Raw genomic sequence first — 288,358 nt, forward strand, 5'->3', positions numbered from 1 at the left:
ACAAAACAACCTAAGCTAAGCTAACCATGTCCCAGCTCCATACATAACACACAGACAAGAGAGTAATCAAACATTTTATTTCTCAAAATGTTGAGTAATTCTTTCAAAATAATCACTTGTCTTTTGTTAGCAAATGAAGGTTAATGTTTTTGCTGTATCATATCGATTTATTTGGGAAAGCACCAACACTGAAGCCTACAGTGATCCCTTCATCTTACACATTTAGTGAGTTTGAAACTTGACACCTTTATCCACTCTATGTGACTCTATCACTTCTGTACCTTCTACTACCTTAATCTTTGTTTTCTTTGTTGGGTGTGGCAGCCATCAGGACCAGACAAAACACTACAGTCATCACTGCCAATGCTAGGCAAATGAAAAGCCTAAACCTGGCCAACAATAAAAAGAGCCCGTATTACTTAGACTAACTTTGACTGTATTTGGGATTATGTACTTTTGGAAGTAGATTCAGCATGTCTGATGTTAATCTCTTTATCAAAAACACATCTTTTTGTCTGTCTCTCCAAATTTTTTTTTTTTCTCTTTCTCTGTATGTCTCCTCTCTTGACTTTATCGAGATAAACAAAGATATCACAACTGCTTTTGTAAACAGGTTACAGGAACTTACAAATAGGCTTGGATCCACTTGGCATCTGTTTCAGCACTACCATAATACATGCTTTGAGGCAACCTCTTATGAAGCCTCTTTATTGGTATGATTATAAGGAATCCCTTTTGTTTGCTTGTTCAGTGACAGTACAAGAGTGATTTTGATTTCATCAGTATCTCTTTATACTTTAATATCCGGCTGCATGTTCCTTCCTCAAATACAAACAAAAAAAGGACAAGAATGAACATGACTATTGACAAACAGAAAACCGTTAAGCAAGTTCATGCTTATACAGAAGAGCATGGGCGGGAGGGCAAAATATGACTTCCAAATCAGATGTAATGATTGTTTGTACACTGTAAAATGGAATAAGCTTTGATGAGAGACTGGTATGATAAAAAAAAACAAAAAAAAAAAAAACACAACAAGCCACTTCCCACGCTTTTTATTAACTTGAAATGGACCAACTATAGCAAATATGAAACATGGAAGCAAAAGAAAAGAACAGGTGGGTCATTATCTTTACTATAATATAAGCCAATAACATGTAGCTTTAGAGGTATCATGTGTGGAATGTGCTTGTGTTAAAAAATAAAACCTGCAGGGGGGCTTCTGGAATATGTTTACTAGTTCAGAAAAGTTATTGTTCCTACAGATCTAATAAGGAGGCTGTGGAATTGTTCCTTTGTTTGACCACATCCTTTATGGGAGGGGGACAGTCAGACACACATCCGCCTATGTTGGACAGATAACATGCTGTTCTATTCATCTGGAGCTACCGAACACCTTAGAAATTCTTTCAAAGTTCTTTTATCTAACTTTAACTTTTATTGAGATTTATTCACCACATTACATTGTGTGTTAGCTTCTTCTCCTTAACCATGTATCTTTTACCTTAGATGTTTTCTGATCATTTTTTAAATACATACCCACTGAACGCCTGGAATGATATAAAAATACTATTCAAGTTAAAACTCATTTTCAGGGTGGGTTTTCTCCTGGTTCTCCGGCTTCCTCCCACAATACCAAAAACATGCACATTAGGTTAATTGGCTACTCTACATTGCCCCTAGGTGTGAGTGTGTGAGTGTGTGGTTGTCTGTCTTTGTGTGTCAGCCCTGCGATTGGCTGGCGACCAGTCCAGGGTTTACTCTTCCTCTCGCCTGTAGTCAGCTGGGATATGCTCCAGCCCCCTGTGACCCTGATGGATAAGCGGTATAGAAACTTATTTTAAGGGTTCTGCCCATTAAAGCTGTTTTATGAGTGCAGATGTTGCTTTATCAGATGATGTATACATGAATTTAATCCACAATAAACTGATACACGTGTATGTTGGGATTCATATTATAGAATTATCAGACTACGATATCCTGGTGACAAAATGAACTCTTACCTTTAAATGAGATACCTCACCTATCTCACCTACCTTCTCCAGGTGTGACATAGCCTGATTTCACCCACCCAGTGACTAAAGACAATGAAGAAATCATTCTTATGAAGCACATCAACCAATCCTTAAACATGTCTTAAGTGAATTCTTGAGAATGTCTCAACTGTCTAACTGATGTATTGTTGGTTTCAGGGTGGGGACTGTGGAGCAACCGATAGCATGTTTTAATGAGTCTACTGTAGGTGGAAAAATGAGAAATATTTGTTTATGCAACTTTGTTGGCAGCTATTGGGATTGTGAGATACCCCCCCCCCCCCCCCCCCGCTGGAAACAGGTACCAGCACAACTCTGTTTTCATAATATAAATTTAGACAGATAGCAATCATGAAAGATTATAGCTGGGGTTGTTTTTGCTTTTATTATTAATAGCTACCCTGAAGAGACTAAAACTGACAGGGAATTCATCCTACAAACTATTATTGTCTTTACCACAGAATAATTTCAGTGCCATACAACTCAATTGTTGCCCAAGAAGCAACAATTGGGGGAACTGTTGAAATGAAAATACAAAATCATTTTCTTGGACTCAAGCATAATTCATGTCTAATAAAAAATATCTAGTTTTATATACAATATTCTGCAAATCTTAAAGTTATTAAATTCCATTGAGTCTTCAGAATTTACCAACTTAGGAAGGTTGTGAAGGACAAAGGCATGCTCTGGGCTGTCCTGTGGTTTGGGCCTGTGGAAAAGAGGGAGGTGACTCGGGGTGAGGGGGAGTGGTCTGAGGGGCGGACCTGAGGGCCCACAAGGTTTATATAGTTTAACAGCTTCCCCTCTCCTCCTGCCTTGTGTCTGTGAGCTCCCATTTTGGCCTGCCCAGCCTGTGCCTCTCTCTCTCTTACTCACAGTCTCTCTCACTGAGTTTCTACAGCAACAATGAAAGCTGCATACTCTATGCGCTCCTCGACCAGTAGCAGGTCTCCTGCTATGTCAGTAACCCGTACTTCTACGGGGCCTGTCTATGGGGCCCCTACCATCCACGGTGGGGCCGGTGGGGCCAGAATCAGCATCTCCTCCAGCGTCCGCAGTGGGCTGGGATCCGGGATGGGAATGAGCTCTGGAGCAGGGGGCTTCTCCAGCAGTGTCCAGATGAGTGCCAGTGGGAACAGCGCTGACATCATGGGCAATGAGAAGTTTGCCATGCAGAACCTGAACGACCGGCTGGCCAACTACCTGGAGACGGTGAGGAACCTGGAGCAGGCCAACCACAAGCTGGAGATTAAGATCAAGGAGGCCCTGGAGAAGAGTGGGCCTGACTTCAGAGACTACAGCAAGTACCAGGCCATCCTGGACGACCTGAGGAAGAAGGTGAGAAGGGGTGATAGAAGGAAGGGGAATGTGATAAGTTTATTAAACAAAGGCATATGACGGGGAAGTTGAGAAATGGAGGGAGGGAGGTATTGTATTATACATGAACTGAAAGATGAAACTCAGAGTGAGCAATGAGATGACAAATATAAGTCAACACATCTTGAAGGTATTTACCCTGCACATGTGTTAAAAGCGTTATATTCTGTACCCTCTGACCTCATTGTAACCTCAATAGTTTCCTAACAAACGAGCTTTAATGGGTTTTTGCTGGTCCTCGGCTCAGTGCCTGCCGCTACGCTCATGGGCTGGGGGATGAGGGCTGGACCGGAAACAGTATGGTGGAGGAATGTTGAAGTATCACAGGTCAGAGAAACAGGAAAGCAGACAGAGAGAAAAAAAAACAAGAAAGTATAGGGACTTGATAGACTGTAAAGGGTCAAATTGCAAGCCCATTCATTGTGACTTTAACTACCCTTTTCCTCTTTGTTTAGAACAACACAAACAAAGTGCATTGTCAGCTGGACAAAGGGGCTGAACACGCAGTGCAGTCGCAACTACTAAATAATAGAAATAATAATGACAATAATAAACTAAATAAATAGAAACCCACCTTTCACTCATATTTCAAGATGGAGCTTGTTAGTTCTTTGTGTGTGTGTTTTCGTAAGTAAGTAATTACTCTGAGAATGGCATTAATATCACTTTCAGTTTCATGTGCCCAGAACAAATAGGTTTAACCACCGTACATAGTTAACTACTGTAAAAATAATTTTAGAACTGAAGGTAAATTAAGACATTACACAACTAGGAACATTTGTTAATCATTCATCCAAGGTTTTGCTCCAGTGAGTGTTAGAATGAGAGGAAAAAACACAAAAGCATCTGACTGAAAGACAGCTAGTCTCATGACTGTCATCAAATGCAGTCTCCAAAGGTAACATTCCAGTTAGGTCCAATGCAGCCCAACTGGAAACACCTTGGAACCTGGAAACACCCAAATACTGTGTGTCTACTGTAGCAGTTCAACTTTGGAAAATGATTCTTTGTTGCGAGTGTGAATGCCCACAAAAGCATATTTTTTTTCTAATCTTTTTCCTTGTGGGAGCAGCCCAGATAGCAGCATCAAGGTCAGATAACCCTCACTGAAAGTATGACAAATTAAATGGACAAAATGGGAGGCAAAGACAGAAGAAGGAGTTTTCCATCCATCATTGAGCATTCCATCATTCTCAAAATACTACATAAAAACTAAAACTAGGTTTTGTTTATTATACTAACAGCCTAAGGCTTCACTTCATCCAAACATCCCAGGGTCAAAATTGCCTAATTCTTATTTGGAGTCATTCAAAAATCACTCAAATAGTACCCTTAGCCTCAACCACCATCTGAGAAAATACAGACTTTCACAGCAATATTAAAACATACTAGTCCAACAAAGCACGCACAGTCAGCCATCCATGCAAACACATACATGCATGCGCAATCACATGACCAAGCATGCACACACACACACACACACAACCACAACTACCATCACCACCTTCCTCATGCAAATCACATCTGGCCTGCTGACAGGTTAGATCCTGTTTCCCAGCAGCGACAGGACAGTTGCTGCCTGGCAGCCACTGATTGGCTAAATGGACTTTGTCACCTGGATGCCGCCCCTGCTTTCTATCCCAGCCCGTATCTACCGTACTGTGACTGCTAAAACAAACACTGCAACCATCTGTTTTTTGAAGCCGTCACTAAACCTATTAGTACAAGCTGTATCTCACTGAAATAAACACAAGTCATATGTGTGTATATTAGTACCCTCTGCTTGTAATTCAAAAATTAATATAATAAATTAAAAAACAAGTTTTTCATCCCCTGTGCTCAGCTTGCAATCTGAATAACCTTCTCTTTTTGTAAACCTGCTCCAGGTGTTTGATGCCACGACTGATAATGCCCGCCTGGTTCTCAACATCGACAACGCTCGCCTGGCAGCCGATGACTTCAGAGTGAAGTAAGTCCCACCCACAGTAACACTGAGATCGTAAAATACTAACCCAGACAGCTGCAGGCACACCCTGGTGTATTGCGTAGTGGGATGACGGATGAATACATGGTGTCATGATCTAAAGAGACAGTTAATTGTCTTGTAGTCATAAATCATCACCTTTGCATCACTTCTGATGGGAACGTTTCAGTTGTGTCATAAATTAAACGTCATAGCAAACACAGCAGTCAAATAAAGGTGTGGAGTATTCTATTATGACCAGATAATGCATATTTAAGGGAAAAAAACATACAAAGATGTATAGGTCCAGTCATTTGGTTATCCAATTGATACAAGTTCTGATGAGTACATTTACAAAATCATCCCAGTCTGTGTGAATCTGAGCAGCTGTACCAGGCTTTGAAGTTATCTTCACTGTCTTGCCCTGTGCTGTTTAGATATGAGTCTGAGCTGGCCATCCGCCAGTCTGTGGAGGCCGACATTGTCGGTTTGAGGAAGGTCATCGACGACACCAACATGACCCGCATGAACCTGGAAAGCGAAATCGAATCGCTGAAAGAGGAACTCATCCATCTTAAGAAGAACCATGAAAATGTGAGTATGATGATGCTAATAAAGTTACCTTTATAAACCACAATATCAATGAAAATTCCTTGTATCTTGAAAACCAACCAGCAATAAACCTGATTCTGAAAGCTCAACTTCAAAGGCCCTGAAAACTTTAAATCTTAAGTGTTTAAAGGTAAGAATTAAAAAGTTTTAACATTCAACAACTTAGCTATTCTTTGACAGTACTGTGTGGGTGTAGTTTAATAAGATTTGACTGATAGTACTGGCAGCAAAGGTGCAAGGTGGCAAACAACCGTCATCACATTTTCATTCAAATATTTCTCTCTAATTGGAACATAATTACGTCACCAACCCCAAACCCCATCACTTTTTGTAAGAAATCAATTCAAAAAAGAGGTTTCAGGCTCTTTAATGTAACGTTATTCTCCAGTTTTGTCTGTGAAACTCAAAGATTAGTCAAAGGCTGTATCCATCTTGCTTCAGTGTTGACACTTTTAGTTCCCCTTTCAACAAAGTCTAATAAATTCCTAACAACAGTCACTGTTAAAAGACCTCTGGACATCATTTCAGCAAACATCCACTCCTTTAGAAGACCTCAATAAATATTTGTTTACTAGCTGATCTCAATAATCCCTTTAAACATCATCACCATGTGTGCTTTGTACGTTGCGCACTATGCCGTCACAGTAGCTGACACATCCTGACATGCTGCAGGGCGTTATTGAAAACATAACAAGACAATTTCAGTGGGAAGATCGAGGTTTGTGAGAAAATCTGAAATATCTGTAAGTGAATTTTGTGGGAAGCCTCATCGTAAAAGTGATTCCCCATCCGTATTTGGCAACAAAGAGAACACCAAAGAATTAAAATGATTATAATTTAAGTGCATAAGTATTTGTTTACTGAAGGAATGAAGTTTTTGTTCCACAGACAAAAGTTTACTTACCTGACCATAATGTGGTTGGAAGGCCAGGAGTCAGAGCTGGGTCAAAGCTCAATTAAAAAAAAAAAAAAAAAAAAAAAAAAAAAAAGGATTCAGTTGTGGAATCCAGAAGATCTAAGCAGTGCTCTCTCTATTTTTAACAAATGGACATTTGCACCCTTTAAGTGAACTACAGCTGAGAAAAAAGTTATGACTTGTGTTTCGATCTGTTAATTTCTCTATCTATTCTTATTTCTACAGGAAGTTATGGAGCTTCGTAACCAGATTTCCAAGTCAGGAGTCCATGTAGATGTTGACGCTCCTAAAGGCCAGGACCTGGCTCAGATCATGGCAGAAATAAGGGCCAAGTATGAGAAGATGGCACAGAAGAACCAAGAAGAACTCAAGGCATGGCATGAAACGCAGGTAAACGATGATCAGTAAAACTATCATCTGCCAACATGGACGTCCCTCTCAAGCACAGATTAGTTAAGTCTAAGACTGAAGTTTACACATCTGTTAATCTCGATCATTATTTCAGATAACAGAAGTGCAGACACAGGTCACCCAGAACACAGAGGCCCTGAAGGGTGCCCAGACAGAGGTGAACGACCTACGCAGACAGATACAAACCCTGGAGATCGAACTAGAGTCACAGAAGAGCCTGGTGAGAAGCACTGTCAGCACACGCTTCATTTACCTCAACACACACTTATGTTAACCCCTTGCAATGCCTAACTCAGCATTCTCACTTCATGTCTCTCACATTTGTTGACTCAAGCTTTACACTGGTGATCCCTTGCTATGGAGCTGTCAACAGTCAGTTGGGTCTACTGTCAAATTTTAACCCTTTTTTTTTCTTTGCCCTTGCTTGTCTCACAGAAAGCCTCTCTTGAGGGTACGCTGAGGGACACAGAGATGCGTTACAACATGGAGATTGAGTCACTCAACAACATCCTCCTGGGCCTGGAAGCAGAGCTCACACAGCTGCGTAACAATATCCAGAAGCAGATGCAGGAGTACGAGGTGCTGCTCAACACAAAAATGAAGCTGGAGGCCGAGATCGCTACATACAGACGGCTGCTGGACGGTGAAGACTTCAAGTAAGCATGTCAATCATTCTATGATGCTGGAATGACATTGTATTTTAATGCATAACCAGCTTGCATAAGCAAAGTTCACCAATAAAAAAAATCAGTGAATAGAGACTGCCTGACAGTTAATTTGATCTTTCTATTCAGCCTCCAGGATGCTCTGCAAAGCCAGAAAACAGTGAAGACCAAGGTGATGACTGTCACACAGACCCTGGTGGATGGCAAGGTGGTTGCCTCCAGCACAGAAACCAAGAACGTTTGAACACCAAAAGCAACCACCTGATGCTGTCACTACATCATAACACTAACATACGTTTGGACAAATTTGATTATGTTTCCTGTGGGTTCTTCTAATCTATTTTTTTTTATAGTACAGCAATAACCAACCCTGCAATTAGTTTGACTCCCTGGATATAAAGCTCTGCCACAGGCTGAAGATTAAAAAAAAAAACTGGATCAGTGGAAAACTAAACCATCTTTTATTTATTTCATCATGATTTATTTATGTCTTTGTGTGCTGACCTGCAGATGTTTACAAAAGTTCAGAAATTGGGGAACTGTGAGTTTTCTCAGAGACAAACCTATAGAAGATATTGGATATTTCAAAGTATTAAAGGAGTGCAAAAATTACATGCAAAATATTTTTTTATATTTCATCATCTTTCATTTTCTTTCTGTCCAGTTAAGTTTGCCTGTCGTGCTGTCATGTTCAGACAAGAAAATAAAGTCCATTCGTGAATTTTATCTTGGTGTGAAATGGCTATTATTAAAACAAAATATCATTTATATCAAATATATCAACTCCCAGATTATATCATAATGACAAAGAAGAAATAAAAATGAATGAATGAAATGAATCAAGCACATAAGGTGCACTGCTGCCTTTACAATCACTGTGCAGTCTCAAAAGCGCCCTCATCCATTTCCATGAAACCACTGCTTTGGCAGAATGGGTGTGCCAGTGCAGGTTTGCAGTACACTCCAATTACATATAAGGGCACATTCCTGGTAGACTATTTTGTAACTTGAATGGCATAATTCTGCTGCTTAGTCTGATATTGTAGAAATGAAGAATGAAATGTTTGTTGCCATGGTAGCTTTCCAAAGTTGAAAAGTCCTTCCTCATAGCACTACCCATAAGCACTACATTGCAGAAATTTGCACTGAGCATTTTGGCAATCTGATGGCATCAGGTACTATTACTCCTGTTAGATCTGAACACCCACCTAAGTCTATTGTGACTCTATATTTTTCTTATTGTTATCAAATTCCAGGAGAGAGCTAAAACCTGTCTGTCACCTAATACTTTCTAACCTGCCTAGAGCACTCAGTGCCAAGCCTGCTGATTCCAAAAGGTAAAAAGTATGTAATTTCATTAAAAATAAAATAGGCTAAATAATTTTAAGAAACAGTGTGGCACTGTAGATTCTAGCACATTTTACTTAAACATAAGTAAATTGTGCATTTCGTGAGGGCTGTGGATTGCACATTTTGTCCTCTGGTGACAAAGGTACGAGCTTGAATCAACATTGCTAGAAGTCGAAAAACTAAATTTTCAGTGACCCTTGACAGCCCTGATAGCTTACAGTACACTGGCCAGCACTGCCTCGTTTCTGTCAGGCAGCTGATATTTCAAATATCAAATTTGTTGTGATGTGAGCCTTCAAGTCTTCTGTTGTTCATATAGCTAATCAAATGCTAGCAAATTGGAAATGCTTAAGATTGACAGATTCAATCAAGAGTCAATTTAAGCAAATGCTTAAATTGGTTGCCTTGACACTCAGGGAGGGCACATTGGAATAATCTAACATGACTAATGCAAACAAAGTTGCTGAAATACTGATAAGGACAAATCTGTCCTCCCAAAATATTTGTAGGGACATGTCCCTACAGTGCAGTCCAAACCTACCTCTTCATCGAGTATTTACCGAATTATCACGGTGTATGTACTGATTCAGAGAAGATGAACAAATGAATAAATAAAATGTTCAGTATAATAGTTCTTAATTGTTTTGGACAACAATACAGTACGTGGCCAGTCTGATCTTTGCTGCTGTTGATATCATCGTTTCCATAGATACAGTTCATTTACTATGCACTATCAATATAAAAATGTCAGCATACCTTGGGTGTTACTGGGGTAAAGTCTAAGCAAGAAGGCTAAAGGTAAAAATGTTATATAGATGGCAGGGGAGTGGCAGGGAGGAATATTGCCTTTCAGAGTGATATATAAGGCCCTGAGACTTTCCTCCATTCTCCACTTAGCTACCAAACCCCTCTGTGCCAGGACACACCTCTTCTTCTTCTGATTGATCAGCACACTTTATTCAGCAATGGAGATTAAACGCCAGAATTCTCAAGGCATTGGTATCTATATGACAAACACAACCAGACCTCTACAAGAGAGGGCCTATGCCTACAGCGTCAGTGGAGGGGCCGGCGGCCATGGGACCAGGATCTCAACTGCCACCTATGGCACACGGGTTGGCAGTGGCTTCGGGGGTGGGTATGAGTACGAGTCCTCCGGGTCTACCCATGGAGCTCTGGCCATTGCTAATGAGAAGACAACCATGCAGCACCTGAATGACCGCCTGGCCAGCTACTTGGAGACAGTGAGGAATCTGGAGATGGCCAACAGCAAGCTGGAGATCAAGATCAGAGAGTGCTTAGAGAAGAGAGGCCCAATGGAAGGGAAAGACCACAGCAAGTATGACGCCACCATAAAGGAGCTGAGAGCCAAGGTGAGTCAGTAATTTAATCTGTCAATCTTCATGATGCGTAAAACAAAAAGAACAAAAAGATTTGTGCATGGCTAAGGTCAAAACTGCAAAAAGAAGTCGATAAAGAAGGCTGAAGAGTGATCAATCTGCTTCTACTTCAGCGTTCTGTTTGTACAGACATTGCACTGTATCAAAGTGAAGGAAATGCTTATAGAGCATAAATGTCACTAAATACTGTATGTTATGCAGTTTTACACAGGCACACAAAATAAATGAATGATGTTTTTAAAAGTTTTGAAAAAAAAAACTCTTTACTGACCAAGATCTCAGTCTACTTTCATCACATAATATTGGAGCAAAAGTCACAATATTTATCTCCTGTACACTCTTATCCTCTCTTATCTGTATCTCGTTGTCACACTTTGAGAGACAAGATAACCTGCTTTGTCCTTTTATAACCCCAGTGTGTTATTGAAGGCGTGTTCTTCCACCAACATATCTTATCAAACTGAAAGTTACTTTACAATCCATCAAATTGAGAAAGTGAGAAAACACTAAGTGCATTCTGTTTGTATTTCACACACTGAAAAAAAAAAAAACTGTTTCATTTGTTTCAGATTTTTGGAACGATTAAGGACAATGCACATCTAGCTATCACACTTGACAATGCACGCCTCGCCTCAGACGACTTCAGAGTCAAGTGAGTGCTCAGCTTTGTATACAAAATGAAACAGGATCTCCATCCAGAGTGAACATATTTGACATTCAGTATTTTTTATTAGGATGGAATATGAGATGTCCATGCGTCAGACGGTGGAGGCCGATGTGGCCAGACTGAGGAAGCTTCTGGATGACACCAACATTATTCGCCTGCACCTGGAGAGCGACATCGAGTCTCTGAAGGAAGAGCTGATCAGCCTAACGAAGAACCATGAGGCGGTGAGGGATGACAGTCAGAAATTATTTGTATGCTGCCTTAAGCCAATCCAGCTAAGCAGCACTTATTCATGAGAAAAACCAATTAATTCCAATGCTACTGTAAATAGGACTGTAAATATTATCTAAAACCTTATTGTTCCTTAACCTCTTTGCAAAGGACAACCCCACTAACCTTGTTCAGTTTCTCCCTCAACAGGATGTTGCTGAATTACGTGCACAGATCACCCAGGCTGGTGTTCAGGTGGATGTTGATGCTCCTAAAGGACAGGACCTTGCCAGGATCATGGAGGAGATGAGGGCTAAGTATGAGAGGATAGCACTGAAGAACCAGGACGAGGTCAAAGCATGGCATGAATCTCAGGTAACTTGTCAGTGCATGTTCACATTTCAGCTATCGATGTTTGTTAAGTACTTTCTCTATGTAATACCTGTGTTTTATCTTGTCTCTAGATGACAGAGGTTCAGGTCCAAGTGGCTGAGAGTACAACAGCTTTGAAGGAAGTCACAAGTGTGCTGACTGAAACCAGGAGGAGGTCTCAGGCGCTGGACATTGAACTGCAGTCTGCACTTAGTATGGTAATATCCAGATTTACATAACTGGTACTACTACACCACTGGTTATATTTTCAGATTTAACCTTCCATTAATATTCCCTCTCTATCATGTCTAATAGCTAAGTTGGTTAAATCAGCTTATTCACATTTTTGCAGAGAGCTAGAAGAGTAGATAGACGCCGCTGTCATTTGTGTGCATTAAATATGAAGCCAAGAACAACAGGTTGTGGTTTTACAGTGCATAACGTGTGAGCCTCAGTCACATTTTCAGGAGGATTTTGTTGTCCATTTTCAGCCAAGCTAAGCTAACTACTGTAGCTAAATGTAGTTTCATTAAACTAATGTGACTAATATAGAACATTTCATCCAATTCTTGATAAGAGCCATTCTGTTTCTCTACCTCATCAGTTAATTGCATAGCCAAACTTTTTTTTTTCACCTCTCAACAGAAAGCAGCCCTGGAGGCCACTCTGCGTGACACTGAGATGCGGTATAATGCAGAGGTGGAGAAGTACAACTCGATCATCGTGAGGCTGCAGGAGGAGCTCACTAAGATCCGCAATGACATTCAGAACAACACAACAGAGTATGAGCAACTACTCAACATCAAGGTGAAACTGGAGGCTGAGATTGCAGAGTACAGGAGGTTGCTGGACGGTGAGGGAGCCTTAAAGTGAGTACAAGGAGGAGGTAGAAGGTTTGGGTGGAATGGTTACAAACTGCTTGTAAAAATGAATCTAGTATCATCGCTAATATGCAAATATGAAGAGACATTGATAAGGAAAGTACAAGTAAACTCATCCTTTAAATTTCAGCATGTGGATACCACATAACTTTAATACACAAGATGCATGTCTAGAGTGAGGGCACGGATCTTACTGTAGTGTATAAAGTAGTACTAAATCCAGTTTCACTCATAACAAAGATAACCCTAGGTAGTATTGATTTTACTTGTGTGTTCATTTTTGGCAGGCTAGAGGATGCAATTGATCAGAAGACAGTCCAGACCAAGGTGGTGACAGTCACTCAGACTCTGGTGGATGGCAAAGTGGTGTCAGAGAGCAAGGATGTCAAATCCAGTGAAAAGGTTGTTGTATAAAAACTGAATAAGAAATTATTTGCAACAAAAATAAAGTCAACAGAGAGTGTACCATCATGCCTGTGGCTGTTTGTTTAGCTTTAAATATCCCCTGAGGTCCCATGACCGTTCCCCTTACTGCTCAGAGCTGTTTTGGCAGTACAAAGGAGACCTACAAAATATTCAGCACGTGGTATTAATGTTACAGGTGATTGGTGAATAATTCAATTTTCTTTTAGCTTAGCTTAGCATAAAGACTGGGGGGGGGGGGGGCAACTAGCATGGCTCTACGCATAGGTAAGAATCTGCCTACCAGCACTCCTAAAGCCTCAGTAATGAATTCATTCTATTCCATAGTCTGTGGTTACGTGCAGCTCTATTTCTTCATTCTTCTTCTCCTGGTTTTCTGACTGCCTCACAGTGATGGCAAGACTCCAGGAAGACACTGCCTCAACTCTCATGGAAAGTAATTAAATACATTTATTCAAGTAACGTACTTATTTAAACTGTATCTGAGGATTTATATTTTATGCTTTATTTAATAAAACCAACTTTATACTTTTACTACACCACATTTCAGAGGGAAATATGTTTCTTTTTACTCCACTTGATAACCTCAGTTACTTTGCGGATAACAATTGCAGACTGCAAAGAAAACAAGGAAATAAAGCTGAAAATGACTTTTAAAACATTAAAAAATATATATCATACATTATACAACCTCAGCTTGCACACATATTCCATGTAAGTCAGGTCCCCTTTCATGCACATGGACACTGTTGGCAGTTTGACCTCCTGCCAGCAACCTCCCACACACCCAAGTCTACTGTGAGTGCGGGAAATTCTTTCAGCTTCTGAGAAATTCACATCCTGACCTGCAGTTCTTTAGCCTTGTCCCATAACAAGCAGAAGGCCTTATTCCCATGCCATGTTCAAGCAGTCCTGTGTCTCTGTTTTTCTTTATTTACATTCACATTAGTCAGTCTAATTCCTGTGTACTCTTTGATACAGAAAAAAAAAAAACTGAACTGTTTTGGTCTCGGCTTAATCACCGCATACCTTCAAGTTAATAGCACATTCATATGTTGTTAATAGAGATGTGGGGAACAACAAATTTTGGCAATTGGCTGGGGCTTTCCGAACATTAGAAGACAACTATAAAGCTTGAACTCAGCCTTTCGAAATCAATCCACTATCCATCATCACAATGTCACTTTTTTTAGGAAACACTCAGTTTCAACATTCCACAGACAGCACCGTTAATCATTCTGCCAGATTCTAATCAGCTGGTTTCCCAACTACATCTCACAGTTAGTTATAGTTTCCCAATTGGTGCCAGTTTCCAGCACGATGTTGTACACCCTATAGCTGTTATTGTGTAAAGTGTGTGAAAGTGTGCCTGCTGTGGGTGGCTCCTCATGCCAGTCTCTCTGTCTATTGTTATGGATGAAGAAGTTGTCTTCCCTGACAATTTTGTTGCAGCCACATGTTTCGTACTCCGGCCTTGCTGACAGAAGCTGAGAAGACAAACAAGAGAGACAGGGAATTCCAGAGAAAGGGTAAAAAAGATGGAGGGATGCATTAGGGGGAAGAGAAGGGCAAGTGCACATCTCTACTGCATGCTTGTAATTCCTCAGGCCCCACGGAGAGCAGGGTGAACAATACCTTTCTCTCTGCACAGACAGAGGAGGCCCGCTGAGGATTCACTTTACTTAGTCATAACTCACAGAGGAACCTAGTGTACAGCAGAGGGAAAATTAACTCTCAAATTCCATTATCAGAGCCATTTAGGCTTTCTTCATTTTTGCAAATACAATGACGTTGACATAAAAGAAGATTTGAAAAAAGATCTGCACACTGCAATACCCATTGGGTTGGGTGGTGAGTCACAGAATACCTGGTGGAACAATCTGAAATACCCATTGCTCAAAACCACTTATGAGGTGCAGCTTAATGTCAATAAAGTCAGTTTCAGTTAAAGGTAAAAAAAAAAAATTACATGCCCAAACATTCCTACAATACTATCACAGTGTATGTGTCACAGAAGAATAGTGAATTTATAATGATAGTCTGAGTTACACGAATCAAGTGGGTATCTTCATGATGATGGTCACATTTAAAGCAGCAAACATTCAGCCACAATCAGGATGTACCCCTCCACTGCATCTCAGCAAGGAAGAATTGTCAATGGAATCTAAAAAGTGTGAAATTCATAGTATAAAAAACTTGATAACTGAGCTAATATGAAGCCTCATAGTGCTGTGTAGTGTAGTGTAGTACAGATGGGAGGTTACCACTTCACTGCCACTATGGGAAAGTGGTACGATTACAACACTCCTTCAACAAACACACGGCATGGACAGTTGTATTACGACAGACAAACTCTGAGCCTGTTCTTTAGATGTAAATCAAGCTAAATATGTGACTTTGGTGAGACATTTCACGGCAGCTGAGACAATGAATCCCTTGTACATATCGCCACAAGTTATTTCTGAAACACCTCACGAAAAGACAAAAATAAACAAATAAATAAAACAGATCCCAATTCTCCATTCAAAAAGGGCTGTAATCCTGTGATTTGTAAAGGTGGTGACGTGTTTGTCCCTGAGTGTTTCCAGCTAATTCTCAGATAAATGTTGCAATCTCCAGAATTTGAATACATAATAAAGTTAGCCTCTGCACAGCAAGTGTTGCAAGCCCGTTGTACCACATGTGCAGAAGTTCACAAACGGCCTGCTTTTTTAATTTGATGGGACTGCAGAGGGCCTGTAAAGGATAATCTGCAGCTATCGTGAGTTAAGATAAACAGTTTTAGCTGGAATGTAGAAGTTCATTCAGAACTCTCTTCAAGCTGTGCATGAGTCAGTCACGACAGGTCATGACTATGACTGCTGTTTAATCTCTTTTTCCTTGTAAAACAGTTACCAGTCTTAACGTAGATAAACTATGAATAATTGCTCTCCCTCTCTGTCACACACACACAAATAACACACATTCTGGATGTTTCCCTTTACCCCACACATCTGCTGGGTGTGTCAGTCATGCAGTGCTCCCAGCCTGCTGGGCCTCCTCCCAGTGGAAGCAAAAGAGGGAGAGAAATGAGGGGGAAGGGTGTGGTGTGTGACTGTGTGTGTTTGGAGACATGAGGGACGAATTAAGTGTTGGAAAAGTAACGAAAAAGTAGCAAGAGAGAAATGCAAGCAATGGCAGGAGAGAGAGAAAACGTTCAAAATAGTGACTAAAGCTGCAGGATGAACTGACAGAACAACTGACAGAATGTCCACTTTAGATGTATACTATATATAACATGGGAGCAGGGAGCATTTCTGCTCAAAAGCTACAATCAAAGTCCAACAGTGGTGAGTAAATGATCTGCTCAGTGATAGGCTGACTCATGAAATGAGATCTTATGCCTCTTAAAACCTCACAGACACAATATCACCTTAAACAACTTCTTTTGGGAACAGAAAATCTATATTTTAAGCAGTTACTGTAAGTCTCGGCTGTGGAGTTTGATTGGAGAGGTGGCAGAAAAAAAGGGTACAAGGGATTGTGGCAAATAAAGTAAATGTGAAAGAAAAGAATGTGGCAGAAAATGGAAGAAACTGAAAGAGTGATGAAAAGGGAAAACAGGAGTGTGGGAGAGCGAAGACGTGGAGGAGGCACAGAAGGAGGAGGAGGGCAGATTAAGTAAGAACAGAACTGGGCAGTGAGCCACCAGCCAGCCACCGTTTTCTCTCCCCATTTTCATTTTCCAGTCCCGTTGCGTGGTGAGAGAGAGAGAGAGAGAGCTGGCAACCTGAGACTCATCCGCCCCTAGCTGAAAAGCTGAGTTGGCCAAACTTGTTGAGTGACTCATTTGTCTGGTTTCCGTGGAAACTCACCAAAAAAAAAAAAACTTGGTGACCAGAAAGACCCAACCATACGCCCAAAGGAGTAAGATGATTACCGCCTGTGCTCCACTAAAAATACAGCAGTGCAGCTCCCTGGTGTGGATGAATCAACTAAAACTGTAGCAGAAAAATGTTCCAAAGCAGAGTTCAGTGAGTTAAAATTTTCTCTTCGTGAAATAGCAGAGTCACAGTCTTTCCTTTCAAACAAGCGAACTTATCTGGATCACATATGTTTGAATCCGAAGCAGCTACACTAACCTTGACATTGTTCTTAATGAGTAACTAACTCACATTTCAGAGCAAAGGGAAAATGATTAAAGCGGCCAAAGGGACTGTGTTGCTCTATTTTGAGGTCAGTGGTGGGAAAGTTTAGTGATTTAGATTTAGTGAAAGATCTAATAAAAGATCATATAGCTTCACCAACAATCATCATATGGTACAGTTCATGGTTTAACAATCTTTGTAGTGTACACAAAAGGACAAAACAACTCTGTACACATTTCAAAGCTACAAATTTTGTTTGAAAGAATACCAATGTTGAGCAACTGGGTCACTAACCATGCGTGTAATATTACAGAAGAATTTCATTTTCAAGAAGAAGACGAATCAGCGAACTATAGACTGTTACTAGTGTGAGGTGTAAATTTAGCCATATGGACTTTTTAGCAGCATTTAGTGGGAAGAAGGAGCAACAAATTTGTCTCCTCAAAAGCCACAGAGCCAGCTCCACCTTAACCTTTCTCTCCACCCTCCCTGGTACACCCTCCCATTCACAAGATCCACGGTGGACCATGGTTTCATGGAGTGTGACTGACAGAACCTCTCATCCTGAATTTTTTTTCGCGAAATTGCTGTCCACAGCATTATTTTTAAACGTAAATGATTTTGTTGTAATTGCAAGATTTATTAAATGATGTCATCTCTCTCATTTCCTCTAAAGATGATTTTTAAAAAAATGGTCTTTCTTTTTTAAATGTAACTGGAAGTCCCTGTTGTGGTTTTTGATTGACTTTAACATGCTCACCAAGTTCAGACAGTTCTTCATGACAGCCATGACAATTTGTACAGAGACTTCTATGTTTCCTTATTAATTCTCTTTATCTAACCCCATATAATCCCCTCACTACAGGATGCTGTTTGTAATTTGGCAGTGCTTTTTTTGATGGGAGGAATTCCATCACAGGAAGGGAGAGGCTGCATTTAAAGCATTCCTAAGGTTGGAATAACCCCCTATCATAACAGCATGCCCAGGAACAGTCACAGATAAACAAAATACACACACAGAGAGACACACAATCCACAGAGACACACAGGCACACCTTAATGTCCCTGCACTTTGCTAGCATACAAAAGATCTTGATAAAGCTTTAGCTTGTTTCCTCAATGTGAAATCTAAATCTAAGTAGATAAGAAAGTGTGAGAACGTGAAACATAAGGGGTGTGACTCTTTAATGATCTTTCATAAAACCAGATGCATTTAAGAGGGGAATGAAGTCACCAAAAACACCAGTACTGGTTAAGTGCCAGAAAGAATCATCAGTTAGCATCTGGTGGTTTCCCACATAATAACTGAAAACGGATTGGAAATATCTTTGCTGTATGTTTGGTCCCATTCTGCTGTACACAGGATGTTATCATTATCTATAACCACTTATCCACTAACCCTGGTTAGACAGAAGCAAACAACCATTCATGCTCACAATCACACCTATGGGTAATTTAAAGACACCTAAAATGCATGTGTTTTAACTGTGGGAGGATGCCAGCGGGAACCCACACATATGCAGCATGAATTGCAAACTCCACACAGAAAGTGGGCTCAAACCCAGGACCTCAGTGCTGTGAGGTGACAGCTCTGAATAACTTAATATACTAACTGATCAGTCCATGAAGAGTTCATACCTAAATGAGGAAATTGATAATTTCTTCTAAATTATTTTTTTTTGACCATCTTGTTAAATTTTTGCAGCCAATTCATTCAATCTAAAGATGAATACTAATTGAATTAGACAGCAGACAGCTGATTGGCTGGTGACTAAGACTGAAATGTTATGTCTCAGAAGATGGTGAAAAACAACCTAGAGCTACAGAAAGAATATTAGCCTGAACAATTTGACCCGCTGTTAAATTCTGATTCATGTGTTTAAAGCCAACATTCCCACAGATCGTGTCTGCTTGTTTTTCTTCTGTGCTGCACATAACGTCAAATCTGCAAATCTGCTAGATACAAAAACAAGATAGACTCAACAATCATGCTAGCAGCTCTGTGAGTCTATATTTGGTCACAGTGATGTTTTGGGTCAAATGCTATCGTCAGCATGCTAAATAACTCACATTTGAGCTTGGTGTCATTCCCAGGGCCTTCAAATACAACTTTTTTGGCATGTCCATCTGTGTGTCATCTAGATGTAGAAAGCACCTTTGCATGTCTGAATGAGACACACAAGGCTGTAGTGTAGTTCCAATGCAAGCACATGCATGTCAGAGCACAGCACAACACAAGATGTGGGGATTGAGAGGAAGGTCACACACACGACCTGCACCCAGGAGACTGGAGTTCACGTCCTGTGCGAAATCAAAAATACATCACCGATCTTTACCTAAACCCAACCTCCTAGTTTTGTGCCTAAACTTATCCAAAGTGCAGTTTCATTCTAGAAAGGCTTTGTGATAGGAAGTCTTTGCATTTCAAGGTACCATGTGCTACTGGAGGAAATGCACAAGGGCATAACAATGCTCAGGTTTGTGACAAGCTGGGATGAGAGCATATTACACATCTACAATGCTTCCTTGTTCACATTCAGCTGGTCACCCATGTTTACGTTGTTTACCCTCTTCGTCTAGAGTATCAATAGTTGCGGTATTTCAGTCTGGGCTAAAGTGGTGGGCCAACAAACCAACCGCGGACCAAATCTGCCATCTTGAGAGCTACACTCCTAGCATGGATACAAATTATATACAAGTTATATATGTGAAAGGAAAGCTGGATAACACACAAAATATGCAGGTTACATTGTTACTGTCAGGTAAAGTTGTCTCTTTTTGTTTGTTGAACTCCACATGAAGCAAAATGTGCACACAGCTAAGTCAGTTCTAACACCAGTATGACAAAGTACACAGTAGTAGGCCTGAGCAACATGAGGCTTTGCTGTTGTTGGTAGTCGAGAGAGATTAGTGAGCAGGTTTGGCCCCCTTATGCGCTCCATTTAAACCCAGAGTAGCCCATTGTGTGTGTTGTTCTTTGTAAATGGCTTTGCTCTTAGAAAAACCTTGAGCATTCCTTTCATGAAGAGGTTTTGTCTTACAAACCTTTCACTTGCCTATATACTCTGAGAAAAGAAAAGGGCCCTCAGATGTTAACCTGACGTCACTGTTTACACAGGATGTTTTGGGGGGTTTTGGGTTTTGTCTACTGAGTGGGAACAAGCACAAAGACCCAGAAAGAAGACGAGCTGTAGGCTTATTAATCTTGCTGGTTGGTGCCTGTACAGTTGTGGGTCTAAGGTCAGGTCCATTCGGAGATCCTCTTTCACTGTTTTTACTATGTTGCCATGACAACAAAGTCAAAACAGTTAGAATGTACACTTAACACTGCAAAAAATAATGAGACTGATGTCAGATGTGGATAATGATGCTTTTAGAATAAGATAAGATAAGAAAACCTTTATTTGTCCCACAAAGGAGAAATTGCAGCGTTACAACAACAGGGGACAAAAACAGTGATACACACACATATATATATAAAAGAAATATAAAAATAAACATAAACATAAAATAGACAACATAAAATAACATCTACCTAACTAGCTATCTAACTCAACTACAAAGCTCTGCATAAATAATAATTAATAACTTCTTATGTATGGTATCTTTGTACATAAATCACATATAATCTTTGTGTGCGTAGATGACACATGCAAAAGTGTCACTCAGCCACTTACCCTTGAGCAAGGTACCTAACCCCCACTGCTCCCCGGGCGCTGCACGTGGTCGCCCACTGTCCCGGGTTTGCTGTGTGTGTGTGCACGTCACTTGGGTGGGTTAAATGCAGAGCACGAATTTCGTTGGAGTGAGTTCCCTCCAATGACAAAATATGTCACTTTCATCTTCTTTCATCTTTCAAATGGGAGTACATATGCAGAATTTGTTAAGAATAAATAAATGAAATGCTTTGCTCTCAATCAGCACTGGGGGCAGGTTGTTGCTCATGCTTAATTACTTGGTTGATTACTTGATTTCTTACTTGATTACTTTCCTAACAAATGTTTCTTACTGAGCAGCAAAATAAATTGTCATAAATAAATAAATACACAGTATGTAAAAGTATGTAGTATGTTGTATGATATATCAACACTAATTAAATGAATTAACAGCTGAAAGTCTTTTAATGGCTTAAAGTGGAAAAACAACCAAAAAAAAAGATAGCAAATGCAAAAGTACAACACATAGTTTTTGAAGATGCTTATGTGTATTTATCAGTTTCATTCTAGAACTTCCTGTTTTTCTGGAGTTCAGTGAAAACATCAAAGCCTGGAAAATAAAAGATGTGACGAGACAGCAGATAAGAGCATCCATGCATTTTCTATACCGCTTATCTGTCAGGGTCGCAGGACAGACGAGAGCAAAGGAAGGTAAATAAGAATAGAGAGAGAGGAGGCAGGAGAGAAAATGGGAGAAAAGAGGAAAGGACAAACTTGAACAAATGAGAGAAAGAAGAAAAGAAAGGAGAGAAAGGAAAGACAAAGGAAATGAGATGGACAGAGAAGAGGGAGTCAAACTATCTTCATCTAATGTAAAAGCTCTGACAAAAGCTGGCAAGTGAGGCCATCGGCTTGGAGAGAAATGGTCAGGTGTCAGTTTTTTTTCCACCATTGTCAAACTTGCACTAAAACTGAAATCATGTATAAGCCCATGGTCAAATGTCCCCATCTATGACTCTCAACACCCCATGATTTGGGCCACAGTGTTAACCACTTCCAGATGGACATATATATATATATATATACTCATTTCCAAGCTGCATGGTGAATTTTCCCAAGTCCATGTTTATGGTGTGCATTGATGCCTAATGAAATCGTGTGGCTTCATATATTTATCCAGGGTGAAATAAATGAGCAGATTCCTTATTTAGACAATGAGTGCCATATTTAAATGGGCATTTAAAAGGAAAAAAAAAAACTAGCAAAGTTTTTTCGACTGTGTCAGTGATCACACCAGCCAAAGGTCATGGTCAATATATCAAGTTAAAGAAGGAAGAGTAGAAATGCTCCAATGTGAGGTTGCTTTTTCACTCACAGATACTATTTTGTGCACTCATATTATATGCAGAGACCTGGGTTTTATAGGCATGACACTAATTAAAAACCACAAAACAAATTCCCTTATGTCCCCACCACTTTTCAACTAAACCCAAAGTGTCACACTTGGGTCATCTGAACATCAGATCAGTTGGATTCATCCTCAGTGGACTATAAATGTACAAATCTCAGGGCAATCCATACAATAATCACTGAAATCTTTCAGTCTGGATTTAAGTGGTGGATCAGCAGACCAGCTGACTATCCAATGGAGCTGAGCCATATTGCTAGTAGATGAAAAAGTTCAAAACTTAAAACAAGTGAAACCAAGATGAGAATGTATTTATTATATACAGACTGTGGTGAGATGTAACTAAGCACATTTACTCTAGTACTGCACTTAAGTGGAATTTTGGGGTGTTTGTACTTTCTTTACCCAGGATGTTCTGAGAAGTTGTGAGTTTTGTCTACTGAGTGGGAAGAAGCTCAAAAACACAGAGAGAATGCAAGCAGTGGGCTAATTAATCTTACTGGTTGGTGTTATATATTTGTGGATCAAATGTCAGGTTCATTTAGGGATCTGGTTTCACTGTTTTTACTCAGTTGCTATGACAACACAGTAAAAACTGCCACAATGTTTACTTAACATTGCAAAATATAATGGCTTTTGGAGTTTGGTTATATTTTACAGACAGAAGACACATGTGCCCAACAGCTGGACGGCATATGGAGAAATGAATAGTGAAGAATGATGCACAGTTAATGTTTTTGTTTCTATGTTTTATGTCATTTTGTGTGTCATATGTCAAATGCACCACTGATAATGTGCACATGTAACTGAACCTAACTGAACCAAGTGCTTGTGCGTATGTCCTAACTTGTTCTTTTGTGTCAGCATTTGCATCCAAGTATGCATGACGCTCCCTCAGCAGTGTTAACAGGGGCCGACTAGTGTCTGTCAACGCACCTCCACCTCAACATAACCTCACAATGTGCAGGGATGTGACAAAACCGTCACAGTACACTGTAGACCAGTCATGCAGAGGAGCTTTTGACTGCTGAAGTAGACACACACCCAAAGGACTTCTGCCTTTTAAAGCATATTATTACATATAAGCTTCTCCAGAATTCTCAGGTGTTAGAATGTGAAAATTTGTCTTTGGTCTTATGTGACTTGTGTGGGACTAACTCAGCTAGTTCAAATGTTCACAACCACCAAAATCTTGTTTTAAATGTCCACCCTTTCCCCTATTCTTTAACACATCCTCTCCAGTGGAAGTGCTGTCCCCAAGGGAGCCATTTATAGCTTTGACAAAGAGACAGGAATTGCCAGTTTGTTCCTTTCTTCTCTAAGTGCTATACAGGATGTGCTGCTGGATTTCCACAAGTGCTACAGGACAGCATCCCTTCTCTGACATGACTTTCATTTCTGAGATAGATGATGGGGCGTTTAGGGGCAGCTGTGGCCTAGAGGTTGGAGAAGTGGCTTGTGATTGGAAAGCCGCTGGTTCGATTCCCCCACTGGACAGGCAGGAAAAATTTGAATGTGGTGGAGTGATAATGTCCCCACCTCCCATTAGCTGGCTGATGTGCCCATGAGCAAGGCACTTAACCCTCAATATATGCCCCCAGGCGCTTGATGCAGCCCACTGCTCCTGTGTGTTTCACTGCATGTTGCATGTGTGTGTGCTTCAGTCAGTGATGGGTTAAATGCAGAGAAGTAATTTCCCAGCTTGGGATTAATAAAGTAACTTAAATTATACAGTATGTTAATAGTAGGATTCTAAATAAAAGCCAGTTTACACAGTTATTTATCATAGCACTTCACTCCCCCTTGTGTCTGTCTATCCAAAAGACTGGTCAGTATTTGCCATGGATATTACACAAGAAAGCAAAAAAAAGATGTCATACTCCTGTGGGGAAACATCTACAGCTATATAAATCCTAATTTAATCACCAGGATCAAAACTATTTCCTTGATCCAAATCTTCAAAACAACTCTTCTCAGATAGCCAGTGCATGCCAATGAATTTTGCCAGTGGTAGGTCAAGCAGCAATAATGCAGCTCAGTGCTGAGTCTACACAGTTCTTCCCAGCAGCTGGCTTATTTGGCTTCCAATGACTGTGATATGACCATAAAAGGCACTTCACTGTTCTCTGCAACTGGGAATCCGGCCTTTATCTTTCACTCACAGGGAGTAAGACTGTTGCAAACTGCTGTTGAAGGTCAATGCAGGAGCTTTGGAAAGAGGTGTGACAACTGGGGGAGATGGGATGGGTCTGACCCAAGGTAACAGATTGAATTTAAAGGTGTGAGCTCTGAGAGGTATCTAAACAATGAGACCTTTCAGGCCTTTTACGCAGGTCAGTAACTATTGACTAATCCACATGATACAGTTTAGACATGTGGGAACAAAAACACTATAAAAATGAGATTTTTATCTGGCTGGGCAAATATTTACAGCCCTGGAGATTACCTTAACATGACAGCTACAGCAGATAGAGCAGTCACACATAAAGAGTTATGGGTTTAGCTGAGGTTACAGCAAAACCAGGCACTGATCTTCTGCTCTGGTCAATGACCTCTGCAATCATACTGCGCAAACAAGCCCTTAATATAATGAGGAACAACTTCAAAAGAGTGTAAGAGATGGAGACAGAGTGAAAGAACATTAATTCAAATTACTTTAGACAGCTTGATCACAGCTTCTTCAAGGGCATCAAACTTTTTGGTTTTGGCCCAACAACTGTTTTCTTATATAAGCAGGCTAAAGAGCAGCCTGGTCTTCCTGTGGACTTTTGGGACAACATTCTGGATACAGTACAGTATGTAGACTCATTTAAATGGCATCTTTTCCTCTTCTTCTTTTGTCATGTGAGCTTGCTAAGTTGTCCTTCTGATGTGTTGTCCTGACTTCACCTAATGTGGTGAGCTCCTGGGAAGTTGGCTCATCTCTACATTCCCACAGATCATCATGTCCTACGCCTTGTTCAATTTAGGATGCCGAAGTTATCAACAAGTCTTCCTTATAAGAGCAGGAGAGTCCAGCTCAGTGGTGTTTCCCACTGGGAGAGTGTGAAAGGAATAGCCTTGGATTAGGTTTACTACTGACACAAAATGTGACTTCAACTGAAACAGATATGACAGTACTGACATTTCAGCTTTCCGGTTCAACGCCCAGCTTCAATCCATCCCTTTTCAAATCTCCAAGACCCAGAAAGTATTACCAGATCTGTGATGCAAAAACAGTCAATAAAGAAGGTGCAAAATCTTGTATCCACACATCATAGTAATGCTGACTTTGTCTTTAGCCTGCCTGATCCCCCACTGTGGTCCAGCCTGAAATGTCCCTCAAACATATTCATACATTTTCATTCAACATTTTCATATTTTCGTCGAATATCACCGTGAGGTTGACATTCTAAATTTTAAGCCCCTCAACAGCTGTGACATAAATTGTGCAGTAGTGGTGGCCAGCAAATGTTAGCATGCTAACATGCTAAACCAAGATAACCATGTGAAACATTACTTTGACAGGTGACATAATATTGTCATTGTTATGTTATCATGATGACTTTAGCATTTAGCTCAAATCGCTCACATCGCTAATTGATCTACGGCCACTTGGAGGTAAGGTTTAAGCAAAAACTGTACAGTTAATATGCAAACAAGTAAACTAATAATTGCCACCTGGATGTCAATCCAGTCAACTTTTACCTGTGGTTTGTACTCTAACTCCTGAGAGAAATATTTAACTTTGGTTGTTATGTTTGCCGGCTAGTCACTAACAGAGATGTACATTGTGAATCACTTTGCTGATTCGAAACCTTTCATGCACTTTAGTTTAACAATTCGTAGTTACTGATCTCATCATCTGTGAGCAACTCCACATTCTTTGCTGCCATTTAGTCCTCAAAAAGCTCACAATGAGTCACAGGCAGAGCTATCTAGTCATTCTCTGTTTTCTGTTTGAACTGACTGCTTGCCTCAGTATGCCTTGTCTGTTGTTTGTTACGGGTATTTTCACCATGTCTAGCTTTTTCTCATTCATCTTCGCTAGTGGACAAATTATCCTCTAAATATTTCTTTCAAACCAGTCACTCTTTCACAGAAACTCCTTTAAATCCCCAAATTGGCACCCGCAGCACTCCCTTATCCAATGAATTGTGGAGACAAAAGGACATTTGTCTAAGACACACACAGTCTTATGGGATCTCACCCAATCTCAGAATAATTGGGAGACAGGGAGTTGGATAATACCATACAAACCTTACATTAAGATCCCTTTCTACTGTCTCAAACGTAGAAAAGTCCTGACTAAAGTCTGGGCATGTCAGACAGCAAAGCAACATGAATGAAAGTTATCAAACAAAATCAGTTAGATCTGACAGTTTAGACGAAAAACACCCTGTTTTATCCTCTGAAATTCCTGAGTAGTTTGATTATCTGTATCCATGTCAAGACATTTGGATAGCCTGTTAGTTTTTCACTTAATGAAATCATAACAAGAATGTTTGGAAATTTCTTGATGATGATGTCAGTTTGTATAACCCAGCACCCTCCTCCCAATTACATCACTGTATGATCCTGTAATCCTACAGGGTTTTCTTAACCTGAGGGTTTTACCTGCTGTGTTTATGTCCACAGGTGATGTAATCCATAAATATGGTCTCACCAGCTGCAAAAATATTTCAACTAAGTTGAATTTACTCTGGATAAAATGACGTTTGACATGGTTTAGAAATTTGTAGTTTATTATGGCCCATCAGGGATGGTCGGTATTAGGCTTAAATCATGGATAAATGAATGCAAGGCTATAAATGGGACACCTAATTCCTATGTTCTCTGATTTTTGTCCTTTTTTTTATTTACTTCAAGTAGAATATGAACTAAACTGACATTTCCGTGAGCCAGACTTCTGGAAAACCTCATGAGACCTATTTGCTTGCCAAGTTTATAAAAGAAAAGCAGAGAAAGAACTTGGGAGTGAAAGATGAGAGAGGCAAGTAGGAAAGAGGAAAGGGAGTTTGAGAAAGTGTTGAGATAAGGGAAGACATAATTATGGTAGCTGTTAATTAAAATGGCTTTGTGCAATCGTAAGCCTTCCACATGAACCACTTCAGATGAGGCTTAATGAAAAGGTCTCTACAGGGAATCACTGTAAGGCTCCTCAGCAGTATGGTACTATTATACAACCATACAGTGGTATAAAAGGCAGCTGATTTTGCATATTTTGAGACGAATTTGGTTTTTTTTCTCTCATTTTTGCAAAGCATTAGGTGAAAATACCACTCTCACATCTGTATATCTGCATAGGGTGTGTATAAAGCTAGAAGGAGGTGTCGAGTAGCTTCGCTTTGCATAATAACAGTAAAGCTGAGAGAAGCATGCAACATCCCTGACTGTGTTATGTTCAGACAAAAATGATGCAAATACACTTTGCGGGTTGCTGTGTAATGAGGACTGGGAAATAAATTCACTCTCACTTATGCCTTACCACTGAAGCAGTGAGTGGCTGAGTGTCTGGTGTACTGTGATGCTGACTGCTGACTGGACAGGAAAGGTACGTCATGAGTGTACGTGAATGTACAGAGACGAGAAGGGAAAAAGAAGAGATGAGGACAGAGTCTCTGGTGAGTCTTGAGTTCAGGTGATGGCTGAATTGACTTTGAACACATGGACACACACACACACGCACCCTCGTCTGCCATTGCTAGCTAGCTTACAGCCAACATACATGAAGTATTCTGGCTGTTCGGGCCCAATAAACAGTGTGTGGGTAACAAAAGGTGAAAATTTGCTTCATTTTCTGTCTGAATGACAATAAAAATGAACATATAACAATACAATAAAATATAATAAATACACCTACTATTACAGCAGTTATAGAATGGGACTCTTTCCAGGTGCATTTTTTACAAAGCAACCAACAAACATAAAACCAACTTTGATTTGTTCATTTCAGTTTGTGAATAAATTAGAAAACATCATGTCAGTTAGTACACTTTTTTATTAAACCATTGAAGTGAGTCATGCATTCAGATAAGGAAAGCAAAAGATGTTCTTTAGCTTCCACTTCAAACTAAGCATAACTGTTGTAATACTGACAAGACAGCAATATCCATTTTCTTGGTAAGAAAGCATACAACCACATTTCCCCAAAGGGTGACCTTTTACAAGACGTGAGCACAAGAACATGATCTGAAGCAGTCTTCTTTAGCATTGTATCCTAAGCCAACGTCAAATAGAAATGTCAAACAGGTCAAATAGAAATTGTGTCTTAACCGTCATTACATTAATCATTTTGTTTGTGATCCAATCAGAGCTTGCTCATATTCCTGCATTTACAAGCTTAATGTTCATGAATACTGAGTGCCTTTGATTGTCACTTTTATGAGGTGATAAATCAGCAGGGTTTGTTTGCCCATGTTTTTCGAGAGAACAAATCTTCTCTCTAGTGTTTCATGCTTCAGCTCTGTTTGCCTTATGTAATGCTGACAGAGATGCCTCTCAGAAGGTTTCCCATGAGCCTACTGCAAACAACTCCATCTGAAGGGAATGTAGGACACCTGCAGCTTTAAAAGTCCTAATGTATGCACAAATACACAAGAATTTGACCTTTACACAGTGAGATGTCTCTGTGGATTACAACTAGGCCATTAAGAGCATTCTGGTGACAAAATTAATAGTGTTTATTTCAGCTTGACTCCATAAATCAAACAATACAAGGATCATACTGTATTCTTCCAGCCAAACTCTAATACTAAGATATTCAATTAAACCTTTAGAACAATTTGACTGATTCATTTGTTCTGAATGTGCTGTAAGAGGATGCAGACAATATGGTTCTTTCACTACTTGGCCAGAGTGCAGCCTGGCCTGCCTGAAGGGGGTAATGCGGTTGGGTGAATCTGGGATTCTGAAAGCCCTTCAGTTCAAGTTAAGCAAGGAGTCTTTTTCAGAGTCTGCAAGTTGAGGAATCTAAGAGATGATGCTGCCAGGAACCACCACACAGAGATTTTACACAAATCAAGCCATGTTTCACCCCAGAAGGATAATTACCCTGGCATCTACAGCACTGGGTGCCAGCTAGTGCCTTGTTCATTGCTCAGTGTGCTCTATTAAGAGAAAATTTGTAGAAGTAATCATGTGGGAAAATGAACAATGACATAAATCTGTATTGACTGATATTTTTGTGAGTGTCTCTACTTGGGGACAGTGGAACAAGTTGTAAAAACATATTATTACCATATAATGTCATTATGGTGAAGGTGTTGAACTTCCACTTAGACACATTAATGTGGAGTCGTGTTTCTGGTAACTGGGTTTTCCTAGAAATTATGTCCTGATTGGACAACTGCACCTCCCAGTTTACATCCAATGTAATATTACGTCCAATCATCTATGCAGTATGCCAGAGTCGTCCCATCACAGACCCACATTTATTGTTCCCCCTAACCTTGATCATAAGGGAGCTGAGCTGACAAGTGCTAAAATAATGAAACGGTTGGCGGTACAGAGTCTGATGATAACTGTCTGTGGGTTTATCATTTGAAGTGATAAACCCACAGACATTATATATAGACTTCTGATAAGAGATCAGAGCAGCTGTAAAAACTGCATCAGTATTAATGCATTTATCAAGAGCACAAAGACCAGAGCTGACACTGTGGGACAGTTGTTGTACCAGCTGCACCATACACTGACACCTAAGCACAGCGCTCAGGTATAATAAATAAACAGTGAATTATTGTGTTGCTTTTACGTGAAGGTCTAAATACAGACATGTCAACTTCAAGGTTTGATATGAGCCAAATTATGAGCGCTTGTTGAAAGTGTCAGACTCGAATTCAATTAGAAGGTGATGACTGAAGCTTGGCAAACCATGGGTGCATTTTCAAATCACTAATCACTAACACTTTTACTCCCTAAAAGAAATCTTTGGTCTTGAGTTCAGTCTGGATTCATCTCAGTAAGGTTTCTGAATGTGTGTTACTTCATGGCAGATGTCTGCTAAAAGTGTACAGGGGGAAAAAATGACAGAGTCAAAACCTCTCCATTTCCCCACTCTGGGAAATTTTCCACAAAAAAGTACACACACCCGCCCGTGTGCGCACACACACACACACACACAGAGTCTATTCATAGTATAATGATTTACGTCTATGCGTCTTCCATTCCAAGGTCCACGTGTTTTCTTGTTAGCAAGTTTACCGGCAGATGAAAGGTAAAGACAAAAACAGGATCCTCCTCCTCTAACTATGGAATTCACCAGTCCAGACTGGCCATATATAGATCAAAGTATGCCACACACACAGTTATGTAAGTGATGCGTATATGACAACGAATACTGGCAACGTCCCTTTCACAGTCAGTATAGGAAACAGTGTAGCTTACAGACAGTTCAAATACATCCCTCTGTTAGCATTGTCAGGCTAACTAATGAGTTTGTCTTGATCTTTTAAAGTACACTTTCATCTTTATCAGTGTCAAAACTCTCTCTTTTTCTGTCTGGATGTCTCATTCACAGAAGAATCAAAATAAGAATAAAGAGCTTATTTCCTGTCTGGCCCTGACGAATAACTCATGACATATGTTTGTGCTTTCAAGAGTTGTCATGGCAATGAAAAATGAATGGCAAGTACTGCACATGTGACTGCTCTGACTACAGTTGTACAAACATATCAGTTAAGTGGGTGGATAATGGGTTTATTTCTCAGTACAGTAGCATTTTTATGTCACTGTTATGACTCTGTTAAACTTCCCTGTTACAGTATGTCACAAAAGTGAGTACACCCTTCACATTTGTGAAATATTTAATTATATCCTTTCATGGGAGAGCACGAAAGAAATGAAACTTTGCTACAATGTTAAGTAGTCTATGTACAGCTTGTATAACAATGAAAATTTGCTGTCCCTTCAAAATAACTCAACACACAGCCATTAATGTCTCAACTGCTGGCAACAAAAGTGAGTATACCTCCGTACTAAGAGACTGCTCCACCTTCCATTTGAGGATGTCCCACAGATGCTCTGTAGGGTTTAGGTCAGGAGACATGCTCGGCCAGTCCATCACCTTTACCCTCAGCTTCTTTAGCAAGGCAGTGGTCGTCTTGGAGGTGCCCTTAAATAAATACCCTTATAAAAATGTGAAGGGTGTACTCACTTTTGTGACATACTGTATTCTTTTTTTGACTGCTGCTGACATGCTCACGGTATTATTAGCCAGACAGAAACTGTAGTGTCCAGGATGAAGCATTAAGCAGAGAAAAAACTTTCTTCCTGGGTGGTACATTAATGAAAACCATATTAACCTGAAAAGTCTACAGTAGTTGGGTCCAGTAGCTCTTATTGGAATGTGTGGGGGTGTTGCTGTTGTCAACACAATGATTGAACTGTTTGGGTGTCGCTAAGACTTTTTGATGACCAGCAGGAAAAATCTGTGAGAAGTGAGAAAACCATCCTCAGTTTCTTTCAGGTTTACCCTCATGTTCATGTTGGCCCCTATAAACACAGCTTTGTAGATTTCCCCTCTCAGACATGCATCATTTGCATGAGCACGAACCTCACCTTGTCTTTGAGGAACCGCTGTCAAAGAGATAATGGTCGGGTTTGATCAGGTTCAGAGCAGTCATCAAACCAGCTAGAGGCAGCAATGGCTGTATGGCAGTGTCACATGAAATAGTGGTGCCCAGGGTTGGATAGTTTCAGATTACAGACAATCAGGATTGCGAAATTTTATTATAAAAAAATAAGTAATTACAATCAGCCCAGACTGAGTTTGAAAAAAAGTGTGTAATTATGGTATAGTTACATTGTCAAGAATTACTTTATTACGTTTTTGATTACACATTAAAATATGAAATATAAAATGGTTTTAAATTGACTGATTAAATTGAATATGTTCTATCAAACTAAATTACTCCTCTCAGGTTGCCAGTTATGTTAATAGTGACTTCATCTGAATTTTTATTCCTTTTTATTTTACTCAGAAATGGAAAAGAATATATATATATAAAAAGTTTCAAAATAATCTGACCCAAATCTGGCCACGTGACAGACATCATAATGAGATGAACCCAATAACCGTGTGACATATTGATTAATCTCTTGGCATCTCCCCAGTCTAGCATAACTTCAGTCATTTTCAGGATCACATCATAATTTAATTGCAAGAATAAGATGCCTAATTACTATAGAATATGTGTTGCAAGGGCCTGTAAATGTAATGAGTCAAAGTAACTTCAAAAGATCACGTGAAGAAAGGGCAAACACTGGATACGTGTATTGTAAACAACAGGATCCATGGACAACAATAATTATCGTGTATAATGAATCCACGTAGTCACTCATCTGAGAGCAAAGATTTAGATTATAGTCATATACAGCAATGGAGCTGGAAGCATGAGAAGAGATTTCTTTGCCTGCAGTGCCCCCTAGTGTCGTTTCAGTGAAAATGTTTGACATCACAGCAAAATCAGAATGTGGAAAGACTCAACTACAAGATGCCACTGTTGCACACTCACAGAAACTGTACAATCTCAGAATGCACTATATAATATATGTAGGAAGGAACAAGGTTTCTTAGACTGTTTCCTGTGCAATTTAAAATCTGATTTACTAAAATTTATTCTTTGCTATAGAAATTATAGTATCAATTCCAATCACAAGATTTAAGGTTTAATGGTTGGATCAGGTTGACAGTTTGTCCTGTCATGAACCTGCCACATCAATTTCTATAATATGGTGGTGTCATCAAATGCTTTGATGAAAAGTTGTTTGATCAAAAATTGTTGTAATTTCACCCTTTGACCACAGGGTGGTGGTCTTTCCATACAGAATGGTGGAGCACTCAAGAACACAAACATGTGCTCACTGTTGCTGTTTAGTGGCTTTCAACTACTTAAAAATAGAAAAAAATGATCCAGATGCAAAAAATATAAATAAATAAACAAGCAAATAAATAAATAAAACATAAAAATAATGCCAAAAAATTAAATATTCTTACATCCATTTTGCTTACTAAATAAACCTTATGCCTTGTCTAGTTGTACAGATAGATAGATAGATAGATAGATAGATAGATAGATAGATAGATAGATAGATAGATAGATAGATAGATAGATAGATTTAGTTGGCAACTGGTGACAACCAGAGCTGTAATGTTTTTACCACAAAGCACAGCACTGAGCCATTTCATCTCGAAAACAAAATTACACAAGCATCACAAAGATAAAATTTAGGCTTTACTGTAAGGGTTTTCAAACAATATTTTTTAGTTTCACAAGATAAAATACTTCAAGGATGAGGATTAACTCCTTGGTTTGACAAGTGGATGTCTGGTTGACCACCACACCTTGATTAAAGAGCAACGCACAGCCGCCTCCCTGAGTTTTTTATAGGACGTTTGACTAAAGTGCATGTAGATGATAATTTTACCCAGCACCATATGGTCCGACATTCCCATAATTCTTCATTCTCATTCCACTAGACAGCCATGAGAATTTAAGAAAATTCTTCTTAATCAACTCATGATGCTGTTTTACAGTGGCCCAGGTTAACCAAAATGGATCTGCTGAGGGAAAGGGTCTACCACATTTCAGTCTTCAAGTCCTGGCCTATCGAATGTAAGCCTTCAAAATGAGTAAGACCACAGCTGACTGTGTGGCATTGTGGCTGTTTTAGTTCATACAGGCATGTTGTTCATTTCACATGATCCCAAAATATTCAGTATTTGTTGAACTGCCTGTAGCGGCAGTAGCAATTTAGGCACTGTAAGAGCAGAGACCAAATCATCTGGCATTATTTATTTAATTTTTTGTTTTGAAACAGGATGGGAAAAAGCTCATGTTCTTTCCCTGTCTGCACTCCACTGATCCGCTGTAAGCATGTGCCATAGACATTTTCCCAGCCTCTCCTCTCCTGTTTCCATGTTGTGGTCTTGTTCGTGTCTCTCAGGAACGGGTATCATTGTGGAGCCTAATTTATTCCACACAACCCTCTAGAGAGAACCTATTTGGATTCTGTTTTCACCTATATTAACGAGTTAACCTTTGGTATTTTCGCTACCAAGGAGCAAACTGTCCTCTTGAAGAACAGTACCAGTATTTCTGCATCTTTTATCTCATTTACTATTATGTATGCTTTATACCAGCCAATTTATTAAGAATGTTACCGAAACAGATATCCATCCATCCATCCATTTTCTAAACAGATATCAGTTCCCATATTTTTTCTATATTTTCTCTATGAAAATCAAGTCACAGTTACAGAGCCCTGCTTAATCACATCACAAGAAATATACAGCATCAGCTTTTATTGTACATTGAATCAATGTTACATTTCATAGTAATAAAGTTTCAAGTGCGGATTGATTAGCAGTGCAAAATCAACAGTTAAAAAAAACAAACAAAACAAACAACATCACATTTTTGATGAGAGTGGAAGTTCATTCTTGATCTTTAGAGAGTTAAAAAAAACAACAAAAAAAAACAAAATCAGTTAAGCTTTAATGTCCACTTACCTTTTACTCATCCATTACCTTTATCTTAATCCCACATCCTTTAAGTCGCTACAAGTTGATTTTTGCATCATACAGAAATGAATGGAAATCAGTTGAAAACACATTCAAAAATCTGAAATAGCACATGTTTTGGCAAATGAAATAAGAGACAAAATATGCAAAGTATGCCAGTGCAAAATGTTCCATATCCTGCAAAAGCATCCGTTAAAAAAGTGAACTATGCAGTGACTCTATACACTTGAGACTAGGGAAAGGTTCAAAGGTACAGAAGATTCAAATTCAAGCCAAGTTGCAACTTCTGGGGCTGATAAAACCTGCAGTTCCTCAAAGGGCAACTTGAAGGTGGTTTCAAAAGCTAATCATTGCCCACAGCAGGTGTCACTTCAGCGACTTTGAGTCACTGAACTTTACCGATGGGATGGGTTTACCTTACCTATTTCACTCAAATACAGGCTTGTTGTGATTAATCCTAGCAGACAGACTGGGAGGTATGTGCTCCATCTCTTTGGTGATTTTTGGATTAGCCAAATTAGGGTTTTCCCGGATTGTGACAGCCAGAGGCACCACAATGAGCTTCCCAATGGCTCTTCAGAAACCTACTGGTAACATTGCATAGACTACATTCATGTTTTATACAGTCTATGATTCAAAGTTCCCGCAAAATGATGGTGATGGTGACAGGTCAACTAAAATAAGAAATCTTGGATTGTCCTTTCTATGTCACGCTTGGTGGGATGTCTACTGACTGGGGAGACATTTGTCTCTAGCTAGGTAACCAGTTTACCATTGATGGGCACACATGGTTTAAGATGATGAAGCAGGTTCCATAATAAGTTGATGAAAGAAGAACATTGGGTAAATCTCTCAAAATGGTCAAACAACTTGTTTATGCTCAGAGTGAGACGTTTTTTTTTTTTTAAAAAAAAAAAAAAAAAAAGCTGGACTGCTGAACTGAAACCCATACAAAGCAGTTTAACAAGGCAGTAACCTCCTGACTGCTACAGGACTTTGACGTCATGAAGCAGAGTACTACCACAGTACTGTAACCAGCTGGAGAGCTACAGTGTACTTCTTGAACTTTTACTGAAGGCCAGTTTTTCTTGGCTTCCTGTATTCACTGAGCCATCTAATTTATGCAGTAGAGACAAGAGAATGTACTGGCACATTTTTTTCTAACTGTAGGATCATCCAAATGATTTGGCCATTAAATGTCTGTAGCCTAGCTTAACTTTTATTTCAGTTTCCTCCCATATTTTCCATGATGACTAAGCTAGAAGCACTTCAGAGCCAGACATTCTGTTTCCGGCTTTTGTATTCACTTTATGCTCTGTGTCAAATCTGACGTCAATGTGAAAGATTAAGATAAATAGTCCTGAATTTGCTACATATGACCAACAAGTTTGCTGCACTAAAAAACGAAACACTAAACCACTATCTTGCACCATTTTATCAGTTTGTGCCTTTTTGTGGCTTTCCATTTCATATCCAGCATGGTTTATTTTTTCCTTCAATTATTGCACGCACTGTTTTTGTTCTTTCCTGTTCATGAGCCTGTGGTACCATCTAGGCACTCTGCCACAGAGGGAAACACAGGTATGAAATTTCCATCCTGTCTAACTTGATCCCACAGTTTGTATTGTTTTATTTGCTGTCTCAGGGCCATTTAAATCTGATGTCTAAATCCTAATGAATCTGATCTGATTCATTAGGATTTAGTTTCTACTCAACAGCTTTGCAATGACTGAAAATGATTCAAAGAATGAGGGTGGTGATATTACAGAATTTTGCTATTGTCACCAAAATCCATGAAAAAAATAAAACCAAGATTGTGCCTCGGCCATCTCAATATCTTATGAATATCAACTGCCTTAGCCTTAAAATGTCTGCTTTAAGTTATTTTTGCCCACAAGGGGGCAGAAAAAATGCAGCTCTCATCAGTGTATAAGGTGATTGTATGTGACATTGCAGTAGTCATGTCCTTTCGATCATGTGGGTCTCATGCTTGATGCTTGAACCAGTGCACACACCCTTGGCATGGGTGTCCTTGGTTTGTGGCCTCACAGATATGTTATTGCAAACACTAAAGTTATGGTGTAGTCCAAGAGTGACTCACAAAAACAGATGCTTGAACACAGCAAAGGGGCCAGAGGGTGAGAAAGGTCTTCTTAGCATAACAGGATGTAATGTGTGCACATGTCTATGTTACAACTGAAGATGAAGGATTTTCAATTAAAGGACTGTTGTGGAAGGAGGCTTGGGTAGCGTCATCTCTGACATCATCACAATTGTGTCTATTTCTGTGCTCCTTTGTTTCTACAGTTTTTGTTTCTTCAGATTACAACCATTTCTCTTTCTCTCTGGTTCTCCATATTTGGACATGGTTTATCTTGTCTTTCTCCACTCTTCTCTTAGATGTTATCCTTTCTCTCCCTGCTTTCCTCCATCTACCAGAAATCTGTTGTTAATCTTCACTGATCCAGACTGAAGCTGATTTATGCCGTGACTCCTGACCAAGTGCCAACCTATGCTACAAAAGAAGGTGGCCACATATTTGCCACAAAAAGACTGCTTTTAGTTCATGTAGCACATTTAGTAATAGTACTGTAGATTAGGAGATAGTAAATTTAGTCATTTAATAAATTTCTGATGGCTTTGAAATTAACAGTAGACAAACTGCCTACTGCTTTTGTCCATATTTTCCAGATGCAAAAGTAGGACTTTGGCAGGACCTGAGTTGATTAGAAGGAGTTAATTTCACGGCATGTAAAACCAGGAGGGGGGCTTGTTGTAAATGCAGTCTGTAGTGTCTGAGCTCATGTCTGAGACCTCGGCTGAAAGACATACAGAGAGGGGAGGTGGTGTAGCAAAGCTGAAGGAGCGGCTGGGGTCGACTAGAAGGGGGGCCTAACAGAAATAGGAGTGGGGGAGAGGAAGAGTTGCAGGAGGGATGGGTGGATGGTATAGGAAGGGAGGAAAGGAAGGACACCTGGAAGGCTTGTCTGGGGCAAAATGCCTTCAATAACAAGTCTGCCTCACCACCGGTTTCCGTCTTAAGAGAAAAAGAAAGACGAGAGACACACAGAAAGAAGGGGGGGGGGGGGGGGGGGGGGGATGTAGAGAGTAAATACGAAGAAGGGGGGGTTTTGGAGGCATATCAAGAATTTGCCTTTTAAGGGGTACAGTCTCACTCTCCCAAGCCTCGTGAGCTCTTGCGTAGCAGCCAAAACACTCTTGGGAGAAGAAATAAACAACAGCAAAGAGACCGTGAGGAGCAGAAACATGAGCTTTATAATTGGCAAATATTTTTCACACTATTAAAATTGCACAGGGCCTCTTTGTGCTTCCAAATCACCAAAACAATGACAAGGATCTGGCTGACATTTCTTCATACAACTTCTCACATCCTTTGTTATACATGAGGTATGGATTCTGTGGTGAAAGAGAGCTTGTTTCACGAGTGCAACAGGCTATTGCGTTGTGAACAAGAGAGATCTCAGTCCACTCTGAATCACTGGTTTGCCCAGTATTCTAACAGCTTCCGTCACTGTTTAGTTTTCGTGGTTGTTTTCTAGACAATGCTAACCATGTGTTGAAGCTAAGGAGAGACTCCCTGTATATGGGAGCAGGAAACTGCTGAAGAGGAGAGAAGGGTGGGGGTGAGAACAGAGAGGTAATTGTATATGTAAGAGTGAGGCAACTCGAGTAGAGGGGTAGAACCAGGAGGAAAGGGAGAAAGAAGGAAAGGAGAGACACGTTGTTGGGATGGTAGGATTGGGAAAGAAACAGAAAAACAACAAAAGGAAAGAAAAGGGTAAAGACAAAGAAGAAATAAAGGCGAGCTTCACAGGATGGGAAGATGAATTCAGTTGAAGGGTCACATGTGAGAATCCAGGGAACCAGGATGTAGCAAGTGTGATCGACTGATTCAAAGGGAAACAAATTTGGAAACTTAAGTTTTTGGATGTTTGTTACTGTGAGTGTGTGAAACAAAGAGGAGCGGTGAGGGGGCGGTGGAGGCAGAAAAATGGGGAGTCCACATGCGACTGCAGCTGAGTTGGAGAGAGAGGTGTTTTTAAATGTGTCTAGAAAGAAGAGGCTGGGGGGGAGGGAGTGAGAGCATGCACAGTGTATCCTTCCCTCTGTCCCTGTAGCAGGGCTGAACAAGAGCCAGGAAAAGGGGAAGGGCCTCCCTCTCCTCCTTTCCAGCTGACAAAAACAGCTGCCCAGGAGCCCTGGCTGGAGCCTGTTTAGAGGACAGAGAGGGAGAGAGGAGGAGGGAGGACAGAAGGAGAGAAGAAGAGAGGAGGAGGAGGAACAAGTCCCTGAGTCCAGGACCCATCCACCTTTATGGGTTGCGTCCTGAGTTCAGACTGGTGTGGGGAGGAAGAGGTGCAACCACTGCCGGTGGTCAGAAACTCATCTCTGAAGAGAAGGAGCCTGGAGAGGAGTGAGAGTGGCAGGATGAGGCTGACAAAGGTCTGTGAGCATGAAATATTCACATGAGTTTGGGACGTAATTATAGATGTTAACGTTAACTGTAACTGGGCATGCAAATATTGATATGTACCCTCCTGAGCTTCCATGAGGGGTGTATAGTAACGGTGCTACACATCATATCTGCCACAGGATGACAGAGTATTTGAGAGTATCCACAGTCATGTTGTTCAATATTAACAGTGGTTTTCTTTCTTGTGTATCTTATGTTTTTCTTTTTCTCTGATGTTTCTTATCTTTCAAATTAATAATCTGTATAGCTTCATTGGAGAGGAGCTCTACAGATTACAGGTGCTGGGGAGTAGTGCTTATGTATTAAAAAAAAGTTTTAGTTTTGTGGCTGGAGACAAATGTGTGTGGAGTCGGATAAACTGCCTCATGTGATGTCACTAAAGTCAGCTGGAGCTGAAAACTACAAGTTTGAAAACAATCTGTGGATAAAGTGTTCCAAGGTGACATCTATCGGCTCATTAGCAGCTACTAGTATAACAATCTTTCCCCAGTGATGCATTTTCAGTTGTGTTGTATTCCTACAGAGGGTAATGATAGCGATGATGCTAGCAGCACTTCAGTTTGGACAATCTCTGTTTTCACATATATACATTATGGCTGAGTATTCGGAGTTGTCTTAGTTTAAACAAAACAATGCCTTGCATTTTTATGAAACCAACATTAATTAGGAATCAGTGATGAATCCAGCCATCAGTGGAATTATAAAAAATAATTATTTTTATGTTACATACTTTTGAAACTTGATGGGAAATTCTCTTTCCTACTGCTCTGTTTCAATGGAGGGTCAATTGCAGCATTTTGTTGATCAATATCAGATCCATTTAAGGCAGAAAAGTGCCAGTTTGTTTGTTTATACAGGACTTTCACAAGGAGTGTGTCTGCATGTGCTCTGTTTGGCATTGATTTTGATGTGGATGACGGTGGCATCTCCAATCTGAGGTCGCATCTGTGCAGAAACAATGGTTCTGTTGTGGTTCCACTGCTGGGGAAATAATGTGCAACCCAGTTGTAAGAGTAAATGTTTGTAAATGGTGCTGTAAACCACCAATAAGTGGCAAACTTCACGCTTCTTCACCTTGCATTTTTCAAAATTATGTTGCAGCAATGCAATAGTTAGGCTCTGGTTTAGCCATATGTAACACTTGGTTGGGGTTAGGGAAAAATCATGTTTTGCCTTAAAATACCTGATTTTGTTGGCACAAACACGAATGGAAAAACTCCCTTCATGCCATTTAACATATCTGCTTTTGGTGGCACAAACTCAAAATGTCCCAAAAGTCATTAAATAATGATGCAGTTTGGTGCTTAGTTGACGTAGTCTCAAACAGTGATGTCTTGCTTGGCAGCTGTCACACCGGAGTGTCACAAAATCTCCGACCCCTCCACCTCCCAATGAGAGGGTCAGCTCATATACATGTAAGCCGAAGGTGTATGTAAGTATGAAACATACAAAACTAACATATGTGATAAAACAGTGACAGGCTACATGGCTGGAGAGATCATAAAGCACTGTCAGCCATCAGGAGAGCAATGACCTCTGTCCACCAGTTTACAACACATTGGATTACATACATACTTAAGTATTTATGGCTTTTTTATGGCAGAATCAGAAGTTTTTCTACATGTGCATGCGTGCCACCTTTCATTGGCTCTTGTTTTCCTTGCGTGCATGTGTGTGCATGCTTGGTTGCTCCACAGTCCCAGTGGATCCATATCACATGCTGAGCAGTGTGGGAATGTGGAGCCCTCTGGACGACGTCATCTTGCAGTAACTGACCCCACTGCAGGGGTGTGGGAACCAGTTAGATTATCTTAGAGGAGATGTTGTTGCATCTATTTATGGTCTTTTTCATGAAATTGCCTTTTTTCACTCTTTGTTTTTATCAGTACTATTATATAATCCTGGTTGTTTTCCACGGACCTGATAACAACCATACATGTAAGAAGATGCAACCATTAATGAGAAACTGACCAGAACGTGACTTTAAGTCCATTATATCCTGGCACACGTCTTGCGCACACATACCCCACCAGGCTTATGCCAGATACTTACTGGAAACACTCAGCAACAGAAAATGATGTTCCACATGCTCCTCTCAATGCGATTACATAATTTGCTGATGTTATGTCAGGAACATGGGAGAGGTTTTCTTTCTTTTTTTTTTTAATCATTTTACTTTTTTCATTGACTGTGTTCTCATTTTTAAAACATTTTGCTCCATTTTTCATTGTCATGCAGTTCATAAACTATTGCTTTGCTCACTGTAAGAGCTGTGCGTATTTGCAGCTTGCAGGGTCGGGTTGAAACACATTCTTCAGTAAGTTCACAAATCTGTCTTGATTTTGTGTCATTAATTGTTTTTTGACTACTGGTGAAATTCTATGCATTTGCTGCTAATTACTGGATCATTCATAGCTTTTTATGATTTTGTATTTGTTCTGACTATATATTAGCCAAATCTACTTGCTCAAAATATGCCTTACCTGTCCAGTGATCCTCAGACAGTTGCTGATGAAAAGTCACTGAGTAACAAATGACCTCTAAAAATGATTTTTTTAAATAAACTGTTCCTGCTGGAGAGAGACAATAAATCATATGGCTTTCTTAAAAAAATAAATAAATAAATAAAAGAGGAAAATGTGGTGTAAATGTGAACAATTCAAAATAATTCATGTGGGGAAAATCAAAGCAGACGAGCCTCAAACAGGAGCAATGAAACCAAAACCTCGAGGTCAAATCCTCATGATAAAATAATCTGCCCTATTTTTTGTTATGATCACAAACAGACCACATTGGCATTTAAAGTTCATGGCCTGGTGTCTTGACAGGCATCATAATGATTCACCTACATGCACAGCCAAGTGTTCAAGTCTGTCAGTAATTAATGGAATCACTTTGCAGTTAAATCGTAATATGAAACCTACTCTCTCATGTCCTCATTGTCATGGAACAGCAGGATCTTGTTAGCCATTCCAACAGCATGGGTAAAATATGACTGCAGGGAAAACCAAACCATATAAAAACCAATAAAAGACTGAATTATGTTAATCAACCTCGAGGCGAATAACTACAATGAGTATATATTGCTATTTAAATTGATTCAAACAGAGAACACTGTCTACATTTAGACAGTTATAAAGAGAAGAAAATGAGAAAGAAAAAAAGAGTGATTTCAGACTTAATCACCATCAGAATATTTTACAAAGTAGTCGACCACACAAGAATTCAGAACTATGTGTTTTAAGTGTCAGTGCAGTTCAATTGCCCAATTTGTGGTCCTTTGCTTCCCTTATCTATGTCAGTATGGCTTTCAGGGGAAAAAAAGAAAAAAACATTGCCCATTCTTGTGGTTTTGCCTGAAAGGTCTCAACAACTATTGGATGGCTTGTCAGGAAATGAAACATTCATGTGTTCCTCAGGATGAATTGTAATAATTGTAATCAACTTTAGCAATCATCTGACTTTTCTTCTAGTGCCATCATCAAGTCAAAATTTGTGTTGCTAGCACTAAGATGGATTAAGTAGCACTATGTCACAGTCATTATATTAGCATTGCCGTTGTGACATTGGGTATACTGCTTGTCTTCTGTTTTAGTCTAAATGGGACCATAATTTACAAAATGAACATCTCCATTGAAGAAACCAGCGACTGAGGCCGTAAACTAATTAGAAAACTGTTTATTGAGGTAAAAATCAAGTGAGAAGTAGGGTTATTTTCTCATAAGCTTTCGTACAATTGGACTTCTTTTTGAAACCAGTGGTGTCACCCCATGCTGGCAGTTAGAAAGAATGCAGGTTTAAGGTGAAGGCACTTCTGCCTTGGTCTCACTTCTTCTCACTTCTTAAACCTGGAATCTCCACTTTTCATTCCATCCACTCTTTATCCTGTCCATGGTGAAGCTCCTTTTCAATAACGTAAGACAGCTTTGTTCCCAATTCTACAGCAGCAAGTGTTATGGCTTCTGTTATTGCCAAGCAGACTGGTGGTTGCTTATAATGCCAGTGATGTACAAATTTGTTCTACTCTTTCAACACACTGTTTGGATAAAAAGTTAAATTTGTGCTTGCACTAGTTGTGCTCTCTTGTGTGTGTTTTTGACTCTAGAAATACATAGAAACTTGGCCTAGTGGTTTTATATGTATTTGTCTAGCATCCCTGTAATTTCTCATGAGCAACAAAGTTTAGATTGGCCGTGATAAATACTGAGGCTTTGAGCCACAGGCATTCACTACAAACACACACCCAACACAGGAAGGAACACTGACTGTTAGGCTTAAATATAGATACCCCCAATATCCAGAATAGAATAGAACAGCATTGAATAAAACAGAATATGACAGGAACGGGGAAAAAAATAGAAGTAATGCTGACACTCTTGTATAATAGCAACAAAGGTGAATTCCTATGTAAACTCCATACTCAGGGGGTGGCTGTCATGGACTAGATTCCTGCGGCTTCATCTGTCCCAAACTCTGAGCAGGATTTGGGAATGTTTGTTGTTGTGTGTAGCGGGCACACAGATGAAAGCTGATCGAGGGGAAAGGGAAAGACATAAACCATTTCCTCTCTCAGTAAGACTCCAACCAACACCTCCCTGAAAAAGCCCAGCACCACCCTTAAAAGAAACACCTCACAGCAAAATATGCATGAAATATTTTCTTTTCTTACACTCAAAAATGTCGAAGTTGAGGTTAGTCCAAGTTTTGAAAAACGGCTTTGGGGACTGAGCAACGTTGGCTGACAGAAAGGATTTTATTGAACTCATCGGCACAATAAATGCGAACACGTGCTCATTTGTGTCATCAGCATCTCTCTGTCCCACACTCTCTTCCCACTGCTTTCTTGCTCTTTCAACAGCTGCACCTTATCAGTCTTTGGCATGGTGCTGTCTTACACAATCCTTCATCAAACTACGCAGCCCCCTTTTCTAGCCTCCTCCTCCTCCGATTTCCTCTTGGCCTGGGTTCCCACTTTGTTCACTCCTTTCTCATTTACCTCCAAGCATGATCCAAGTCCTTCCACTTCCCAAAGAGTCTCTGTGGTAGACGGACTAAACAAAAGCACACCAGCCATCGCTACAGTATTTCATGCAGTGCTTAAAGTAGCACCTTGCATTATGGTGTAATCTGCAGTTATTCAGTGCTGGTCTAAGTGCAAAGAAAGTTTGATTCCGAAATCTGCAAAAGCGTCCAGAATTATTCCTCTCTCTTCCCCCTCTTTTCTCATCTCCATCTTTCTTTCAGCATGACCATCCCCCACTTTACTCGTTGACTCAACCCCTCATTCCAGTCCCAAGCACCGGCTTCCTGTCTCTCACAGTCCCTCAGTATTTTGTTAGTCTCGCGTGTGACCCCTTCTTTTACCTTTTTCACCTTACCATTTTGTTCTCTATGTCTCAATCCATCAGTCCTCTTCAACGCCCTTCTCTTTTCCCTTCACCCTGTCATGATCTGAAAGAGACCCAAAACTTTCAAAAACAAACCCCTCAAGAACCCCCAGTATATCGGTCCTGCTTTTTTTGTATCATGAGCCGGAAATTCTTGCATTTTGAACAAAAGAAATGGACTACTATTACTGCACGTGCCATTTTTGGTTTTGATTACTGCACTGCCTTGACTCCCAGTCACATTCTACACTGATTGGTAGGGATAAACTGTATGGCCTTCATACCTGCATGTCAGTCTAACACATATGGAAGAGACTAAAAGATTGAAGCAGCAGACAGAAATAATGCTCTTGGCATTAGGAGTCCAGGGCTGAGAAATATTATGGGCTAAGAATTTAAGACAGACAGGAATGAATGAAAGGAATGAATCTATATGCCAGCATATAGAGCATAATCACAACCATAAGCATGTACAGATAGTTAGGCAGGGAATCATAGATTTGTTTTGCTATTTTTATTATAACAAATCAGCTCAGGTTGCTCTTTAGTATTGTATTTAAAAATAAAAAATAAAATATTATATAATATATAATATATAATAATATATATAATATAAAATAATATGAATATAATATAAAAAATACAAAGATGCTCTCTGATTTAAGTCTAATTTTAAACAATGCACCTGGAGAAGTTGTTCTACTTGTGCATGCCCTACACGCTGTCTGTCTTAGGCGAGGAAGGAGACTTATCAGCAGAGGGACTGTATTGAATCAAGGGCTAGTCAATACAGCATAACTGTCCCTCACCTGGTGCATTTCTCTAACTTCACCACCAGGTGCTGCCACTAACATACATGTCAGTGTTAATGCAGGCGTTCAGCACAGCACATCTCTGTGTGTTGAGGGTGTGTTGTGAGAAAAGGGATATTGACCACACAGAGCGCACGATGAAGCAAGCAGCTTTAAAAAGTGATTCCCAAACAATATTTCTGCAGCTTCCAGAGAAAGGCTGTGAAGTAGATTGGGTCGAGTTTATCTGAGTAAAGTAGACATTATCAAGCATTTCATGTAAACTATATCTACTTATTTGTGTTTAGGGGTAAATAAGCATGAATTCAAAATGCTGAGATGCTGATCTTTAGTGTGTTTTCTGAGACAATTTCTAGCAATTGTCTATTAGTTAGAAGTGACAAGAGAAACTAAAAGTAAAGGATAAATGCTTGAAACATCCAGCCTACAGCTGACTGAGCTCACTGAGAGAAAAAGAGAAAAGCTTTGAAAAAATATTGCAATACTGTTATGGACTTGTAGCTGTGGGTTGTAGTGATGCAGTATAGAGCGACCTAGAGTGTTTGGACTAAAATACTCTGTGCAGACTGTATTAGGTTTGTCTCCATTCATGTGTTGACAAATGTAATGGTAGTGGCGTATATGAGGAGAGGTGGAGAGGATACCCACAGCCACCTCCTGCACAGACCAGAATTAAAAATGCCTGTGTGAAAGCCACTACTGTTTGTTTACATGTCAAGATCTGAAATATCTCCAAACAAGGGGCACACCAAATGCTAAGCTCATCTCTTTTACACTCAGTTCCAAATGACATGGTTAATTCTGTAGTTGAGTATAATTTATTCACATAGTTATTTTAAACTATTTCAGTAACTGTACATATTGAAGAGCACAGACGTATCATAAATTAGTTTAGAAATACTCTATATGTGTCTTATGTGAACAATATTTATAAAAGATGACATGAATGACACACTGTGACTTCAACCCGTGGGTCACACCAAAAGCTTTTCTAGGAATATTATAGTGTTTAATTCAGCCAATCCAGATCAAGTATCTTTACGCTCCCCTTTGGAAACTGACCAATCAGGGGTTGAAATTCCAGTAATAGTACGCCACACATGCTTTTAGCGGCGTGTAGCTCCGCCCAACAGCCACAGTACAGAGGGTGGACCGGAGTAAAGAAAACAAGTTACCTCAGTTGCAGGCCATGTTATTGATGGCCTTCCTGAGAATGAGGGACAGTTTTTAAACCGGGGAATCACGATTAGCGGGAAAATGAACAAGGTAAGATCACAAAGTCATGTAGTTTGAGAAGTTATTCTGGCTGTTTTGATTCGGTTCAGTCAATTCATAGTGAGTATTTGCAGTCTGTATGAAGGATTTTAGATTCTGGATGAATGCTATGATGCTGTGTTTTCATGCGCATGTGTTGGCTACGCAGTTTTGAATTTGATTGTCTTCTGTATAGACGCCATAACTTAAGTTGTAAGTGTCAGCAAGTTGAAGTTACAGGCTACACAGGGTCTTTGAGTGTCTCACTAAAAAGTAAAATTGGCTGCTGTATGTCTGCGTAGTCCAGTGGGAGACAGAATATGAACTTGATGTGCCTGACTGTGTGTTTCCTTGCTTTATATACAACACACTACATATAGGCTATCATCAATCATGGTTTAGCTAGATACTGTTATTTAACTAGGCCATATGAGTTAGCAGAAACATTACAGGGTCTTGTTCTGTGAGAAGTCGCTCGGTGCGTCACACTTAATTAAACTGACATAAAATGTTCTGAAAAGGGTCATATGACGCATTAAGCAGCTCCCCTCCATCCCCACTGCTACTGCGTCAGTTATTGTTAATGTCGCAAAGTCATGTTAGAGGAAAGAAAACTCATGTTTCTCACGAGCGCGAGTGCGCGTGCTGTTTTTAACTTTGAACCAGGTGTTTGTTTTAATTAAAATGTAAGCAGGTGGAAACTTACGTAGACCAATAAGTTAAAGACAGCCAATATTAAGTACAGTATTTGGGATATTTGTTCCTATGATATTCCAAGCTGTAAATCTTGCATACCATTTTGTAGCGTGAGGCAGACCTGTTTAGGCTACTATCTGATGCAGCAAAAAATGCTAAAACTTTGTCAAAAACTAGTGACCATTTAAAGAAAATTAGGCTTAAATTACCCAATAATGATTGCAACTTGTTGCTTCTAGTCTTGTCAGATTTTGAGCTACGTCTGAGTGTGTGCATGTGTGTGTAATGTACAGTAAAAAGTTAACTAAAGTGAATACAAATCTGGCATGTTCGAATGATCACTCATACACTATATAGACAAAAGTATCCAGACATACATGTTTATGGGGCTGTTTTTCAGGGGTTGGCCTGGGCTCCTTACTTCCAGTGAAGGGTAATCTTAATGCTTCAGCACACCAAGACATTTTGGACAATGTTATACTTCCAACTTTGTGACACCAGTTTGGGGAAGGCCCTTTTCTATTCCAGCACGACTGTTCCCCAGTGCACTAAGCAAAGTCCATAAAGACTTGGTTGAATGAGTTTGGTGTGGAAGAACTTGACTGACCCACACAGAGCCCTGATGTCAACCCCATCCAACACCTTTGGGATGATTTGGAACGAAGATTTCAAGCCAGGCCTTTTACTCCAACATCAGTGCCTGTGCTCATTATTGCTCTACTGCATGAATGGGCAAAAATTCCCACAGAAACACTGAAATCTTGTGGAAAGCCTTCCCAGAAGAGTGGAAGCTGTTAGCTGCAAAGCTGATGTATTTGGAATGGGATGTCATTAAGTGCCTGTGGATGTAATGATCAGATGCCTCAACACTTTTGTCTATATAGTGTACATGCTCCATGTAGTGGTCCAACATTGATTAATGACAAGGTTGTCAGACTTCCCCTCCTGCTTTGCAACATGAGGAAAACTGCAATGGATTAACAACAAGATAACATTGTCCCACCTTCTAACTTTTCCTTTACTGATAACAGGGTGGTGATTGGCACCCGTTTTTGTGCTATGTGAACCATGTAATGCTGATAGGTCAGCTTGCATTTTGATCAGATTGGAAAGGAGGCTTGTTATTAAAACATGACTTTCTGGGAAAACTCAGGCAGGAAATTCGAATAATTAATGCTCTTCCTCTTCCTCCTCTAACAACAAACGCTGGTGGTTCCTTTGAGCAGTCAAACCTTAAAGTTCTATAATGGAGATACTCACTAACCAAAAGCACAGTACTGTTGTTGTACTCTGTATACAGAAGGTATTCTATATTTGTAATTACTGGGTGTAACTGAGAAGTATGATGGTCCAGAAATGGGTCTATGATGACTGTGTTTATTTGGGACACCCCCTGTTCACTGTGAGGCCAAGGCTGAAAAAGAGGCTGGCTCACATTCCCTTGTGCCAGATGCAGTTGCACTGAGATCACATTTACAGTAGGACCTATTCACTCTCACCTGGAAAATCCTGCAGCATTAAAACAGAATGGATACATATGATTTTCAACTACTCCAGCAGAGGAGGCAACAGGTTTTCTTGAAAATGAGCTTTTGCAAATCAGAGTTCGCAGCCTGATTATATCTGGTCTCAACTAATATGCCGAACCATCACTTAATCATCACCCTTGGATGATCTCATCCACCGACTGAGGCCATTTCACAGCACAAGGGTAACCTTTTGAGGCAAGACAGATGGTACATTTTGCTAGTAAATATCAACAACTGTGCTAGGGGGTGTTGGTCAAACAACTGGGGAAATAAGATCATTCTTTGTGTGTGTTTGTGCGTGTGTGTGTTAGCAGCAGGGGTCCTGTTAAACGGACGTGAATCATGTCAGCGCACTGACCTCACCTCAGGAACAGGCAGTCTCTGTTCCCTCCACTGCCTGTCCCACCCTTTGGCCACAAGTGTGCACACTCTCACATACAAATGAATTGACACACATTTATTAACACACACGCTGGCCTCAGTCATCAACAAATGATGCAGGAACCCAGGCACCGACAAATATGACACACTCTCAATGGAGGGTGGGATTTAAGTACATAGGAAGTCACACACTGGTGAATGACTGTGTATGTTGTATAAAACCCACTGGAATAAGCAGCCATTACAAAAAGGATTTTCCTTTTTAGTCCATTTCTGACTAAACTTTGCCTGTTGCCTTTTGTGGCTCCAGAAGAAGCTGTGTCAAGTCTGATAAATTACCTCATGTGCTGTCACTTGAATCAGCAAAACGACAAAAAGTTACAAACAAGGCAGCTTAGCAGATCACTTAACCTACTTAACCCCATCAGATGCAATGAGAAGTACTCATTGCATCTGATGCTAGCAGCTCAAACAACATTATCTGCTGCTATTATACTGCACAGAGAACAGTACAGTAAAGTGAATCAAGTTGAGCTGCATCAATCAAGTTGAGCTGCATTGTGGGTAATGCTGATACCACGTTCAGACAAGAAAAGAAGCTTGGAATAAGTAAGACAATATTTCTGATTCTGCTGCATCGATGAAAAAATTAAAAATAAAAATCCATTGGGAATCCAACAATGTGTTCAATGCTGCGTGAGTAGATTGCTCTTTTAATTGGTTAGAGTAATTGATTAGGAAAACAGTGGTTAGTTGCTGCCTTAATTCATTCTCAGTGAGCGTGCTAACCATGTCAGAGAGGAAATAAGAGAAAAGTGAAAATGTTTGCTGTCGTGTGGTTATGCGGCCAGAAACAATCAAATTCAAACAGTATAAAAATAATTACATACAAAATAGGTCAGCTGGATCAAATAATTGGACTTTTAATTGTGCAGAACTGACATAAAGCTTGACCTGAAAATAATAGACAAAGAAGATCTGCACACAGAAGTGCCGTTATGAGTGACAATCAAAGAGTTTTTCTAATGGCAAAATCAGTAAGAAGAGTTTCCCTTCGGGTACTTTCGATGTGTGCCCTCACTGACCATCTGCTGCTGAGGTCACTGTGAGCACTCCTGTGGTCGGTAATGTACCACTTCTACACAATGTCCATCATTGTCTAAATATCACCACTATTTTTAGCAAGAAACAAGGGAAGGAGCAGGAGAGTTTCCAGGGATGTGTGTGTGTGCACGAATGACTCTCTGTGTGTTTGTTTTTACATTTGTATGAATTAATCACAGCCTGTGTGTGCATCTCTTGTGTCCAACCCCTCCCTCATTCAATCCAGCTACTGTTATGGGACAGCTGGCAGACGTACAGCAAGGAAAGGGAGGGATTTCGGGTTAGAAAGCATCTCTTTGACTCAAGAAACCTCTGCTTCCTTTTTTCTGCCAGAAGGCTAAAAATATTAGAAAAAGAAGTTTCTGTGTAGCAGATGTTGTAGGAGAGGTGGGGTCTGTCCTGGCACAGGAGGGAGACACAGGGACTGAAAGAGGAAAGGGGAAGGCTGTCAGGTTCCACTGACTCTCTGCAGGGACTACACGTGAGTGTTTATATGTAGAGTTTTTCTCCCTGAGGTCTCAGGTAGCTCTTTTTTTGGTTCGTTTGTGTCACGCAAGTCTCAGCTGGAGGAGGATTTGTAACTCGCATGGTCACATGTAATGTGTGCTTGTGAGGGATTGTCCATCACTATTTACCATAGATGGCAGGATTGATTGGTAAACTTATGTCGTTGTGGAAATGTACATCTATAAGTGAGAGTGAATAAATTGATTGGTCAGTTTCTTTATAAATAGACTTTTATACTTTAACATTTTATTCTGTTTTTCAGCCCTTTTTGCTCAGGCAGTAGAAATGGACTAACCACTAACGCGTCTTTATTAGCTCAGACTACTGAATACAGAATAACACATGTTTTACCAGAGGAAGATGTTTTTTATCCATTACAGTGGTGACAGTAATTACCATCCTGGGGACTGAGCTCAGCATCACAGGTTTTACTGCTTATATACTCAGACTCTACCAGTTGTTTTCTGCTTCCTCCCTGAAGTTGTAAACCTCTTCCACCGTAGTTTTCTTTACTGGACCCAAGTTCAACAGAGAGCATCGATAGATTTTGTAGTTAACCCAGTCTTTGTTTGCTTGTCTTAAAGCTGGAGTGCGGTCTTTCACGTATAAATGAAAATCCATTACATTCAAGCTGTTGCCAAATGAGTTCACTCAATACTGATCAGAGAGATACGTAACATGTCACCACGTTAAAATGTATAAAAAGAATAGACTTTTATGATATATTTTGTTGGGTTTTGTACTTATGTTATCCCAAATCTTTCCAATAATCTTCAAACCAAGAGAAATCTGTAATTTTATCTAAATTTAATTTGGTCAACTGTGACTGTAACTTCAGGAGAGAATCAGAGAGTGAGGAAGGAATATGTGAACGTGACTAAACTTAAAATGAGTAAAACTTTAAAGCATTACTTTGTCTGTAAACATTTCACACCAAGTAGATTTTCTTCGGCGACAGTCACTTGTTTAATAATGAAGATGATCCCACACTTCTTCACGTCATGAAGTTGATTTCATGTTGATTGAGAATTTATATACTGTTCATTTAAGACCTATCACCACCAGGTAAATATCTTGCATTGTAAGAGAGTTTTTAAATTTAGGCGAAGACATTTTTTTTAGCTAATGTGAATGTCAAAATGTGCCTGCTTTTTGACAAAAAGTTTTATCTTCTGATAAAGCTAAAATTCATAGGTAGGTCGATGTATTATTGGTCGTTACAATAGCACATGCTAGCTGAAATGATGCTGAAATTATGAGATGATTAGATACAATCATTGAGTTTAATACTTGTGATGTCATGTCAGTTGGCAAACAAATGATGAACAGTTGGCAATGTTTGCCCAGTTGTTACTGAATTGTGTTCAAATGTTCATTTTTGAGCATTTTCAGGACTTCTCATCCATGTGAAGTGTGTGTCTGAGGTAAAGAACGAGCTTTGAGCCACAGCTAAGTCATTAAGTCTACTGTCTTTAAACCTAAATAAGTTTCTATTTGAAGAGTAAACATTTCTTTGTACATAAGTGTACTCGTGCTTACATTTTTATATTTTAAATATTGTGTTTGTTTATACAGTGTACTTTTTCTGGACATCCTTTCGAAGAAGCAGTGGTCATTCTAACCACTTGGCTAACATATTATAGTGCATTTGTCACAGGAAAATAGAACTCTGGTTGTTTATAAGGTAAAAAAACATGTTTTTTTTCAACATGTTATGCCTTTATTGGATAGTCAAGTAGAGAGGCGCCAGGAAGTGAGGGGATAGATGGGGCTGACATGCAACAAAGATGCCAGGCCAGACACAAACTGGGGACATCATAGTGAGCGCCTTAACCCTGACGCCACAGTGCCGCAGGATACCGATTGTTGTCAGTTGCGTGAAATATAAAGTGGTTTCATCATACTCCAGTCTCCTCATATGAACCAGACTGTAGCAGCATATATTTGTCTCAATCCACATGAGACCTTATACAGCATCCAGTAGCAGCTGTGTATCACTGTCTGACCATGATTGCCTGTGGTCACACTATATAGTGGTCTTGATTGTGTCCGAAACAGGAAGAATGCTGCCAACCTATCCTCCATGTGTTTACCTCTTAGCCCACATCACCACTGTGGTTTAGCTGACAGTCACTGGTTGCTTTTTTAAACTCACCGTGGGCCCTGTGTGTATACTCGTGCATGCTTTCACACGGACGTATACTTCACGAGATTATTGCACAAGTGAGAATATAGACTGAATCCACAAACACACATGAGAAGAAGTTTGAAAGATGGTGTTGTTTTAGAATGTGTGTGCTGAAGTCTATATCTAATATGCTTGGTTTCTAGGATAAATGTGAAGGTAGAGCTAATGAGTAAGGAATATGTGATGTAGTTAAATTGGCCATGAGGTTGGATGAACATTTGCTACGTATAGGTTTCAGGAAAGGGTGGATTTGGAGTAAGGGAGGACAGGTAAATCAGGGATTCATGAAAACAGGGAGAGATAATATAACATGAAACTTTAATGAAGTCGGTGTGTTACTGTGAGAAAAGTAGAAACGAGAATTGGCCGAGTGATTCTGAGTCAAATTGAAATTAATAAAAATCCCTACATAAGAAATTTCACAAAATAATGACTACGCACTTTTAGAGAGGGACATCAATCCTCTGACCACACCATGTTATATAACAAACATCAACCCACCATCAGACCATGAGCCGCCCACCCAGTCCACTTCCACCATCCAAGGTGCTGCGGTCATAGTACACTTGTACTGGAGCAGGCCGTCAGCCTCTGAACACTGCTGGCAGAGGGTGATGCCAGGCAGGCAGCTGTCCAAACACTGTCCAGTCTCTAGAATAGAGTCAGAGCAGCAGTATAATGGAAAAAGCGTGCAAACAGCCCCCTTTCTTTGTTACCAAGGAGGAAAAGCACACACAGAGGAAACAAAAAACCCTTTATGTGTATGTATCAGTTTAATTATTCAAGGCTGTGGAAATGTGGACCCTGGTAGCCTTAGCAGCGTGATCACTTTCCTACGTATAGCTGTGTGATGACGTTGATGGTGTATGTGTGTGTGTGTGTGCTTGCGCTTATATTTGCTCTCAGATCAGTGAACAGAGAAATGCTTTCTGCTCAAAATCCACTTTTGACTGGATACCTGCTAGCTTACACAATATGTGTGCTGCCTCTTAGTGTGACATTGCACAAACCATGTGTGCACTTGACACACACACGCACACAGTCATTATTTATCCATGCGTGAAAACATGCTTAGCAGTACCCATACTTAGCCCTCGGTTGCTACTGTCGAACTCATGTTTAAAGCCTCCACAGAACCATGTCAGGTCCAGTCATCTGCTGATCTGATCCCATGTTGGGAAACAAAGAGTTGCTGGGCAGGCATGGCTACCACACACATACTAACACACATTGTGATATGAGAAAAGACTCCCTTCCTTCACCCTTTAAGAGGTAGACTCACCCATTTTCTCTTTGGGTTTTGCTCTTTTCTCTTTCCCAAACTTACACACACTTTCTCTCACACACACGCACACTCTCTCAGGATTATAGAGGGGCCTGGGCAGGAACCACAAGGATTATTACTGGAAGACAGTTACACAACCAGTACGGAAGATCAAGAGGCAAAGAGGGAGTAGAGAATGGATGTAACCATACATTCACACACTCACCCACAGTGGTTAAAGATGACTGTTCTGACCACCTGTCATGTAATTACCTTTGTTTGCTTCTTTGTTTTTGTGAGTGGTGGGAAAGTCCAGTCTTTTCATCTTGTTTTCATTCTGTCAAATGTGTAGAGGGATGACAGACAACATTTAACATCTGCCAAGTCTTCCCAAACTCTTGGATGAAGGTCAAATAGGGATTTTTGCATTGTTTCTGAGAGGAGGCAGCTCCACAGATCACATTGCCACTTAAGGTTTCTAACTAAGTGTGAATCTCATTTTCTTTTGTGTGTGTTTGTGCATGTGTGCAGGGGGGGAAGGGAGAGCCCCACGTCTTCAAGGAAAAGAACTTCAAGAAGAAGCGGCAGTGCAGTGTGTGTCGTCAGAACGTTGACAACGTAGGGTCATTCTGCAGAGGTAAATGTTGCAAGCGTAATCATGTGTTACAGTTCAGTCGGTCATGACGAAATTACTCTGAAATCGAGCTTGACAAGCGATGTTATGTCAATGAGGACGAAGGATGAATCAAAGCCACCACACACTAGCTCTGTCATGTAGCATAGCGTCATTTGACTCCTGTAGCACACACTCGATCTTCCATTCTGACAGAAGTACTCAAGGTGCAGGTGCCAGATCTGATGAAAAAAAGTAAAAAATAACAGCTTTTTGTGAGTTTTATCAGGCATTGATGCAGAATAGTACTGTTTCACATCCTGATGTTGTCGACATGCAAGCTGTCGTGCATAAAACACCAGCGTTTTGACACCTGTCATAATTTCAGTGTTTCCCTTTAGGATCTAAGTCATAGATTAACTTTAATAGAGCAGATTATCAAAAGTATTTCTGCAGAACTTGACATGCAGTGAAATCATCAAGAGTTACATTGTACAGAGAAAGAGTAAGCAGGTTGACCTTAATACTTCATGTAGACTAAACCATTAATTATGCATGTTCATATGACTAGAAGACAGTGCAGCTACAACAACCCTCATTTTGTCCTGTTTTCTTTCCTCCCCGCTACCTCCTCGTTCTTCTCAGTATGCAAGACAGCCACCCACAGGAAGTGTGAGGCCAAGGTAAGGATGAAAATCTCTGCTGCCCTTTTTGATAGCTGTTTTAAAATGAAAAGTGGAATCAGCTGTGATACACTCACGGATATTATTGAAAGTGCAGTGATGAGCTAGGTGAGCTAGAAGACATGATGATTTTGTATTTACCCAAGTTTGTTAGCTCTAGAAAAAAAAAACACATCTTTGTTACCCACTGTACAGCTGTCTTCCATGTGAGTTTCCATCTAGTATAAAGGTGTATTTTGCATGTATTTGCATTTGATATTTTTGCATAAGTGGGTAGAAACACTGAGGTGAAAAAAAGTTGAAATGTTGCAGAATGATTTTTAGGCTTGGCTGAGGCAGAAAAGTTGATGTATTGATATCACCAAAATGCAACAAAGTGGGAACGTAGTGAATAAATCAGTCCGTACATGAAGTATTACACTCATTTGTTTTACCCTTTTCTTCTGCAAGGATTTAATGACACCAAATTTGAAATTTTCTGCCCCAAACACTTCATTTCTGTGTGCTCCACTCCTAATTTTTGCATACCAATAGAGGATGGAAACATTAATTAGCATTTTCTTTTGCTGACTTTCTGAAAATTTGTGCAAAGAAATCTGTAAATGCATTAAGTAGTAGCATAAGTGGCAGCTGTGGGAAGATTGGTTTTATAGTAAGAAGAGCTGGATTAATGTGAGCAGTGAAAGCTGATGGTACTTGAAAGACATAAACTGATTAAATCAGTAAATAAAGGCAATAAAAATAAGTAAGGGACATAGTTATCATCAAAACAAGTTTCACATTATGGTGATATGACGAGACAGGCCTCTATGAGTTAGCCATCCTCCTTTGTAAATACTGATGAGACTGCACTGGACTTGCTTGCCTGAGTTGTTTAGTAGATTGTTTTGCCAGTCAGGTGTAAAAGGACACATGACATTGGCTCTATGAGGGCACAAGTCTCGAGATCTCTGCTAATATGAAGGCAGCTCAGTTGCATTCCGCAGGAAGAGCTGCAAGCTCTGCTCAAACCCCACTCTGCTGCCTCTGTGAAAGGGTCATTGATGGAGGGATGGTATAATGAATAGACAGAGGGATGCAGAGGGGGAGAAATGCCAGCCATGGCCAAAGTGACGAGGAGGGGGTCGAGGCCGAGGCAGGGAGCCTTGGCAGGCAGCAGGAGCAAGTGAGAGGAAGCCAAGGGCGAAGGCATGTGGCAGAGATGAGCCTCATTCCTCAAGCAAGGCTCCATCCTTTTGTCTTTTATCTGAGGAGAGCCCTGAGGATGAGTTCAGATATGAAAGGATGGCTTTGAAACAGCACGTGTAACGGAAAAGTAAACTCAAGCTTTTCAGGACAACTTGTGATATGTCTCACATTTGGTCTGCTTCTAGACGTTTTATTCTTAGAATACGTTTGCTTAAAAGAAAGTTGGATATTTTTTTTTTCTAACATTAAGGGGACAGACATAGTTTTCAGTTTTGGAGGTATCAGCTGTAGAGATGCCTGCTCTTTCCGATATACTATAAATGGATGGCCCTTAACCTGCAGACCTCAAAGTGCCAAAAACTACATTTGGAAAAACTCCACAGCTATGTCTCTTTCCAGAAATTGTGATCCAGTTAGTCAAGGTAATCCACAGCAGTTTTATGTAGGAATTGTTTTCATTCCGTATCACTGCACTGAAGGAAGCATACCATCTGTTCATGGATGAGAGGTTGGCTAACTAAGCTAACAAAACTACCTAACATTGCAGCTCAGCTGAGGAGGGCACAGTTAATGTTTACAACCTGCCCTGTCACAAGCGCAAGCCTTTTGTCTATGAATAAATGCACGTTTCCCTCTGTACAATGTGTGGATGAGCGTAAGTAACTGAGTCATAATTTTTGGAAGGAGACACTGCTGTTGAGGTCTACTTCCAGTATATTCAAGAGATGGCAGACATCTCTGCAGCTGATATAGTCGTATTTTTGATTTTGCTGTGAACTGCCCCTTTAAAATGCTTCCAGTATAGGACATACTGTCTTCTGTGTGTTTCATTATGATAGATAGGATTTGTTTCCAGATTTGACTGAATACTTTAAACTAACAACTGCTGGCTGTAGTTTTGTATTTCATTTTCTAACTCTTTGCAAGAAAGTGACTAAGCGAATTTCCAAAAATGTTAAACTGCTTTTTCAAGAGAGAAAAGAGGCTGAGGAGAAAATGTACTCTATCCCTAAATGTAGACAGTGCGTAAATTACAGTAGACATTTTAAATTGCACCAAAAATGTTGAATCACAAAAACGTTACATTCATGTCATGTTAACAGAACATCTCGCTTTTCAAATCTTCTTATGGAAAGACTGAAGATAGATTGTGAAACAGAAAAAAAAAAAAAGGTTTGTCATTGTTTTACAGAGGCACAGGATAAAGTTAATTCATCATGAAGATTGATTTCAGAAAGGAGCAACAGGATGTTGTTTGAAAGGCGCACTGTAAGTGATAGTCTGATGTGTGGTTGGTGACTGGTTGTTAGACAGCGATATCCATCACTGTTGCCCAGGAAGGGAGAGGTCAGATAAAGCAGGGTGTGGGAGTCTGGCTGCTGTGTCCATCTCAGCTCTTATCTAATCTTGTACGTATTGGTAAGTCTGAGGCAGGATGAAAATGGGATGGCATCTATCTGTAATACTGCGTATTCTTACTTAGTAATGATGGAGACATAGCCCATTTATAGAGCGAAACAACAAATCTCAGCTGTCTACCTGCATAGCTGATTAGTTTTAACCCCTCACTTGCATTTCATTCACATTTGGCAGCTGTTAACTATAACCTTGTGCATAAAAATCTATCAGTCCGGCCATCCTCCAGAAGCATATTTGCTGTGCTTGTATGTGATTGAGTGCACTCGCACATCTGGAGGTCTGTTAATCATTTGTAAGCCATCCTGCTCTCACCAGAATTCTATTTACATCTTCACACGGCTGGTGTTTCTGTAAGCTTGATGACAAATCATGTCATTACAGTGCCATCAGAGTGCATCAGCTCCAGTTCTCTGGAAAAACCTCTACAGGATTCTTAAACTTCCCTCCTCAAGAGAATGATTGGTAGTTGTAGTTAGTCTACGTACCAGTTCATGTTTTTTATTCTTTTGGTTGCCACTCTGTTTCCTCCTCTTTACAACAGCCTCCAGCTGACCCATGTCTATTCTATTAAAACACACAGAGACCGTCGCACACACAAACAGAAGGCCATAAACAGCTTTATTTTGGTCTGTTCTTCTTCTCTCAGAGAACAGTTCCTCCTAATCTTTGATCCCAAGTGGAAAATTTAGTCCACAGGGAATTGAAGGGAGAGAGAGATTGACTGGGGCTGCGGGGCAAAGAGACCGAGGGAGGTTGGGGAAAGGCAAAGATATGGTTGTGGGGGCGGGGGTGGTTGTAGAGGACCAGTGGGAGGAGGAAGGATTAAAATTAGTGAAATGCAGCCCGTGACAAGTTGACTGGCCTGTCTGTCTAATTGGGCAAGAGAAGGAATTTCCGCTGGTTAGGGGGAAAACTCTGTCTTACTATCTGCTCAGCTCACAGACAGTGACACAACCCTCACTAATATGAAATCACACAGGCTGGTTCACTGAATGACTGTATGGCTGACTGGCATATGTACTGTACAGAGCTCAAACCAAAGTTTTAACTGGTCTTGTTCTCGATAGAAAAATTAAAGTTATAGCTGAAATGAATACATCCAGTCCTGAATGTGATTCATATCCTGACGTGCTGTAGCTCTGCACATGGCTTTCTTGTCACTGATAATAGATAGAGACAGATTATGACATCACAAAAGGTCTCCAGATTTTTGCAGGTTGCAGATCCTTAATAAGTGACTGACAGCCTATCATCGCAATTGTTCAATTTAACGACGGATTACCGAGTAGACACGCAAACTTCAATACTGTCCTGTTCATAGTGCTGACTGGAAAAATGGTTGACTGATAAGCCATCTTACAGATGGTGTATGTTGGCAGTGCACAACGGTGCATCACTGTACTTGCAATCCCTGTTTCCCATCTGTGTATCAGGGTTGCTCCTCCTTGTCTCTTGTCCTTGTCCATGTCAACATACAATTTAACATGGGGCTCAGCTGTGAACTGTGCCTGTCGTTTTTTTTACAAGAAGAGGATGTACAGGCAAGTACAGATAGATAGAGCGGAATTGGGGGAGGATGCAGAGATGAGAGGAAGAGCAACATAACCCTCCTGATGTTTCATGAAAGCCTTTCATCAGGACAGTTGTGGTTATAGAGTCCCGCTGCACAGCCTCCCTTTATTTTTAGTGAAGAAAAACCATTCTGGATGAAAGAGTGACAAAGATACAGTGGAGAAAACAGTCTGCGAGCTACTTCTTCTTTCTTTGATACTGTTTACTGTTACCCGTATTCTTTCTTCACTGAAGCCAAGTCCATGGTACTTATATTTGATTTTTTTTTCTGGCTAATAGAAACAGGACAAAGGAAGTGATGAGGAGATGGAATGATGGAGTAATGGCTGAAAAAGTGCACCATGATTTCCCAACATTCAGCTCAAAATCACAGCTGACCCAACATTCCCCTGGCCCTACAGACTTCCTGTCGCTTCCTGTAGAAATATGTCACTCACTGCTGTTAAAATATGTATATATCCTCTGTGCCAAGGCAGTAAGGCTGACAACATTGCAAAAAAAACAGAAAAGGTTAGTTAAATGAGTTATCACAATATTAATTTGAACAGTTTGCTGTGAGTAACCTGCTGAATTGTAACATGTAATATGTGGTAGAAACCATCATAGAAATGCAGTTTGGGGGATCTTAGTTACATCAGTAGTGAGTCATCTGTGGTTAGAGTTTTGTGGCCTTGAGCCCAGGCCTCTGGTTTCCTTCCTTCAGGCCCTACATTTCACCAAATACTCATGTACTCATGTGACTCATTAAGGATAACAGGATCCAAATGTATCATTTTAAACATTACAGAGACTATGGCTGACTTTCCTTACCAAGGGGGTTGCCACTTTATCACAGACAGCTCTGCTAATTGCCAAGATAGGCTGGCATGTTTTGAGTTCAAGCTGTGTCTTTGTGTGTCTGTGTGTGTGTAGGCACATGCGCACGTGTGTGCACTTAGCAAGTGCAGGCTGAGCAAGGGAATGAACGAGTGAGTTAGTAATGTTGATGAGAGTTTGAACCATAAGCATGACCGCAAACTTAGCCAAGTTGAGAGTCCACCAGTCCATAGTGTGTATGCGTGTGTGTGTGTCTGTGTGTACCAGCAGGGGCATAAGCCGCACTAATTAGCCAGGGGATTTGACCTGTCTTCAGTCTAACAGGAAGAGACAGTTTGGATATCAATGTTAGCGAGGAGCTTAGATATCGGCACCCACACATGAGTCACAGATTTTTGTGATATTACTGTTTGTACAGGCTTTCATTTTCAGGGCATTTCAGTTGTTGTTTGTTGATGTAAAGCTAGAGTCAGAAGAAATGCCTCAACCCATTTAGCTCCCTATCTATCAAGATCCACCTACTCAGGGCCTCACTGAGATGATACACACAAAAAAAACACAGACAATAAAGAACGTCACCATAGTGCCATAGCAGCTGTTGATAATGCACAATGCCTGGTTGAAGAATAGGAATGCATCTCTGTGCTTATGCTAAACACTGTTTAGGCTGAAGGGTGCTGCAAATATAGAAAGAGGAGGGGACATTGTGCAGTTGGGAATTGTATCTCTGCCTACTTAAAAGCTGGACGAATGACAGAGCTGCAGTTGAGGGGAACCACAGAGGGCAGAGAGGGATGGAAAGACTGTAGATCTGTAATAATGATTGTGTTGGTTCACAGGAGATTTTTTTCCATTGTTCTGCTCTTTCAGTCTCATCCCAACCCCTGTCTTCTTGCTTTGTTTATTTACCCACATTTATTTTTGTCCAGAGAGTCCTTATCCCCGCGGTTGGATTTCAAGCAGGGTCAAAATGGGTGCCGTTGCACGATCCTATGTGTATGTGCTTAAGACTTCTACATGTACCTAGAAACCCTCAATACAAGCAGCATGTGTGCATTCCTCTTTTTGTTCTCTATATGCATGAATATGTGTGTCTGAAGTTGGTGTAGTCAAAACTGTTGACCCCCAGCTCCATAACAGGGAATTGCATCCCACTCGGTCATTAAAACTCCAGCACAGGGACCCACGTGAACTGTGATATCGTCTGCCTCCCTCTCAGCTGCTTGTGAAAATGAAACGGCTAGATACAGAGACCCCTTTCTTTCCTTTTGGGGGTCTAAAGAAAGTGTGGGAACAAGAGACAAAAATGAGAGAGAAGAAACGTGTTGAACAGTGAGAAAAATAAAAAGGAAAGAAAACACTGACAGATGCTTTGTTAGTAGGCCTCGTGTAAAGAACTAAAACTATAATATGGGACACCTAAGTCCAGAGGATACAAGTGCTTCACCTGTAGATGTTGTCTTTGCTTAAACATGGCCTTGAAGTCCCCTCATGTTAGCTTGGGTGCTTTCTGGTTTTCTCATGAAGTCCATCTTGTCATGATTAAGAGGCATTAGACATGTGGGATACATTTAAAGTATAGTTATAAAGCTCAACCAGGTAACTCTCAAAACTGACATTCAGTGAGTCCCACAGGTCTGAGCAACAGAGAGACCATCTGCATTTTTGACTTCCAGACATACATTAAAAGTTATGTTAGTCTTAAGCTGTGTTTCTGCCAAAGTTGGGCTATTCCCATAGGTACATGGAGTTAACAAGAGATGACATATTTGTTGAAACCCTTAAACTTCATATGCATTGCTAGAGTTCTAAAGCTAGGACTAAACAGAGGTACTTAATTCCCAGAGTGTGATAAACTACAGAAATCCTCCCCGGGCCTGTATATAAGCCATTTGACAAACAACTGTCCAAACCATTTCTCTTTGGGTGACATTCCTGTACAACTGCAGTCACTGAGCATGCAAGTAATTAGGATTTCTGTCATCTTTAGAAAACCAAATCAGACGCCTCTAGGGAAACTTTGAAACACTGGATGTTGCGCAGAGTGGGAAAGAGCAAAGGTAGTATTTTCCACCCACATTAACCATAAGGGCTTTAGTCAACAGGTGGATTCATCTAAAATTGTCCAAAAATAGAGCATGTGGTTGCTGACCCCCAGTCCCAAAACACTTCAGTCTGAAATTATGGTGAAGAAATGCTTGTTCTCCTCTTTTTTGTTGGGATGATTTTAATTGGCTCAGACAGCTTTGAACATACATTTCTTTTAGCATTCATCGATTTGGAATTTGAACTATGAAAGAAAACAGGTGTAAGATATAAAGATATACCATACCACTCAAACCTGACAAGCATGAGCCTTGGGGGTGTTGTTGGACTCTGGTACATTAACCAGAACTCCTGCTTGAGAGATGTGGAAGTAAATGTTATCAAAACATGAAGAGTCCTATTAGAATGGCAGGGGTTGGTGATCTTTTTTCTTTTTTTTTGTCACTTTATGTCAGTAGTCTGTAGTTTGCTTCACTGATGCTGACATACCTGTTGTATCACCATTGTTCTCACAATCAAGAGAAAAAGTCAGCTCCCTTATTTCTGTAAGATGTTATGTGCTCTGTTCACTTCAAGGCCCGCTGTGTTCTTCTATTGCTTGTTCAGTGATGGCGATGATTAAAACGCACAAGGTCATGACCAGAATTGGCTTTCGCTGTTGATTCGTTGCAGCTTTCATCAGTGCTCTTTGGTTGGCTCTCTCAAGGGAGACTATTAATCCTAAGGCTAACCATCAAAGGAAAAGCTCCGTGAGTGCTGTGTTCATATGTAACCAAGGAGCAGATATGGTTTGATCAGGATACAACAGATGTAGTGACAATCACATCTTAGTACCTGTTCTCAGTGAACCATGAATTTTTGCGTCGGGACTATCATTGTGTAACAGCTGATGTTGTGTTTGTCCATCTCGCTCATTGCACAACATGTCACAAGTGACCCACAGCTTCATACTTCATTTCACACATACTGCTCTCTTTTCTCTTCACAGTTGAGTTCTTGGTAAGAAAGAAGCAAAACGACCCCTTCACATCACATGACATAGCTTATTTGATACCCATATAGCCCACAGCAGACATGCCATACAAACAGAAGAAGTAGTCAAGGTGCTGTCATGTGTAGTTGTTACTTAAAAAATAAATAAATAAACCAAGTTTCAATGAATTATATATATATATAATATACACACACACACACTATTAGACAAAAGTATTGATATGAGGCTGTTTTCCAAGGGTTGGGCTAGGCCCCTTACTTCCTCTGAAGGGAAATCTTAAATTATGCTGTGTAATTAATGTATGAGTCTTCAGCTACCTAACATAGTGTCAAACTAATGTTACAGTAAGGCAGTGGTGTTTTTATAGTAAATAGTAAACTTTACATTTATCCATGATTTTTCCATCCATAATAAATCAAATTCTAAATGCTTGACAGAGTGGTGTGATGTCAGTAGTTTCCTCCCATTTGTACTAGCAGAGAGAACAACAGTGCCCATATTAAAGTTAAGGTAAAACATTTTCTGTTATACAGCTGTGTGACGGGAAAGTCACATCTTAAATTTTTCCTTACGATTGGCATTAGGAACACTGTGTGACTGAATCACAGTGTAGCATATCAAGTTCACAGAAAGGGGAGTGATGGGTCATTTGGATGGTGTATTCTAGGTATTAGGTCACCATAAATAACATGCTGTATTTTCATATACTGTATTCACACACATAGACTGAGTCATCTCAAAAACACTGTCACAGGCTCTCTCTCATTTCCCGCACACACCCGTTTCTCACACTAATAACATACCAAGGCTTCTACCTCACCCCCTAGTTATGCTTCTCAGAGCCCACAGCTCGTAAGCCATGCGTTGAGAAGAGAGGTCTGTGCATTATCCATTAGCTATGCTTCTTCTGACTTTGATGGATCAAAGAGCATGTAAAGAGCTGGAGGAGCCAGGGCCACTGCTGCAAAACAAAACGGACGGAGGGGAAGTAGACAGAGGGCTGGCAGATGGAGATGGAGAGAAGAGGACAGGAAAAGGGAAGAAGGAGGGGTGGGGTGGAGAGGGTTATAGGGTCACGGCTTTCTGAGCACTGCCAGCTGGACCCACCTGAGAGGAGGCAGCGGAGGGCGGTGGTTTAGGAGGAGCAGGAGGACAAGTGTAGAATACACTGTGCAAAGAAAAATGATGACACCAAAGTATTATTCATGATTGTTTTGGTCACATTGTTCACATGCAACTCTTCTTGAGTTACTTTGGTGTTTACTTTGCTATTTATTAAGAACATCTTAGGCATGGAAGCAGCCCTTCAATAAGGAGCGAGTTAAAACAAGCAAGTCATGAGGCTTTGTGTTTTTCAAGGTGTTTTTGGTTACTGATAGTCACAGGGTATTAAACATGTAACCTTTCAGTTCTAAGACACTTCCAAGACATTGAAAACATAAGAACAATGTTGCAGGTTCAAAAGAAAGGTGTGGTGAATGAAACGTTTTCAAGACAGTTAGGTATGACGGTGGAAATTTGAGAGGAAGACAAACAGGAAGGTGTTTGTTAGAAATAGAAGTAAGAGAAGAAAGGAGAAAGAAGTATTGGGATCAAGAGAAGAGGAGGGAGAGACGATATACAAAATAATTGTGACAGACTAGAACTAGAAAAAATAGATGAGAAGAAGAGGAAGAAGTTAAAAAAAGGAAGTAGAGAGTGCAAATTTTGGAGGATGGATGACATAACTGAAGAGGAAAGTAGAAGGAAGACAAAACAGAAGGATAGCCAAGTTGGGGGGACAATGAGATAAAATTAGAGACAGAGTGGTAGACAAGATGACAGTGAAAGGTGGCAAGATGGATGAAAAGAGAAGGAGAGCTATGGGTGGAGGTCTATTAGCAGGAAGTTTGTGCACAAGTGTTGGCCTGGGGAGATGGAATCTGGTGTGGTGTTTGTTCTGGCTTAGCGGCCACCCTCAGCAGGCCCCTGCACTGGGCACTGGAAAAGAGGTATGTGGAGGAATAAATGATAGAGAAGACAGAAAGATAAGAAATGAAGGAAGAATGGATCAATGAGGAGTGCAAAAGCATCAACCCAAGTAAAGCCTGATTCATGCTGGATTCAGAACTAAAAGCAGTAGAGGGTACATGGTCAGAATTGGATAACTGTAATCATAACAAGTGGAACTGTGTGGACTAATTCCAGGATTCACTGAGCGTGGAGGAACTGGAACCACTGAATAATTTCCGGGAGGTTCTGATTTTTCTCGTTAGAGGCTATTTGATTTGCTGCATTTTCCAACAATACCACCAGTTTTAATTCTGAGTTTTGGCTTTTATTGAGTATGCACAAGGAACCCCATAAATCAAGAATGGGGCATTTGCTCACCCAGGGACTTACAGTACTTTCCAAACCTGTCAGCTTTCCCACTTCTACCCCTGGTATCTTCATGGGATAACAGATTCACTAAAAACATACTTCTCTGTGTCACCACTGCTTTATAAGGTGTCAGATCTTGTACCATGATCTGACATATTTATCAGATATGTATCTCAGGAGAGGGGAACAGATTTTGGCAAGTTCTGCAGATATACCAGTTCTCAGATCCCGGTGTTCAACCCTACGCCCTACTGATGTGCAACAGTATGCAGTCTTTGCAAAAATATTTTAGCTAAATGCCTGATGTATAAAACAAAAGCTTAAAGTTTGAAAAATTGGCAGTTATGCTTGGCTGTTCCCAGAGGAAAAGCGAAGACCATCGAAGAGAAAGAGTCAAGAGAGGTTTAAATAAAGTTAGGGAAAGACAAACTCACTGTCTTTTCAAAAAGGAACTTTTAGATGTGCTATCTAACCACAATGCATCAGTTCATTGTTTCACATGGTCTGGTTCAAGGGAAAAAAAATAAAATGAAACTGACCTGCTTTAGCCAGAGGGAATTAAGAGAAATTAGAGCCTGACCCAGCCCAGATCTATCTAGTCAGTATGGGTTCAGACTGAGAATAAAAAAGAACCACTAGACAGGATAAGATTTAAGATTCATTTCCCTACGGAGATGGAAAAAAGCATTTATTCTCAGAGTGAGTCATACAGGAACATTCTCCAGTTAGTCATTTGATAGACCATGTTCCACCTGAACCCGTTTCCTGCAACTTCTGTCAAACACACAAAGTCTAGATTTAGCTCATTATCTGTTCCTCTGCCTTCCTGTTGATGTCTGTTACGTACAACAACAGTGGAAGACTGAGCTTAATGCTAAAGAAAGAAAGGAAGAAAGAAAGATTAATTCAAACTACACAACTCACACACTGTGGTGACACACCCCCAGGTTCAGGGCCTGTGTAACTTCCCTTTTGTGCACAATGAGATATACACAAGCCCTTGCCCTTTTCCTGTATCCAAATAAACAGTCCAAAAAGGGCTAAGTAGGAGGAACATTGCTGTGTGTATGTGTGTGTGTGTGTGTGTGTGTGTTGCATGAGTTACGTAAGCATGACTGTTGCCCTGAGCCCCCTTCATTAGGACTGCCGTTCAGCTCCTACTTCCTTTGGTCACAGTTCATTGACCTGTCGGCCCACAACAGACATGGGAATTAGATGTGTTCCTCAGAATGTTTTTGTCACAGTGTTCCTTCAGCTATGTTGCCCTTACATTTGCACATACTTTACACTTTGTAAACATGCTCTCAGACATCAGCTGTACTTTTATTTACTTGGCACTTAAGAGCATCGAAATAGTTTTACAGACTGTGTTTGTGCTCAATTCATCATCATGTGGCTCCATGCATTCCTCCCCCAGTCTGGCCTCAACAAGTTGTACTGCTGAGCTGTGTGATAGTTAATTTTAGATAGGCAGCGTTCCCAGCAGTAGTTGGCAAATTGAAATACAAGGTTAAAATGTCAGAATTTTTTGGCAGTTATCAGTACACGTTCCTGCACATTACAGAGACACTGTACTGTTGATCGTTGGCCCCAAATTACTTTGTAATTAATTTTGACATTAATGTTTCTGGTCCCATACGTACAAATGAATGGCCTCATTATCAGTTGTCCACTCATGTGAATATGCTTTTAGTTATGGTTGTTCAGAATACTAATGAAACATTTTGAGGAACACCCTTCAGCTATTAGTACTGTTGGCAGGCGTGAAATAGCAGGATTGATACCACTCTCAAGGCTGTTGGTTAAATATGGAGCCAGGAGACAGCTGGGAAAAAAAGGCATTGGAAAAAAGTTACAAAAAAGAAAATAGACACCTACCAGCACCTCTAAAGCTCAGTAACATGTTGTATCTCTTTTGTTTAAGACTCACAAAAACCAAAATGTAAAAATGGCAAACTGTGGTTTTACAAGGAGGTAGGTGTTGGAACTTTTCCTTGGTCCTAAACTAACGTTAGTGACAGGTGCATTTTTAAAGTCAACAAACAGCCTTGCCTTTATCCACTGTATTTCCATTTGTGGGGCTGAATTCAAAATGTGTCGTTTCTCTGACAGTTTGGTATCATAGTAATCTGTTCATCACAGCATTCTAGTTTTCTTGGCTTGCTGTTAGCAGAGAGAACAGCATTGCCTAGTTAACTGAACCTGTCTCCTGGCTCCAAAATCATATTTTTCAGACCTCTAATTCATGGCAATAATAAAAATTCCTACAAATTTCCTACGATGTCAAACTATTTTGTGGTGGACGTCCTTTGGTCTGTGGAAACATTTGTTCTTAATCATATTTCAAAACTGATTCCTTCCTTTTGTCCTGGAGCAAATAAGATTTTTGTTTATTCTTGTGTGTGTGTGAACCTTGCTTGTGGCTATCTTTGTGTGTTGCAGGTGACCTCTGCATGTATCCCATCTCCCTCCAATGATCTGGTAAGTCTCTTTAACACACACCTATTTCTTCTCCTTAAGAGAGTTTTGTATGAAAGACTTGTTTTCCCTCTTTGTCTAGCCATGGTTACTACGCATGTCTTCCCAAAACCACTGTATGGTTTCCTCCTGCTGAATTCCTTTTGGGAAGCAGAGCCCTCACCCCAGTTTGAGCTCATTCCTGGAGCCCTGCAGGACTCCGGGACAGAAAAGAAAAAATAGTTGATGTTGCTACAGGAAGTAGTGATGTTTATCCATTTAGAGAGTCTGTTTGTTTAACTAACTCTCCTTTCCTTCCTCTCTATCCCCTCTTCTCTCTCCTTCTTTGAACTCTTCCCCTTGCCCTCTATGTTCTTACCATCCATCTCTTCACACCCTTCTATCCTCCCCCTCATCTTGTCACTGTTCCTTCCTTGTGTCCAGCAGCGTAGAGGGACCGCTCCTCGACATACCCAGCACCTGGTGAGCACACCTTACCTCCCATCCTCTCTCTTTGTCCTCTTTACCATCATTTGTTTTCTCTGCAACCCCTTCTCCTCTCCACTCCATTGTCCAATGGATGCTATAATGGGAGAGCGTCAGGCTCTTGGGATCTGAATGAATTTTATGGCACAGCCCATCAGATTTTATATTTCTTGTGTCAGCTTAGACAGAAGATCTGGCCTGATAGTGGCACTAGAGGAAAGATCAGGGTTTCGTCAGCTTCCGAAGGGTGTATGAAAGAAAGAGTTTGGGAATCCTTGGTGGTGCTAGAGGAAAGGTCAGGTTGGCTTTCTTCTGATAGTGACTTTAGATAAATACTGTATATAACCTTACTGATGGTTTATTTTGTGGAAACACCACCTTATCTGTGTAAATTAAGACATACCAACTGTTTTATGGTCTCATGAATCCACCATGTCCCAGTGAGCATTGATAAAGCTTTATACACTTGTAGTCTGAATGGATGCTTGGATGCTGTTGACATTCACAAGAAATTTATCACAGAAGTGGCCACTCCATAACTTGCAAATAGCGCAATTGTACCACAAGCCGAACACCTCAGTAACAAAGTCATAGTCATAAATGGGAGAAATTTTGTAATCATTTGTAATTGAAATAACTGTTAAGTGTTTATGACTATGAGTTTTAAATATATCTTGTAAATGCATCTTTTTCTTTTCACACAGGGGTCCACCAAGTCTCTGACCTATACCAAACAGAGGAACACCCTGCCAAGGTAAAGGTCATCACATTCATTTTTAATAGCATTTTTAAGTGCCTGTTGCTCTTTCCCAAAGAAGCAAATGCAAATAATGTCCATTTGCACCGCTTTTTGCTCTAATCAGCGTCTTCCTTGTTTCTGCTCTATTTCACTTGTTATTGTTGATATTGTTTCACTTGTTGCCAAGTCTTCTTCATTCTTTCCACAAAGTTTAACATCAAACATGTGATGGAGCAGGTTGGCTTTTGATCTGACCTACACGTCACGCTCAGTATGCAGTTTGTCTCCTCCTTTCCTCCCCTATTTTCTTTCTCTCCATCCGTCCTGACTGTGGATGTTCACCAGACTGTGTGTGAAGGAGCACACTGATGTTGAGCTGCCACATATGACCTGTATCCCAACATTTCCTTCTGTACTCTTCCAGGAGCTTCAGTGTGGACCGTGTGATGGATAGAGTGATGGAGCGCCACTATGACTTTGACCTGACCTACATCACAGAGAGGATCATCTCTGTTTTCTTTCCCCCGAAACTGGAGGAGCAGAGATACCGTCTCAACCTGAAGGAAGTGGCTGCCATGCTGAAGTCCAAACACCAGGACAAGTTTCTGGTGAGGGAATAGAACCGCAACTCACTCTGTCTGTAGTTTGTCTGTGGTATGTGTTAAAGCAGTGACCTCGGTCTTTAGAGGATTCGGTATAATTCAGCTGAATATGCTTGTTGCACAATAGGCTACAGAAACAATATGTTGTAACATATGGCCACAAGCAATCCTCAAATTACCAGTTTGTTTGTTTTTATGTCACACCCATGATAAAATAACTGAAACAATAACTGGTTGAACATCATCTCTGTTTCAGCTCCTGAACCTCTCTGAGAGACGTCACGATATCACCCGACTGAATCCAAAGGTAGAACTTTCCCTCTTGTAGTTCTCATAACTCTGTGTTGAGAAATTAGTTCAGAGGCTTTAGTTAAAACTCCTTAAATCTCTCCATCTCGCCCACCAGGTTCATGACTTTGGCTGGCCAGACCTCCATGCCCCACCACTGGATAAGATCTGTGCCATCTGTAAAGCCATGGAGACGTGGTTGATCTCTGACCCCCAGCACGTGGTGGTCCTGCACTGCAAGGTCAGAGTTCAGGGGGCCGCCGGGATTTTCGGGTGGACGTCCAACTGTTTCCCAGGCTGCGAAACAAGCAGATCTATCAAAATGTAGTCAGTAGTGAGCTAGGAGCATATATAGCATATATACTGAATTGAAAATAGTTTGATTTTAGTGATGATGAGTGCAAATCCAAGTAAAGGATCAAAGCAGAATTGTTGTACACAGTTTTGCACTATATTTTATGAGTCAAGTCATAACTGTTTTTGACAAACAAGCCAGTCTATTACAATACCTCTGGCCTTGTTTCCTGCTGACTACTACTTTTGCTGTTCAGATGGCAGTGGTGGAAATAGCATTCAGATCATTTAGTGAAGTAAAAGTAACACTGTAAAAATCCTAACTTACAAGTGAAGTTTTTGTGCTCCAAGATTGTATTGCAAATAACACTTAGATACTTTATAGTATTTAAGTGTTATCTGGAAAATCTACATAAATGTGCAAATGTAAGAGTTTATGCTCCAATTTGGTCTATAATATGACTTTTAACTAAATAAATGGGGGATGATTGTAATATGGTAATGTAGTAAAATGTACAATGTTTCCCTCTGAAATATAGTGAAGTGGAAGTATAAAGTAACACAAATTGAAAACATATGAGGACAAAATTATACTTAAGAGAAGTAAATGTACTTAGTTGCATTTGATCTCTGCCAGAAAAGCTAGTAACATAGTGTGGAGCAATTCTAACTAACAGAATTCTGATTTAGGTTAATGGTACATGCTGTAACTGCTGTCATGGATACGTTTGCTCATGTAGTGCAGTCACTATTTCTTTCTCTTGTACAAGTTTAATCACTTCATTCACCATTCCTGACATAAAATACAATGAATTAAGTTAGATATTGCAGTTAAAACATAACTTGACTAAAACCAAAATTGCAGCGTGCACCATATAATTCTGTAAACTGTTTCCACCCTTACCCAAAAATTAACCATACAACTTAGATCAAACACTATAGATTCGACGTTTAACCTCCACATCATTAGATACCGTTTAGTGGCTCATTTATAACACCCTGTCAAGAAAGTGGTGCCAATTTGAAGTTTACATCGTTACCAAACTTGTGACCAGCTAACACTGAGGGCAACCAAACTCCCACGGCTTGTCTGGGTATTTTATTTATTGGTTTTGGTCAGGACAGTTGAAATACTCAAACCAGACTACTTCTGTGGTCTGCTGGCTTTCCAGAACATTCCAGCTACAGGCAATTTTTTCCCAGCTGCAGATCACGCCAGAGGATGTGAATAAACAAGTTTTTGTCAATGAAGAATCTTCAACTAAGAGACACACTGAGCTAAACAAGCTTTAATTTGTGCTCAGTATGGAAGTGCAGCCTTCTTATTGAGTATATGGACGGGTCACATTAGGAATTTGAGGTTGGAATGTCTTTGGAATGTGTCAGGAAGTTCGGAGCTCCCAGTGTGGAAAAAAACACCACAGGGAGCTTTTTAATTTGAATTCAGAGTGCTCGTCCACATCTTTCTGTGTCTCTGCCTTGTCGCTGTCTTACTCCCTCAACACATCATGACTTTGCCCCTCTTGTTCTCTCTCCCACCTACAGGGCAATAAAGGTAAAACGGGCGTGATTATTGCGGCCTACATGCATTACAGCAAAATCTCCGCAGGGTGAGTGTGTGCTGGAGACATCCAAAGCTACAATTTAACATTTTCTTGTTCATCAGAATATCCGCACATGGAGCATGTTAAAGATTATTAAACCGGCGTGCAAAAACATATTGAATTTAAGTGCAATTATTTAAACATGCACACCAAACATGCTTAAAAACTTGCAACAGTACATCCTGTGCATATATGATTTCTATTCAGACTTTGTCATGGATTTTGCACAGGAACAGTGGAAACTGATTTATCATGTGGCCATTGCCAGCTGTATCCTCTCCATGTACTTTCGGGCATCTAGAGTCTAGTGCAAGTCCCATGATGGAAACTGTTGGCTTAAAGCGCGCGTGTGTCTGTGTGTGTGTGTGTGTGTGTGTGTGTGTGTGTGTGTGTGTGTGCGTGCGTGCACGCATTTGTGTGCAGGGCGGACCAGGCTCTCAGTACTCTCGCCATGAGGAAGTTCTGTGAAGATAAGGTGTCCTCTTCCCTTCAGCCTTCCCAAAACAGGTAGGGGCCATGGAATGAAATGAGGGGAAGTTGGAAACAGGTGAAGGGTGGGGGCAGTGGTTGAGGGTATCCCACATCATAGGAGCGGTTAATGAATTATCCCTGCTTAGCATTCTCTTTAAGGGAAAGAAAAACAGCTTTTAGCTTCAAGCTCTTCATATGTCCAACTGCTGGATTTGATTTATCTATAACCTCAGGTTTATCCCTTTCTGTGCATGGTGACTGTGCTTTTTCTCATTTGACAAGTATACTGTGGAAAAGGCATAGAAAACTGTCAAACTAAATGTAAAGTAGCTATGCAATTGTTTTTAAGCCACCTTACAAGAAGCCTGGACTACATAAAAGAGATAGCATGTTAATGAACAAAATTTAGAGGTGTTTTTGGGCAATTTGGAAAAAGTTGAGCTAGCTTCTTCCCCATGCTTACAGTCCGTATGCTAAAGTTACCTTAGCTTCAGTTAAGCTTATTGTCTCGTGGCTCTAACTTAATATTCTGTACATACATACAGACATGAAAGTGGTATCTTGTCATCTGTCATCTTAGGCTTGCCAAAAGTAGAACCACAATTTGTTTGTCAAAAAACAAGCCGTAACGTGTCACTTGGTAAGATTCAAAGGTGCTATTAGACAGACCTTGTTAAATTAGGCTAGCTGTTTCCTCCTGCTTACGTTCTTTAAGCTAAGCTAAGCTAAGCTAACGGCCTTCTTGCTAAAGTTAGTATTTAGCATACAGACATGAGAATGGTATCCATCTTCTCATGGCAAAGAAGCAAATAACATGCATTTTCCGAAATGTTAGACCTATTTCTCTGATAGCTATTTTTGACATAGAAATATACTTATTGACATTTCATACTTACTTTTGAATTAACCCTAATCTCATACTGGGCAGAAGACGACAACAAAAACAATAATGTTCCTGAGTCAATACTTACTGTGTCAACCAACAGGCAGTTTTAGGAAAAGTGAATTATTTAAACTCACAAAGATATATTTCCCTCCTTTTTACCTGCCTCAGTTTCTCCTTTGAAGAAACCACTGTTGCTGGTTACATGACAACAGCACTGTCTGCTTTGGAAGTGTTTGCGTTTTTCTACTTCTGTCTCCATCTGTTATTGTTATTTCCCCTTTTTTCTCACTTACTTTATATCATAGGAATCTCTCTCACCCCATTTCTCTCTCCCCCTCTCCATCAGGTATATCTATTACTTTGGGGGACTTCTCTCCGGGGCGATAAAGATGAACAGCAGCCCTCTCTTCCTCCACCAAGTTCTCATCCCATCACTCCCCAACTTCCAGGGCGAAGGAGGTGTGATTGTTTAGTTTTTTTAGTCAAAGCACCAAAGCACTGTATTTTAATGTGAGATATGGTTACGTAATGTCCACATCACCTAAAACATTTAGCCTGATACATTTATTTAACAGTTTATTAGACATTGTAATCATAACCTCCTCTATTGAATAATAACTTTACATCAAAATATAAATACATTTAGACACACATAATAAATAAGAGCTATAGAAGCTGTCTGACAGCTGATCCAGTAGCAAATGATGTAATTTCTGATAAGACCTATCATCAGTGTTGATTGGTGTGTTTATTTGATTGCTTTTTCTTCCTCTACTGCACATGTGTCAAACCGGTCCACAGGAGGGCCGGTGTGGCTGCAGGTTTTTGTGCCAACCAACCAAGAGCACACCGTTTGACCAATCAACTGTCTGAAGACGGAGATCAGTTGATTAAATGAGTCAAGTCTGGTGTGCTGCTACTTGGTTGGAAAGAAAACCTGCAGCCACACCGGCCCTCCTGTGGACCGGTTTGACATGCCTGCTCTACTGCATTTTCCTCTATGGCTCCTGCTCATGTCTTCAATTCAAAACTCGATTCTAAGACACAATAGGGAGAAACATGAACACAACTAAATGAACTGAGATGAACCCTGGGTTCTCCTGCCTGATCTGACCATGCCTCTACAGGCAGATAAAATGTATATGTGCTGTGATGTTTGTCTTGGTTTGGCGCTCTGACAGCCTGACTCACAGCAATGTTGCTGACTGCAGCTCTCATGGTTGGTCACATTCACCCTTCGCCCACACAAACTTAGTCTGTTTATCTTTAATCTGATGATCAAGTCCAGAAGGCGGGGGTGGCATTCACCGCATTCCTCAGTCTTCATGTTGATAATGCTCACTATGTTCCTCCTCCTAGGTTACTATCCCTTCTTGAAGATCTACCAGGCCATGCAGCTGGTATACACTTCAGGCATATAGTGAGTCTCTTTTGCTGTCATATGTCCAGCAGATAGCACAGATAAGCTGGGGCGTATTTGTTGGCTCTGAGGTGTTTTCTATGATGATCTGACGTTTCAGTGCTGTCGCAATGAGATCTTGGACAATGTGTCCAAGACAAGACAATGTTTGTACATGTTTGGTCACATACTGTGTCTGCTTGTATATTGTGATTTCTACAGTGACCTTCAAGGCACTGGAGGCAGGCGCCTTTGTGTGACCATTGAACCAGCACTGCTGCTAAAGGGTGACATCATGGTAAGTTCACACGGGAAGAAATGACAGAGAACCCCTGCTATGGATGAGGCCTTAATTTTTTATCTGAAGCTGACTTAAAAAATAGAATAAATACTTTATAAATGAATACTACATAATAAAACACATTATATACATTTTGGTCTTGAAAAAGTCTTTGTCACTTTGTTAACAAGGGAACATAATTTGTCCGTTTTGTGCAGTTAGTTATTTTCAAAGTGTTGGTGTCACTCTTTTTGGAACACAAAGTCTTAAATTTACTGCACAAACCGATCATTGTACTGTGTGCAACTAGATCTCTCTTCTGTGTTCTCTGCTGCCCTCTGCAGGTCAAATGCTACCACAGGCGAGCCCAGAGTGCTGACAGGGATACCGTGTTCAGGTTGCAGTTTCACACCTGCACTATCCACGGATCCCAACTCTGGTTTGGCAAAGGGGAGTTGGATGAAGCTTGTACTGGTAAGTTTATGTAGGTTGCGAGGAAGGATGCAGCTAATCAAATTTTATATCACTGTGCATAGACAATATGGCAGTGGCAGATTTGTAAAAATGCAATGTAATCTGTCTCTATTCCTCACTGGTACAGCAGTATTTGACAAACATTTCTGCTTATAAGAAGTCCAGGAGTTCAGCAGGTATCCTGTGTAGTATGTGATATACTATATCTACAACTGTATCTGCATCCCCTTAAAGGCTATAATCAATATTTTATATTCACAGGGGTTACATGACTACTTTTATATGACTTTCAACTCATCGTTATGGTTTTCCAGCCCACAGCTTGGGTTCCCTCTCATCACTCTCATCAGCGTTTTGTTTTGTTTTTTCCCCCTGCACCATCAGGAAGTAAAAGCTCTTGTAAAAAACTTGTTGTACACTACCTGCCCAGCACCTAACAGATTGTCTGTAGGCAATAATATTTTTATTAATTTGTGGAGACCAAAACCAGAGCTAAAAGAAAATATTGCACTTACATAGGATGTGGAAATAGGCAACAAGTTAGCCATATCAGTGTAGCAAATGCTAAAACCCAATGTAACATTTGCACTAGTAGAGAAGAGTCATTAACAAAGGCTGCAAAGCACCCAGTTTAATTGATATTAGCAACTGCAATTTTTATTGCTTATGAGTTCAACTTTTTTTTTTAAATAAGTTTTTTGTTCTTTCAAAAGTTACTTGGTCCCACATTAAATTTAAAAGAACAAATAATATTGCTCCCTAAAGGCCAGACTGGATTTTGAATGATTTTGCTTCCGTGGATAAATTATTATTCACATACAACTATTTGACATGATAGCAGGGCTTTGAAATTTTTGTGGGAATGTGTTCACAGTGGTTTGGTACCTAGAATGGCTTCATAATACTGTGGCTGGATAAATTCCTTAATAGTAGTAGCTTAATCCCTATCCTTGAACATAATAACAGCTCTCTGGAGGCAGCTATATCAAGAATGAGTTGTAGTGTATGCAGGGAGTGAGTGTCTCTGACTATCCCACAGAGAGAGTGAAGAAGGCCCAGTGAGTAATGGTCTGCTGCCTAAGTTTGTAATGAATATGCTCATTACCTCATTTCCTCCTCGGTTTGACATTAACGATAGAACACATGCAGCTGAGAAGCATTTCTGTACAATAAGGAATGTTCTGTATGTAGTTGTCAATCCGTTACATGAAATAAAGCATTGCAAATGTACATAAATGCACTGTGGGTGTATGCAACACATGTGTGAAAGGTATTAGAATACCGGTATTTTTATATTCATTAGGAGATTATATTTACACATGAATACTGAAATGTGGACTGAATTTAAAACTTCAGTGATCATATTTATTTCTTAGAAAAAAATCTGTTTACCATGTTATCTGAGAATTGTTTTACAAATTATACCCTCCATGTTTTGATGAGCATTTTTTAATGTACTTTTACTTTATTGTGCCCAGATGAACGTTTTCCATCTGATGCCACAGTGGAGTTTGTCTTCTCCTCTGGTCCTGAGAAAATCAAAGGTTGGTTCATACTATGCTATAGTTAATATATGTTGTGCTTCAAAAATTTAGTTCGTATTTGTCAAATAGGTAGAGAAGAAAACAACTGTAAGTCAGACATGTCTTTCCTCAGGCCGAGAGTACCAGAAGAATGACCCTGCTGTCACAGTTGACTACAACACTGCTGACCCAGTGGTTCGCTGGGATTCCTATGAGAACTTTAACCAGCGATACCAGGACAGCCTGGAGGGTAACACACTAACTGTTCTCTACATGTCCAATCTTAGCTTGATGTTAAGTGATTACTTATGAGTGATCATTGCAAGGAGTTGGTGCTTGTTGCTGAAATTTCCAGTTCTGTTAACTGTAAAACCTAACACTAATCTGAGACTGTGTCAGTATTAGCCATTTCCAAAAACAGATTGGATTTCATACTAAATTAGAATTACAAATGAAAGGACAACCACACACAAAAGCTGTTATAATTGACTCTATACATAGCTAATGAGTACTGCCAGTTTGAGAGCTGATCTGAACTCTGTCTTTTTTTCTTAGATATTGCCCACACCAGAGGCCCTCTAGACGGCAGTCTGTACGCTCAGATAAAAAAGCGCAGAGGTCCCAGCTCTGGTTCTCTCAGCTCAACCAATGGCAGCAACACAGCGGGAGGCCTCGCAGAAGATAGGCCAGATCATCTCATTGCTCAAAGTTCTGACTATTTGAACCAATCATCTATCCATCCTGACCGCCAGGAGGAGCCTATACGCCCACTGCCCCCAACCAGACAGGAGAGAGAGGAGCTTGAACGTCTTCTTGGAGGAATAGAGGGAACTCGAGACGGAGAGCGAGAAACTGCCATCTTAGACGATGGAGATTCTTTGCCCTCTGGGACGCTGAGGCTCAGTCGGTCCTGCTCCTGCCGGGATGGTTACAGGTCCCAGCGCTGTGCTGAGCCTGGCTGTGACCGCACCCTCCTCATGCCTAATGGTTACTGCCTCGATCGGGCTCCTGGCACCAATGGGCACCACGGGGCGACTCCTTCTGCCAGCCCTAACCCTGCTGCCCCTCCGTCACATATGGATCTGTGCCAGCACTACAGCCCCCACTCCCACCAGTCCCTTCCACCTCCAGACCTGGTGTGGGACCGCCAGAGCGGCCCTCCTCACTACCTACACCGCTCCTGCTCGGAAGCTCCCTCGTCTCGACATATGTGTCCCTACCAATCACCTGACCTTACCCCTCACTCTCACAACCACCCGCATCACCATCCTCTGCCTGCCCCAGGTCGCCTCTACTGTCGAGAAGAAGACTACGGTCCTTATCACCACCCTTCTGCACCTCACAGCCACCACCATGGCCACTCACACCATCCCAAACCCTCCACCAGCCCTACCTACCATGATATAATGCTAATTGATGGTCTACCACCACCTGGCTGCCCTTGCAGAGACTGCAGCATCAGGAGAGAAGACTCTGCAGCTTATCACAGCCTGAGACTGGACCGAAATGACAGCTTCCACTGGGACAGAGAAGCAGAGCTTCAGCAGAGGGAGGTGGGGCTTAGGAGAGCGAGAGAGGCAGAGTTACCCAGAGGGTCAGAGCACCACTGGGAGAGGGATCCTGGCCTGAGACGAGGCAGAGAAATGTCTCTCCACTGGGAGAGAGACAGGGAGGCTGAGCTGCAGTGGGAGAGGGACAGAGAGGCTGAGTATTGGCACAGGAGGGCCACTGTAGCCTCCTACGGCCCACAAGGTCACGAACTTCCAGCCTTCACATTTGACCCCTTGCCATCAGGTCACCCAGCTCATCCAGAGGCGTCGAGGTCCCATGCTCATTCCCACTTGGACCTGAAGTATAGCAGCAGCAGCAGCGGTTACCAAACGCCCCGCCAGGTGTGTCCCTGCTCACCTTACCAGCCCTCACCGTCTGAAAGCAGGGGCTACGCCTCAGGCTACCAGTCTGAGTCCACATCCCCGCTGCCTCCAGCTTCCTCCATGACGGGGCCTTGTAGCCATGGTAACGGGCCAGCAGAGCATAACCAACACCATTACCATCCAGACTCACAACAGTCATATGGCTCTGACTCACACACTGGTGAGTCACACTGAAACAGAAACACTCAGAAATGTGTTTTGCCTTCAGCAACGGGAATTGGGGGTGTATAATCTATCTATCTATAATCAACAACAGCATGCACAGATTAATTTGAGCTTAACTAGACAGATGCCTTACACATTACTCACAATCTTGCCACCTTTTCTTGATTTTTACACCACTACACACCCAAATTCACGAATTTTAAAAAACACCATGACCATGACTGATAATGTCTCAATTGAGCTTACTTTTTGTAAATGTAATTATTATAATTTGTAATGGATTTGTAATAATTTTGTTTTGTTGCAGATGGCTTACGGAGCTCTGGTGAAAGTGTGGGCTGGAGGGATCACATTGCCCATGGTTCCTTCAGAAGAGTCCACAGAGATGGCCATGCTGCATGCTCCACGCCGTCTGACATGTCTGGCCCACCCACTCCTGTCCACACCAGCAGTCCTTTACGCTCACAAGAAAGGTATCACATTTACTCTTGTACAATGAAGGGCAGTAGTGTCAGATGGAGTGGTCCTTTTCTAAGCTTACAACATGTGAGCCACAGGATATACTAATAATCAGGCCTTTGTGGTGACATGGATGAAATGAATGAAGGTAGATTATAACACTGCTATCTAGTGCTCAGAGGTTTAACCCTAGAACACTAACGTCGGGTGATTTTCACCCACACAATTTTGAAGTGATCGAATTTTACAACCAAATGAAGGGATGTGTTGATACTTTCGACCAAATGTGTGCTCAGTACAGCTGTGAAAGAAAAACCAAGAGGTGGCCACTGTGTGTCCTATATGGCATGATGAACACTGGTGTGATAAACTGTATTTTATCCGAGATATTATATCGGGTAAAATATACCCAACGTTAGTGATGGTGTTACTAATTTTAACGTTAGTGTTCTAGGGTTAAGCACAGCACAGAATGAGCCACAACAACAAATATTTACACATAAACTACCAGTTAAAAATCAGTAGCATTAAACTGATACTACATCACAAAAGAAAATACCACAATACTCAAGTGTATTGATATTTTCCTACACCCCTACCTCCAGATATGGTCAAACTGATCTGATCTCAAGCTGATCGCATAGCTTTCTGTGAACATTTATACGTTGCATCAAATGGTGTTTTTCCTCATCCAGATACAGATGGCATAAAAAAATAGGTATTGACGACAATGAATAATCAAGAAGTATGTCCGAGTAGAAACATTTCATTTGATCACAACAGGCCTGTGACAGTGATACTCATATCTATCTGTTTTAAGCCCTAGTCCAGGAGTGAGAGAGGATGAGATCCGGACCACAGACATCATCAGCAGTGACTGTGAGGCTTCCCAGCCCCAAGATGGACACTATCGTGATATTAATCTCCAGGAATCCCCAGAAAATCAAAGAAGCAGCACAGAGCCATCATCCAAAGACACACAGTCACATACAAACATATCTAAGCAAACAGAACCTCACAACCACTGCACTGCGCCAACAGACCCATCCCCCGCCACTCCCCAACAGCAGCACTGTAGCCAAGCTAGACCATCAGCTTCGACAGCACAAAACACCTCTTCTTTTGAGTCTGCAACAATGACCACATCAAACCAGGGACTCTGCCAGACTCCTTCATCTCCTGTTCATACTTCATCTACTTACTCCCAGCCTGGTCCTGTCACTCCCCAGACCCCCCATCCTTCAGAGGCTGCTGCTCTGCCTTCCACTGTGGCACAGGCAATATCCCAGCCTCAGAGCCAGACCCAAACACAAGCCTCTGAATTGACAAGACCAGCTCCATCACAGGTTGTCACATCCTCTCCAACCAGAGAACCTCAGCCAGAAACCCCCAAACCCACCAGCCCCACTCCCACTCCCACATCTGCCCCTGCATCTCCAACAACATCTTCATCATCACCTTCCCAGCCCATCTCCAGTAGTATGGAGGGCTCCCCGGGCTCTGATGCCCCAGTTCCTGGCTTTGCCACACTAGGTAGGAGGTTAATGTTGAGCGGATCTGACCCCCATCACCTGAACCACATCCAGCAGCATGGACAGCCACACCACCACTACCCAGGCGTGGAGCATGGTGCTACTGGACACTCTCCTGGTCTGGAAACTAACAAGAGGCCTTGCTACTCTAGTCTCAATCCTCAGCTCCACCCATCCTCCTCCTCCAACTATTCTACCATCTCCATCCCTCTTCCTCACCCCCAGCCGCCTTTGCCAGAGAAACGCCACCCACATACCCAGTCAGGTTCACCCAATGATGGGGTGGGAACTCTGCGTCCAGCTGTGGGCCATGTGCCTCCCTCTACCGCCAGCACCGGCCAGCATCAACACCATGTCACATTCTCTCCCACTGTAGGGGAAATTGCACCTCCTGGGGGTCAAAATGATGGAGAGATATCTGTGGATGCTGAGAATGCAAACAGAGTCAGTGTGAAGTTTGTTCAGGACAGCTCAAAGTTCTGGTACAAGCCTAGCATCTCAAGAGAGCAAGGTAGGTCTGATGTTTGATGCTATTTTTCCTAAGTTTAAAGACAAATTTTGCTGTGATCTAACACATTGTTTTTCAAAAATTACAGCAATTGCAGCTCTGAAGGAGAGAGAGCCAGGAACCTTCCTGATCAGGGACAGTAACTCTTTCCAGGGGGCCTACGGCCTCGCCCTGAAGGTGGCTACACCTCCTCCAAATGTCAACAACCACAACAGCAAAGGTACAAATGATTGTTTACATAATCTAAATATCTAATCGTGACATTTTTGTTCCTTCTGACCAGCAACAGAAGCACAACTGGCCAAACATGCTATTTATGTGACATTTATTTATGATTTGACAATGAGAGCTGTAATTTGTTTAACTCTCCCTGCTGTTACAGTAAGTGACCCTTTGGAACAGCTGGTCAGACACTTTCTAATAGAAACAGGCCCTCGAGGAGTCAAGATCAAAGGCTGTCAGAATGAGCCCTACTTTGGTAAGTTTTCCTTCTCCAGCTTTTTGATGCTTTCCATGCATCACAAAGCTGTGTCACAGTGAGGCACCTTAAGGGTAAACCATGTAGGAATTTCCTAAAAAACAATGAATGGACTCATACAAAATAATCCTCTCAGTCATCACTTATGATCCACCAGCAGTGTGTGCCAGCCTCTGTATAGGTAGAGACCTCAGACTTTCTTTCTTTCTTCTGCATTTTGTTGGGTTTGAGACATAACTGAGTGTCAGTGATTCTGGAGAAAGACAACTGATTGTTGAGTTGCATTTGTCTTGAGGTAATGAAGACCTGATAATGACACTTGAAAAACCAACTATCTTTCTAACATAATGCACTATTTATATACATCTTGGTAGCTTTAGGGAGTGTGGTGGATTTTCACTGTTGTCTGTTATCCACAGGGAGTCTCTCTGCGTTAGTCTACCAACATGCCATCACACCCATCTCTCTGCCCTGTGCTCTTAAGATCCTAGAAAAAGGTTGGTACTCCTTTTATTAATGTCTTGATCATTTTATCACAAAAAGAAAATAGTGAATGATCAATTTTCTGTTGATCTAATTTTAAATCATTGAATGAGGCATGGAATACACCTTTAAGCCTCATAAACTCTACATGTTAGGAGAACAAGTATTTTACAGGACAGACACGTTTACCTGATCCAAGTAATGCTTATTTCCCCCCATGCTGTCAGATCTGATAGGAGAGGTGCCGGAGGTTCAGCCAGTGACTAACATCAGCACGGCTGCTGACCTGCTGAAACAAGGAGCAGGTGAGTGCACCATCCTGCCTTCTCTCTCAGAAATACACTGTTGAGTCACAGTTATTATATACAGAACTTCAGCTTTTTCATAAAATCCTGGCATTTGAAGAATGTGTTCACACACAGCCAGGACAGCTCGGAGAAAAAGCTCACCTCTCTCTGTCTGTCCCTCTCTCCTCAGCCTGTAACGTCCTCTACCTGAACTCTGTGGAAACAGAGTCTCTGACCGGCCCCCAGGCCATCGCCAAGGCAACAGATGCTACCTTAGGTCGCAACCCGCGTCCCGCTGCCACTGTAGTGCAGTTCAAGGTGACATCACAGGGCATCACACTGACTGACAGTCAGCGCAGGTAAGAGATCAATACTCACAAAATAAGGAACTTACTGTATCTTCAGTTTGTTCACAGTGTTACTTCATTCTTACCATAATTTGTACTTGAGTGACGCAGTTGTCCACCTCTTTAGAGCCATAACAAACATGACAATTATCACCCTCTAGTCATTAATATCTAATTAACAGCGATGGTGGAAATGTACAGCTGTAACTAAAGGGCTAACATTCTATGGTCTCATGACACTTAAAAGCATTCTTCTGCTCTGTCCTGCTCTATCTCTTTGTTCTTCTAGGGTTTTCTTCAGGAGACATTACCCAGTGAACAGCGTTACTTTCAGCAGCATCGACCCTAAGGACAGGAGGTAGGCAACAACAAAGACCACAAAGAAAACAAGGAATTTAAGGGAGTTATGTCGCTGTAGGTGGGACCATTGTTACAGTCGTTCATTGCACCCGTCATCATTCACTGCATTTGTTGCTGTGAGCCCTCGCATGGATCTGTATGTCTGTTTTGTGAGTCCGTGTGAACGTGAGTGTGCACGAGAGGCGAGTCATTGTGTCTGCAAGCACGCCGGTCGCGACTGAGGCTGCAGCTGCATCAGCTTGTTTGGCAGCTTCTGCCCGTGTGTGTTTGTCTGAGTCTGGTTTCTGTCTCTCTTTCTCTCTTGGCTTTAGGTGGACTAACTCAGACAACACAACTGTTAAGTAAGTGCTTTGTTTGCCTTTGACAGTAAGGGCATGTGTGTTTTTTGAAACAGGGTGTGTAGATTCACCCATGGCTGGAAGGTTCAAGTCATAGAGCCTGTGCATGGCATCAGATTGTGTGAAAGCCTTGGCAGACATTTCAGTGATTTAACAATGAAAATCCAATCCCACATGAACCCTGCATTACATACCACTAATTCTTTCATTGTAGTTAAGTAGGCTGTTACGAAGATGCAGTATTGCCTTACTTCCACAAGAAAAAAAAAATATTTGCATAATTTGCTTTCTCTCATGCCCTGTAACTCATTGTCTCTTCCTTTGTTCTCCAACTTTCCCCTCTCAGGGTGTTTGGGTTCGTAGCCAAGAAGCCGGGCAGCTTGGCAGAGAACGTTTGCCACCTGTTTGCTGAGTTGGACCCTGAACAACCTGCCTCTGCCATCGTCAACTTTATCAACAAGGTCATGCTGTCGCCGCGTCGATAGAGGGAGACAAAGAGAGGAAACCAAACTTAGAGTGGACAGGCAGTCACATGCAGCAGAAAGTGCTGACAAGGCTTTTATTGTACAGTGATGGCTTAGTGCCAGTTCTAGTGTTTTCTGAATCTACTACCACCTTTATCCATCAACTGTTTTTTTAAAGAAAAAAAAAACAGTTTAAAGGCAGTGAAAAATCTTAGTCCATGATTCCAGTTGATGGTTTTTCGTCAATACCAATAGACAGTGTAAGTGGAAGAAGTTTCCAGGTCTTCCACACCAATGTGGAAGTGTCTTAAACCTGCATTCTTTCTAATGGCCAGCAGGGGGTGACTACATCGGTTTCAAAAAGAAGCCTCATGATGTGTAAACCTATGAGAAAATCACCCTACTTCTCACTTGATTACCCCAGTAAACAGTTTAATTACTCTATGGTCTCAGTCACTAGTTTCAAGTTTTCTTTGATATTGCATGTTGTTCATTTTGTAAATTTACAATTTACAGTAAAATGAGCCATCAACTATAGTAGAGTATGCTTTGGGGTGTGGCTACCTTGTGATTGACAAGTATCCATTTCTCAGTAAGATCCAGTCAGCATTCTGTGATTCAGATATGGTCTCTGGCTCCAAAAAACAAGATGGCAATGACCATAAAGTCAAACTCGAGGCTTCAAAATACTAGTGCACAAACGACTGGGTTTGCCATCGACCTGCTGCTCTCCATTATTTATTATGCAGTCTATGACAGTACCCTTCTTTCTAAAGGGTTGGTAGACAATATAACACTACATTTCAATTTTCTAACATAGTTAAAGGCATAATATGTAGAATATTTTGGTTACTGTCTGTAAACACAGAATTCAAAGTTGGCCGATCGTGTACAGCTCAGTAGTTGAGAAAGAGATCAGCTGTAGACCAGTGAGATACTGGACTACAGCTGTAGTGTGAGTGAGAGGAAGGGGTGATGCCCAGAAACAACCCCACACAGCAAAGAACCGAGAAAATGAGGAAATACAGACAAAGGGCAAAGTCTCTGCAGAAACAGACACCATCACACACTTCAAGAGGGATGATGGAGAGAAATTACTTTAATATGAGTCTGTGCATTGTTTTGTGTAGGAAGTTGCTGCATATTATGCCTTTAAGTATAGTCGCTTTAAAAAAAATAAAAAATAAAAAACAAAGCCATGATGTATGATGTTACAACACGGAGGATTCAGAGAAAACTTTGAAAGTGAAGTTCCAAGAAAAATGAAACTTCTCAATGTACCAGGGGCCTGTATCAAGAGGTAAGATTACTGGGTTATTCTGATGTCTTTGGCCACAACTCAGGTTCTCTGGTATCATGAAGCTGGCTCACCTGCTTCCACATCAATATCTGTCAACATGATCCTGACAGAGAAAAGTGTAAAATACAGCAGCATGAAATACATGCTGCTGCAGAAACTTTTTTGTATCCACTCAGGACTTAAGACCAACCGAGATGTTAACAGGACCAACAAATTACAGTTACAGATGTGAAGTAACACATGCACATTGTTGCACATGTACTTAACTTTTTACTACTGTAATTATCACTTATTCAGAATACTATGGGAAGATTGTGGATTACCTATTTATTTTCCAGACTCATTCTAGGTGACATAACATGTTGAAAATGAAGAATGTATTTAAAACGGTTCAACGGTTCCTACACTAGTTACAGCCATAGCCTTACTTCTAATGTTTGAGTACACGTGAATATATTTTATCTTTCAGTCATGATAGGGATGGGATCAAGCATAAATATACAATTTTGTATCAGCAGTTTTTGGTATTTTACATGAGATTTTAGTATTTCTGTTTGTATTTGTAAAAATAAAAAAAAGGTTATGTCACATAGTTCAATGCATTTTAATTCAGTGACAGTTGGAGAGTTTGTGAGCTACATCTGATCAAACCCCATCCACACAGGTAGACCTCAGTGTTATCTGAGTGAATACCTGAAGTTGTGTTTTCTAAACATTGATTTTAGTCTTGGTATTAGAGAAATACACTGTGGGCAAGTAATAACCAGCTTCATGGTACCAGTTATCCGGGGTCAGTGAAGCTCAAAGAGTGCCAGACTAAGTGAAACTGGCTTCATAAATACAGCTTGTATCATCTTGGTCAGACTGGTGATGAGTGTAACAATTGTTAGTAGTGCCAAGAGCAGCTTTAAGGATGCACACAGAGTAATTACAAAGAGGATCTTTCCTTGCACTGTTATGGGCCAGCAAAGCCCAATTAATGTTCAAAACTTAGACATAATAGCTGCCTTTAAAAACTGCAGGTGTTTATATTTTGTATTGTTACAAAATCCCTTATTTTTCTTTGTACAAAAAGTGACCAAAGCCCTGATGATGTAATTCAGTTTCCTTATCTTGTGATGTTCAGGTATTCAGATGTGTGTATAGCATATTTACAGCCACTCTTGCCTTCCACCCTACAACAGCACTTTTTTTTTCTGTGTAACGCATTTAATCATAATGGACAATCGTGTTTTGCTTTTTTATTTTTTTCCACTCACATGCACTTAATATGAGAGAGAGAGAGACATAACTGATGAAAGTAAACGTGAATGTGACCTTTTTAACTTTTAATGAGAGTATGTGCGGGGGAATGGCGGGCGTTCGTGCATGTCGAGGGTATTTAGGTGAATACGTTGGGTGTTGTTACGTCCATTTTAAAAGAAACGTATGTGGAAATTGGGGGGAAACGCTAGATGGGGAAGGACGTAGTGTTAAATCACACCGTTGCCGTGAAACGTTTGGTGTTCACCCGCTGCTCCACGTCTGACAACAAAATTCATTATAAAAATTTTACACACAGTGAAGGCAGTGGCCAAAGACAGACATGCTTAACCAAAGACAAAGCACTCTTGTATTAATAAGCTTTATATCCAGCTATATTTTTGTACTTATTGCTTCTTGTATTTTTACTATGCATTCATTTAGTGTGTTGCCTTGTTTGGATAAAAACCAAGAAAAACACTACTTGTATTACAGCGATAATATATTGTGGTCTGTTTTCTTGTTGTTCTCTATATTATGTAGTAATATATTTTCACATGCAGCTATAGGACAGTGTATGAGACATAAAAAGGAAACATTTGTCTGTTTAAAAAGGATATTATGCTGTTTTGTATGCAAAAAAAAAAAAGAATAGAAATAAACTGAAATGATGTGGTACCTGAAGTGCTTTAGTGTCAGCGGTTACTTTGGATTGGATCATTTATTTTCACGATCGATTTATCGGTTGAAGATTTTCTCTGCAAGTTATTCAATGTGAACAGCTGGATCTGCAGTTGTATTTATTACAGTATCTGTTAAAAAAAAAAGTAAAGAAAATTGAGAAATTACTAACAGTAAGTTGCTGATTCACTTCCTGTAAATCAATTAATTGATGACTTAATCGTAGCTCTAAACACTCAGCAAAAATTACTGTGAAACAAATATCAGTGTTCGTTAATTTTATTTATTCACAACTCCCTTTAATATCTTTTTAGAACCAAGCATGACAGTATATACTGTATTTAAAAAAAAAATTTGGTAAAATCGTTCCGTCATAAATGTACACAAAATGTAACTTGTAAAAAAGTCAAATTACAGATCAACACTGAGCAGATAGTGTAGCATGTGATAACAACATTAGGGATCCCAGATGCTCTGTTTGAAGGTTGATAAGCCACAGAGATGATGATAAAGAACTTGGTTATGAGATCAGTGATTAGGTCACATCAACGCATGAGCTGATACATTCAAGAAAATCAAGTCTGAGAACAACATTCCTCTCTACACTAAGGACCTATACCCTGAATCTAAAAATCAGTGTGCTTCGACTTGTTTGTGATGAGATGCATCAAAAAATAACTTATCAATTCATTAAAAATCATCTGTGAAATGTTAAATATGGAAATTCAACTCCAGAAACAGTTAAATAACACAGCGATAATGTTTGACAATATGTCCCAGTTTCGAGGTGCAAAAACATTTAACGCTCCCTTCCTGTGGTGGCATTAAATCCAAAAGAAAAACAGCAGGACAGCTTCTTGTCTGCCGAGAGGCCGTCAGTCAACACGACACCAAAAGTGACTGAGGCTGAAGAATGTCGTCCTGACGCAGCAGGCACAGACAGAGCTCTGCAGTGTTAGTTAAAACTATGGCAAAAATGCCCACGGTGGCACTGGGAATGTCAGTCGTTCCCCTTTAAGAAAAGAGCCTCCGCTGACATTCGTCCTGCTCTCGACACAGAGCCACGGAGCGCTCGCTTGAAATGGCTCGCTCAATTTTAAACTTGTAGACTTGGTGAGTTTAGCTCCACTAATGCAAAAAAAAAAAAAAAAAAAAAAAAAAAAAAAAAAAAAACGACAGGCACTTCACTAGGCATAACGACAGCAACCATCACCACCACCACCAAACACCAAACAACTCACCTGATTCCTCTGAGCTGTGCGATTTCTGTTAAAAACAGAAACTAGCTACTCATTGTTATCTATTCTGCGAGAGCTTAAAATGAAGTATCATTTGGGTATTTTGCTGCTGGTGGTTTTGTCTGCAAAGGAGAGCAAAGTTCATCCTGGAGTGTGTGCCAACTTCTCCCACCTCCTCCTCCTCCCCCCCCCCTCCTTCCCCCCCCCCCCCAATCTCTTCCCACTCACAGCAGAGGGGAGCTGAGTGATGTGGCTGCTGGTGAGTGGGCAGAGGAGACGTGCTGCTGCTGCTGCTGCTGCATGGCTGTCCGGTGGTATGTGCTGTTGGAACCACAGTCTATGTAGCGATAGGCCTCCAGGCTGTTCTGGGAGGTTCGCACCATGTATGAGGTTTTCACCGAGGTTCTGAAAACAGGCAGGATGATAAAGAAACTAAGCTGCTGCACACGATGCTGACGGCCATAATAAAACAGATATGATGAAAGAAATGTATGAGGTGAGCACAGACAATATCCAAAAAAAAAAAAGAAAGAAAGCAGGATCTACAGAGAAAGCAGTCATTTCTAGAAAGAGAGTGCAAGAATGAGTTGGTTTAAAAACAGGAAGTGAAGAAATCACCTTCAGGAAGTGGCATACTGTGTTTGGTAATACTGTCTCTTAGTGTGACCCCAGGCGACACAACTGAATTAAAATGTTATCATGATGTAGCGCTAAAAAGTAAAGATACTGTACTCAAATACATATTTCAAATATAAATACTAGTATTTTGAAGTACACTGAAGTATTTTTATTGGATACTTCTCCACTAATGAACTGTAGCACTTCCTACTCTATGACTAATATCTTATAAGTTTAAGCTACTTTTCAGAGTAGGCAAATACTTTTATACAAAACATGAAAGCTTCTAAAATGTGACGTTAAAAAGTGAACTGTTACTGATGCAAAATGAGTCCTTCAAATTGTATTTTTTATGTGAAGAAGGAATATTTCCAACTGTATTCGATGAAAATCAACTCACAAAAAGGCAATTTTTTTCCCCCTCCCACCATTCTTGTGCTGCTAACATGTTTTCCATAACATTTATTACATTATCTGATTTAAATGAAAACACGTTCAAGTATTCCTGCTGCACTGAGGTTTTAAGAACAGAAATGTCTTCATGGGGCCAAATTTTCTTTGGAACTTAAACTAACACAGTTAAGTAGAGGTGCTGCTCACTCATAAAAGGCTGTCAGTGTTACTAGTCCTGTAATATGAATATACTGGGACAGCAAGTTCTTTACATTTGATACTTTATGTACATTATTTTAAGGATTTAAATACTGTAATGATCAAGTCCAAAGATAACAGATGTAACAAGAGAAAAAGAACAAAATGAAGAAAGTTAAACACGTAGGTAAAGAGGTAAAGAGAAACTTACTGCATATATACAACAATGTTGTGGACCTTAATGCTGGGCATGGTACAGAAGGCACTGACAAAGACAAAACACACACACAATGTTCAGTATGATAAACTGGTTGTATAGTAACCCTTCAGCAGACAGTCAACATCCTGCATAAACATCATTCCATTTAGTTTGATCATCCGACTGGAAATGTTTAAACACTTACTAGACGTAGGGTGCACTGCTACCAATCTCCACGCTGACCGTGTAGTTGACCTGCAGAAGATTGATACGTCACACAACAACAACAAAGCTCGGTGTGCTGTTATCTACAGCTGATGAGGAAGAAACTTAAATGCAAATGTGTACATATTCCATCAGCAGTGGCTTCAGGCAGCGTATACAAGGGTTAGCCCGAGAAGATAACTCTCAGATCAAGACTTTTCACCGCGTTTCCATGGGAACGTGCAATACGTCTGCGCCTTACTGCGCTGCAAGGCACAGAGGTATTGCACGTTCCTGCCAGCGACGGTGCTCAGCGTTGTTCTTGCAAGAACATCTTCAACTGTGTAACTCTTCAAAGTTTGTACAGTACAGACCACATCCTGCAGCAGCAGGCTTTCCAGTGATAACACGTTTGTTTGCATACTGCACTCTATACCAGGAAGCTTTACAGTGACTGGCCCAGCTAGTGATGATGTTTATGTAATGTTGCAATCATAGTATTTAATAAGAAATAACACAAATGTCTTCCTGTAAAACATATGAAAAAAAACCCCTCTGAAATAAGGGAAAGTTTGAAATTTTTATTTTAAATGTGTGCTTTCTGTTTCACCTGACTCTGACTGAGCGGCAGGATGTTGGTGGAATAGTCCAGCTGCTGAGTCCCGATCACCGTCTTCATGTAGAGGACCTGGCAGCTCACGCTCTGCACCAGCACCGAGAAGAAGTTTGGGTTGGTGAGGTTCAGAGTGCTCTGAGAAGTGAAATACAAAGACAGTAACTATTACACAACCTGTTTTTGGAAAAGTACATCAACTCGAATAAAATTTGTGACTGAACACACGTCTACACACACAGGAAGTGACAACAACTTGAACAAACAAGAATCTTCACAAAGGAAAAGGTCTTCCTGTGCACTGGATTGGATTACAGCTTAAAATGAGGCTAACACACAATAACTGAGGCTGCTGAGGAGATTCGCGCACAAAGAGAGCCACTCGAGTGAGATTTTCTTCTTAGAGTCTGGTTCAGACCTTGAGATTTGTTGTGTATCTCACAAACAACTACTTCACAGTCTGAAGCCTTTGCTTTGCAGGTTTGGCATCTTAGCTTGAAAAGTCACAATCTATTCGGTTCACTTTGAATAATCAATTATTAAACTAATGACATCAGGTCTACATTAGACACATAAAACAAAAAAGGACTAAATTAAAGAGTCTGGTCTAAGCCTGCCCTAATTGGAAAGGGTCAGGAGTGTGTATATAGCTGTGATTTGGCGCTATATAAATAAACTGACTTGAAATTGAAAGAAGCGTGATTCGTCACTCCAGAGAAAGCATCTCCACTGCTCTAGAGCCCAGGGGTGGAATGCTTTACACCACTGCAGCCAACACTTTGCATTGCACTTGGTGATGTATGACTTGGATGCTGCTGCTCGGCCATGGAAACCCATTTCATGAAGCTCTCTACGCACTGTTCTTGAGCTAATCTGAAGGCCAAATGAAGTTTGGAGGTTCTGTAGTGATTGACTCTGCAGAAAGTTGGTGACCTCTGAGAACTATGTGCCTCAGCATCAGTTGACCCGGCTCAGTCATTTTACGTGGCTTACCATCCTATCCTATCACAGTACCACGCTGGAATTCACTGAGCTCCTGAGAGCTGCCCATTCTTTCACAAATGTTTGTAGAAATGTCTGCATGCCTAGGTGCTTGATTTTATACACCTGTAGCCATGGATTCAATTATTTGGATAGGTGAGTGAATACTTTTGGCAATATAGTGTATATAGAGTACATACTCAGTTTGCATATCAAGTCAGCTCATTAGGTACACCTTGCTAAAACTGAAGTACAACCGTCCTGCAATAAATCCTACCTTCATGCAGATTAGTATTAGAATGATTAGAATTCATGGTGCAATTATGAAGTGAAACCTACCGTCATGTTCATTAAGACCCTCATGTTGGAGTGGTCGAAACGCACCCTCACAGAGTGTATCCCATCATCCACCACAACCACAGAGCGAGGGAAGAGGAAGAAGGCCGCGAGCGAAGAAGCCAGGAGACACACGACAACTGACAGGACCACATAGAGCTTCCTGCAACACAGGAACATGCAGGTTCTCTCTACAGCCCTGACAGACCAGAGTTTGTACACACCTGGCTAGAACGACATGTAAACACAAGTACCAGCACCAAGAACGCCAAGTGCCCTTCACTCAGTCAGTCTGCTGTTACGGTTACTCACGTTCTTTGGGGCTGCAGCCTCTGGTCGCTGTATGGGATCAGTGCAACCAGTTCATTCACTTGATCTGTCAGGCAACAGAAAACACGCCATGTAACACACCGATTAGTGTTTCCCTTCAAATGTATTCAGGACACATGGCAAAACCTCTTGCTTGGATTAAAGTACATAAAGTACATGCAACGCAATGATTTATTGTTTGTTTGTTTTCTGGTGTCTGTTTCATCGTTACATTGCTTAAAAAAAATACCAGTTTGAGTGAAAGACCAGTCCGGGTACCATGAACAGAAACATGGAGACCTGTGTCGCATTTGTTACTGCGTGGCATCTCCACACAAACTCCACAAACATGTTAAACGCTTCCAAGAATAAATTTAAAGAATGTACATTTTCATATGCTTTAACTGCACTGACTTACCCTAGCTTCCTATCCAAGCTAAAGTCCCTCTTCGGAGAGTTAAAGTGTGTCTGTTGTCTGTTCACATGTCTGTTGATTGTGATATTAGTTTCAACGCAAAAGCTCGACGCGCTCATTGATTATCGACTGCTCCTACTCACCTGAGGGTATCCGTCCAGTGCCTTGGCATGTTGGACACGTAATGCTGTCCCTGCCGGTGAACTCCACGTATGGGAACTGGGCTATGTCCTCCCGTCTGCCGAGCCCATCCAGTGACTCATTATCAGAATCTCTGTCCTCTCCCTGCCGCCCAGAGCCATGTCTCTCCGGGATGAGTGACAGGCTGCTGCCGCCGCCACGGGACCACTGCGTCCCCATGGCGGATCAACTCGTCGTGTAGTCCGTCTACAGGTGGATGGAAAGGAGCGGGATTTCAGCTGTGGTGTATACGAGTGATAAACTGTGGTTATCTCTATTAAAAGCAGCTGACGGAGCAAAATCTATCGCGGTAACGTAGAGCAACACTGTTCAGGGTGACATCCCTAAGCTAGCGAGTTTGCTAACAAAGATGTTCCACAACTGTTAGCTACCGGCGAATGTAGCCCTCTGTACCGTTAGTTAGCTTGTGTAAACACACTTCACTTACCTTTAGACAGAATAAGTCATCCCTGCCATCCAAAAGTCGCATTTACACCAGCTCATACTCCCTGCCTTGTTGTGTCACATCAAAGTTTACGTCCATGTTGTGGGGGGTTCGCGTGTCATGCGTACATTCGATAATCCCAATATCCAACAATCCAGTCATTTGTGTATTCAAGTGGTTTGTGTTGCTTCAGGTACGGTATTATTATTATTAATTGATAAGAACAAAACACAGTAAGAAAGGTATGCACGTTCTATTTATTATCCAACTGTTGCTTAATCGCACAAAGATATTCTACCATTAGTCGCTGAAATTAACCACATTTCCAGTTCTTACGAGTCGGCTTTTGAAAGTTGGGCAACTCAAACACCAATTTGTCCGCCATAACAAATGTCTTCCTGTGTGGTTTTTTAAGACTGTTTAACTCTTCATGAAAGTACAACAATTGCCCTCAACATCCCCAACACTGAAGACAGCATTTTAACGCAACACCCAGTTCTTGGATGGCATGAGATTGACAGATGTGAAGATTACTGCTGCCCCCTACTGTTGTGGATGCAGAGCTTCAACATTAAATATGGGTAGTTCACTATACTTCGGAAAAAGGGTAATAATACAACGTCATGATCACATATATTATTCTGAGTTGTTGTGAAATTTAGTTTTTGTTAGCTTAACAGCATGCAAAAGTATCATTGGTCAGTTAATCTGTGCTGCAAGTCTCCTCTTCATCTCAGCATTCTCTCTCTGCAGCATTTTATTCTGAGAAAGAAAATAGATAGATAAAGCAGACTGTTTAAAAATGCATTTCTAAACTTCCAATAAATTCTGCAATATGATATGTGAAACAGAACAAGATGCCAGATGCCAACCCTGATAATAATGCAAAGTAGAACTAACCTTATGTCTAAGTGCCTCCACTATCAGGTCTCGTCCTCCCCTTACACTCTCTTCCTTTTTTGAAGCTCGGAAAGCATCCCCAATGAGTGAGACCAGCACGTGGGACTGGAAAGTGTTATTTTAAAAAAAAAAAACCCTTTAAAACCTGGATATCCTCATCTGCTTTGTAAAATACATTGTTTTATGATATTAACAATATTAGTGATTATCCTGCTCAGATTGTTCCTGAGGGGATCGCAACCGTTAAACCGCACTGGGAATACTCACAAACTTCTGGCTTTGGAACAGATAACAGTGGTTCATGTCTGCTGCAGGGTGCTTGGCCACAAAGCCAAAGACTTTGGGTGAAGATGGCAACACCGCGCAGAAGGAGATAGTGGAGAGAGGGCACGCGTACAACAAAAACTGAGGACAGGAAAGACAAGAGGTGTAGTTAAAGTGGATGCGTTATGGGAGCGGGATGATGACCTGGTGCACTTTTGTTACACACCTTGGTTTTATTTTCCAAAATGTCCACCCCACTCAGTGACAGGAAGAGATGGATCTTGCTCTTCTTCGCTGCCTTTTCCGGGGAGTATTTGTCTGGTGTCTACAGGTGAGAGGGGATAGATGGCATGTCATGTTTGTTAACTGACTACTGTGCACTTAATAAGTTCATTTAGCGCTCCAAGAGTGGACAGTGTTATGTCCTCCCAAGTGGGGCAGTGATTTATGCACGGGCGGCATGATGTATGTGTGCACACACACACACACACACACACATATCAGAACAGCATTCATTTACCATTACTCATATCTACTTTGATTATTAATATTACAGAATCTTGCTATTTCTTACATCCCTGTGCTTTCTTTCACATTACAATACATCCTATATACCTTCCTCTTATCTGTAGTGCTAGATATCAGTCCAGATTGTTTTGGTGTGAGCTGTTATTTCTGGAGATATCTGCTGTAGAAGTGGTCTGCCTTCTCTGGAATAAAATGGAACTAGATGGCACTTCACTTGTGGTAATCAAGTTATTGCTCACACCCCTCCTTGTCATAAGCATGGGCCTCTTGTCAATAAGAAGATAGGCGCTGCCCTCTGCAAGGTGATACGGTGCAATACGGTGGAAAGAAAATAGTTCTGATATTACATGAAACTGTTCACAAAAAGGTCTGTGGATTATTTTGAATAACTGGGTCATAATTCTGGAAAAGAGACAACGCTGTTGAGTTTTTCCAAATGCATTTTTTTGCGTTTTGAGGACCTTAAGTTATGTGCCATCTAGTTCCATTGTATTCCACGGCCAATATCTCCTAAACTCTGCAACTCACACTAAAACAATCAAGATCAAGATGGATAAATAGCAATACAGGTGAGTGGAAAAACCTCCAAACAAAACTAAATAATACACATCATACTTTACTTGGCTTTGGCTGCCAGGCTGGATGAGTTGCATGAACATTAACATAAAATGATCATATCCAAGCAAAAACTATTTTCCTGTAAGAGCAAAGCATCTAAAACGATATATGAGAACTGACCTTTAGACTTTGAGCTGCTTCCTCCAGGACCTGTAGTCCGTCAGGCCGGACCACCTCAACTCGGCCAAGAAACTATAGGTTTGACAAAGAATGACACGCTAAGCAAAGTGGAAAATCGTGGATTAAACAGGGCCGACTTATGTAAAGATTGTGACCCACAGTAAAATACAGCCATGTATCAAATCAGTTATTACCTTTACTGGAAAGGATATCTCATTATCGTCTCCTGAAGTGTCGCTCATTTTAACACGTCGGGTACCAGACTATACCTGCAGGCTGACATCAAGATGAAACACTTAACGATATGCAAACGTTTGAATCACCACATCTTCTTTAAAGAAATACAGCAAATTCACCTTACCTTTTTGTAAATAAGCTTTAACCAGAGTTAATCAGCTGGTGGCTCTATTACAAACGGGAGGGAGTAAAGTCTGCTGGAGTTAATGAGTAACTGTCTCCTCATCCTTATTGCCCTCCATCTGATAAAGAAACAGTGCAAGGAAATTTTCTCGAAACATTTGATGATCATCGAAGACAGCTTCAGCACAATGATGTGAAATTGACAAAAGATAGCAATTAATTCACTTCCTAAATGAAATAGGACATTCAAGAATTCTCAAGCTGAATTTCAATGTGTTATGCGACAGCTTTGTGGAGGTTATGTTTAGTCATAATTCAACTTCAAGTCCAAATAAAAACATTGAGATTATTATTAATTAATAGGATTATTTTAACAACACTACTAAGAGTAACTGGGCCACAAACTAACCTTATAAAACAAATTAACAAAGCTAAAACGCTAAAATGTCAAACGATAATTTGAAAATGTAGAAAAGTTACATTCAGAATGCAGAAATTCACTCTGAAAACTTTAATTGTAAAGAAAAACTGAACAAATTTCTACGTGGGCTCAGGTTGCATGAATTTAAGAGATCACATGATTTCTGGTGAGCTCCCACTGTGACTGGAAACAGTCATTTTAGCCTTTTTCCTCTTACTCGGTTGTTACAAACACCATATTAGGTGATGCTGCAATTACTTTGTAGACAGCATTCAGAACAATTTTCTAAATTAGAAAGTTTAGGACTGCATTCATTTAAATATATATCTTGATTTCTGATTCTGTGACTGGAGATCATATTTAGCCAAGATGATCGTCTATTTTGATCATCTCATCACGTTAATCTGTTATGTCTAGCCAGATGCTTTGAGAGGCAAATTCTTACAGGTTCAGAGTGATGCAAATTTAAATGAAAACATTGTTGATTTTAGCATTTTTTCATGGGTACAGATTTCAACTAATACACTGTGACTTTACACGTAGAGCACAGTTGTAAGGCACTGTGAAGGCATGTACTCAGTGAACAAACCCAAAAAATACACAAAATCAAAGAAGTTCCATATCAACTGTATTTAATATTTGTTGACAGTGAGTGTCACTTCATCAATGCTCAATCATATATATATATATCTTTGTATTAGCAAGCGCATACGGATAATGTCAGTGTCTCAATGAGCAGCATCATGGTCAACAATGACATCAGCCAACAAAGTCGAAGATGAGGCAGCATGAAGCCTAAAACAGACAATTAGATCAACTTTAAAACCATTTTAACATGAAGTAATCGACCACATTTTATAGGACAGGTGCAAGTTTTGGTCTCAACAACGAGCCACTGAATGAAGAATTAACCACAGTTACTGATCGGTTATATGAGAACATACACTTTTCAATCATAATGACACATCCCAAAAAGCTGGAAACATGTATTTGTATAGGAGCACTGGTTTATCTGCACCACACACCAGTCAAAGAAACTCACTGTCATTACAAGGAAGGCAGAAATGCTGCTGCTGATTCTGAATATCTGAGGCTTATCTGTTTTAGGCTCAGTGTTGCTATGGATGTGAAAAAGAGACAGGCAGACAGGTGGTCAGGTGATTCTGAAGTGGACTGTAGATGACAGCACAGAGAGAGACAGAGAGAGTGATCCCTTTTTCAGTGTGCTTGAAGTGAATGAGAGAAAGAACAGCTGAGATGAATAACACCATCCATTAAGACAGACACAGATGGGACAGAGCCAGCCTTCTCTACATGTTCAATATAACATTAAGTGCTAACCCTGAGAGATTTGTTCTCTCTTTTTGGAACAACTATGCATCAAAGGTGACTCCTGATCATTGGACAAGAGGCTCTATTCCATCAGTTTCTGTCCGTGTGGCTGGTGAAACGACACAAAGTCTATGAGTCGTTGACGGCCATGTTCTCCATGGCGTTGGGCAGGCTCTCGTTTCCTCCGTCCTGCTTCTTCTTCTTCCCTCCCGCCTGCTGTTTCTTTGCTTTCTTAGACATCTCCTGATCAATGGGAGCGGGCTTGACAAACTTAATCATCTCTGTCATACCTGAAGGATAGACAAGTGGAGCGAAAAAAAATACACAGTCAAGCCTTCAAATGCGTAAATAAACAAAACACAGACAACGCTTAAACAATATCATATCGCTCATGTCCGTACACTGAATATAAAGCAGCCTGTTAGCTTAGCTTAGCACAAAGACAGGAAATGGTGAGGAAAAAGCTAGTCTCGCTCTGCCTCCCAGCATATGATTTACATCACTTGTCACTATTAAGTCAAGACATTAATTAGTCTTAACTACAACGTACACGTCTGAAATCAATTCACCATAATAAAAATAGTTTTGAGTCAACAATGATACAATAATTGGCTAGCTGTAATCTGCTATAACATAATTTTGATGTGATTTCCTTTTGAAAAATTGTGATCAAGATAAACACTGAGCGGGACATTTTAGAACAGTGTAAACGTCAACTTAACAGTGCCCTCTGTTGGACACAGTTTCTCATTGAACTCCAACATTGGCTGTTCTGTACTGCAACTTGTTATTACAAATCAAGTGACATAGACACTGATACCAATGTATGTAAAACAAAATATCAGATAAATGGGTCTGCCTGATCACTGCACACACCAGACGTGGAAACATTAAGCACAGCTTACCGGGAGGCATGAACTCCCTGAGCTTCTCTGGAATAACGATGCCTTCTTCGGTCTGGTAATTCTCCAGGATGGCACACATCACACGTGTGGTGGCGCACATGGTTGCGTTCAACATGTGCACGAACTCCGCCTACAGAGCATACAGAGAGGTGGTGTGTTAAGAATGTGCAGCTACCAAAGAGATGAAACGGCTTTCAAAGTCAGGCTACCAGGGAGTGGCCTTATGAGACAGATCTTTGTCGAGATGCACAGCGGCATCGGATCAGAGCACGCACCTTGTCCATCATCTTTTTGGTCTGTCCGTAACGAATGCGCAGGCGTCTGGCCTGGTAGTCGGTGCAGTTTGAGCAGGAGACCAGTTCTCTGAAAGCACCAGAGCCAGGAAACCAAGCCTCCAGATCCAGCTTCTTGCTGGCTGCATGATTTAAGGCACCTGTAATGACACACAGAGGAAAGCCCTTAGCAGATACTGTCTGACCTTCATGCAAGTACCTTCCTTGCTGGTCTGAACTCTCTGTAAATCACTGCCTCCACAGAAAAGGATTTTTGTAAGGGTATATTATATTGAAAATAACCATGCAGAGTGCTACTAGATAAAAAAAAAAATTGAAACTTGATCCTTTTCCATGCCAAGTTCTAAAGGTCCTTAGAGGCAAACATCAGTAAATTACAAACAACAATATGATGATTTCAAATCACACAGCTGTTAATCACAAACACTTGTATTAAGACATTTATTTCTAGAGTAATTCTTCACTTTGTGGGTTCTGGGACTTAAACCTTATGGGACTATATGACTGGAAAAAAATAAAAATAAAAGTCAGATCTTTCTGTTTATTGGCCACTTTCCAACAGCCACAATAGCATGGGGTGGAAAAAGTTGTGCTGGACCTACCTGAAACAATGTTGACGATGCGATAGGGAATTCCCAGTGACTTGTAAAACTCTTCTGCTGTCCCAATCATTTCATCAAACATCTCCCACGACTTGCTGTCATGTGGGGAGGCATACACAAACTGCTCAATCTACAGGAGAAGGAGAGGACAAGGAGAGACAACCATTACAAAATGACACTATTACATCATTTAAATTACTTTTTTTGTTGTTGTTTTTTTTCTTTTACAAAAATAGCAAAACAAGAAGAGAAAGTCAAATGTGTATCCTAGTTCATGATAATCATTATTTTTAACTGTTTAAACGTGTGTCTGGCATATAGTTTTTTGGATAATTCAACAAATATCTGAAGCAAGACTTTTGTCCCACAGCCAACCTTCTCAAACTGGTGCACCCTGAAGATCCCACGGGTGTCTCGGCCATGAGAGCCCACTTCCTGTCTGAAACAGGTGGAGATGCCGGCGTAGCGGATGGGCAGGTCCTCTGGTTTGAGCCACTCATCCCTCAGGAAGGCTGCGATGGGCTGCTCTGAGGTGGCGATCAAGTACTTCTCATCGATGGAGCTGTCATCTGCCTTTTCACTGCTCTTACCGATGACCTGATGTTAACACGTACATCCATTTACAGAGTTTCCACAGCCATGATGAACTTTTTTGGAGGCCTTGAAAGAATGTACTGTGTGATTAAGTACTATTTTGAGGTCAAATGGAAACCTGTCCAGTTCAACAAGTCAAACCTGAAGCCAACAAGCAGTGAGACACTCTGTTCACACGTCTGAGGGACACTGACACATTCAACATACTGGGTGTGGTGCAGGTGGAGGTGGAACAGGCTGCTGCTGTCCTCAAACCATTTTTCAGTCCATATAACTCGCCATATGTAGCAGGGACACTCTCTTGGCTGTCCCCACCTCCTCTGATACCAAACAAATGGAACTTTCAGATGCTGTATAATGAAATGAACAACTAACAGCTCTGCACGTTTCATCCTACAACAGCTGTTTTCAAAACTATGACATTATAATCATAATATTCTTCAAACTAGAATTAGTATCAAGCACCAGTCAAGCTGCATTCCATGTCTGTCTAAACTCATATAGTATATATAGTGAGCTACATCACATGGTGCAACGACAATCACCTGAAGTTCAGTATCATCAAAATCAGTGAGCTTGAACTACAGTACAATGCTGCAAATATGGATGACGCTGCAAAGAAGCTCCAGATTCTTAAAGGTGGATACTTCACACACATCTTCAAGATCTGGCAACATAGAAGATCTGCACAATCAGCACAGCTAGTGTCACCTATTCAGTGTCTGACAAAATGTGAAATATGGTCACAATCTGCTCTTCTGTTCCTGAGTTATGCTGCTGAATGATGGACAGAAATGTGTTCCTGAGATAGTATATATACCAATATATATTTATTATATATTGTAAGATGGAAAATGTATGCAAAAATAATTTAAATAAATAGATTTTCAACACAGTGAAATATTGTCCACTACTCTTCTTTTCATCAGGAGAATGAAGATGAGTTTCAAAGTTGGTTTTAAGTGAGGGAAATCCAGAATATCCAAAATGTCCAGAATGTGCATGACTGTTCAGCATTAAACAAGCATCAACAAACAAACAACAAGCATCAGCATCTTTCTGAAGCTTAAAATTGTTATCCTTCACAACAATGGTCATGAGGAAAGCACTACCTGTTTTCTCTACAGTGTGCATTTCTTTTTTTGAGCCTCAAAGTGGCACTAAATGGTCAAAAGTATATGGACGCCTGATCACCTCATTCTAAAAAAAACGTTCTTCATAATTCTTCATAAATGTTGAACTTCCAGACTTCACAGAATCACTCTTTCAGAAGGACGAATACTCTTCTTCATCATTTAGTGTTAGATGCAAAACAGCAGCTGGTAAAGTTAAACGCAAGCCAACAGAAAAAGCTGAGGAATTCAACAAAAGCTACTGTACCTTATAAAGCTCTTCATCAAACTGGCTGAGCTGGGCGACTTCCTGCATGACCTCTTTCCTCATGAAGAAGGGTGTGTAGAGCATAGTGTAATTCTTGCTGTGGAGAATCCTTAAGGCATAATTGATCAAAGCCTGCTCCAGGAATACCAGCGGCCCCTGAACACAACAGAGGAGAGGAAAAGAACCAAAGAGTTGATTTCTTCATTTGCAGGTATGAAAGCAAAAGGGCGGTCACGGTTGTCCATTGGAGAGAAACAAAGCTTTAAAAAGGAAAAGAAGTGTTGGTGTGATCGTGCTTGTTTGCAGTGATTTACTTGTTTATGTCTTGCATGTATTAGAGGTCATATCTCAACTCACCTTGAGAAAGTAACCTCTGCTCCCAGCCACAACAGCTCCCTTCTCTCCATCAAAGCCATCGATCATGACCACCAGGTCAACATGTGAGTACTTCTTTTGGACGGTGCAGTCTCCCCATGTGCGCTCCACCTTGTTGTCTACATCCTGTCAGGAGGAAACCAGAGGAAACATCAGATTAGTTGACAGTCTGATTCCAGCTTCTATAATGTAGCCATTTGCTACTTTTCTGTGGTTAATATATTGAGATAATTAAATTGTATGTTTTTGGGGGTGGACCCATTTTATAACATTACACTACCTTTCAGTATCTTACATTCAGCACAGTTAAAGGAGTGCTGTGACATTTTGGAAACTTGGTGATTTGCTTTTTTTGCAGAGTTACATAAGACGATCTATGACACTCATATTTGTACACTAAATTATGAATCTAGAGTCAGCCGCAGGGTTGGCTACTATTCAATTTTTATGTAATTCCAGTTTCAGAAACTGGAATTTACAAATTATACAAGATTCTTTTTTCTCAAGGAAAAAAACATGGCCCCAAACGCCACCTGTTCGCCGCTCACCGGAGAGAATGCAGAGCCCGATCGTCAGCTTAAACTTAGATCTGTAGACTCACTGCTGACCTCAAATCAAAATCCCAACTCCTGTCATCATGCATTGATCTGGCTCACGAACAGTCCCTCCACATAGCCTCCCTCCAGGCCGCACTTCAGGACACCATGCCCTGGGACCCGGCCACTCCACGGCCTATGTCAAGCTCCACACCGAGCAATCAGAATTCTGCTGCCCGCCTTCTCACCAGGACCCGGTCCTGAGACCATATCATCCCAGTCCTCCAAAACCTCCACTGGCTCCCTGTCTCACAGCGCATCCACTTCAAAGTCCTCCTCACCTTTAAAGCCCTCCATAACCAGGCGGCCCTGTTGTCTATAGTGTAACTGTCACATAGATCACCAACAAAAAAAAACAGCAGAGCGAAGCAATATGCCTTCGCAGCATCTACTCCGCCTTGTTCAAAAAAATGAACACCATCGTTACCTGTCTGTTAGGTTGTTACTGCCACTACCACAGTGCCTGCATACTGTGATATTTATATACAGTAAAACAGTATGCAATTCGTGTACTTTTGGTTTTGCACTCAGGTTTCAGACATCATAAAAATCCCACGATGACGTCGATGAAGTTGCCTCACGTGGAGGGTTCAACTCAGTATGAACAAGCGCAGCGATGGCAGCAGATAACATGGACCAGTACTTGGTAGTACCGATGTAATTTACCTGGTACCCTTAAAAGTCAGAGTTTGGTATCCAGCCACAGCCAGGAGATAATAAGCTTACCATAGAATAAATACTGGAAACAAAGAGATCAGCCTATATCCCAAAATGTCCTGCCACTGTGTATTAATTAATGAGAATAATACTTAGTTGTAGCCCCTCAGTAACCAAACTATAGGTGCACACCATAAATATAAAACAGTACCAGCCGTTCATAGAAGCCACTTCCGCTTCCTTGCTCACACCTGACCCAATGCTGTCCATTTTATACATTTTAGTTTTATAATGCACAAAAGTATTTCTTTACAAATTAGATCGACATTCAAACGTGTACGCATTTGTCACTGCAAAATAAGCTTAACCTTTGCACAGTGTTAGGCGCATCAATACTTTAGATGACAAGGCATTATGTCTTATTTATGGCAGTCCAGTGCAACTGCAGGCAGAGTTTACCAAGATGCTTAAGTCTATTTAATACTCCCAGAATAGTCTGGGTACTCCCCATAAATGCAGTATAGTTTTTCTCTTGTACTAACAACTACCCATAACAAGCTCCCACTGCCCAGGTCTGCTTGTATTAAACCACTCACCTCGTCATTGCTGATGGGTACAGATGGGTGCAGAAGATTGCCGATCTCCCTCAGGTACTCGAAGCGCTCTGCCTCCAGCTTAATCCTCTCACAGTCAGTTTTCTCCACTGCCTCGTCCACCAACAATCGCAACTTCTTGATCTGGGTTACTGTCAAGGCCTAATACAGAAAAATGCAAAAAGGAAGGAAAACATATTAAGGAATTTGAAGATGTTAAGTTCTATCAGTCTCATCACATAGTCATTTAACAAGATGCAAAAAAAGGTTGCCATATAGATCATTATCTGACTCTTTGTCTGTACTTGAACAAAGAGACTTACTGATAGCATCTCTGCTGTTAGAGTCTCCAGGTTCTGTGCTTCTTCAGGTACCGACTCATCCTCCCCAACTGGTTCTTTATTCTGCATTCACAACACACACAGGTGTTAAGGAGGTCTGATTGGTGGACACATACTGAAAGTGTTATATCTCCTCTCACACTCTACATTACATTGTGCATTAACGTAGAATTACATCAGACATTTAGTGTCCCCATGTTTCTGTACCTTCATTTTCTCCCCAATGCTCTTGCTGCAGAGGTTCTTGACTTTGTTGAGGTTGTCTGCAGTGAAGCGGCCTGTTGAGGGATACACCACAGTGAGTGAGGTGGTGGGACTGTGCTTATGAGTATGTGTCTGTGCGTTGCAGTGTTATGACTAGTAACCTGGTGACAGGTGTTGCCATCAGTGACCATTCACCCATGTAAACGGAAATGCTAAAAATTTTGCACGAAGTACTTCAGTCCTTAAATATAAGCAACAATGTTCTGATAAAATCATTCATGTTATCAAGCTGGATCAGAACGGCCCTTTCTGCAGCGGCACACAAGGCGAGGTTGGCTTGTCATGTTCCTGGCTGGGATTGCATCAGATTGCACGTTATTACCCGGCATTGCTAAGCTAACCAGCGCTACCCAACATTTTGTCAATAAACTGTGAAAATGTGTGGTTATATGGTGCTTCGTACCCATCGACTGGAAACTTGATATTAAGTAACTATCGTTAACAACGTGAGGATAAAGATATTGGTTATTTTACATTCGCTGTATGTTGTTAGCTGTGCTAACATTAGCCCCAATGCATGAGTTCTGCGGGAATGTCAAACCAAACTCCATTCAAATCTTCCTATAAATTGATGCCTAACTTACTGACGAAGACTGGCAGTTCGCTACGAGTTTTTTCCCCCCCCACTCTATTAAAAGTAGTGTCCCCCGGTAAATACGGTGTGAATCTAACGTGAAAACACCAATGCTGCACTGTAACTATTAACTTTCTGAAATGACTCAGACCAAACATTCACATGAACATTACTGCTGCAGCAAAGCGCAGAGACAACAAGCGAATTGATTTAAAAAGTATATCTCTATATTCTTTTAATCATTTTCAGCTACCGAATAGAAAATTGAGGCCTAAAAATGGGGGATGTCTTTAAAATTCCCGAATAGGATGTGACAATTGGATGTATTCGCATACTAACATTACAATGCTCATTTTTTTAATGGAGCTGAGCTTGAGCTCCCCTCTAGTGGAAAATGTACTGACGCTACGCTAACATTAGCAATATTAGTAGCTAACGTTAGCTACTACCGGTATGAGTGAAACAACAGAAATGAAAGGGCGCTTACATTTTCTCCACTCTGCATCTGCAGCGACCAGTTTGTCAACGAGTGTTACATCTTTAAATCTCTTCCTTTGAGTCTCGCGGACGATTTCTGGATCGCCACCTTTGTCGGTCCGAAACAGATCCAAGTCGAGCACCATCGTACCACGCTGACTGTCAGAGAGAGGCTGAATGAGCTCACAACTGCCGCTCCAGAGAAATTCTAACAGGACAAACCTATGACCACGTTTCCGTAGAAGGGCTCCGGTTTCTCTTCCAATCCGGGTTGCCAGGTCCTGTTGTTCAAGTGAATTTTAATTGTTAAATATGCATAAATGAACAGTTCACTATTTTCAAACCAACCCCATGCTTAAAGCAATTCAACACACTATAAAATCGATTTCCTACAGATGAGCTTATCCCAAAGCACAATATAGATACTAAACATTAGACGTTTGCCTCCAACCTGGCAACCTAAAGCATCGGCCAATTACCTCTTGCATTCTCGTCAACAAAGAAGAGTTGACGAAATTCTGACATTTTGAAAAACAAATGAAGGTCTTGCATTTAAATTTTGACTTGAGTAAAAGTATAAATGTATGGACATCTAAATATATTTAAAGTACCAAAAGTTAAAATACTCATGCAGAATATTTCAGAATAATATTATAACAGTTATAACAGTTGATGCATTCACTATAATGTTGAAATGATGCTTGAAATACTTCATAAAGTTTATCTTCAGGTGTGGCTTGTGAATTTTGCCTCGGGTATCAATAAAGATTTCTGTCAATCTATGATATTACATTATCATTTATTTCTTGATTATATTCTGTCTTATGCAAAATATGTAAAGTAACTAGAAACTGCAGCTGTCAAGTAAATATAGTAGATATTTGCCCCTGAAACATGGTGGAGTAGAGTATAGAGCTTAGTATAGAACTTGAGTATAAGTACTGAGTTAATCTTCTCTACTGTTAACTGATTTGTACACAATGAAAGACAATTTCTACCAATGTGATGAAAAAATATCTTGCAAATCAGTATGCTGAACGATTTCTCGAAATAAAGACTTAGTGTGTAAAAATAAATTCCGAGGCCATGGTTCTCAGCTTGGAAAAGGGTGGATTGCCCATTCAGGGTCGGAGGGGAGTTGCTGCCCCAAGTGGAGGACTTCAAGTATGTTGTTCACGAATGAGGTAAAACGCAGAGGGAGGAAAAGGAGTGGGAGATTTACAGGGGGATCAGGGCAGTTTCTGCTGTAATGTGGACATCGAACCGGTCTGTCGTGGTGAAGAGAGAGCTCTGATTTACCGGTCGATCTGCGTTCCAACCCTCACCTATGGTCATGAGCAGGAAGAGACCCAGGACGTGATGGAGGGATTATATCTCTCAGGCCTGGGAACGCCTTGGTAAGTATGAGATTAATAGTTAATAAACTATTAATCTCATACTTGAGTTATTGAAGTATGAGATTAATAGTTTATTTATGCATGTGACATGCAAAAAAAAAAGAGTGTGACAGCTTTCTTTTTACAAATCCTTCTTGTACACACGTTAACACATTTCATTGGTCAAAGTGCACGCTTGCTGCCATTGCAGCACAACTGAGGCAGAGGCTGAGTGCTTAAGGGCACATGAGCAGGGATTGTAGATGGACAACTCACCTGCTAGCTGTGAGCTGATGGCTTCCCTTGTCTGGCCAGGTATGAAACCATCAGGTTTGTGACCATATTGATTGTCTTTTTTAGTGTTTAGTCCCCTCCTCCCACAGACTGGTGGCCTTTTGCCCTCATTGCCATCCCAGCCTCATAGATAGCCAACTGTAGAGTTGCCGTTACCAGCTGGTAAGAAGAAGAAGAAGAAGAAGAAGAATCAGCTTTATTGACAGTATATATATTTTTACATAATTCGCCAGCTAATGAAGGGGGGGGGGCATTTTTCGCATTAATCACTCCACCACACCCAAATTTTTCCTGCCCGTCCGGTGGGGGAATCGAACCAGTGACCCTCCGATCACAAGCCGCTTCTCCAACCTCTAGGCCTCGGCTAGAGGTCCCCCCCCCCCCTCCATTAGCCAGCTGATGTGCCCTTGAGCAAGGCACTTAACCCCCCAATATGCTCCCCGGGCGCCTGATGCTGCCCATTGCTCCTGTGTGTGTTTCACTGCATGTAATTTGCCGGGTGTTGCATGTGTGTGTTCAACAAAGGATGGGTCAAATGCAGAAGACGAATTCAGTGTGTGTATGTAAAAATATATATACTGCCAATAAAGTTGATTCTTCATCTTCTTCTTCTACTCAAAAATGGCTGCCATGTATTTGGACAGGTCCTGACCCCGGGCTTTGGCAGCATGGGCCTCTTCCTGGTCAGAGTACGGTTTGTGATTACGTAATGGTTCAATGGCAGACCTTAAAGAAATACTCAGTGTAGTTTGACGTGGAAATACTTTTTGTTGCATCTTGGGTGAGTTATCATATGTATTTCTCATTCTTGGCAAATGAGAAATGCTCACTGTGTTCAAAATCTGAGCTCTTTACGTGCTTTAAAAATTATTATCAATGGTGTAATTCAGCTTGTGAGAAATGGGATCAAAAACAAGTGTTGCCTTTATATTGAAAGCTAAGTGCAGTTCTAATGTGCTGCAGAGACTGCTCACGAGTAAATTAGTTCCATCCTACCATACACACTGAATCTCTAAATAAATCTTTGTATTTCTGAAGAGTTATCATCATCTTTCACTCTGGCATTTACCTTGTCGGATGCCTTCACGTGGTAGGGTTGATTTATTGTCCAACCCCACATGTCTCCTGTAGTCATGCTGCTAGTGTCACTCAACTCAGGGTGGTCTTTCAGGACTTTATTTAAATTTATAACTGTCTTCATGAACATGTTTCAGCCTTGACCTCAGCTGAAAGCTCAGATCAAGGCTCATTGTTAAGGCAAGTTTTCAACTCCTCCAGCTCTCTCACAAAAAAGTCTCTCTCCCTCAGGCGTTTTGATGGAAGATGCTGACCACCTCTCCCATCTGTTGATGGAGGGCTTCCTGCTCAGCCCTCAAGTACTTGATCACAGACCAGCTTTCTGACTGAGATTTGATTTGCTTCTCAAGCTCGTGCTGAAAGGTGTCAACCTGCTGTCTGGCAGTGAGGTCATCAGTTTCATTGATTGATCACTTGGTGTGAAACTCTGATCTTCTCCAGCTCTTCTTGGAAAAGCTTATTTTCTTCCCTCTCCATCTGGAGTTCAGCTGTTCAGCAGCTTTTGCCTCAGTTTGTGCATGAGGCACTTTAGGATCCTCATATTGTTTTAGTAGGACTGTCTCTTACTGACTCTTTTTCTCTAGGTCACGCTGAAGGGTCATCGCGTGCAGTCTGACATTAATAACATCAGTTTTATGCCTCAGCTTAAGCTTCTCCAGCTCTTGGCTAAATTGGCTGATCCTGTTCTTATGACAACAATAATTTATCAATTCCCTTCACTTTTTTTCTTTGACAAAGTGCCAAGCACCCCATCAAATGTTCTGCCAAGGCATTTACCTAAATCCCAATCTGTAATTCAGATGTATACAAAATAGCTGCCCCACTAACAACATTCAAAACAGGACAAAACATTTAAAACTTATTACTGATCCCAGACTGATTGGCATTTATCACATTCCTGTCCACCTTGGGAGATGGATCCCTCCTCTGTGGCTCTTCCTGGGTTTCTCCTTGTGGATTGGAAAGATTTCACTATGTTTGTAAGTGGGCCATATGAGTTCTCTGCCACACGATCCTGGGAGCACCATGTTTGTCCAACATTGTGTCTGAGTTGTGTTAATAATGTCACCATGGAGACAATCATCTACAATCCACATCAACTCAGTCCATTTCAGCATCTCAATCCACAGAAGCACCCATCTGTCCACAGCTGGCAATCTGAGAGGACAGCAGCTGGCTGTATTGGAGTAGAAGTACAAGAAAGAAAATGGAAATACTGGAGGAAAGGAAATCCTACGGGCGAGAGGCGGGGTTCACCCTGGACTGGTCGCCAGTCAATCGCAGGGCCAACACACAAAGACAAACAACCACACACTCTCACACTCACACCTAGGGGCAATGTAGAGTAGCCAATTAACCTAATGTGCATGTTTTTGGTATTGTGGGAGGAAGCCGGAGTACCCGGAGAAAACCCACGCAGGCACAGGGAGAACATGCAAACTCCACATAGAAGGGCCCAGACCGGGATTCGAACCTGGAACCCTCTTGCTATGAGGCAACAGTGCTAACCACTGCACCACCGTGCTGCCCGGGGGAAAGGAAATGTACCTGATAATTGCTCTTAAGTATAAAACTTGAGTAGAAGTACTTAGTAAATCTCCCCTACCGTCTTTAGATTTGTATATAATGAATGACCATTACAACCAATGTGATGAAAAAATATGTAGTTAATCATTACAATGAAAGATTTCTCAAAATAAAATGTTAGTGTGTCAAAATAAAATGGTCATCACTATGTTTGTTATTAATCTGAGATAACATGTTATTATTTTGGGATACTAAGGGGCTTCCATATAAACAACATGAAAAAATTATTGGATGAGACAAAGAAAACTTGTTTGAATATTATTTTATTTGATAATAAGATGCATAAAATAAAATCTGCAGTTAATCAAAATACAATACAAAATGTGAGATGATTCACATGTATCAATACATGTAACCTTCGTCAGGATAAAATTAAAAATGATAGGACCTATTAATCCATTCTCATATGACCACAAGGGATACAAAAATAACGTATAAGCTTGACTTTAAGCATACATGCATACATGTTAATATGTACTTCAAGGCAAACATTCTCAGAGAATAACTTCAATAACTCAAGTATGAGATTAATAGTTTATTTATGCATGTGACATGCAAAAAAACAAACATGTTTACTAAACACATTTGTATGAGTGTGACAGCTTTCTTTTTACAAATCCTTCTTGTACACACGTTAACACATTTCATTGGTCAAAGTGCACGCTTGCTGCCATTGCAGCACAACTGAGGCAGAGGCTGATTGCTTAAGGGCACATGAGCAGGGATTGTAGATGGACAACTCACCTGCTAGCTGTGAGCTGATGGCTTCCCTTGTCTGGCCAGGTATGAAACCATCAGGTTTGTGACCATATTGATTGTCTGTCTTTTTTAGTGTTTAGTCCCCTCCTCCCACAGACTGGCGGCCTTTTGCCCTCATTGTCAACCCAGCCTCATAGATAGCCAACTGCAGAGCTGCCCCAGCTGGTAAATTAGTAAAGCCTTCCTCTGAGATGTGGTTTATCTTCAGGTAAGCCCCTGGCCTATGCAGAGCAACTCCATGCAGGTGGGAGAAGAGCAGCGGCAAGTCACTTGTCAGCATGTAGTGAGATACCAGCCTCAGCTCAGTAGGTATGTCCGTGTCCTGAGAGTACTCAAAAATGGCTGCCATGTATTTGGACAGGTCCTGACCCTGGGCTTTGGCTCGACCCACCTCCTCTCCAATAAGTTGGACTGCTGTGTCAGAGCTGAATGTGTTGGACCTAAAGTCCAGCACCGCCTCTGTCTCCTCATCTTCATCGTCACCCTCTGGCTCTGGATGCTCAGGTCTGTGCTTGAGGCCCTGAGAACAGATCACCAAAATGAAGTCGCTCTCCCGGATCTGCCGGCAGTACCAGGCCATACTGCCCTCCTGAGCCACGCTCAGAGAGTCCCACAGGTCCAGGCACACCTGGGTAGAAAAAAAAGTGTCAAAACAAGCTCGTATCTCATATTAAAGAAAAGTAGAAACAAATTGACTGAATAATCAACATCTCTGTAAGATGCTGATAAAACACATTCATCGTCTTTTGTGTTTAAAAGTGATTTCTGCTTGTCAGCTTCCACCAAAACAGAACATCTCTAGCAAAATACATAAGAGCTGTGAAATGTTTCTACCTCAGTGGCCATGTACTGTTGTACAAAAGCCCCTAACTGCATGACGGCTTTGACGTGAGCAGGGCCATCACGGCTGCTGTAGCACATCAAAAGACGAGGTGGGGTCAGCCTGGTCCTGGGCAATGACATCTCTTCCTCCTGTGTCCTGCTTTCTTGATGATGTTGTATCTCACACGAAGCTGGTAATGGCAAAGACAGGCCAGAGGTGCAAGACAGGCTCTCTGTAGCATGAACAGTTACTGTGATTATTAAATTATCCTTCATGAAGCACAAACAGTGATTTACATGAAATATTCGGTTTGTCTTGGCACCTGGATTCATGAAAAGCTTCTTCATCTGCAACTTGGGCCTCCTCCTGGTCAGAGTAGCCAGTAAGACTAGAATAATGGCTACCACGGCCAGGCACAGTGGAAGCAGAAGAGCCAAGGCGGGAGTGACGGAGGGTGGCGAGACATCTTCTGAGGACAGGGAGGATGTGATTACATAACGGTTCAATGACAGACCTTAAAGAAATACTCAGTGTAGTTTGACATGGAAATACTTTTTGTTGCATCTTGGGTGAGAGTTATCGCATGTAGTCATATCTGTGTGCTAACTGAGCTATTCTTCCTCATCATCTTCCTCAATGACCTACCTCATGAACTATCAACATGGAGCTCCTCTGCTGTTGAATCCTGCATCTTGCAAGACTGGTAGGATTTTAACAGTGTGATTTTAGGAAGCATCAGCTCCGTTCCCAGTCACTCAGCAGCACACAACATCTTTCATGTTGATAATGATAAGAATGTTATTCTTTGGCAATTCAGTGACGCTGCCTACTGATCTGCCGAGTGACAGTTAACTCAAAAACCAAACATGCATATTTTTCCTCTTATCTGTAATACTATTCACCATTTTATTTTATTTATTTATTTATTTTTGGCTGTGTACTGCCTACCATCTCTCCAATATAATATAAATAGATGGCCTTTTGCTTGTGATGCCCAAATGTACAAACAATGCATTTGAAAAACTTACATTCTAACCCTTCATTCACATTGAGGTTTTATTATATCTTTTCCTTTAACAATTTTTGCTTCAGACATGTCTCTCTGTAACTATTTTTCTTTAATTATTTGCATTTGCATTTACAATAATCATTATTTTTGACCTGACCACATTGCACAACCCTACATCCTCTTCCAGGTCACCATGGTGGAGTAGACGTCTTACAGAAACCACTTGGCGACGCCTCAAGCACATATTAAAAATGCCTTCATTGTGATCTGTAGACCTATATTATATGATTTTGTTGTTCTTATCTTCACTTGAAACAAGGGTCAAAAGCCTTCACAAATACTGTTGCGCCTTTGTTTGTTTTTTTGTTTTAGAAAGGGAAACTTGGATTTAGTCTTTTGGGTATTTAGGCAGACACTCTGATTTTATATTGATTTTGTTTTTCATTATACCTCAAAAACATTGTGTTGGATGAACTGTCATAACTGGTGTTTTAGAAGAGGGGCAAAAAATATGAATAAAGAAAATCCTGTTATTCACAAAGTTGCTGAAGCAATGGGATAAAATATCCCTGTTAGATCAAACAAGGCACAAAACCTGCTGACAATATGGAAAAATGCTTGTTGTGGGGCTCCATTTCAAAATCATTTCACTACTGTACAGTAATGATTGAGTTTTGAGGTTTTGTGTTGTTCTTTCGTTTTCTTTTTCTTCTACCATTTGATAAAATACAGTTTGAGATCAGATTGCTGTAATATCATTAAAGATGTTTGGTGAGGTTTTATTATATCATTTTCTTTGACAATTTTCTTATCACATAATTCTCTTTCTAACCCTTATTTGTCTCACTATGGAAAAACACACAAATGCACTGGCCGACAATTAAACATTGCTTTTCTTACTTACTTGTCCTTGTTAATAACTCTCTCATGACTTGGTGCCTCCTCACCTAACTAATCTTCTTCAACCCTTCACACCTGTGTGATCAAAACATTCCTGTGATGCCTATCTACTCTCCACTCTCCTCCCTTCAGAATTTCCAATCTTACTCTCAACAGAAAACCAAATTAGTATTATTTTAAAGGGTGAAATAATGAAGCTAGTCACACATGTATCAAAGTGTCAGATTGCAGACTGTGGTTTAGCACACATTTTACAACTCTACATGTCCACAACATAAAGCAAGGAGAGCGTAACATGTAGGATGATGCATTGTGATAATCTCTCCTACCTTTGTGAATGCGCATGACCTGAACATTGAATGTTTTCCTCACTGCATCCACTTCGTTAGCTGCAATCTGTGACAAAAGAAATGTTGAGCACGAGAGTTTAGTCCTTAACCCTGGAAATCATAGTTTGACAAAACAATCTTAAAACTGCAAGCTTTGTTTTTGGCCACTAGGGGGCAGTGCACCAGGCTGTAAAAACAACACTGACAAACAATGTTACCTTAAAAGGTTGACATAGTGAACATGTCAACAAACAGCTGCCAATTTATCCGTTAGTCTCATTTATTTGAAGTGGTGTTTCAGGCAAGCTGATAAAGTCCAGTATTCTCTTTTTAGCTATGTGTTGCTCTCCACCAACTCCTGAATGTCAGTTTCTCGAACTGCCAGTGGTCCGCTGTGTTCACCAGCTAGCTGCTAACTTTGTGTGCTGCTCACTTGTTCTGTTTATCTGGACCTTTCACCTTTCAGATTTTTCTAAGTTCAATATTTAAATCAAATAATGAGAACTCTGCGTCCATAACAACCGATCAAAATCCATCTGCTGATGCAGTCCATGCGATGTGGTGGAAAGATCCAGAAACTAGACTGAAGTGGACCTTGAATGAAGATTGTTCTTTCAAAGTAGACATGTCTCAAGACAATAAATATAAAAACAATATAAATTCATATAGACCATATATCACAAATATTTGACATTTTCAGTATCATGTATGAATCACAAAATCATCTGAGGATTTTTTTTTTTCACAGAGCAATTTCACAGCTTTAATTTTAAATCAGCTATAATTTTATGTAAATCAGTGTGAAATATAGATCAACTATAAAGAGTTTGTTTACCTCACAAGTGTAATTGGTGCCTTCCTGAAGGTCATTCAGCTGAAAGCTATGGTGAGTTCTGTTTTTGGAGGAATTCTGTGAAAATTACATGCATGGCTATTACAATTACGTTCACTTAATGATTAAATATTTTTTTAAGATATAAATAAGAGAAGTAAGAAGATATCAATCCACTGAATGAAGTAAAAGTAGCAAAATATAACATTGGTAAAGCTGAAGCCACTCACAGGGGTTATGTCTGTGTATTTCTTTATGCCACTTGAGTAACATACTGAGAAGTAGCTTCTGATGCCCAGGTTTGGAGGAGCCAGGTTAAAGGTCACAGTGACAGAAGTTCCTTCATGCTGGACCTCAATATGTTTGGGGTACCAGTCTACAACCAGACCGTAATATGTTGGTAAATACAATAAAACCAATCATGAGAGCAAACATTTAATCACAAGATGGCAGTGGTGCACCTGACTGGAGTTTAGTTGGGAACTATGAGAAACATGAGTGTCAGACATTTTCTCTCACCTTTTTTGCACTGCTCAAGGCCGTTCTTGTCTGCACATGCTGTAAAACCATAATGCGTGAATATTACTATAAATTGACCATAATTTGGGAAACAGTTTTTGTCAAAGTCATAGAAAGAAAAGAGGCATGTTTAGAGAAAAGCTTCCTGATGACAGAGCTTGACATGTAATTATATGCACTGTAAATGAGACAACTAGTGGATGGAATTAGACTTAGGCTACCCTGAAGCAACCACAGACTCTGTGTACTCCACTGAAACTGTGTGTGTGTGTGTGTGTGTGTGTGTGTGTGTTATAGATAATATCTAGTCTTGAGTTTAAAGGGGTGTTACAGCGTGTGGAGAAGATCTTGCTGCGGTAGAACCTCTCCCACTCTTCAGGCACCGGCAAGGCCAGGACTGTAACAGCATACTGGGAGCCAAGGGAGAGGCCGGGAAAAGGGTCTGATTTGTACACCTGTCAAATACAGTGGCAGTCAAGACCTGGGTTTCTTTAAACACACTGCAAACGATCATCTGATGAGGTTAGATAAGAATTTTTGACACAACACCGTTCTCATACAAAATCTCATATGTGTATATTGTTGTTGTAAAATATATATGTATTGAAAGAGATTAGATGGGCCATGTTATCTTCTGTTTGCTTCATATTTTTGACATTTTCTGCTTGTTGATAATTTGATCAATTTTACTAGCAGTGCATGCATTAAAATATTGGCCAAATGTTCTGCAACAGCACTCTATTGTGCTTTTTACTCAGGGTTTTTATTATTATTACTATTATTATTATTATTTTGAAATGATTTGGACTAAGTTATGTACGAGAGTATTAATACAGACTGGTTGTTACAGGTGGCTCTAGTTTAAACTAAAATATATCAATCCACAAGTATAAAGAACATCTTTTACTATAGAAATTCATTTCATCTGACGTTTATCCTTTTCATACAGTGCCAAGTTAAACACAGTATCTTTTCACGGAGCCCACTCTTAAACATTGAATCCAACACTTTTTATTCGATGTTACGTTATGTTTCTATAACTTGACACGTTAGAGAAAGTCCATTGGGACATTCTCCCAGCACAAGGCTATGAACTGACATAGCTTCTCTCATGATATTCACAGCTTTTGGATGATGTCTATTGTAAAATGTGCATCTGTATCCACTAAGGACATGCTTTGTGTTTTTTGGAAGAGATGTTGCAGTGAGCTCATCCAAAATATAACATTATTTCACAAACACCAGGTCATAATTTGAAAGTACATCCAAAAACTACAATGGGACAGGCAAATGAGAGGGAAAGATCTCAGATCCTCCCACTGATAAAATTCCAAACTAGACCATAATGTTGCTGTTTGTCTAAATTACTTGCGGACATTCCTGTGAGTACAAACTGTGAAAACTCAGAGTTTGGATTGGCAAAAACAGCACCCTAGATAGGAAAATAAGTCAAATTCAAAACAAATGGAAAGTTTCCTACCATCTGAGCATGTGATGCTGGAAGGGAAAGGTTACGGTGAAAGAGGAAGAGCTGACAGCCAATAACAGACCCTCCCAAAGCCTGGAGGGACACTTGAAAGCCTCGCAAGAAAGCAATCCCTGCAACAAACACAAAAGGGACAGAGTGAAAGCAGCGTCACAAACAAATACTGCGTTCGGTTTGTACCCGTAAGTCATCACTCAGGGTGACATCACATCCAGCAACACAGCAACAAAAGGCAACAGGAAATTGTTGCGTACAGTTCAGAAAACACTTGTTTGGAACATTTCACATGTAAACAAGTGGTAACAGGGGACAGAGTGTGATTGGATGTGAAAGGGACAACCTCAATGAACATCTGATCAATGAACATCATCCAGTGAACAGCACCCTCTCCATCACACAGTAGACAGACAGCGGAGCACCTTCTCCCACAGGCTGCTACAGCTCTGCCGTCGAAGGGACAGATACAGGAAATCTTTCCTGCCACATGCCATCACACTGTACAACAACAGCTAAACTCTGGTCATAACATACACTCACTACACACTTTATATGTTTTACTCACTCGGTTCACTGCACCTTACATTCTACTGTATTTTGCACAACATTACACTGTTTATTTGTTGTATATACGCTTTTTTATATTGCCACTTTTTCATATTGCTATTTTAACACTTTGTATCAATGAAGTATATCTATCTATCTATCTATCTATCTATCCTTGAAAGGCTCACTTATTCACAAGAATATGACTACATGGGCTCACATTAAAGCTGTTGTTGGTAAACAGAACAAATGATCAAATGATTGCGTTCTGTTTATAGTTATTTTTATAGTCACAGCATTATAACTGTTTTAGAAATGAGGTTGTAACAGCAAACAGAAATTGGTATTAAAATGCAGGATGTGAGTGATTTGTGTATTAAGCTGTGAATCTGTATCAACATACCATAATAGCTGGGCTTCCAGGAGACAACAATGGTGTCAGATTTGGGGTTTGGCTCTTGTACAAACTCAACCATCACTTCATTTGGTGCTTGCACATAGTGCTGACATATTTTGGGATCTTCTTTTCCTAGCAAGTCAAAACACGGCCATGGAATACAACCTGAGGAGAAATAATGGATACTGACAATCGTTTAAATCGACAATTTAAATCGACAAGCGTTTTAAACATTTAAACATTTAAACTACATTATGATTTCTAGACAGTGCACAAGTCAGCATTCAATACATTTATGAATATCCGACGTAGAAGGAAACTCAGTCTACTCAACAGCCATGCTGTGCTGCTGGCTGTGTGTGGCTCCCCTTGCGAACGGTAGCATCTTAACAATCCCAATCCTAACATGCTGATGTTTAGCACTTAACGTTTACTTTGTCATAACTCTTCGTTTACATTTAGTTAGTGCGTCAGCATGTTAACATTGGCTAATTAACACAAACTGAAATCTAGACCCGAGGGTGGCGCTAGCTGAAAAGTCACAGGATCACGAGAGTTCCAATTTTTATTATCATTTAACCTATGACATAAGAGTGTCGGAGCCAAATTTCTCGGTGAGCTGTCAAAACCACAAAAGACAAAAACAGTGGTGTGAGTTTAATGACATTGTGACATTAATCCAGTTGGTCTAAATGATGTTGATCTTTGCATTAAAAACATTAACACTATTGCCAGCGGCAACACTAAATGTCTGACAAATATTTGACATGGGATCACCAGGAGCTTCTTTGTTTGCTGTTTGGCAGAGTAAGACACAGGCTTAATACATAGATCTACATCTGACATTTGTTTTTTTAAGACAAACTGGTTGTGTTTGCTCTTTAGGCTATCCTGTGTGTCAATCCGACTATAAAGTGCAAACAATGTATCATCTGTTCAGCATGATGCTTATGCAGCAAAGTGCAGCTTCGGGTTCGGGGCATGCAGAGTAGAGGAGACGGGGGGGACAGCATCTTGCTGCTGCCAAATTATGTTTGAGCAAATAAGGTTTAAGTGCGGTCAATTGTTTACTGCGATGTCTCAGAGTAATTAGTCCGCAGTCCAGTGCAGCCTGTCTGAATCAGACTTACTTCCAAATGGTTCGATGGAGTTAAAACCCAGAGCCTTTTTGATATCCACTCTGGTTATTCTGCAGTATTCGCAGCCAGGTCCTCCCTGCAAAGGAGAGAGCAATAATGAATTCATTCTTAGCACTTTCAGTGTGTTAATTAAGTGCTGCTGCAAATTGTCTGTTTCTCAACAGCCTGAAAAAAAAAATAAGTCCATAAAAATGCATGAACCTGGACAGTAAAAACAAGCACTGTAGCCATATGAAGACATGACACATAAACAGATAAATGCCCACATTTGTACAGACCAACAAAAACTGATCCCATTGACTTAAATTTACACATCACACTACATTATGGTCAGAGCAGTTCCAGGACCATGTAAATTCCCTGTTGAGCACCTAAGAGAAAGAGGTTTGAGTCAGAAGCAAGAATGTGAAAGAACTCTGCTTACCCAATTGGAAAATTACGAAGTAGTGGCAGCAGCAGCAAAGAAATGAACAAAACAAAAGAGTCTCGCTCTAGCTCCAAAATTTATAATGCTAGAGCTGGAGTTGAGTTGAGTTGAGTCTGACAAAAGGCTCCTGTCTGTCCCAAGATCCAGTAACAAGTACTCTGGAAATATGATCCTCTCAACAGCTGCCAAAACCAATTCCCTCAACCTGCTGCTGTACATTTTAATGGATGCCACATTCTATTAGAGAGAATGTCCTTATTTATGGAATATCATCACAAAGAAAGAAACTTGAACCTCTGAGGAAGGTTCTGCATGAGCCAACAGACCAAAATCCGCATATTTAATTTCCAAACATCTGCACAAAATTCACATCTGTAGCTCAAATCACATTTCAGCACTGACAGCGCTGTCAGAGTGAGTTTATCATAATCACATATGATGCCAAATAGTTTTTTTACATACAAGGAATCTGCCCTGGTGTTCTTGGTGTATAACAAGAAAATAGAAATTTGAGAATGAAATGTTAAAATACTCTCATAAAAACTTCCCAGTATGAAGCTTAAAGAATATTTGCAATGTACAATTAATTGACATTAATCCAAGATCTGCATTAATGTAATACATTGAGTCAGGCGTTTAGAACTTTAGATTGATGTAAAGTGCAGTGACTGTGGGGGGTCAGAGTCAGTGTCAGGCCTTGCCGACGAGGCCTACTGTTGATGGAAAAAAAAAGTGGTTGTGTGGCATGAGGTTCTGGTCCTAATTTTCCAAAGTCTCCTGCTGGAGGGAAGTGTTTCAAAAAGTTTGATTTCAGAGTCAGAGGGGTTGGTCACAATTTTTCCTACCCAGTTCAGGTTACTGGAGGTGTACAGGTCCTGGAAAGATGGCAGACTGTAGCCAGTCACCTTCTCAACAGAGCAACGGATGCACTTGTCCCTGCATTTGTCTGCCTCATGCCTCAGTGTAGAGGTGCACCATCATGGTCTTCCTCTGTTGGTGCTTTCTTGGTGAAGCTTTCTTTAAGTCCATGATGATGGTGTCCAGGAAGCAAGGTGGGGCTGGGATCTTCCTAAAACCCACAACCTTCCTCAATGAGCTCCACTGTCTTTAGAGCATTGAACTCCAAGTTGTTCTGCCTGCACCAAGTCACCAGATAGTCATTCTCCCACCTGTTGGCTGATGCACCCCCATCAGTGAGGAGTCCAGTGAGAGTGGTGCCATCCTTAAACTTCAGGAGCTTAATGGACTGATGCCTGGAGGTGCAGCTGTTGGTGTACATGGAAAAAAGGAGCTTGTCCTGCAGCAGAGCTGAAGTGAACAACTGGGCAAACAAAAAAGACAGCACAAAGCGCTAAAATGACTTCATTACCACAGAGGTTAGGCAAACAGGTCTGTAGTCATGTGTTGTGTTATCTTATCAAGTCCTGTGGTCCATGTTTTTGTTGGGTTGGGGATGCTGACAGGGGTCTTGAAGCAGATTGGCACATGGTATGTTTCCATGGAGGTGTGAGAAAGCTCCACCTTTTCTTTTGCTGGTATTGTGTTGTTCTTTCTCTTAGCTTTAGACAAAATTATACTCTGTTACACTTTTGTGTTACACTCACTTCTGTAAGTACTCGACGGTCAAATAAGGTCTGTGAGATGTACATTCAAATTAAAGAGTTTGATCTAGACCTGCTCTAGGTTTCTTCTAAAAGGAAGTGCTTGCTCATGTTGGGTCTCTCAGTACCATAAATTAATTTATAGAGTTTGGTCTAGACCTGATCTAATTGGAAAGTTTCATAAGACAACTTGCTCTATACGTGCTCTATAAATAATCTGAACTGAATTTAAATGAATTTCGTCATCAGAGGAACATCCGTGTAACTCCAAGTATTTTAAGTCTTCAGACACCAGAAATGAACATAAACAAAACTATTATGCATCTGTGGTGTCTGCACCTATCCTTGTGTTGGTTGGGGAGCATATTCAGGCGCGGATCAGAAACCATGGTAACGATGAAAATATATGAGTTTGTTTCTGAATGTTCTCCATGTAGGCTGATACTCAGCATGTAAAATGTGGTTCAATTCACAGTATCCACTGGTGCTGATTTTTGTGTCACCATTAATAAACTGAACCAGTTAGAAGAAATAAATTATAAAGGCATTAATCATCTGTTGAAAATCTGGTTAAGACTGAGCAATATAGGAATGTGCAAGTCAAACTGCCTGCATGTTAAACCCAAAGAAAAAGCTACCATTGATTAGGTACACATAGGCTAAACATTGCTGACTTGCTCTGCAGGTTTAGAGACTGTAACTAGATTAACAGGTGGAGAAAATGAGAGAGAAATACTGGGCCTGCCCCAGGCATGACAGAGAAAGAAAGTGTATGTATGGTGATTCACGCAATGGCAGTTTAACTGTCAGGTTAAGTTATAGCCTTCCGAAAGTCTTTGTAGGCTAAATAGTGACTTGCACGCAAGCTCATGATGAAACATTATCAACATGCTTGGCATGCACTACACAGCAGAGATCTCCCTCACTGATACAACGTGGGAGGCTTTTAAACAACCCACAGGACTTGATGGATGAAAGAAGAGGAAAATTCGTCTGGTTAAGCCAAAGTGAATCCTGTTACATGTATACGCTGCGATTCTGCTGTCTGTGTTAAAAATACTGAAAATGATAAAAGAGGATCACAAAAGTCGACGCCTGAAAAGGTTTTAATGCAAAACTGTGGTAACGCTACCACAAGACATGACAGAACCCTGATAAAGACAGAAAGTTAGCACTCGATCAAAGTGAAAGTGCGTCATTCGAATGGGATTGCTGTGTAACACACTCGTCACAATTCACAGTTCAGCTCAGGTCGCGAACCTTGCATTCTCCCTTTCTCCATTTACCATTGAAGAATGTAAACGTCTCTCTGACAGAGGCTGCCAAGGCTCAAACCTATGATATTAATATCCACCCATCCATTTTCTATAACGCTTATCCGTCAGGGTCGTGGAGGGGCTGGAGCCTATCCCAACTCCTATGATAGTTCCACAATCCTATTACACGGAGGTCCGTATCACATGCATCATATGGAGGAGAAACAGCTCCACATCAGGATATGTACAAGAACAGAGTCATTTTGATTAATTTCATAGTGTTTTGAGCGAACGTGGCTCGTTCTGTCCTCCTTGTAGAGGCAGAAAAGTGACAGCCTGGTCGGACTGCCGTGAGACAGATAGGCTGCACAAAATTGTTTTGAAATTGAAGTTATGGAAGATGGAAAAAGTATTTAGAATTTTACTCAGATACAAAAAAGCAAAGCAGCTTTCGCCAGTGAAAACTTCATAGCCGTTGAGCCAACATTGTGGAGAAATGTGCCCCCCCTCCACCCCCCCCTGAAAAAAGCAGAAAGAAAAGAAAAACAAAACTCACAATATTATTACAATGTCTAATAATATATCAAACTGCTCTTTTTTTCCCTTTCTCGTCTCATTGTACGTAACAGCAGAGATTAGAGATTTCTAAAGTTCAAACAGAAGCATAATCACTGAAGCAGAAATAGATGTTTGCAGATACTAACTCAACACCAGACGATGTGGCCAAAGCATTCTGAGCCTTCTTCTTCTTCTTTTTTCTGGTGTGGTCTGTTAAAGATTTTTCATTCTCAGATTACTAAATCTTAAATTTGTTACATTTCTCCTACCTTTAGACAAAATTATACTGTATTATAGTTTTGTCATTCGTGGTGTCTGCCGCTTTCTGTGTTTGACAATACATTCAGGAGTGGATCAAGCCCAACAAAATCATTAATGATAAAAAAAAAAAATATGAGCCCGTTTCCGAATGTTCTCCATGTAGACTGATACTCAATATGTAAAATGTGCTTCCAAGTCACAGTATCAACTGTTGCTGATTTGTGTGTCACGGTTGATAAACTGAACCAGTTGAAACAAATAAAAGCATTAATCATCCGTTCAAAATCCTATTAAGAATGAACAACATTGGAATGTGAGCCAAACAGCCCGTATGTGAAACTGAGAAAAAGCTACCAGCAGACATCCAAAAATAATTTCTCCTTTCCAAATCAGTGCAGTCATGGCCCTTATGATTTCTTTTCTCTCTTCCTGTTTTATTTGATTAAGTTTGTACATTTTTCTAGTAGTTAACAAAAGTAAGTAAAGATTTCTGAGAAGATCTTAAAAGACTGAATGTGTTGTCAGACTTAATATATTTTATGTCATACTGCATTATTTCACATGCAAGAAAGATGTCACATGTCCCAAAAAAGATTTTGGGACATAATTTGTATTGGTTAAAAAGAGGAAACAGAGGCTGATGTTGCTGGAAGAAATAGTTGATGAAAGACAATATAAAGTATAAATGGATCTGCACAATTTCGGAAACATTCACCGCGTCTAGATTAGTGTTTTTTGTTAAATGAACCGCGCGCATGATGTCCAGGTTTGTCGTCTGAGCTGGACTGAATGCCAGCTCCTTCGCGGTGCACAACAGCCTCAAGGAACAACGTAAACAGATGCGTGTAATAACAGGGAAGATCTCACCAGGTGTTTAAGTTTATGCATGGAAAAAAAAAAAACTAAATCAAAAGAGGAAATAAATGTAACTGCTACAGAAGACAAACAACACGCACACACACGTCCATGTATACAAGGCTGGAAATCCAGCTTACCTGTTGGATGCAGTCCAGACTGCAGTCCTGAGGAGTGATGGCCGCGACATCATCCTGAGCCAAGAGAGGCTCACCAAGCATTAAGAGATTGTACAAAACAAGAGTTGCCTTCCACATGTTGCTACATCCAGCATGACATTGTCCAACTGTGAGCACTAGACCTCAAACTCACAAACGCTCAGACAGGACCGAGTGGCTGGAAGAAACTGCCACTCAGTGCCAAAAAAGGTCTAAGACGGTGCGTGAGAGTGAGTGACAGGACCTGGGAGGAGGGGCAAAATGATGATGGGAGTGGTGCCTTCAGGCTACGGGTGGAGGCTCCCATACATGTTTTCACAGTTACACTGCCAGACTTCATTTCATACGGTAAGTGCAGGAGGCACATGGTATGTTTGGCTCTCAATAGGCAATTCATGGCCAGTGTCAAAGCCAAAAACATCAAAAAATTTCTTGTGTCCAGTGAGTCATAACCAGGTTGATTTTAATTAATCACAGATGATACTACATTTGTGAGCTATGTACATATGAATGTGGGGTCTTTTTCCACAGGGATCACTGCACTGACAATTCAAATACGTACACCATATAACTAGCAAAAGAATGAATGAATAGCTTATCAAATCTTTACAAAGCATTGATGAAATAGAATAAAATAAGGACAATCCAGACAGCGGAGAAGATAGCAGTTTCACCGGATCTGAAAAAACAACAAAACATGTTGTTACTCCACAAGGATCAAACACGTGACATGATGTCCAATGTGCTACCTCTTCTGGAAATGATTTGATCTAAACATCTCCAGTACAATGATGGCAGTTGTTTTTAATAAATTAGTTATAGAAAACAGTTTGTTTCTGAATCTGTGGTATGCCATAGCGTGCCTGTGCAAGAAGAGCTTGGCAGCTGTGCCACCCTGAGGAGGCAGACTGCTCAGGCTGCACACAGAGCAGTTCATCCAGTTTTTCTGAGAGACTCATTATACTCATACTCTCAATATTTCTATGATATATTGCTTTGGAACACGAACAGCAGTTATGATTGAGAATTTACTTCATTGTAACAATTGTAAAAGCCAAATTTTCTTTCTGGATTGCGTAAAAAAAAAGTGAAGTCGAGGAACTATGTTCTCATGGTTTCAATCCAAGAGTACAAAGCCTTTCAGTTCTTTCCAATATCCTTTAAAAAAAAATACGAGGCCAACTCCTACCACAAATCAGCCTGATTTTATGTGCTAACTACAACTCCAATTCTGAAATAGCTGATACGCATTGTAAAACACAATAACAATAGAACGCAATCATTTGCAAATAAACTGTTTACTGGCAATAGTTTTAAGAAGTGTTCCTGAACCCACGTTGTAAAACCATTTATGTTGTGTGCACGTTTGACAAAGTGCTCAGCCTCAGCCCATCCTTGCTTGTGAATGAGCAGGTCTTCCCGAGGATGTTACAAGATGTCTCTTGCATAATATCAGCTGTTACCAATGAACCTGTTTACCTGTGGGGTTGTTTGAGCACAGTTTCAAGGTGGATGCACCACAGAGCAAAAACACTCATTTCAGCTAAAAACATAGTGCCTTAATGGAACTGCATTTTCAATATGACAATAAAATTTACTAAAATAAAATACATAACTTGTAAAATTAATATACTTCACCATACATATCCTTCTGTATACATATATGGCCCTGTAAATACTTCTATATTTTTATCTCATTTATCTTGAATCTTATTTTAACAATTTTACTTTATTTTATTTTATTTTATTTTTTTATTTTTTGTTGCTGGTCTTTGACAGCTACACCAAAAAAGTTTTGTTGTATAACTACAATGACAAAAAAGTCTTATCTTACCATCATCACCAGCCTGCCAATTTACCATGAATTTCTTCTTTTAGATTTTAACGGCATATTTCGTCTATCCAGTATCACCATCTATAGCACCTTCTGTAGGCTGTAATATCATCCCATCTAACAACTCTCTGACTGTCACTACATGTTTCTCGTATTAGTCAGGGGCCACTTTGCTTTAGAAAGATGTTATTTGTCCTCTAACCTCACGTTAAATCATTTCCCGTTCATGTTTACCACCACAACCTGATGGAGGAGTATCGTTCTGACATGATTATATAAAGGTTAAGACTGGCCAGCTCCACCGTAAATTACAAACTGGCTGCTGTTTCTCCTCTCTGCCTTTGATTCTGCCGCTCGAGCTAGATTTGCCTGCTGTCTCACAAACACTATTAGGGCGGCGTTGAGCTTTCAGAACTTCTCTGACTGTTTCAGTTGAACAGAGAACCGCGACAGTGAGGTTACAATGAGGTCAGAATCACACAGAGCTGGTAAATTCCAGAAAACTCACAAGAAATGAAGCCTGTCGGAGGAGCAGTTACATACTAAACAGCAAGTTCAGCCTCATTTGACTTGCTATTGTCAATAACAAAAACTGGTTATCTATTTACTTAATCAATCAGTTTACTATGGAGGAAATATATGCCAAGTGTTTTATCTGTTTGAAGGATCAGATTTAAGATTAGATAAGAAACTTGAATGAACCATAAGCACAGGAGCCCCGAAAGGCAAGGAAGTAAGTCTGTTGTTTTCGTTTTTTGTTTCATTTGTAAAAAAAAAAAAAAAAAGCTGAAATGCACCGCTCGCCCATGTAAACAGGACTAAAAGGATTCATGTTTTGACGTTTATGAAACAATTCCCACCGTATATTTGTCCCACTTCTTCTCCGGATCGTACGGCTCCCAGCGGCTAGCAGGGAAGATGTGTTTGTTCTTCTCATACCAGCTCCTCAGCACCACTTTACCTGCATGAGACTTTAGGAAAAAAAGGCTCAACTTTAACATGGACTTTGAAACGCCGACATACTCCATGTTAAACTCATTTGTTATGGCTGGGCCCCTCCCATGTGAGTGTTGTGCCGACCCAAAGGAAAGGATAATTTACTCCAGGCGTGTATTGATAGATATCAGGTCCTGGAAAAACAACGTTGTGCACCTATTTAACCTCATAATAACAACTTCAGAATCATGTTGATGGCAAACTGGCTTGTAATAGTTGGGATGGTGTCCCTGTCTTTCCCACACTGCACCCTGAACACCAGCAGTTTTTCAACTATGAAACTTGGGTGGGTGAGTACGAGCTCCAGCGAGAAATGTGTAATACTTTAAGCAACAAATCACTGAAAGTGGATCATATTTCATGGAGAAAACAAATAACGCTCTGTCATTTACAGTTTCCCAATGGATGGATAACTTCGCTTGTTGTTGAAGAAACTGCTAACTGTAGCGGCTGTTTGCTAGTTGACTCTGACCAGGCCGGACAGGAAGCTCAGAGCATCAGTGGAGTATTGGTGTTTACAAGACTAGCTAAGAAGCTCTGGGAGGAGGAGGAGGAGATTTTAAAGTCTGCAGCTGACAATGCGGTTGGGGAGAGGCACTGGAATGGAAATGGGCTCAAGAACCCTCTCTCAACATCATTACAAAGATTGAAGAACCTGAATAAGATGATGAAGATGAAGCTCAGGAGAAGAAAAGCCAGAGACTGAACAAGATTAAATCTTACACTGTTTTATAGGCACTGGTGAGAGATTCATAAAATTAAAGACTGCAAGACAGGTGCCGAGCCAGTCTTCTTTATTGGACAAGTAAGTAATATTAGCTGCCTTGCTAAGTCTTAGTTACAACAGCACTGAATTGCAATCCAAAACTGTTGGGGAATTTTTTCTTTTTTCTTAAAAACAATTATTGGATAATGTTGCTTGAACCATAGTGAAATTTGATATATGGTGCAGTACAGTTATGATTGTGTTCTCATATAAGCAAGTCACACTGAAGAGTAATAAATAGGCCATTTCTACTGGCAATGCTCCAGTGATGTACTATACAGAACCCAGAATTTCATTAAACTGCAGGTGCTGGTTCGCTTCATTATCTAATAAGCAACTGGTCTTCTACAAATGTGGACAGTAGAACTTGTTTTAGCAAGAAAATTACATTAGAAAAAATGAAATATGAAAAATCAGGTGTAGCAGCCTATGGAGGAACTAAGCCAAATTCCACCTAACAATGTTACAAAAATATTGTTGGCATTAAAAAGACAAAGACTAGAAATGTCATTATTGGTCAATATTATATTGGTGGTATGTATACATTCTATTGAGCATCTGCAGATCATTTCAGTTTATTCTAGGATTAACATTGAAATTTACAACAAACATTTCATCTCACAATCTCCTTTTGCTGTAAAGAAATCCTCACCTCATCTTTCTCCACAGTGGCGTCGTTCACCAGTCGAATATCGTCATGGACGTCAAAGCTGAAAAGAGGGCCTGAAGAAAAAAAGATTAACCGAGTGAAACATCAGGGAATCCAACTTCACATTTTTTTCCCCGGGAAAGAGTTCATGGCTTTAATTGTAATATGTAAAAATAGATCAGGTTATTTACATATCTACAGACTGAAAGCTGTGGGTGTTGACTCACCAGATTTTCCTCTGGCTTTGGTCACAATGAAGTCATAAAAACTGTGGTGCTGAATAAGACAAACAGATAAAGCGTGGAGTGAAGAAGCTGTACAGCTCCAGACAAATTAAAAGCACACCATACCAAGTGATGACAACAACCTCAATGTCTTTCAGTGTCCTAAGATCCTTTTTGATCCCTTTCCTGTCCTCATGTATTTGGAATAATGAACAGTGACTTCTCTGCATGGGCTAAGAAAAAAACTAAAAAAAACTAATCAGTCTTGGGAATGTTACAGCTTGAATATAAGGGAGAGTGTGAATGTAAAAAATAAAATCTTCTTGGCTTCTGGAGTGTGAACGAACACTTGAACGTTAAGTGAGTGAAACAGACCAAACCAAAACAAAGTGAAGCAACAGTATAGCTGTCGTCCTCGTGGTTGGATCTCATAGTGCAGCACACAGGACTTACATGTGGGATTATCAGATCCTCTTTGATGTACATGAGCTGCTCTACTCCTGCAGACCTGCAAAAAAGAGAAATGAAGGTTAACATTTCTGTCTGTTCACTTGTTCATTGCCGAGTGAGAGTGAATGTGAGAAGGGAAAGCCGTCTACATGTGGGAAATATAAATATTTCTAACTTTGGCAGCTCTGAATAGTCTGAAACACTGTGGCAGAAAGCAGTGCTTAATATTTTCATTGCAGTGATTAAAGTAGGAGGGGCTGAGATGGGAGACAATAAGTGTGTGTGTGGGGATGAGTAGGTGTGTCTTATTTCTAGCTTTCCACTGCATCTCAGGGACCAGAGAGTAAGACTGGGAGATGTGAAGATCTGAACAAGCTATGAAGTGGATACTTCAGGTGAAATTATTTTATTAAACTCACTGTTTCCAATTTTGAGAACAAGCTTTAATATTTTAAATATTGTGACAGCGGGTGATGTCTCTTCTCATGCTACTAATTCACTCTATTCTAAACTTCACGTGAAAAAATACAGCCCCATTTAAATGGGGCTAGTGCAGAGGGAGGGGACGCAAAAAAAAAAAAAAAAAAAAGTGTAATCTGACAAAAAGTTGAACCTCCAACTTTTGCCAGGAAACAACCAGGAACATCACCAAGAGAATTCCTCCAATGCCTTGCATTGTTCTAATGTTATTCTAGGTCAGTCTAAATGTATGTTAACATCATCAACATCAATAGCAACGCCAGAACATGCATAATTGAAGTTAGTTCCGCCAGTCTTGTCTGGTTTTGTCTAGCGTGGCTGGTAGATACTGCCAAAAACTGACAAGTTGTTATGATGAGTTTGACAAACAGTGAGAACTCATCCATCCATTAATAATGATACCGTCTGCCTGTTTCCAACTCTTTTTCCCTTCACCGTCTCACCTGAGCTCACTGAAGTCCTTTCTGAGGACCTCCAGAGCCCTCTGCAGAAAGTTCTGGATGGTGTTGCCCTTCTTCATCTGAAGGTGAAGGACACACATAATGAAAACATGACCAAGGGAACATGGGAGGGAACGTGTACTGTTATTTCCTCACGAATATCTCCTGCTGCTCCTCACAGAGTTATGGCCTACATACATTGAATACATTGAAACAGCGCATTACCTTGACAGTCTTACGATGTCCAGAGCCATCCCAGTAGCTGAATGTAATCTCTATCTCCTCACCTGAATGAAATGACACAAACGAACCGTTATTTTTGAACTGAGTGTAAGTGTGCCATGTGTGTTTGTACATACAGCAGTGGGGGAAAAAAAAGTGAGGAATTTTCCAGAACTGAGACATTTGTCAATAATGGGACAGAGTGTTTGCTGTTAAAGAGATGTGGGTACACCACAGAATTTAAGTAGGGATGTGTGTGGTTGCGGTTACAAGCATGTTTGTGTTGTAAAAAGGTTAATTTTCACAATGTTTACACCTTGAGTCCACACCCTTTGGGCATTTTAATACCCATAAAAAAAAAGAAAAAATGGTCACGCTGCTGTCCCCATTTCTGTTTGAAGACTCCAGGGTTGCATTTTAGTCAAGATGAGCAGAAACTGATATGTCTGGACATGATGACACATATACATAAATTCCCTTCTTGATCAGATCTTATCAGTCGTGACGTGTCCTATCCCGTTTCGCCACTCTCTTAACATGATACACTTTTCCCAGAGGAAAAAAAGACATCAGCCTTTACTACCGGTGGGAATTCAGCATGGATTACAACTGTGATTACTACCTGTCCACGTAGCATGCATGTTTTGTTACCGGGGTGATGAGGGAAGACTGTGACACCAGCTGAATAGCTGAGTCTGCTGTAAACCAAATACAATTCCAAGGCAGTTTAAAACTACAAACAGGAGTATGTGAAATGCGAAATTAGAGGACGTGTTGGGATTTTGTGAGTGACTCAGTTTGATGATGTCTTAATGTCTGTATTTTGAAAGACACAGGAACATTGGAAATACAGTGATGAAAAGAAAGAAAAAAGCACAATGTTTGAATATAGGAGCATTATCCAGGAAGATTCTGTGACGAATTCCTGCATCAACAAATTTTGCTCTGTTTTCAGGAAAAATTATTTGCAGCAGAATTTAATAAAAGCAAGTAAGGATAGGTACGTAAAGAGAAGTAAAAATGGTGCAAAGTCTTTTCTGCACCTAAGCAATGCACTACAGAGTAGACAATCTGTATCTTGTCTCCACTAGCATGCACTTGTCCAGCGCAAGTCAGGGGTGATGTAACACACACTTTCGGCCATGTTAGCACTGACGAGATCAGAGCCGAAACGGTACTGAAACACTCATTTGGATAGTCATCGGTTTGTTTCATGTACTAGTGTGTCTGTATCCTGTGTGTATGTGGGTAATTTGGACACTCACTCTTTATCTTCTCTTGTTTGAGCTCCCATTCCTGCCTGAGCTCCTCTCTGAGTCGATTCTCTTCCTCCTAAACACAAGACAGAACCGACACAGAGAGATATTTTGCATTAGCATAACATTAGAGACTGGAGTCAATGGAAATTAGTGTCAAAATATAATAATGATAACTTCCCCTCTGTGTTTGAACAGTCTTATTTACTCCTGTGCCACCAGCCACAAGTGTTGAATAAGGATTTATTAATATAATTCCTGTATTATGTGAGCAACACTTATTCTGGATTCCTAATTATTGCTTGGTTTGTATGTTTCTCCTGCAGCTTGCCAAGTAAAAAGCTGCAAATCATTCCAGGTTTTTGTCAATGTGATGACACACACTTACTTACTCCTTGAGGCTACCTGCAAAATACAAACATTTAAAATACTCCCAAACTAATAATAACATTGTGTCATGGCACAGTAAAGACATCAGAACTTCACCTCTCTCTCTCGATCAGGAAGGAAGCTTGTGTCCACGTCTGGATTTTTACCCAGTTTCTTCTTCTTCACTGGAGCGCCTATATAGCAAAGTCAAACATGTATCAGAGAAACTTTCCACTTAAAATGCAATATCTTGTTTGTTTAATTCGTACAGTCCGGTGCCAATGATGACAAGACCCCAGGTGCTGCTAGTTTAATTTTTGTTACCTTCAGACAGATCCATGCTAGCTGATTCTGTTTGTTTCCAGGCTTTGTGTTATGCTAAGCTAACTGACTCCTGGTAGTAGCTTCATATTTAGTTTACAGACATGAGAAACATTAGCCAAAACATCAAAATTTTCCATTAAGTAGTGCCGTAAAATACGTGCTAAATATATATACTGTCAATATCATTTCTTTTGAATGTGTTTTAAAATAAGAAATTGTTAAACCTGACTTAAACTTTTCTGGATATAATAACTGTATTGTTGATGTAGTAACAACACCACAAACAAGGACATGAATTTTACATGTAATATTAATTCGCATTGGAAGCTGCAGCTTGGACAAATCAAGACCAGACTGATTTTAGAGATAATTATCTTACAAAGCCACAAAGACAAAAACAAAACAGATGAAATGAGAAAGGAGGGAGGAGGTGCAGTGTACAGCTGAAACTAACTCTCAGCTCTGTGTTTACTTTGTGCTTTAACATTCTGCACATCTGTACTCACAATCCTGCTCTTCCTCTTCAGTTTCATTTTCCTCCTCCTCATCTCCTTCTTCTTCAGGATTAAACGACAAACTGGCTATTTTCCTCTTCTGCTCCTCCTTTCTCTTCTTTTCTTTCTGCTTCTCTAACTTTCTGTAAACAGAAAAATGTATTCAAGAAGGGATTTTTTTTAATTATTAATGACCAGAAAAACAGGTCTTTGTGCCTATGTCTGGCCTGGTGTGTCAAGTCAGGTTAGACGCCACCCAGGGCTTTGAGTCACTCTCAGAAGTTTCTCTGAGGAAAACCGACAGTGCAGCCAAGGACAGCTTACACTGTGGAGAACTGCCAATTACAAACCAGGAATTGATCACACTGTGACATTACATTTGAAGTATGAGGGAACTTGGAAAGGTGGATGAAAAGAAACACTTGGAAGACAAGCAGTTTTCTTCTAATTTACGTAATGGGCTCTTGACACGACAATCACAACTATCTACAAATGAGTCTACAAAGAAAGTTGCTTCACTTTCACACTGTAGAAAAAGCTGCACAAAAAACTGTACTGTTTTTATTCCCTCTCATTGCTTCAATGTGAGGTGTACTGAACTGTTTTTAGGGAATAAACATATGAAACTGGAATTTTTAACAACCTTTGCACAGTTCTGTATAGGCTATATGATTTATACATATATACGGCAAAAGGCCCTGGAACATTTCAGCCACATGTGATTGTTAAACATCTCATTCCAAAGCCATGAACATTAAGGGCACAATGCAGGAGTTTCTGGGCAATAGGGCTGTAAAATAAAAACATGATACTTATGGGCATTTCTGCAATGATATTCTTAATATGTGGTTTGAAACTCACAGCAGGGTCTTCTCACTTCTTATTAACTCTCGCACTTGTTACATATTACTGAGCCTTGTTGCACATCTGATCTTTTGTAATCAATCCATTCAAAATTGCTCCCATTCTGACACGAGAACATTACTGAAGTCCAACACCGATGTTGACTGGGAACGTCTGGCTAAAGGTACTGGATGGGGTTGAGGTCAGGCCTAAGTGAAGACGAGTGCTTGCTCAAGGGGGAATGTTGGGCTCTCTCTATTTCACAATTTAATTAAAGAGTTTGGTCTAGACCTGCTCTAATTGGAAAGTGTCATGAGATAACTTTTGTTGTGAATTGGCGCTATATAAATAAACTGAATTGCATTGAATTGATTCAAATTCAAAGACACAAAACTGAAAAAAATGTGTATATACATGTATCTTTAAGGAGCTGACTTTGTGTATATTGAAACAAAAAAGGATCAAACACAAACTCACACAAACTGTTGCCACAAAGCTGGAACACATTATTTCTAAAGCTTTTCGGTTAATTAAGGCTTCAAATGAATTTTTGTGGTCTTAGTTGGGATGTGGTTTTCAGCTTAAACGCAGCGATTTTTCCTTTGTGGAACGTTTCATTTAAATAGATTTCTTTTTTAGGCTTAAAGGTTCACTTTTTTGCGAAGTAACACTTCACAAAAAAGTAAAAAAAATAGAGAAAAATCAAATAAATAAATAAAAATTATTTTCCCATAACTATCTGGTGACCCATCCAGCAATATTTTACGACCCTCGTGGAGTCCCGGCAGTAGCTACCATGCACTATTGTATGCTGTGGCATCATTTTAACCAAATAAGGCATTGCTAAGAAAATGTTGGTCCGTCCATTCATTTTGAGGGTGAGAGGGGGATTTGGGCGTGGTGGTGCAAGCTTAGCAGTTCCTGAAAAAAAAAGATGAGGTGAAAAGTGGAAACAGACTAAACTTTAGAAGAAACACAACCAGATGTCAGGCAAAAGTGACCAATTACATAACCAGGTGATCAGGCCAGCTGGTGAACAGCATTGTTGTTCAAGCTGTGAACAACTTCCTCTGATTTTCTATTATGTTGTTTGGTCCCTCAAACAACATCAAGCTGCCAATACACAAGCAGGGAGAAGAAATACTCTGCAAACTTGTTGCAGATGGAAAAAGCCTGTCTGGAAGAGCTGTTGCTCCCAAACGGAGAGCTGAAAACAGAGCACTAATCTGGTGAAGTTAATGGAACAAATGATGATACTCAGGTGTGTCCTCCAAAACCACAACCCTACACTAAATGTCACAATTCCTGATTTGGCTTGAATGAGGCCTAAAATGTCCCTTAAAAGGCCCTGAGTTCATCCAAGAAAAACAGCCCCTCCAGACCACAAGTAAGTGCACAGCTTCATCCATAAAGAGATAATCTGACTTGAGTTATTTTGGGGGGGGGGGTTTGGTGACATCTTTTTGTCTGATGTAGATGGAATTATTGGGAGCAACACTGAATACTGTCTCTCTGCTCGCAAAAATGGAAAATACACAAATTCATTTACAACAGAGGATTTTCTCCTTGAAGGGTGTTTCAAATAAACCAAAACCAAACCAAACAGCGGAGAAACTGGCCGCTGCACAATCACAAGCTCTGTATGATCAATCAAATCTACAGAGTGAGTGAGTCGGAGGGGCAGTGGTAACTCACAGCTGGAGTTCCTTGGACTGTTCCTTTTTGGCCAGCTGTTTCTCTCTCTCCTTCACCAGAGCCTCCTGCTTGGCCTTCATATCATTCAGTGTCACCAAACCTGATCAACACAGAAAAACACACAAGAGTCATGTGTATTTTTTTCTATCAACTCAACATCCTGGTGCAAAATTATGTTTCTATATTTATAATACTTTTACTTATGTATCATAACAACACTTTCCATAATAATAATAATAATGTTTTTCTTTTTTTTTTACATGAATACTTACCAACTGTGCTGGACTTCAGCTCTGCTTCTACAGCATCATAGTGAGCTGAGAATTTCTTATCGATGTTGGACTTGACCATGTTGTCCTGTTAGAAAACAGACACAGTTGAGACCACACATGCAGCTGTGGCACTTTAGCTTACCATTTATTAAGGCATTTTGAGTGTCAGAGTGCTTAAAACACTGTACCATAAAATTATGGCTAAAGGCTTTATCTCATAAACACGTTTACGTTATGTTAGCGGTCCCTGCTGGTCACTGTCTCTCAGGCTCTACATGTTATAACGAGTGACATTAATTATTTTTCTTCTGACAAAAGACAGAACGTAAAGCGAAATAAGCTTGTAATATTACCTGAGAGCACCAGATAAACACTTTTAAATCAAAGCAAAAAGTTACAGACCTCTGCAATTTTCTGCTTTAGTTGCTCAAGCTGTTCTCTTTCCCTTTCTCGTTTTTTCATCAGCTGCATGGCTCTCCCAGCCTCACTGGCAGCTCCTTTGTACTGCGCCATGTTGCTTTCTTTGTTTTCGACGCTTGCTTATCCGAAATAAAACACAAATAACAAAAAAAAAAGAAGTTCAGCTCGACAAGAAAAGATTTGACAGAGCTGTGAAGGTACACCTCTCAGCACACCACAACAAGAAAAATGGCGACAACGAACTGCATGCTGGGTAGTTAGCTGAACCCGGTGATGCCTTCACGTACTCCAAGAAACCTCGGAATTACGATGTGCACAGCTGCCGCGCAAAGATACATTGTATTGAGATAGTAGCACATTCTTGTAAAAGAGATGTTGGAAATATATAAAATCAAACGTATGAACTGTTCATGATAAATGACACTGACTGTGGGCCAAAACTGTACATTTTAAAATTTTCTCTTTTCCTACTAGTTACGGTTCAGTTGATTTTACTCTAGACTCAGCTGTTGGCATAAATGTCTGCAATAAACCATTCACATTGTGTGTTTGGTGAACAAAACAAAAATGCAGGAACTTATTAAACATTTATTTTATTAAAAGCTTGATACAGTTTTGTTAGAATTAAATATGAAGTCATTGAATAATGAATTGCAATAATAATAATGACACATATTAAAGAGCATATCAGGCTGCAGATCCATGCAAAAAATAAAAAAATGCTAATTTAAACAAAATTCTCATTCTTTCTCTATCTCACTCACTCTGTCTATCTGTCTTACATTCATACAGCCTCTTTGTCTTCTCTCTGTGGTTTCCAGTCCTTGTTGGACAGTGAAATGGCGATTTGACTGCAGCAGAGAGCGAGAGATGTACAAAAGGGAGTGATGAAAACATTCACAGCACACATCCACAGGGACCGCAGGCATGGAAGGAAGGTGTTGCTCAGCTGTATGCAAGGCACCACAAACCTGGAATGAAAGAGAAGGAGCACGAGAGTTATCTAAATGACCGTATCTGAAAAGTCTTTCTGTTTGTCAGCACAGACAGGAGAGAAGATCTTCCCACCCAAGGTCAGGTAAGGAGTATTTTCTGAAGTTTGTGTGTGTGTGTGTGTGTGTGTGTCTTTGTAACTCTGATGCAGACATGTTGAATAAAAGCCTCTTGAAAGATTATTTTCCACTTTCATGCATGCTTTGAACTGTCTAGCCTCTGCACCATGACTGGCTATGCTTAGTAGAAAAACCTAAAATAGGCAAAACCAGCTATAGTTTCACTCTTGTTTATTTGTTGGTTGGAGCATAGGTTGAAGTAAATAACCAAATTTCCCAAAATGTGTGTTCCATTTGCCAACAAATGACCAAATCTTGATGGAAACTGATGCTTCAAGAACTCCTGCCACAGCAGGTGGTTCAGTCACATACTAGCTAAGACATTACTTAGGATTGGGGTTAATTAGGGTTGGGCCAGATGTGTACAACATGCTTAAGACTTTACATCTGATAAGAGCAACATCAGACCTCAAAGTCTGAGCCCAAGTAGCAATGAGTAGAAGGAACTCTTTGTTCAAGTCACTGCAAGTATGATATCATTGTATTAAAATGTATCATCTTCTTAACTCCTTAAAATCAGTGTTATCCTCTGTGGACGTTTTGGGTTGTTGACCAATCTGGAGTTTCTGGGCCACCAATCCAAAGTATCAGTTTTTGACATTTGACAATTCTTGCTGTCCTTCTCACAAATTTACAATTGTCAGTAAATTATTTGGCAATTAATATGACCAATCAAGGACTGAAATCATTTTTCAAGGGACAAGGTCAACTTTTCTGGTTCCACTGTCTCAGATGAAAGATAAAGATTTCATTATTTATTTCAGCTTTTAAACTGTTTGGGTTTTGAGCTGTTGTTCAAACAAAACAAGGGCTGCAAAGATGTACACACTGTACTGGAAATACAGTGTGTATTCCTTTTTTTTTTTTTTTTTTTTTTTACCATTTTGTGACTTTTATCTAACCAAAGTATTGGGTATATTAATTAACAACTTAAACATCATCAATTCCAGCTGTAATCCTAACCTACAGACATATGTAACTGCAAGAAATGATTGCTTAACATTATGAATCTCAAGCCAATAATTAAGAATTTCCTTCCTTTCTCTCATAGTGGGGAAATTTGCATTGTCACAGCAACACAAGGGCAGAAATAAGGTGCAAGGAGTCAAATAAAAACTGTTGACGTATGAGTGAGTATGCTTTCAGACGTGGATGTGTATGCCTACATGTGGGAGCATTTTTATTGCACCAGCATACCAGACATGCAGACAGGCGAGAATGGCCAGGAAAATACCACAAAGGAGAGCGAAGGGCACAGCAAACAGCAAGGAGAGGCAGCGGTACGTCCAAATACGAGCCCTCTCGAAGCCAGCAATGCTGTAAAGCCACACTTGGTCTATGCTACGAGGTGTTGTGGGCTCTGCCAGCACATCACTAACCTCCACCTACAGATAAGAAACAACAGCGTGGGTGGCACAAATCAAGTCGAGCCAGTTTATTCATAGAACATATTAAATAAAAGAGTGTTAACTGAAGTGCTTTGTGGTGTTGAGTGAAACAGAGATTACTGACTGACACCTGCGCTAGGAACAATCACAATATAGACACAAAGAGATGAAAGAGTAATTATATAATAGTAATTACCTAAAGACCAGACTTAAAGATTACACCCAGATTGCTGGCACGCGAACAGACTTTAGCAGACAGAGGCCAAAAAAATTGGCCACACTAATACAGAAATATGTGAGACTAATGATAAAACCCATCCAGGACTTGACATCTTCTAGACAACTTAGAAACAACTGAAGATCATGTGCTTTGGTTTTGAGGGAAAGTACAGCTGCATGTCATGAACATTGCAGTGACAGATGTTGTATTTTATAAAAACAGACTCCCATGGAAGTATATATAAGCAAAACAAAACAGGTCTAATATGGTGCCCCACAAGAGACAGCAGCAGAAGAGAATGACAACTATTATAATGTATATCGTTATTCATTCAGTCATAACTGAAACAGATCTATATCACAAATAAGAATTAAGCCACTCTACGGTGCTAGACTGAAAGCCTATTACATGTCTGAGACACAGCAGAGAGGACCAACAAAATTAAAATGTCATTATTTCCAGAATCTATAAACACAGTGTTAACAGTGATAAAGGAAGTGCTCAAGGCCTTTACGTAGTAAAAGTACCAAAACAGGCATGTAATAAAAACCTCAGCTGCAGGTAAAAGTCTGGCATTTTACAAGGAAATTGACCACAGACATTCAAGTGCTAACACTACCACTACCTTGCAGACATGGTACATTCATAGAGAGAGGAGAACTGAAAGAGAACCTTTAGGTGCTGGTTGATACCATAAGGGTCCCTGCTCACAGGACAGGTGGGTGTGGGTGCAGCAGAGGCTTTGGGAGGGGTTGGAGCTTTGGGCGCTGGAGTTGAGGCATTGGATGCAAACTCTGGCGGAGGAGGAGGAGTGTTTATCTGTTCTTCTCCTCCATCGTCCTCATCAGTGTCGTCATTGATCTTACACTCCACCAGACAGTCATCGCTCACCATCATCATCCTCACAGAGGAAAGAAGAACATGCTTGCTTTTACTTGTGTGAGGACAGATGAACGTGCAGACAATTTGACATACGGGGATAATCGCATTCGCCCTCTTCTGATCTTGTCTGACATTAACATGACACGGTTATGCTTAACCCATTCACACAGACACACACATACACCCCTGCAGCAGATTGCAGGCATGTAGAGTGTAACAGCGAGCTGAGCACTAGCACCTGTTCTTTAGCCCCCCAAAAGGAAGCCATACCAAAATCTGTAAATAGCAGCTGGTAATTATAAAGTGGCATTTTTAAAATTAAACGCATGAAGGATAATCCTTCTCTATCAGTGTTCTTAGCAAAGCAGTGTCATATTTACCTTCAGATATGATTAAAAGTATTTGATTTTTAATCATTATGCATTTATCAGATCTGATATATCACACACATAAAACAGGTGTCACAAGGTGCCAAATTGAAGTTACTTGTTTCCTTGTTGAGAGCTCATTGTAGCAGATCCACAACAGGGACAGCAACAGCAGAAATGATGAATCATGTGTGACTTACCTTATTTTAATCCTATAACAGTGACCTCTTGCAGAGAAAAGGGGCAGGGGAGCCCTGCACAGAGTGTTAATCTGAAGTGTGACCAAGATCAGGTCAACTTCTTGATCACAATGTCCCTCAGAGCTGATTTGTCATTTCAGAACTCATGCAGACACCTACAGTGTTTGACTTAGAGCAGCAGAAGTGCTAATGTGGTACAGTGCCACTTATTCCTTGTGTGTTTGTGTGTATCTGTGTGTGGGAAGGGGTTATTTTAGGAGGAGGAGTGGATGGGTCTAAATGATCATGTTACAGCACTTGGGTGCCATCGAAACACAGAAACTCAAACAATGAAACACAGACCAATAATACAGTGAACAAGTGTTAATTCATTCCAAGATTCTGAGTGAATACTTGCATTGTACGCAATGATGAGTTAGAATACGGCAGCAGCAGAGCAAAACATTTTTATGTGGGACTGCAAGAGGTTTTGGCAGGGGGGGCATGTCAAGGCAGCAAGTAGGGGTAATCACTTAATAATGTACACTGTAGAAAATAGCCACTGATAAATATATGTTATTTTGATGTGAATGGTATGTTACAATACTGGACTTTGAACAGAGAACAAATGTACCACAAGGTCCTGCTGGGTCTGTGGCAGGCACTAGGTTATTTATCTCTCCAGAGCTTCCGTCCCTGTCTCATCTTTCTCACGTTAGTCTATGAGTTTTATATATATATATATGTGTGTATCTAAAATGTGCCAATAGTTTGTAATGAAGAAGCAAAGATAAGAAAAAAGAGGTCATGCAAAATATCTTTATTTTATTATTTTCGACCTAATAGTTAATCATCCCAAGACCAGTCAGATTTACTGAGTGTCTTGACTCTTTAGTAGGAAATCACTAGTCAAAGGCTAAGCAAACATTACCAAATGTGCAGGTTGTTCCAAATCATGTCTAGTGATGAACTGAAGTTGTGCAAAAACAACTTAAGGCAAGTAAACTTGAAATTACGAGAATAAACACGCACTGATTATTGAATCCACCTGCATTACATTCATTTTTGGCTTGGTTTCAGTTTAACTTTGAAGCTCTGTCTTCCAGATTCTTGGACTGTCTGACTTATTTTGACAGTAAAAGGTTTGGCACAGCTGTGCTTTTAGTGCACTGGATAACTTCAGAACACAGTAATGATTGAATATTGCATTATTTAGTGTTACAAGACGTCAAGCTTTCTAGGAAAGCCACATAGTAGATGCAGTTTAAATACACTGACAACCCCTTGATCATTCATCATTTTATCATCTTTATTGTATTCACATTTTTTTAAACCACATACACAATTGGACACAGTAAATTTAGTGACATCATCAAACAGATCCAGAATAACAGGGTGTTTATATTGCCTGGACCCAGACCTTTGAATCAATCCACTCTGTAACGAGTTGACAATTCAGTCTGATATCAGGCAAGGTGTTTTAATTATAGAAGCAGAATCAATTATAAAAGGATTCTACATCTATATTTCCAATACTGAAACACAACAGAGGGGAGATGCCATATGTAAAAACATTTGAAATGCTTTTGGACTTAAAGTAATTGTACATTGCACTTCAAAAATCCTGAAACAGACCTTCAAATGGGACCTGTGGATGGTTCTAGATATAGTCATGTGGCCAAAATGTGTGGATGAATGAGACAAGAGTTTCAACCATGGCTCCAAAATTTCACCATTGCATTCACAGTTTAAACCAGAAAAGATCACGCAGTCCTCTCTGATATGGGGGCCATTTTGGCTCTTCAGGCTAGGGCACAGTTTCCAGCTGAAGGGTAAGACAACCAAAGCCCTGAGTGAGAAACTCTTACTTTTTTCTGCAAAGCCAAACCTGAGTTGGCCCTGTCTCTACCTCTGCAAAAGCCCTGAGTATTGGCCTGTTTATCAGACCTTGTGTCACATATGAAGGGGAATTTTTCATCTTGGTCTATGTGTGTTTTATGTGTGCTAACACTGCATGCTACTATAAAGTACTGGCTTTGCTGTTTATGGTTTTCCCAGCTAACATCTGTCAGGCCCCAAAATGTTCAAACAAAAATTAATTATAAAATATTCCTCTGAATACTTTCTGTAAATGTAAATGAAACAATCTTTTTTTTTAATAATTTAAGAAATGTTTAAAAACTCAATCATTGTGTAATATTTTATTCACTTATTTTCATAAGTGATGACATCGGGGTAACAGACTTTTCTAAAACTTCATTTTTATTTCATATTAGAAATGTTTATATCGCCACTGTTCATAATTTTTCATAGCAGTAGTGTATCCCCTGCAAGCTCAACAACTGCTATCAGAGCCAGTTAGTTTCTATTAGCTAAGGTAACAACGACATTAAAGCATTTCTGAATCAACTAACTGGCTTCTACTGTAAATAAACACAGTACACACAAAACACAGAAACTAACATCTCCCTCAGCATTAAAGTGAGCATACAATATTAATGGCAGCAGTGGGTGTTAGCTAACATTCACTGTTGCATTTTAGCTAGGTAACACTGCTATCTCCGTTGGCTTTAAAATCACAAGTTTACCAAGTTGGCCTATTAAGTCAGTAGTGACAGCAGCCTGATTAGGCTCAAAGGCTACAGAAGTTTAGTTATTGTGTCTGTGTGCTGTTTATTTACAGCAGCAACCTGTAGTTAGCAGATTCAGAGTAACATTTTATTGTTGACAGGAGCTAACTGCTAATCTTGTAGCACAAATTTGCTATGTTAAGAGACAGGGGGATTGGCTCAAAGGTGAGAGGCGACATCAGCACTGTCATGAAAAGGGACAACATAAAATAAATCTTGGCATGAAGTAAAATGTCTTTATGAAGTAAGTTCTTTGAAAAGGGGCAAAATAGGTTATTACTAAAAATAATGATCACAAGACATTTCAAAATAATGAGTTGAGTTTTGAAAAGTTCTTCAGTTATTTCCCAAATGTTGGTTTCTGCATATTTGCTTTACATTTTATATCTATATGATTATTTAATCATTTCATTATTTAATATTGAACACTCTGGGGTTCCATAAACATCTTCAAAGATCCCATTTTCTTTTCAGTATAATATGCAGAGTTCAAACCTATCAGTTCTTTTTCAAGTGAAATAAATGTGAAGAATGTGAAGGCACTCAGGCCCAAGATTAATTTTCTTTTTTAAAGTAAAATAAACATTATAAGGGTGAGCCACTAGGAGGCAGCTTAAGCCTTTTGTTGTTATTTTATCATGGCAACCACTTTAAAAAGTCAGTCTGGTGATATCACTGGCAATGTCACATCCCTGATTCTCCAAAAATTGCAAAAGCCTGGAGAACAAAAACAGACCAGAACATGAAAAGACTAAAAATCAGCTGAAAAACAGATACACTGGACATACAATAACACGGCACCGAGACTAGTGGCACTATGAGATGGCAGAGACGCGATTATTATACACGTGTCAAAAAAATAAATCGAGATCTTCACCGAATGTGTCATCGGCATCAGCATAATCATTCTCGTCAAATAACCAATGTCAAAGAACCAATAATTCCAGTCCTCCTCTCCACTCTCTTAGTCCACGGGTCTGAATAGGGCACGCCCTCTGATGCCAAATCCTACTTTTTTGGCAGCAGGGGCAGCTTGAGGAAGAGAGGAAGAAGAGGAGGACGAGGAGGAGGACGAGGGAGCAGGAGCGACAGGGGTGGCAAGGGTGGACTGCTGCACGGGAGGCTGGCGAGACAGGAGCTCCTTGAACACGGAGTTCATCTGACGGTTGATCATCTCCTGAAGGACAGAAAAGGAGGAGAAGCAAAACAGAAAGCGAAAGAGATGTGGAAAGAAATGAAAATGTAGCCTCAGTCACCCTTGTTCAGCCAAGTCTGACCCTGATGAGACCTCCCACCTGGGGCCAGATCATAAAGCCTAGCCCTCATGGATTTACCACAAACAGGGGAGGTGACCTGCTGTTATATAGAGAATGAAGTGTTGTTCTGGAGTGAGTTGCTGTGTCCCACACTATTATAATGTATCATTAGCAAAGTTATTCCATGTAATGATGGACCTATTATGGCCAGAGCCATGTGACATTTACCCCCCATTTATCTAGCGCATTTCAGACATTTTCCTGAGCTGTCTTATGGCCTCATTCTTTAATTGTAACCATTTAAGATAAGATAAGACAGGACAATCCTTTATTAGTCCCATAACTGGGAAATTGCATTTAAAATTGCTGCATTTGAAAAGTCCAACAACTTTACAGTCTTGTCAATGCTTAAACCTACCTTCCTGTTACCATCACTTATTTTAACAGTTTAAACCCAATTTTAGATATATATATATATTTAGATATAGATTCAAATGCATATTAATTTCTTTTGCCTCTCTCTGTTTATGTGGCAATGCAAATACAAATGAGAGAAAAGGAAAATTTCTGCAGAGGCAGCCGATACTTTTGTGAAATACAAAGTTATTTAAGTTGCAATCTGCAGAATACTGACAGCATGCATAAATCATTGATGGCAAAAAGTAGACCAAAAGTCAGTTTAGATCCATTTCATTTCACCCTGAGGTTATTGTGTGACAAGTGTCTTATCTTAAGCCACTGACACCAAAACATTTGCATGATGGAGCTTCAGCAGCATCAGCATATTTAACCAGAACAAAATGGTAATTTTTTGGACTGTTAGTCTAGCTATTTAGAAAACAGGTTACCAGAGCAGCTTCAAAAGCAAAGTTAGCATGATTTGTCACAAACAATTGGTGATATGTGGATATTTGTGCAGAGTAAATGCTGACCTTAGCAGACCTTTGCGTACTCAGGAATGCATGAAGTATAATTTCAGCCTTGAGCTCTTGAGAGAATACTTTGAATTCTTCAGTAGTCTCAATCAAATTTGGTTTTTGGTTTTCACATTTAGGTTCCAAAAAGCAAATGGAACTCATTTTCTATGCAACTCAGTATGTTACAACAAACAACAATCGTCCAAGTGGCCTCTAGAAAGTGGTATACACAGAACCACTATGTGTCTGCAGCTGTCCTTGGGTAGGTCCATATAGGAGTATAATCCAGGCTGAAGTCTAAGCCTTCTGTCCTTTCTATTGTGAGAGAGCAGGATAAATTACTAACCTTATCAACGACTATTCTCTCTGTCTGACCAAATGATGGTCTGTCTGTGGGTCTGAAGCCACCCTGTCTCACAGTGTCCAAAGTGTGTCTTCGCTCCTGAGACCTAAAAAGACAAAATGTTACAGAGTTAAGCCAAAACATAACTGTGACAGAGATAACTAAAAGACATGGACAGATGTTGAGTTCTGAATGCCAAATCTAAAGCTGATTAAGTTGGTATGAGAACTTGCTAACAGCAGAGAAAGAGCAACATTAACCTTCATGTGGAATTATGTTTCTGCCCATCCATAGTACAACAGCTCTATTATAGTCTCTACCAATTTCTGAGCAAAGTTTCTGGCTTTCTTGTAGGTAAATGTTTCACTCAGCTAATCACTTACTTGGTCTCTCTGCTGTCTGATGGTGGACAGGTACTTTTTCCACAAAAAACAAATGCTGATAAGTGCAGTAAGAGTGAACCAAATATTGAAGTTGCTGGCCATAAATTTCAAGAGTCAGATAATGTCTGTGGGTTTGCATTATGGGTGCGTTTGTCTTTACAAGTGGCACCTTTTACGTACACGTAATCATATGATCTGTTCTTCATATAAGAACATATAAGATTGTTGTTGCTTTAAGGTGTGTTACTAGTAATATTGTGTGTTATTTATCTCTTTATGCTGAATGTTTGTATATGAATACTATTTAATACCTATATCTCAGAAGACAACAAACCTATTTGTAATTTTGTGATGAGTCAAGTGCAGAATGTTTTCATATGTACAAAACACAATAGCAACACAAGTTATGCATTGTGCCTGAGCATTGTGTTAGCCTTACACTGGCAGGTGTCGGGTGGCAGGGGAGGTTGGTGGCTTTCGACTGGGACTCCCCTCACTTCCTCTCTGTCTCCCAGGCAACGAAGCGCTGTCACTGTTTACCCGCATCCTGTCGAGACATGCAGAGGAACTTTGAAACTTTGTCTTGTTCATGTGCAATAGTGTGAAAATTAGTATTTCTGTCTGTGTGTGTTTTGCTGTCTACATCTATTGCGTGCAAACACTTTACAATTTACATTCAAGTATGTGTGTGTGTGTACCGAGTTGTATTCTCTGTCTGTGGATCTTCTGCTGACAGGTTTCCAGTGCTGCCTCCTCCTCCTCCTCCTCCTTCCTCTCTTTTCCCTCGCTCTGACCTGAGAGAGATAAAGAGAGAGATACATCAAGCATGTATGTCACTACAGAAAGCACAACCCGGACAAGTTTAAATAAAGGTTGAGTGACAAAATATGTTTTTTTTTCGATGCAATCTCTTCTAAACAATGTGAGGCAGAAATATATAATCTAATAGATAAAAATACTCTCTACAACAACACTGTTCTTGCGAAACTTGTTGTAATATTACAAGGTATTTGTGTCAATTTGTCCATCAACCTCAACTCATATATCTACTGTAATTACTATGGCAACAGATAACTGCAGAGCTATCTGCCTACACACTACAGAATATAAAACTGATGTTTAAATACTTTTCTGAGAGTGTTTGTGGTTCCAAAACTTGTTTTTAACTGCAGCACTTGTTTAGTGTGATTTTTCGACCACCACACACACACACACACACACATACATGCACGCACACAAGTATAGGTTCTGGCTCTTAGTTTAGAACCCAATCCCAGTGCTGAAGACTAGGATGGAGCAAGTCTTTTAAATCTATTTTTGCAGTCAGCTGGGCTCAGGCCACAGGTAACAAAATCCACCCACAAACACAGCTAAGACTCACCAATTAACACATTATATCACATTTGTTTAATCCGTGCAAAAACAACTTGTCATGTCTTGATGACAAGTTTGGGTTTTTTTATGGAGCGTTAAAAATAAGAAATAAAATAAGAACAGTCTGGAGTTGTATCACCGCCCTGTGGATGGCTGTGTTCCCTGTTAAGACATCATTTGGAAGTCAGATTTAAGCTTCAGCCTATTTATACAGAGCCAGGCTAGCAGCTCCCAGTTGTCATGATAAGCATAAATAACCTATCCATGTCCTGTCCAACATTGCTTTATAATAAACAGGCAAATGTGGGAATGATAACAATCTTTTAATTTAACTTTATGTAAGAAAGCAAATAAGTATGTATGTCAAATTATTCCCTTAATTTAAATTTAAAGTTGCTGTGCTGTGCTAAAAAAACAAAAAACAAAAAAAAACACAGACTCTGGTTGTGTTGTGAACGTATGTGACTTATTTGCATGAGATAAAATGTTATTGAATAGGCATCAAAAATGGAAATGAGTACTTCAGGCAGTTCTTGGTTCTTCATGCCAGTTCTTCAAGCACCCCAGGGTGCCATGGTGCTCACTTTGTGAAAAACAGAGTTAGTTCAATTGTCCTGCATTGTATTCAAGAAATCTGGCACTCGATGAAAAGTATTTGTTTCAGTTTCAAGATAACTACTGCAAAATATAGTACCCAAAGTTCAAATGACATGTACTGTCTCAGACTAGGAAAGAGGTCCAAAATACTTCAGGATCCATTTCTTTCATTAAGGAAGAGCACCATGGCAGTGGTTATGACTATGGAGGCAGTTGTTGCCTGAGTGATTCAGAAGTAGAAATGTCTCTCACCCTTCCAGTACACTGATGTATTTGTGAGGAATGAGGCCCTTGACCCCTCCTACTTCGCCTCTCCACCAATCACAGGAGGCCTTGCTGTGAAGGATAAGAAGGTCTCCCTGCTTGAAGGACAGCTCAGCTGGAGATCTTGCCACGTAGTCAAACATAGCCACCGCCTCCCACTCTACAATTAGAGCACACTTTTATCAACCTTATCCAAAATCCTTATATTCCATGTATGCTTATGAATAATTATTTTTTTCAATATGTAGAGGTAGTTTGGTATGTGGTACATTCACGTGAAGTTGTGAGTGATGCATATCCTGTGTACACAGGAAACCTGTCTCTGGTGTGTGTGTGTATGCGCGTGCATGTACTCTACTCACCGTCCTCGCTGGGCATATGCTCAGTCTCTCCCTCTCCCTCCTCTGTGATTGGTTCACTGTAGACAAGCAGAAAAATGAAAGTTGGTGGTCATGCACAGTTCCTGTTCTATATGACACACGGCCAACTGTCATACCGTTGGCTTTCTTTGTACAGTTACTGTCGCTTTGTTTTCTCAAATGAAACTTCTCAAATGACCATAAAACCTTAGTGTTTCACAGAAAATAATGGACCAAATCAATCACTCTTCTTTCTCAATTAGATCCTTTATAAGAATAAATGAAGGGTCTTTGAGTTTTGGACTGCTGATTTGACATAAGAAGCAGTTTGAAGATGTCACCTTCTGCTACATCCTGATGGGTATTTATTTTTATGGGTATTTTGACATTTTTATGAATAAAAGATGAATCTATTAACTGTGCAATTAAATGTGAATTAATCAACACTGAAAATAATCATTAGTCACGCCCTACAAATCACCGATAACGGTAAATGGGCTGTAAGTAAGTGTTTTAAAACACAAGCCAGCATTCACCCATTCACACACACATTCATACACTGGCAGCAGAGACTACCATTCAAAGTGCCACCTGCTCATCAGGAGCAACAATTTGGGATTCAGTATCTAACTCAAGAACACTTTGACATGTGTACTGCGGGGGCCAAACGCCTCCTGAACCACAGCCGCCCCAATACTCTGTCAAATGTCAGAAAGTATAGGAATATTCACGACGAGAACAGAAACAGTGAAGACAACAGTTTACTGAGACACTGAGAAAGAGAGGGTGTTAGAGGTTTCCATAGACACTGCTGATAGGCTGGAGGCTTGTGTTTAATTTTAGTGAGAAATCAGCTTAATAGTATTAAGCAGTTTTTACACAAAGTGTTGTGAGCTGCACAGAAATGCCTTTGGCACGACATGAAATTTTGTTTCAAGAGGATGAGCCATGAAAAAGGGCGCTGAGGGGGAAGTTGCACTATGCACTCACAATCATGTCAGACTTGGTCTTAAACTCTAACTTTGACCGACAAATCACTGAGGAAATGTGAAGTTGTTGCCCAGTCATTCGTGTACTATAAGAGTGAAGATTTTTCAAAGCAAAGATGATATGTTTAAACATATGAATAGTTGGATCACAGATTCGAGTTAGATTAATTCAACCAGATTTAACCAAATGCATGAAGGTCATTTTCTTATGGAGCCCTAAAAATAACAAAATGTAGTTATAAGACAAGTTATTCAAATTAAAGCAAACACATTTCTAAGTATTCTATATTTACCTTTAACCTCTAAGTACCTTACCTTGACACTATCAGTCAATGAAATAAGTTCAAATGTTAAAAAGCAGCATTCGCTAGCTAGCTAACGCTCCATTGATTTATTTATCTCAACAATAATTATTGATGTATTTAGTTACGTTATGACCTGATATTGGAACAATTATCATATACTGACATTTCAACACAACTAATACCACATTTGTATCAATGACTACCCATTCCTCACCAGTACTCCTGCTCCAGAGTCATGTGCTTCTCATAAACAGGGCCCGGCAGTTCTGATTGACTTGGAAAGATGATGTCATGTTGGAGGATCATAGTTTTGACAAGGTCATTGACCTGTGGCTGCCTAGCAACAGCGTCATCAGAATCTATCCCTCTCAGCAGGCTCGGACCAAAGCAAACGGCCAAGTTGTAGGGCTGCATCATGTTCTCATCACTGTACTGAGACACACTGGGAGAAGACAAACACGCATGCACACACACAAAATCAATTGTTATTTTTTGCAATGTTGAGTTCAATGACCATAGCAGATTCTATAAATGACTACAGTGAATGTCCCACGCTGGGTTAAGTTGTATGCTTACTGATTGAGGAAAGCAAAAAGGTATCGCAGCACAATGAGGAGTGGCCGTGGGAAGGTGGAAACAATCGCTTTAATCTGGGCAGCTTTCTCTGTCACATCCTCGATTTCTGTTCATGACAGAGAAAAGGGACAAGATGAGCTAAAGCAAAGAGTGAAGTATTGTTAGACGTTTTATTTGTTATAGTTATTATTTGTCCATGTCTGCAGCAGTAACAACACTCATTTTAAAAATGCTGTGTTAAACGTATATAAAACAAAATGTCACAATTTGCTAATCTTTTTGACAGATACACAATTGAAAACAGTACAGTGATGATATATTTAATGTTTTATCTCATCAATTTTATTGATTGATTATAAATTCAATCTGAATTTGATGCTGGCACCTCATTTTATGTGTGTAAATAGTCTAGCAGTCGAAGAGCAATGTTTCCCAAGGCACAACTGAAAGGAACGTGGGGATTTCACCCTTTACAATCCATAGTATCATCAAAAGATCCACAGAATTTGCAGCAATATCTGCAATTAACCAACACTGATTGCCTGTGACCGTTGATCCCTTAGGCAGCACTGTGCTAAAAGCCGATATGATGGCATAAAGTACATTACTACACGTGTACAGGAATACCTCAGAAAACTGTTGGTGGTAAACATAGTATATTGTAACATCATCAAATGTAAGTCAAAACTCCATATATTAGCAGCATCCACAATTACTATTGACAACTTTTCTGCGTCCAGTCCTCTGAGATGGACACAAAATGGAAAAGTGTGTTCTGGTCTGAAAAGTCCACATTTCAGATGTTCGGATGTTTCTGGAAATCATGGACACTGTAACCTCCAGACTGAAGATGAAAAGAACCATCCTGTGAAGAGTTCAAAACCCAGCATCTGTGATGGTATGGAGGTGTGCTAGCACCCTTGGTGTGGGTAACTTGCACACATCATTAATGGTGAAAGTTCATACAAGTTTTGAAGCAACAGATGCTGCCATCCAGGCATCTTTATCAGAGACATCTGTACTTATTCTAGCAAAACAAGCCACATTTTGCATATGTTACAACAGCGTGACTTCATAGTAAAAAAGTGCAGATGCTAGACTGCAGTGCAGACTTGTCTACCACTGAAAATGTGTGCTACATTACGAAACACAAAATATGACAGCAGAGATCCCAGACTTTCAAAACATTTAACTTAGTGGTGTTTAAAGAGAAGGTGATGCAAAACAGTGGTAGATACTGTATGCCCTTGTCCCAGCCTTTTTGGAACATGGCAGATGCACAGATCGCCTCAAATTCTGAATGGAAAAAAAAAATTGAGAAGAGAACTTAAACTACTGAGGTGAGAAGGCTGGGTGAATTTATTAGGGCACTGATGGGAAATCGAAGTATTTATAGAGAGTAAACAACCTGCAGGCAGGTTCACAACCTTTAATAGCAGAGCAAATTGTGACTCAGAGTTTCTGCTTTGGAAACAGAATATGCCTGAAGAAATAGCGAGGAGACAGTGAGAGAGATGACAGAACAGAGAGTAAACAAGACAGTGTCATGCAGCAGTAGAGACAGGAGAAGTTACACCACCTTGCATCAACACTACATGTATTTGTTACAAATTACTTTGTGGGTGGAACTTCAGTAAAGTTGCAACTGCTGTGTAATTCCACTAATGAAGCTGCAAAAAGCTCAATGAAAATTGCAAGTTTATTAATATGCAAAAAGGTTTACCCACATTCTACTGTGTGAGGGTGACAATCCAGAGGCAGAATGAGCATCAGAAACCATACATAAATAAGTAACTGAAAGCAGACATTAAAACCCGTATGATCTGAAACAGAAACACACACAGACATAGAGGTTGTATAAAGGGGTCTTACGGACACACTCCAGCAGCTGAGAGTAACTGTCATAAGGGAAGAGAGGAGGCTCAAGGCCTCTGAAGTAGAGCTTCAACACACCAGCCACGGAGTCCAGGTCACACTCACTGTCTGACAGAGGATCTTCTCCTGCAGGGAGGAAAACAAGCATGTGAGAACAAGGCTTAAGGAAAGGTAAAACTGTTTTCATCACAATGTCTAATTATTGTGACTGATATATTAGTTGATCACAGGAATTATATTATTATGATTAACATCTTAGCCATAGACATCGCAGCCACTATCGTCATTACTTAAACAGGGGCAGATTTGCACAAATCACACCTCTTGAAAGCAGCAAGCAATCAATGTCTCTGTATTAACAATGGATTTAATGAAAAAGGTATGATAAACCTTTAATGATAAAGGTATCACTCATAGATACACAGATAACCATCACCAACTGTGCAATTTCCCCTCAGCTATACATAGCTTTTTTAGCTTCTTACAGCTCGTTGCTTTGGTTCACTTTCACCACTGTCATAGCATTGTTACTGGCTGCAGGAAGCAGCTAAGGTAATCTTTCGATATACATTAATCCAGCAACGAGGTCAGAAAGGCTAAAAAATGGTTATTAAAATAATAATGACTTTGTTTGACTTCATCAGAGGAAACTGTGTTGCAATATCAGGAGCTCATTTACCTCTCTCAAATGCATCTCTGATGAGGTTAACCTCCCTTTGTGAACCAGGAACTCTGAATATCCCTTCATGGTGGAGGCCTGCCAGACACACATGTTTACATTTTATTATTATATATATAATTATATAGATACTTAATTCCATGCCCAGAATTGCACACACATACCCAAGTACTTCCACCTACTCATCCTCACTGCTCACAGCTTTTTCAGTATTGCTATATCATAAAACTGACTCACCATGGAGGTTTATGAAACGGATGCAGCTTTCAACCACCACAGGAATCTGCTGCCCAGAGCTCTGGAGAGGACAGATGAGTAAAGGAGGAGAGAGACAAGATGAAAGTGTCAGGTCAACACAGAAAACAACAGCCTTTTCAAGCAGAGAAAATGTGAAATAAAACCAAGGGAAACAATGACTAAACAGAGGAAAGGGCCACAAGAGTTAAGGCATGACACTGAGCAAGTAATATAGTGAAAGTGTTTTCTTCATGTGTTTTGGCCAATGCAAGGTGCAGGTGGAGGTCAATGCTGAATGTCACTGCCAGGGCCGTAACCAGAATCTTTGAAATGCTGAGGTCATGAATCAAAGCCCCCTCAAGATCATTTCAGAAAACGAGCTTTTGTTGGACAGCTGTTTGAAAAATAAACCTGACCTAAAATAACTCCCAAAACATAGTTCTTTCCAGGAAAAAATCATGCAGATTGTTAGGTAAGTATGGATGTGGAAAACAGAATCTTGTGATATTTTGGTGAACAAATATTGAATCTTTTTTATTTTTCTTCAGGCTAAATTTATTAATCTCAAAATTAAATACTCTAAAATGTTGGAATCAGCTTACAAAACATCCAAAAAACATGCTTAAAATAATAAGTTGACATTCTGGAAAAAGAGTTAGATTAGAAGATCTATAGATCATATTTGTCCATTAAATGAAAGCTAGAGCTAGCAGCCCAGTTAGCTTATACATCTAGCTTAGCTCTTTCCTCAATTTGTTTAATCCATACAAAAGTGGAAATATAAAAGTAGTCATACATGGATTTACAGACACTTACATGTTGGAACAACATTTAGTTACATTTGGAGAAAGCCACCAAAGCTAAGCTAAACTAAATAAGTGTTACGGTTTGTTTCATATTTATGGTACATGAGGGTTATATAAATCCTCTCATCTAACTTTTGGCTAGAAAATCAATCAAGTGTATTTCCCCAAATTATGACCTATTCCTTGTAAATTTTAACTGAGAATGTAAAGGTTGCTAACCCAAAATTCTTAGACAAAAATCCAAAGACATGACCTTAGATATGGCCCTGGTCATTGTGGGAAACACTGGCCTGTATGCTCTACAGAAGCAGTCACAGATGGGGTTTGGTACCTGTGTTCGAGACATTCTCCTTCTTCTTCTGCACCAAGCACAGCAGAGAAGAGATAGAGAAAAGCACAGATTAGAAAAGGAGGGGCAGCGAAAGAAATAAAGGAAATAAAGATTTAGAAGCAGTGGGAAGAGGCGCACATAAGCACACGCACACTCAATAGAGGAGTCGAGAGAGGAGGCAGCAAAGAGGCCAGTGCATTTTAATCCCTTTCACAAGAGAGGAAGAGATAAAAGGGGGGATGGACTGAAAGGAAAGAAAGCCAGCAATAAGCTATAAGCATGACCATACACATGAAGGCAGCAGTATGTACACTGGGGTAAGGACTGTCCGTGTGTGCACGTGCTGAAAGAGTCCCCCACTGATTCTTCAGCTTCAGTGTGACAAGCTTTTCTAAATAATTTCTTTTCTAGGGTTGAACAGCAGTGCAGCGCAGTGCAGCAAGCAAGTAACAACGGGGTAAATACAAGGGTGTATTTGAAAGGGACATTTTTTTTTTTTTTTGCATGTATGAGTGTTACCTGTATGTAGGAGATAATGTCTGTGGTGAAGAGTGTGTGGCAGAATTGGGAAACAGGTCTGGACTTCCGAACACGCACTGACCGAGCACATTGCATTCTAGGAAATATAATAAATAAAATTCTTAATGTCATTTTAAATGTGGGTATCAGTGCACATGATCTAATAATATTTGCTAATTGCTACTGTGATTTAAACTTTTAGTACCCTCCCCCCCAAAAAAATCTGCTTTTTATACACAATAGGAAATAGGCCCAAAATTGCATTTTAGCTGAAATTTGGCTCATCTCCTTCCTCTTCTCCTTGTCCTCTCTGCTCTCTCCATGTCTCTATGCCTCTCTCAGTCATACCCTTCTTAATCTTGGCTGTGTGAATACACTGTTTACCTGGAAGGGTCACTGTCGACAGCCTCAGCTGGAAGAAAGAGACAGAAAATAAGCGAACAAGGTTTGATTAAGGGTTCTGGTGCAAGCAATGTGCTGCATGCACCAGATTTTACACATTAAAGTCTGTACAGTTGTTGGTGAGTGCTACTGTATACGTGAAAAAAGTTGTATAAAGCCTATGGTGGCTCTACAGGGAATTGCATGAAGTCTTAAAAATGTCCTTAAGTGAGTCACTGGAGTCAGCGTGGGTTGGAGCTGAAGACATCAAGTTTGAAAATAAAAAAGTAACATGAGGTAGTGGAGAGAGAACTGAGCTCAGCAGGCTAAAGCCCCTCAGGATGGGCTGTGGAAGCTCTGAAGGAGCCTTTTAGTTTCTGCTGCATCAATTTTGATGCTTTTTAAAAAAAATTATCCATTGTGTGTCAATGTTAAAGCAGTGCGATGGCAACCTGTGGCATCATCTGTAGTAATCCTTGCACAGAGTCAAACATTTGCAACATTAAAATCATTAAACATGGCAATATAAGAGTACCTTTCTGTATGGCATCTTGTAGAAGGTCATGTTTGGCTTGAAGTTTGGAGGCCAGAGAACTGCTGGTGAGGAACTCCTTCACTTTCTAAGACAAAATAATGAAAACAAGTTATATATAAATATATATATGTGTGTTTGTGTGTGTGTACTTTAAGTATATAGTATTACTCTAAGTGCTTTTATACCTTTTTTTTTGTACGACAAAGTTTTTCCAGGACTTTTACTTGTAACTGATTTTTTTATTATTATTTATACCCTGTGATACTGCTATTTTCCCTTAAAGAAAAGATGTGAGTATGTCTTCAACCACTGCTCTGCAGATACTGTAACAACATTTTATTCATGTCCAGCCAACCAAGTAACTCACTGTGAAATAGTAGGTCTCTGTCTCCTGCTGATTGGCTCGACGCTTGGCAAGAGTAAGTTTTGGGGCAGTGTTTCCTCCAGGGGGCTCCTGTGATAGGCTGCTCAGCACATCGGGGGAGGGGTTAGAGTCACTTTCACACATACTGTCCAGCAGGGCTGTGAGTGTGGCTTTAAGGGTTTTATTGACCTGGAAAAGGAAATATTGTTAATTTTTTTGTTTAGCTATTTTGTCAAAGCAATTTAAAAATTGAAGTTTAGCCTTTGTCACTGCCACTGACTGAGTGACGCATGACGTACAGACAGACAGACAAACAGATCATTATGGGATCACAGTGAGAATAATTATCTGACCTCTTCTGTTTCCAAGGTAACGGCAGCAAGTCGAGACTGAAGCTGCTGGAACCTGGTCTCCAGCTCGTACCTCACCTGACTCTCCGCACTCACTTCACACACCTGAAATACACAAAATATTACACAACATTCATGTTCAAACCAAAGGGATGTTGTTTGGAGAGAGAAATCAAATAACGGTTTTATGTGAATGGAGGCCCAGAGGGTGGGATTTCAAAAAATCTGTTTTCAGTGAACGGAGGTCATTATGATAAAATGCTTTTCTTCACTCTTCATTTCAGGCTGACATTACAAGCCTAAACAAGTTAAGGCAACTTAAGAGCGCTTAAAAATAAATGTACAATAAGCAACACGATGCCACAGAAGTGTGTCACAATGTCAGAAACATATGGTTGCATTATAATACTTAGTAGGCAATTGGGTGGGATGCAGGGGGATGTCATTAACCTTGTTAGCAAAGAGAGTGCAATGGCAAAGGGGTTGTTTAGTTGAATATGTATATATGTGCTGGAGTATGTCTGGTCTGCCTGATTCATTGATCTTTTTTCTGTCCAAGTGTGCTGTCTTCTGATAATTGCATGGTGTTGTCTGTGGTGCTGAAGTAGCAGACAGATTTGTTATTGCATTTTCTTTCAGTTTTGTCTTGGACGTATAAAATATGCTACTTTGTAGCCTGTAAACGCTATGGAGAAGTGTAACCTTCTTGCTCAAAGTGACAAGTAACTATGTGTAGTCACAGAAATCTGAGAGCGAAAGGATCATAGACACACACTCCTGCCTTGAGTATTCCTATAATATTTCTATGATCATTCAGTGATTTCACCTGGTCTCCCTCATGTGGGTGATAGTTGAATCTGAATGGAAGGCAGAAAGCGGCGTCGTGTTGCTGTAGCAACGCATCTCTATCTCCACCCTGGTCCAGGGATGTCACAGTGGCCTCCAGCTGTTTAAGGCCTGTCTCTTCTGTCTTCTGGATGCGCCATCTACAGGCCAGGTAGCACTTCATCACCCTCTCCATGGACAGATGGAAACCCAGGTCACAGCACTGCCAGGGAGGAGGGAAAAGAACAGGTGCGCGGGAGGAGGTAGTGAGTGGGAAAGAAAAAAAAGAAGAGGTATAATAGAACAGAGGACAGAGAGCAACACAGGGAATGATGAGGTGGGAAGGCAATGGAATGGAGCAGGGGGAGGGAAAAGGGAAATCGTGTGGGAGAAAGGAGACAATTCTTCAGAAATCATCTCAGCATTTCTAATTATTTTCTCATAAAATATATATTTATATATAATATATATTATATAAACAAATAACTGCATGTTTCATACGTCGATGAGAGTGCTGACATCCTGCAGATAGTACTTGTTCATGGCTGCATTGGCTGCTGCTAGATTGAGCAGGTAGTCATTACGAGCCTTGGTACACTTCAGCTGGGTCTCCTGCACCCTGCCATGCCTCTGTGCACACACACACACACACACACACACACACACACACACACAAAACAAACAAGTAAGACATAATATACATGAGAACACAAAATTACATGTGTTGATGTGCCCATGGCCATAACTTGCCACATCTCACTCAAAAATGAAGGCATAATGTACATATGCATTTTCAGAATTGTGAGGTTCGTACACTTAAACACAGTCATCACATAAACAGACAAACAACAGGAAACCATGTCAAGACTTCCTGTGATCTTTTCTTGTACTTTTCTCTCTCACACACAAACTACTGACACACACTCACTTTCTCCATTAATCTCTCCATCTTCTTGACAGAACTCCGTCTCTGTCCTCCTGATTGGCCGAGGCCGAGCTCAGCTGACTTGCCGGTTTGCCTCTCCTCCAACCGCTCAGCTTCCTTCAGTTTCCCCTCAGCTATCAGACAATCTGTGTGGTACTGGTTATATGTCTTCAGAGCCTTCAATAGTACACGTCACATAATACAAATTCCACATCAGCACTGTTACTGTATTGAATTATCACAGTATTTTGCACTATTACATGCAAGAACAACAACATAAAATTCTCACCGTCTGCAGCTCAGTAGTGACCTTTAGCAACTCATCCTGCATCTGGACGCCAACTTCTTTACTCTACACAAAGTAAATTGTTTGTACAAAAACATTTTACATTTTCACAGTGTGAGAGTTACTTGAAAAAAATAGTTTGACTTTTTGGGATATACTGTTTTGCATTCTTGCTAGACAGCTAGATGAGAAGATTGATGTCACTCTCATGTCTGTACACTAAATATGAAGCTAGAGTCACTTGACCACTAGCTTAGTGGCTCTAGACAGGAAATGGAGGGAAATAGTTAGTTCAAACATACACATCCAGCACTTTCAAAATCCAGTTAACTTTATTTAATCTTGTTTAATCCACTGGAAAACCTAAATGTAAAATTGAAAAGCAGTTTAACATGGAAGTTCATGCTGGACTTTTGATGATTCAGTCATATAACTCATAAAATCACTACTTGTTTTTATAATTCAATCTTTATATATATATAGATTAAACAATTAAGTTAAAACATGTTAATTAGTGAGCTTTAGATGTTCTGTTAGGTGGACTTTCATATCTTTGGACAGAGTGAGGCTACTTTTGGATCCTGTTTTCAGTCTTCACGCTAAGTCAAGTTAATTCCCTGCTGGCTAAGCCGACAGAAATGAAAGTGGTTTTAATCTTCTCGTCTAACTCTGGGCATGAAAGTGAATAGTCCTACAATATCAAGTTTTTCCTTGAATTAAAAATTGACTTACTGAAACACCAGCAGCACAACATAACAATAGTAATGCATCACTTGTATTGTTAGCTACTTTCCATGAACACTTTTTTTGTGGGAAAGTAGTATGTCATGTCTACCCCAATTTAGCCACTGCCTCTGGTATTGTAATTTAGTACAACTGCTCAAATCAAAACTACTTTAGCAGTAGCAATAACGGACTCAGTATAATGTTGGCAGTGATTTTAGAGAAGCTAAAAGGGTCTTGCTCTGTTCCGTGTCGGACCTAACAGTGCCTATTAGCTGCTCTGAAATGACTGTTGTAGCTTAATTAAAATTCTGCTCACTTTTCAGCTATGAGAAGGTACAAAGAGCATGTTGACAACCACTAATTTGAACAAGATCAATCTGAATGCTTTTTAAAATGACTGAGATTGCAGATGCTACTGTGGTACCCAGACAGATAACGGGACAAAAGCATGAACGGGCCTGTTCAGTATGTGACAATTAATAGAACTTATTTGGTGAACCTGTTAATTTTTCGAAGCTTTCAAATAACAACTGGACTCATTTCAATGTTGTGCTACATTACAAAATTAATCTGGCAGTGGGCTTAAATATTTACAGGAGTGAGAGCTGGCAGAGCAGAGTGATTTCAGTTGTTTATTAGTCTAACTTAGTGTGGTGATTGGCTTATTCTGCTTTGCTCCAGATGCTGTTAAGAGAAAATGTCTAAAATTAATACATGATTCAAAAACACTATGACTGTAAAGGCCATCAGTTTTCTTACAACCTTATTTTAATGGTTTTGGACATTTCTATTGATGAGCCTGCGAAATGCCCTTGCCACTTACAACCTTTGTTTTCACTCAGTCACATATGATGTTGTTTCAACTGCATTTACCAGCTTTACCTCATCTGAATATCTCAGGACTAAATACGAAAAGTAACTTACATCAGTGGCTCAGAGAAATTATCAAAGGATGAACTTCAAAATAAGACTAAGAATGTAAAAACGACTATTTGGATTTGAATGAAGGATTTGTGTGATGACTTCCATCTGCACTGTGCCTTTCACCTTAAGGCTTGTGGGTCTCTAGTGTGTCTATTTCTGCATACATGCACCTTACACCAAACATTCACTCACCCGTTTGTGCAGACGGTGTGTATCCTCCGCACTGTGTGTCAGCCGCTGCGTGAGTGTGTTGCAGCAGGTGTCACCGAGTGCTGCGTGTTCCCGGCTCTCCAGACGAGTCTGAGTCAGTAAAACAGACCAGACCTGACACACAGATTGGCCCCATTGCTCCTTCCTGGAGAAAAACAGACATTCTTACTGAGGCCTAATGAAATGCTTTATAATCACCTGGGAAATAGGAAAGACAAACGTGGACTCTCATGCTGCACACACACTTACTTCTTAGTCTTGTGGGTGAATCTCTCAGTAAGTTTATCAAGGGCTCGAGCATATTCAGCCTCAATGTCACCTCGACGCCGAAGAAACTCAGAGAGGTCCGAGAGCTGCTGCTGTTTCACCTCCACCTGCAAGTCTAAAATCTTGATCTGGTCGGTCAGCTGGGCCCGCAGGTCTGACACACGCACAGACAGATAGACATGGACAGCAAGACAGTAATTTAAGCCAACCAATGGTTTTAACTCTGGACACAAACTGGGATATGCAAACACTGATCTGGGGAAACCTGGGGTTTACAATCAGTGATTTATTGATGATCCAATCCAATTAAAAAATATATAGCAATATTTTTTTTTCTAATCACACATACCTAAATAATCTGCCCATCTACAAAATTTCTTCAAGGAACAAGAATTAATAAAATGATATTCATGCTGTCATTTGGAGGTTTAATGACAACAACACAAAGATTACACACAGCTCACAACATAACCTTGTACTATACACACAAGCTTGTATGCAAACACAGCTAAGCTGGTAGCGACATGGCCTGGTGCCGTACTTTGGTTTGAAAAGGCTAATACAAACATCATTCTCTCAAATAACACCACCTTCGCTTTGCTCTCTCCTCTCTCTCTCTTCTTTTCTTACCTACTATTGGCTTTCTCTTTCTTTTTTTTGTTACTCAACCCCCACACCCCCCACACCCCCAGTGCGCCTGTTCCATCTTTCCCCTCTTTACTCTTTTTCTCTGTCTCTGTGTGAGTACACAGCCCGGGGCTGACTGGATGTGAGGAGACAGCATCACTAATACTGGCTATAAATACACCCTTGTAGTACAGTACAGAGAGCCACCCAACTACAGCATGCACCCTCAAAAACACAGCATACACATACACAACACACACACACACACACACACACACACACACACACACACTGCATGGATTTTCATCAAGTTCAAAGATGGTGATTTCATCAGTTTGTGACAACACGTTTTGAAGAGCATATATGTACACAGAGTCAGTGGCTGGATGACTGTGCGAAGCAATTGCACACATCCATGCATGAATGAGCATGTGCTGTCTTACGCATATGCATTCATGCATGCAGGTAATCGCACATGCACAAACAGAAGTGCAACAAAGGAGTCAGACATACACAGAGACAGGCATGCATATTGCAACTTACCTTTCATCTGTGATTCGTACTCAGCCAGACTCCCCTTCTCCTTCCTCAGTTTTCCATGTGACGTCATCATCTTTGACCCCTTGACTCTGTCTGTCACTGAGACCTTCCTTCTTGAACCCCGATTCTTCCCGTGGCCTCACAGTCTCCGCTCCCGAAACCTTTCGACCTCAGTGCCTGCTCCGACTCTGTAGTCTGTGATCTTTCACCTCTGACCCCTTGGCGTTTGATCCTCTACAACTGTGTGCAGAGCATCGGCATAGGTTGGCTGCATGTAGTGGGGATGTCAATGGTGTCAGTGTGTCTGTAGAATCCCCTGGGCTTCTGGTGTAAATGCTGATCCATAGGTAAACTGACCTGAGCACAAGACAGAGGGAAAATAGAGGAAGAGAATAAGTGGATATGGATGAAAGGAGGACAACAGGGCCAAGAAAAGGAGTTTTATTGAGACCAGAATGAAAAAAAATGAGGGATCCAGACGAAGAAGACAAATGAGGCCACGGCGACAAGACAGAAAGGGACAGTGACACCACAGAAGGGAGATTTAATAAGAGGGACAGCGGGGATGGGGGCCCAGAGTGCAGAATGGACAGTAAGAGGGCAAAGTGATGAGGATGTGAAGACAGAAGGATGAAGGATGGGGGATGGGAAGATGAGAGGTGATGAGTAAGAGCAGTAATGAAGGACATTCAAAGACATAAGGTCGGGGATTAGGGATGTTCATAAAGATAATGGTGAAACATGCAAGCAAATATCAAATATTTTTACACATACTGTACAAACTAAGAAGACACGAAAAGAAAAAATGCCCAAGACAAGAAATCTAAAGTCACAGGTGGATGTAGTAAAAACTCTTAGGAGACCCACCTGAGACTGGCCTGTGATCTTTAGGTCTCAGCTCACAAGTTGTAGACATATGAATAATATCTCACGATTGCTTTGTGGGTTACCACATTGTTTACACATACTAAAGGGAAACTCCACCAATTTAACACATCAAAGTCGGTTTACTCAAGATGAAAAGTCAGTCTTTTGTGGCTCTGGAGGAACTTGACATGTTCACATAATAACTAAGCCTAGTGACGTCACCAGAGTTACCTTAAAAATTGCAAGGTGGGAGGAGCCACCGATTCTACAAGAGTTTTTCCCTGTCTGATGGCAGTCTATCGGATATATATTAATATTGTTATGATCCAAAGGTTTTATGTTATAGTCATCATAACAGAGGTCTATCATCTCAACATTGTTTTCTAGTGGATGTGTCAAAATACAACCATACCCATGTACCTCAGTCCTGTGCTATGAACATGAAGCTGGTAAATGGCACAAATCAGCATTGCTGCAATTTCGAAATACTGTGTCTTTGCAGTTGTGAACAAAACACATCTGCTGAATTCATCCAAAATTGACCCAGAATTGGGTCAATTGACCACCAGCTTTTAGTGGTCATTACTGAATTTTGAGATCTGTGAGGTTGGGGATATTTCTGTCTGAAACCACCCTGAGGGTTATATAGTTTTTATCTAAACAATTGTGTGCCTTCCACCTTTTATCAAATACAAAACCACACAAAACAAAACAAAAAAACAGATCCACTGTGACACATTTTTTCATAGTTTGGTTTGCCTGTGTGTTCAAATAGAATGCATGGCAAATTTTGAGGCAACGCCACTGCATATAAAATCAATGGAAACATACAATTAGACAAGAAATCACAGGGGCGAAGTGAATTGACGTGAAGGCAGATCAGTGCAAGTTAAAAATGTTTTAACTTCAGCACAAAAATGTCTTTATGTACAAATGGACAGAGACAAGAAGCAAAACAGAGAGCTAATTATACAATGACAATCAGGGGGGTCAACTTTTTCTCCAGGGTGTAAACAGAACCCAGCAGAGCACAGGCACATGCTTTATTTGACTGAAGTCTTACAATCCTTACAGCATGTGGCTTTATAATATAATGTCTTCAGTCTGTTGATGATGATGTCATGTGGAATGCAATACCAACAGTGTAAAGAACCCTGAATTATCTTTATATTCAATGCAGAACTGAAAACCTTAGCAGTGGTAATGTGGTAAGCGACTATTAATAAGGTTTGCTAAAATAATAAGTTTTTGTTTTGTTTGTTCAAGAGGGCCTTCCAAATTGAATATTGAGTGCTTTTATGATGGTTTGTAGAGAGTAACGTGTTTAACCATGTTATCTGTGAAAGAAATCTCTGTGTGGTCTAATACGCTAACCAAACGGCTAGCTGAATGATTTCAGTCTAATTGTCAATATCCTTAAATGCAACGTACAGTTATAAGACGGCTGTATCCTGTCTCTGCGCAAGTTCTCATGCTACTCACGGAGGCACAAGACACACTCACACACACACACACACACACAACTAGCACCTGCATTGCTAGCTAGCTTGCTAACATCTGAAGAGTTGATACACTGGGTTTTTGGCATACCAAACAGTCCAGTGGCCAAATCTGTGCAAGAGTTTCATTTCAGTCCAAGTTGTGAAAATGGTCCAACTGTGGTTATGTAACATTGTATAGGGAGAAAGTGAACAAAACTTTTACTTCCTAAACTGCTCCCGCCACTCTGCAGCTCTACTGAGCTTCATAGAAAATGAAAAATGCATGATAAATGGGGGGAATCTATTAAAACACATTGTTGTTTATCAGGCAGAAAGGGCGTAGTGACAAGATGCCTTTGAGAGGTGTGTGGGATCCAGCACCTTTGGGACATAACTAAGAACTAAAAGTCAGGATATCTTTTTCAAATCTGAAAAACACATTACATTGCATTGCATTATACACACAGACATTTGCATGGATATTTATTAGTCAGCGTAAACTGCGCTGAGAGCACACACACAAACAGAGGCAACTTCGTTTCCCACATCCTGTGTCAGTTTCTCAACAGGTTTAAGCATTCTGCAATGAGTGCCATTGTGTGCCGATTTCACTGAAAACATTGTTCCTCAATCAACCTGAACATATCATTTTAGTTTTTGGTCAACAGTAACTGAAGGAAAATTTTACCAGTAAAATATAATCACTCCAACACTAGCCTAACCTAATGTGGTCTAACACTGACCTGATTAATAGTTTCTGCAATCCTCAGGTCTGTGGGAAAACTACCACTGATGCAGATTTACAGGGATGTGAGAATTTAAAAGATTTTATGTGTCGATCTTACACAGATCAGTGCTATGAAAACCTCTCACTTAAAAAGCCTTTAAGTGAGAACTCGTGCTTTTAGATCTGTACTTTCATTTCCTCTCCCAAAACTGTGTGGTGGATGTGATCCAGATATATTTCAGTGGAGTTTTCAGTCAGAACTGGAGAGCAAATGGAGAAGTGCAGCCAACAAATGCAGAGAGATTTCTGCAAATGAGACCATGAGGGCCACAAGACCTTGGAGGCTCCGGAGGCCTTCATCAGCGTACGACCTTAATCTGCACAGAACAAAGCGAATGTAAATGATCTGAGAGAGAGAGAGGAGGGGTAGTAAGAGATTCAGCAAAAGACCAGGGAACGGAAAGAACACATCTGACTTAGCAGGGGGGCAAAATGGGGGGGAAAGATGGAGGTTATCAGGGAACAGTGTTTCATACTTAAAGTCAAGGTCACTGAGGAGGTCATGTGGCACACATAGTGAATATAAAGTAGACTGAAGACAAGAGAGGATACATGTGGTACAGTGTGATAGATTTTATTGCTACCAAAGGGATTTTCTGCTAATTTTTAACTCAGGAAAAAAAACTACAAAGCAGAAGTTATACAAGTGGCGTACTGTGCCTGCTGTTATGGCCAGTACTGTACGGGGATTTCCTGACATTGCAGAGAGAGAGCCAATCACACTGAGCTACACTGACCCTGTTATTTAACATCATGCTATCTTGTGTGATCCTTACAGCTGCATTATTTCTGAACAGCTGCCTTCCATAAGTAATCATAGTAATGTCTGATCCTTGCAAACCTGGGACAAGGCCAAACCACTGCCAAAGCAGTGTAAAATGTCAAAAAGAAAATACATGGGTGTGAACAAGACTGCCTGCAAGATGATCTCACTTCCTAAAAAGACGGCTTTTCAGAAATCTAAAGTTTCAGCTGAACTGTAACAGTGAGGGCTGCTGCTGAAGTATCATCTTTATCAGCGCAGTGTGATCACAGATAAGCACTGAAATTTTGAAAGGGTGAATGAGTGTTGAATGTGATCTTATTCTACTCTGTGCTGTCAGATTTGCTACAGCTGCACGTCTACTGATCTGGACACGAGTCAGGTAGAGTCAGGTGTGACACTCATCCGTCTGACAGACTGAGTGGAGAGGCTCTTATGAACACAAATGTGATTGGGAGAAGATGCATGTTGTAAATTATGCTGCAGGAGCAGGGCAGCAATGGTATTATAAAAAAATAGAAAAATAGAGAACAGAATAGATGTCTTTGAAAAACTCTCTTTAAGTATGATTCATACTGTATGTGCGCTATTTTCTGGAGTATACTATGAGTGCAGCATAGAGTGTAATAGAAATAGATTAAATAACCAATGACGGCTGTGCTGTCAAAGTTCTAGCTAGCAGCAACCGACAGATCTTCTCATGACCTGAAGTCGTTTCAGCAGAATATTAAAATCTGTTTCAGTCTATGGTAGAGGAACAGCTGCTGGGCTCTGTCATGTATTTTATTTTCTTAAATGATATTATTTGGATGGGTGTGCAGCGTCTGGAAATAATGATGCAGGTCCCTCCGGGGGGTTGGAGGGTGGGGGTCGGGGTGTGAGGGGGGTGGACAGATCTGAGTAGTAGTTCTCAAGACTTCTCACTAGTCTTGAGAACTACTACTCAGATTGTGTAAACAGCCCTTTAATGTCCTCAGGGTTACTTTTGCTTTGGCTTGGAGGCTACACATTTGTGACAGAAAGCCTGTGCAGGCTAATATTTTTGTTTCGGATGCAAATGTAAAAGCCACTTCACTTAACTGGACTCAGCTGCAATGTTTTGGCCAGTGCTTGCTTTTACTTATTTGTCAGTACTGTTGGCATTCAGTACTTTTGTATTCATCCACAAACAATTTCTTGGGTTGTATTAGTAGCAATGTTAGATAAATAGATAAACACACAATACTCTTTCACTCCTAATTTAAAAAATCAAAATAATGGGTGTGTGTCAGCCCTGTGATTGACTGGCGACCAGTCCAGGGTGAACCCCGCCTCTCGCCCGTAGTCAGCTGTGATAGGCTCCAGCTCCCCCGCGACCCTGACGGATAAGCGGTATAGAAAATGGATGGATGGATGGAAATAATATGTGGTGAATTCAAAACAAAGTGGTGAAATTCAACTTTTTTTCTTCTAGCATTTAATAACAATTGGTCATTAAAATTATCAATAACTATTAATGTTAAGAAAGAGACTAATGAAGTTAGAAATGTAGGATCCAATGCTCTTGGGTCTTGGCCTATGCTGAGGACCAAAATTGGGATCTCTTGACCTCTGCATCAATTTCAATTCATTCTTTTTAAAATCTGTGTTTTGTTAGTTCCCCAACTTTATGAAATACCAACACTGAATCACTGCAGCAGCCCTTTAAGCCCGCTGGTCAAACTGGACCTGGAGTAAGACTGTAGCAGCAAAACTCCTGACTGTTGAGCTGAGTGCTGACAAATTTAACATTTCATTTGTAAGAGGAATAAAGTGTTCAAATTAAATATACACAGTCAATTAGAATCTAAGCCTGTACTTTCTGTAGCATTGTTCTGCAAAACGCTACATTGAACCGCTGAAAGCTAACTGATATTTCAGTTCTTTATTGGCTGCTAGATCGCAAAGTAAATCTGGAAGCAGCTCATAAAGCCAACCTGAGTGCATTACAACAGGTACAGCGCCCTGTGCTGGCTCCGGTCCCAGGTTTCATTTAGAACGTGCCACGAAATTTAGGACGATGCAAGATTATTTATGCAAAATTCATCAAATACAAATAAAGTTTACTTACAGAGTTTCACAACACTTTTCTATATCCTTCTCAGCTGCTACTTGTGCATAGCAAACAGGAAATCATATCATAGCATGCTACCACAGGTTTTTACTCTCATGCCATCTGGAGAGAATTACTCTGTACCTGCAAATCTCACAAGTTTTCAGTCGCAGCTTAATCCTGGTTCTCGTCTCTGCCAAAGCACCAAGCACAGGGAGGACTAGTTTCAAGGTGGCAGTGGAGAACTGTACATAATCCATCACATAAAAGAAAGAGTGGCCACCAATGACTCAAGCACTGCAGACATAGTTAAAGGGAATGCGTTTATAATAAAACAGTGGAAATTAATAGGCTTTGGCAATATAGTTTGGCATATTTTACTCACAGTAAAGGTGCCTTTCAGAACCTGGCATGGTAACTAAGTCTAATAACACTGAGCACAATTTGGCAACAGACAGGGCTACAGTATTTGAAGTCAAAGAGCAGGGAAAAATGTACACTGGTCCTGCCACAGAGTTTCATGTAGAGGATCGTTTACAGGTAATGTTTGTATAGTGCATACCTGTACGTCCTGGAAGAGGGCAAAAATGGAGAAAAAAGATGAATAAAAAGTGAAATGAAAACAGTTCAGGACAGTCGAGCACTGTGAGGGCGGAGAAGCTGACAGGTTGGCCACATCCGCTCTTCAGACCCTGCTGAAATCTTGACTTCATTGCCACCACTTTCCTTACAGCTTTTTATATTGCACTCATTAGTGGTCAGTTTTGATTTGGTTCCCCTGTACGACATGTGGTATGAGTCAATCTCATTGTGAATGTAAATAGTATATATGCCCACAATACTATACTATGTAAGTACAACTGTGAGGTACTTGTACCTAGTTGTTAAGTAATTCCCTTCTAGAATACTTGTGGTGTATGATTTAACTTTTTACTCCACAACATTTATCTGATAGCTGTAGCTGCAAGTTACTTTGTAGACTGCATTACATTACAGTGATGCTTAGACATTAATGCATTAATAACTACTGTACAAAAGACTCCTCCTCCTAAGTCATATTTATACTCTATGTATTTAAATTTTGAATGCATGGTTAAGTACAGGATCAAATATAGAAGATTACTTAATCAGTCATTGGTTTGCTAATGTTGAGTTACGTTACGTTTCAGTGATATTGCCCACAGCATTTCACAGGCGAACCACAACCATACCTTCATACACCTCATGCTTGTACAAGCAGAGAAAATGCGCTGACGCTATTTGTCACACATACACGTCTTTTTAGCTGTTTTGATGCTGACACTGTGAAATCAAGATGGTCAGCTATCATTTTCCACTGGACTGCACTTGCTTTTCTGAGGGTAGTTTTACAGTACAGTGTAGAGTTTCAACCTGTGAGCTGAAAAGCTATAAGTAAAATCAACATGAAGTGAGTAAAATGTGTCATTAGACAGTCACAATCTTAGCACAACCATAATGTATATTTAAAAAAATGAAAACTGATGCTGAACCTGGACCCCCTTATAGGCTTAGGTAAACTTCACCTCATCAAATAAATAAAAACTTACAAGAACCTTTAGCATTACACTAGCTGCTGTGTTGCATTACCATCAGTCTTTGCTGTTGCACTGTAAACCAGCAGCACAAAGGAAATGCTACTTTGCAGATGCCTTTGAGAGGGATGATCAAGCCATTTGCTTATCTTGATTATATAATAACAGAATGTGAATTAGCTGTCAATACAGTGTAGGTGATAAGCACAGGGAGGATAAAGGCTCTATAGCTCAAACAGCACAGGACTGTTGAGTTATATTTACACTGGCCATAAATCACTCCAAATGGTCAAGGCTCCACACAATGGCCACATAAACACCTCAGCATAATTACACGAGCATGTAAACACGCGCACGCACGCACGCACGCACACACACACACAGAGCATCAACACTAAAATGGTGCACACATATTACATAATTGATATCCCTGACAGTAGCCTACATCCATTTGTCCACTCAGGGAACCCCAAGTGAATACAGCATCCCTTTAAAACACTAAACTCCATAATATATAAATGCACATTCACTTTAGTTACACACGTACACAAGCCTGCACACACTTTCTCTCTCTCTCTCACACACACAGGTTGTTATTGGATTCGCGAGCAGCATGACAGCCATACATACCTCACACTGTGGTCTTCCTCTCTCTTTCTATGTGTTCCTCAGCTCTCCTCCTCTCTTCTCTATCACACACACAGAGAGCGATGTGTTTGAATTTGACAGATTTCTCTCAGCTCAGTACACTCCTCCCTCCCTCCCTCCCTCTCTCTCTCATTTCTCACACACACGAACACTCAAAAACAGCCCTCCCTCCTTTCTTTCTTCCCTCTCCTACCAAATATGCCAAATAGCGTCCCCTCTCTCACTCGCGCCAGAGCTGCCTCTCTCCTCCCATTCCGTCCCTCTCACCCTCTCTGCCTTGTGAAGCCGCGCAAAAGCCACGCCCCCAACTCTCTCCTCTCCTCTGGGCGGCTATAAATACCGCTGCTGCTATGAATACACCGTCTTCCTCCCTCAGCATCCCTTGCTCCTGCTCCCTCCCTCCCTCCATCCATCCATCCTTTGCTTGCACTGCTCTCCCTCGCTCCATCCCTCCATCCCTTTCTCTCTCGGAAGGTTTTTTTGATGACCTTGTATTATTCGCCCTCGCAGCATCATCACATGACAGCATCCTTTCTCCCTTCACACTGTAGTGCAGGATGCGACCGTTTACACACACACACACACACACACACACGCACGCACGCACGACTGCTTTGAGGTGGCATGTCCTCAAGCAGCTGCATGTAAGCACACACACAAAAAGACCCACAGACTTGCATAAACGCATCCACAGTCACTGGCATTTCATGAAACCGTCTCCTGTGCTTCCTGTCTGTTGCGCCGGATGTGGTGCGTTTTTTTTTTCTTTTTGACGGCTGAAAAAAAAATTCTGATTGAGAGACAGCAGATCTCATTGTACTTCACTAATTCACAAATGAAACGCACTTGCACCTCTAATTCTATTAATACCTATTCATTCTGTATGCAGGACTAGTTATGATTAATAGATGTGCCTGTGCTGCTAAAATGCAATACACAACAACTCTATTATGCCATGAAAGTGGGTAAAAATAACATGCTTCTCAATATCTTTCACTCCATCTTTTAGGTACATTCTGTATGTAATTTATTAAAGATTGAGGCTGATTTATCACACTGAATGCAGTGTGGCAAACCTTCTGCATGACCAATGGCTCAAAGATAAACTCTGAGTTTTGCTGTATTCTCTATGCAGTGTACACTTAAACACGTTATCAACATCCAAAACATCAGCTCGATTTACCAGCAAAGCAAAGCAAAGAAGCAGTAGATTGATTCACATTGTACATGTACAATCGGTATCATTAGGCAGCATCATGTGTCTGCTCTTGCTCTTGCACTGCCAATAATATTGTCTGGGAATGAGGTTACTAACATCTGGTGCAGGCATGTTATGCGCACCGAGGGTGCACTTCAGCAGAGTCAAATCTTCGCCTGTAGGCTTTATAGTATGTCACGGACGTAATTAATCCTTGGATTGCACCAGCGCCGCCATGCAATAACTTCTTAAATGAAACCACCAAAAACGTGAGCAGCACAGAGTGAAAGAAGTCTACCTCACTGAGAAGAGGATATTTTTCTCCATTTGTTCTTGGCAGATGTAGAAAACCATAAGGTGCCTATGCATTACCATATAAGGTAGCACAGCCACTGATGTCAATTCTTTCTGTTCACTCTTGATCATGTGGTTTCCCTTGTCATCTGTTATTTTGGAAGCTCTGTCACTACCTCGAAAGACTCTGAGCTGTGTTAAAACTGCCTGATGGACTTATTAAAATGTCACCTTCATCACAACGCAATGGTATTACAAGGTTTGATGAAGCAGTGTTAATTATCATAACAATTGCTTTCACACATCATCTAATTGGTTTTTCACTTTTCCTGCTTCAAATCAACATCAGAAGGCAAAAATGACATAAAAATTTGGAAAATGATGGACAGTGTAAATGATTTTATTTCCATTCATTGTGAAGCGGCTGATAATGTTTTCTGAAAACTGTTTGGTGCACAGTAGGCAATGAGTCACCAGCTCAGAATCAGTATGACAGTGTGTGTGCTTATGCTTAACTGTGTGAGTGAAGGACTGTGCTGCACATTGCTGATGGCCAAACTGTACCAAAGTGTATGTCTGAGCGGATGCGCTGATGTGTGCAGGTGTGTTTCAAAACTGCTTCCTTCCCGCTCCTGTCAACGCCAGGGCCGTTTTCAGGTCCTCTGCGGTCTGTGTGTGTATCTTCAGAGAGTGTGTGAGGGCTTTGTGCAACTCGTCAGCGGCAACCAGGTTGAAGCGCAGCAGAGAGTCAACCAGCTGGGAGCGAGCGTTGCCGATGAACGAGTGCGACAGGAAGGACGCGAGGCCTCCCTCTCCTTTCATGGTGTAGAGAGGGACCCTGACCATTCCTAGAACCTGGAGAAAGAAAAAGAGACAGAGAGAGGGAGAGAGAGAGAGCAGATAATGAGGAACAGAAAATGAGATCAGGCAAATGGCTACAGTCACTCATTCTGGAAGGAAAAGGACAAACACACACATACACACACATTACCTCCTGTCCATGATCTGCTGCAACGGATGCAGCCGCTCTCTCCACCTCAATAATCTGATCCTCCTCCATCTTCTTCACATAAAAATGAGTGATGAGACGGGAGGAGGAGGAGGAGGAGGAAGAAGGAGCATAGCAGGAGTCAACATGATGCTCTATGGATATAGGAAGACTGACACCGAGCTCCTCCAACAATTCCCTGCTAAGTCCCGCCTCCAGGGTTTCTCTCGATGGGTTAACAAGCCTGAATCGTGGGAGCAGGGGTCAAAGGTCGGGGTCAGATATGAAAGTAGATAAACAATGTCAGCTGTATCGCTGCCCTGAGACTCCTCAGTGCATTAGTAAATAAATCAAGATGAATGAAAAGGTCATTGGATTTTGAGCCCAAAATCAGTTTGTGGTGCGCCAGATCTAGAGGATGGCACAAGTCGCAATGGGTTTCCATAAATATTTTCATCTCTGATGCAGTAGTTTTAGTGTTACACAAACATGTTATCAAGTGTCATGTACCCAGTGCTGCTCTGCATCACAACTCCATACTACATACTAACTCTCAGTAGAGTTTGGGGCGTGTAGAGTTTTCAGCCGAAATAGGCTCACATGCTCACCACACTGTGAAACTTTTCTTAGGCACAGTGATTCTTGGAGCTAAATATCACCCAGTCATAAAGCTACCATGCTGATGTTTAATACGCATCTTAGTTAGCTTTAGAGTGTTAGCATGCTAACATTCGTCCTGATTTTCGCCAAACACAGACTGCATCTGAGGCTGATTAGTTCATTAGTTTTGCAGCTAAGTAATTTAAATTCAAAGTCAGTCTGTCAAAAGATGGCGGAGGAGATCAACAACCTACAGCAGAAGGAGAGACTTTTTGAGAGAAAGCTGCAGGAGCTGAAAACTCAGCTCAACGTCCAAATCTCACTCAACCATAAGCTTTCCACTGAGCTCGAGGCTGAGAGAGAAGACTACCAGCCAAGAAAAATTGAGAGGCATGAGGAGAAGCACGAGTAAACCAGAAAGACAACAAGCTCATGCTAGCAGCCCTGTGAAGCTGTACTAAGCTAATGTGGAGACCATCTGGTGTGTTAGCATGCTAACATGTGCTAATTATTGCAGCAGAGATGAAGAATTTAATGAAAACTGGTCACTGGTACAAACTGGTTTGAAACAATAGTTGAAAATTGTAACAGGACTGACCGATTAATGTGGTTTCTGCGGAGCCCCTTTAATGACATTTTTTGCACACAATCAGCCACTTTTGTGGATTATCCTGACAAAACGGGACATTGTTTTTCCAAATGTAAATTTTCACTGCATTTACCGTGAATAACACATTTTTGTTTTTATGTTTTTTTTTTTCCCTTACACTTCAGTTCAGTTAAGGTTGCAGTTGGTAACACGGGAGAAACCAACAAATCTCACTTCCTCCCTTCAGGCCTCCCCCGCAAATCCACTCTCTCAAAACACATAACCATGCACTGCCTGGCTACACTGACTGGCTCATAGCTACAGCTAAGTGATTCGTGTGAACAACGAGTAGATTTGCTAAAACATCCAATAAAATGCAAAAAAAAAAATTAAATGCAGTTTGCCATAAATTGAAGACTAATAAAGCACTCTGGGTCTACAGAATTTTGAAATTGCTGTTTGACACCAAGAAACAAAACTTTACAGAAAAACCAGTCATGCATGTTTTGATTTGCCAGTTCATTTTTTTTTGTCGATGATGGACTGTCGATTCCCAGACTCCTCAAGAGTAAGTTGGTAACGTGTTTACTGTTGTTGTTAGACTGACCCATGTTTAGAGGCATCATGTGATGGATAAGTATGCAGTGTCATTCTCCCACATGCAGAAGTCAACAGTTCTCTGAGGATGTGAGCAGGAGACCCGCGCCTCTGCGTGCATTTGTGCGTGTGTATGACAGTGTTAGATTGCCTACAAAAACTCCTAGCGACCTTCCCTGTATTCACGTAGGGAGCTGCAAAGGACTTCAACTTTGACTTTGTGTGAATACCGAGAAACCACGTGCCAGGCTTCTTATTCAGTTTCAGGCTGTTCATAGGATGCAAGCAAGTTAGGCAAAATATTTCCACTTCACGTTTCAAAATGATTTGATTATCCATAAGTAGACTTACTGAACATGTTTTAGCGTCGTCGCAGGAGATTTTTAGAAATTGAGGTACACCCATGCATTTGCAAGCCGAGTGTATTTTATATGGCATTAGAAAAAAGGACATTATTGCATTTACCACTCTTTCGGCACATCTGACAATACTCTTCATAATCTTGATCTGTCTAACATAAGAATGTGATCCTGCTGTTTACTTGATTGAAAAAGGGTTATTTGAATTTTTTGGGTATGTGTTGTTTGTTTGGTCTCCTGTGTAAAGCTAACAACCCTTGCTGAACTACATGAGGTCGCTTAGCTTGCTTAGTCTAATAAATATATAAACAACTTTTAAATGCCACAATCATATCAGCAAAAGGAAAATAACCATCATGAATGCACCTCATTAGGAAAAGGCTCCACGGAACAGCAGTAACTGTTCAATGCTGTGAGTCTTGAGCTCAGGGTCTGTTTACTGTGAACGCAGCATAATGTTGCCATCCGCCTTCCAATCACCACATCCAGCTACCTCATGTCTCATTGATGTATGGAGCCATTTTATGTTTTTCATTTTTTTAAAGTTTGAAAACAAGTCCTCAGCTTCTCCGGTTGTTTAGGAGAATGTTGCAACAATGTTGTGAGAAAACAGCTTTGAGAAAATAGAAATGTTTGGTGGGCAAAGAAATGTCAGCCAGCGTTCCATTAGCATTAGAGTGAGTACATAACGACTGAAGTTTTATTTTTAGGTGTTCAGTAATACTTTCAAAAAACAAAACATAACATTTTGTTGTCAAGTTTAATTTGAAGTGACATTCCAAAGTCAATGCAACCTCCTCAGTGCAATCACAGTGTACTTATACATTACAATCTGGAAGATACTGTAATGGTATGCTGTATGGACCTGGACTTTCCCTCTTGCTATTTGATATATTTCACTGTGTTAGTGAGCGATATCCCAGAAGCTCTGCGAGTGACAACTATAAATCACACATTCAAATGATTCCTATTCCAGGTAAGCTGAAGACTAATAAAGTCTCTCTGTCGTACATATTTTCTTTTGTTTCACTGTTCATCACCATTCCAGTGAGATTGTGTGAATATTTGTTATATGTTGTAGAGGTTTACATCAATTCATAGGGCTCATCTGTGAAGAAAAAGAAAGATTTACAAACCTGAGCTCAAGGTACCTGTGCACATATAAGGATAAAACAAAAGCAGCACCAGGAAAGACTCACCCGCCAGGGAAACCCAGCAGACCGTCAAAGCGCATCTGCATCTGTGGGAAGTGACAGAGGCTGTTAGACTCTCACACACTGCTGAGCATGTGTGCACTCGCGCACACACACACAAAACTCAAGGCTCATCATACAAAACTCATCCTCTCTCAAACAGGCAGAAACACTGAAAGCTCAGGTCTAAGGACTCAATCAGTTCATCCACTCTTAAACACATGCACGTACACACATTCACAAACAAACAGCTCTCTTCCTCACCAGTACAATATGTCTGATGGGAATTCTCCCAAACAGCTGGGTTTTCGTGTCAGAGTAGAGCATCACATGGCATGCATGCCTGCAGCCTGAGCACATCAATGCCTCTGCCCTCGACAGCTGTCCGCTCGCCATCTACAAGTATGCACACAAACACAGAGCAAAATTACACAGTCACAGTTCAGAGCTTAGTGATCTGTCTGCATGGCTCCCCCATGTCATGTGCTGCCAATGTGACATCACGTAAAAACACTGGATCATTTTGTTAATTTCTCATTCTCCCTCATATGACTGTATCAACTGACCTGACTGAAACCCACTGATTGGCATGAAGATCTGAGGGTTTGTGGAGTTTATGGAAGGCCACACAGAACCAGGAAGCTTAAAAGAAGATCTTTGTGACTTGTATCAAAAACGTTTTAGCTCCCTCTGCTGGTGTGGAGTAGGCTGACAACAACTGGGGGAGTCCTTACCATACACTGAACTTTTCAATGCTTATATCTTGAACAATCATTCATAAATTCATATTTTATTGAACTATTTGTTTAAGTAAAATTATAATATTGATGATTTAACAAGGAACCACTCTTCTTCACTAGTTTTTTGTCTTTGAAGGACATATTTGGCATCTCTTTTACATTTCTTTATGAGTGCTATCCAACAAAACAGGTCTTATTTACGACGAAATAAAACACTAATGTGAACATTTCTTTCTGCATTCAGATAGGAACCACGTACATTACCTGCCACAAAATGCGTTCTCATCCTACGGTCAGCGTTTTTGAGTCCTGCAGGCATTTAAACGACCGACACACCAGAACATTTTTTTTCCGGTGACGTCGTGACTCCTGATTGGCTGAACAAAGCAAGGGGCCGTTGTCTAACCAATAGGATGTCCAGACATACCAATCAGCGTTGGCTAATCGTGAACGTGTTTAGCCGGTCATAAGGAAGTTAGCAGGACAGTTGTAGCACGTAACCGGTGTATGGGTTGGTACACAAAAATCATTTTGATGTTGTTTGTTATTCACTCAAAGCAGCGCTGTTTAAAAAGGATATAAGACAGTGACTGGAGAAACCTGCGAGCCTGAAGGTACATAGCTAACGTTAAACAACTGCGATCACCTGCCCTCGCCGTAAGCCGACTGTGTTCAACGTAAGCAGCAGCCACCTGGGTAACAGACAGTTAACGTCAGGTATGTTCAGTTAAAGTGTTGTTTTCGTAGTATAGAAGAAACTTTAAGGACCGCTTAATGTTATTTTGCAAAGTTACTGATGTTCGGAGACGCGAGTATGACTATTCTCTCCAATCTCATCCATTGCTTGTTTTTCACTGCGCTGTGTTCATATTTGTACAGGACAACATCCATGCAACCCCTGGGGCTAATTTGTATACTAATTCTTTTTAAAGGTTGTTGGAAAATGTTTTACAATGAACAAACATTTTTTCCACCCAATGAAAATGATTATCTCCTTTTTGATTTTGTGTGGTGTTAATATAGTTCTTTTACATTTCGAAGTTACTTAGTCCTACAGTTATTAAGATATTTTGACTGTATACTTGCCAAAGGAGCATCTTAATTTCCTTGAAACTCTGTTGCTGGCTGAACAACAAATTGCCTCTGGGGAAAATAAACACCTTCTTAATTCCATCATTTTTTATTTGTTCATCCATTCTTGAATGTATGCATATTTTTTAGAGCTTTTTCTGCCTTTGTGTAACATTAAAGCGACTACTGTCTTAAATAAGCAAAATAGCAGGTTAAAAACAACACTAATTTATTGTTATGGAAATGATAATTATTATTTTCATTATAGCTGTAGTTCGTGGCATTCATTGCCTTATTGTTCCTTTAGGATTTACTGATAATATCAAATACAAAAAGCTGACTTCACAAGCAAATTTATATCCCCATGTCCGAATATGATGTAATATAAAGTTTGTTTACATCAGTAATGGAAATGCACGACTAGAAGATGTTGTTTCCTCTTTGATTATGTGCCAAGATGTGCTCCCCTCTGATGTGCTTGATAAGTTTGCACAGTTTTTGACTGTTTGTTGTGTCTCAGGTGAATCACAATGGCCCAAGGTGTACCGGATGAGGTGTTGATGAATACTACACTGATAAAAGAATTGGCAGACGTGGCAAAAGATGCAGCACTTCTGCAAGGCATCCTCATGAGAATCCATGAGAGCCCCAACTCATCAGAGGTGAGAGTGAAAACAGCATTTTAAAGTTGTTTTAATATTGTACATAACATAGTATTAAACTAGCATTGGCCAGCATGAGAAAGACCTTCTCTGCATAACTCAGTAAATCTCACAATGGCTGTCTCTCTTACAATGAAAACTGTTTAGTCAGTTAAAAGAGAGAGAGAGAAGATGCATCTTGTTCACTTGTGTTATATATTATTTACATGCTTTTTAATTAAATGCTTTTATAGCCCACTGACCTGTTGGTGGGTCTGTGCCTTTTGAAGGTCTTTTAAGAGAAAGAGAAAACAATTTGTTCAAGTGGTGTTGTGCATGCGCATTTGGATAATGCCAGGATCAAGCCATAAATTATAATTTTGTTACGGTAGTACTTATTAGTTATTTTTTTTATAAATTTTTGTCATCCTAATGTTTAGATGTTTTTTCTTCGTAGCGGTCAAATCTTGGAAATGTTTTTTGTGTACACATTTCTGCTTTGTTGACTGCACACTGTTCTATACAGCAATGTCAGTCTTATCTATCTGAACATTACTCTGTGTTGCACTGTGCTTTTTCAATTCATATCATGTAACAGTGAAGTGAAAGTTTACTGTCCTGTACATAAAAAACGATATGCACATATGTATACAGTAAATGTATTTGTGTAGCAACATGTTACATGTACTGTAAGTGGTTGCTGGGCAACTTGTAGACAATTGTACTTAGTCTTTTTTACATGTACAAATTCAGTGTAGAAATGCACTAATCCCAACGTGGAATAGACAGCAAAGTTCTACCTCTAATGTTATTAAAATATGGAACTGATTTGAGAAAATGTACTACTGTTCTTTTCCGCTTTCTCTTGCTTATCATCAGCTATAAGGAACAGAAAAAGACACCCACTTATCACAGATAGATGATGATATCATGTTAAGTTATTCATGTCTGAAAAGGACTCCTTAAGCACCATTCAAAAACCAACAAGAGTCATTGAGCCTATACTGTCAGGTTAACTGATAACGCAACAAAAGAACTGTTGGTACCACTCTGAGTATACAACTGGTAGTTAAGTTGTTGAGTGTGTTTTGAGGTCATTGCACATTCAAAGAAGGATGTTGTTTGCTTTGTCCGTCTTTGGATTTATGAAACTTTCTCAGTTTACAGAGCAAATGGATATGAACCTGTATGTATGTATGTGATGTGACAAAGTGAGCCACTCCCTGTAACAGAGGCTGTTAAGCCGTTGCTGCTAGAACAGGCGTGTTCACTGTGAAGTCATGTTAGGAATCTGTTTGCTTTCGGGCACAGGATTTGGGACAAATCTTTATTAAGCTCATGTTGGCAATTACAGAGATTTGTAGCCCGAACTCCTCACATTCCACATTCAGTGCTTGTGTTTTTTGATGAACAGTTTTGTGATGTCGGCATTCTTTTCTTACGATTTCCAATTTGTTTTTCAGGTGCTGACCTACGCCCCGTTCACACTCTTCCCCACAGTTGTGCCTAAGGCTGTATTTCTCCAGGCTTTGGCAGTGCAAACTCACTACAACACGCTGGTGGATAAGATCAGCCAGGATCCAGACTTCCTGCAAGAGGCTCTAACTAGGTAACAAATGAGCCACCAATAATGATAGCATTTTTTTTTAGTAGTTTGGGAATGTGTTGTTTAGTTTCAAGTATCAAGGTTCTTCTAGAGATAACAGTGCAGTTGCATGCTCTAAGTGAATCTTTGACAGCCAATGGACCATTAGGATATCATGGTTTTCAGGAGTTTAGCTGAGTGATGTTTACTTTGTCTTTGTTTACAGCACCACTGAAGTAGATGATTTCACTGCAAGGTTGTTTAGGATTCACCAACAAATCCTCAAAGAAGGAAGGTCTCAGGTAGGTCATTTTTTTGATGTTAAAAGCTGGCATCTGTAAAAGTATAAGATAAGATAAGAACTTTATTAACCCTGCAGGAAATTGTTATGCCAGAGTTGCGATACAAAGAAGTATACAAAAGTAGAAAGTAATGTCCCCACAAAATATAATAATATATAAGATAGATAGATAACGGCAGATAAGGTGCAGAATGGCAATGGATAAGCTGCGGATGCAATCTTAATGTGTTAACTGTAGTGCAGGATACATTGTTATTGTCCTATGTGGAGAAAGGGGATGGATTGGAGAGTTTGATAGCCACAGGGTGTTCTGTGGAGCACCTCGGTGGTCTCAGTCTATGGTGTTGGACGGGGAGGGTTGTTGCAGGGTTGAGGCTAAAGTCCACGGTGGTGAGGTGGGGTGGGGGAGTAGTCAAGGAGGTGTGATGACCCCCGGAGAGGTGTTGGAGGTGTGGGTAAGGGGTTGGGAAGTGTCCACAACATCAAACCTGTTGAAGAACAGGTTTAACTTGTTGGTCTCTTGTTGGTCTCCTCCCATCACTGCCGCAGTCTTTGTTTGTTGACCAGTGATGCTTCTCATCCCATTCCACACCTCCTAGTTTGCTCTCCAGCTTCCTCCTATACTGCTCCTTGCCGTCCTTGATCTTGTCCCTCACCTCAGTCTGCGCTCTCCTCATCTCCTCCCTGTCCTCCCTTTCTGAAGGCAGCCTTCTTCCTATTCAGGGCTGCCTTGATGTCCTTGGTCACCCATGGTTTATTGTTGGGGAGGCAGCATTTTTGTGGGGACTATATTATCCGTAATCCTTATCTGGCCCTTGGTGATACTGGCTGTAATTTTTTTAAGATTATCAGTTGTTTTGAGCTCAGAAGCCTTTGTCATCTCACCACAAACAAAAGAGAACATTATTTGCACCTCATCTTGTAATATTTGAAAGGAATTACAAAAGGAAAAAGGAGAAATCGGCAACGTCAAGCAGTATTCTTCAGCCGCTCGTATTGTTTGACCAACTCAAACTCTTTTTCAACCAGAGAAAAATGCCTTTCAGAAAATTGACAAATTATTGATATTGGCCCAAATGGTGGCTTGTTTTGTCAACAAACTGCAAAATCAGCAAATCCTTATAACCGAGGAGCTGAAATGAAGGAATGTTTAGGGCCTGTGCTGAAAGTTGAGCCATGTGCCTTCATGCTTACCTTTCAGTGATCTAAGTCCTCTAACTATATCCTTCTCACCAGTCTATTGTGTTGGGTCTCAATCGGTCCGACTACATGATGGACCAGAGAAACGATGGGTCTTCGTCTCTGAAGCAGATCGAAATCAACACTATTGCTGCCAGTTTTGGAGGTCTCTCATCACGCACACCAGATGTACACAGGTAGGTCGTTCAGCGTATCACCTACAGAATCTGGTAACATAGTCAAGGATAGTGATGTAGCTAAAATTAATTGGAATGTTTTATACTCTTTCTTTTTCACATGATGACATACGGTTCACCTTCCAGGGCTCCACAGCAGTTTAAAAAGGATGAGGAAGTAACTGAGAGAGAGTGAAATAAATTGCAGTCAGAAAGTAATAATATATCATTTGCCACAAGTATTCTTCATCTTGCCTACAGACACATCCTTAAGGTGGCTGGCCGACTGGAGGAGAGCCAGCGTATCCCTGACAACAACCCTGCAGCTGGTCTGGCCAGGGCTATTGCCAAAGCCTGGGAACTCTATGGATCAGAGAGGTAGGAATTAAGTACATCCACTGAATTAAAGGACATGTCATTACCTAATGGACATCTTTACTCAGCCGCTGTTCTATCTACTTTGCTTAAGGTTAAGTGCTGGATAGTGTTACAGTAATGACTTGCCTTACAAAGAGTCAAGTCTAGAGTGAAAACGTGTTCATACTCTGCTTATTATACCAGCTGCAGCACACCTGTAACAGGGGACTAACAATAAACTGACAGTGGATTGAAACCATGTCCGATTTCCATTAAAATAACTAATGGACGCCATTAAATCACATACACAGGACTTTTTTAAGTACCAATTAAAAACAATTGCCAGCGAGATGTGTGGAATATTAAGAGTAAAAATTTGGACAGAACAGTGTTTTAGAGGTATCTGTGAGTGTTTTACAGTTGTTGTCATTACAGAGCAATCGTCATGTTCTTGGTGGAAAACAGGCAAATGAACATCTTTGATCATCGTTACATTGAGAACGAGTTGTGGAAGAGGTATGTGCGAGTGCCAAAAAGCTACACAAGCAATTCTACAATAACTTTAGCCAACATTGTATTTGTCATAAAAGTAATGCCTTCACTACATTTGTTTCTCTGATGCTCCGTGGGAAACTGGAATATTTCTGAAATGGATATTCAGGTGTGAATGAGTTGGGGTTTTTCTGTTTTTAAAAAAGGTGCTCTTTGTAACCCGAACATCATTGTTTCAGAAACATTCCCACGAAGAGGAAACTGTTTGAAGATGTCTGGAAGACAGGCTCCCTTGATCAGGACAAGAGGCTGTTTGTGTAAGTCTCTTTTTGTCTGTCAAATCTAAATTAATAAACTGTATAAAATGTGTTCTTCATATATCAAAATTATGAGCTTAGCATAGCAGTAAGATAAAGTTGTGATCACTTGTGCTTCATGTGCTCTTTTCAGAGATGGCGAGGAGGTTGCTGTGGTGTACTTCAGGAATGGCTACATGCCTCAGAACTACGTTTCTGAACAGGTCTTCCGTTAAATCTTGATTCCTTGTTCCAGTAGTCTTAGCTATTGACTATGTGAGGCACAGTCAAGATGGAAAATGCTTTATGCAGACACCTCCACCTTCAGCAGTTTACTTGGGAATTGACATAGAGGACTAAAACTTGGCAGTGTAGTTTGCAAATGAAACAATTAGAGTTACATTATAAGAGTGAGTTTTTTTTTTCTTTTTTGCTGCCACACTGGATATAAATTGTTAGAATAATCAGTCCTCTCATTAGGCCGGATTTAAATAATAAACACACTGTTTGCCTGTTTACCCAGGCTGTTTGATTAATGCAGAGCAGTTCAGTTCACAAGCATGTCTTGCCAAACTTGGATTGGTTTTACCCTCTTGAATGCACTGATGTAGGCACCGTGTACTGAGACTGTTAAAAGTATCAATACTTTTTGATGCCACATGTTTAATATGATACCTTCTGAAAGTACAATAGCTATAAAACAATAGATCTGCAATCAGATTTTTAACTCAAGGCTACAGATGTTAACATTATTTGTCCTTTTTGGTGTGCCAGGTACTAGGTATCAATTATCATTTTGTTTTTACTACTAGTATTACATTGAAGTACAGTGCATCCTGAAAGTATTCACACCGCTTGGCTTTTTGCACAAGTTGTTATGTTACAGTCTCATTCCAAAATGGATTAAACTTGTTTCACTTTGTCATGGAATTTGTTCAGACTCAGATTGGCCTACTTCTTGGTGAACAGACTTTAACAGCAAGTTTTTTTCATTATTCGTCATGGCTTTAGCTTTCCAATCTGATGACACTGACAGCGTTCAGTGCTCCACTTCATTCTGCTGTGATGGTGGTCACTGCAGGGTCATACGTTCTTTGCCTCCCAGTCAAAGAAAAACAAATGTCTTTATGCTCTGTTGCCCAGTGTGTCCTCTGATATGTCAGGAATGTTGATCAACAGATAGCAGGCAGCAAACACACTTAAAAGGTAACTGAGCCCCTAAACCACTTTTTTTTTTCTGTTGAAAATCAACCAAACTAGTTATTTAGTTGGGTTACTGATTGATTCACGTCCAAATCCTGACATTTTAAAGGAAAGTATTTGAGTTTTCCGTGTTACAAATATGCATAGAGACTGCCCTCTACAGGTTGAAACCGTGCTATTACAACTGAATTCTGTGAGTGGCTGAGCTGGAGGCAGGTGATGTTTTGTAGGCAGCGTATATCACCAGTCCCCCCCAGCCCAAGTTGATACTTTCATGTTCCAGATGCATTTTTTGGATGGCGGAATTTAAGTCACGACTCTGGGGTTTAGTTACTCTTTAAGGAGGAATTCGCTTTTAAACGGTCCTGTGTTGAAATACTAGTGGTTGTGTTGGAGTCATATTGTGCAAGTGAAACCCTAGAAGTCCAATTTATAGTATCCATAAGCTTAAAGGCTTATCAGATGCTGAGACACCTGGTGGCACTTTGTAATACTGAGAGGAAGGCTTTTACTGCTGTACAAAGTTAGCACAGCTACAATAATTTCACATCCCACCAGTCAGATTTGCAACCCAAGGCTGCATAGTAATTAACATTATTACGAATGTGAGAGTATGTGTTCAGTGGCTTTCTCTGTATCAACATCTTGTAGGTTGTTAATGTTTTTTTTAAAAAAGAAAAAAAAAAAGAAACTTTTATTTTCAGTGCCCAGGACTTTTTCTTCTTTTACTCTCATATCAAAAATGTCTAAGAGCTTTTGGGTTTTGTTTTGTTTTTTTCTATAATAATAATAAATGTTAAAAATAAGTGCTGGTTTTGTTATTAGCACTTACACATATTTGAATGGCTCTCTGCACTGCATTGTATCATATGGCAAATATACTGGATTTCTTGCCAGAAAAAGAAAAACACATTGCATTTTGTAAATTCTAGAGTTGGGATGCTCGTCTTCTCATGGAACGCTCTCTGGCTGTGAAATGTCCAGATATCAGCACTCACCTGGCTGGAACCAAGAAGGTCCAGCAGGTGCTTGCCAGACCTGGAGTTCTGGAGAAGTTCTTCCCTGACCAGCCCCAAGTAGTGGAGCAGATCAGAGCAACATTCGCTGGCCTCTACACTCTCGACATGGTGAGAAAATAGCACAAGATACACAGTTGTTGGAATGTTTTTATAGCAAAGATGTATAGAAAAATAACTGCCCCACAATATGTGTTTGTGATGTAGTGACATTACAACTTGAAACTGTACGTTATTGCACAAATTCAAATGGTTGCATTCTAATTCTCTAATTGCAAGTTTTCTTTGTTACTGTCTTTAGGGACCAGAGGGAGACAAAACAGTAGAAATGGCTTTGGCTGCACCAGACCAGTTTGTTCTGAAGCCACAGCGAGAGGGAGGAGGTATGATGAGAGAAATGTCCTAAGAAATGAATTTCCCCATGCACCATATCCTAAAACCATTTCCACTGGTCACTGTTTCATAAACCAGGAGAGTTTGAAAGATAGTAACTCCATGGTAGTGTCCAGTTACAACTGCATTGAAGGTTTTGTTTGAAAGATACATGTGTTAAAGCTATCCTACCAAGGTAGCTGAAATTGGTATTTTAAGCCTTGTCAACTGTCACTCACAGAGATATTTCAAAGCAAAGTCCAAGCCAAGATTCAAGTCAAGTAATAAGTCCTTGATTGTAAGTAGGAAATCAAAACGGCATAGGAAACCTTTAATGTGTCTGAATGCTGACCAAAAGCATGACACAGCTGTTAGTATATGAATAGTTCCTTTTTCAAGCTGTTTTACATGTGTGAAACCAGGAAGTTGATTTACTGGGGAATTCCGAGGTAATGTTTTGTCATGATCAGTGTGGAAAATATTTTGGGTTTTTTTATGTTGTTCTTACATAAGGCTACAAAATATAGAAGTGGGGAATGGATTTATTATTTCTGATTAACCAAAGTGACAGAGGCAGTCGTATTTATCGTTTAAACTCTGAAAAAAGCACCCTGACTCTATCCTGTGCCTTGCAAATAAGACGTTGTGCACAAACCATGCACACAAGTAATTTTGACTAATGTTAACTACTCCTCTAAAGCATAGATGTCATACGTAAATGAAGTGTGAAAGACAAGTCCAAATCTGGATTCAGGTCCATGCACTTCATTGCGCTATTGTTTCTCAAGGTAACAACATCTATGGATCAGAGATCTGCCAGGTCCTGCAGGAAGTGAAGGGGAGTACAGAGAGGATGGCCTATATTCTGATGGATAAAATCCATCCTGCCCCCGTGCAGAACATCCTGCTGAGAAGAGACGCTCCTCTCAAAATCAGTGAATGTCTCAGTGAACTGGGAGTGTTTGGAGCCTATGTCAGGTATGGAATTGCAATTTGTATATGGATTTTTGTGTTAGGAGAAAGTGGGATCTTACAGTACAAGTTTTTGTACTTTTAGGACTTGTTCATTCATCTCGGTTTTCACTGCCTATCAGCATCTCAGAACTGCCCTGTAAGCAAATAGTTTATTAAAGGATACATGAAGAATTATGAAGTAAATCTTGATTTTATGCTTACTGCCAATAGGTTCAGATAGGAATCTTGGTCTTGGTAATCCTTCAAGAGGTCACTCGTAGAAATAAACACACTAAGTCAGCAGTTCTCGGCTATGCAGAGCATTTTAGTGTTTAATTTCACTGTTTTGGTTCACTCCCTCACTGACCTCATTGTTTTTGGCCACAGCAGATCGCACAGTACACTACCCACTCTGCAGCAAACTGGAGACAAAATTAGAAGTTAGCTGATAAATAAAACTGCACATTCAGCCACTAAAGATTAGATCTTTTCCTTAGGACTCGGTAGAGAGGAAACTAAAAGAAGGTGAATGTTGGACTTACATTTGGCACACGGATAGACGCACAGCTCTGAGTGAATGTATGGTGTGTCATGTCAAGACTTTCCTTGGCAACAACATGGATGTAGACTTACATTTTGGAACAGCGCCTCACAGACATTCCCACAAAACACAAATTTCTGAACAAATGGATATTTAGCATTATTTTTAGCATTTAAAAACATCATAAAAGGTATGTCTCCCCATTGGCCTGGCAGCCTGAAATGAGTGTACAATTATCAGGAAAACACCAAAGAGCTGTTTGCTAATAAGTCCACTATATTATCTTGAAAAGTGATAATATTTGTTTGTTTCTGCAGCCCCCAAGTGGCAAAAATGATCAGATTGTAGGTTTAAGTAGTAGTAAATTCAGTTTAGTATTACAAGTGTACACTCTTCCGACAGGTTTATTGTGTCTTAGATGTAAACTTGTCTAGTTTATATGAAATATTTCAACATTTGCTAATCTTATCTGCCATTTCTTTGTTTCCTTACAGACAAGGTAAAGAGATGGTGATGAACGAGTGTGTGGGTCACCTGCTGAGGACCAAGAGTTCAGAACACTCAGATGGAGGCGTAGCAGCGGGAGTGGCTGTGCTGGACAATCCCCTCCTCGTCTGAGTACTGATACTGGGCTCTCAACAAAACAACGGAATGCAAATGGACAAGTGAAAACAAGGTTGCACCATGAAAGTGATGCCGGGACAATCTCGATAGATTCAAGTTTAGATTCCTTCTGCTATTTGAGGTGATGCTGTTGACAAATGTCCTGATGTTTGTCCTTTGCCTTAATCACCAATATCAATATGCTTGTTTGTTTTCAGTGTAACGGTTTTGTTCAAATGGAGTGCTGGGCTCAAATACAGTCTAAAAAAGTGAAGATTCTTAAAGCAATCATTTAATCATTTTAACGCAATAATGGGCTCAGTTTGGTTACAAATGAGAAGTTTTTTATTAGATCAGAAGTCTTGCTGTTTCAAGGACATAATCATTTTTCTTTTTGATTGGTATATACTGTAGTTTGGTCTGAGTTGGCTTTGACAGCAGCCTAGTATTGCAGCAAACAGTTTGCTTTATACATCCACATACTTTTTGCTTTATTTGCTGTGGCCATTTAAAAAACTTTATATTAACAAATAACACATCATATTTTTAAATTCAATGTTAAATATTGGAAGATAACTGTTATTATTCTTTATGGCACCTTGAATTCAAGAAACAGAGCTCAGAGTGCTTTAAGTTATGGGAACAGCTCAATAGCTCAGAATCAGAATTGTCTTTATTGCCAAGTACTTGAAGAGTTTTCATATTACTTGAAATTTGTGTAAGTGCATACATAAAACATAAGAATGAGTAACGTATAATAAGAATAAAATTAAACAAGATAAAATAGAATTAAGTAAAATAAATATGGTTCTGGAGGTAGTGCAAGAGTGAGGTAAGTGAGGTAAACAGTGTAAATGGACAGCAGGTGGATCGTGGGGACAGTGACTGTACTGAAGCTAATTGCCATTATACTGTTGTGATATGTTGTGGTGGTCATTTTTAGATTTTCTTTTAAAATTTTGAGGGTTTTATTAAGGTGGACATTTTTTATGCAAATGAGCAAAGAAACAGCAGAACAGAGCACTGGAACTGATTAGCAAGTGAGAACAGCATTTCCACTGAAAAGTGAAACTCTTAAGTATCTACATCACATCAAGGATGCTACTGCTGCAGGACTTTACAAGCAGAACAAACTGATGGACATCTGCAAGAAATTTGCAATTGTCATTCTCCCTAGAATGCATTCTAGAGTTAATGCTGTGATTTTGTTATAACCATTTTAACGGATTAAAGCATAATGAAGTCAAACATAATGAATCCGAATGTCAGACTCTTGGGACCAAAAAACTAAAAAAATACTGCTGAACAATGTTCAATAAAAACACAAACATGTATGTACTATAAAATCTTATTGAATTGTCTGTCCTCAACCACAGTAGTGAGATCATGTGACAAAAGTTTCCAGACACACTTCTTTGTATGGCTGTTTTTCAGGGGTTGGGCTAGGCTTCTTATTTCTTACTACTTTATTCTTAAATTGTTCTGTTTTCTTACTTTAATTTTCAGCCTCCAGCAGCATTCAAAGCACTGGAAAACTTTCATTTTGCAGAGAATTTGTTCCTTTACTGTACATATGACGATAAATGCTTTGAAACTAATCTTAAAGCTCCAGTATACCAAGACATTTTGGGCAATGCTATGCTTCCAAATTTGTGGCAACAGTTTGGGGAGGGCCCTTTTCTAATCCAGCATGACTGTTCCCCAGTGCTCAAAGCAAGAGCCGTAAAGACCTGGTTCTCCTAAATCACTGTGTGCATTTACCTGAGCCTGATTATGAAGCATGGACACACTGCATAACAAGGCTAATGTTAGCTACATATGCTAGAGTGTGTAGCTTTATCATCCAGGTCAATACAGGAAAATCACAGCGTTGTTAAAATCTGTGTGAGGGAGCATCTCTTGTTTGCCCAGATTTAATTCAGTTTAATTCATCCACCTGTTAAATGTGGCATATCAAGATGCTGATGAAACAACATGATGAAAACGCGGGTGTACTTTGGGCTGATCAGAATTAAAGGTCACTCTAAAATATGCACTTTTATCACTCAATACCACAGAAGTTTTGAGTTGGCATACAGTTGGCATGCTGGCTGCAGGAAAGTCCAGCAGAGATGTTGCCCACAAACTGAATGTTCATTTCACTACCATAAGCTGATTCCAGTACCTGGATAAGACATGCCAACTTTAATGCATCCCCGGTGTCAACACATCTGCTTCAGTATCAGTCAATCAAAGCAAATGCACAACAAAACATGGTTTTTACAAATGAGAAAGTAATCATAGGATGGAGGTTTCTTGTTGAGTGGAGGGTCACAGATACAATTTTCAGGCAGGAAAGTTCACGTCCCATGTCTTCTCTAAAACCTAATCAGTTTTATGCCGTTTCATGACAAGAACGTGTTAGAAAGTCTTGTGGCAGGAAGGCTTTGTGTCTTGACCACAGACACTAAAGGATGCCTTGTGTGTCTAGATGAGATGCATAACAGCATGGCAAAGCATTGGTATCTGATGACCTGAAACACAAGAATATGTTGCACAACTGAGGACCGTGTGTAACAGCACCAGCCCATGACCTCCACATTCAGCCTCTTTAGCTCTCTACAGCTGACACAAACTGTCAGAAACCTTCTCAGGTATGTTGATCTGCATGCGAATGACAGGTTGTCATGGTAACCAAACTGAGTGGGTAAATGCTCGCCTTCAATGGTGTCAGTCACTTGACTTAATCCCCAATTTACTCCTTGATAGTTGCTGGGAAATGGGTTGTACTGCATTAGACAAATGGTGCCCACACCAGATATGGACTGGTTTTATGATCCTCTTGTTACTCAGAAGTGCAGCAGAATGATTTGTGTAATGCAGACAGCGATGAGAACAAAATCAACACGATGACTGACAAGGTGACCTGTAGTACATACTAGCTACAATAGTAAAACACACAGTGGTGGAATGTGACTTAGTACATTTAGTCAGGTGCTGTATGTAAGCACAAATGAGGTGCTTGTATTTGTACTTAACTTGAGTATTTCCATTTGACACAACTTCATATATGTACTTTGGTCTCCAGTACGACTGTGAGGAACCTCAGCATTACCTTCGATCAGGACGTGTCATTTATCCATCATAATAAACAGTTCTCTAAGACGCCTTCTTTCACCTCCGTAATATTGCTAAGATTAGGAGCGTCCTCTCTCAGAGTGATGCTGAAAAACTTGTTCATGCTTTTGTTACTTCTAGGCTGGACTACTGCAACTCATGATTATCAGGATGTTCAAATCACTCTATTAATAGCCTGCAGCTGATCCAGAATGCAGCAGCTAGCAAGTTTTGACAGGAATCAGCAAAAGGGATCATATCTCCCCAACTAAGCTTCTATTCACTCAAATTCAGAAGAGACTTTAAAATTCTCCTACTTACATATAAGGCCCTAAATGGACTAACCCCAGCATACCTGCAGGATCCAATAGTCCCATATATTCCCAATAGAACACTCAGATCACAGAGTGCAGGTTTACTTGCAGTTCCCAGAATACATAAAAGTAGAATGGGAGGGCGAGCCTTTAGCTATCAGGCACCCCTGCTGTGGAACCAGTTGCCAGTCTGGGTTCGACAGGCATGAAGATGGGAGCTTGAGATTGACAGGCGGATCGGTGCAGCGACAGCAGTAATGTGGTCGTTGTATCGGTCCGTCATGGTGACGAAGGGGCTGAGCATTAAGGTGAAGGTCTTGATTTACCAGTTAATCTATGTTCCTACCCTCACCTATGTTCGTAAACTTTGGGTCATGACTGAAAGAACAAGATCTCGGATACAAGCGGCTGAAATGAGCTTCCTCCGCAGGGTGGCGGGTCGCTCCCTTAGGGATAGGGTGAGTAGCTCAGTCACCCGGGAGGAGCTCGGAGTAGAGCCGCTGCTCCTCCACATCGAAAGGAGCCAGTTGAAGTGGCTCAGGCATCTGTTTCCGGATGGCCCCTGGACGCCTTCCTGGGGAGGTGTTCTGGGCATGCCCCACCAGAAGGAGGCCCCGAGGAAGACCCAGGACATGCAGGAGGGACTGTGTCACTCGGCTGGCCTGGGAACGCCTTGGGGTCCACCCAGAAGAGCTGGAGGAAGTGTCTGGGGAGAAGGAAATCTTGGCATCCCTGCTCAAGCTGCTGCCTCCGCGACCCGGTCCCGGATAAAGCAGAAGAAGATGGATGGATGGATGGATGGTTTAACAGGCACAGAACACCTCCACTTTTAAGACCAGACTTTCTGTTTAGTAAAGCGTATAGTTAGCCTCAAACAAAGTGTGTAGGGCTGGTAGACATAGTTACAGTCACTTCTTGACATACAGCCACAGGTAGAATAGGTCTGACTAACTCTTAGTCTTTAATCTCTATCATAGCTACGCTGCTATAGGCCTATGCTGCTGGGGGTCACAAACATGATCCACCGAGCAGTTCGCCCACCTCCACAACACCACCACCATCTCTACTCCCCCACCTCCTCTGCTCTTCTTCCTCTCCCCTCCTCTCCTCTCATCAGGTCAACATATGATTCATTATTTTATGTCACTAACTGTGTGTCCAGTTCTCCTCGTAGTTTTGTGTCTCTCCCTCCCTTTCTTTCTCTCTCTGTATCTTTCTGCAGGTATCTCTCCAGCCAGATCTACATGTTGAACTGCATCCAGCCCTCTGACAAACCCAATGTCTACTGTCAACATCTGCCCATGTTGTTCTTCTATGTAGTGCTATTAGAACTAACTTACACAACATATCAGCTAAAAAACAAATACAAACAATACATAGTCTTTCACAATTCCAATTATAACAACTTGTCATGTTTGTCCTTTGTAATGTATGATGTTTATTGCATGTATGTTTCTCTTTCTCTCTCTTTCATCCTCTCTGTCCTGTCTACCTCTTGTTCCCCCCCTTCACCCAGCCGATTATCAGCAGGATAGTTCTCCCTTGTGAGCCGGGTCCTGTTCAAGGTTTCTTCCTGTTAAAAAGGAGTTTTTCCTTGCCATTGTCTGCTTGCTCAAGGGTTCAGGCTCTGGGTTTCTGTAAAGCACCTAGAGACAATTTTGATTGTAAAAGATGCTATATAAATAAATTTGAATCTAATCTTCTTTACACTATAAAGCTTATTTTTCAGGTCAGGTTGTTTTCATAATCTTCCTGTCCAGTGAAAACCCTGTACCGCCAGATGCGCTGAGTTTCAGTGTTTGTGATAAACTGCTGGATGAAGTGCTTTTCTTATGTGTTGACAAAATATTCTCCTGCTTCTTCTGCTAAATAAACTGCTGAAAACCCCTCTTGGATTAGCTGTAAAATGCATTGTCCCATAGCTGAAAACAGAGCTCGTCTGAGTTCATGAAACCTTTTTAGAGATATGTGGTTCTAACAAACATTTGATGATCTTGGGGAATGTGATGCATTGCTGTAGAATTAACGTCCCAACAATAAATAAGTAGTTTAAACGGAGTCAATCTTAAACATCCACAGCAGTAAAATGCAACATACACATTAACGCAGCAGTAATATTACTCTTTTTCAATGGAAGACGTAACAGATGAAATTCAGGTCATATACATGTATATGAACTGAAGTATTAATATAAATATTAATGTGATATGATACATAATTTAAAAAAGATATGATATGCATAAATCATTTAATGTATTTAACATATCCATGGCTAATGCCAGCATTGTGGTGTCATGGTCCCTTTTGTGCCAACCAGTGATGTACTGTGAGGTTCGTGGCTGGTAAGGCAATGACTCTTTAAGAGTCACATTTACAAATACGTGAACCCAATAGACTAGGAGGTTGGAGTGACTTTGAGATCAGCTCAGAGTTTTGTTTACAGCTTTGTGTCGATCAAATATCAAACAATAGAAAATGGTAACATATGAGGTAACTAATTGTTTTTATAAAAATGCGGTTTTGGAAAAATGGATAGTCGATCTGCAGAACTGTGCGGTCCAAAACAATCTTCAGAAATTATAGTCATACATCAAACATGTCAATATAAGGTGGTCAGTATGCATCACCTGGGTCTTGAACTCATAACTTTTGTTATCACCAGCACACTATAAGCATGTTCAGCTACTTTCAAGAATTTCCCTCCAGGGATAAATAAAGGAATTCAGATTCTGATTCTGATACCCGGACAAATACTATGAATGGGTGTTTGAATTATGAGGTGGCTTCGTTCATGGCTTATCAGTTCTGGTCCTGAGACCATCTGCCCCGCATGTTTTGTCCCAGCCAGTGAGCAGGGTTACACGCAAAGGCAGATTTCAAATTAGTGTCAGAAATTCACCTAATATCAAAGAAATTGTCATTCATATAGACAACATAGAGATGACGTGTCCCATCAAGTTTAGTCATGTTTCCATGTTCCTTCATATCCCATGTGTCCTGTTTTTATTTCTAAACTGATGTTGTCACAGTGGCCGAGAGGTGAAGGCTTTGGACTTGAAATCTAATGGAGTTTTCCTGCACAGGCTCAAATCCTGTTCGTGATACTCTATATTTTTATTTATTTATTTATTTATTTTTATTTATTCGCAACAGCTCAATGTCACTCAGCCTGAAGTCAGTAACAGATTTTAAATGCTGATTTGAATATTTTTAGTGGGGCGGCCATTTTGATTACATTAAAACTACAGATTGTGATTTCAATTAAAAACATGTGGAGGAAAAATGGAATGGAACTGTATAGATCAAAGCCAAATAGCATAGAACCTTCGTGAATGAAAGGAATCAAAGGATCAAAGGAAATTCCATTCTATGGTCCCTATATAAGGAGCAGCTCTTCAGATCATTTCAAACTTTTCAACAGGTGACCACTGTGAAAACGTGCCACATCTTCCCGAGCAAACACTGTTACAGAATCTGTTACACATCTGTTAACTGGAAACAAAGTGTTTACAACAGACAGAGAAAATGCAACAAGTGAGGAAAACAAGAGAGTTCCGCAGGACACGTGGACCGAGCTTCACAGACAGTTCGTCCAACAGTCATCAAAACCCCTCGATGGAGCGCTCTGCACCTCGTCAAGTAATTGAAGAGCTGAAAGAACTTAGGAAGCAGCTGGACGAGACAAGGGAAGAGTTGAAAAGACAGAAGACCCTGAAAGAAATGTTTATCAACCAGGGAAAAGAGACAAACAAAGAACTGGAGAGGCTGAAAGCATACTGTGATTCTAACACTCTCAGCACTGCAAATATTGCCGCTCAGGTGAGAGATACCACCAGAGATAAGAAGAAGAAAGACCTCCACAAACATTATGAGGAACTGCAAGTGGCTCACATTATCAGCCACGAGAAGTTCACAGCTGAGCTCCAGGCAGAGAAGGAGAAGAACCAGTCTCTCCAAGCAAAACTGGACACAACCAACGCTATGCACAATGACCTCAACAGAATGTTTCAAAATGAAGCCAACAAGGCCAAGGAGCGGGCTGACACCCTTCAGTGTGAACTGGAGAAGGAATCCCAGCAAAGGATGATCCTTCAAAAGTCCTATGAGGAGCTCCAAGAGACACACAGACACAGCAAGGAGACACTCTCTGCTCAGCTCCAGGTGGAGAAGGAAAACAAAACACTTCTCCAGCAAGAACTGGACAGAATGAAAGTTTCATATCAGGAGGAACAGCTAAGGTATGAAGCTGAGGTGACGTCCTCAGCTGAGCTTCAGGAGCAGAAGGAGAAAAACAAGCATCTCCAAGAAGAACTGGAGAAGATCAGTGTTTTATACCATGAGATCAGCCAGAGGTATGAAACAGATGTTCTCACTGCCAGACAGCAAGCTGACACCCTTCAGTGTGAACTGGAGAAGGAATCCCAGCAAAGGATGATCCTTCAAAAGTACTATGAGGAGCTCCAAGAGACACACAGACACAGCAAGGAGACACTCACTGCTCAGCTCCAGGTGGAGAGGGAAAACAAAACACTTCTCCAGCAAGAACTGGACAGCATGAAAGTTTCATACCACGAGGAACACCTAAGGTATGAAGCTGAGGTCGCCAGTGTCAGACAGCAGGCTGGTAACCTTCAGCGTGAGCTAGAGGAGAACCAACAGAAGACAGTCCTGCAAAGAGAATATGAGGAACTGAAAGCAGCACACATCCACAGCCAGGAGACGTCCTCAGCTGAGCTTCAGGAGCAGAAGGAGAAAAACAAGCATCTCCAAGAAGAACTGGAGAAGATCAGTGTTTTATACCATGAGATCAGCCAGAGGTATGAAACAGATGTTCTCACTGCCAGACAGCAAGCTGACACCCTCCAGTGCCAGCTTGACAGAGAAATTGAGGCACACACAGAAAGCCTTTCACAAAGTAGGAAAACAATCAACCAGCTGAAGGCTGCCTTCTGTCAAAAGATGGTGGAGGAGACCGACGACATGTTGCAGACAGAGAGTCCTTATGCGAGAGAGCTGGAGAAGCTGAAAGCTAAGCTCAATGACCAGATCTCACACAACCCAAACCCTTCCACTCTCGAGGCCGAGAGAACAGACGACCCGCCTCCAAGAAATATGGCCAAGCAGGAGGAGGAGCATGAGGATGAACCCCACCCTGCACCTGCTGTGGACACACCAAAAGAAGATGAAGTTCCTGAGGAGCTGCAGAACAATCAACAGGCATCCACCTCCGATGCATCAGACCTTGAACATCAGTCTCCAACAGACTCGCCTCCAAGAACTATGACCACGCAGGAGGAGAATTGTGAGGATGAGCCCTGCCATTCACCTGCAGTGGACACACCGAAAGAAGCCGAAGTCCCTGAGGAGCCGCCGAACAATCAACAGGCGTCCACCTCTGATGCACCAGACCTTGAACACCAGGAGGAGGCTGAGATCTCCGAGGAGACTCCCCAACCCAAGACGCCTTCCTTCTGGAAAAGAACACGTCACCTTCTCGGCTTGAGGAAACCACAAAAGTGGAAAAATAAGAACTAGGACTGCCAGAAACACCATCATCCACCAACACCAAAATAAAACCAAACAGTGCCATTCTTTGGACCCTTTCCACAGAAGATATTTTGGCTTGTCATAGCGTGACAAGACAAAATGTCTACAGTGAAAGGGTTCTGTGTAACATAGGGACTGACAGTAGGGTTTTCCCCGGGTGCTCCGGGTTCCTCCCACAAATCCAAAATCTTCCAGAAAAATGGTTGATAAATGGATTTAAAAAAAAAAACACACACACACACACACACACACACACACACACAACACACACATGCACATATGTGCATATAAAATAAAATAAAATAAAATAAAATATATAATATATATATATTATATTATATATATAATATATATATATAAAATATATAAAATAAAAAATATAATATAAGATCAAGGTCATGCTGGAAGCTCAGTGAAACTGAACTAAGGTACAGCTGTACTTGTTGTCACGGTGGCCGAGAGGTTAAGGCGTTGGACTTGAAATCCAATGGGGTTTCCCCGCGCAGGTTCGAATCCTGTCCGTGACGGTCTGCCTGTATTCAGTTTCCCTGAGGGAGTCGTCTCAAAGGGATCAATAAAGTGAACTCTGAGTCTAAAACGCAAGCAGCTATGTGTGCATTGGTGCAATTTAGACCTACCAAATGGTTGTTACCCAGAGCAGGCATACTGGCTCACAGCATAGAAAGTAAACTGCTCTTCGTTCACAGAGTGCAGTTCACATACTGAGGGGATTTCAAAGTGCTTTATACACTATTAAAAAGTGAAGAATTGAGACGACAGAGAGACAGTTTCAGAACTAATATCTAATCAAAATTAACCAATTAAATTTAGTAAATTAAACTGATTACCTGAAAATGACCTTGAAAGCGTATACAGTATATAGACAAAAATATCCAGACACACCTCTTTATGGGGCTATTTTTCAGGGTTAGGGCTGGGCCCCTGACTTTTTCCTGCAATAATGTTAGCAAAGAAGGAGGTAAGACTATTAAACTTCACTGTATAATTCACTAGCAGGCATCTCAAACACCTCAAATTTGATCATGATATGAAACCATCGATAAAGGCAATCGATTCTATTCGCTCCAAAGGATTCAAGGATTCAAGGAGCTTTATTGTCATTTCACACATGTAGAAACATGAGGTGGGACGAAATTAGTTTCCCCGGTCCCGGTATAAGCCCAATTACCTAACAAAATGCCTAATGCAAATAAATATAAACAACACTATATAAATATAAAAAAGACAATCAGAATACAAGATAGAAACAATCAGAATAAAGCTATCTAAACAGTACTGCGGTATTGTGCAAATGGCGGAGTAGTGCAAATGACAGTAGTGCAAATGAAATGAGTAGTTCAGAGTTCTGTGCAAATGGCTGCATTGTGCAATGTTCCATGGGTGGTTGTTGGGAAGGGGTGTGTGGATGTGTGGGTGGGGTGTAAGGTATGGGGTAGCAGCAGGGGCTACAGAGGACCTCCAGAGTTCAACAGTCTCACAGCTTCTGGGAAGAAGCTGTTCCTCAGTCTGGTGGTCCGGCTCTTAATGCTCCACGTTTTTTTTCACGTTGGTGCAGAGGTTGTTCTCTCTGCACCAACCCTTCAGGTGTTCCACCTCCTGCCTGTAGTCGGACTCATCGCTGCTGACGATGCGTCCAACCACAGCTGTATCATCCGCAGGCTTCACAATTAGGCAGCTCAGATGTTGCGCTGAGCAGTCGTGTGTTAGCAGGGTGAACAGGAGTGGGCTCAGCGCACAGCCCTGGGGAGAGCCGGTGCTGAGGGTGATATCATGGATCTTCACTGTTTGCGGCCTGTCCGTCAGGAAAGCACTTCATGATAATCAGAGTGAGGGCTACTGGCCGATAGTCATTCAGGCTCGTCACTGTGGAGGTCTTGGGAATGGGGATGATTGTGGCGGTCTTCAGACAGGTGGGGACCGTCGCCTGTTGGAGAGAGGTGTTGAAGATGTCCGTCAGTGCCTCTGTGAGCTGATGTGCACAGCCCTTCAGCACCCGCCCCGGGATGTTATCGGGACCTGCAGCTTTGTGTGGGTTTATCCTCTGGAGGGTCCTCCTCACTTCTGCTGGGGTCACGCTGAGGGACTCTTCACCAGGTGAGGGGGTGAGGCAGGTGCTTTACCAAAGCTCTATACCACCAACAGTTTCAGCAGTTCTTGATTGACATCCAGGCTGAATACAGAGATGCAATATATCACAATGTGAGGTGGCTAAGTTGGGGGTGCAAATGCAGCGATTTTTTTTCTCTCAGAGAGGAAACTGGACATTTTTTGGGTGAAAAGAGGCAACCGATGGAAGAACTGTCCGATCCTGTATGGTTGGCAGATTTGGCTTTTTTTGTTTGACATAACGAAGCATGTGAATGTGCTGAATGTTAATCTTCCAGGACAAGATGCAGTGGTGAGCCAGCTGTACACTCACATCAAGGCCTTTGCCAAGCTGCAGCTTTTCCAAAGACACTTATCCCAAACAGAGTCCTGCACCGCGCACCCAGCTTTGAAAGAGGTCATTGACAGTTTCCCCACAGGACAACATTGGTGCGCAAATGAAGAGTTACGTTGTCAAGATGGGTCGGCGTCGCTGACGCAGAAATGAGCTGAACCCCGATGCAGAGTCTAAGGAGCAGGCAGGCAGGCAGAGGTCCGAGCAAAAAGTCTTTATTATCAGAGAACAAAACCCAACTAAAAAAACACACACTTACTGTGTCCTAGTATCTGTGAACTACTGTGGCAAAATTCCTGGCAAAAACAAGGCATGGCATGGCATGGCAAGGCAAAACCAACAAAAGGTTCCTGGCATGACATGGGAAAAAACGCAGACGCACTGACCAAGGTGACTGGGAAGACAAGGACTAAATAGACAAGACAACGAGACACAGGTGACACACATCAGGAGGGAGAAAGCAATCAGGAAAACCAAAGCAAAGCTACATGAAAACAGGGCACACAGTGGAAGAGACACTTTGAAAATAAAACAGGACATGACAAAACCCTTTAACATAATATATGGAAGCACAAGACAAACATGGAACATGGCACATGGACAGAAATCAAAAGACAAAGCATAACAAAAACCCAGGCATGACATACGCAACAGGGATCGCATCTCTTTCAGTGGAATTTAACCAACGCCTTCAGGATTTTGCAGTTATTGAAAAGTTGAAAAATGTTGCCTTCTCCGTGGAGCCTAATGATGCTCGTCCACAACTGTAGCTGGAGCTCGTTGAGCTGCAGTGTGACAATGAGTTGTGCAGCAAACACCAGCAGCTTTATCTTGTTGACTTTTACTGGCAACGGGATAAAGGCAGGTTTCCAGAAATGCAAACATTTTCCCAGAGAAATCCTGAGCTTATTCGGATGCACATATTTGTGTGAGCAGACATTCTCTGTCATGAACTTGAGCAAGAACTGATTGAGGTCAAGACTAAGTGACTCCCGCTTACATGATATTTTACGCATCTCAACCACTGCCATCAAACCAGACCTGGCCTCTTTACTGAAATCCAGATCCAGATTATTCAGCAAGTTATCTGTTTCTTGATCAATCTGAAATTGGGTGTTATGAAGGGTAACATCTGTCATTATTAACAGTGAAAAGCCAAAAACACACTTATGCACTTAGACTTATGGCACTTATTTTAATAAACTCTTGAATGTGATTTGGTTATAACTGTTGATGTTATGTACCTGTAGATGTGACACAAACTATTACTTTCTGAAAGATCTTGTAAAAGACAAGAGCAAAATCAGAATCAGAATTCCTTTATTTATCCCCGAAGGGAAATTCTTTGTCGTACAGACATTGCACTTGCAGTATTCCCAAGAAAGACCAAGAAAGATAAGTGAAGGGTATATCGAACCGGTGACCCTCCGATCACAAGTCACTTCTCCAACCTCTAGGCCACGGCTGTACAGGTATTTATAATGTGTTCAAAATTTAAAAAAAAAAAAAAAAAAAAAATTAAAAATACAGGTATGCACATGTGTAAAAACAATACATTGTATATATACAATGAGTCCAGTTCCTCTCCCACAACATGGCTGGCATGCCTTCTTGATGATTCTATTGAGTCTGTTAGTGTCCCTCACCCTCAGGCAGCTGCCCCAGCAGGCAACAGCATATGTGATGGCACTGGACACCACCGACTCATAGAACATCCTCAGCATCGTCCTGCAGATGTTGAAGGATCTCAGCCGCCTCAGAAAGTAGAGGCGGCTCTGGCCCTTTCTGTAGACCATGTCCACGTTCTTGCACCAGTCCAGTTTGTGGTCCAAGTACACCCCCAGGTATTTGTACTCCTCCACCACCTCCACAGTGGCCCCTTTGATGTTCATAGGGGTCACTGTAGCCTTAGTCCTCCTCAGGTCCACCACCAGTTCCTTGGTCTTTGTCACATTCAGCTGTAGGTGGTTTTTCCCGCCCCATTTGACAAAGTTGTCCACTGCCGTCCTGTACTCTCTCTCACCCCCCCCCCAGTAATACACCCAACAACTGCAGAGTCATCAGAAAATTTCTGAAGATGGCAGGTCTCTGTGCAGTGCTTGAAGTCTGTGGCGTAGATTGTGAAGAGGAAGGGAGAGAGGACAGTCCCCTGTGGAACCCCAGTGTTGCTGATCACTTCATCTGACAAGCAGCACTTCAGGCGTACATACTGCAGTCTGCCCGTCAGATAGTCTGCCCGTCAGATAGTCTGCGATCCAGGACACCAGTGGGGCATCCACCTGCATCGCTGTCAGCTTCTCCGCCAACAGAGCTGGCCTGATGGTGTCAAACGGACTCGAGAAATCAAAGAACATGATTCTCACAGTGCTTGCCGGCTTGTCCAGGTGGGTGTAGACTCTGTTCAGCAGGTAGATGATGGCATCGTCCACTCCAAGGCGGGGCTGGTAGGGGATCCTGAAATGGTTGGACCATGGGCCGGAGCTGTTCCAGGACGAATCTTTCCAGGGTCTTCATGATGCGTGACGCCAGAGCCACAGGCCTGTAGTCCTTGGGGTCGCTGGGACGCGGCGTCTTTAGATTACCGTATTTTCCGCATTATAAGGCGCACCTAAAAGCCTTAAATTTTCTCAAAAGCCGACAGTGCGCCTTATAATCCGATGCGCCTTATCTATGGATCAATATTGGTCAATCGTGGCTACCGTAGTCAGGGGGCGTGGCCGAAGTAACAGATTTAAGCGCACTGTGGATAAAACGAGAGCACGTACGGTGAATGTTCGCACCACAGGGAATGAGAAGTCGTCCTTCACTGTAGTTCTCGCTTGCCAGGCTAATGGCCAGAAACTACCACCCATGGTTATTTTCAAGAGGAAGACCTTGCCGAAAGACTTTCCAGTCGGCGTCATTATCAAGGCTAACTCGAAGGGATGGATGGACGAAGAAGAGATGAGTGAGTGGCTGAGAGAAATTTACGACGTTAACGATGTTAACGAGCCGGGCATGTTGGATGCCGTATTCGCCCAGCTGTTCAATTCGGACACTGAAGAAGAAGAATTCGAGGGATTCGTGGATGAGGAATGAACTGATAAAGTGAGCTTTACGTGTTTCTTTTGTGTGTTCACAACTGAACAAGGTTGGTCATATTGTGAATATGGACAGTAACGTTTGAGCAACATTGAGTTATTGTTAAATGGTTATTGCTTTGCACTATTTCGAGAGTTACTATATTGTTATTGCACTTACGTCTGAGTTACCGTAACGGTATCAGACTCTTTAAGTGTTTACTGAATCGAGGAAAAGTTCCCGTCCACTACGTGATAAAAATGTTGCACTACCTGTTATACCGTGCTGTTGTTAAAAGATAAACTGTGTTGCGAAAATACTACACCGCTGACATTACCTCGGGAAAAATAACACAGCTGTTTATTCATTTTGGGAGTGAACGGGGTTGTTATATTGTTATTACTTTGCACTATATAGAGAGTTACTATATTGTTATTGCACTTACGTTTGAGTTACCGTAACGGTATCGGACTGTTTCTTTTACGTGTTTATTGAATCGAGGAAAAGTTCCCGTCCACTACGTGATAAAAATGTTGCACTACCTGTTATACCGTGCTGTTGTTAAAAGATAAACTGTGTCGCGAAAATACTACGTCGCTGACATTACATCGGGAAAAATAATAACACAGCTGTTTATTCATTTTGGGAGTGAACGGAGTTGTCAGAACGCTGGTTTGTATTCTATTAATAAAGTTTGACTGACTTATCTGACTGTTTTGTTGACATTCCCTTTAGCGCAGCTCCATCTAGTGGACGCAAAACGCAACCCGAACCACTGCTGTAGCTTCTATCCTATGCGCCTTATAATGCGGTGCGCCTTATATATGAAAACAGTTTTAAAATAGGCCATTCATTGAAGGTGCGCCTTATAATCCTGTGCGCCTTATAGTGCGGAAAATACGGTAGATTAGATTAGATTCAACTTTATTGTCATTACACATGTACAAGTATAATGCAACTAAACGCAGCTTGGCATCTAACCAGAAGTGCAATAAGCAGTAAGTGCCAGGTATACAATAATTTACAGTATGTACAGGGTATGTACAGGTGTCTATGCTACAGGTATACTATAAACATGATATACAGATTGTTGTCATAATATACAGGGTTTCTAAGTACTATGAACATCCTATACAGATGGATATGTGCTTTAATGTGCATCCAGTGTAGGCAGAAACTATAACACAATTTAAATTTACATATGATATTTACAGATGTTAAATTAAGCTATAAATCACTAGTGCAATGGACAGTATAGTGTACACAGCGATAGGCAGTAGGCTAACTATATTAACAGTGAGGTAGAGGAACTAGTGCAACACTCAGTACATAGTACTCAGTTAGGATAGGGTGGTGTAGTGGAGTGTGGTGTAGGGTGAGGGTGTTAGTGGGGGGCTGAGTTCAGGAAGGAAGCGACAGGACAGGAACGAGGCATGATGTCTTCCACACCACGGGGACCCTCTGAAGACTCAGACTCAGGTTGAAGACATGATGAAGTACTCCGCTTAGCTGGGGGGCACAGGTTTTCAGGACCCTGGGGCTCACACCATCTGGGCCTGCAGCTTTGCCTGCACAGAGTCTCTGCAGCTGTCTTCTCACCTGATCAGCTGTGAAGGTCATCGTTCAGGTGGTGGGTGGGGGAGGAGTGCATGTGATACCCAGGTGAGAGTGGTCCACCCAGGTTTCTGGGGACAAGGTGTGAGCGAGGCCATCCAGATGGAATGTGGGGGGAGGGAGAGAGGCTGAGTGGCTGGTTGCTGCAACCGTACTGCTGAGGAGTTGTTTGAAGCGTGAATTAGGGTCCCTGTGTCGAATCTGTTAAAAAACTGATTCAGCTCATTCGCCCGTTCCACACTGCCATCAACTCCTCCGCTGTTTGGCCCGTAACCTGCGATGGTCCTCATGCCACTCCACATCTCTCTCGTGTTGTTCCACTCCAGCTTCCTATTGGTCTGTATCCTCTCTGTTAAAATGGAGAGGGAGGGGTTTATGACCTACAATGGAGCCAGCCACAGGGGCAATCAAAATAATTTGGCTTCACTTGCCAAATTAGTAAAAATATTCCTGCTACGTTAAGTTGAGCCTAGCCTAGTTTTGGTGTAACACAGCTCAGTGTCACTCAGTCTGAAGTCAGTAACAACCAACTTAAACCCTGATTTGAATATTTTTAGTGGGGCGGCCATTTTGATTACATTAAAACTACAGATTGTGATTTCAATTAAAAACATGTGGAGGAAAAATGGAATGGAACTGTATAGATCAAAGCCAAATAGCATAGAACCTTCGTGAATGAAAGGAATCAAAGGATCAAAGGAAATTCCATTCTATGGTCCCTATATAAGGAGCAGCTCTTCAGATCATTTCAAACTTTTCAACAGGTGACCACTGTGAAAACGTGCCACATCTTCCCGAGCAAACACTGTTACAGAATCTGTTACACATCTGTTAACTGGAAACACAGTGTTTACAACAGACAGAGAAAATGCAACAAGTGAGGAAAACAAGAGAGTTCCGCAGGACACGTGGACCGAGCTTCACAGACAGTTCGTCCAACAGTCATCAAAACCCCTCGATGGAGCGCTCTGCACCTCGTCAAGTAATTGAAGAGCTGAAAGAACTTAGGAAGCAGCTGGACGAGACAAGGGAAGAGTTGAAAAGACAGAAGACCCTGAAAGAAATGTTTATCAACCAGGGAAAAGAGACAAACAAAGAACTGGAGAGGCTGAAAGCATACTGTGATTCTAACACTCTCAGCACTGCAAATATTGCCGCTCAGGTGAGAGATACCACCAGAGATAAGAAGAAGAAAGACCTCCACAAACATTATGAGGAACTGCAAGTGGCTCACATTATCAGCCACGAGAAGTTCACAGCTGAGCTCCAGGCAGAGAAGGAGAAGAACCAGTCTCTCCAAGCAAAACTGGACACAACCAACGCTATGCACAATGACCTCAACAGAATGTTTCAAAATGAAGCCAACAAGGCCAAGGAGTGGGCTGACACCCTTCAGTGTGAACTGGAGAAGGAATCCCAGCAAAGGATGATCCTTCAAAAGTCCTATGAGGAGCTCCAAGAGACACACAGACACAGCAAGGAGACACTCACTGCTCAGCTCCAGGTGGAGAAGGAAAACAAAACACTTCTCCAGCAAGAACTGGACAGAATGAAAGTTTCATATCAGGAGGAACAGCTAAGGTATGAAGCTGAGGTGACGTCCTCAGCTGAGCTTCAGGAGCAGAAGGAGAAAAACAAGCATCTCCAAGAAGAACTGGAGAAGATCAGTGTTTTATACCATGAGATCAGCCAGAGGTATGAAACAGATGTTCTCACTGCCAGACAACAAGCTGACACCCTCCAGCGTGAGCTTGAGAAGGAGAGCCAACAGAAGACAGTTTTGCTAAAAGAATATGAGGAGCTGCAAGCAGCACACGTGCACGCCCAGGAGACATCCTCAGCTGAGCTCCAGGGGCAGGAGGAGAAAAACAAGCATCTCCAAGAAGAACTGGAGAAGATCAGTGTTTTATACCATGAGATCAGCCAGAGGTATGAAACAGATGTTCTCACTGCCAGACAGCAAGCTGACACCCTTCAGTGTGAACTGGAGAAGGAATCCCAGCAAAGGATGATCCTTCAAAAGTACTATGAGGAGCTCCAAGAGACACACAGACACAGCAAGGAGACACTCACTGCTCAGCTCCAGGTGGAGAGGGAAAACAAAACACTTCTCCAGCAAGAACTGGACAGCATGAAAGTTTCATACCACGAGGAACACCTAAGGTATGAAGCTGAGGTCGCCAGTGTCAGACAGCAGGCTGGTAACCTTCAGCGTGAGCTAGAGGAGAACCAACAGAAGACAGTCCTGCAAAGAGAATATGAGGAACTGAAAGCAGCACACATCCACAGCCAGGAGACGTCCTCAGCTGAGCTTCAGGAGCAGAAGGAGAAAAACAAGCATCTCCAAGAAGAACTGGAGAAGATCAGTGTTTTATACCATGAGATCAGCCAGAGGTATGAAACAGATGTTCTCACTGCCAGACAGCAAGCTGACACCCTTCAGTGCCAGCTTGACAGAGAAATTGAGGCACACACAGAAAGCCTTTCACAAAGTAGGAAAACAATCAACCAGCTGAAGGCTGCCTTCTGTCAAAAGATGGTGGAGGAGACCGACGACATGTTGCAGACAGAGAGTCCTTATGCGAGAGAGCTGGAGAAGCTGAAAGCTAAGCTCAATGACCAGATCTCACACAACCCAAACCCTTCCACTCTCGAGGCCGAGAGAACAGACGACCCGCCTCCAAGAAATATGGCCAAGCAGGAGGAGGAGCATGAGGATGAACCCCACCCTGCACCTGCTGTGGACACACCAAAAGAAGATGAAGTTCCTGAGGAGCTGCAGAACAATCAACAGGCATCCACCTCCGATGCATCAGACCTTGAACATCAGTCTCCAACAGACCCGCCTCCAAGAACTATGACCACGCAGGAGGAGAATTGTGAGGATGAGCCCTGCCATTCACCTGCAGTGGACACACCGAAAGAAGCCGAAGTCCCTGAGGAGCCGCCGAACAATCAACAGGCGTCCACCTCTGATGCACCAGACCTTGAACACCAGGAGGAGGCTGAGATCTCCGAGGAGGCTCCCCAACCAAAGACGCCTTCCTTCTGGAAAAGAACACGTCACCTTCTCGGCTTGAGGAAACCACAAAAGTGGAAAAATAAGAACTAGGACTGCCAGAAACACCATCATCCACCAACACCAAAATAAAACCAAACAGTGCCATTCTTTGGACCCTTTCCACAGAAGATATTTTGGCTTGTCATAGCGTGACAAGACAAAATGTCTACAGTGAAAGGGTTCTGTGTAACATAGGGACTGACAGTAGGGTTTTCCCCGGGTGCTCCGGGTTCCTCCCACAAATCCAAAATCTTCCAGAAAAATGGTTGATAAATGGATTTTAAAAAAAAAAACACACACACACACACAACACACACATGCACATATGTGCATATAAAATAAAATAAAATAAAATAAAATATATAATATATATATATATATATTATATTATATATATAATATATATATAAAATATATAAAATAAAAAATATAATATAAGATCAAGGTCATGCTGGAAGCTCAGTGAAACTGAACTAAGGTACAGCTGTACTTGTTGTCACGGTGGCCGAGAGGTTAAGGCGTTGGACTTGAAATCCAATGGGGTTTCCCCGCGCAGGTTCGAATCCTGTCCGTGACGGTCTGCCTGTATTCAGTTTCCCTGAGGGAGTCGTCTCAAAGGGATCAATAAAGTGAACTCTGAGTCTAAAACGCAAGCAGCTATGTGTGCATTGGTGCAATTTAGACCTACCAAATGGTTGTTACCCAGAGCAGGCATACTGGCTCACAGCATAGAAAGTAAACTGCTCTTCGTTCACAGAGTGCAGTTCACATACTGAGGGGATTTCAAAGTGCTTTATACACTATTAAAAAGTGAAGAATTTCAGATCTAATATCTAATCAAAAGTAAAATGAGCACAAATGTGGCAATGTCATACTTTTAATTTCTACAATATTTGTTCAAAATTAACATTTTAATAAAATAAAATTTATTTGTGGTTTGCCGAATAGCACATTTGTTTTTCACTCTGCCTGTAGTTTTGAAGCCGTTTGGGCCTTGGGCTTTGTTAGAAGATATTGCAGGGTAACTGGATCGCCTTGTGTTTCAGCTTAATGTAAGTAATTCTATTATGAAGAAATTCATTTCTATCATTGTAGCCTGGTCTCTGTCCGATATATATTCACTGTAGAATGTATAAAGTGTTCTTTTTTTATCAACTCACATGATAGAAGATACTTCTCTGATTTACATTTATAATTTCAAGTGGTCTTTTTTTATTTACTCCAAAGATAAAAGAGAAAAAAAAAAGGTGTCATTACTTACATGCTAATAAAAAGTTCACAGGTGGTGATAGGTGTATTTTCGAACTTTTGAGAACAGAGGTGGTTTCGCTGTTTGCCCCTGCTTTCAGTCTTTAGGCTAAGTCAATCATTTGTTGTCTCACATCTAAATCTCTGCAAGAAAACAGATGAATGTGTTCCCAGTGTCATACTATTACAGTGAAAAGCCAAAGGTTCAAATGAACAGATTAACTATCAGGTAAAAGTGTTAAAGGTTACCTGGTTGTTGTCACACTTGTTCCACAGTTCAGTTCAGTTCTTTTCAGTTTAATTAATCAGAACCCATACCAGAGTCAGTTATTATAGGGAATTTGTACACAGTATTTAACATTTAAACAGTTAACTGGCATACAGGAATAAGCTGTAATAAATATATTCATAAAATGTGTTACTTTTATTGTCTATATATTTATATAATTATTCAGGTAAGCCAATTCACCCATAACCACGGCAAGTTAGTGTGATATAGTTGTCTCCCTAAGAAAATCAAAACTATAAATCACTGCCCAGTGATCACTATGAGATAAAATAGGTTTACATTAGTTAGTAATTGTTGTCATAATAGGGTGCTGTTATGTTTGTAGTGACACAAGACTATTTGTGCAGGCAAGCCTACAGTGGTTGATTTTATAAGTGCACTTTGAGTTTGCTGGTGAATTGTGTGACTTCTTTCCAGCCCAGTATGGTGGGTTTGAATTGGTGGGTTTGTTCTGCCTGACTATCTCACTGTGGTGCATAGGCGAATAGAAAACACTGTTTTCAGTTATGGCTTCACTCGGTTTAACCAAAGGAATGCTGTATTGATCAGGTTAGGTGTGTGTGTCATACAGCTCATGGTGTTCAGGCCTCGCTTTCCAATCTGTGACTTTCATTTGCACAAAAGTACGGTTCTCTCCGATTTTCAGGCGCATATTGAGGTCAGCTGATCTTTTGAAAGAGATTAAATGTGTCCTGGATACCAACAGGACTTTCGAAATGTGTGCTGCTCACACCAAGGGCTGGGAGCTCTGCAGCCAAGTGTAGCAATGGTGAAATTCATTGTGACACCAGTGTATCAACATTTAGAAGGAAAAAACATCTGATGGACCGAATTTCTTATTGTGGAAAATTCAAAAAAATACAATCAGGATTCATAATTGTTTTTGTTTTACCCCGTGATTTTTTCAGTACATAATCTTATTTATTTACCTGGTGTACTATTTATCCAACATAATTAACAGTAATGACACTGTAGAGCATATTAAGTGTAAAGACATGATATGTATCTAAACAAACAAGAATGGAAGGGAAGGCTGTGACCATGTTTCACATGGTGATGCTAATTTTGGGTGTCCTCCTTGAAACTGTGCTGACTGTATGGATCTTCTTCTTCATACTTGACATTGCAGTGATGGCTTGCATTTTGCCGTGAGCTACTCTTATTACTGTTTTGGTAAATTTCTTCAACATCTTCACAGGCTGGGGCAGCGCGGTGGTGCAGTGGTTAGCACTGTCGTCTCACAGCAAGAGGGTTCCAGGTTCGAATCCCGGTCTGGGTTCTTCTATGTGGAGTTTGCATGTTCTCCTTGTGCCTGTGTGGGTTTTCTCTGGGTACTCCGGCTTCCTGCCACAATACCCTGACGGATAAGTGGTATAGAAGGTGGATGGATCTTCATAGACTGTTTGACTCTGGACAGACTAAAACTTGACAGGCTTGATTTATCTACAGCAGCATGACTCACTGAGTGAATAATAACAAATCAGTCCGGAGGGCAGTGGAACAGGTATGGACAAAAGATTTAAAATATAACATCACCAACAGTTTAACATTTGTAATCGGGGGTTAGGGTTTTAGTGTCTTTTTCTCTCTGTGTGCAGGAATATTCCTGGATAAAACTTGTCTGAGTATTGGCCACTAGATGGAGCCAAATGAATGACTTGTGTCATTACAGCTGACACTCTCATTTATTTAAATCTTTTTTAGCAAATGTTTCTGTGCTTTAATCATTTCATTATTCATTATCATTTCATCATTCCTTTTCATTTTACTGGTTAATTTGACTCTGTTTTCTAGTTTACCAGTCCTCTTTTTTAGTTTGTTCACTCTCCGTATGGTGATGTTTGAGGAGATGACCGAGGAGATGACCTGAGACAGGTCACTTAAAACAATCATTTGTAGCTTGCTGTTCTCCCCTGCGTCTGGAATTTCTGCTGAGCTAAGCTATTTGCTAGCTATATGAGAATGATATTGATCTTTTTTCCTGTAAAAGATTTATCAGAATATCAAACCTATTCTTTTAACTATAACTTGTTATGAACATTTTTGCAAGCAAGAATCTGGTTTCATTTTGACCCTCACAGCAGTTGTGTTTTCCTGTTATTCCAAGCAAGCTGTTATTTTCATTTTTGTTATTTTAACTCTGCACAGATGGGCTGGAGGTAGCTGTAGTCTGCAACCACTATAGTTACATGCCAGATAACTACACAGAACAGATAAGGTTTGAATAATAATATGTATGCTACTATAAAGGTAACCTGTCAATTCAGTATTAATGTATTTACACCATATTAAGTTGATTCGGTTGAACATTGCACAGCCAAGTATTAAAGATGCCCCAAAGATGTGAAGAACTCGACTCTATGCTTCCACGGGGTTTTGAACAATACACCTAATAAATGTGAAGCTTCAGCCCGATGCTGGGGCTGGGACAGTATCTGGTTGGACTGAAAGACATTATTCACGGTATTCTTTCACTCCACGGTCTAGAGAGACTGGACAGAGACCATGGCTTTTGCAGACTCAGAGGGATTTGTCCTGAAGCCTCAAAGAGAAGGAGAATGTAATTTAGCATCAGCATACAATTAAAAACTGGCATGTGGCATGTGTGGCTATTTCTTAATGAATAGTGAATGTCACATTGCGTCAGCTATCACTGCAAAAATGAAGGTGATACATGGCCTCATGAGTCTGCTTTGGCTCTTCAGGAAACAATTATTTTGGAGAGGACATTGTTGGAGCTGCAGTTCTTCTGTAGTTTGTTTAAATAGTTTATATCAAAATCTAGCAGCTTGCAGTTTCACAGGCTGAACACTTGGGGGCAGTAAAACCAAAGGCATTTTCTACATACAGTGAACACCAGAATTCTGCAGTAGGGTTCATGTGACTCAACACTATATATTCTGATTTCCAGTGGTGCAAGATGTAGCTGTAGCTCCCCATAGTGTCTCACTAATGCATCATTAAATTAGTAATGCTATTAGATTTTCAGCCTGACACAATATTTAATTTTGACTTAATAATCCTGAAGACTTTGGGGTTTTTTTTCATATTTTTTGCCCTTTGTGCCCCTTTTTTTGGACATTTTTAGACCTTTCATGTAAATGAAACCATCTAAGAAGTTTAAGAGGAAATCACTCCTTTTAGGAACTGCTAACATCTCATAGACATCTGAAACATGACAAGGGAAGGGGGATCAGGGGTCACTGTTTTAATTTTAAGAATGTACTGTAATGTGTAACTTAATTGCATTTTTTGTCATGTAAAATCTTAATTTCTGACTGGGCTTTTCTGTTCTGAGTTCATGCTCTTTCTGGGTGGATTTCCCCTGGGTGCTCCAGTTTCCCCACCATCATATATATTAGGTTAACTCTCCTGTGCTTGTCCAGGCACTGGTTTAGAACTGGAGTTGGTCCCTGGACGCTGTGCAGTGGCTACCAACTGTTTCTCAGTGATGGGTTACATTCAAGGAACAAACTTCACTGTGTTGTACTGAGTATGACTGTATGTGACAATAAACAATTTCCTTTTACACAATATACGATGATTGAAAATAAAGTATTGCCATTATTGTGTTCATCTCCTGTTTTTGTTTGTTCTTGATGATTAGAATTCTTTGGTGCTGACTGAGCAGCTCATTCCAGTAAGCGGTCCAGGTCATCAAACAGAGACAAGGGTCATTGTCAGTGAATGTCATCAGCACTGCAGAGAATCTCCCACAGGAAACACAGTTCTACTGCCAGAACAGCCACAGAAAAATACCTCTTGTTTTGTTTGCTGAATCCGCTGTCCCGAGGAGATGGTGAGTGCAAGAAGTGAAATTTGTTAGTCAGCCTAGTTTAGGGTTGTCAAATTTGAATCACCTCAATCCTTTCTCTATGAACAATGTGACATGATTAAAATGGGAAGTGCAAGTAAAGACTGACTTGAGTGTCTGTCACTGTGTTTCACTTTCAGCTAATGTGTCTGTTCCCATATTATTGTTTACAGTGTCATTGCAAGAGTTCGCACATGAAAATCATGAGCCATTGGTTAGTGGTCAGCAGTGTGCTGATGGATTGATTTCTGCTCCTCCTGATTTACATTTTATTAGATTCATATGGTCAGGACAAGAGTTCAGCAAAATTTCAGTGGAACCAGCAGTTCCCCAGTACGCAGCTCTAACTGCTCACAACCCCACTCCTGAGCAAACATTGTAAGTGCAGTATAATAAGCCAGTTACACAAGCACTGGCCCACTTAGCCAATGGCCTCTCTCTCTTAAGTATGAGTAGACAGTGTGTGGATTAGAGCGTGTATTGCACAGGCGGAGGACAAGGTAGAAGAGTCACAATGTGGGTCATGGCAGGGTGGAAGTGGGTCAGAGTGCTCCGGCTCTCTGACCCACTTAGTAGTAGTAGAAGTAGTGACAGTGTAGTTAATTTTTTGTCTTTATTGGATGGTGAAAGCTGAAGGGGGGGGGGGGGTAGAAAGCTGGAATCAAAATCAAACTAAGGCTGCTGCAGTAAGTAACTCAGCCTTAGTGCATGCTGCACTCAGTCTACAAGGTGAGCTACCACAGTTCCCAAATCAAAAACAGATTCTGTTGTTTTTCACTTTATAGCACTCGATGCTTCAATCCTACCGCTTCCACTACATCCTCTTGACAAGAATAGCTGGAAGTGAAAGCACTACTGGCTCTCATTGTACCTTTGGTACATCCTCTACTAAGACCACAACTCCCAACTTCCTACTGCGGTATCAATGCTGGTTTTCCTGTCTGAATGGTAGAAAACACCAATGAATGAATCTAGCAGCTGACGTTTACCTTCTGTCCACATTACTGGCATTACAGTCATGATTGTGCTAAAATAAGTTACCTAGAATCACTCATTGAAATGATTGTGTGCTAAAGTTAAAATGCAGCAAGGAAATCCCGGAAAATGACTCCATAGGAAAGGAGCTTGATAACTAAACACTCTGGTCGCCATTCTACTTTTGGAGACTCTAGGAACCACAAGTAACCCTGCATCCTGGGAGCATAGCATTCTAGTTGAGTGCCAGGGTAAGATGAGTTCTTTAAGGCTTTAAGGGCTTTGTATGTGAGGAGTAGAAACTTTAATTCTATTCTGAATTCTATAGGCAACCAGTGCAGTGAAGGCAGTACAGGCTTCATTCATGGTCTCCTGGGGATGAATCCTTCTACTCTCCTGGCCTCTGCTCTTGCACCTCTGTAGGGATGATATTTGCATTAAGTGAAATGTTGCAAGAACTACTGAACGGATTGCCACGAAATTTAGAACAGATATTCATGTACCCCTAAGGATGAATTCTGCTGACTTGTAATGTAGTTCATCATCTGTCGTCTATCTATCATCATCTGTCATCTATCCAGTACTTTAGTTTATAGCCAAATGTTCAAACCCCCAAGAACCAAAGGCATGTCCTTTAAACAGTCAGCAGTGAACTTTGACCTTCCACTTACAAGGCCACTTCTGCAACAGCTACAGAGTAATATATAATTTAAAACAAACAAACAAAAAAACCTTCTCATGAGGTAAGTAATTTGACAGCAGACACTACTGAGTACTGTTCAGCTCAGCCTTCTGTCATGACTAGAATATTATATCTGTCTCATTATCGCTTTCTGCACATACTGCATGTGTCTGCATTTGGTGTTGATACACTGCATTCACTGTGTCTGGTATACATATATTCACATTTGTAGTGTTACTACTCTATTTGCATGGTTTGCAGTTAATTAGCACTGTCTGCTCTGTCACCACAGTGTGATGATAACATCCTGTCTACGGCTGTGAATGAAGGCAGTAACAGTCAAGACGGTGACAGACATTTTCAACACATAACGACTCCCATCTCGTGTATAACCATTCCAACCACACCACACACATAAAGTTATGTCCACCTGATTTGGCTCAGAGGAAGCAGAACTGTAAAGCCTCACAGACACGAACAGCAGCAGGAAGAGTCAAGGTCACTTCCTGTTTTTGTACCTTTCCCAGTTCTTCATTACTATAAACTGCAGGCCGCATAATCCCCAGTTTCCTCTGCTATTAATGACTGATTAACAAACTGCCCAATGGAAAGTTCAAGCAGTACAGTCAGCGGAGCTTTATATAATTGATGCTCAGCGGCGACTGACAGGCTCCCCTACTCAGCACTTACTGTCAGCCTGGCTGGAGCCGGAAAGCCTGTGCTCACAAACAGCGTCAGAGCAGGGAATTCATAGCATTATTTTATTCACTGTCGGAAAATGAGACCTTTACAAAGCGGGAAAAAAAGGTGTTTCAGATGTGCTTGATCATTTTGAACGGTCCTTATTGACTGTGCACAATCAGCATGTATATAAAATATGAAGCAGGGATTTTCAAATTATTTTGCGAGTTCATTTAATTGATTTACCTGTCAATATTCAATAGAGATGTAGTCTAGTTGTGCACTTTGACTAATTGCTACTGTCCCACCCTGAACTACCGAGTATGTAAAATAAATGTCACTCAGAGGTATAAATCATCATTTTAGAGAGTCTCCTACATCAGTGTATTTAATGAGATAGTAGACAGACTTTCATGAGTTGTGTCTAAGTATTTGACGTAATTAATGCTGTATGTTTACCAGGTGACAGAGTCCTGCAGACATGCAAGGACTTCAGCTGGTTTGAAGCTGAAAAGGTCACACTGATGGCTGCTGGACTGCTTAAGGAATACAAAATAAGATCTGGTAAAAACGATATGAGCTGAACTAGCCAGTGAACATTTTAACGCAGTTCAGATGGAAAAACTTGTGACTTGTTTTTGCCTCGCTTAAACAGGATTTCGATGTATCTGCTTCTTACTGAAGTATGGTGTCATTATTTAGCCTGATTAGCATGGTCAGCTAGAGCACTTTTAAAAGTATTTGATTACAGTACGATTATACTATATTGTAAAAAGCAGACTTTTCTTCCTACATACTTCAGGCCATTGTCAAAGTTACATGATCGTGTGTGGTCAGTGAAACATCAGCGATTGGACCATGATGAATATTAGGGTAGCGCAAGACACGTAAACTGACAATTGATGTCTTACACATAAACAATAAACAAACTAGTTAGCAATAACGTTTGAAAAAACAACAACTTTGCATCTCTTACAATTAGGTCCTTCCAACACCAAGACTCAGATTTTCAAATCAACAAAACAATATTACTGTTGTTTATTTATCAGAATCAGAATCAGAATCGTCTTTATTGCCATTACTAGGAATTTGTCTTGGTGATTGGTGCATACATAGAATGTAAGAACGAGTAACATATAATAATAGAGTAAAATAAAATAAAATAGAATAAGGTAAAACAAAATCAAATAAGATAAGTAAAATAAATATGGTTCTGGAGGTAGTGAAAAAGTGAAGTTGTACAGAGTGGAAGTAGTGCAAAGTAGGTGAAGTAAATAGTGGTCAGCGGGTGTGATGACATGAGCATAGACTAGTGCCTGTCCTGAAGTAGCTGAAGTGCAGAGCAGTACGTTAGTCAGTTGGTGTTCAACAGTCCAACAGCAGAGGGGAAGAAGCTGTTCTTGTGGCATTGGTGACACACTGGATTGTATTTCAATAAAACCTGTTACCTACTGAACCCAGTTCACTTTCATCACAGCACTGTTAATTATAAATCATCACAGAATCATTCACCTCTGAGTGACAGTCCTTTCTTAACAACATGGTTAAGAAATGCAGGTTATCAAACATCATTGGCATTTCTGAACACACACTCACTGAGGATCAAAGGCTTTAGAGCTAGTACTTGCAAGCAGAAGCTTGAGCGTTGCCACATCAGTGTTCTTTATTGGTTTTTCAGGAATGAGGAAGTGTGTGAGGCAGCATCTTTACGGGAAGGCAGTGAGTATCAGAGGGAGGGGCTAATGGGAATGCATGTGGGTGGGGAGGTTATGACAAATATTTGTTAAGACAGACAGGAAGAGAGGGACAAGAAGTAAGGCAAAGTGCAAAGGTGGAAAACTTTAATTACATTTAAGGCTGGGTAATCACATTTCTCATCTTACTCACACTGCAGTCGGTCTCAGTGTACCCACCCAGCTGCTGGATTATCATTGTTACTGTGTTACTGCTTGCAACGTCTTGGCAAACCTAGTTATTGTGAAAGGAAATTTCATACCTGAGTCTGATTTGGAAAAGGGTTGTTCAAAAAGGGAATTATTGTTGCTGGGAGCAATGATACACTGTGTTCTCTTTCACAATGTCAAGTTGGTAGAACATATTCCAGTTGAAACAATGTGCAAATAGAGAGAGATACACACACACACACAGCAAGAAAAACATTGTGTAGAAACAGAATGATTCACAGGTCAGTGACATGCACGTGTTTACACCGCTTTATTGATCTGTGTACCAGGGCCATGTGTAAGTGTATGTGTTCTCTAAAACTGCATCGAAAGAATCACAACTCACCCTGCATTGCATTGCAGTGCCTATGACTGTATTTTTAGGTCCATATCTGGTGTTGCTGTGTCCGTTTTCTCACTAGCTGAGAGAGAGAGCAGGCTGACCTTTTCCCTTAGAGGACGTGGCAGCAGGAGGCACAATGTGTAAGCCAGTGAGTCAGCCAATAGGAATGCGGCACTCCCCCAGCATCTCCTGGAAAACTTGCTCAGGTTCTCACAGAGATCCTTAGATGGGAGGAATTATCCTAAATGTTGCTGCAAACCCATATTTCACTTTTTAATCTCAGCAGGTGATGGTCTTCCTTACGAATGGCCATAAAAGTATGTTTTTGCTCTATTTTGCGAAAAATATTCCTTTTAGAGGATTAGCAATCAACCAAAACCAAGAGGCACTTTTAGCAAACACACTCTGTGTACTCTTCCCCTGTTCATCAGACACTTGGTTCAATGACACTCAGCGTAATCACAGTTTTAGGCGAAACTCAGTCATTAGTCACACCGAGATTCTCCCAGCTGGAAATGATTTCACCTAAAACAGGTCGGCCTGGTGGACTTGGGTGTAAGCCTACTTGTTAAGCCTTTCAGGTAGTGCCAATCCCTTAACCTCAGGGTAACTTCATTCTGCAAGAAAGGAACTAAGTACCAACAGCAACATTTGCTTCTGTTGAGACAAATAACTCTGAAATTCAGCTCAAGGCTGAGTTTCTGTGTTGCTTGTTTAGGCATCAGTGCAGCCAGTGTGCAAGTAAGTTCAACTATTCTTCCGGACAAGCTATACTGATTTATTTATTGTATTTAAGGGTAGCTTGACATTTTGTGAAATACCCTTTATGCTCTTTTTTGGCCAGAGTTATTTGAGAAGATTGATACCAATCTCACATCTAAATATGAAGCTGCAGTGAGGAGGTTATTTGCTTGGCTTAGCATAAACACTAGAAACAGCTATCCTGAATCACTCTTGAAAAGCTTAAAAAGTGCAAAGCTCACAAATATATTATATCCCATTTCTTTAATTTGTATGTGCAGAAATACAAGGATAAATTGTGATATTAAGGGGAGTGCTGGAAATTTCTGGGCAAGCTAGGGGTCCAGGCGCACTGACTTCCTATGTCTCTGCTGGTTGAATGGCAGCTTCATGGTGTCGATTTCTGATTTCTGTTCTTGTATGACTGAAGTAAACAATATATAACATGTTGTTTCATAAATTTAAAGGCTTATAGATGTGCTTTTTAGAAACTGGATGGGACCAGGCTAGCTGTTTTCCTTGGCTACCAGTCTTTATGCTAAGCTAAGCTAACTGCTTCCAGCTTCATGTTTTTACACAAAGTGTTCCATCTTCATGTTCTGTCCTTTGACAGGGTGGGTATTCTGTACAAAATAGTAATTTTTTTGACCTGAAATCTGTGAGTTGTGATGTTGGACTGCATATAATGAACAGAATTGATTTGATTAGAGCTCCCAACATATCAAACAATTTTTATGGCCATGGTGTGCAGTAACTGGACATTCATAGGTGTGAAAAGGAGGATGACACAACAGGTCATTACATAAACTAAAACACGCCATCATGAATGCAGAGCAGAACCCTTTTTTGGTGATTTCCAAACCCATTCTTCTGAGCTTTCCTCAACCTCCCCTTCCCATAACCTTTCAGATTCAAGTATCCACTGCCTCCCCCTCCCGCAGCCTATCAGCTGCTCAGGGAATTAGCCAGAGAGAAAGTCAGGGTCACCCCTGGCTCAGACAACTTACTCCCACTACCCTGGAAACCCAACAGGCATCCTGGAGACAAACACAGAGCCACTGAGCTACCACAGTCAGTTCCTGGACTCCCACACTTTCTAGTCTTGCCTGGGAAAAATACTCACTGAAAATGTTTTAACCAAGGCAAATAAAAGAGAAGCGTCTGTTAAAGTGTGTTTGGTGAGAAGCTTCAGCTGGCCTGTGGCAATTCACAACTCCTAATTTGTTCTCAAGATCACTTGGGAAAAAAACAAAGGCTTGCGGCAAAACTACTTGGGAAACAGTTGGACTTTATGGTTCTTCAGCTCAGTATATATTTTTTTACAGCTGTTAGTGCTTTTACAGAAGTTTTGCTGTGAAACTACAGATTAAAACAGATTTCAGGTGTTTTCAGATCATTTTCAGTTTATCTCCAAATAACAGAGATCACAATAAACTGTTTTGCTTTTCAGCAGTTGTGTTTCTTGCCTTGTCAGGTTTTGTTAACAATGTCACTGTGTTCATAAATCTAAGCAGTTAGTTTCGTGAGTATGATGTTATAACAAACAGAAATGATCACTGATATGATGGAATTTTTGCAAAAATGGTTAAAGCTGGTTAACAAACCAGCTACACAAAGGTTTAAAGATTAAAGTGACATATTTTGTCATTGGAGGGAACTCACTCCAACGAAATTTGTTCTCTGCATTTAACCCACCCAAGTGACGTGCACACACACACACACAGCAAACCCGGGGCAGTGGGCGACCGCGTGCAGCGCCCGGGGAGCAGTGGGGGTTAGGTACCTTGCTCAAGGGTACCTCAGCCATGGACACCGGGACGGGGAATCGAACCAGCGATCCACCGGTTACGGGTCCGACACCCTAACCGCTGATCCACGACTGCCCCAAAGGTCATGTTCTGATGTGGAACGTGAATATTTTAAGAGGTGATAAATTGAGAATGCATGGTAACTGTCACGCAGTTTCTTGTCACATAAATGTCAAAATGCATGCTCTCTTTTTCCCATAATCTCTTATCAGCAGTTCTCATATTTTTCTAAGGAATTTCAACTGATAATCTAGTTGGTTAAAAAAAACCAAACAACAACAACAACAACAAAAAAAAAACGTTGCAGCAGAAGCACTTGCACAATATGAATGTCCCTGTGTGTTTATGTAGGCAGGACAAACCTCCTCATACCGTTAGCTAAGACCTCCCGCTCCCTCCATGTGCAGGCTTGTTCGTCACAGAGGTGTAATGCGGCTAGGGATGGCCACAACCCATGGAATCCAGCATAGCTGTTGAGAGAGTGCTGAGGTAGGGCAGAGAGCTGTCCGCCCTCTCTCTCTCTCTCTTGTTATGAAGTCTGAGTCATTCATAAAAACCTGAAAACAAAGTCAACAGCATAACTGCTTTCATGTGACTACAAGTTGAGAACGAGAATGACCGCCAGCTATCTTCTCATGCAGAATAAACTGAACAGGAAGAGCTTGCGCAGAAGACAGAGAAAAACATTCTTACTTAATGAGGCAATAAATAACACCACCATGGGAACATTCTTTAATGAACAAATGCTTTGCTGCCATGTTTGCTTTCATTAATTTTACACTCTGCTGTTTTCTATTCGCAATGGCTCTGCAGATGGAATCCTCACAGAAAATACAATCATCACTTGTGCTCTGAGAACGCTTTATTGCTGTGAGCCAAAGCTATACTACTCAAGATTGATAGTTAGGATCACTTCTGCAATAACTAACACTGTAAATGAAGACCTTATGGATGATGTAGTGTTAATTACATACTAAAGAGTACTGCACTGTAGTTCTGCATCTACATAAGAACAGATTGCTAACAAATAAAGGAGAGGGGGGATATATTTGAGGTTTTAGTGGCTTGTCCCTGTGGTGACCAGCTGCTGGTGGTCTTTACCCACCTTTACCACAACATCACTGTGTGACTCCTTTCACTGTGAAAAGATGAAAATTATGAGCTCCTGATCCATGGAAAGTCCTTTTTTCAATCTGGCAAACAAACAAATACTCCTTAGCAGCTACATCTGACTGAGCATAGCAAGCAGGCCAAGCTATGATATCTGGAACACTGCTTCCATGACAAAACAGACAGTTCATCCAGACCTCTCCTGGAGCATCGTACCCTCAGTTCTGCTGGAAGAAGTGACACCAGCACTGGCTGTCCTCCATCCATTACTCACGTAACGTATGTGTGCGAGAGTCTGTGTGTATTTCAGTACTTCTGCCTTGATGAGGTTGAAGTGACCTTATAAAGACAAAAGAAAGAAGGAAATTCTCCAAGATGAGGACATTTTGGTACTCCTTGTTTTACTGAGGGTTAGTTTAAGAGTTAACTTTTGGTGTCAAATTAAAGGTGCAGTCAGTGCAATTTTTCTATGCAAGGAGGCTCCAATGAAAAACTATACTGAAGTTGCACTATGGTATGTGAATGATTTTGGTATGTAAATTTTGGAGCTCAACTCGCATTTGCAAATAAAAGTCAGGATATCACTCCTTGTAGCCTCAACTCCCACTATTCTTTCTTTGCTCCACTCTGCAGGGTCCTTAAACTTTAGAGAAGAGCAGTGATAAACTGCTGGAGAACCCTTTAAAGGGGTGTCAGATGGAGTGGCAGAAATGCAATACTAAGAATAATTGTTACCATAGAATGAGCAGTTTATATCTACAGAGGAGTCCTCCATGTTGCAATGCCATGTTTCTACAGCAGCCCAGAATGGGCAAACCAAATCCTGGCTCACGACCACTAGTGACCACCGTAGGGAGAAGGTGAGACAAGAGGTGTTCAGTTGGTTGAAATCTGGAACTACGCCACACACTAGACTTGTAAATTTAAACAAGTATTAGGCCCTGAAAAGATCATTGAAAAGAATGTAAAAATAGTTCATTACAAGCAAAAGTCTGAATAAAATGCTACGTCTATACACACAGTGTTTGATCTGTAAGGACGAGTAAAGTAAAATTGTTTCTAATTGTCATTTAAGTCAACGTTTGCAAAAACAAATGTACATCAAAAATTACAAGAAATTTGTACATACAATAGACAGCTTAGCTTCAGTGTATTAGCCAGCACATGAATAGGTTACATTTACACCCCTGTGGTGCTAAGATGTACTGTTCAAACCCTTACCTCTCTTTTTCTTCCTGACACAGAATTTTCCTCAAGTACAAGTGAAGAAGTTGACCTACTTTGAGCAACGAGAGAAGGTTCCACAGACTAGATTTTTTTTCAAAGGAGGGGGGGAATAACAACTATTATAATTATAATAATAATTACACTTGCATGTGTTTTTGCATCAAGCACTGTGTTGCCTTGAAGGCAGTTTCTTTAAGTTTCACTTTCACTTTCCTCCTTAATTTGTTAACAATTTAATTTAGTTTCTGGTTGAATTAAAAAAGAAGTGAATTCTTATTGTACTGTTTAATGTTTAAGATGTAATGCATCTTAGTGTTTTATTCTGTAGCATGGTGACAGTACATCCTGTTGGGTCATTTCCTGTCAGTTTTGTCTGTTTACCTGCTCCTGCTGGAGAAACATGTGCTGCGTGCTCCTGGAGCAATCCACTGCAATCCACTGTTAAATATCATAGAGACAGTGCCGTAAGTTGATTTAGATGACTTTGGATATGTTAAAAAGTATATATTAGAAGTTATCTTGCTAAAAATTAGATTTAATGAGTTAGTTAAAAGCAAGTTTGTTTACACTTATGTACGATGCAAATAAGAAACACAGATACTTAATATTTTGTATTGTTTTATTGCAGTTTTCACCAGTTGTCATTGAAGAAGTGTGACAGTAAATGGCCAACCTTACTACGACTCTGTCTTCATTGGCATCGGTTTAACTTGGTGTTTAGTCAGAGTTTCCCCTACACCCTGCATGAGAACACTAACCTAACCCAAGCACATACATTACATCTGTAATTGGAATCTGGTACAATGTAATGTACAACATATTGCGACCATCTCGTGTACTGAGTGTATCTCTGTATATGTGTAGTATTTCTCCTTTAAATATAACAAAATAAAAATGTGAAATTGCATTAATGTAAAATATCAAAATTAAGTCAGAGTACCTCAAAACTGCACTAAGGTACAATAGCTGAGTAAATGTATTTTATTATTTTCCATCTCAGAGTTTAGGATTAGGTTTCGGGTTTCGTATAATAAAATAATCTCTATGTGTGCCTGAAAGCTTTTATTACGGGTTTTAATAAGAAAATAATCCCGCCTTCCTGTGACTGAGGGCTGAATGAAGTTCCTGACAGTCTTGCCTTGCAGTTGGGACAGGGAGAGGTCAGGCTTTCTGTGTCTTTCAGGACTTACGGGAACAAGACAGAGAGAGTCAACCAGCTCCAGTTGGTGAGGCATTATGAAGTCTCGGGTCAATAATGTCTGTTACAGATGAGTAAAGCACAGATTTGAACAACATTTTGCATCACAGGCTCTGTAATGTGATGAAAACAAATGACACACTTGTTGAATCAGTCACACATCATGGTTTTTCAAGGAGACACAAAGGAGTTATCAGTATGTCTTTTCCTTCTAAGCTAAACATAGACAGTCTGAAATGTCTCTGGTTGCTATTTCACTGTGTCCTATTTTTGTGATGACTCAGTGCTGAATAAAGGCAGTCAAATGAAGTCTCATGGGCAGTGGGGGTGGGGTGGTGTGGTGTTGTGACTCACTGACAGTCAATGCAAATACCCAAATCTGCATTGACTCTAAAGACAGTTTGCATGATTAGTCATTCCACATGTGCATGGAAAATTGTGGTCAACAAACAATGCTAGTATGGACAATAAGACAGTTCACTGGAGACACAACTAACCTAAATGTATACTTGTATGAAAAGGAATAGCTTGACCTTTTGAGAAATAGATCTGTTCACTTTTTTACCAAATGAGAATACAAAAACCACCCTCACGTCTGTCTATAGCCAGCAGTTAGATAGATTAGCTTGGCATAAAGGCTAGAAACATGACCTCCTGAAAATGTTTGCATTGTCTTTAACATGCAACCAACAGAGACTCAAGGGATACACTGTAATGCACACATAACCTCCTTGTAAAACTATAACTTGTTTTAAACACTTAAGTTTTAACACAGTTTTCTGTATGTCACTACGAGAGGCCACTTTCACATTGTTTCCACACTGTCATTTGACAGTTAATATCATTAATTACATTAATATGAAAATACTGTTAATAACCTCTTTATCGTCTTAGTAGTGACAGCCATCATCGCAAATGAGACAAAAATACATTCTATCTTTAGTTTTCGTTTAGTTATCATCTGTCAGACACTCTGAATCTCCAAATGAATTAAGACTTAAGAAGAAGAAAGTTGCTTTCAGAAGAAATCCTGCTTTCCAGTTGAAATACTTGGAATTCTGAGAACTCCTTTGGCTGCTTGTAGGATGTTCGTGAAAAAACAAGCTGACACACAGAGTTTGGCGTGCCATGTGGTTCTCAGAATTAGAAAGGAAATAAATGCTGGCGTCATTCTCAGAAACTACCTATGGTCTCTGAAACACTGTTATCTCTGCACAGGAACTGTAGGTTGTCTAAGTACCTGCAGAAGAAATTGTCAGTGTCAGATCAAAAGAATTATTTAACTCTGACACCACAGTTTACATTCACACTGGAGATGATATCTTATTTTGGGTGCTGATTTCCTTTGACTTCTATTAATACCTGATATAATAATACATACAGTGAGTTGTACGGAGCCACCGTCACTGCTATGTTCCTAACTTGAAACATGGATGTCTTAAAACCTTTGAAGGATTAAGCATTATGTCAAACAGACAGGCAGAAGACTTGCAGGAGCTGATAAGGGAACAGATATCAGGGGTAGGCTGAGGATTAGATGGCGAAGGAGCATGACCTCCAGAGGCTGGCTCTGAGCACCAGTGGAGATGTACCCTTGGGATGATTTTGACTTAAACCCTTTATCGCAAATGAGTGATGTGTGTAAGCATTTATTACCTACACGATAGCTGCAAACTGTGCAATTTCTGCAGTAGCAATTAGAAACATTTGCTCTTTATCTTTTTTGTTTTTCATGATTACAAGTGCAAGAGAAAGATCATAATTGTTGAAATTACTGTAGCAAGAGAAACCATACCTGGTCTTTTGTGTTCTAACAAGACTTAGAGTCCAGCAACTGAGGCTCTATTCATGCATAGATGCATTCTCAAAATGTGCGAGCATGCTGACATGTAACAGGAAATGGTTGGTTCAATAACCATCTTAGAGAAGTATGTTAGCATGGCAACAATTTGCTAGTCGGCACCAACTGAAAGCACGATCGAGGCAGATGGGAAATTTTGCATGTGTCTGGTCATAAACCAAAATATTTGAGAAATTAAAATTTTGAGCTGATGATGGCGCTAGATATAAAAGAGAGTTCACTAGAGAATTCATCCTGAAGAGAAAAATTAATGTGTGAACCAAACAGTTTGAGACATTCATTCATAACTACAAATGTTACCCTCATGGTGGCGCTAGAGGAAAAGTCAGGGGGGTCCTAGAAATCTCAGATGATTCGTCTTCTGGAAACCATGAATGTCACACACAAAATGCCACAGCAATTCATCCAATAGTTGAAATATTTCAGTTTGGGTCTAATTTGTGGACCAGCTGACACTGCCATCACTAGAACCACATTGTTAGCTAAAAAGTACCCTTAAACCTGCAACAAATTATATTTCAGTCACTTCAGGGTGCCAGAAACAAGCTGTAAACACAACACTGACATGTTATCACCTTTAAAGTTGATGTGATAAACAGTTATTTATCCTTCCAGCAGACACTGAGCAACGCTAGCATTTATTTTGAGTCTTTTTGTCCTCTCAACAAATTTAAGTCTAGTATTTGCTCTTCTTTTTGCACTGTCTGAACCAGTCCTTCAGAGAACAAGCTGGCTTGGATATGCTCTAAATGCTCCACTGTGTTCACAGGCTGATAGCTAACACCATGCAAGCTGTGAGCATGAACCAGAACAGTGAAGCTGAAAGATCCTAGAAAGCTCAGTGAAGCTGATGTGAGCTGCAGACACTTTTAAGAGATGGCACAGTGGAAACATTCTGGCTTCTTCTGTCTCCATCTTTTCATTCAAATCACAGCTGGTGAACACCATTATATTCACCCGACAGGCACTAACTGCGGCTGATGGTCTGACCTCAGTGTAATTTGTTGTCGTGCAAATCTTGGTTTTGTTCTAGGTGGGGTCCTGGCAGCACTGTCTGGAGGAAGCTTGCCAGCGAGACCATGAGTCCTATGGGAGCAACACAACTGATTAAACCTACAACTCTTATCTGTCCAAGAGAGCAGATCCATGATAGGCTGCTGCTAGCTTGTCACTATCAATGTCTACATTAACCCACAAGAGCATCTTCTTCTTAGCTGGATTAAACCCATAACAGATGCTATGAGGAATAGTGGTGAAAGAAGTTCTCAAATTCTTTACTGAAGTAAAAATATAACCATTAACCATGTGAAAATACTTCATAGTTACTTCTTACACACAAACAAGCAAAAACCCTGCATATTACATTTTAATTTACTTGTATGTATTCTCAGAAAAATATACTAATTATCAAAAGCAAAAGTACTTTCTATGCATTATATTATTAGGTTGTTATTACTGATGCATAAATATATAAGCAAGATTTTAATGTTGTAGTTTGACAACATACAGCCATACTAACTACATTATACTTACTATGGTCTCTGGGTTTTGGATGTGTAATGAGGAAAGTGGGAACTTGGTGGTCTTTTGTATGAATCACCTATCAGTAATGAACTTAGTAGTTTGACATTCTTAAATATTTCAGTTTTGAGTAGAAACTCACTGCCGGGGATGTTTTTTCCGCCTCCGTATATAGAGAAGAGATGAGAAGATAACACTCCAAATACACAGCTTTTCTAAAAAGGTGCCAAACAGGAAACCTGCTTCTTCTGAGATGGTAAATGTTAAAACACTGCATGTACCACTGTTTTTTAAAATGTCTTACACATCAGTTCTGTCCTCATCAGCACACCTGTTGTTTATCTATGACTTCTGGTGTCACCCTGATGTGAAGTGTGCTGCAACAACAGCACTTTTATAACATGACTATGAGCTCCACAAGGTCATAACAACCCACCATGTTAACTAAAGCAACACAGAACAGTCAAGAGTCATAGTTAAAAAAATATTTATTGAAATCGTATAAAAATAGTTTCTAACATAATTTACAATTCTAATTTGAATGGATGAAAAAAAAAAAAAACAATCCAAGCTGAAAACATGAAACCAGAAGTTTTCCCACATCTCCCCCGTTTTCTCTCTCTCTCTCACACACACACAAACACACCACACATGTCCACAAATACATTCATACACACAGACATCCAACATTCAGAATTAACTCACATAGCAGACAACAGTGTAACAAACCAGTTACCATCAGTAGACTTTCAATGTTTAGATACATTAAGATGGAAGTGCTTCTGGGACTATTTACAACATTATTTACATGACATACACAAAACATACACACACAAATCTGCTCTTCCAAAATTTCAAGCCATAAATATGGTCAAAATCATTTTGTCTTTGTTTTTTAAATAATCTGTGGGCCCTTCGGTGACTGTGGAATGAAATACATACGTACAGCCGAAATTCTCTCATAAATAAATAAATAAATTCTGCGCTCATTGAGGGTGAGAAAGAAGTCACAGCAATAATAAATATTATTTACAATTCTTATCTCCACTGAATTTTAAGACCTTTGTGAGGCACTGTTTAAACATAAAAAAATCGAAGTGACGAGCAGGGGATGTTGTATTTCTGTGTACTTGACTTTGCATTGTGGTGTGCATTTGGGTGGACGTGGACAAGCGGTCGCCTAAGCCTTGTGTTTGTATACAGTACAACACCAGAAGAAGAGGAAGCGGAGGTTGTAGAGTAGAGCGAGTAGAGGTGCACGCTGTAGTAAAGAGAGTGAGGTAAGTCCAGTGTTTCTTGTTTTATGATTTGTTTGCACAGGTTGCTACCGGAGCTGTGAGGTTGTCTGGTTGCTAATGACATTGAAGTAGTAGAAGTAGTGATAGTGGTAAATGGCATAGGCTTTACTGATCTAGGCCCATGAGAGGAAAAAGAAACAAAAAACAACAGCAATAATCAATATAAAGCCTTGTATAGAGTGAGGAGCAAAAAGGTCGTTGAGAAGAAGAGCCTTTTTGCTATCACAAATTCAAGTATTTTCAGGGTCCCCCAACAATCTCACAGAAGGCACTTTTTGAAAATTATGCTTCTCTTCGCCAGCTCCTCCGTACATCCCACTCTGTTGTGACGCAGAGAACAGAGCGAGAGGTTACATAACTCAGACTCCCCGTTTGCCATTCAGCAAAACGGTGAGCACATGTACTGTATTCGCTCAACACAGGTGTCTGTGCATACAGAACACACCCTTCTACAGACTGATAAACATGCTGCCTAGATCAGAGTCCAGCAAGGATGATGTTCTGACACTGGCGTGGGTCAACAGCTGGGAAAATCAAGTAGTTGGGGTTGTGAGTGTGAAGAGGGTCTGGCCTGCCATGTCATGAGCAGTCCTTTACACCTTGCTCTCGCCTGTGTCTGCGCTTGGTGTGCAGCCCATCCCTCCTCCTCTCCGCTTCAAGTCTCTTACATAAGTCTTTTGTAATAGTCTCATGTGTCAGAGCAGTCCGGTTCGGACCAGAGCGAACCACCATCACCGAGCCACGGCTACAGGGGTGGGCATGAAAGCTGTGGGCTCGTGGCTGATGCTGTGCAGCCTGATCTCTGTGGTAGTCTTCTCTGTCTGCACTGTGGACGGAACTACAGAGGAGGATGTGCTCTGCATCCACGAGTGGTTGATGATATCCTCAAAGGATGGACGGTCAGCTGGGCGCAGAGACAGACACCACTTGATCAGCTGCTGGCATTCTGGAGGAGGAGGATGAGGAGCAGGAAGACAACCAATAAGTCTGGAGCACTAAACTGACTATGTAATAGTATACACACATGACCAAAAAGCTAAAACAGGTACTGCAATGTGAATTTACCTGTGGAGATTCTCCTCCGAAAGAGGACCTGCCCTCTTGTGATCTCCTCATCGTGTTCGAATGGGATGTCCCCACACACCATGTCATACAGCAAGACACCCAGGGACCAAACTGTTGCAGAACGTCCATGATAACGATGATATTTGATCCACTCCGGTGGGCTATACACTCTTGTGCCTGTCAGTTGGGGGGAGAGGGGACAAACCTCATTTAATAACAAGGCACCCACGAATTCAGAGAATACAATCGCCATACATATCAAAGTGGTGCACTGGTGCAATCTCTTTTAACTAACAAACAATATCAGATTTGTATTATACTGTCAAACTGAAAATGAAAACATTCTGTATGAAGTTAAATGGTTAAAAAAGCTTGCAGATTTATCAGCACAACCTGTTTCTGAGGGTTTAATCTGAGCTCAGGTGCCAGGGAGCGTGACAGGCGGTGTGTGTGTGTGTGCGTGTGTGTGAGAGAGAGGGAAGAGCTTGTGTGGGAGGGGGAGCGAACATGTGACTTTGTTTACAAACTTTGAGTTGTAAAAATGCAACTTCCTCCCCATAGGGGGCGCTAAAGCTACAGCACCGCTGCTCAGCCAGTATCAATAACCTGCTGTGGGGGGATGTCAAAGATGACACAAGCTAGGAATTCCTGCTTGAGTATGCAGGCACAAATTACAAGAATTAAGAGGTTCACGGGGCTGGCTATGATGTTAAAAACATTGTAACACTACTGATTACAAAAAAAATTAAAGGTTAAAGAACGACAACAAAGCAGTTGATGATGACTCACCATCAAAGTCTGTGTATATGGTGTCTTTCAGTAAGGCTCCTGAACCGAAGTCGATGAGCTTCATCTCTCCAGTGCGGAGGTCGATCAGGATGTTCTCGTCTTTGATGTCCCGGTGCACCACGCCGCAGTTATGGCAGTGCCGCACAGCCTCCAGTACCTGGCGGAAAAAGCTCCGGGCCAGCTCCTCCGGTAAGGCACCTTTCTCGGTGATGAAGTCAAACAGATCCTTGACGTGTTCGGGCCTCTCCATCACAATGATGAAGCTGTCCGGGCGCTCGAACCAGTCCAGCATTTTGATTACGCCGCGGAAGCCCGTCCCGACTTTCTTCAACAGCACGATCTCCATAGGGACCCGGGAGCCATTCGGCTGGGGATATAAATATAACCATTAGCATTTATTACATGTATTCGTGTTAAAATAATGCCCAAATTCAAGGCAAATATCTTTATATAAGCAATGTTATATAATATCATGTTAATTACTTCGATATTAGCACTAAAACAGTTGTATAAATCGCTTACCAGCTCCCCCCACTCAGAGATCCTGTCCTTGGCCACATGTTTGACAGCAACCTAGCAGAGAAGCAAAGCAGCACCGTCAAATGACACGTACAACAACCCAGCACGGTGTTAGAAAGCAACTGGCTTTTATATAATTAAACACATCGTTTTACAATAACACATAAGGAATACTAACCGGGGCTCCGTCGGCTATCCTCGTACCGGAGTAGACGGTGCCGAAGCCGCCGCTGCCCAGCACCGCGCCGACCTGATAAAGCTTCTCGAAAGGCTCCTTTTCCTTCACTGCAACAAACACAAACACAGCCGGTAAATACCAGGGACGAAGACTACCCCCTCTGAAAACACCGGCGGCTGTACCGAAGCAGTGCCAGATTCAAGATATTACAGCATAATAACAGGATTACTATGTTGTAAATAAACTGAATTACGACGTAAATGCAATGCTGTCCTTGAAAACTGGCACGTAATAACATGTGTGGACGGAGCCACGACAAGCGGACGCGGGCTGCTAGCCATTGCTGCAGCTCCGTCCTCCATGACAACAGAGTGGAAAAAGGGCGTCTAACCTGGGTGAACTTGTAGCTGGATTTTCGCCGGCATATCGGTGGAGATGTGGGCCAAAGAATTGAGCTTGGACAGCAGCATTCCTTTAGGTATATATCCACCACAGGTCAACGACGTGTGTATTCTTCGTTTGTTTGTTTGGACTTAAAGCAGTAATTTTAATACGACAGTACGGCTCTCCCGTTTCCCGTCAGAGCTTTAAGTCCACGTTGCATCAACAAAAATGCGGTAGGAATCCTTTCATCCGGACAGAAGAAAAGCCGCTTGTGATCCAGGAAAATATAGCCCAAAACTTGGTCCCGTAATGTGGATGTAAATACCGCGTTCGTTCCCGCAATGTTTTGTAAACAGCTGAGTAAAATTGACGATATAGACAGATAAGACAACAACCAATGCCTCCCTCAGACACCGGCTCTTGGAAACAACGAGGTGGGGGGAGGACGGTTTTAAGGCAGTAGTAAGAGGGCGTCCCCTTACGCTCCGCCGTCCCCCCGTGTCACCGCCCATTTCCGCTCTCTGCACCAATAGGACGGCAAATGCGCGTTCCAAACGCCGAAAACAAAGCCAATCTCATAGCCGACTGGGCCAGACACAGACGTGGCGGGAATAAAAAAGGCGCTAAAAAGTGGAAGACTAAAGTAATAATTATGAATTCAAGTTGGAGGGAAATGCAAATTCAAAGCCAAAGCCAAGTACTGTCCCTCCCCTTCACGGAAAACTGACTCAGAGAGTATAAGATATGGACACACTATTCTTAATAGGCTGATAGACGGGTGGCACAAGTTACTCAAACGGGATGCATAATATATTCGATTTAAAAAATAAACAGTTTCAGCATTTTTTGATAACGAATTCTCTGCTGCTGTGTTTTGGATTGTTTTCTCCGCTCCTGTTATGTTTGAGACTGAACAGAATCAGACTGTTGCTGTTGGCTGCACTTAAAGCATCCACATGGCTTAATAGATACTTTGCGCACGAGGAGACACGTAAAAACCTATACAACCCGAGCGCAGTTCATCAGCTGCATTCCAGCTATTCTTGTCCCCTACCATTAACCTGATTATTTTCACATTAAACACTGAAGTTTATAGGCTGAAGTGAAGTTCAGGTCTACGGTCTTCATTTGACTTGCCTGACAATGCCTCTCAACTGGCTGCGCATCAAAGCGCGCTGGGGAGAATAGGCGCATTCCACTCATTCTTTCAAATTGGGTGGCCGCGTTTGCAGCCGTTCACAGGATGTGGGAAACTAGAGATAAAAAGACTTCCATTTACCACCCCCCTCCTCCTGTCTCTGCTCCTCCTCTCTCCGCCCTGCTTTTCCCGCTCATGCTTTTGTGTGAATAGCGTGCTCTCTCTCCCTCTCTTCCTACTCTCTCTCTACCTGTTAAGTTTTGTTCTGCTTTCAAATTTCATTTTAAGTTGTAAAAAAAGAAAAAATGTAAAAAAAAAAATAAAAATGCTGGCACAGGCTATTGTAATTCACAAATATAAAACGTGACGGTCTCTCTATCACAGAGGACAATTGATTTGGAAGGAATGAATAGCCAAAGGAAGGTTGTTTGTTTATTCAGTGGAATTTGCTTTGTTTAATAACATAGGTCTTGTCCATTGTCCAGTCTTTTGCATGCATGTAAAAGCAATCATTTATTGAACTCTGCTGACTTTGTTGCATGGGTCAACACGAGGCGATCTGGACACATAAAATGTAAGTTTAATGTTAAAGTTCTAATACACAAGTTAGTGGCTCTATTTAAGCTTTATGTCACACACTTAACTCTAAGTGTCTGCAGTTCACCCTGACTGACTGGAATGAAAGTAAGGCCATGGGATGTTCATACTTGCTTTTGGGATGCCCAGGGCAAATACCTTAAATACTTTTGACATTTTTGAAGACAATATGCAAATCTGTCATAACCTGCTGCTGACAATTGGCCATCACATTTGGAAATGTTAATCGCTCTTCATATTATTGAATTTAAAGCTGAATACGTGAAACATCCATGATATTGTTAAGCAAAAGTAATATAGTAGTTCTGTTTAACAAACACTATAAAACAATGGTTTTAGAGTGTCCTGAAAGCTGCAGAGGTGAGTGTGCGAATTCATGCCCGGTAAGGGGCATTGGAGAGGTGTGCGTAAGTGGAGATGTCCAAAGCAATGAGTGTGAAAGTGACCGCAGGAATGAAATGCCACCACTGAGCGCATCTCTCTGGGGCTGCGGATATCCCTGCCTGCATGATCAGCAGGGCTCAAATGACAACCATCTAACCTCATCTGTCAGAGGGGGAGATTATGAGTTGCACTGCTCACTTTGAGGCCAGCTGCTCAGTCCAATCTCTGAAAGTCCCAGTTTCCCCTGAAGGACAGGCCAACAGGTTCTTACTGTAAAGCAGGACATCCCAGTTTTTATATCAGTGATCACCAAACAAATTCAAAGTTTCAGAGGCGTTTGTCACCGTCACCACCACATTGTCTTTTGAATACGGGTCCTGCGCTGCACACCGACACTTTAGAGGCCACAAGGGAAAATAGCTGTATACAGGCAAAGTTTTGCCTTACATAATACTTCTATGAATTGCTTCCTCTTTCTAGATAAATAGAAACCCGACTCACAGGAAAGTTTCACAACACCAAATTACGTTTCTGCATGTAGATTTTTAAACTGCGCATAATCCACTGAAATATATCAACTTTCTGAATTTGCGCATTTGTGTAAATATATTTTTAAATACTTTATTATATTTATTATTTACATTATATTTATACTGGCAATATTTATGAGACCACTAAATGTTACTTTTTGTATTTATTTGGAGCAATTAAGGTGCACTTCTATGTAATGTTATGTGTTGGATCATGATGCGGTTGTAAAAATTAAGAACACAGATTTAATGGCAGAATAAATTGGGACTTGAACACACCCTATCCACTGTAAGCAGCTCATGTCCCTCTTGAGCTTCATACTGTAAGTTGGTTTCCTTTTTGTGCAACATTATGTCTTAATTGATGTCGCAAAGTGAAGCTTCCCATAAACTCTGTTATCAGCCTTCTGTGCACTGTTGACCAGGTACTCCACCTCCTCTCTTCATCACAAAGCTATGACACTTCCTATGTTACATATTAACTGAGCAGAGAGATGGTTCACTTTCCCCCACGTGACCTCAGAGACTCTACTGAAGACTTTGTCCCCTTATTTCTCCTCTGCTTTGCTCCTTCATTCTTTTCTGTCTTCTTGGATGGCTTAGCTTAGCCACATGTCTGCACTTAAAACACTTGTCTGGTCATCAGTCATGATGGTCAGCCGATCACTTCTCTACAGCTGTCCTCGGATCCCACCTGCTGCCACTCTGTAAGTGGCAGGAAAAATGATTATGGAGGTGGACAAGTGTAGTCTTGTGTAGGGTGTTTGGTGGCTCTCCCCTCAACGCACTGAGCAGATAATGGATAGAGCATGGCAATGTTTTGAACATGGCCTCGGTGGTCACTCAAACAGAGGTGTGCATGTCATGCATAAACAGAGATACTCACATAGCATCTCGATACAAAAGGACACGTTGATTTATTTTTATTTTATGCTAAAACTGTCTGCATGGAATTGAGACTTGTAATTGTTTTCTCTGCTGGAACTAGTTTAAATGAACACACGCAGGCCTTTCTTTAAAGAAGTATGTGGTGATGACTGTGTTAAGGGTTAATGGATTTTGATTATGATTTCCACAGTAATGGTTTTGTTTCTTTGCAGACAGTTTTGCCATGCATGATGGTAACTTAAGCACACAATACAACCCAGAACTGCAGATGTGTAAATATTCCAAACTAAAGAATAATTGCTGTTTATATATTATGATTGCTTGAAGCCCTGTGAGCCTACAATGAACTGGAATAACCTTTTGCCTGATTATGCTAATGCAGATAAATTACATTCTCTTAATAGATAGGTCTGAATGACAAACATTTCTGCACCATTTCATGGTAGTAATTAGACTTCAAACATGCATCAAGATTATGGTGCACATGTAACAACATATGCATGGATGTTTAATTGATATATGCTCTGGAAAATAGACTACATTCTTCATAATGATGCTTTCATGTCTGTGAATAGGCTATTTCACATGGGCATAATAAATGGGACCATTAAGCTATCATCTTCTGTACCACTAATGTTAAATCGCTCCAAGCAACTTAAAAGTCATTTGTATGCTTGTCCTGGATATGTGATGGGCAGTGCAGTCTGCAGCAATGGAATAAAACCAGGTGTCTCATGGTGTTGTGCATGCCTTGACAGTGATTGACAAAAATTACCCTATAATTAGAGGAGGGTCGTAATACTGCCCTGCAGCTCAGCAGGAGGAGCAGCCTTGCTCCTCTCAGACAAACAAAGCCTGCCCATGTCAGTTAGGTTGATTGGCTTGCCAGACAATGAGGCCTTAAGGATTTTCATTTCTTATTACCTTAGATTTGATGGTCATAAATTCACTGCTTAATGCAGTTCTATAAACATGAAGAGATATCAAACAAGCAGTTGAACCTATTCTGGTTCAGGGGTCTAAGCTAAGAGGTCCCCTGATTTCAAATTCGAGCTATCGCTGATTGTTATATCGTCAACCCTCTCAGCACTGATCTCACTGCATAAACATGCCAGAAGAGAAAGTTATGGTTGGCAGCTGCCCACTCTGACAACATGGGACCTGGAAGTCACTAACCTAACCACCCCACACTGATGCATACATACACAAATAAACACAAACGCTGAAACATTATCTGTCATGCTTCCAATTTAGCCGCAAAGGCTTTTAAACTCTCCCCAAATAAGGAAAGCATCAGCATGTGTGAAAGTATGTGTATGTGTGTGTGTGTGTGTGTGTGTGTGCTTGTGCGTGGGTGCGTGCTTGAGGGGAAGAGGCAGGGAGGCATATGAGGGAGGGTGAATTATTTTTAGAGGCGTCTTAAAGGAAGAAGGAATAGCTGTGTGGTGGGTAACCTCCGGTGTGGCCTGGCCTCTCCTCAGGTAGCCTCTTAACCCCTCCTCTCTTCAGGTCCTGAGGGGTCTTGACTGGCGGGGCCATGGGAAAAGGCTCCAATGGACATCAAAGGCAGTCCTATGTGGGAAAGCACCACAGAGAGCTTGTAGAGAACCCTAAAGGTCACCACGGGTCAACTTTCATGTCAGCATAGGCCTGATTCAGGGTCAAAGGCTATTGGCATACCTGTCCAGCGCCAATCAGACTGTTCTTTCAGGAAATTATCCCCACTTGTCTCAATTAGAGGTTGGGCTACTGAAGGGTGCATGTAAGGTTTGTTTATTGCTATTGTTGTGCTTGTTTAGGAGGAGGGTATAATCTGTGTGTAAAAAGGGAAGGGTGCTAATAGTACTATCATCAGTTTTAGACCTGTCCATATGGGTTTATATGGTACACAGGCTGAACAGGAAATAACACTTTCTAGTTACGCCCTCTGATCCCTGTTGATAACACTAATAGATATAAAAAATCCCAAAATTCATCATCTTCATTCCATAAAGAGTTAGTTAGCGATATAAAATAATTGTCATTAGTGTTGCAATAGGCCATTCCCTTAACCCCTCTGCCTAACAGCGATGGTCCAATCATAAGACAGACCTGTAAAGCTTTGAAACACGAAGCTAAAAATAGCTTACAATAGCATTACTTCATTGGATAACAACATTATTTTGTAGGATGATGTGTGATGTTATAAAGCCTAGATGTTAATTCATCTGAGTTTAGGCATTAGTGGTCGACATGCAACTTTAGCCTGAGTCTTTTATCATGATGCTACTTATGTAGCCATTATGTGCATGTTTAGGACCATGTTTACCATGGTTCTTGTTTTAAAATAAGTCATTGGAAACATTAAGAAGTCAGCCAGAAATGGTGCTTTCAACAAGCTTGTGGAGCTAATGCTGACTAATTACAATTGTCGTTTTCTCCAACACATCAATAGTTGAGATGAGAAGCCCTTTTAACTCTTTGTGGAATGGAGGAACTGTTTAAAAAAATTCAAACTATTTAAAGTTAAATCTGCTGCTGTTGTCATTGTAAATGGCATGCGCTAGATGCCTTGTTAAAATGGAAAGCTTGACAGGTATAGGAGTAGCTGAGAGGGATGGGACTTATTAGTGAAGGGCTAACTGTCATTTCTGCAAACCAAACCCAGCCCAAGATGAAGTCTGTTCACTTGCAGCACCACCTTGGCTTTGCACCAAACATCATCCTCACCAAGGCTTTTACAATGGTATTGTAATGGATGTAAGGGTCACACAGAGAACTGGGTGATTGTGTGTGTGTGTGTGTGTGTGTGGTGGTGGTGGGGGGCTTTTGGAACGAGATCGAATTTGAGATGATGAGGAATGTGCTGAACCAGGAAGGAGGCTGCTGGTGTCACCTTCCCACGGAGGTTAAGAAGAGACCGGGGTGGGGGGTGGGGTTGTTGTTTAGTTGGGGCTATACACATTTATCCACGTGGGAAACAGACAGTCGTGACATATTAAACTGCTGTCACACAAACAGCCTAGTGACAGTGTAAGAGAATGTTGGTGATGGGATTACTGCAAATTTCCCACAGAGAGAGAATAGGGGTTTTTGCCTTTGCCCTTTCTTTACGTTTGGCAATCAGCTGGTCTGTTTTTGTTTTGAGCAGGATGCAAGCAGTCTGAATGGGCGGGTTATTCACATGAGAAACAACAAGGGAGACAGGTTACACTGATACCGACATACTAATAGTTCTGTCTCAGATGAATAAGACTCTCCGGGTAAGTTGTGGAATATATAAAAAAATCCCCATGACTGTCGAGAAGCCAGTTTTGCCTTTTTTTCCACTTAAAGTTTTTCAGCTGATCTATTTTGTTTCTGACTCTCGGTTCAGCCCCCACCCAATTCTTTCCCTCTCGTTCTCACTCCCCCCACCCCAGCACACTGTTTACAGTTGATTTGCATTGTGGCCTAGAGAGTAGGGTAGGCAGTTATTGTTGTTGTCATGATGGTAGAGGGGTTTTCCCACCAGCTTCTCCTTCTCCTCCGGCTGAATCAAAACACCTCTGTGTTGCTGGCGGTGATGTCATGGCCTAGAAAATACTCAAAGCTGCTTCCCTGGGAAACCCCATATCAGGAAATCCAGACAGTTTTTTCCCCTCCTTGATTGTTATAGCAGAGCAGCTTGGAAGAGACTGTGAGGTTTCTGATTAGGTTCCCATACACTGCCGGTTGAGATGGCCAGTGTGAACCGACTGAACTCAAACAACAGGGCTCAACTCGCTTAACTGTCCTGCTTTTTTCATTGCTTTGTTTTAGAATAAACAGATGGTTTTCACTGAACAAACACTAAAAAATACTACAATGTGGAAACAGGCATCAGCTGTATCTACATGGTAGTTTTTGCTTTTTTCCTTAAAAAAGAACTACTCTCGCCAATATTTGTTTTGCTGTTTTCTGTATTTGTATTGAGCCTTTGGCTATAAGTTGTGATTAGATAGAGTAGATCCTACAGTTGAAACCTTTGGCAAGTGTCATGTTACATCCAACATGTGAAGTGAATTAATCGCACTAAACCAAAACTTTGTTTGCGTATGAATTGGTTGGAAATTATTATTATTATTATTATTTTTAATTTATTAGAATTCCTGTGTAGGAGGGTTTTCCCAATGTCGTCTGTTTGAACATATTTGTTCAAGCACCTTCGAGTACTTACAATGTTGAATTGCGGCAGCTGAAGCAATATGACACACTACATCTAGAGCCTTCCCACACAGATACTGCACCAATGAAATTACCAGACTGACACTGTTAGTGTAAAAATACTGTTGTGTTGGTATTTCAGTGTATCGCCAATACAAACATGTCTGTGTCAGTATGAGAGAGCATGATGTGTCATGGTTTACAAAGAGAAAAGAGGGGTGGAAGTTAGGGTTGAGGTGTGGGTCACACACACACACACACACACACACACACACAGCTTTTACCCAGGAGACTGGAGTTGACATTCCATTTGAAAGCAAACACATTTCACCAACGTTTTTCTAAACTTAACCACATAGTTTTTTTTGCCTGAACTTCTTAAAAGTGCTGTTTCATGTTAAATCATGAGTTGGAATGGGTGTGTCAAATCATTGGTATGTGATGAGCTTGAACGAAAAAAATGTGAAAAAATTGATGCCCCCTGAGGTGGAGTATGCTGTTGCTGTAGAATATTAAACAAAATTTGAATTTCTTATTTTTGGTAGTGATTACAAATATGATCAGAAGTCAAAACAAACACCAGGTCGGGTCCTTGCTATGATGTTGTTAAGATGCTGTCTGTGATGGCGCAAAATAAATTTTACAGTGTATAATCTCCCAATTACCATTTTCAAATCCATAAAAAGCATTGCATTGTGGGATTGTTGGGAGAATGCTGTTTATATACCATGGACATAGCTTTTTGAGGACACAATAAAATGGGTGCATTTCACAGTTAGAATTTAGAAATCTTAAATGAAATGATTTTTTTTGTTTGTTTTGTTTTCTGGCTTACAAGACTGTGTTGACCTCTTGGTTGCACAGTAGAGCTTCTATGACTGAAACCTCACTGATACTCAACAAATACAAAAAAGAAGTATCATTTAAACTGGAAAAGTTCCAGCCTTAGCACTCATCATTATTCATGTTGACGATGTTGAATATTCAGTGTCCCTCTTCACTTCATCAGAAAAGTCCCATTCACATTAAAGAGGTTAAGTTTGTGTACCAACAGTTTCCCTTTCTGAACTCTGATGAGTGCATTAACCTTTGAATGGCTGGGACACAAAACATCATTCTGCTGGCCTCACCCACGATGGCTCCAACACGTGCAGCCAGCACATGCTGCTGAGGGGCCTCTCAGCAAGGCAATTGCACTGATATGTGTATCTGTGCGTGTGTGTTGTAGCTTTGTGGGAGGAAGCACGAGGACCCGTCTGGCCGCGCTGTCCCTGGAGGGAAGGGCGGGAATGCAGAGCGAAAATTCCTTTGCTCCTCGCCTCCTCAACTCATGTCTTCTCACTCTTAACCTTCTCTTCTCTTCTTCCTCTCCATCTGTCTGATGATCACATCCTGTCTCCTTGTCATCACAGGATGACACATATCCTCCGTTGGTCATATCTGATGTTTTTTCCTAAGTGATAAAAATGAATGAAAACACCACCAGCTTCAAAAAAAATCTTGTAAATAAACATTTATAGATAATTAGTGTCGGGCTCAAAGGACATGTTGTCCTGTCCTGCACCAAATGTTCAAAGACATCCCAACATCCGGTATTCTGTACAAACTGTTTGTGTACAAGATTTGGCTCCTGTTGCTCTTAAAAGAACGCGATGCTTTTGACTTTTTCTCAGAAGTATTCTGGATTAACTATGAAACCGAGCTTGAGTGCATGAGATGATTTTAAGTCCAACCTCTGTATGGCTCTGGTGACCCTCACTGTCACTGTGGGAGTTAATGGTAGAAGGAGCACATGGTAACACACACATTGTGAGTATACAGCAACTGGTTGGATGGATGAATGATGACTGTGGCTTCAGCTTAAAACTTTAATTTTGTTTAGACTTGTGTGCAATAGAGGATGTAGCAACACTGCGATTTCAATCATAATCTGCATAACTTCCCTATCATATGATCTCTTACAGTAACCTGAGCTGAAAATGGATATCTTATTGAATTGGTAAAGGAAAGAAACGTCAGGAAAGCAATTAGAAGCCCCTGTGTCTTATCTGATCATTTCGCCTTGATGAAATATATCTTTAAATATGTTACACTAATGGAAAAAATATCCAGACCTTTAAAAGTAAAAGCAGCATTAAAACAGTATACAAATAATGCATTACAAGTATGTAAAAATAATGCAATCCAAATGTGACTTGACTACTGTACATGTACAGAAGATAAGTAAATATATTTTTATGCAGACAGACTGTCTATGTGATTGTTATATGCGTGTGTTAAATTAGCAAATGATAACTATAGCTGTCAAATAAATGTAGTGGAGTAAAATCACCAATATGGACCTTCATAAATGTTGTAGAGAAGTAGAAACACCTCAAAATTGTACTTGAACAGCACTTGAATAAATGTACTACAAATGTACTTCACAGTTTCACAAATGACCTATTATATGTAAAATCAAGAGTTCACTGGTGCTGTAATACAAAAACATAAATAATAAAAATGATCCATTGTTATGTAAACTGCTCTTTATTTTATGAGGAAGTTCTTTGTTTTACGTCAAACCAGCTGTTTGCCTTGCTGCTCTCCCACAGATGACTGCTTGCTAAACTCACAGTGCTTCACAATGTGGACAGGTCAAACAAAAGCTACGCAAAACTGCAGAGCCTTGGCGCGGCCCTCTACAGTCTTAACAACACACACGGATGTGTAACTTTCCTTCTGTGCTCCTCACATGCCATCAAGACCACTTGTGCATCAAGGAAGCCTACTATAAACACCGGCCATTAATGTGAGGGAAACGTGGGAGAGGCACGGCCTGGAGTCCCTGCCTTTGTTTACATTCTCCAGGCCTGACGTCAGCACAGAGTGGAGGGCTCGGTGGATCAACAGTGGCCATACGGGCGAGTCCTGTTTACTTACCTGGGGGAATTAGTGTGTGACTCTGCTACATCTTATGCAAACACGACATGCGGAAGAGAGAAACAAAAAAAGCAGAGGCAGAGAGATGGGGAAAATACCTTGATATGAAAAGCACTGAAGACAGACATAAACAAAAGAAAGAGTTTAAAAAGGAAAAGGAAGAAGATAAAAAGGGAAGGCAGATCAGCAGTGCAGCACAGAAGAAAAACTCATACAGGGTTGGTGTGCTAAACAAATATAGGCCATCAAGTCCTGTCAGTCCAAGCCAAGCTTGAAACCTGAGACACCAGCAGACGTCACGCGCTGACACAAGAGATTTCCATTTCGAAACTCCAAGCTTGGTTAATCACCCTTCACTCCCTTTGGTTCTCACTTCTCGTCTGTGTGCTCTTCATCTCTATGTCACACTCTCCTCAGTCACTTGTGCCTTTTTATTCATGCACACACACTGATATTTTGCCCTCTAATCTGTCACCTCTCTTCATTCTGATTTGGGGCGTCTTGCCTCTTTCCTACGTTGGCCTTGTCTATCATGCAGCTCTGGAGCAGCTCCATCTGTGTTCATGACAAATTTGACATTTATGATTTGGCTGGGAGGTATCGCCCCCTGAGGTGGAGACTCTCAGTTTTACCTTTAACTTTTACTGCAGGTGAGCTGTGAAGGAATGAATAGACTTCAGTCAGCAGCCATGCCCTGGTTCTCCACTTCTCTCAGAGTTATAGCTCAGTCAGATTCCATGCATTTTCCTGTGTGCTTCTTTCATGCTATCAGTCATGCATTGTCATGTCATAGTTTAAAAAGGAATCCTGTGCAGACAGGTGGAGACAGTTGTATTGGTCTGAACTGCAGTAACACTCTGCCAATAATAATGTTCCCCTGGTTCGGCCTGCTTTCACAACCTCCCTGGAGCTGATCATCTGTTGGGTTATGTAACTTTAGTCAAGTGAAGTAGAAGATCTGTGTGTGACAGCTTCTGCACCAGAAAGTTGCAGGTCTAAAGAAAAGAATTTTAGCCACAAATTTAATAATAAAAATTGTCAGTATTTGAAGACTTCATTTGCAAAAACAAACATCTCTAATTCATTTCCCTAAATCTTGTGCGGACATCAACAAATCTATTGTTGGTGTCCCATTTTAACAATGTCTCCTATTTGCAAATTAACTTGCGAATTTACTGTACATGCGCTTAAAAAGAAAAGATAAGATATTAAAGACAAGTCTCTAAAATTAGCAAAGCACCTTTTACGGGAGGTGTCTGATCAAAACTCTACAAAGCCATGTTCTACAAAAACAATGCAGTCATCTGACCCTAAAATACTGTCTTTAATTTTATGCTGTGACAATGATGTGTTTAAGGTGCGGTTAGGTTTTTGTCCAAAGAAATACTTGATTACGGCAAGGAAAAGATCAAGTTTTGGCTTGAAAAGCATTGAAAAGTTTTGACTTAATTTGTTAAGTTGATAATTTTCAAATTTTCTTAGAAAATATCGGCTTCTGTTGCCACACATACACACTCACACACACACACACACATATACTATATATATATATATATATATATATGACCAGTCTCACAGCCACCACCACCATCCCCTCCAGCTCACTGATATGATGGAAAGTACTTCACTCAGAAATGTTGGTATGACACATATGAAACGTTCAAATGTCTGTGCTTGCATAGACTGGGCTGCACTGAGCATGTACATGTATAATACTGTTGCTGGTCAAGGTAGAACACATTTTCCTACTTTACATATCATTGAGTATTTAATTTAGTACAATACATTGTATTTAGTATGTCGTGGAAATGCAGGGAATTTTGTACTGAAAGGCTTATTCAGTTTAACAATTAGTCTAGCTCACTTTAACTAGGACTCTCAACAGCCACTATGAATACAATTCAAGATCTTCCACCCATATTGCATCTATAAAAAAAGAATTCCAGAGATATAAAGTCCAATAGCATTATAGGAGCATGAAGCTTATCTGAGAATATAAACATTAAACAGAAAGGCTCAAAAAACATATTGGTTTTAAATAGACAGACAAAAAATACAGAAAATCAATGAAGTAAAAGTAAACCTCTTTTGGATTTCATATCAATTTCTTTCTAACGCAATCTACAGTGTGCTTCTAAACCTCAAACCTGATGGCAACACCTAGTATTTAGTGTGTAGCACATGGGATTGGTGCATTATTACCTTGTTGGCTCACCTTAGAACAGCCTGTTGGCAGGTTGACTGCAGGGATGGATGCTGTCTTGCACCAATTAACCTCCATGCACTCTGCATGAGTTGGAATAGCTTGGACTTCAGTTACACAGAGAGGTTACCAAACCTAGCTGTGATGCTGTGCTGACTGGGCTCTCAAACTGAACAGGGGGCAGGCACAACCAGTTTCAATGTACACATGGTAACGTGAGTGCTGTTTTAAGATCATAAAAATTGGAAAGATGCAGTAAATAAAAAAGGATGTATGTAAGTAGTATATTTCACTCTCAAAGACAGCATACTGCCAAAACACTGATACATACATACATGATTCATAAAAAAATAAAATAATAAAAAAAACCCCAGAATCCAGTCATTGAAAAAAAGGGGCAGTGTGTACTGATAACAGTTAAACAAAGAGTTCCTAAGTATGTTTTATACAGTGTCCCAACTTGTTTTGGAATCAGGGTTGTTCACTGCAGATCAGTTGACATGTTCCAGATGTTCTGTTATGAAAACAGGACAGAAACAACTGCAGTTTTAAATTATTTATGATATGGGAGTGTAACACATTGTCCATCACTCCCTAACCTTGATGGACCTTTTCTGCTGTGTTTTCCCTGAAAATATCTGTTCTTCACAGCAGTAAAAAGCTTCACACATAGCTTGCATTGTGTAGGACAGCATGTCCATTTCCCACTGGAGTAACGAAATAGAGACCTGCAACATAGTTGGACGAGATGTTAAGGAGGACAGAAGAACATGATCCTGTTACTGGGCAGAGTGTTCCAGATAGGGGTTTAGGAGTATTACGTGTAATGGATAAAATAACTTGAAATATTAGTGAGCCAAAAGAGCTAAACTGAAACCAGATGGCCTAGTTATCATTTAGTCTGCTTCCTGGGTCTGTGTGACCAGCAGGAATAAAGTCAAATATACAGTTGATAATAAAAGTACAGTAGTTGACAGAAGTACTGCAGGTAAAAACCTACTTAGTACATAATAATGATATGTCACAGACAATAAGCTATACAGAGTCAGCATTTGGAGGGTTGGGCAGGGGAGGGGTAATAAAATAATGATAAATACAAATTATGTTACTTTATGTTATTTATAAGGGGTATTCAAACCTCTGTATTGTATTAACCCTACTTAAAATAAATAGACTTTCTTTCTAAATGCCTGGTAGCTTCTGATAATGTTGTACTGGTATGTTTAATACAAAGACAACTGCATTTCACTGTCTTGTGTCTGACTAATTCTAGCATCTTTGCTGCAGATAATGTACTTCTTCGTTAAGTGATCTTCATTGCTGCGTACCGTCCCAACAATCTTTATCAATAAGATAAGACAGCTTGTACATAGCCTGAGAGGTTAACCCCAGGACAAATAAATGTGAAAGTGCTCGGTGCTGCTTGTTAAGCTCATTGCCTCGAGCACACAGGAATAACTGACTGAGACTCATTTTTTTTATCTCTCAGATCTCATCAGGACTATTCTGGGAGGACAGCACAAGAATGATGTTCTAAAATCAACATTGACAAAAGTGAAGGGGACAGAAAGAGGATTTTGAAATGAAATAAATTACAAATGAAAACAAATGAGACTTGAAAAACTGAATTTGAATACTAAAGTTTGAATACTGAGGTCAGAAACACCTGAAACTCTTTAAATATGACGTCTGTGAAAGCATAACTTGGTTTTTCTGTAGTTAATCAACAGCTCTCAGACGTAGCCTGCAGGGCAAGGTTGTCCTGTTATGCTGCATGGTTTACTAATGGACAGAAATTGCTCTTTTTGTACGCTGCATATCAGTGTCAGCGGGTGAAACACATGATATAGTGTTGAGAATCATTCATGAATGATTCGTCACGTGTTTCACCACCTTCACAGCACCTTTCACTGAAGAACAGCACGTGTTTTAGTGTCTTTTTAAAGTGTGAAACTCAGACGACGCCAGAAGTCGACATCACAAGAGCTCATTTAAACCTTCGGAACATTTGTCCCAGAGAAGTATCACTACAGTCCCTGTCAACTTAAGCAGCCATCACTCAGAGACTGGAAATTCTGCTGTGTTGAAATATGGATTTTCACATTTCAGGTATGAAGAGGAACTGGGCAGACACCAGACACATTTATGTATGGCACTCTTTCCAAAATAGTGACACATTCTTTCACAAACAGGATCAGTTGTCCTGTAGTGGTAAAATTAGGCAGACACAGAAAAAATACATCAATGATTAGGGTAAATTATTTGTTTTATGTGCCTTACTGTAGACATGCAGGAGTAGAGGAGTGTCACTGAGTGCAGGGAGCCTGTCCTTCACTCTGTTGGTCTTGTTTCAAGGCCTTTGAGGCAACAAGCACCTGCCGATGTGTCCTTCACTAGATACTGAATCCCTTGTTGTTGGACCTGCTCTGTAGCTGACCCTGACCTCTGACCTCCTTGTGAGAGGAAGTAGGTGAAAAGAACATAGCTCTTTTTGGGATCAATAGATTATCACAAAAAATAAATGAGAGTTTGGTGTTTCTTCATGGAAATGAAGACTTTCTCTGGGGAAATTCCTTTTGGATTGCCTTTTGTGGGCCAGGACTCTAAATAGGTTGTGGGTCTATTACTGATGGATCCCCTCATGGTAATATGTTTTAATGAGCATGGGTCCCAGAGCAAGAGACTACATTTTAGATTTAGGATGAGAGAGCTTAACAGATCACTAATCTGTGACCCTTACTGACTACTGCCGGATGCTGCATTTGTGGGTGCTGTAGCACAGTACAGGTAAGTGTTTTTTTTCTTTGGGACAAAACTTGACTCATTGCATTTATGAACTGTTTATATCATTTCTGTTGAGGTGCATTTCTTTTCCCTTTTTCCTCAGCACCACTTGGCTGTTTGTCCTTTAATTTGTCTTGTATCTCCATCTATTCTATGTGGGCGGTCGATGGAGGCCAACTACTATGGCAGCAAAGGAAGGGGCTACGCAGCATGGAGCCATAACAGTGTCATCAAAGGTGCGTTCACCCATGCGAAACTCTGACAAGTTCCTCTAATGACAGTGTGGTCACAGTGCACACCCGCGCCACACACAGACAAACATGCAGGCTGCAGGCAGACGCAGATGACCCAAAACATTTTCACAAAACCAAAACCTGACACGCATGTACAAACGCAAAAGCACACCTCACGTCTGCCCGCACAGATACAGTAGCTGGCTTTGGCTGCACAGCCCAGCGGGACTGGAATGTGACCTATTGTTACAGGAACCATTTAACAACAATAGAGGATCACAGACAGTTAGCACTACAATGCCTCCATGCTGCTCTGTGCAGAAGCCTCAGTGCTACTGGTTACAGCGGTGCCCTGCTGAGCTCATTTAACTGCTTTGGAATCAGGTCGCTTGTGCAACTCATCAATTAACGATGCTTTTACAACAATTACTTTAATGGCAATGATGTAATGACGGCACCGCCGAAACACCAGGGGAGTTGATTATTTGGATCTGTGATGAGAGCTTTGTAACTTTAACTGATTGGAGAACATTAAAAAGAATTGAAATGAATAAATGTATTGTTTATGTTTCACTTATGAGAGAACTGAGAGCAATGAAAACACATCAAATCAAGTGTATTTGTATGACACATACAGGGACAGTAATTGTACAACTGGACAATTAATGTACACACATAACTGGTATGGTAATTCAGGTACCTTTAAGGGTTAATTTCCTTACGAGATTAGATGTTTTCTTTAATTGTATCTGCTATAAATGTGCATGGACACTAAATATATACTTTCCTTTCACTTCAAACCAGTTTATCTATTGTATAAAATAAACGACAGAATAGAATAGATTCACAAATTTTACTCCTCCATGAAAATTACATTTAAATATACATTTAGTTATTTTTTGTTTGTTTGTTTTTATTGCAAGCACCTCAGTGACTTTAGGACTTCAGGTGCTGTTCCTGTTGGGCAGTAACACACTACTTGGTACTCTAACTCAGTAATACATTATATGTTATAATAACATAATTACACTTTTCAATGACCAGTAAGGGATTACAATTTTAAATTCAGCAATTGTGCTTACTAATCCCATTAATGCTCAGTTACTTCTACAGTTAGGACATCAACTTGTTTACTACCTGACTGATGAGTTTGTTATATCTGTGTTCAAGTGGACAGACTGGTCCTGTGAGCGTTAGCTCAGTGTGTGGAGGAATGTGCCTCCCAGTAACTGCAAAATGATCATATTTACAGGTTGTCTTAGTTTGTTTACTAAGATTAGGCAGTGGTGAGCCTACATTCAAGAAGTGAGGTATGTGGCAGACAACATCATGAGAATGAAACTAACAGTCACAATTTGGTTAGATTTAGTCACCCAAACTACTTAAATAACTGCTGTATGATAACTTTGTAATTGTAAACTTGTCAATACACAAGTATGGATGTACCAGTTATTTGGACAGAGGGAGTGGATGGATGGGTTCGAGACAGGACTTTACTTCATGAGACTGAGAAAAGAAGTAAGAATATACCATGTGTACAGTCACATTGCACGGAGTTAATGAAACCACATGGTTTTGCTGCAGGGTGTGTGAACCCCCAGTAGCCTCACTGTGAAGACAGGACTTCTGTAGATCTGTGAGCAGTCACTGGAGCTAACGTTAGGCTAGCTGTTGATGGTCTTTAAACACCTCCAAATCATTGACTGGCTGCTTGGTAAATGACAATCTTTAATTTTTATTTCTACACAGATAAATACAGGTTTTGAAGTTGTTGAAGGAGCTTTGACAGTGTAATGAAAGGAATCTAAGCAATGCAACTGCTTACTGATGGTGACTTAATTGCATGCCACTTTGGAATTTTGTGTTTTAGACATGAAGAAAAGGATGAGGTTCAGGGGGAGAAAAAAGTTAAAATAATACCCGTTTGACGTACCTCACAGAACTTATGTGTGTGAATTGGTTATCATTTACTTGGCTGGTTATTCACATGCCATTTGGTGGGACCAGGCTTGACCCCAGCAGTTATAGAGTAGCATTAACATTAACTTGAAGTTGAGTTTCTGGTCACATGGTGAATTTAAGTCTAATATTCCCTCTCTTTTTGATCTCTTTTTGGTCTCCACCAATGAGAGATGAAACCAGAACAGTGGAGATGCAGACTGAACAGCTAAACAAGGAGCTGAAACTTGCTATAATGCTCCATAAAGCCAAGTGGAGCTGCAGAGTGGTGATAAGTCTATAGATTCGTCACTACAAGTGACATTTTTTCACAATTTCAAACTGTTATCACATTGTCATTTGATACATTGTTAGCATAGAAAACACTGATTACGGTTGCTTTACATGTAGAATATTTTATTGTTCCATGTTACTGGTAATTTAAGGAGTGTATCCTTTAAACATTTACATTAAACATTAAACATGTAACATTTAAATTGAAGCAAAGTATAGTGGTATTTCATTAAATAAAAGCATTAATAGATTTTCCAAGCAATGAAATACTATTTTGGTTTCGTGTGTGACATTAGGGAAGAAACTGTGGCGACACAAAGGAACAGCACCTAACAGTTGCCTCCCAACAGCAACACCCTCGCTGGTAGGTCTGTGGCCATCTAGAAGGCCCAGTATGAGGAAGTGACTCTAAATTTGTGGGAAAGGAACTGGAAATGGCGATGAATGGGGATTTCTTTTAACCTAGTTTCCATTTGTTCAATAATGAAGTGAGCTGTACTGTTAAAGGGAAGTTGCTATTATTATCAGGTGTCAGACTGACGCATATGAGGTCAAAACTGCATCTGACCACACTAACACAGGTGCAGTTGTGGAAGAAGTACTCAGATCTTTTATTTTGGTAAAAGTGGCAATAATGCAGTGTAGAAATACTCAGTTACAAGTAAAAGTCATGCATTTAGATTTTTATTTAAGTAAATGTATAAAAGTGTTAGTATCAAAGCACACAGCAGCTCATTATGCACAGAGACATATTTCAGCATAATATATATTAAAGTACTGGATTATATTTATTGATACATTAATGTTGAATCAGAATCAGAAGACGGATTAACTACTTTATATAGTTTATCGTCTGGTGTGGCTCATGAAATCAAGGGATCAATAAAGGTTTATCTTAATTTCTTATATATACATATATATATATATATATATATATATACATATATATATATATATAGCACCATCCATCCATCCATCCATTTTCTATACCGCTTATCCATCAGGGTCACAGGGGTCTGGAGCCTATCCCTGCTGACTACGGGCGAGAGGCGGGGTTCACCATGGACTGGTCACCAGTCGGTCGCAGGGCTGACACACAAAGACAGACACTCACACCTAGGGGCAATGCAGAGTAGCCAATTAACCTAATGTGCATGCTTTTGCGATTGTGGGAGGAAGCCGGAGTACCCGGAGAAAACCCACGCAGGCACAGGGAAAACATGTAAACTCCACACAGACCGGGATTCAAACCTGGAACCCTCTTGCTGTGAGGTGACAGCTAACCACTACACTTAATTATGTTTTATATTATTATACAAAACCTGTAAAGTAGCTAACTAATGTTCTAAAATAAAAACAGTGGAGTAAAAAGCCCATTATTTGCCTCTGAATTGTAGCGGAGTAGAAGTACCAAATAGAAGAAGATGGAAGTAATCAAGCAAAGTACAAATACTTCAGACCATTGTACACAAAAGGACAGTACTTGAGCAAATGTGCTTAGTTACATTCCACCATTGCACACGCATATCAACAACATTGGGTTACAGACAGGAATACAATTTTCTTAAACATTTCCAGTAGCACAGAAGACTTTCAGACCCAATTGCACCCAAAGTGATGACAAATAACACAAGTCTGGTGTTGTAGTAATGAAAGGTGTTTAAAAACCTCAATTCTACCCAGCAAAAGAATGAGATCAGAATGAAATGTGGAGTACGTAATGTCATTGAAAACATGTAGAATCTTCTGAATGGGGAAATATATTCAAATATGCTCCAGGAAACTGAAGCACCTGCAGAATGACAATAATCCCCTGGGGAAAACTGGACTGAGAATTTCCACGTTTCCTACAACCGTAAGAGTATATACGAGTAAACGAGGGAGAGGCAGGTGAGAGAGAAAGGCAGACAGACAGTCAGATGATTTCCAGACAGATAGAAAGCCAGAAAAAAAGAAAGAGAAGTTCGCAGGGGTTTTAAATTCATGTTTTTACTCCCACAGCTACACTCTACCTTGCCTCAGAGTCCACTTAAAGATAAAACAAAGAGGATGTGACTCATTTAGCCACGAGTACAAAAACATTAACGGCTACGTGCACACACCTTTTTCTGTTTATGAGTCACAGTGTAAATGTGAAAGTAAAGCCCCAGTTAACAATATATCAACCACATTCAACCACGTGAAAAGAAAGCAGAGAAACAAAGAGCATGAGTTACACGAGAGGGTAACTTACCTGGGGTGTGTTTGTTTTGTGTGTATGGGATGGGTGGGGTGTGAGAAGGTAAAGACACAGAGGACAGAAAGGGTGTGGCACATCTTTTGGCAACTAGGATTGTTTTTAGGCCAATTTTTTGAATGTTCAATTTTTTAAGAGAAAGACTTCACACATGCTACTGTTTAAAAGCAACATCGTCCACAGTGTTTTGACTGTAGATCAGCTTCCAGGATAAACCTGTGCAGGGTTAAAGTGTTTAGAATAAACTGAAATTGAAATGAATTATGGGGGCATGTACAACCATAAAGATTAACATATGCTGATAGAAATATTTATTGAAGCCTGCATGTCCTGCCATGTTACAATGTATAGATCAAGTGTGCTTTACACTTTAGAGATGTGGAGCTTTACCTTCACTTATAACCCTTTAATTGTCCAATTCTGAAAATGCAACAGAAACAGGGTTTGCTGTGGTTTCACAAGTGGTTATGTACTGGACTATGCGTAGTAATTTCCTGGAGGAGGAAGGTGACAACAAGGCTCCAGGAAGTTACTGCACTCTGACAAGAAACCCCCTGTAAGTTCACAGTTGTGCAAAAAGTTGTTGACTTTTTCATGTTCTAAAATAGTTTAACTGTAATAAGTGCAAAGAAATTTTTCAACAAGATATTACAACTTAAATTGTTCTGAAAGTACCAAATGGTGGAGCTTTTCAGGCAATCGGTAGTGTCATCTTCAGTCCAGTAACAACAATAAAGAAAGACAGAAAACTCTACTCAAAGCAGGCAGGGACCAGAAAGACTTTGTGCATGTTGGGTAATGCATAATGGAGGTATTTGCACCAGGGTTTCCCATGCTAAACATGTGTGGAGCCTTGATAACGCGAGAGTGCTTGGATGCAGCTGTCTACTAACTGACTTGTTGGACAAAGAGGAGGGACAGTGACACCTCAGGTGATAGTAGCTCTGGTCCACATCACACCTTTAATGAATGCAGTGGATGCACAGCAAGCTATTTCACTTCTAATGCCGCAGAACATAGCCACAGTATTTGTGCATTCTCGCCAGATATCCTGGGGTAATCTCTCCTCTTCATTAAATGTCAGTCATGACAGAAGCCTATTTTTATTATGTAACCCCAATAACCTAAGTGAAATGTTATCAGTGTAATACCATAGTAATTGGCAGCATTATTCTGGGTGTGACTCCAGAAACAATAATACGACATGATAGAACACCAAGTGTGTGTGCTTGCATATCTGGCATGCTGATATTACCACAGGCTATAAATGTGGAATGTGAACATTTTTACTTGTACTGACAAACCAAAGTGTGACTTGTCAAGTCTATTTGTATATGCATATATAAAGCAAACATTTGTGTGGGACATTTTGAAAGTTCAGTGGGAAACTCCTTCACAGAAGATCAAACTTTCACTTAACCGCAAGAGAATGAAAGTTCATAAATTGCAGTTTAGCAATAAATGCAGGAATGTTAATGTACTAGTACAATAACATTAACAATTTTAATAGTTTACATCCAGAAACTGCTATGAAAACCTTTTTCTCCTGGCTTGATCAAAAACTTGATTTGAAAATGAATGTTGTAGCATCGTCTTCTAAATGTTAGGTTATGTTGGCTGAAAATCTGTGGTCACATTTCACTGCATGCAATTTTTCTTGTATACACTTCGATGGTGAATTGTGAAATGGCTGCTGGTCAAAGTCATTTTTTATTCCACAGGAGCTTTAATATGTGGCTAAAAAGACTGCTGTGCCATATGTGTGCATGTGTGTGTTAAAGTGAAACAGAGTCAAGAGTATTTAGGCTTTTCTGCATGATAAAACTCCAGGCAAAGGTGCAAATTATATCATTATATTGATGGAATGGAGACAGAGAGCAGGTTAAATAATCCATAAGGTAGCTTCATTGAACATACAGGCAAACTCTGGTCTCATCACTGTGACTCATTATTAAGTGCTTAGAAACAGTGTTGACTGTTTCTAAACAGTGACACACTCATTCCCTGTGGGTCCCTGTGGGTCCTCGAAGGGTTAGTTCACCCTCTCCTCCTCTGTGCTTTTTCTCTGTCTCTTAGCTGTCATGTGGCTGCCTCCCACTTGTTCTGTGGAAGCCCCAGCCCATTCTTATCTCACACTCACACTTCCACAGAAACCAACACACCCCAGCCCTCTACAGCGACATGTGTGTGTGGATTTATTCTGTGTGTGCACATGCACATGCTCCACTGTGTGTATTTTAGTGCTTGTGTGTGTATACACAGTGAAGGAGGGGTGCTATGGGCAACTGATAATGCACACGCTGCATGTCTGTTTATTTATAATATTGCAGCATTGGTTCTGATAGCCTGCAGTTAGTACACTTTTCCTGGAAGAGCATGACAACTCCTGTGACGATGTTCATGCTGCTAGTGTGTTTGCTAGATTGAAAGAGATGCGCCCCTCTCTGAGCCCTGTTGCCAATGTTTTTGATTAAGCAGTTGCACAGGCCCACATCTATAATGCATAAGTGAGAAAAAATCCATTTAGATTGCGAATATTAACAGAGGCAAGCCAAAGGCTTTTTCTGAGGCTTTTGCAAAGAACACGGTTATTTTGCTTTATGACTTCTGACTCACATAGTCCCTTTTTCTCATTTGATAGACTATGTACATGCAATGCAAACAGACCTAAGAGGAGAACTGGGGAATCATTTCACGAGGACCTTGGAAGACATAAGTGATTTCTACTTGTAGTTGAAGAAACAATATCACTAAATCATTTAAAATTGATTGTTTAATATTTCTAAAACCACCAGTTTGTAACTGATATCAATTTTTGCTGTCAGTATAAAATATTTCTTCAATATCTGCACACAACAATACAGTTTGTTTAAGGTCAGGGAAAATTTGTGGTTACTACAAATAAGCTGTGTTTTAATGTATCGTTAAGGTTAGGCAAGTAAAACATGTTTTCACAGAAGATATTTTGACACACCACATTTAAATATGAAATATGAAATATGCAGCTGTAAACAATAATGATGGCTGAATTCCTTTTCCCTGATTCGTCTTTTGTCATTGGGCAATTGGTTGAACAGGATTTCAAATATATTGGACAATGGACCCAAGGGTGGGAGTTGCCATACCCAATCAGAAACATGGATACAAATGTATATAGTTATAAGTATGCTAAATTATAAGAAATTCGACAAATTCAATTCTTAATTTATGTCAAAGGGCTCCTCTGTCTGAAGTTCTTTTAGTTTGTCCACCATAGACAAGACCACAGGGACATTTCAACATGTAGACATGTATGCTCCTGCTGTTAATCAAAGATTTTTTTTTTTTTTTTTGGTGTATTTGGTACTGTGTGTTGATGCGTAAAGCACCAGGTGTCTGACAAGTTAGAACAAATGAGAATGTTTGCTTGCTCATCTGGTTGTTTCAGTTGGACAAAATCACATTTTGTGTTGCAGGTGGCACTGGAAGGTCTGAGTATCAAAGTAGATAGTTCTTCATCCTATGGCGATAATGACTGTCTATCTGATCGATCAACTGATAGGTCCGATGCAGCAACATTCATGAGTGGTTCCAGGGTTGGGATCACAGGGTCTCTGGTCCCAGATGAAATATGATTGACCCCTGAAGTGCTTATGTCTGCTTCATTGGCTGAATTATAAAAAACGCACAAGCATCATAGTAGATGTTACCCACTAAATTCACTTCAAATTTGTCTTCTATATTGAAACTGTGGGATCGTACCTGCAGCAGAGATCCTGGGTGATCTTTGACACAAACACAGAGCCATCTAATGGTGATGTGACACCACAAAAGCTTCATGGTAAGTTATGCGTCAACATGCTAGCAGATGTTTGAATGGGCATATACCTGTTGTCACAGAATTTTGGTTACTAACTGGCAAGTCTTGTTGGAAGGTAACGTTGCCTAGTGTACACATTTAGTGTTCCATATAGGCTCAGACCAGAAAATGTGGATTGACCTCCTCAATAAATAAAACCGTTGACTGATGCCTGAAATTTGTGCTCACCTTTTCAAAGACAATCAAAGACGATTCTGCGATTATTTCTTTGCATATAAAGTCACCAGAATGCATAAAATGAAGTGTCTAATGCTGGAATTTTCCTGTAGGAGGACTCCCAAATATCTACTGTGCAAGGTATGGCCTCTTTGTGACCTCTGGAAGACTAAATCTGCCCCTTCAGTCATCGCCATTCCTAGAGCCTCTCTGGTAGCACGGCTAAAAGGTGCAAATGTAGTTAATATTTACTGATTTCCTCCAAATACAAAAGCTACAACAAACTAAAGTTCCAAGTTCCAAAACCCATTCAAGCCATCAGCCCACAGCTGTTACCATTTCCAAGGAAAGCATAGTCTTTCTTTGCTCATATATCAATACTGTGCAGTGTTAAAAAACATATGGAAATGCTATAATGTTACATGGTTAGGACACTGAGGAGATTCAATCAGCCTTTTACATTTAAATACTCCCATCTCTAGAGCGCTGGCAGAATACTAAACAATGATGTCAGTGCATTCCTTAGGCTTCAGAGACATTCTCCAGGCAGCACCAGAGAGCTTAACAACCATGAACTGCAACATCCTCAGTTCGAATCCAGGAAAGGGCCTTAGTAGCATGTCATTCCTCATCTCTCCCTCCCCTTGTGTTTTTTGTTTTTCTCTACTGTCCAGATCTTGACTAAAGGCATAAAAAAATCTGCACCAACTCCAGCTGGCAGAGATTTTAAACATCCCCTTTTAAGCTCGTCAATGCCAGCACAACATCTATTGTTCTGTACGAGGGATGGGAGCACTATACTGAACTGAAATCTCCTTTTAGCTCTTATCAGCTTCTCTATTCTGTGTTAGTTGCATACGAAGAAAAAGAAAAATGTGATCCTAGACGCTGACAATCGTGCAATTTGCTTTCTGTCTACTGAAAAAAAAGGGAAACTGGCAAGATGAATGCTATTTTATGTCTCAAAAGCTCACAGAACAACCAACCAAACAACCTCCAAACAACCTTAACATATAAAAGACAGCAGAATTCTGATTTCATGTATTTGAATTAATATAGCCCAGAGCTATAACAAATTACATTTTCTTGCTAAAGATAGTGACGTACACTGTTTCACAAGATTTTTAAGATAAGATCATCATCTTGAAATCAATTACCATTCATGGAATTGCTGTGTGGAATTTTTCACATCAAGTTCAATTTTAGTTTGACATCCATCTTAATAGTGCTGGTCTTTGATGGAAGAGCTGTATAGTTTAATAGCTGTTGCATCATGCAGATATAATCTTTGTCTGAAAAGAAACTGATCCAAAAAAGGAATCATTTTCAGACAGTTATGAAAGGAAATGATGTTACAAATATGTCTTTTGAATAAACAAAGACCTTCCTGTCCTATTAGCAACCTGGTGAACTAACTAGCTACCTTGTTAGCTTTGAAAGTTTTTGTCATTCTTTCATAACTGTATTTTATGAAATTATGCAGAATTGCGATTGTCAGGCAGGAATGAAGGGCAGAGAAGATAGAAAGAAAACAGGATGGACAGTTAGAGCACAGTTCAGTTAGATCTGTTGCTGCAGATCACATTCTTTCCAGGAAGACACACCATCTCCAAGGAAGTGGGTCTGTTTCATTGCAATGTCTGGTTTATACTGCTGCTCAACCTCACCCTCGCTGAGGCCTCAATGACTCCATACACAGCTGATTGTAACACACACACACACACACACACAGGGTAAATTTCCTCTCCACATCCACCAGCTCTGTGACCTCATTTTTACTGTATGGCTGAAATTTTCTCTTTCATCCACACTCACTGACCCCTGGCAGCTGATTCCCCTCATCCCTTCCCAGAATGAGCTGATGTGATGAAAACAGCTGCAGGGCTGATCTCATTCCATACTCAAATTTGACTAAAATTCCTTTGAATCACAGCTGAGATATTATGATTCTATAGAAACATCATTATTGAATTTTACTGTCAATAATGATAATTTATAGAAAGCTTTATTGAACAGGAGGTGACTGCATTTGGCTGTTTTTTGAGCAGACATCACTTGCTGCAATAATGGCAATGAAAGCTTAGGTTAAGCAAAAGCTGTTTCAGATAAAGTCTGAACTTCCCATCATAGGCCTGCTGCTGAAATTATTCATCTCTTACTTTCACTCTGACTGTGCACCTGATCCGATTAGATGACCCAACTTGACACAAAAAAACTCCAAAACACATATGCACCCTGTAAACTCAAAAAACATCAAATGAGTCCCTGGAAAGCTCGTAGCAAATACATGTAGTCACACTGCATCACCACACACACAGGCAGGGTAGGGATTCATCTTAAATGAATCTGCGCTTTATTAGTCCTGCAGGCTTTTTCATACTTAATATATGTGATATAATGTGATAGAGTAACAGTGCAGCTACAATCATAGAAAAGCTACTGTGAAGACCTGAAGTCTGTAACCTTGACCCAAAAGAAATAACAAGGATAATGCTGAGTGAAAATTCAAAGCAGTTGTTCTTCATTCTAGTAAATGTGTGTGTGATGCCAAAACAGGAAGCTGGTGTCATAATAAATTTGATTTAATTTGGGGAGCTTTTATTGGGAGCAATTTCTTGATCAATAGCAGCCTGGCTATGGGCGCACTACTCTGGCCATAATACAAGTTGCCAACACTGCTATTGTTTACCAAGAACTTAGATGTAACCCCTCCTGAAATCACAAAGGGTGGCTTTTACATTTCTGTTAATGTATGGATAAAATAAACAAGAAAACATATAAATTAGTGAACTTCATCAGTTTATAACAACATTGCACAAATCCCATAGCTGGCTTAGTGACCATACAGAGAGAGAAGAAAAAAAGGGTGAGGCTGTAGTGAAGGAGTTTTTGGTGAGATCTGGATTCAGTCAGAGGCTGAACTGGCATACCACTGTACTTTTGGTGTTTCAAGCTAGTTTACAGTTGACATGCAATTTGGATAATGACTGCTTGGAGAGAAAAAAAACTGCAAAGTGGAAACTCACTTCACATCTGAACCCTCCTTAAAGCTTGGTTGGGAAGTGTCACAGCATTCATACGTATTATGCACTACAACAGTCTTCCATGAATAAACAGTAGTATGTCTTTTTAGTAGCACTGCTCAGCGTGTATAAAGTTTCTCTTTGCTAGTTAATGATGAACTAATTTAAAAAATATACTATGACAAAGAAACTGAAACCTTTTACTTATTTATACTGATTTTACTTATTGTGTTGCATGTTGTTGACCCCTATACTGGATTGCACTGTGGGATATTTATACTGGTTTAGTGACTGGTGCTTGCATATTTGCGTACAGCAGAATACATGCACTATTGGTTTCATACTAAAGTAAAAAAAAATGTCTCATATTGTGTTGCAGTGTGTGACTTCCTGGAGGCTCCACTGCTGACCTGATAAAAAGAATGCTCTAGGAACTCACTGCATCAGGAACATAAGCCCAGACAAAACTGAGCAACTGTATAAAATTAGTTTTTACAGATTGTTGTTTAAATGGATTACGAAAAGACTGTCCCAAGTCTTTAGGCTAAGCTAAGCTAATTGATTGTTGGCTGTAGCACAGGCATAAATGCTGTATCAATCAACTCACCTAACTCTCTGGAAAAAGAAAGCATATTTCCCAAACCATAGCTCTGTTCTGTTAACATTAACACACATGACCCCCCCCCCCCCCAAACCTGTTTTCAGCAACTGACTGATACTGAAACAGAAGATGACATGTGATAAAACAACTCAGTCCTGAGATGACAATGTGATTTTAGAGATGATTAATTCGTGAAGACAACTAACCACTTACAGTTGCACTTTTACTGTGCTGTGTTGTCTTAATATCAGCCGTGTGGATGGATATAACAGCCGTTACCTGAGATGAACCTCGCTGTCGTTTTCTGTGGTCTATTTTCTCAAGCTGTCTGAAGCGGCTGAGTGGTTTTCTAACACACTCATCTGCTCACTCGCTCTCTGCCTCTCCTCATCTTCTTCTGCTCTTTTGTGCCGTCCCTAAATGACTCTCTCTTTCTCTCTTCTGTCTCCGTGTGCCATCATGTCTAGTGGTGTGTATTCACCTCTCCATTTCTCTTCTTCTCTTCCTCTGCCATTACCATCTGCTTGTCTTTTTGGGTATCATTTCTCTCTTGCGTTCACTGCCTGTCCGTCTGAGTCAGAGAGTTTAGGCTTTCACAATGTTTGCTCCAGTTACTTCACCATACTGTATTTATACATTCACTGCAAAACCAACTTTTCTTTCATATATGCCCATTGCTTTGAAATTAATTCAAGCAACATCAGTTTAAACATGCATGTTTTCAGAAAGCTACAAGTATGTTTACTGACTTATTCATGGGGTGAGATGCCTGAACCTTGGAGTTTAGATGAGGTTAATAGTGTAGTATGTGGATGGAGACATTTTACAGATGCAGTGCATTCCAAGACCTGCATAATTGATGAGTGCAAGATGAGCGACTCCACCTCAGAGAATCACCCAGATTAACCCCTGCGACTATGAAACCACACAGGAACCCAAGTGATGATACTATCAAGCACAAAAACAGGTCTAAACACTGTCTTCATTGTTACCACATACTTTGAACACAACTCGGATGTGCACGCATTTTGTTTGCAAACAAATTTAAAATTGTGCAAAGATAAGCAAGTCAAGTCAACATTCGAAGTGTTGAGTATTTGTTCTCAGATGTAGAATGATTTTCTTTATGGATGGTGACCAAATGACTGCAGCAGGTTGTGAAGAAACAGCTATAATGTCTCCTGACTAGCAAATGATCTCTGACGCTTCAGGTTGTAATGCCATGTGGCTGCATCTGATCTTCACACACAACAGCTCTCTCAAACACCTACATACACAGATAAACAAACATTGCAACACATGTTCTACCTGCCGTTTAATGTTTGAGGAAAACCTTAATGTAACTTCACATTGAGAAACAAGAAACAAAACACAATATAATAACGATGGATGATATGACTCTTGATCTGGCATACCCCTCGTTGCTATGGTGCCCAATGTTTCCCTGCTGGTTCCTGGAAGAGGAAAGATTGTAGTGGGACCAGAGCCAGCATGGCAGCAGTAAAGCATCAGGAACCACGGGAACAGATTCCCTGAACAGATTTAGCTCTCCGCTCAAAGCTATTTGAAAGAGAGAGCTGCAAATACCCTTGATTCTCTTGCACTTTGTTTCATCTATAAACCTCTGTGTTAGAGAAGCCAGGAAGAATTTCACCTTTGACTTATTGATTGCCACTATTAAATACCTACTCAAAGGATCCCATACAGAAGGTAATTATTTCAAGTGAAGACAACAGGATCTGAGTAATGCGTTCACAGTATGTAACAATGTCCTGGCTATGTCCATTCCTCTACTGGGTGCCAATGTGTATTACTTAATGAAGGCCATCATATTACTTAGCAAAATGGCCACACTAAATACTAAATGAAATGAAAAAGGTTGCCTTTCATTGCCTTTTAAGTGTCACATGGTTGTTTTCTAGGGGTGTGACAATTTTGATTCTACATCAAAAACCGATCGAAATGAGTTCCCAACTTTCCTAATGGAAATCAAAAGCAGGATTGGCAATTCTCACATTATTGTTGTTTTCTTTCTACCTCTGCCTATTTTGTGCATATTGGCAGAAAAAGAAATGCCTTCAATTTGCTTCTTTTGTCCAACCAACAGTCTGAAACTCAGACTCTGCATTTACTATCATCAATGCAAAGCAAATCCTTTCATTTAAAAAGCTGGAACCAGCATGTTTGACATTGTTGCTTTAACAATGACTGAAACAATCAGAATCAGAATCAGAATCGTCTTTATTGCCATGTAAGTGATGAGGTTTCCCATTACTAGGAATTTGTCTTGGTGATTGGTGCATACATAGAACGTAAGAACATGTAACTTATATGTTGTAAGTAACATATAATAGTACAATAAGATAAAATAAAATAGAATAAGGTAAAACAAAATAAAATAAGATAAGTAAAATAAATATGGTTGTGGAGGTAGTGCAAAAGTGAGGTAGTATAGGGTGGAAGTATAGTGCAAGTAGATGAGGTAATCCATTATCAAAATAACTGGCAACTAACTTTATTTCAATCCACTAATCGATTAATGAATTAATCATGGCAGCTCTAGTGCGAGAAGACGATCATCTGACAGGTGCTAGAGGTAACTGTCAGCGTCGAAGCCGTTAGGAAAAGTCAGAAATCAGAAATCAGAAATCAGAAAAGACTTTATTGCCATGTAAGTGAAGAGGTTTCACATTACTAGGAATTTGTCTTGGTGATTGGTGCATACATAGAACGTAACAAGTAACATATAATTGAAGAATAAAATAAAAAGAAAAATAAAATAGAATAAGGTAACACAAAATAAAATAAGTGAAATAAATATTTTTCTGGAGGTAGTCCAAAAGTGAGGTCGTGCAGGGTGGAGTATAGTGCAAGTGGGTGAGGTAAACAGTGCAAATGAACAGCAAGTGGACAATGAATGAGCAAAATCAATTGCTAAGGTACAGGGCAGCATGTTAGTCAGTTGGTGTTCAACAGTCTAACAGCACAGGGGAAGAAACTGTCAAGCTGTTCTTTCAAAAGAAGAATTTGAAAATTCAAGTGAAAGTTGTCAGGGTATGAAAACAGCGATCTGTTGATCTTTGCAAATACAAATCCAGATGCGATAGCCTAACAATGGCATATCCATCAGTGCTGAAGAAAAGTTTAAATTGAATGACCTTCTGATCTGGCACTCATCAACAGCATAACATTGTTTCCCTCTGACACACTCTTAGAAAAATGACTGCCAGGAGGGTTTTCTTGTCTACTGCTGCTATGGTTGAGGTTTGCTTAGGTTTATGTAGTAAACCAGGTTATAGGGAAAGATTACAAACATACTTTGAAGAAACCAACTCTGCTGGGGAGAAACAAGGTGAAACCGTGGCAACAGAGTCACACACCTCCCTCCTTCAGGCCTTCTCCTCTACGGAACCCTACCTGTAAATTAAGGTGTAGCATTTGTCAAAGGTTCGACTTTAGTTAGGGTTTGGGGAGGGGGTGGTAGTGTGACCAAATGCAGTTTCACTGTTTTTTATTTTTATTTTATGTTAAGGACAAGCTGAGGAATTATTTCACAACTTTATGCACACTGTTCTAAATTCTTCACTTCCTTCTGAATCAGAAGAAAGAGAGTGGGACCAGCAGTTGCTGATGTGTCCGTAGCAACCTGTTCTGATAAATGCTGCCAATCTGCTGCTGTCTGATCACTCAGTCAACCTCCTATTTCATATGCACAACATTAATACTAGACACAATTATTCCATTGTTGTCTGTCCTGCGACTGCAGCTGTCTACAAGATAGCACATAGAAATTATGTCTCAGTGTTGTCTTCACACAGTGGAAATGCAAGGCAGAACCAGGGTTATGGGTAGTTGAGTTCCAAGCCCAAGGTATTATGATGCACATTGGTAGCCACACTGCATACAACTTATCATCTATTCTCCATCAACACCGCAGGATTTCCCCAAAGCGTCAAAAAGAATAAGTGCAGTGACAGTCAATGATGAAGAAAGTGGAAGTTCATCAAAGGCTACATTAATGAGAGCATCACTCAGGACAAGTACATGTCAAGACAAATAAAGACATAATGGCCCAGTGGGTTTCTGAGCCAGTTCAGTTCATCTGAGGTCAACATCAAAGCATTAACTCTCTCCATAGTCCCATTAGGGCTATGCTACGGCTCAGAGCTGACTTCAAAACCTAATCACTTCACGCAATGATATTTAATTTTCTGTAATCGATCCTCTCTCGAGTTATTAGCTGCTGTAAACATCTATTAGTATTATTGAAAGTCCATCCCCTAGCTTACTGTTTTTACAGGAAATATGTAAAAGGATGGAATCAAACAATACAATCCGCTATCTTATGGTGAACAAGTCCAGACTGCAACTGACTGCAGGGTCCAAGACCAACAGAAGCCAGTTTAATGGCAGGGAAGTTGAGTACCATGGTGGTTTTTACAGGGTTTAGGTACTGACACCCTGAACCCAAGGATGCGTAATTAGAACAGTGAAACACTGGAAATTTGGGAAGTGGGATGGAAACAGACTTAGCGAGTAAATCCTGACGTAGACCTACATGAAATGTGTGATTTGTCACTGAACAGATGAAATTGGCGGCAGGTAACTCAGTTGTGCAGAGACCGTTTATCTGACTATATAATTACATTGGTAGATGCAAAATTAGCATATATAGCCATGCTAGCAGCTCTGTGAGACTGTACTAAAGTCACGTTGGTGGTTTGAGCGAACAAGTCAGCCATTCAGCTACCCAGCCAGTACTCAGTAAGTCAACTGATTACCCTTCCATTTAATCCAATTAGTTATTAATCTTTCTAATGAATTCAATTAATTAGATCGAGTTGATGATAGATGATAGAGTGTGAGGCCACTTTAAAATTTGCTGCATGCAATAAAACAATCAAAAGCTATTGTCTTATACATTGAATTTTCTTCTGCAAACCTCAATCTGCATTGAATTAAAAAGTACAATCATAAATACATTTTGTTTGAACATATATGCACATAGCATCATTTGCAAATAAAGTGAGATATAGGCATTATGTATGGCATATATGCACCTGACTGTGGCATATATGTGGATATATTTAAGTCATATATGACACATATATTTCCTATATATCCACATATATGCACATATATGACCCTAAAAATGGCATACATGCAACAATTCTTCATATATTCTGCAGATATTTGGATATATATTTCATATATTTCCTTTCCATGTGGGGATATGTGCATGTGCCACCTGACAGCGGGACACTGGAAACCTGCCAGAACACCGCAGGCCTGACTGGCTAATTCACAGACACAAACTCACACTGAGCCACAGCTGTTTGCTTTGGACAGGTTGGGAGTGGAGGAGAGATGTTTTCCAGCTCCTCTCGGCCTGTGATTCAGATAGAGGACTGGAAAGGAAGGGTGAGGTATTGTCTCGTGGTCAGAGAATGAACTCATTCCCCCTCCATGAAAATGCCCATAGACAGGAAGACAGAGAATGGAGGGATGGATGTAGGTCAGAATGATGTGACATGCTGGGCCAGACGTGGTTTTTCCAAACAGACTTAAAAACCACGTTGTGTTGCTACTCAGTCTATAAACCACAAAAATTCTGCCTGCAAAACTGTGGTGCAAACAGGCTGTCGGTGACACTGTCTGAGAAATATGTCAGGGCGGGAGTGACTGTAACGAGCTGTGCAACTTGTTGTTCTCAGACAGACAGACAACAGACAGACAACCTTTCAGTAACAGCTCTTCATTTTTGAGTGAAATCATGAATTGTAGTACTAATCTTCAGTGTATTTGCAAATACAACAGGGCAAAAAAAATTATATGTACATACAAACTCATATATTTTGTGTTGAACATTAGAAGACACTGTCCAGAAGAGAAACCAACTAAATCAGCACCACACCACAGCTGTAAATTTTTACTGCAAGAAGATAAAATTCATTTTCAGAATTATTATGTGTCGAAATCAGCAGCTATGCAGTATTTGTTTCATGTGTTGCTCTTGCATTTTTTTCTTTTTCTTTTTTCTTTTTTTTTGCCAATTCAGGACAGTGCAGGAAGAGAATATTTGCAGTGGACCGAGTCCAGGACCACATGGCATTTTGCTGACCTTCCGTGCAATGAAAAAAGCCCAGACAGCAAGTCCAAGTTGTTTTTGATTCTGTTTTATTTTAGAGGGAAAAGCAGTCGTAGCGCCGTATGGTTTGGATTTTCTCGCACTGTCTGCACGAAAGTGAACTCTTACACGGCACTGTAATAGTAAAACCAAATGGCACATCTGAAGCATTTAATCTCAAAACATAATTAAAGCTTAGTCCTGGTGCTGGGTTCAGCATCAGTAAGAATTATTACATCCTTAAAACTTCTGGTGCGTGTAGGCTTTTTTTAGGTAGGTCTTTTTACCAGCAGATAATAATTTTATATATATGTCTTTTGACTAATATTAGCCGTTTTTCCCAAGATGAGTTGGTAAATTAAAGACTGTATAATTGAGGTTGCAACATTTTCACTTCTTTACTCGGCCCATGTGCTCATGTGCTCAGAATGAGCTGGGCACATGAGCGCCACTTTCTTCATAAATCTTTTTCTTAGTGTAGACAATAAAAAGTATCATCTGTTTAATCAGGGTCTGCATGAATTATGATGTGGTTTCCCCCAAACATTTACTTCACGGGACAAAGATCGTATATTTGAATTCAGCACACGTACGGTACTAAAGGGTCACTCCAGCAGCAGAGGTTAAAGTATCCTGTTAATCCTAAGTCTTTGTAGTAAGTCTAAGAACACTGCATTTTCCACGACATGTCTTTCATTAGATACTCAATCAAAAATGCACACTCATGCAGCTCGTAATGTATGCTTTTTGTTAAATGTCAAGCCTGAGCTGAGATGTCCATAATGACCTCACTGTAACATCACCAGCATTATTTTTTTCCAGAACGCTGAATCCTCTCTTCAGAGTTACATTACACCGTATACAATTGTTTTTACATACTGATTTGTACTCCTCATGACAAGTCAGCCGGGTGTAAAATCTGTGCAGTGCCTCTTGATGATCCCTTTCAAAATTCTGCATTGTCTTATTGAGATTTTTCTACATTTTCTATCAAACACCTTCTCACAAGGGCAGCCAGACGACTGATGAACACAGCATACATTATCTCGGCCCTCCATCCTTTACCTAGTCAGCTACATGAGTAGTAAAACCATTGTTAATGAGCTTCCACACAAATCCATCACTACAAATGAGACAAAACTGGTCCCAATGGCGAATAAATGTAAAACAGATCATGTTCGTTTGTATGGAACGTGGATTAGTGTGGCAGGTTTAAATGCTATTTATACTCTGGCACTGACACCAGAGGCGGGACCAAGAGATGAAACCTCTGGCCCTCATTAGCTGGCTAGTGATAGTCTGTGCTAATCCCAGGTAATCCTGTCTCCGTCTGGCCCTGACCTTCATTCTGCTATCGAAACAGAAAAGCATGTATAGGTAGCCCTGTTTCACTGTTCACAGTTAACAAACAAGGATAGACGCCATGTTTTTAGCCTGTCCTGTTTTGCTGAAACATACTTCATTTTGTGCGTGCGTGTATGTATGTCGAGGAATTTTGGCAGACAGCTAAATGTAAACATGAGCCCTCTATGCATGTCAGCAGTGGGGATTTGAAAACGAGACATGAAAGTGACACGATGACCTTTAGATAATCCAATAACAATATGAGATCCATCGTGATCATATTATCATTCATGTTGGAGCCAGATGGCTGTGGATGAGAGGAAGGCAGTGAAGCTGCAGTCTGCTGTGCGCCTGTGTGTGAGTGTTTGTGTGCAAGTATGATACACATGCCGTGGTTAGAGGTCATCTTTCAGGCGTGTTGTTGTAGTTACTGTTTGGGTGGCCAGATTAGTCAGACCAGCTTTCCAGGAAGTTGCACCACGCACAAGTAGCAGAAATTGTAAATGTACACAGGCCAACAGAGATAGAGATGTACACAAATACTCATACAAACACACGCAAACCAGCCATGCAGGCAAAGACACACACACACACAGTCGCATTACATAGACTCACATTCATTTCCTGGATGCTTAACCACCAGCCAACCATAACAATAAACATTACCTGTCTCATCCTAACCCTCACCTTAACCTGACCCTAACATCACCCTAACCTTAAAGCAAGTCTTCATTCAAATAATTAATGATTTATGTTGTGGGGACTTGCATTTTGTCCCCATAAGTAAGGCAGGTCCTCACAATGTGACTGTGTAAACAGATTTCTGTCCCTACAACTACAGGAATATGCGTACACACACACACACACACAGTTGTCTGGTGAACAGATGAAGATGGGGGTGTCAGTGGCATAAGTGTTGAGTCTAGATGCACTACATTTATCATATAAATCACTTTCACTAGAAATCATGTTGAAATGATTCTGAGCTTTACCCTGGATTTCCAGATGCAATTTTTAAACCATATGTGAAGGTTAGCACATATCAGGCTGGATATAAATTGGCAAGAAAAACCCTGCATTTCAACTCACCACATTGATTACTTGGTTTTATCACACACCCCTGAAAGCCCCCATGGGTTTAATTTTTCTTTTTGTGGACTCGGGGAAACACATACCCTGTTGGTAAATGCACAGCTGGGAATCATAAAAAATATACTAATCTTTTCTCTTTTTTTGTATAGTGTGCTTCAGCTACCCTTTTGATATGGATTCCTTTTATCCTAGTTGTAAAGTTTAAATTTACCCTGAGTAATGGCGAAGATTAACTGTAATCGTTTAGCTGAATGTAGACATAGGTATAGGTATTTTTGTTGTTTTTTGAAAATGCATCCTCTTGAATCACATGACTGCGAGAAACATTCATATTTTTTGTCTTTCTTTCAGTCTGAAGATGCACTGAGTTCGATCAGTATTTCAGGGTGTGGTTTATGTCGGGTTGCCACGCACTGTTACAGGGGCCTAAGAGGTCTGCAATGCGTCTCCCAACAGGCAGTCTTACTGTATGCATGTATATCAGTCCTTATGACAACATATATGGAATTAATCAGCATGCTGATTTACTATGCACAGGTAATGAGACGCTGACAGGGAATATGATGGCTCCAGTTTTACATTTTTAATAGCTGCAGCTGATGGGCTCATCATACATGCATGTGGAATGACACATGAATGCACACATACAGTCTGAGCATAGAGTGATAATACAGATGCATACATTGGAATCACAATTGAATGCCTCAATGCAGTAGATACACCTCCCCCATCACGGACATATAGTCTCCTACCATGAGCGTAAAGACTGTTCAACATGCATTTTCAACATCAAAAGCTGGACTGCTCCATCATAATTGCTTTCCTTTTATGTGTGGAGAGCACTGTGAATAATGAAATCTCAGTGTAACAGCAGGGAATGGTATATATTTGCACGTGCATACGCGCGCGTGTGTTTTGCATGCACACACATTGCTTCCACACACCACCACTATATAAACGCCATACTGGTACAAACCAAGCTCACAACATGGTGCATGTGTACACACTTGCATACCAATGCCCTATTTTCATCATGCTGCCCTGTAACTTTACACAGCTAATTGCAGAGGAAAAATAAGTTGTCGACTTTGCAAATTTTTTGACTGTTCCAATTAAATGTCTTGTGATTCTGTTTTGACTAATGTATTTCTTCTTAACAAAAAGGAGATATTTTAGTTTTATTTTTCTGTCATGATAACAACCCCTTCTGAATTTTTGGTGACTAACAGGCTTAGCGCTGTAGTGCATTTGGTGTAGGTGTGTGTGTGCAGGTGCTAAAAATTGTTCATATTATCACTTCACTTCCTTGACGTACAAGCATAGACAGGAAAAATACACCTCTAGGGTCATAATGGGACTGTGGCCTCCAACCCGCAACATCCACTGATCAGAAAATCAACTGGCTCGCATTAGTTACTGCATGTTAACAGGGAGTGCTGAGGGATCACCAGCTGTTGTGGATTTTGACAGCTTGGTCATTTGCCACTCCCACAAATGGACCTATAACAGAGAGACGGGTAAAGTTAGCTAGACGCAGATCACTCCATTGTTTAATGCTGGACGAACACAACACCACCGAAGCTTTGATAATTGTTCATTAAAAGAAACCATTCCTGTTGGAGTCAGTGTTAACGTTAGCCAGCAAAGCTAACTACCTTCAACTGACTTCAACAGCATGGTGGAAAAAGAGAAAAAATGTTGTTCTCTATAAGAAGAAGAAGCACGCAGTTGCAGGTGACAGTGCATACCTCAGCAATATCTGAGCAGGTTAGGAGGAAAGCCACCTGGAGTACTTCATTTGTGTTTTTCTTGACAATACATCAAATTAACAGCAGTATCACTGTATTTCCTGACAAAAAAAATAGTACAATGCAAAGTTCAGTAACATTTATAAAACAAAACAAACACTTGAACCAATGCATCAACATTTGTGGACCTCAGAAGAAAAGCCTTGAACCACTGCATCACTTGCTCATAAATCAATACCAGCAACCATGTTAGATATTTAACCTTTGAACTCTTATCATCACGCTCTCTTTTTTTCTTTCTCTCTCTGTCTCACACACACACAACACAGTAAATTAATGTCAACCCATGAAGATCCACCCTGGGAATATTGTGCTGATGTTTTTTACCTCACCATAATAGCAGGGAGCATGTCAGACATGTGGCTTAAGATTTTGAGAACAATCGATTTTTAACCTTTTGATAGAAGTAAGGGGCAGTCGTAGAGAATAGAGCGACGCTTTCGGGGAGGGAAATGGAAAAACAAGTGGGAGGTAATGAACCAGGGAGTGAGGACATAGTGTTATTTCTTTCAAAGGTATTTTTCTCTGAATTCATGACAGCATGAAGGAATTTTGAAAAATGTTTTGAAAAAAAACAAAACAAAAAACACTAACTTCCAGAGTGGAAAATACTGTGCAAACCAAGAGATACCTTGCAACTCAGTGACCTTGTTTTTCCACTGTAGTGTGAATATAAGGTATTTAAATTAAACAGGATATCTAATTGGGATCCTGTCATGCTAACAATTGAAATTGTTTAAGCTTCATATGGAAGTCTTCATCACACAGATACAAATTTGGAATTTTATACTTGTGAAAATCCTCATTGACATGATACATTCCCAAACCATATCTTAACCTTCCAAAAGCCCTTTGAGGAAGGCAGCAAAGGGTAAAATGTCCTAACCTGCCAAGAATGTCCTCAGAATGTCCAAGAATGCCGCAGCACAGACATACATATTCACCAGGACTCTATATGTCGGCCTGCATGTGTGAGGGCGGTGATAAAAATGGACGCACATCTTTACCATCCATAATTTCATCATTTCAGAGTTGTTGTATGCAAGATACAAAGCTATAGCGTCTGACAAGATCAAACTGCCATGCTAGCTACAGATATGAAAGTTGAAATCTGAGAAATAAAAAACATATAATCATAAATCATGTACAGAACAAACTGTAGGAATCTCTTATCAGAATATAACTTAAAAGGTGAAAGGAATAATTTGTTTGCATTTGGGTGCAAATATGTGCTCTGATCCCCTTCCATCTTCATCTCTTTCTCTTAAAAACTTTAACTCATGCTGGCTGACTGATGCCACAGTTTTTTTGTTTTATTTTTATTAAGTTTCCACTTTCTGTCCCAGTGACATTATTGTGTTGCTTTATGTAATCAGATTTGTGCAGATGGCGTGTTAGGACATTGAATTATATAGGGATGCATGTACATATAATATACATACAGGCTACACATGCACAGAACAGGAAAATCATGGGTCATCTCGGTACAGTCTGTCCTAAGGGCATGATTTTCCTGTATTTGATGCATCAAACATAAATAATGAGAGAGAAAGGAAGCTGAGGTTAAATGATTCAGACTTAATATCCATTATATGTATATATGTACTTTATGTGTGTGTGGACGTGTCTCATATATGTGTGTGCGGTATGCAGTATGACAGAATATAACATTGTGCTCTTTCTATCTCTAATCTAAGCGGGAATTAAGAAGCAGACAAAGGAAACTTCCGCATTCACCAGTTATTACATTTTAGTTCCTGTTCCTGACGGTTTTTGTTATTGTGATGCATTTGCAAAGAAGCATTACAAAGCCAGCCTGTTAAACTTGGCCAACTTGTGCTGCATTCATACTGTTTGCTGGAAATGAAAACTATCATAGCCATATTTTCATAGCCTCACCTGGAGGAATTATGAAGCATAAAACAGAAACTTCCTCAACCATCAGTTTTTGCATTTTAGTTCCCATTTTTTGCAGCATAGTGATAAAACTAAGGGTGCTTTCACGCTTAATATGTTTGTTTTGGTTTGAATTACTCATTTTCCAGGTTAGAAAGGCTCATTTGGGCTGGTGTGAAAGGTGTCAACCCCAGTGTGAATCGAACAAGAATCTCACACACACACCGAGACTGCTAGAAAAGGAGTCAGTGTATCAGTGTCGGTAGTTCAACACCCATTACTGGATGAATTGCTGTGACTTTTGGTAGAGACATTAATGGTCCTTCAGGAATTAATTGTAATGACTTTGGTGATCTCCGGATGTTCCCCAGCAAGGTTTTCTCTTGTGGAATATCTCAAAATTCAACAGATGCAGGGGAAACAATTTTAGTACAAACGGAAATCGTTCAGAGAGGATGTATCTAAATGACTTCGGTGATCTCCTGACATTTCATCTAGCACCACAATAAGGTTTTGGAGAAATGCCCCAAAAACTCTTGGATGTTTTGCCCTGAAATGCGCTACTTTCATGTTAAATATTAGTAAGCTAATGGTCAACATCACGTGCTAAACATCAATGTATTGCGTTGTCATTGTGGGCATGATGGCTGCTAGCATTGGTGTAGATAAAATACACCGAGTACGACACAGGGAAAACTCCCCACACTCACATGCTGATGTACATAGTGTTACACCATCGGCCAGAAGAATGTGTGGCGGCTGTGCAGCTTTGTTTTATGGAAAGAAGTTTGTTTGGATATTTAAAAAAAAACTCCAATGAAGAAACACTATGACTGAATGGAAAAAAAATGAAAAATATTTTTTGTATACACCTCAAGTTGATTGAATCCTGAGCTGTTCAAAACCATGCCAGTGTTTCCTAAATAAATCTGTTTTACCTTTCTTCAAGGGAAGGCTTCCTCACATTGCCTTAGTGGTTGCATCAGATGGGTGCTTTTGTTAAAATATGCGCAGAATGCAGCGTGTCTGACCTGGTGTGTCTGTGTTTTGGAGAGAAAGAACAGAGACAGAGATGCCTTTTCTTAAACATAGCTTTTATGCACACTTTGAAGTATCACATTAAAAATGTTGATAGAATTTTTAGTCTGGATGTACTGCAGTCTGGACCAAAATGATGAACTGACCTTCACTACCATACTTAGAGTCACATTGTTGACTAAAAATCTGTTTTAAAAAAAGAAAATATCTAAAAAAATCCATCTGTAGAAGATCTCAACCAGGGAGGCACCAAAAAGTTGAAATTAACAGTGAAAACATGTTTTGATGTACAGCCAACAGAAACAACAGAAACACATTCTATCTCTGTTACTTTGCCTTGTATAGCCAAAGCAACAAGACAGCAGACTAGAACCATTAGAGACACCTGAAGAAGGAAATACATTCATCCCTAAAATGTAGATTATGAGCACCCAGAATGCAATTCTGAGTTAAGGTCTGCAGCGTTAATGGAGCCTTTCTTGCCCTCAGTCAGTCTGTCCTTGGTAAGGTCCAGGTTCTCTCCTCACTCTCCTCTCTGGGCATGTCCTCTCCCTGTAGAGCGACTCAAAGCCAAGCAGCTCGCTGCATCGACTTGACTTTTTTAATGTTTTCCGTGGAGACTGAATCAAAGTGTTGCTACTTAAACGTGGGGAAAAATCATCTTCTAATCCTTGTGGACAAATGTGACCTGATACCATCTGCAGTCCTCAGAGATCAAAGGTTTGTCCTGCATCTATGAATTATACATTGCCAGACATGAGGCATGTCAGGTATTATTCATGTATATAAGCAAAGGAAATTCACTGGGGTAGCACAAGCATCACTAACAGAATACAAAGCTCTGTGGCATTTAAAGTTAAAGATGTATACATCAAGGTAATATCCTGTCGGCCAAGTTTGTTTCACTTCAAACTGATTGAAGACTGATAACATAAAAACTGTTTCTTATACATAGTGTGCATTAAAGCGGTTTGTAAATCATCCATGAATAACCTTGAGGGAAACTGTGGCGTGACTTCTGTTGGAGTGAGAGCTTCAGTTCAACTTTTATAATACGCAAGGAAGGTGGACTGCGATCTTATCTATCTGTAATCTATCTAAAACTGCAATCACTAGTCAGTTTTTTCATTTGTTTATCACTAGAAGAGGGCTGCAAATCTTTTGATAATTGCTTCAGATATTTTCTTTATTAAAAACAGTTCAGTGTTCAATATTTTCTCCTGCCAGCTTTTGAAGTATGAGGGTTTGTTACTTTGCTCTGGCTTCTATCATGTAAACTGAATATGTTGGCTTTGCTCAGACTGCAGGCAAATCAGATTTGTTTCTCAAATCAGATCTTTAAGAGAGACTGTCACATTGTTTTTCTGCAAGTGACCAGACTGAATTTGTGTGAATACAGTCTGCATGGGTTGCTGTGGTAACAATGTAGGCATTAGGTAACTTCATATGCCACTGATGTCGCTTTTCAACGTGGAAACATGAGAAATGAAGATCCATCATCTCACCGTCCAAATGGTCGTTCTGTCAAGTTAATTTATTTCAGCGTCTGTCCACAGACTGCTGTTCTCCGTGTTGTCTTCCATATCGCTCTGCTAGTCGCAGCATGGATTCCGCTCGGCTGCTCTGATGAGCTTTCGTCACTCCGTATTTGAAGTTGTCGTTGCATATCATGTTGTGAGTGACACAAGAGAGACTTCGGTATCCGATTTGAGCACCCAGTGTGTCCTAGATGCAGAAATTGGGACGCCCCTGTAGAAACTGCATTTCAATTCGACTTCAAATGTAGTTTGCAAAAATTTATGATTTACAAAAATTGTATTTCATGTAGTTTTTTGTTGTCCTGACTAGAATGGATTTTGATATGATCTGGATATGCTAATAACTAACTTGAGCTGGCAGTCTAAACAAGGTGTCAGGGATTGGACAAGGAACTTAAGGACGTCACCAGAGCTTCTGGATTTTTCAAAATTTCTTTAGATCACCATTTCACATTTTAAAAAAATAAAAGATTAATCAAAATGAAATGTGATGAAAATGCTAACAGCTGTACTTTTAACTGATGGGTTGGAAGTATCTGCCAGGTGACATTTTCTCATTGATATAGCTCTTGTAGTAGCTAGCTCAAAATGACTGAATGTTTTATTCTCTCATTTGGAGAAAAATGGAGAGCTTTGATAAATATTGACATCATTAACTTTAAGATCTCAACAATTTCCTTGCAGAAGATCATAACCTACAATTCAAAAACAAGAAAGGAGAAGTGAAATCTATTTTGCCAAGAGGACAAATCTTGCAGGTTACATATGACCAAAACAATTTAACTAAAACAGTTTTCTTCATTATCATTATGAACTCAAAATTATTAAGCACCCAGTTATTATTGTTATAGCTATGCTCATGCGGGAATTTATCCATGAGTGGAAAATGCTGCTCCCTCCAGTCATCACTGCTCTTTTAAACTCTCTCTGAGACCACCAGAGCCCAAACAACAGGAAGAAGCAGTGATGATAAGGAACTGGCTCCTCTGACATCTATGTAAATCCATTTACACAGTGCAGGGTTAATTGTCTTGAGATATACACATGAACATCACCTGAAATGCTGGTACTTGATCTTTTCTCAACACCCAGCTCTCCTCACAGGGATTTCTGCTGGAGTGCATACATAAACTACGTCTGGAAATAAAACACCTACCATGCAGTATTGTCACCAGAGGCCAATCTGAAAGATTACATCCCTGGCCTCTCTGCACATAATTAGAGCCTGTGTTAATTATATTCATTTTTTAAAAGAAGAACAGGCAGCAGACTCCTCTCACTGCTTTAATGGTTCCCAAATAACAATAAGGGTGACAGAAAGCAGGAAAGGCAGGAGAGAGAGTTCAGGCACTGAATCAAATCTTGAAGCTCTGGCGTTCATTTTCCTCCATCACTTACATTACGTTTACACACTAAAAAGGCCAAATCAGGAACTAAACGATGTGTACCCAAAGTATTTTTGCTGTATGGTTTGTTTTGCTGAATCTCAGCTGGTTAAACCTTCATTGTGCTCCCTCTGTTATCTCTCTTCACTTATTCTGTGGAGGCTGCCAGTTCAGTGCATGCGAGTTATGGAACCACTTTCATTTCGGTGGAGATGTTAAGTTTAGAGCAGCCACAGTTTGTGCATGAGCAGCGCAGCTCACACGTGATCTTGATCTTTTAATAGTCAGCATTTCATGACAATTTTAATGACTATATCTATAACATAGGATGCTACTAACATAATTAAGTGTAGTGGTCAGCACTGTCGCCTCACAGCAAGAGGTTTCCAGGTTCAAATCCCGGTCTGGGTCCTTCTGTGTGGAGTTTGCATGTTCTCCCTGTGCCTGCATGGGTTTTCTCCGGGTTCCTCCCACAATACCAAAAACATGCACATTAGGTTAATTGGCTACTCTACATTGCCCCTAGGTGTGAGTGTGAGAGTGTGTGGTTGTCTGTCTTTGTGAGTCAGTCCTGTGATTGACTGATTGACTTTTGTCTTGTTTTCATTGTGGAAATGAGGTCATTATCAGATTACTATTCATAAGATTTTTTTGTTGACTATACTAAAGCGCTGGTTTAATCTTGTCAGAAAGTTAAAACAGAGTTAGGTATTTTTTCTGATTTAGTCAGTGATTTAGCCAGGGTAATTGCCATCTTGACTTTCTTCTCTCTCTCACATCTCCTCCATGCTCCATCCAAAAATGGTGGCCATACAGTCCAGTGAGAATTCCTTGCCTGGCATGTATGCTGACAAGTTTTGTAGTTTCCGAGTTTACTTTCTGGGTATGCGGCCCATTGAATACTTGCAGTAGCGTTTCTCAGTTGCAGTTAGAGGTGTTCACTTTTACCAATGTGGCTATCTAATGGTCTATGAGGGAAATGTTTTTTGGGCCCCAAAGAATTTTCCACTGCAATAAAGCAATTGGTGATTGGAAAAAAAATGGAAGCAAGGCAAAGGAGTGTTGCTGTCATATGCTGATACAATCATGACTTAGCTACAGCACTAATCTGCTAGCTTGTTCTCTGTGCTGTACCTTCTGTGGAGAAGATTAATGAAGGGAAAATGTTTCATGTTGGTATGCAGCTCCATAGATGCCATTAATAGAGAAGGCTGACCTTGAGCATGTATAAACATATGTTATTTCGTATATGTACTTTCACAAGAAATTCACTCATATCAACACAGATACTCACTTAGCAAGATAAGTAAGGTGGGGAAGCTGCCCCAAGGCAAGTCCTTGCTTGATGTGTGTTGGTGCTATGCAGTGAATACATTAAGGCACACATATAAGATAAGATAAGGCAGAACTTTATTAATTCCCAAGGAGATTCTTCTCGTGCCAGAGAATGTATTATAACTGTTTAGCTCAGACTTTGTATGCTAGAGGATGCGGCCTTCATGAAAGAGTGGGCATGTAGTTTTGAGTATGTGTTTGCATACATGTTTGTATGTTTTTGGACTATATCGGAATGTGTGTGTGTGAGAGAGAGAGAGAGGGAGAGGTGGAGGAAAAGAACGACAGAGCACAGAGATAAAATTTAAAATGCAGAGAATGAGGGTGGGAGGGGGGAGCTGACAGCTTGTCTTTAACAGAGGCTTGCACACTCTGCCCCTGGTGGGTATCAAGGACTCTCTGTGGGCATGCATGTGTGTGTGTGTGTGTGCGTGGAGCCTAAGTGATGCTCTGTCTCTTTGTGTCAGCTCCAAGGGGGAAAGCCACCTGCTAACACCTCGCTGACCGTTGTCACGCTTCATCCATGTTACATGTGAGTGCTTGTGTTTGTGTGTGGTGCAGAGAAATCATCCTGCATGACAATGTGCGAGCACAATGCGCTGAAATAAGCTGTGCACAGTGAGAAAACAGTTCCATATGAGCTTCCTGATGAATTCATGTAATATTCCATCCCACAGAATAGATCAATTCTTTCAAAAATATTGCACGGTCTTGCGTATTGTATATGTTCATGAAGAATTGAGCTCGATGTTCGATTCACGCCTTCAGTTATTTTATCGTTCTGTTGGCAGTACAGGAAAACTGTCTAGATAAAATAGACCTGGGTGCTCATCCATCAAACGATGACACACAATATCTGGTCTGTTTGCTGACAATAGCCCATTTTTCATAAAGGCACACTTCATTGTGCAGAAAAGCCCAGAGTGTCATTTTTCAACATTTCCCAAATCCCCCAAAAGCAATTTTTCTAATGCACCAGACCGAAATGTATTTGCCTCGTTTTAGATTCTCTTGCACATATATGAGACTTTTAAAGTGTCAGCTGTATCCTTACAGTTATGTCTGCTCATTTAATACTGCAGCTAAAACAAATGACAAGCTTGTTTTAGATGACTTGATCCACATGCTACATGTAGATCAAGTCATCTTGAGATACTACAGCTCAGCTACTTAAGTTTGACTGAATAGGAATTCTGAATAAGCTGACAACTACCAATCAATGCAATGCTGTGAATGAATTTCAACCTTTTTTTTTTCCAGTCAGCATTTCTGCCCGATTGCTTCCAAGGAAATCCTTCATGGCCAATGCAGTGCAGTCTTGCTGGAGTGGTCAGATTGGGTGTGATACAAGTTCTAATGAGGGAGGGTGATGAAGGGATGAAGGGAAGAGGGTGAGGTAAAGAAAGAGGGACAGGGGGAGGGGGAAATGAGCAATTGAAGAAGGTTTTTGTATGGGAGAAATGGGGGTTGGTGTGTATAAGACATGCATAGATGTAAGTGCATGTGGGTATGATGTGTGTCTTTGATGGGGGAGGGGTTTTGTTTAAGGGAGGGGGTTGGGACTATCAGTAGAAGTGGTTAGTGGGTGCATGGGAGATAAATGGGCATGGAGGCGTTATTGATGTTAATTAATAGAAGGTGAAGGCGATTCACAACCAGTTGTTCTCCATTTAGAAATCCTCTGAAGATGGAGGGGTCAGTAGTGCTTCTCTGTGGTCCTATGATGTGGACTGACCATATGAGGCAACAGCAGTGTCAAGAATTAATAAAACAAACTAAGGTGCACTGTCTTTTTTTTTTTTGACAAAAAAGATAAAATAAAGCAGCTTTTTTTTTTGTTTGTTTTTTTCAGTTCAACCATGCCAATGGAGAGGTCAGGGTCTTTGAAATCCTCAGGGAAAAGGGAAAAAGCCCTACATTCTATGTTAGATGGTTATGTTCAAGAAGAAAATAATGAAATTTAGATGTATGCCTTAGAGCATTACTTGGAGTTGCCTGGCACAACTTTAGTGGTGGTAGTGAGAGAGGGGCATGCACTGCTTTTTTACTTCCATCCCATCCTGTCGGCAGTAGAAGTCGATTAATTGCTAAAAATAACCTTCAGCAAAAGCGCAAAAATTGTCAGGTTCCAGACTCACATATGAACCTCTTTAAGTCATCTAAGTGATGACATTTGAAGTAGCATTTGTCACTGTTTTATGACATTTCACAGACAGACTGAGTGATGCAGATTTAAAAAAAATTTAATTCAGTATTAAAATCAAAACAGTCAGTTATAGCCATCATGGGGGTGATACACTTGATAAAACACTTTAAGATATATACTAGCTGTATTTCTATGAAATTGTCAAATTTGGAGCCAACTTTTGTAACATTGTAAAAAAAAAAAAAAAAAAAGGAAAAAACAAAAAAGAATTAGATGCTTCCATCAGCTGATTCAGGCTTCAAGCTACTTGTTTACCAGTTACGAACCTTGGATACACCCCAGAGAAGAAGAAACCAAACCAGATGCCTTTGTCATCTTTGAAAGAAAAATGGAGAGAAGATTTCAGGATTTCTTTATCTTTTATGGGATGTTAGAGGAGAGGCCAACCATGGCAACAGTATCTTCTTCTGTGTAATGTGTATTTTCTGTAAGATGTACTAATAAATATCATATTCCTAAGGAACAGAGAGTACATTTTAATAATAAAACAAAATGACAGAAGATGGACTCTCTGGTTTCACCTGCTCTCACTCTCCCACTGGCTGTCCTGTTAAAGCAAATGTCCATGCTCAGGTTACTCTGACTTCAATGCAAAACAATTTACATCTTTGTCTTTTCAGAATCTTTCTTTCATTTTGGAAGTGAAGGTGCATGAGGAGGAGTTTTTACAAGGCCCTTAATACAATGTACTATGAAATACTCTTATTTTTATTGCATTTTCAGCTCTGGACAGAACATTGCAAGGATAACTTGTCTGATTTGTGCCGCCCAGCTGTGGAAAGCAGCAGAAAAGAACCTTGTAAAGATTCGAGGTGATTTATGGAGAAACTGCGGCTCACATTTACAAGAATATGAAAAGTGCATGTGTTTGTATATCTCCTATCAATATTTACAGGCTGACTGTAAAGTTTTCTTCTTGCACATTTGATTTGTGTGTTTGTGCATGAGAAGTGTCACTGTAATGGAGACCTTTTAGCATCTCATGACATTTTATGCGGGGGGAATAAAACATGGGGATCGTATCTGGATCAGAGAGATTCTGATTGGCCAAGCTGATACAAGAGAACTTGACTGGCTTTAAATTAATATGTGCCAACTGATCTACATCACAGCACCTGTCACTGTGATCACCCAGCTTCAGGCACGTAGAGAAATATGCACACATGGAGCAGTTTCTCTGACTTTGGTGTGTGTGATCAGTCAAAGGAGGATATTAAGGCTGAATTAAATCTGTGGAGCTGTCAGACTGGGGGAAGACCATACATAACACTGATTCAAATGGGTGTGGCACACTGCACTGATGTGTGTGTGTGTGTGTGTGTGCAAAAGGATGTGTGCATTCACTGCTGTCACACACTCACACAGGAGAGCTTTGAGCAGTTTGACGGTTTTTGCTCCACTCTCTCCCATCCCCATATATATATATATAAACCTTCGGGCGTAGCGGGACGATAAATCACATGACTAACAGAGCGAAAGACCCTGTCTGCTGTGAAAAGGTGGCCTTTCATGAATATATATGGAAAAAGCGTGCGTGTCTCCGCCAACTCGCCATCACAAGTCTTCTCGCCCTGACATTATTGAGCAATTCTGTGGCGCTGGTGGTGGCACACCTGCTGTTTGACTGCTGTCATAGGCTTGTATATAAACACACTCACATGCAGATACATACTTGACAATGCATAAATTGGAGACAATGTATGTGAGGAGGGCAGAGTCTGAAACAGGGACTGGAGAGACAGGGACTGGACCTGAACCACACACTCGGCAGTTCTCACACACACACACACACCCACACTCGCGCTCACACTCGCACCACAGCTGCTGTCTGGTCAGCAACATCCATCTTCCACCAGATCAGGGAGAGTGACAGATCACTCTTCAGACTGCTGATCGGGTCCCAGTTAGCCAATTGCAGCAGGAGAGCACTGACCCCACGAGACCGCAACACTCACCCCATACCCCGTTCACCTCAGCTGACCTGTCTCTGTCTTTCAGCTTTGTAAAATTGCTTGACCCAAATTACTTTTTTTCTCATTTACCCCCACTTGTACGCAGCCATGCATATAGTCTCGATCCTATTTGCCTTAACCCTAATACAATGAAGGTGACTGGAACTTTTTTTAAAAATATATTGAAGAAATAAAATGTTTCACATGTTTTTTTATAGACTACGGTCCTCTCTGCAGAACATGATGTGATTTTCTATACATGGCTCACTGAACAGTGTCAATTTCTATGAAGTGATCTCCTTACGGGAGGCAAAGCTGTGATTTTTGTCACTGTAAATCATTATGATCATATGTATGTATCTTTCTTTTCTTTTTCTTCTTCTTTTTTTCTCTTTGCTCTTTGCTTGTATGTTTACCTGACGGAGACCTGGGGATTGGGGATGTGGAGTTACAAACAAGTGAGCTGGCCAAAACTCTGCTACTCGGTCCACTACTCACCTGCTTGAGGCTACATTAGCCACTACTACCAAAACACACCGTTATCTAATGCTGAAATCATACAGCACGTTGTTTGGGTCTAAAGTGGTTAAAAAGCCTGAAGATACGCACCTTTCAGAAGAAGAAGATATTCACATTTTGTTATTGACGACACAAACTGTGTGAAAGGTAGGAGTCATGTTCAACAGAGGAAAATATGAGGCGTGATAACAATGAACTTCCACTGCATTGTCTCTATGTATCCCTCCACCCTCCTTCCATTTCCAGCTACAGCATCGCTCTCTCATTACATACCTCTGTTCCCTTTCTACTCTTCTATACTCTTTCTCCCCACACTCTCTTCCACTTCCTTTGCTCTGTATACCTTCACACCACAACTGCAACTCCGTCCTGGAACTCAATCAATCTGCCCATTTTTCTTTGCATCAAACCAACTTGCTTTTATTGGCCGGTTTCTCCAGCAATCCTACTTCTCTTCTCTTCTCTTCTCTTCTCTTCTCTTCTCTTCTCTTCTCTTCTCTTCTCTTCTCTTCTCTTCTCTTCTCTTCTCTTCTCTTCTCTCAGTTTCATTTCAAATCAGTCCTTTCATTATTTCCATCTACATTTTGGTCTTTTTCATTTTCTTGATCTCTTCTTTCTCTTTGATTCATTTTTGTTCCATATCTCCTGCTTCTCTCAACTGATTTCCCCCACACACTTCCTGTCACCTCCCATCTTTCTGTTCATCTAACCACAAGCTTTTCTATCTATTTTATTCTTTTCTAATCTATTGGCTCTTTATATTGGCTTCCATTGTTATCAAACAATTATCAATCCTTGCCTCATTCACAGATTTTTACAGCATGCCTTTCTTCTCATTCCTCCACCCCCTACTTTTCTCTTCTCCTTCCCCATTCAGTCCACCAAGCCTGATGAAGCCTCCATTATTTCCTCTTGCATCACACCATCCATCCTTCTTTCCTGCTTTCTCTCTGTCTTTTCTCTTTGACAGAGTACACTCTTTCAACCGTCTCGCTCACTTCAACTCTTCATCTCACAACATCATCATCATCAGCTCCCCCACCCTGTCGTCCCACTGTGTAAGACGCATCATGGTCCCCATGGCAACAACTCAAACACTGTTACCGTGGCAGTCCTATTGGCTAATTGAGGCAGTTATAACTTAGCATCAGCTGTTGTACCAGTGCTTCCCATCCCCCACATCCCTGCTTCCTCTTCTTTCTTCATCCCCTTCCCCCTCTGCTTTTCCATCCCTCCTTCTTCTTCTTCTTCTTCTTCTTCTCCTCCTACCCTCCCCCTAACTTGTCCTAAACTCTCATGTCCCTAGTTGCTTATCCTGTCTTCTAACCTCTAATTTTACCTCATCCACCTACCTGAGCCCATCCTCCCTGCCATCCTTCTCTACATTTATCTATGATTTCCCATCATTTTACTTTTCACTGTCAACAGTCTTTTATCAGTTCATTTAACCTAGCACTGTATTTGTCCCAATATTTATTTCAGAAGGGTGTGAAATACAAATGATTGCTAGGTATTAGGGATCAATATTTTTTGTTTCTACTTATTCTACTCTGGTGACACTGTGTCTGTGTCTGGGTGTGTGTTAAATAGAATGAAGATGGACTGTTAAACTGGTGTTTACTTGTATAGTCACAGGAAGATTTTGCTCCAAAATGAAATACTCTTCACTTTTACTTTTCACAGAATCATTGCATGCATGAAACTGTTATTCATAATAAACAGGTTTCACAGCTATGTATGTGAGCGGCAGGACACAAACTGGGATGACTGAGAGGTTATGAGGAGATCAATAGCATGAATCATAAAAGTAAACGTTAGCATCTAGTAATCTGGTCAGAGCCATGGATTTCAATGAGGTTGGAAGTTTCGGAGAGAAATCAGTGAGGAGGACACGCCTGTTTTTCATGCATGACAGCTCACTCTTTTTGTGTGTTTATGGCTGTTAAATGAATTTTGTGAAGGCTTGTCAGCGTCAGTAATCAGTGCTTTGTCAGTTAGTCATCAATTAATTAATCAATTTCAGTCTGTCGATAAACAGCCAATACCCGTGCAGACTGATGACTTTGAATGGAAAATGCATTATGTTAAACTTTTAATTTTATTGGAGTCTTGCAGAGTCCCTGCAGAGTTTCAATATCTATCACAGCCAATCAATGACACTTATTAGATCATGTATTGACATATTAACTAATTTTATGAACTTGAAGAGGTTAAAGGGTATTTATATCTCTTTGTGTTCCTACAGGAACAGGCTCTGAGGTTTCACTGCAGGCCTCACATCAAAAGTGAAAGTGTGTGAAGTTCATTCATATCTGAACTTGAAACAACGATAATATGGTAAAATGGATGGCAAAAAAACAATACTCATATACATAATTTTTTTCCTTGTCTTTATTCCTCCTCCACCCTTCCCTCCCCCCACCATTCTGTCTGAAAAATGATGATGATGTGGTGGTTCCCCCACCTCCTTTCATTCACTGAAGAAGCACTTCAGGTTTTCCCCCTCATGGCCACCAGAGAGTACGAGCACTGATGTTACTGGAACCAGTGGGCGGGGGTTGCTTGGGGGATGGGTTGCACACATCCACACACAAATTAAACTGTATGTTCGAATGTGGACACATGGATGCACACTCACACACACACAATTCCCTGGTGTGTGATGGCTGTTTAGCGTGTGATTTTGTATGATTGCTGAGGGGCCTTGGCTGTGAGATAGAGCTTTGATGCTTTAAAGATGTTTCATATTCTAAGGATATTTGTCTATGCAAATGTTCAGGTTTATTAAAATAAAATGCCTCATGGGCCAATTTGGGCCCATTCTTGTGTAAGTAATAAATATTGGCCAGCGTTGTGTAACCAAATGAGTGAGTAACAAAGAAAAAAAGAAACCAAGTATGCTTATTTTTCAGTCCGCCTGAAAAATCACTCTATAGGTTTTTTTTGTTTTGTTTTGTTTTTTTAAATCCACATATTTTTGACAGATTGACCTTACAAATGACAAATAATATTTTATAACCTTTTCATTCGATCATCAATCAAAATAAATTATCTGGGCCTCACACATTGCATATTCTGTGATTTTTAAGATGAAATTATGTCAAATTCATAAAGACATAATGCTACCTAATAGTATTTAACAATCGTAGTAAAGTAAAAAAAACAAAAAAACAAGCTGCCTTTTTGCACATTTTCATGATATAAGAAAGAAATAGAATAGATTTTATCTCTTCAGTGGTTGCTCATGAGGGAATGTTTGGTCTATATATTAAAGAGTACAGTATGGACCTGCTCTATTTGGAAAGTGTCATGAGATAACTTTTCTTGTAATTTGGCACGATGTAAATAAACTGAATTTAATTGTTTCAGTTTTGCTCTCAAGAATAATATTGTCTTTTAAAAATCAGTTTCTTCAATACGATCTCTTTCTAACTGGACAGATGATTTATGTGTTTCTCCAGAGATTGTGATCTGTGTCTGTCTGGCTTGTCACACTCAGTTCATGCTATGTGGTTTGCTCTCTGAGCCTGTACTTGAAACTGGTGCTTTGATGAAAGCAAAATGTTGTGTGCGGGGCAGAGGAAAATGAGGCAAACATGTTTGTGTTGTTGCATGTAAATGCAGTCTTAATTAACGCATGCATGTTTGTGCTACTGCCTGAATGTGCATGTGTGTCACTGTATTGGTGTATTTTTCTGTGCAAGGGAACTCCAATGCGTGAGCAGATGTATGCCCAACTCCTCATGCTAAGGAGCTGTTTGCATGCACACTCAAGTGATTCTCCAGGCCAATTACTGGGAGTGCCTGTCATGCGTGTTGTGAAAGGTACCCATGCCAGTGTGGGGTAAATACATGGGCATGCCATGGCTAAATGTGCAGCGCTTTCTCCAAGAGCTGAGTGCCACAGGGGAGCTTTAAAAAGCTCAGGGAGGAGGTGTCACTTCAACAAGAATTCTCTTCAACGAGGGCACTTGGCCCATATGAAAAATATAATCAACACAAATGCGTAGTCAAAGAGAAAAATCTAGTATCATGCAATAATGTTATTCTGACTTAATTTACACACCGTTCACAAATTATTATGTTATCCACATTCACACTGATCCCATGTAACAAAGGTGGGCAGTTCATTGTCCTTGTTATGTGAGTTCTTTTGAATGCCTGTAAGGGAAAAACAGCAGGAGATTTTTGAGTAACTGAGACTGATGCAGGTGGAAATTTCAGCGATGTGCATGTGCGCAGGGCAGGACATGGTGGGTAATGTGTGTTTGAAAGGGATGGGGGGGGAGGCATATGTGCGAGTGGCTCTTGTTCAGCAGTGGTCTTATCTACCTTGCACAGATGTATTTCTCTGCCTCTTTCTATGTCTCTGTACAAGCCTGTGTCCACTCATGAGTCTGTGTGTGTGTGTGCGCATGTGCGTGTGCTTGTGTGTGAGTGCAGCTTATCTCTTTGGCCACTCAGCTGGAAGGCACCATATCGCATGCAGAACACAATGTAGAAGAAACAGCAGATCGACTGCTTGGAGCGTTTCTGCTTTACGCTAGGACAACTCAAATTCAGCCAGATGTTATGGTTAAGAAGGCCCGCAGAATATGATATCATGAATTAGGGAAATATGCTGAGCTAGGCAAGAGATACCCATGTGTTGGTTTATTCAGCAATGGTGAACAGTAACTGGTTTTCACCTACAGAAGAAGCTGGATGGAACTGTGTTGTCCACAAAGAAAGTGTCTAAAAAGGCTTTCTGGTGCAGGATTATGGACTTTCTTCTCCTCTTTTCCAGAAAACCCCTTAAGTTAGGAGATGATCCAAGTGAGCTGTGTGAAGCAATACATTATTTGCAGTAGTTGATGCAGCTGCCTGCATCAGCACTGAAAACCTGTGTTAAGAGTTGTGGACACTGGAGTTGATAAGGACTGTGATGTGGCTCTGTGGCAATGTTGGTCAGTTGATCAGCCCACTACTTTGGTCCAGACTGAAATATCTCAACAGCTGCTCAATGGTTCAGACAATCATGTTTCCAAGAGGGTAAACTGATGTGAAGTGTTATGTTGGTAACTTCAAGACTTTTACATTTGCAGCACCATAGTGAAAGGGCTCAACAACAAATGGATGGATTGTTTTTAAATTTGTGTTCAATGCCAGTCAACAAATATTTGCTAAAATGATGAAAAAAAAAGATATGATAAAGTAAAATGGTAAAAACGCTAAACATCATTGCTGCTCAAACACAGCCTCACAGAACTACTAGCATGACTAGCATAAACTCTTGTGAGTAGCTTGGAGAAAGGTTGACGTGCACTTAACTGATTTCAGAAAATTCTGTGAACTGAACACAATGCCATCACAGCACCTCAGCTCATCGTGACATTAGCAGTTCCTGAATATACAACTGCTTTCTTTTTCCCAGTCTTGATCATGTATCCTAGTGCATGGAATACATTGGGGTTATTTTTAGGTAATAAGGTAACATAAGGGCAGGCATGCTGTGACAGTAAAAAACTGAGTTGGCAGTGAGCTAGACTTAATGAATGTGAAAGTACGTGTGTAATGAAAATGATGATCCAGGACTGGTTCTGTGCATCGAAAAGCTGGTTTAACAAGGTCAGTATCTACCTCACTATTTACTGTATATACTATAGCAAATGTATTTGTGTGGAAGCAGTCATACAATCAGACATACACGAGCAGCTACACATTCAAGCAAGCATTCAGAGTGTAACTCCTGGTCATGAATAAGTAACGAGCGGTGTGATAATGTAGAGGGATGAGACCTTTGGAGCTCATGTAAAAAGGCCAGGGTCAGAGGGATTGTTATTTGATATTCAGCCATGGCATTTTCTTCGCTACACACACACACACACACACACACACACACACACTGTGGCCATCTTCTGAATGATTAATGCTCTAGTCTCTACCTAGAGTGGAAAGCGTGTATCTTAAAACAGGACGAAAGGTTGATATTTAACAGTTACAAATGTTCTTTTCCCACAGAGTCTCTTTTTGCCTCCTTTTGAATTCATGTATGGACACCTTGTGATTTTTCATTTATCTCAGATAACTTGCAAACATTCCTAACAAGCATCTGTTAGTCTATGTCAGAGACTATCACACTCCACATTATGGTGGTGTTGGAAAGAACAAACCCACTAATTATTCTTATCAGTAACTGAGCTTGTAATTGAGTAATTGAAGGCCTTACCTGGCTTAATCTCTTTTCTTCACAAAATATTTTTAGATTTTATTATCTTTATGTCTTGATGGTGGAAGGCTAAAAGTCTAGAGAACATAAATATTGTATCCTATCCCAATGTTATAGAAACCTTGCCAGTAGTTGTTGAAATAGTAAGCACAGGACGTACTTTGAGGTTTTCCCTTCTGATGGCTGAATGACTACCTTTGAAGTTGTTGTTCATTCGTGCTTCATTATTATACACTGTGTACAATTTAAAGGTGCTAATGCTGTGCATAAAAGTGGGGGGATACACCCAGGACTGGTCACCAGTGAATCACAGGGCAATACTTGACACGTTATTTCATGAGGAAGACAGCGCATTCAACTTTTGTTACACGTCATGGTCCTGCAGAGTGCCTTTTGGTAAGCACAAAATAATAAATGTGGCACAAGTTCATCTCTTTACCATAAGAATGACGTGGGCTTGGTGCTTATATGATTATATGGTGTAGCAATATTAAAAAGGTGTGTTCTTGTTGTTGGAACTATTTTAATTGTTTGACTGTTTACTTGTTCTCTGTTTATTTGCCCCAAACAGCCAACAAATATTATCTGTAAGCTAGTTAGCTTTGTCCACACCAGCCATGTATTTGTGAAGTGTGCCTGTGCTGTTTGTGTGGCAGTTCAACCTCTAACTCAACTCAAACCTCTTCAGAAATGCCAGTTCTGTCTGTTATTTCTCTTTGATCTGAAGGAGATTCATAACAGAGATTTCTGACTGTGCCCACTCGTCTGTCTACTGACTACAATGGTCTGTTTGGGATGAAAGACTTGGTCAAATTGTCCAATATATTTCCTCAGAAATTAATGTTGTGTGAACAAATGGACAAAGGAATAACAGACATGTGATTAAACCCATCATCTATACTGGCTCTCTTGACATATCGAATCGATGGCCAAGCATTACGTTTGTGAAAAGCAGCTTTCAAGAACGACTTTCATTCTCCTTGACAATAACATCAAAGCACCAAAAAAGTGATGACACAATGCTGATTGAAGTGCTCTACATTTTACTGTTAAGTCCTTGATCTGCTTCATAGTGTGTGTATTTGTGTGTGTGTGTTGGTGTGTATGTGTGAGAAAGACAGACCGCAATTGCAGCTGAGCTAATACAGTACGAGCTGGCTTTGATGTCCATGTCCAGACAAATGTTCAGCTGTTCCTTGATGCTCTCACCGTCTGTCTGTCAAAACACCTGAAACAACAAATGACCACAGCAGCAGCTGCCCTGCGTCTAACCCCCCGCTGCTATTTGTGTGTGGACACGTGCACGCATTCACAGACACCTGTTAATTGTATCATTGCTATAAAACCAGCAACAGCCCTCACAAACACATTCGTTAGCAGGTGTGAGGGTCCGGCTTGAATTCCCATCTTGTAAAGCAAAGAAAAGCCAATGTTTTAGGTAGAAGAAGAAGAAGAGGAAA

The 288,358-nt window shown here is 40.5% G+C and overlaps 14 protein-coding genes, 1 long non-coding RNA gene and 2 other non-coding genes across 27 annotated transcripts; 8 read left to right on the forward strand and 9 right to left on the reverse strand.

The window, feature by feature from the left end:
- The first annotated feature begins 2,831 nt into the window (after nt 1–2,831).
- Nucleotides 2,832–8,703, forward strand: krt18a.1 (keratin 18a, tandem duplicate 1). The gene is made up of 7 exons (XM_046396743.1): nt 2,832–3,371; nt 5,297–5,379; nt 5,811–5,967; nt 7,127–7,291; nt 7,407–7,532; nt 7,748–7,968; nt 8,107–8,703. The coding sequence occupies exons 1-7, from the start codon at nt 2,940–2,942 to the stop codon at nt 8,219–8,221; spliced, it is 1,299 nt and encodes a 432-aa protein (XP_046252699.1). The 5' UTR covers nt 2,832–2,939; the 3' UTR covers nt 8,222–8,703.
- Nucleotides 8,704–10,057: 1,354 nt separating this feature from the next.
- LOC124063277 (keratin, type I cytoskeletal 18-like) lies at nt 10,058–13,433 on the forward strand. Its single transcript, XM_046396744.1, has 7 exons — nt 10,058–10,700; nt 11,297–11,379; nt 11,462–11,618; nt 11,815–11,979; nt 12,069–12,194; nt 12,622–12,845; nt 13,145–13,433. Exons 1-7 carry the CDS (start codon nt 10,293–10,295, stop codon nt 13,269–13,271), a joined length of 1,290 nt encoding a protein of 429 aa, XP_046252700.1. The 5' UTR covers nt 10,058–10,292; the 3' UTR covers nt 13,272–13,433.
- A 25,633-nt stretch (nt 13,434–39,066) lies between these two features.
- Nucleotides 39,067–88,369, forward strand: tns2a (tensin 2a). Of its 4 annotated transcripts, none has more exons than XM_046397757.1 (28): nt 39,067–39,440; nt 55,125–55,230; nt 55,852–55,889; nt 68,728–68,766; nt 69,190–69,225; nt 69,933–69,982; nt 70,392–70,575; nt 70,826–70,876; nt 70,976–71,098; nt 72,697–72,761; nt 73,179–73,262; nt 74,459–74,571; nt 75,472–75,532; nt 75,734–75,809; nt 76,136–76,265; nt 77,744–77,809; nt 77,922–78,038; nt 78,344–79,882; nt 80,195–80,360; nt 81,167–82,389; nt 82,475–82,606; nt 82,769–82,864; nt 83,284–83,361; nt 83,575–83,652; nt 83,825–83,993; nt 84,271–84,339; nt 84,653–84,682; nt 85,026–88,369. In XM_046397757.1, the coding sequence occupies exons 1-28, from the start codon at nt 39,312–39,314 to the stop codon at nt 85,162–85,164; spliced, it is 5,187 nt and encodes a 1,728-aa protein (XP_046253713.1). In that variant the 5' UTR covers nt 39,067–39,311; the 3' UTR covers nt 85,165–88,369. The 4 variants fall into 4 exon arrangements, with proteins under 4 accessions (XP_046253713.1, XP_046253714.1, XP_046253712.1 ...); XM_046397756.1 differs by having other exon boundaries at nt 39,069–39,440; nt 69,187–69,225; XM_046397759.1 differs by lacking the exon at nt 39,067–39,440 and adding an exon at nt 46,580–46,936 and having other exon boundaries at nt 69,187–69,225.
- Nucleotides 88,370–89,791: 1,422 nt separating this feature from the next.
- On the reverse strand, nt 89,792–94,647 carry tmem106c (transmembrane protein 106C). Of its 2 annotated transcripts, none has more exons than XM_046397760.1 (8): nt 94,499–94,647; nt 94,014–94,257; nt 93,459–93,522; nt 93,150–93,309; nt 91,827–91,967; nt 91,218–91,267; nt 91,025–91,078; nt 89,792–90,009 (listed from the first exon to the last, which is right to left on the reverse strand). In XM_046397760.1, the coding sequence occupies exons 2-8, from the start codon at nt 94,228–94,230 to the stop codon at nt 89,829–89,831; spliced, it is 867 nt and encodes a 288-aa protein (XP_046253716.1). In that variant the 5' UTR covers nt 94,231–94,257; nt 94,499–94,647; the 3' UTR covers nt 89,792–89,828. The 2 variants fall into 2 exon arrangements, with proteins under 2 accessions (XP_046253716.1, XP_046253718.1); XM_046397762.1 differs by having other exon boundaries at nt 94,014–94,289; nt 94,499–94,629.
- Nucleotides 94,648–94,733: 86 nt separating this feature from the next.
- LOC124063768 (PTB domain-containing engulfment adapter protein 1-like) lies at nt 94,734–97,374 on the reverse strand. The gene is made up of 7 exons (XM_046397763.1): nt 97,287–97,374; nt 97,120–97,201; nt 96,926–96,997; nt 95,886–95,984; nt 95,663–95,800; nt 95,396–95,500; nt 94,734–95,257 (listed from the first exon to the last, which is right to left on the reverse strand). The coding sequence occupies exons 2-7, from the start codon at nt 97,165–97,167 to the stop codon at nt 95,195–95,197; spliced, it is 525 nt and encodes a 174-aa protein (XP_046253719.1). The 5' UTR covers nt 97,168–97,201; nt 97,287–97,374; the 3' UTR covers nt 94,734–95,194.
- Nucleotides 97,375–98,321: 947 nt separating this feature from the next.
- Nucleotides 98,322–106,924, reverse strand: sars1 (seryl-tRNA synthetase 1). Its single transcript, XM_046397369.1, has 11 exons — nt 106,700–106,924; nt 105,582–105,652; nt 105,357–105,437; nt 105,037–105,195; nt 103,170–103,313; nt 102,813–102,968; nt 101,214–101,435; nt 100,839–100,968; nt 100,219–100,376; nt 99,944–100,073; nt 98,322–99,328 (listed from the first exon to the last, which is right to left on the reverse strand). Exons 1-11 carry the CDS (start codon nt 106,833–106,835, stop codon nt 99,168–99,170), a joined length of 1,548 nt encoding a protein of 515 aa, XP_046253325.1. The 5' UTR covers nt 106,836–106,924; the 3' UTR covers nt 98,322–99,167.
- Nucleotides 106,925–111,269: 4,345 nt separating this feature from the next.
- si:ch211-207e14.4 (interleukin-17 receptor D) lies at nt 111,270–125,118 on the reverse strand. Of its 5 annotated transcripts, none has more exons than XM_046396686.1 (12): nt 124,858–125,118; nt 119,751–119,835; nt 118,627–118,785; nt 117,675–117,793; nt 116,526–116,649; nt 116,195–116,233; nt 115,906–116,051; nt 115,679–115,753; nt 114,844–114,910; nt 112,928–113,074; nt 112,617–112,795; nt 111,270–112,410 (listed from the first exon to the last, which is right to left on the reverse strand). In XM_046396686.1, exons 1-12 carry the CDS (start codon nt 124,972–124,974, stop codon nt 111,859–111,861), a joined length of 1,809 nt encoding a protein of 602 aa, XP_046252642.1. In that variant the 5' UTR covers nt 124,975–125,118; the 3' UTR covers nt 111,270–111,858. The 5 variants fall into 5 exon arrangements, with proteins under 5 accessions (XP_046252642.1, XP_046252641.1, XP_046252640.1 ...); XM_046396685.1 differs by having other exon boundaries at nt 112,617–112,837; nt 112,928–113,071; nt 124,858–125,113; XM_046396684.1 differs by having other exon boundaries at nt 112,617–112,837; nt 124,858–125,111.
- Nucleotides 125,119–125,317: 199 nt separating this feature from the next.
- fam50a (family with sequence similarity 50 member A) lies at nt 125,318–136,851 on the reverse strand. Its single transcript, XM_046396690.1, has 13 exons — nt 136,592–136,851; nt 136,190–136,274; nt 135,918–136,017; nt 133,392–133,522; nt 132,679–132,755; nt 132,202–132,268; nt 130,940–131,001; nt 130,718–130,794; nt 129,798–129,852; nt 129,348–129,396; nt 129,124–129,194; nt 127,570–127,680; nt 125,318–125,554 (listed from the first exon to the last, which is right to left on the reverse strand). The coding sequence occupies exons 1-13, from the start codon at nt 136,700–136,702 to the stop codon at nt 125,546–125,548; spliced, it is 1,005 nt and encodes a 334-aa protein (XP_046252646.1). The 5' UTR covers nt 136,703–136,851; the 3' UTR covers nt 125,318–125,545.
- A 133-nt stretch (nt 136,852–136,984) lies between these two features.
- On the reverse strand, nt 136,985–140,952 carry zgc:158296 (uncharacterized protein LOC791212 homolog). The gene is made up of 4 exons (XM_046396691.1): nt 140,780–140,952; nt 140,002–140,230; nt 138,919–139,106; nt 136,985–137,580 (listed from the first exon to the last, which is right to left on the reverse strand). Exons 2-4 carry the CDS (start codon nt 140,227–140,229, stop codon nt 137,394–137,396), a joined length of 603 nt encoding a protein of 200 aa, XP_046252647.1. The 5' UTR covers nt 140,230; nt 140,780–140,952; the 3' UTR covers nt 136,985–137,393.
- Nucleotides 140,953–142,042: 1,090 nt separating this feature from the next.
- Nucleotides 142,043–170,447, reverse strand: arhgap4b (Rho GTPase activating protein 4b). The gene is made up of 24 exons (XM_046396876.1): nt 170,311–170,447; nt 162,162–162,515; nt 160,974–161,145; nt 160,707–160,869; nt 158,868–158,930; nt 158,582–158,755; nt 158,155–158,283; nt 157,655–157,876; nt 156,832–156,933; nt 156,482–156,667; nt 156,115–156,199; nt 155,583–155,610; nt 155,199–155,295; nt 153,543–153,603; nt 153,306–153,383; nt 152,624–152,752; nt 150,752–150,857; nt 150,390–150,617; nt 148,885–148,940; nt 148,511–148,682; nt 146,986–147,081; nt 146,727–146,834; nt 145,908–146,010; nt 142,043–144,565 (listed from the first exon to the last, which is right to left on the reverse strand). The coding sequence occupies exons 2-24, from the start codon at nt 162,229–162,231 to the stop codon at nt 144,353–144,355; spliced, it is 2,841 nt and encodes a 946-aa protein (XP_046252832.1). The 5' UTR covers nt 162,232–162,515; nt 170,311–170,447; the 3' UTR covers nt 142,043–144,352.
- A 1,757-nt stretch (nt 170,448–172,204) lies between these two features.
- Nucleotides 172,205–177,294, reverse strand: zgc:103759 (U8 snoRNA-decapping enzyme). 2 transcript variants are annotated; one of them, XM_046397028.1, is made up of 5 exons: nt 177,151–177,294; nt 176,411–176,542; nt 176,153–176,193; nt 172,812–173,052; nt 172,205–172,675 (listed from the first exon to the last, which is right to left on the reverse strand). In XM_046397028.1, the coding sequence occupies exons 2-5, from the start codon at nt 176,540–176,542 to the stop codon at nt 172,430–172,432; spliced, it is 660 nt and encodes a 219-aa protein (XP_046252984.1). In that variant the 5' UTR covers nt 177,151–177,294; the 3' UTR covers nt 172,205–172,429. The 2 variants fall into 2 exon arrangements, with proteins under 2 accessions (XP_046252984.1, XP_046252985.1); XM_046397029.1 differs by lacking the exon at nt 177,151–177,294 and adding an exon at nt 176,713–176,992.
- Nucleotides 177,295–177,360: 66 nt separating this feature from the next.
- On the forward strand, nt 177,361–189,007 carry gss (glutathione synthetase). Its single transcript, XM_046397027.1, has 13 exons — nt 177,361–177,603; nt 178,478–178,619; nt 180,062–180,207; nt 180,410–180,485; nt 181,721–181,860; nt 182,101–182,217; nt 182,632–182,712; nt 182,928–183,005; nt 183,139–183,208; nt 185,120–185,314; nt 185,505–185,586; nt 186,364–186,553; nt 187,565–189,007. The coding sequence occupies exons 2-13, from the start codon at nt 178,488–178,490 to the stop codon at nt 187,686–187,688; spliced, it is 1,431 nt and encodes a 476-aa protein (XP_046252983.1). The 5' UTR covers nt 177,361–177,603; nt 178,478–178,487; the 3' UTR covers nt 187,689–189,007.
- Nucleotides 189,008–194,733: 5,726 nt separating this feature from the next.
- On the forward strand, nt 194,734–207,185 carry LOC124063655 (involucrin-like). Of its 2 annotated transcripts, none has more exons than XM_046397518.1 (2): nt 194,734–195,868; nt 205,429–207,185. In XM_046397518.1, exons 1-2 carry the CDS (start codon nt 194,804–194,806, stop codon nt 206,875–206,877), a joined length of 2,514 nt encoding a protein of 837 aa, XP_046253474.1. In that variant the 5' UTR covers nt 194,734–194,803; the 3' UTR covers nt 206,878–207,185. The 2 variants fall into 2 exon arrangements, with proteins under 2 accessions (XP_046253474.1, XP_046253473.1); XM_046397517.1 differs by having other exon boundaries at nt 194,734–195,823; nt 205,384–207,185.
- On the forward strand, nt 197,076–197,157 carry trnas-uga. The gene has a single exon. It is a non-coding gene; the product is annotated as a tRNA-Ser (tRNA).
- Nucleotides 207,186–207,321: 136 nt separating the features above from the next.
- Nucleotides 207,322–207,403, forward strand: trnas-uga. Its single transcript has one exon. It is a non-coding gene; the product is annotated as a tRNA-Ser (tRNA).
- Nucleotides 207,404–211,397: 3,994 nt separating this feature from the next.
- On the forward strand, nt 211,398–226,931 carry LOC124063273. Its single transcript, XR_006844078.1, has 3 exons — nt 211,398–212,162; nt 221,201–221,320; nt 221,705–226,931. It is a non-coding gene; the product is annotated as an uncharacterized LOC124063273 (long non-coding RNA).
- On the reverse strand, nt 226,738–230,938 carry pim1 (Pim-1 proto-oncogene, serine/threonine kinase). The gene is made up of 6 exons (XM_046396740.1): nt 230,508–230,938; nt 230,117–230,223; nt 229,942–229,992; nt 229,420–229,786; nt 228,631–228,807; nt 226,738–228,511 (listed from the first exon to the last, which is right to left on the reverse strand). The coding sequence occupies exons 1-6, from the start codon at nt 230,584–230,586 to the stop codon at nt 228,297–228,299; spliced, it is 996 nt and encodes a 331-aa protein (XP_046252696.1). The 5' UTR covers nt 230,587–230,938; the 3' UTR covers nt 226,738–228,296.
- Between the last annotated feature and the right edge of the window lie 57,420 nt (nt 230,939–288,358).

This window comes from Scatophagus argus, chromosome 8 (assembly GCF_020382885.2).
Source record: "Scatophagus argus isolate fScaArg1 chromosome 8, fScaArg1.pri, whole genome shotgun sequence".
Taxonomy (NCBI): Eukaryota; Metazoa; Chordata; class Actinopteri; family Scatophagidae; genus Scatophagus; species Scatophagus argus.

What these genes read in the sequence shown, in the direction of transcription:
- krt18a.1 (XM_046396743.1), top strand. Translation starts at nt 2,940, where the DNA reads ATGAAAGCTGCATACTCTATGCGCTCCTCGACCAGTAGCAGGTCTCCT. An exon ending in GCCGATGACTTCAGAGTGAA is followed by an intron (nt 5,380 to 5,810) that starts GTAAGTCCCACC and finishes TGTGCTGTTTAG; the next exon opens with ATATGAGTCTGAGCTGGCCA. An exon ending in CTGGACGGTGAAGACTTCAA is followed by an intron (nt 7,969 to 8,106) that starts GTAAGCATGTCA and finishes CTTTCTATTCAG; the next exon opens with CCTCCAGGATGCTCTGCAAA.
- LOC124063277 (XM_046396744.1), top strand. Translation starts at nt 10,293, where the DNA reads ATGGAGATTAAACGCCAGAATTCTCAAGGCATTGGTATCTATATGACA. An exon ending in TAAAGGAGCTGAGAGCCAAG is followed by an intron (nt 10,701 to 11,296) that starts GTGAGTCAGTAA and finishes CATTTGTTTCAG; the next exon opens with ATTTTTGGAACGATTAAGGA. An exon ending in TAACGAAGAACCATGAGGCG is followed by an intron (nt 11,619 to 11,814) that starts GTGAGGGATGAC and finishes CTCCCTCAACAG; the next exon opens with GATGTTGCTGAATTACGTGC.
- tns2a (XM_046397756.1), top strand. Translation starts at nt 39,312, where the DNA reads ATGGGTTGCGTCCTGAGTTCAGACTGGTGTGGGGAGGAAGAGGTGCAA. An exon ending in AACACCAGGACAAGTTTCTG is followed by an intron (nt 70,576 to 70,825) that starts GTGAGGGAATAG and finishes TCTCTGTTTCAG; the next exon opens with CTCCTGAACCTCTCTGAGAG. An exon ending in TACAGCAAAATCTCCGCAGG is followed by an intron (nt 72,762 to 73,178) that starts GTGAGTGTGTGC and finishes ATTTGTGTGCAG; the next exon opens with GGCGGACCAGGCTCTCAGTA.
- tmem106c (XM_046397760.1), bottom strand. Translation starts at nt 94,230, where the DNA reads ATGGGGACGCAGTGGTCCCGTGGCGGCGGCAGCAGCCTGTCACTCATC. An exon ending in GGGTCTTAATGAACATGACG is followed by an intron (nt 91,968 to 93,149) that starts GTAGGTTTCACT and finishes TTCACTTCTCAG; the next exon opens with AGCACTCTGAACCTCACCAA. An exon ending in AACATTGTTGTATATATGCA is followed by an intron (nt 90,010 to 91,024) that starts GTAAGTTTCTCT and finishes GCCTGTTTTCAG; the next exon opens with AACCTCGGTGAAAACCTCAT.
- LOC124063768 (XM_046397763.1), bottom strand. Translation starts at nt 97,167, where the DNA reads ATGAGCGACACTTCAGGAGACGATAATGAGATATCCTTTCCAGTAAAG. An exon ending in TGTTCCAAAGCCAGAAGTTT is followed by an intron (nt 95,501 to 95,662) that starts GTGAGTATTCCC and finishes AACACTTTCCAG; the next exon opens with TCCCACGTGCTGGTCTCACT. An exon ending in TGGAGGCACTTAGACATAAG is followed by an intron (nt 95,258 to 95,395) that starts GTTAGTTCTACT and finishes TTTCTTTCTCAG; the next exon opens with AATAAAATGCTGCAGAGAGA.
- sars1 (XM_046397369.1), bottom strand. Translation starts at nt 106,835, where the DNA reads ATGGTGCTCGACTTGGATCTGTTTCGGACCGACAAAGGTGGCGATCCA. An exon ending in AGATGCAGAGTGGAGAAAAT is followed by an intron (nt 105,653 to 106,699) that starts GTAAGCGCCCTT and finishes ATCCCTCAACAG; the next exon opens with GCCGCTTCACTGCAGACAAC. An exon ending in GGGTGCACCAGTTTGAGAAG is followed by an intron (nt 100,969 to 101,213) that starts GTTGGCTGTGGG and finishes CTTCTCCTGTAG; the next exon opens with ATTGAGCAGTTTGTGTATGC.
- si:ch211-207e14.4 (XM_046396684.1), bottom strand. Translation starts at nt 124,974, where the DNA reads ATGTGGAAGGCAACTCTTGTTTTGTACAATCTCTTAATGCTTGGTGAG. An exon ending in CTCCATCGAACCATTTGGAA is followed by an intron (nt 118,786 to 119,750) that starts GTAAGTCTGATT and finishes ATTTCTCCTCAG; the next exon opens with GTTGTATTCCATGGCCGTGT. An exon ending in GAAGCTTTTCATGAATCCAG is followed by an intron (nt 112,838 to 112,927) that starts GTGCCAAGACAA and finishes TTCATGCTACAG; the next exon opens with AGAGCCTGTCTTGCACCTCT.
- fam50a (XM_046396690.1), bottom strand. Translation starts at nt 136,702, where the DNA reads ATGGCGCAGTACAAAGGAGCTGCCAGTGAGGCTGGGAGAGCCATGCAG. An exon ending in TAAAGCAGAAAATTGCAGAG is followed by an intron (nt 136,275 to 136,591) that starts GTCTGTAACTTT and finishes GTTTTCTAACAG; the next exon opens with GACAACATGGTCAAGTCCAA. An exon ending in TTCCTGATCGAGAGAGAGAG is followed by an intron (nt 132,269 to 132,678) that starts GTGAAGTTCTGA and finishes TCTTGTGTTTAG; the next exon opens with GAGGAAGAGAATCGACTCAG.
- zgc:158296 (XM_046396691.1), bottom strand. Translation starts at nt 140,229, where the DNA reads ATGATGATGGTGAGCGATGACTGTCTGGTGGAGTGTAAGATCAATGAC. An exon ending in GTATCAACCAGCACCTAAAG is followed by an intron (nt 139,107 to 140,001) that starts GTTCTCTTTCAG and finishes TCTTATCTGTAG; the next exon opens with GTGGAGGTTAGTGATGTGCT. An exon ending in CTCGCCTGTCTGCATGTCTG is followed by an intron (nt 137,581 to 138,918) that starts GTATGCTGGTGC and finishes CTTTCATTCCAG; the next exon opens with GTTTGTGGTGCCTTGCATAC.
- arhgap4b (XM_046396876.1), bottom strand. Translation starts at nt 162,231, where the DNA reads ATGATGACGTCACATGGAAAACTGAGGAAGGAGAAGGGGAGTCTGGCT. An exon ending in GCATATGCCCAGCGAGGACG is followed by an intron (nt 148,683 to 148,884) that starts GTGAGTAGAGTA and finishes CTCTAATTGTAG; the next exon opens with AGTGGGAGGCGGTGGCTATG. An exon ending in TACATCAGTGTACTGGAAGG is followed by an intron (nt 147,082 to 148,510) that starts GTGAGAGACATT and finishes TATCTCTCTCAG; the next exon opens with GTCAGAGCGAGGGAAAAGAG.
- zgc:103759 (XM_046397028.1), bottom strand. Translation starts at nt 176,542, where the DNA reads ATGGCGAGCGGACAGCTGTCGAGGGCAGAGGCATTGATGTGCTCAGGC. An exon ending in CCATCAGACATATTGTACTG is followed by an intron (nt 176,194 to 176,410) that starts GTGAGGAAGAGA and finishes CACTTCCCACAG; the next exon opens with ATGCAGATGCGCTTTGACGG. An exon ending in CAGCAGATCATGGACAGGAG is followed by an intron (nt 172,676 to 172,811) that starts GTAATGTGTGTG and finishes TTCTTTCTCCAG; the next exon opens with GTTCTAGGAATGGTCAGGGT.
- gss (XM_046397027.1), top strand. Translation starts at nt 178,488, where the DNA reads ATGGCCCAAGGTGTACCGGATGAGGTGTTGATGAATACTACACTGATA. An exon ending in CTGCAAGAGGCTCTAACTAG is followed by an intron (nt 180,208 to 180,409) that starts GTAACAAATGAG and finishes CTTTGTTTACAG; the next exon opens with CACCACTGAAGTAGATGATT. An exon ending in TCAAAGAAGGAAGGTCTCAG is followed by an intron (nt 180,486 to 181,720) that starts GTAGGTCATTTT and finishes CCTTCTCACCAG; the next exon opens with TCTATTGTGTTGGGTCTCAA.
- LOC124063655 (XM_046397518.1), top strand. Translation starts at nt 194,804, where the DNA reads ATGTTTATCAACCAGGGAAAAGAGACAAACAAAGAACTGGAGAGGCTG. An exon ending in TCCAAGAAGAACTGGAGAAG is followed by an intron (nt 195,869 to 205,428) that starts ATCAGTGTTTTA and finishes GAACTGGAGAAG; the next exon opens with ATCAGTGTTTTATACCATGA.
- pim1 (XM_046396740.1), bottom strand. Translation starts at nt 230,586, where the DNA reads ATGCTGCTGTCCAAGCTCAATTCTTTGGCCCACATCTCCACCGATATG. An exon ending in TCTCTGAGTGGGGGGAGCTG is followed by an intron (nt 229,787 to 229,941) that starts GTAAGCGATTTA and finishes TTATATCCCCAG; the next exon opens with CCGAATGGCTCCCGGGTCCC. An exon ending in TCGGAGGAGAATCTCCACAG is followed by an intron (nt 228,512 to 228,630) that starts GTAAATTCACAT and finishes CTCCTCCTCCAG; the next exon opens with AATGCCAGCAGCTGATCAAG.